Source organism: Prionailurus viverrinus, chromosome B3 (assembly GCF_022837055.1).
Source record: "Prionailurus viverrinus isolate Anna chromosome B3, UM_Priviv_1.0, whole genome shotgun sequence".
Classification (NCBI taxonomy): Eukaryota; Metazoa; Chordata; class Mammalia; order Carnivora; family Felidae; genus Prionailurus; species Prionailurus viverrinus.
Genome location: NC_062566.1, coordinates 97,147,471 through 97,435,828, shown reverse-complemented (window position 1 = coordinate 97,435,828; position 288,358 = coordinate 97,147,471). Strand labels below are relative to the sequence as shown.

Sequence of the window (288,358 nt, the reverse complement as noted above, 5' to 3'; positions counted from 1 at the left end):
AAAGTTCAAATAAAGGGTAATGCCACTATGTTGGCCACCTGGCAACCCCAAGCACTGAGAAAAGCTCCAGGCCCATGTGGGTGCTTCATAAACATCATTTAACGTTTAATGGAGGGAAGAGACTAGTAAATGTGCTCTTGGTTGGCAAGAGGATAGGGAATCTGATCCCTTCCCTCTGACATTTAAGCTCTGCTTTTTCCACACACAAAAACACACATAGCCAGAGAGAATAGATGAGGCACATATAAGAGATTCAGGAAAGCAATTCATAAGGAGAAAAACCAATTCCTGTTTTTGTTGTTAAATGGCATTCAAAATACCAACCCCACAGTGCAGAGGTGGATACATCCTGACATCATTAAATACAAGGTCTGAAAAATATACTGGCCAGTTTTAGGTTTGGACTAGGGCAGAATAAGAGAGGGTCTGGCTTCCTTTCTCTTCTCAACCTCTATCCCTTGTTCCTAAGACACCAAGTGTCTTTAGAACAGAGCATTTCTGAATCTTAAGTACATATGTATCACCTTTTGGTCTTGTCAAATACACATGCAAATTCACCATGTCTCCAGTGGGGTCTGAGATGTGCACTGAGCGAGTGTCTAGCTGATGCCCTTGCTGCTGGGCCACGGTCCACACTTTGAGTCATGAATCCTTGGAGAACAAGTCCTTGAGTCTAAATCACTTGCTTCTTCTTGGCCCGAGGTCCAATTCACTCCCTGGGCCTGAGTTCTGAAGTGGGAGGCATTTTTCTTGGGCTAGAGGGTTTGAAATGTGTGTGCATGTAGTATAGTTTGGGTTCCTGATGAGCCTGCTTTTGGGGTTCCTCGTAAGCTTGTTGTCCTCCTCAGCATTTCCAGTGGGACTGAGATTCTCTTCTGCCTTTCCTGGTACTTCTCCATACTGTGTCCCCATCAGAGGGCCATAGGCTGACAGTGGGAACTGTTCACATCAGGAAATGACTCTGCCATTCTCTGGCTGTGAAAGCTGGGCAAATTACTAGCGTTTAGGCCTCAGTTTTCTCATTTGTAAAATGGAGAAAAGTATACCACCTAGGTCGTAGAGTTTTTAGGATTCGGTGAGTTAGCCTGTGTGACGAGCTTAATACGGTGCCCAGCTCAGAGTTAGCCCTCAGGGACTGCTGGTTTGTACTGTCACATGTGCTGATCTCTGCCTCTCTCAGGAGCTGACGGTGCTCAGGAGAGACATAGTTGTTACCGTATTTATGGCCAAGTTTTCACTGTAAACTTTGGTCTTCAGGAACACATTCAGGCGCATTGTAATTAGAAGATTATGAAGTGAGCAAGCTCTGGGGACAAAGGACAGAACCAGTTCTGTTACCTCAGGTAATCTCAGGTGGCAGCTTCTGTATATGGACACCCAGGGAAATCAAAGAGACTGGCAGTCATCTCCGAGTGTCTTCAAAACCGGAAGGCTCTTCCAGGTGCAGCTATGGCAGTGGGCCTCTTACCCTCTCCCGGAAGTGCTGGCCAGTGCTCCCCAATGTGATGACTGGGTCCTACATCCGAGCCTGCTGATCTCTGCTTCTCCTGCTCTTGCTACTCTGGACCACTTCCTCACTCTGACATGGCTTCCCTCTACCCTCCTTCCCTCACGCCTTCTGCTAGCTTTCTCTGTGCTGGTCTCCTGATCCTGCTGCCATTCTTCTACTTACTGCCTCTTTCCCTCTGTCCCGAGCTTACACTCTCCCAGAGACCTTGTGATCAGTTCAGCCAAATCTAGAGTGGAACGCCCCAATGAGCCGTATGATCCACTCACCAGTATGTAGTCCAATCGGCTGTGGTCCAGGACCCTAGGGTTATGAGGTACAAGTCATGAAAGTCCCCTCTGATTGTATAACTGCTACAGACAGTCACATGAGAGCCATTTAGGATACTTTCAGCAGAAAATCTGATTCAAGTGGCTTACAAAATAAGGAACTAATTATCTAATATAAGAAGTCCAGGGGCGCCTGGGTGGCTCAGTCGGTTGAGTGTCCGACTTTAGGTCAGGTCATGATCTCATGGTTTGTGAGTTCCAGTCCTGCATCAGGCTCTGTGCTGGCAGCTCAGAGCCTGGAGCCTGCTTTGGATTCTGTGTCTCGCTCTGTCTCTGCTCCTCCCCCACTCATGCTGTGTCCCTCTCTTCTTCAAAAATAAATAAACTTTAAAAAAGAAAAAGAAGTCCAGAGGTAGGGTGGTTCCTGTGTGGGTCACCCTTGGTTGTCTGTCTAAACTTATTTTTTTCTTTTCTCCCACTGGAAGAGCCTGGATTTTGTTTCCCTGGGAAATTATGTGGTTAGGGGAGATTTTCCTTTCCCTATAGCCGTGGAAGTGGATTTTGATGAGTTTCTTTCTGTTCTTTCTGCCAGAGATTGGTTTAGGCAGGGGCATGTGACTCAGTGTCATGTCTAACCAATAAGACATACTTATGGGAAACTTCTGAGAAAAGTTTTATTGTTCTTAAAAAGCAGCGTGTGTTAACATTTCAACTCAGCAATCCCACTCCTAAGGATTTACTTGAGAGATGTAAAGACCTGTCTGTGAATGTTTACACCAGCTTTACTCATAATAGTTAAAACTGGAAACAGCCCAAATGTGCATCAACTGGTGAATGGATAAACAAATTGTGGTATATCTATACAATGGAATACCATTCAGCAGTAAAACAGAACAAATCACTGATATATGCAACAATATGGATGGGGCCCATATGCATTGTGCTTAGTGAAAAAAGCCAGACACAAATGGCTGCCCTAATGTGTGATTCCATTTATATGACATCCTTGCAAAGGCAAATTATTATTATTATCTTTTTCCTTTTCAGACTTTTATTTAAATTCTAATTAGTTAGCATCCAATGCAATATTGGTTTCAGGAATAGAATTCAGTGATTCATCACTTACATACAACACCCAGTGTTCATCATAACAAGTGTCCTCCTAACACCCATCCTAATTAGCCCATCCTTCACTTGCCTCCCTCCATCAATCCTCAGTTTGTTCTCTCTCTTTAAGAGCGTGTTATGGTTTGTTTCACTCTCTTTTGCCTTTTTTCCCCTCTTCTCCCATATGTTCATCTGTTTTGTTTCTTAAATTCTACATGTAAGTGAAATTACATATTTTTCTTTTCCTAACTGACTTATTTTGCTTAGCATGATACACTCTAACTCCATCCACATTGTTGCAAATGGCAAGGTTTCATTCTTTTTGATGGCTGAATAATATTTCATTATATATGTAAACACACACACACACACATATATATATACACATATACATACATACATACATACATACACACCACATCTTCTTTATCCATTCATCAGTCAGTGGACGTTTGGACTCTTTCCATAGTTTGGCTATTGTTGATAGTGCTGCTATAAACATTGGGGTCCATGTACCCCTTTGAATCTGTATTTTTGTATTATTGCAAAGGCGAATTATAAGGACAGAAATAAGATTAGTGGTTGTGAGGTGCTGGATTGAGGGAGGAGATTGCAAACAGACACGATGGAACTTTCTGGTATGATGGAAATGTTCTACACGTTGGTTGTTATATGACTGTACACAATAGTCAAACTTAGGTTGCATACTTAAAACTGTTGAATTTTACTTATGTATGTAAGTATATAACTTATATATCCACAAACCTGACATTAGAAAAAGCCATAAGTGAGAGGAGACTGACCCATTTGGCCTTCCAGACAATGCCTTCAACTTGTGTTATCTGAAGCTGCAGTAGCATCTTGGCACCATGAAGGGGGGCGGGTAACCTGGAAGGGAAAACCTGCATTGGGGATGGTGGAGTGGAAAAGATTATTGAGCTGCTGAATTAACCAGCCCTAGAATGACCCTACCTCTGACTTCTTGTCATTTGAGATTATTAATTCCTTATTGTTTAAGCTAGTTAAATCAGGCTTTCTGCCCAAAGCGTCCCATCCTAAATTACACCGATGTTTGTGTAAAGAACTGCCTGTTCTAGCACTGTCCATCAGAATGGGAAGAAACTCTATCAAGTATCATTATCCACATAGGACAATAAGCTACAGACACTGTGGTGATTCATGCTTTTTATGTCTTGAATATTTTAGACTGTACTTCCCACTCATTACTACAAAAGTTTCTAGTATATCTGCTTTCCTTGGATGTCTGAAGCAAATATGTTATAGGTGCATGAATAACGTTTTTCCATTGTAAGTATGGGGGGCCTGAGGCTGTTGGCTGATAATTTTCTGGAAACCCATCAGAGCACAGAAGGACTGAACTTTCCAAAGTTTCCCGAAAACAACATTTGGCATTGTTTGTCTGAAGATAAACAGCACCCCCTGTTTATCTTCTGATGGAGAGGGCTTCCAGACTGAGGACTGAGTGGAGAGGACCATGTGTTAATGTATTCTGAATATGAAGGTAGGTGCTCCTGGGGAAGGCAGAGGTAGATCTTTGGTTGGTAAAGACTCTCTTAGAAAAGTAAGCTATGGTGTTCAGCCAACATGACTCTGGAATTGAGGCCAGAGACTTTTCTTCTGGTTTCAGAAGAATATATGTATAAATAACTGAAAGCTACAGATACAAATAATTACCAAGGTAAGACCTGACAGTCTGGGGAACTACCTTTTATATATGTGACTCCAACTGCTAGACAAAATTTTGTGTCGAGAATCCTATTTTAAGACTAAAGAGAACCCTACATACCACTTAGTTCAGTAAAAGCATAAAATTCTTCCAGGTGAGCAAAGCCATCTTTTCCATTCTCTCTCCACCCTATCCATTTAATGCCTCCTTCCTTTTTTTTCACTTGGTAGGTCTACATTGTCCCTGGTTTTCCAGCACTCCCAGGGTAGACCTGGCATCCTGGGCAATAATTCATCTTAAGAACCTTTCCATGTCTTCTCCCCAACCAAAGCACCCAATTTTACACATCTGATGACTGAAAATTTTTCCATGGACTGAGTTTTGGCTCCTTACATTTCAAACCTTGTTTCTCCAAATACATAATTGGGGTATGGGGTTCAGTAAGACATATTCATATTATGATATGACCTCTGGCCCTATACTTGTCTTGATGCAGAGCAAGTCAGCATAATGGGTAGAGGAGCATTCCTGGAATTAGGTCCTACACTGGGATGGCTAGTAATGACTTAACTATCCATGGGAAATAACTGCAAACCAGCAATGTACCCCCAATTTAACTTCTAAGCTAGATCCCCAAAATGTTTGTAGCCACTCCTAAAACACCCAAACTGAGGGTAAGTGTGGCTGAAGGAAAGCCAAAATGGAAGTATATAATGGACGTAAGCCAATTGCAGTTAAAATATTACACATTTGCACATTTCATAAAGCATACAACTATGCAAGCTCTTTGCTAAGTTCCCTCCCGGGTCTTGGAAAGTATCTATTCTGGGAAGGTGCTCTGAGGTTTAAGCTTTATTAATTTAAGGTGCATCCATCTCTGATTTAATTAGACTGTGTCATTTGAATCCTACCTGCCTAATGGTGAATCATTGTGTGAAACACATGTGCTGCTCACACATTAGGGGCTCAAAGAATGTTTGTTGAGTGAATGAATAAGAACATGGATTAACCCATTGTAAGTTTTTATTTAATTTTTACTTAATTTATTTTTTAAATTTACATCCAAGTTAGTTAGCATATAGTGCAACAATGATTTCAGGAGTAGATTCCTTAATGCTTCTTACCCATTTAGCCCATCTCCCCTCCCATAACCCCTCCAGTAGCCCTCTGTTTGTTCTCCATATTTAAGAGTCTCTTATGTTTTGTCGTCCTCCCTGTTTTTATATTATTTTTGCTTCCCTTCCCTTATGTTCATCTGTTTTGTATCTTAAAGTCCTCATATGAGTGACGTCATAGGATATTTGTTTTTCTCTGACTAATTTCGCTTAGCATAATACCCTCTAGTTCTATCCATGTAGTTGCGAATGGCAAGATTTCATTCTTTTTTTTTTTTTTGAACGTTTATTTATTTTTGGGACAGAGAGAGACAGAGCCTGAACGGGGGAGGGGCAGAGAGAGAGGGAGACACAGAATCGGAAACAGGCTCCAGGCTCTGAGCCATCAGCCCAGAGCCCGACGCGGGGCTCGAACTCACGGACCGCGAGATCGTGACCTGGCTGAAGTCGGACGCTTAACCGACTGCGCCACCCAGGCGCCCCAAGATTTCATTCTTTTGATTGCCAAGTAATACTCCATTATATATATATTCCCCATCTTGTGTATCCATTCATCCATTGATGGCCGTTTGTAGCCCATTGTAAATTTGAGCTGGCTTGAAGAAATAGGAAGCATGCTGTGTGTAATTCACAAATATTTATTTTCTTACTTTCCTGCAGCTCCCTCTCTGCATCCAGGTTGTTTGTAGGTTGGGAATGAGGAGTTAAACTAGTTAGTTTATGAGTCTATCGTGGATATTTAGAGAAACTGGGATATGTTTACCTTTTTATCACAACTATAAATAGAACCTAATCAGCTCTGGTTGAAAAGGGGCCCACAAAGGGGGTTTGTTCAGCTGTAGTGAGTGGAGCAAAGGTGCCCCTTTGTGAAGTCAAAGCTGAGTTCTGAGTCAGTTCCCCAAGAAACCAAATGGGAATGGTAATGTTGAATGACATAGTGCAGAACACTGTCCACCACTGGGTGAAGTTATGCATCAGTTGCTGGAAATGAAAGAAGTGAAAACTGGTTCATTTACTTTGAGACAGTTCTGACAAACAGCCCACAAGGCTCTGTGGCAACAGAGAGGCTGAGGTGAGGTGGGCCACCCCAAACCATGCTCTTCTGCCTCCTGGGCACAGCACCTCCTATCCTCCTGACCTGCACCACGTTAGATTTTCCCCACTTCCAAAATCCGGCTGGCAGTTCTCAGAGCCCCCATCCTGTAGCCCTGGCTGGGACCCCCGCCCCACGCTTGGCACATAGCTCTCATGGGCAGCTGCCCACCTTCTCCTCAGTGATGTCCAACTCTAGCTTGATACAGAGCTTCCTCCTACTGCCACCTGTCTCCTCTCCAGCCCCAGCTTCTAGGCACCTGTTTGGAACTCTGCACCTGATGCTCTAGTTTGCTGCAGGTGCCACTCAGGGTGACTCCTCAGTGCCTTTGCTCAGTCCTTCGTTCCTCTGTCTGGAGGACCCAGACTGTGTCTCCAGGGCAGGTCCTACACAGTTTTGAAGTCGCACCTCACATAGCAACCCCTCTAGGATGTCTTTGCTGCCCATGTCCCCAAGTGCTCACTCTCTGTGCATTTACTTCCTGCTCTACGCATGATCTTCCTGCCCCCAGAGCTAGAAATGCAGTAACTGCTCCTAACGTGCTTTTACTAAATTGTTTGAGAGTGTTCAGTTCTGTGATAGAAGAAAACAGAAAGAATGGATGCAACTCATTAAGATGTGTTAAGCATAGAGTAACCAGTTTGACAAATAAATTAAGTAGAGCATATTTGTGCACACAGAAAATATGCACACAGAATGCACACAGAAAAGGGTGGACTAAGTAATCACTACATATTCATGATATGTTGACCATACAGAAGGTACTGAATATTTATGAGGTCTCAATATGGCTACTCATTGACACATCTATTTTGGTCTGTGTATCCTCTACTCAAGAAGTACAAATATAATCTGTGGCTGCTCAATAGGCTAATTGCCAAACTACAGCTATGGCCAGATAGAATTACTCTGATAGAGCAAGTATGTACCCTCGAATCCAGGCACCTTCACCTCTTGGGCCCTCTTGCCCATACTAACTCTGATGCTCACACCATTGCCATCCACAGGGAATACAGAACCCAGAATTCTTGTCATGTAATTTCTCCCCACCTGCTTGCACTGGAGCCCAAGTGTGATAACTTACACCATATCTTTTTGCCCTTGCTTCTTGCTATGTGCTTTAAATTCACTTAATGAACCATGTGATTCCAACATATTAATGTAGTCTGAGAGCCTTTCTGTTCCATGACCCCTGGGAGAGCTTGCCTGGTAGTGTACTTAGAGGCTACCATTATGTCAAGGTAGTTTCTCACCCAACACTGTTCAATAAATATTTAGTTAACAAGGGATTCTGTGAGGGAACACACCGCAAAGTTCAGAGTTGTCTTTTGAGGCCTCACGGGCTCTTTCATAGTTCCACCTATGACAACATGGGCAAAAAAACCCTCGTGACAACCTGACTGTTGTTGGTGCCTTTTATGCTTCTGAGATGATCTCTACCTTTCTTGGGTAGGGAGGGGAAACTCTTGCAACCCTAAAGTCAGGATAAGCAGATTGGAGGCAGGTGGATTCAGTGAGAAAAATGAGGACAGAAGGACTAAGTGGGAATGCATGGTAGGTGGGAATGTCGTTTCCCAGAAAATGGTAGGGACAGGAAGAGGATAGGAATAGTGGTTTAAACATCCAGTGGGACATCTGGGGGAAGTGGGACAGTTCAGGGAAGATACAGAGAACAGGTGGGATTTGGAAATATGACTGGGAGTGTGATGTATAAGAGAGAGGGTTCCAGCAGGTTGACGCAGGTTTATTGGGCACTGGTAATGTACTGGGCCAGTGTGGAAGTTAGTTCTGTGTTAGTACAAATTTAAGAGGGGGGCTTTGGGACTCACGATTCTTTGCTTCATGAATTTACAAGAACTGACAGCTTCCACTTTCTTGGTGTTTTGCTTCTGTTTGTGATAGGTTAATTCTCCGTGTGCACTTCACTTATTATTTTCTTCATGTGTAGGTTTCTTCTATGTTTTTTGATATGTGTTTTAATAATACAGATCACCCCAGTCTCATTTCTTAAATTAGTTCCTTGAAGTATAAATAAGCAAATAAATACTCAAACAATTAAATGAGATTTCCTTCTATTGATGGTCTGTGACCATTCTGAAAAATAACATCTGCCCTCTACTTGGCTCCGGGGGATTTTATGAGCATTAATGACATGTCTGAAAAGCGTTTCATTTCCTTGGAAACGAGCTTAACAAAGTGTTTTTCTCTCCACAATGATATAACAAGCCACTCATGCTGTGCTCCTGATTTATAATAATTGAAACTTCGGTTGCTAAAAAATTTAAGTAGTTTGATGGCAGTTCAAAATAAAATTTTAAATATTTTCATATCTCCTATATGTTTTCAAAGTGACAAATAGGTAAATGGCCTTTTCATGACTTAAAAAAAATTCCATATTTATTCTCCCATCGTATTTTAACCAGTCCTTACATCAGTTCACGAGGTCACAGACTTGGCCTGTTTTTCATTTTGCAAACATCTGGATTTATAGTAAATGATTCATGCAGCCTGATACATAACTGCCCTCTTTTTGCTCTCTCTTATTATCACTTGTGGAATTCGATTTACCTCCTACCCTGTGAGCTATTCTTTCATTTGGAACAATTTCCTCAGTTATACAAGTCTCCAGTTCATGGGATAATCATGATTAATTTGTCCACTGTAATGGAAAGTGTGATCTGGAATGGGTTTTCTCATTTTTAGGTAGAAAAATCCATGTCATCCTTTACAACGAACACAACGAAAGGCTGAGAGGACATGGCCCCAGAGGAGAAGGTTGCATACAGGATAGAATGGAGGAAACCAAGTTGGAATTTTTAGATACAGTGCTCCTGCCTTCCTTTTCTTCTTATCATCACCACCTGGCAAGTTATATGATTATTAATAGTCCTGCGAATCTTTTAACCTTCATGAGAGGAGGACTATATTGCTGCCGGCACCTATAACTGTACCTGGCACATTGTAGATGCTAAATAAATATTTGAGTTAATCAATGAAAGGTCCATCCATCCACTGGTCAGTAAAATAAAAATTGTAGATACTAGTAGTTGCTACTTATTGAATACCTCTGTACTATGTTGAATAGTGTCTCCCCAAAATTCATGTCTAACCCAGAAACTCAGTGACCTTACCTGGAAGTAGGGTCTTTGCAGATGTAATTAATTAGATTAAGATGAGGTCACATTGGATTAGGGTGGGCACACAGAGAGAGACACAGGGAAGAAGACCATGTGACAATGTAGGCAGAGATTGGAATTAAGCAGCTACAAGCCAAGTAATGCCAGCAGCTAGGAGAGAGGCATGGAACAGATTCTCCTAGAAGGAACCACCTCTGCTGACCTATTGGTTTCCAACTTCTGGTTTCCAGAACTGTGAGAGAATAAATTTTGGTTATTTTAAGCCACCTAGTTTGTGGTACCTGTTATGGCAGCTCTAGGTAACTAATATAATCTCTTTTGTGACAAGCCCTGGGCACACACCCAGGTGATAATTGCCAACTTACAGATAAGGAAACCGAGGGTCAGAGAAGCTGAATGTCTTGCCAGTAGGTAATTGAGTCCAATCCAGGTCTTGTACTTAGAAAGTATGCTCTAAACTGTTGCCATGCTTGGCCAGTTTGGAGTCAGGAGTTTAGGGGGGATTGTAAATTTGAAGGTAGGGCCATTCCATGGCTGCTTTTACCAAGTTATGATGAGTAAAAAGGATATGGGCAGGAGGTTATGTACCTTCTTTATTGGGAGGTTTGTCTTCAGTGGAGTCAATGGGAATGCAAGTCAGCCAGAAACCAGGGAATGTACTCACTGGATTTCCAGAATTTCTTCTAAATCTGTGATTCCATTAGCAATTGTGCTCTCTCCCCAGATGACTAAGGCTTTGAAAACTATTTGGCAATATCTACTGAAGTTGAACATTTGCATGCATATACCATGACCCTACAATTTATCCCTAGGCATATATAACCAACTGAAATGCATACACATGTTTACCAAAAGACATGTATGAGAAAGTTCATAGGAATGGTATTGATACTTGCCTCAAGCTAGAAACCACTCAAATGGCCATCAGCAATAGAGTAGAAAATAAATTATAGTATATCCATTCAAAGGCAGATTATACAGCAGTGAGAATAAATAATCTAGTGTCACGTGCAACAATATCTCATAACGAAAATATTGAGGGAAAGAAGCCAGCTAGAAAAGAATACATATTGAATTATTTGAATTCTATGCATTGCAGAAATAGGCAAAACTAAGCTTTAGTTTTAGAAGTCAAGATCGTAGTTTATCTCTGGAGGGTTAATGAAGTACCGGTAATACATCATTTCTTGATCTTAGTGCTGGTTATACGCATGTGTTCAGTTTCTCAAAAAAATATAAGCTGTGTATTTGTGATTTGTATACTTTTCTATGCATAGACAATACTTCAATAAGAAGTTCTAAAAAGTAATGTTAAAAAAATTTCAGAAACCTTTTGCCATCCTGCCTCCTTCACTGGAATGGTTTTCCAGCCATCTGGGAAGAACTGCTCTTGGTAGGTTGTACTCTACAGTTAGTAGAGAATTTTCAAACTACTCTTTACTCCGTCCTTAAACCATTGTCTGCAGAGAAATAAATGGGGCTTGAACACCTCCATGCTCCGAAAGGATGAAGGGTCATTTCCTAAAGCACTCTATTGCAAGGACTCCTGCCAGTCTTCTTCATGGAGCAAAATGCACTGCATGTTTTTATGAGACTGATGTGCTACCTACTGCACTAATGAGGCACCTTCACTGCATGTTTTTAGTAAACTATTACAAGAGAGATGTCTCCTGGACTAAGGAAATAACTTTAAAAACTTTTTTATCATTGTAATTTTGGGAAAAAAGGTAGGTAAATAAAGTTTCAAAAGAGGATAAGCCTTACCCAATTTTTCAACCAGTTGATTGGGATTCTGAATTTGATTTGCTTGTCTTCTGTCAACTCCATGTAATATGCTGGTGGGAGAGGTGAGGGAGAGCCATTTGCAACTCCTCATGCCCCCCCAACAGCTATTCCATGTACTCTTGATACTATTAGGAAGGCGAGTCACTCCATTAGATGGAGATGTAGAATGATGAGTGACACTGGCTTTAATTCACACTAGTGGCTTCAATGACTGAGTGCAGAGCCTTTCCACATTTTGATAAGATGGATAAAATTCAGAATGCTGGTTGCCTAAAACAGAGGGACAAAGACACTGACATAGAGAAGCCAGAATTCAAAACCTTCCATTTCAAAATTATGCTATGTAGATGGATGTAGGGCTTGGGAAAAAACCCTTGGTCTTGAACAAAGTGTAGCGTTAGATGTTTGTCAGTGCAGTTCCAGTGTTATAAGAATATTTCATATATAGAAAGCGTTCTTGACTTAGTGTAAGAGAAATATCACCTTAAATGAACTGTGTTCACAAGACTGTCTCCTGAATCCCTAGAACCCAACTGCATCTCATTGTCTTCTTGCCTGTGCCCTAGTGGATTTGCCCTTCCATCCTGGCATCCTGCTACTTGACTGCCATGCTAAGGCCACTTATGCGTGGAACTGTTAATCTCATGGTGAATGGATCCCTTTTTGGCTGAGCCACTGAATTTTCCTATCAGCATCTGCCCAGAATTGTCACGGTTTCAGCACTGGAAGTCCTGTATCCTGAGAAACCCTTCAGACCTAGGGAAACCAAGATGGTTGGCCACCCTTGTCCTGCTGGACAAGGCCTCTCTGATTATCCAGTCTTGGCCCTTTCCTGGTCTGGTTCTTGACATTTGGTCAAACAAGATAGGAACAAAACTCAATAGAAATAGGAGCTTGAAAGTACTTTTAGTTTAAGACATGGCCTTTGGAGTCCCAAGTGACTTTGTGACTTTGGGTCACAAGTTATGGATATGATTCCTAGCTATGTAGTTACTGACTGTGTGATCTTAGGGATGTCACTTTACTTTTCTGAGGCTCATCTTGTCTGTGGACAAAAATGTCCTACCAGGCAAAGTGGTTGTATGACTTTGATAAGATAAAACATATAAAAGTGCTTGGCTCACAGTAGTTGCTCAACAAATATCACTTTCTTTTACTATCAGCTTCTTTTTTTCTTTTCTTCCTTACTCATGTTCTCCTCCAAACTCCCATACACATTGTTTATACTTTTTTTGGTGATACTTCTCTCCATTGCAGGGTAGTGTGGAAGAAACTGTAAAATTACATATCTCTAGTTTCAAATTCTGGTTTGGTAAGTGTCTAATTATGGCCCTCAGGGAAGAAAACTTCTGACAGCCTTGGTTTCCTGACCTATAAAATGGGAATAATAAATTATTCCTTAAAAATATATAAGTGCAGCTATGGCAGTTGCTTTTGGTAGTTTGTGCCACCCCTGCTTAGCCCATCACTCATTTCTACTGTAGCTCTGGTTCCCTAGGGACTGAGACTCATACTGCCAGTACCCCATACAGTATGTCTCTGCTGGCTAGCCTCTAGTCTTATTTAGACTACACAAATACAAACAGAAAATGAGATCTATGGAATTTCAAATGGAGTCACATACTAGATTATTAGATGCTCTGATTGAGGATAACAACATAAAAGAGTTTGAACTTTCAGAGACAGAACACAGATTTAAAAAGAGGAGGGAGTCTAATGAATTTGCCGTGATCTGCATCTTCCCTATGAATTTGGGCTATATTTTCAATTTACTTAGTAGTAGGATGCAATGTATTAACCTATCAAATACTCATCATTAGTTATTTCTGTCTCCAGAACTTTGTGCCTTAGGAGGTCATGAAAATCTATCTACTGCACAAATTCAAACATTTGCTTCAAAGAATGTGGCTTAGAATTCATTCCTGTTATTAAGCCCCAGAGCATTACATTGTTGTGTGAGGTCTTAATGATGCTCTGGTTCTCTTACTCCTAAATAGATTATTTAAGTGTGCAAGGCATTATGTGTGTTATAAACTTGAAAAAATGCAGTTTGTGTTATTAAGGAGCTATAGCTTAAATGAGATGAAAAGCTAAATGCAGAAATACTTTTGTTGAGTGACCATATGACATGCACATTATAGGTACCATCTCTAATCATCCCCCCAAAATGTATATAAAGCTTGGGTTCCTTTAGAGCAGATACCCAAGAATTTGAGGTGGTGTGCAGTTTTATTTAAACCTCAAGGTAGATTATAAAAAATATGCAAAGTATAAACTATATGGCTAAAGGAATCCAGGGAAAGACAAATAGAGCTAGTTTGTGATAAAATAGTTCACAGGAATGTATCCCATATGGTTCTGTGATGCTGCTTGAAGTGGATTGAATATTTGACTTGGAGTTTGCTAAAGACCAATGTAAGAAAGAAAAACAGGCATGGTTTCAAGAGTTGTAGTATCCTAGAGACAAGATTGAATCAGGAGAAACATAGTTTTTCTTGAGACTTGAAAGAAAATCCTACCATAGGTCTTAAGACCACACTATAAAGTAGTGGACATTATCCCAGATGGTACCCTTACAGTAAAAACTGTGGATAGCTGTTATATGGCTGTTTCTTCTACTGCCCCTCAACTTAAGTCTAAGACAAAAGCCCATCTTAGCAAAATGAACAGAAAATAAATATTTATTGTCCTTCAAACAGTTCTCTATTAATATTTTTTTAACAATATTTTAGATTTGGTTTACTTGAATCAGGATCTTTACATTGCATTTGGTAGAGGGTTTTTTTGATCTATAGCAGTTTCCATTTCCTTTGCTTTCCTCCTTGCCGTTTAGTTTTTGAGGAAATAGGTCATTTGTCCTATGCAATTCTCCACAGTCAGGATTTGGTTGGTTGTATGCTTGTAGCTTCACTGAATTTTCAATAACAACTATTCTATTAACAAAACTCAAAATTTTATTTAGTTCTTTTTCAAATTTGTCTGGTCACTTTATCTTTCATTTAGAATCTGATAATGTCACTATCTGAAACTTTATGGGTCTGGTTCTATTGTTTGTTGTTTCTGATGACTCTTATTTATGGGTTCTTGTCTTCTGGTAGATTTTGTGATTTTTGATTGTGAGTTCATGTAAGCTCATATTTGTTGGCATTACCTCTGAGGGAGCTCCATGAGGCCTGGGTGGAGGGGTTGTTTCTCTAGGTGGATTTTCAATCATCTTTACCAAGTATCTAGGAGCACCACAGACTTGGGTCCATCATAAATGAAATTCTCCTCTAGGTTTTTTTGGCCACATAGATAGTGTAATTTGTAGCCTCGAATCCCTTTGTGTGGCCCAACTTGGGTTTTTGAAATCTCAGAGGATTATTTTTTGGTGTTTTGTCTTTTTTAACCTCTATACAGAGCCAAGGTTTCCTCTGTGCTTGCTATTGCTGGACAGGCTCCCTTTTAGTTCACCATTTTCCTGAAGGAATAACCCCTTGTGAATCCTAGCTCTACATGGATGTATCTCCAATCTGGCTTCCGGTCTTGCACAATGCCTGCATTAGAACTCTCTTACCTCTCTGGTCTCAGCATCAGCTTCTTAGTGGGTCTGTGAATATTTCACTTATTTTTTACAACTGATTAATGTAGCTCTATATAATTGAATAACTCACATATATTATCATCATATAGAATAATAATGATGATATACTATTATTGACACATGTCATACAGAAAATTATACTTTATAGTACTATATACATATAATATTAAACTTTTATATATTTAACTTTTCTGTGGCTGGTAGATTTTGGGATCTATAGCCTACCATTTTTCCAAAATAGAAGTTCTTCATTCTCTGTCTTCAATCAGATAAAGATGTAGTATATCTGTGTCTGGCCTCAATCTAAAGAATCTTTTCATACTCTTCTGAGCTACCCTTTTATGTTGACCCAAAATATGTTGCCATGCTTCTCTGTTCTCTTGACTACAACTCATCTCACTTAATTACCCTTGGCTTATTCTTACAACTAGTGAGAATAAATTGCAATGGTGGCCCTGCCATGAGGAAACAGATCTTCAGTTGCCCTCCCTGATTCTCAACTTACTCTCTGAAATCCTCTGATGTTTCAACTGCCATATTGGACTTCTGGATTCTGAAGATTGCCTGAATCCAAACTTGCTATGATCTTTAGATGCCATATTTGAACAGCCTCACACTGTCTTCAATAAAGGTCGGCTTTTCTCACCTATTTATCTCTCCAGCTACCCCCACTCCTGACCCACCTAACCTCAAGCATCCAGCTCCACTGTGGGTGCCAGTCATTACTTTTGCTAGCCTGGGGTTGCTGAGATAACAGCATTCCTGTGGCCAAACCTCCTTGAGCTGTGACAGAAATGATATTTGGGGCGGGGAGGGGGAGGTGGTAGCATAAAGTCCTCCTGGAACAATGCAATCAAAGAATTTCTCTTCCTTGAATTCAAAGAGAACTTTATTTGTGCCACTCTTATGGCATTCGTTCACCTTCCCCATTATGCTGTACTTAATTTATATAGATGTTTTGTCTTCCTTCCAAGGAAATTAGCTGCATAAGGGTAGGAAATGAAATTGGGATCAAAAGAACTGTGTTTAAATCCTGACCCTATCATAATCTAGTTATGTGACTTTAGGCAAGTTACTTTAAAATCTATGCCTTGTGAACACTGGGTGTTGTATGGAAACCAATTTAACAATAAATTGTGTATATATAAAATAATAATAAAATCTTTGCCTCAATGTCCTCCCCTATAAAACTGAGTTTAATATCCAATACTTTGTCAAAAAACTTTGGGGCCACTTGTGTCTAGGAGAATAGAGGTGATTTTTACATTTTATCAGAATAAAAGTAATGTAGTACATATGTATTATGGAATATCCCAACAGTTCCCTGTAATCAAATACTGTCCTATTTCTGTGACAACACATATAAACATTCATAGTAAATGGATTAATAAAAATTGTAATACACTCACATTGTTTCATTCAGGCCAGTTTTTGTCACCAAAAGAGTTAAAAAATAACTTAGCTTTTAGAGATTTGGCTTTTGTAATTGCATATAAAGGATTGTGGTCCTGTATTACTTATTTCACAGAGGTGTTGCAAGGATTAAATAAGATAATATAAATAAAATCTCCCAGCATTGAGTCCAGTACATATATAGTAAACTCACAAAATTTCACCTGAAGCTGATTTTTAAAAAATGTTTACTTATTTATTTTGAGAGAGAGAGCATGCAGGGGGAGAGACAGAGAGAGACAGAGAGAGAGCGAGAGAGAGAGGGAGAGAGAGAGAATCCCAAGCAGGCTCTGTGCTGTCAGTGCAAACCTGACACAGGGCTCAACCTCATGAACTGTGAGATCATGACCTGAGCCGAAATTAAGAGGTAGATACTTAACCAACTGAGCTACCTAGGCACCCCACGGAAGCTGATTTTTTAATCACCTAATGAATATTTATTTGTGTCATTCATGTGGAGGCTGGTGATAGGGATATTTTTGTGAATGATAAAAACTTTTTAGTTCTGGAATTTCCTTCTTTGGAGATTTATTGGAAGGCACCAGCAGCCAGCTGGTTCTTCTGATCACACCGAGGACCTTCCTGTTACCTGTATAAGTCAGGAGTGGGTGATCTATGAATTAAAGTGGTCTGGAATGTTAGGGCTGCAAGTGACTTTGGAGACCAATTGGCCTGTGAATGTGAACTGTTTTCCAATGCTGGTTATCAGTATTGCCATTTATTCTCTGAATTTTATAATTAAGGAAATTGAATTCCTAAACGGAGAGAGATGTGAACTTGATTTGTCCAACATATACAGGTGGAGAGTGTCTACACATCACATGGTGGAGACGAATTCTTTTCACAGATGTACTGTGGTGATCATCCCTCTTTACTGAGAACTACTTTCAGGAAAAAATGGAAAACTGTCCCACTTTTTGAGTTATTCACTTGGTTAAAAAGTATTGCATTTGTGGTTTTAAATATGTCCAGTCTTTAAATACTGTGCACTTAGTTGTATTATGAACCTAAATACTGGGTAGTTTGTAGTATGTTCATTCATTTGACAAATATTTGGGTCCTTACTGTGCACCAGATCATGTTCTATCTCTCGGGAGTAAGTGTGAACAAACAGAAAGTCTTTGCTCTAATGGATCTTATGTGGGTGGAGAGGGGGAAATAGAAAAAAATCAGGTGAATGAATAAACAGACCAGATGATGTCAATCCTTGATAAGTGGCACGAACATCCATCAGGATGGTTTAAAAGAGACTGACTGAGGTTTCAAAGGGTTTTTCTTCAGTTTGCTCAGTCAGGGGAGACCCCTGTGAATGGTGATATTTGGGTGATACCTGAGTATTACCCAAAGGAGGATCCAGCCATCTGGACAAAGCATGGAAAAATGAGGGGACAGAAAACAAAGTCATAAAACCAGAGGAAACTTGGGATGCATGGCAGCATGGAAACATGGGGGCCAACGTGGTTGGAGAGAGTCGTTCAGAGGGAGATGGTAGTCTAGTCATGTAATGCTGATGGACCAAAAGAAGGGGATAGGAGTTTTTTTTCCTAAGTGTACAGGAGGTGGTTGGAGGACTTTGGAGCCTAGGAGCAGTGTCAGGAAAGTAAGGCACAAAATTCCAGGGGGTGCCAAAAAATTCAATAATTGAGATAAGTTATATATATATTTAAAAATGGAAACAAATGCAAAAATCCATGGTGAACAAAATATCACAGTTTTATTCATTTAATTTATTTTTAAATATCACAATTAAAAAAGTTTTTTGAACATTTATTCATTTTTGAGAGACACAGAAAGACAGAGCGTGAATGGGGGAAGGGTAGAGAAGGAGACACAGAATCCAAAACAGGATCCAGGCTCTGTCTGAGCTGTCAGCACAGAGCCCAATGTGGGGCTCGAACTCACAAACCATGAGATCATGACCTGAGCTGAAGTTGGACGCTTAACTGACTGAGCCATCCAGGCGCCCCTAAATATCACAATTTTAAATAAAGACAGGGTCTAATCCTGCACATAACCAATGCTGAGTGTGAGTTCCTCACTGTTCTCACCCTGGCCCCAGGCCTGCATGGGAGTGAGATTGGCCTGATTTATGTCTCAGAAAGATCACCCTGAGGCTCTGTGGAGAGGCTGCCAGCAACATGGGGCATACTGGGAGAGCAGGATGGAGTCTGTCTTGGTAGAACAGGGAAAAGAAGGTTTTGTCATAAGAGACAGGGTGAGAGATGCAGATAGATTCCAGATATTTTTGAGATAGAGACCTCAAGACTTGCCGATTGTAATATTGAGATCCATTATCACAACTGATTTTTTTTTGTTCCTTTTTGTGCTTCTGCCGTCTGTGCTCTATGGTTTGCTTTGCGATGTGGGGAGTTGACAGAGTGTGCAAGCTTGAGGGCAGATGGCAATGTCCTCACTTTTACCTGCTTTGCAACCCACGTTGACTCATGTCTTGGTCCTTGGGCCTCAGCACAGCTTCTGGGGTCTGTGCTGACATTGGCTTCATCCTTCAGATCAGGCAGGAAAATGGCTTTTCCTTTTGGCCTCAGATTCTCCTTGGGGCCCCAGGTGGTATTCACAGTAAAGCCACCTGATGCCAGCGCATGCTTGGAACTTTGAGGCCTGATTATCTCTTGTTTCATATTCCACACATCCTTCTTCACAGGGTAAGAGGCAAGCACTCAGCCCAGACACGTCCTCCTAGGCCTTCCTCAAACTTCTGCTCCGTAGAAATAAGGCCTGTTCCTTTCTCACCCTCTCATGATAGATATTCTTCTTACCCTTATGGTAAGTACACAGCTTATACACAGTGGAGCAGAGATTCCACTGTGTTTCCCACTGTGGCAGAACTTTCACTTTTGGATATGGGCTTTGGTTAAAACTTTGCCTATATTAAAATGGACTCTTTAAACCTAAGTGAGGCAATAGACAATACATTTAAGGATAATCTATCATGTTAACAATAATGGAACAGTTCTCCTTTTTTGGTAGAGTTGGGAAAGAAGAGGCCCATCCTATGGGCTGGCTGCAAAATGTCTGAGGTGGAGTCAAACGAAAATAGAGTATTTTACACCATTATTTAAATTTTAAGTAAAGTTTCTAGTTTCCAATTAGCTTGAAATTGGAGGCCTTGCAATCTTCACTACCTCCTTCCAGGACATTACTGTTTCCAGAAAGAGAGAGAGGACCAGCAAAGGGCCCCATGGAGCCATAGGTAGATGTGTTTTCCAGCACACCGTCTGGGAAGCATCTTGGTGAGTAGTTCCTGATATTTATGTGCAAAGGAGTATGACTGGGTCATTCTTTCTTTTTGTTGAGTTTTGCCAGAGGTTGCCCTCACAAAACTTAGAAGAAATGGGGTGTGTAGGAATTTGGGGCTGGTTAAGTTATTTATTTACTTAACCATATTTTAAAGGCTGAAAAGCCATCCATAAAGTTTATGGAATGCATTGTCATAAGAGGTCAGTGAGCTAAGTTCTGTGGCTGTGTTTTCCACAAGGCCAGGTTGTTTCGTGACCAGTGATATTTGTAGTTATGATTAAACCTCAGGCTCGGGTAGAGCTCGAATTAAGGGGACAGGGTGCAGAAGAAAAGGTTACCACCTTTCCTCAATCCCAGCTTCTGAATCCCAAACAATTTCCTGAGCGCCATCATATCTCCTTTGGAATAGAGGCATTGTGGGGAGAGAAAACCATCACAGGAGAGTTGTGAAGACAAACATCAGAGGGCACTTAGAGGGTGGGTCTGCTGCTCTCCAAAGCAGAATCCAATGTTGCCCTAGACAAGAGACCTAGAATGCCAGTTGTACATGAAGACTGGCTGTAAATTGTAGTGATGGGATCCTTGTTCTGACAGGTGCTAGGGCAGTGGAGATTGCCTGGAGCAAACCCCTCATTAAAAACAAAAACAAAAACAAAAACAAAAACAAAAACAAGAAAACATGTGTAACTTGACATATTTTCATTTGTTTGTAGACATAACATATCTTTAGGGTATCTGCTCTGTTATATGCACCCACTCTGGAAGTTCATCTTATCTGATACTTACTGCCCAGCCAGTGAGGAAGAGGCTGTCATTACCCATGTTTTAGGGTATGGAAACCGAGGCTCAGAGAGTTTAAGTCAATTGCTCAAGATCAGAGAGCTATAATCAAATAAAACACTAAATTCTCCTCTACCACCTAGGAGTAACTCCTGTTAGCACCTGGCATTTAACAGATATGGAAAAGGACACCCAGCCTGTTTAAGTGGCCTGCTTAGCATTCTGGTTTTGTTCTTGTTGTTCCACAGAGCACTTTTCATGGCTAAGTGTGTACTGATTTGGTTAATATTTGTCTCCCCCAGTAGGCAATCAATTCTCTGAGTGAGAGAGTTGTTTCTGTTTGCTCATCTCTTCATCCCCAGGGGCTGGCTTGCAGTGGGTTTGCATCAACGTTTCCAAATGAATAAATGAATGGACAGAGCTAAGTTGTGGCAGGTCGAGCATTTTTCCTGCCTTTCTCCAAGTTTTGTGAAAGGAATTGGTTTTCCTTTGATCTCTGGGAATAGAGAAGTGTCATAATCTTGTCCCCCCAGGGAGCTTGACCTCCTGATGACATCCTCAAGGCTGCAGTGAAATGTTGCTAGAACATCAGGTGTGTAGTTCCCTCCCTCTCCCATCCTTGTCATTGGGGAAAAAACCCTTCTAGATGGAAGACGCTGTGCACCAGGGGGCAGGATCTGGATCCCCTCTTGGAGCTTCAGAAATAACTGAAAGGATGTTGGCAGCCATGGGTCCATGGTAGAGGGGCCTGCCGGCTGGTAAGAGTACATAATGAATGTGGACATGTGGCGGAAATGGTCGTGTGCGGGACTCCTCATTTAAAAAGGCTCCCCTGATGTGATATTCCTTATTGCAATGTGATTTGGGCCACATATTGGAAATTTCAAGAGAATCCAAGAAAAACAGAGAGGAAAATAAAATGTTCCTAGGGGGAATACTCTTTAGAATTGAAGAATAGATGTGATTCTCCAGTTTCTAGGCAAAATAATTCAGCATGATGGTATTTAATGGAGAAGCATCTATCTCCCAGAGCAAAAAGAATGGAAAAGTATTCTCTAGTAAATCTATTGCGCCCTATTTAACATACAGCCAGACTTCAAGGGAACCTTGCACGGAGGATTTCAGTGCAATTAATTACATAAATACCAAGACATCTAGTCTCCCCCCCAGACTAAAAGGTCTCTGGAACAATTAGGAGACTGTGGCCCCCTTGCCCCCTTGTCATGCACATTAATGTCACAGGCCTCAGCAGAGGACTTGGGGTGCTTTGATGCCCAATGTGCTCAATTTGGTTTCAGAGATTTCCAATTCCTTGCACCTAAGCACATGTCCTAAACAAACAAATAGCATTGGGACAGAACTCTCTAGCGGGCTGTGGAGACTTAATTACCTCAACTCAGTGGTCTTCCCACTGTTGAGAGCCTCCCAGATACTTGGCAGCATTAACATTCCTGGGATTGTATTTGGTCGGCCTTTGTAAAGGAGTTGAATGCCGCCTCATTAGCTCAGGCTCGTGGGGCATTTGTGTCTCTGACAACAGTTTAATTATGGACATTGTTTACTAATCAGTATTACAGTGACAGACTAGAGGGCTAATCTGAAGAGGAACACAATAGCTTGCTTTCATTTTATTCTTTCAGCCAGTGAATGTAAAAGTTAAACAAACCTGTTTTTGTAGCCCTTGTTTTCCATAATAAGATTGGGGGACACATTCTAAGGCATTTGAGGGTTTCTACCTCCTTCTTCTTCAGTTTAACTTGAATTTAGCCTGATATGTCCCACAGAAAGAAGTGACAGCTTTTGGAAATGTTATGGTTGGACAACCAGAAGATCTGGGGGACCGGATAGTTAAGACAACTGACTTTAGGAAACTGTCTTGAGCCTTTGTCAGCTCCCCTGAAGGCTTCTTCTCAGAGGTCAGTAGTCACTTGAAATTCTTAGGGGTGAACTCTACAGACATTCGAAGCACTGAATTAAAAATTTCCCTTTATGCACTTTACCTTTTCTACGTATGTCTACATATGTCTACATATATTTTCTACATATGAAGATCCAGTGTGTTTCTACTTTGCATGTTGGGAACTGTGAGCACAAAGTGTTAAGAAAATATTCCTTACTAGAGAGAAAAATGGGTCATTCTCAGACTGCAACTTCAGGGCTGATACTGGGACATTTGTATGAAAATGTTTCTGTAATTAGGAATTTCTATTAATTAAGGAAATAACCTTGAGCATTGAAAGGCTTAATCTCTCCAGCCTCTCAAATATTGGAACATGGTAGCCGTTGGAGAATTCAACTTTCCAGATTCAGCTTTGTCCCCAGAACAGAAGGTGAGGGAGGCATGCGGGTGACAGCAATGAGTTCAGGCAGAATCTCAGAGCCAGATGTTGGATTGTCTTGAATGTCACATTGGCCGGGTGGCAGGCTTCTGGAGGTGGATGAAAAAGTACAGAAGAAGTACATGTACTCTATTGCATAGATATAGGCAGAATCCTGGGCCTCAAACCCACTAGGAAAAAGCTTGTGTTTCAAATAAGTCTTGACTGTGTTGTTTCTTGGGGGTGGGATCCTCAACTCCACTGACTGAAGTAGGAAGTGGGCATGAAAATCTCTTTGCTCTTCATACTGTTTGTGACCAGCAGTCTTTCATATGGTGCTCAGACCCCAAATATTCACATGACCGGGCAAAGAGTGAGCAAGTTGGCAACCTGAGAGCCATACCAGCTGGTTGACAAGGGTTGTTTGCCCGGGTATGCTTTATTTTTCTGTTTTTCAGCCGAATTATGAACTAACGTAAAAATGTTGACATTTCACATAAAAATCTGTATTTCTGCCTTTTCTTGAATCATTGGAGTCTCTGAGAACAGGGCTAGCATTTTCACAAGGAGATAACTGTCTGTGGTCACGGCTGCACACCTGCTACCCCCGTAAAGGGCTGGATATGTGCTCTCCGGTTCCCAGACCCCCGCCCTCCCCAGCCATTCGGCCTTGCTCACTCAGATCCCCGCCTGGCCCCAGGCACATGTCATACAAGAGGGGATCTGTGTACCCAAGAGGCCCTCTCACACAGGTGCTAGCTGTTAACAATTGGAGGAGGTCCTTTCAGGTTAGAATTTCCTTGTCTCTTTCAGAATATGATACCTTGGTGTCGATGTCCATCAAGTTGCTCATACCCTGTGACTAGTATGAATTAACTTGTCAGATGGCATTCAAGAGTAGGGTAAGGGTGTTTATCAAGGGAAAAGAAGGAAGAAGAAGTCTAAAGGAAAGGCACTATCACTTTTCGATTGGGTAGAGGACAAGGACTGAGCAGAAAGCACAATAGAGCTGATTCCTCCACATCCATTTGTTTGAGCCTCATCCCAGGCAAGTGAGTAAGAAGAAAACTATCATAAGGCCTGTTATAGACTGAATGCTTGTGTCCCCTCAGAATCCATATGTTGAAATCTAATCCCCAAGGTGATGGTAGTTGGAGGTGGAGCCTTTGGGAGGTGATTAGATCTTGAGGGTAGAGCCCTCATGAATGGAATTAATGCCTTTATAAGAGACCCCAAAGAACTCTCTTGCCCCTTCCATCATGTGAGGACCCAGCTAAAAGATGGCCATCTATGAACCAGGAAGCTAGTCCTTACCAAGCACTGAAGCTGCCAGTGCCTTGGTCATTGACTTTGCAGCCTAAGGACCTGTGAGAAATAAATTTCTGTTGTCTATAAGCCTCCCAGACTATGGTATTCTGTTATAGCAGCCTGAACAGACTAAGATAAGTCCCATGGAGGCCCTAATACCTCCTGTTAACAGAAAAAATGGAACTGTTTAACTTTCTTGGGTTTCTGGAGTATTTTGAGAAGACAGAGAGAAGTATATGGTTACTATAAAGGAAATAATTATGCAGATAGTTTTGAGCATTATATATGGCACCTCTATTGGTCATTATATAAGTACTATAATTGCATTGTATAAGTATTATATTACATTTGGTCATTATATAAGTCATCTTTATTTAGCCACTTAAAAGAGCAAAGATGACTATTTTAACTTCACCTCCTCTTAACTCTCCATCTGGGAGAGGTACTAAAGGGGGCAGAGTGGCCAGAAGCAGGGAGCCAGGGTAAGTGGGGAGGACAGAAATGGGTTTGCACAGTCCCTGCCTTTGCATCCTGGAGCACTGGGCCCGCAGAACAGTCACACGGGCCGTGCCCCATGGCTCTGTCTGCCAGCATCCCCCGCAACTGGGTTTGTCCCACTTATAATAACTAGTCTCAGAATTTCTTATTTGATTCCACCAATCCTCATGGTGTGATTCAGCTTCTAAGAAGAGTAAATCAACATTTTAAACCCTGCTTGGATGTATTTTAAATAGACTCTCTCCACTAAAAATGGCCCGCAGTGTGATTTGGCCCAGGGCTAGCATGGTGGCTCCATTCTGGAGACATATTTGCCTTTAAAATAACACGGCTACAAGGAAATGCACCTCGTTGTTGGCCGTGCACATGTTTTCTTAGGAAATTGAAAGGACTTCTCTCTGAGTCACCTTAGTTGCTCCTCTGAGTCATTTCTGAGACTCAGGGAGAGAAGGAAGACAGAGAAGCAGGCAATGGAAAGGTCTGGGCAGACTGCAGCCTTACTGCCGAGACTCACCTCATACTGCCCTGGCCTGCTCTGACCTGGTGACATGTGCCCAGACCTCCTCTGGCCTCAAGGAAACTCCTAGAAGACACTCACCCTATGTGCATAAGAGAGTAGACAGATTTTTCTACCAGACAAGTGTGTTTAGGTACATCCGGTGTACCTAAATCACCTGTAGCTTTTCCAAGATCACCAGACCCGATCCTACCTCTTTGAGGTTGGTGCCAGGTGGATGTGGCCTTCACCTGCGACACCTGTATCCTCTGCCACCAGCACAAGGAGGCTGCCTGTATCTCCTTGTTCGTCCATGAGGTGTACATGGATTTGGGGCTCCTTGAGTCCCACCAGAACTGGTGCCCACTCCTTCTTCCCTCTTTGCGTGTGACTTGGAAGCCCCCATTGTCCTGGAGGAGCCTTTGCGTCTCCATTTGACGACTGCTCAGGCATATTTCAAAGGTGTACACTCCTGGGTGAGATTTCTCTCTGGAAATGTGCATTTCTAGTTTTGTGGTTCCCTGCAATCAGAATAAGTGCATTCTAAGTTTTGCTTCACTATTTGTTAGTTTGGTGAACTTGGGCAAATTAACTTCACTGTTCTAAACCTCAGTTTCCCCAGTCACATAATGGAGATTGTAATGGTGGTGAGTGTGGCTTGCCCCACTCATTTACAGAACTCTACTAGAAAGGGTTGTTGTGGGAATTGAAATGAAATAATTTTTGTAAAGCACTTGGGAACCAAAAGGGTGAAGTGAGTAAAGTAAATGGGTAGAGTAATGGGTACTGAACACCCGTTGAGTAGTTGGTAAATGCTACTATTGCTGTATCTGCATGGATGTGGGAGCTAAAATGTGCACTGTTAAGCATCCTCAGGTGTGAATCATTGAAGAACCGCATCGCTGCCGTGAGTATCTGAGCCTCTGAAACCAGACCTGGGGCATGTCTTCCTGGCAGGTATTCACACGCCGACCCCATGCTGGTCTGTGTGGGATGGGGGGAGGGGAGTTTGTTGCCGGTGAAGGGAAGAGCTCACTCCCGGGGGCACTTGGGCAGTGTGCACATGGCAGTCCCATGGACGGGGACTTTCAAATTCACCAGCCAGTCTCTGGTTAGCTCGCTGGACCCACAGTCTGAGGCTGTGGCAGTATTCTGACTTCTTAAACTATATGAATTGCTGCTTCCTTCTGCATGCTTGGACAAATTAAAAGCAGTATACACACAGAACTCTTTGGCCAGTGTTCACAAGCTGAGCCAAATTCAGAGTTGAAGGTTAGACACGAAATAGCACACAGAAGCAAAGCAGACAGCCGCTCACACCTGGCTCTTAAGAATGAACAAAACAGATGCCCGGAAAGTCGGGAAGAATTTGTATGTGAATGCAGAGTCTTATGGATTTACCATTTTGACTCCAGCAGCCCTTAGAAGACTTTCAAAGTGAGGGAATGCCCCCTTAGGATTTCTGGAAGAGTCGGGCACCTGCGTGGGGAGCCACGCCCAGTGATTCCCGGGAGGACTCTGATTTATGGAGAGAGGGATTCTGAACTCAGCTGCATTCTTGTGGCTGGGATCAAAAGGGCTTTCTCACTGACCACAGATCACATCCCAGGAATCTTCCCTAGACAGCACATTCCTGAGAACAAATGCAGCCTTGGCCACAGCCCATGGGGTGGAGTAAGACTGGCAAGGCACGTATCCAGGAGGGTGGCATTTTACCCTAAATCACAGATTCTATGTACCCCCAAATAGGAGACCTGCAGGTTTGGTTTGGGGAAAGGTATAATCTTCCCTTCTTACCTAAGGGCAACCTGTTTAGTGGAAAACAAGCTAAACTGAATTTTCATCCTGACAAATTACTTCACTTTTTTGGGACTAAGCTTCTTCATCTGTGAAATGGGTATCTTGGGTTGGAATCAGAAAGATGTTGTTAGGCAGTTTGCCTCATCACTCCCTGTTGTCTCATACATGGCTTGCTTCACTCATTTACAGAACCTCCCTGACCCCATTGGGAATTTGAATTTGCAATCCCTGGACTGGATGATCTCTGAGCCCTGTTCTTCTTTTCCCCCACCACTCCCATACTGTAACTGTCTTGAAAATTATTGTTGGGAATAGATTTTAGAATATTTGTTTAGATAGGCAGGATGCTTATGTGTCTTCTGGACTAAGGTTTTTGGAGCAGTAGGAGAAGGGAATGGACACAACTAGGGCTGGGGATGGGCTAGGCATGATGGAGTCACGTCTGGCAATCCAAAGCAGGGAAGAGCATCAGTGGGAAGTGAGAAAACCTGCGTAGGGTTGACGCACCCAACATATTCCACTGTTTGCTTTTCCAGAGTCTTTTCAAGAGTCGGCTTGCTCACTTGTTCCAGGGCAACTTGTCCTTGAAACGGCAGTGAAGTTGTACTTTTTCCCCTGATGGGGTGTGTTGGCCTGGCAGAGAAAAGAAAGGGTTGAGGAACACTGGGCTTCCTCCTGCCGGTCAATGCCATTAAAGCAACCCTCAGTTGCCTACATCTGTAATGAGAAGGGAAAAATGTGCTTAATATAATTAGCGCTCCAAATCCCTTTTTGGAGGATGGAAGAGATATTGTACCCAAAATGAGCTAGTGTAAGGTGGAAGAGGCTGTACAGGACTCCCTTTGTTCCATTCTTGATGAAGTCACAGCCAAGGATTTTGTTTGATGAAGAAATAAATTATATAATGCTTGTAAGTCTATAGAGACAACAGCAGTCGTATTTAAAGGACTAATAATACTAACATTTAACATAAAAAACTAATATTTGTATCTGGTTTGTGGGTTCTATTTTTGGCACAGTTGCTTGAAGTACTTAGTCTATGACAGGATTCTTGAATCCTGTACCTAAGGGGAAAGTTGATGCTTTGCTTAATTACAGATTTATCTCTTCCTAATAGATTGGGCACTTGATAATTATGTGGTGTTGATAACTTGTCTTTCTCCCCAAGCATGGGTCCAAGAAAAGACATATGGGGAAGGGGACTCGCTGGGTGGGGAAGAGTATTGCAAAGGGAGTATATGATAAATGGTTCTTAACTCATAATATTATGTCACAAACCCCCCCAAAATAATATTCTGAATATACAACTATTAACTGGGAGAGAGAGGATCTCACTCACAGATTGGGGATATTAGAAAAAAGAATAATGTATGCTTCTACATCTAACATTTTCTTATTAGTATTAGTACATTTTCCTTATAGCCTTCTTTCTGCAGAAAGAACTCATTGAATCAAGGAAGGTAGGCTATCCATTTGGAAAGTGGCCTGTGGTAAGTACCAGAATAGAGATACAAAGGACTGTAGGGATTCTAACAATCCAGGGAGTTAGAAGAGACTCTTTCAAAAGCAGGCCTTGATGGTGGCCTATAATACACCTAAATGTATATTTCTGGGGCTTAAAAAGACTCTGAATATAGAGGAAATTTTCACTTTTCCAATGAAAAGATCTTTCAAAAAATAAAATGGTTATATTAACTTATGGGGATACAGATGAATTAGTCACTTGTCTACTTATATATGTAGCTTATTAATGTAGTTTAATATACATATTCAAAATCACCTGCCATATAAAATAATTTAAATTAGAAATATTGCATTTTTCACTATCAAAGTTTATGAAACAATTTTTTTAATGTTTATTTATTTTAGAGAGAGAGAGGGTGCGCGTGTATGAGAGTGGGGGAGGGGCAGAGAGAGATTGAGACAGAGGATCCAAAGTGAGGCTTTGTGCTGACAGCAGAGAGCCCTATGCGGGGCTTGAACTCACAAACTGTGACATCATGACCTGAGCTGAAGTCAGACGCTTAACCAACTGAACCACCCAGGCAACCCTGAAACCATTTTATTAAAACTTTTCAACCATGTCTGTGACATCCAAGCCTTCTTTCTGAGTCCTCTAACATGGGTTGAAACTGCACACAGTTCTCACCTCTCTGTTTCAGGCACAGCTATGCTTAAAATCTGTTTATCCCAAGCCACAGTTAGTCATTTACAGCATATTAGAGGGCTTTGTTTTTTATCATTCTCTACACGAATAGTTGGCATCTCCACATGGAACATTTACTCTATGATTTTTTAAAATTGTCTTTTAAAAAGCTCCTTTGCAATTAGCAAAGGCTAACTTTGCTATTAGCCTGGGCTAACTTCCTTTGTCTCTCTGCCTTTTTTTCCCCCTTAAACCAGCTCTGTCAGGTGAATTGTATAAATATCCCAAATTAGTTTGATTTTATGCTATTAATCTAATTACTTATTTTTTATTAAACAATGTAATTGAGAGTATGCTCTATAATAAAAAGCCCCCTGCTCCAACACATGCATAACCTCACTGCTCTAAAAGTCCTCTGTGCTCCACCTTTTCACCCTTCGCCACCAATCTCTGGCAACCACTGACCTTTTTCTTGTCTCCTTAATTTTGCCTTTTCCAAAATGTCATATAGTTAGAATCATATAGTATGTAGTCTTTTTCGTTTGGCTTCTTTCACTTAGTAGTATGCATTTAAGGTTCCTCACTATCGTTTCATGGCTTGATAGCTCATTTACTTTAGCACTGAATAATATTCCATTGTTTGGATGTGCCATAGTTTATTTATCCACTCATTTATTGAAGGACATTTTGGTTGCTTCCAAGTCTTAGAAGTTATGAATAAAGCTACTATAAACATGCATGTGCAGAGGTTTTGTTTTGTTTTGTAGACGTAAGTTTTCAGCTCATTTGGGTAAATACCAAGGAGTGCAATTGCTAGATCATATGGTAAGAATATGTTTAATTTTGGGTGGCTCAGTGGGTTGAGCATCCAACTCTTGATTTCAGCTCATGTCATGATGTCATGGTTTGTGAGATCAAGCCCTGCATTGGGCTCTGAACTGACAGAGCCTGCTTGGGATTCTCTCTCTCCTACTCTCTCTGCCCCAATCCTGCTTTATCTCTCTCAAAATAAATAAATAAATACATAAACTAAAAAAAAAGACTATGTTTAATTTTATAAGAACTGCCAAACTATCTGCAATAGTGACTGTATCACTTTATATTCCCACTAGCAATGAGTGAAAGTTCATGTTGCTCTACATTCTTGCCAGCATTTCGTATTGTCAGTGTTCTGGATTTTGGCCATTCTAATAGATATGTAGTGATATCTCATTATTCTTTAATTTGCATTTCCCCAATGACATATGATGTGGGACAACTTTTCATATGGTTATTTACCATCTATACATCTTCTTTGGTGTGGTATCTGTTAAGATCTTTGGCCCATTTGTTAATCAGGTTGCTTGTTTTCTTCTTGAGTTTTAAGAGTTCTTTGGATAACAATCACATGGGTCTTTGCAAATATTTTGTCCCATTTTGTGCCCTTTCTTCTCATTATTTTGACATTGTCTTTCACAGAGCAGAGGTTTTTATTTATTTTTAATTTTTTTAAATTTTATTTTTAAAATTTACATCCAAATTAGCATATAGTGCAACAGTGATTTCAGGAGTAGATTTCTTAATGCCCCTTACCCATTTAGCCCATCCCCCCTTCCCACAACCCCTCCAGTAACCCTCTGTTCTCCATATTTAAGAGTCTCTTATGTTTTGTCGTCCTCCCTGTTTTTATATTATTTTTGCTTCCCTTCCCATATGTTCATCTGTTCTGTGTCTTAAAGTCCTCATATGAATGAAGTCATATATTTGTCTTTCTCTGACTGACTAATTTTGCTTAGCATAATACCCTCTAGTTCCAGCCACATAGTTGCAAATGGCAAGATTTCATTTTTTTTTGATTGCTAAGTAATACTCCATCATATACATATAACATATCTTCTTTATCCATTCATCTGTCAATGGACATTTGGGCTCTTTCCATATTTTGGCTATTGTTGATAGTGCTGCTATAAACATTGGGGTGCATGCGTCCCTTCAAAACAGCATACTTGTATCCCTTGGGTAAATACCTAGTAGTGCAATTGCTGGGTCATAGGGTAGTTCTATTTTTAGTTTTTTGAGGAACCTCCATACTGTTTTCCAGAGTGGCTGCACCAGTTTGCAGTCCCACCAGCAGTGCAAAAGAGATCCAGAGGTTTTTAATTTTAGTGAAGTTTAGCTTACCAATTATTTCTTTCATGGATCATGCCTTTGGTGTTGTATCTAAAAAGTCACTGCCCAACCCAAAGTCATCTAGATTTTCTCCTATGTTGTCTTCTAGGAGTTTTATAGTTTTGGATTTTATATTTAGGTTTGTAATCCATTTTGAGCTAATTTTTGTGAAAGGTATAAGGCCTATGTTGAGATTATCATTATTTTTTTGTGTGTGTCTGGATGTCCAGTTGTTCAAGCACCATTTTTTGGGAAGACTATCTTTGTGCCATTGTATTGTTTTTTTATCCTTTGTCAAAGATAATTGACTATATTTATGTGACTCTATTTCTGGGATCCCTATTTTGTTCCATTGACCTATTTGCCTATTCCTTTGCTGATACCAACCTGTCTTGATTACTGTAGATTTACAATAAGTCTTAAAGTCAGATGTCAGTCCTCCAACTTTATTCTGTTACTTCAATATTAAGTTGTTATTTTGGGGCTTTTGCTTATGCACATAAACTTAAGAATTAGTTTGTCAATATCTACAAAATAACTTGCTGGGGTTTTGATTGGGATTGCATAGAATCTACTGATCAAGTTGGGAAGGACTGACATCTTGACAATATGAATCTTCCATGCACATGAATTATCTCTCCATTCATTTAGTTCTTCTTTGATTTCATCAGAGTTTTGTAGTTTTTCTCATGTAGATCTAATGCATACTTCATTAAATGTATACCTAAGTATTTCATATTTTGAATGCTAACATAATTGATAATGTGTTTTTAATTTCAAATTCCACTTGTTCATTGCTGACATATGGAAAGCAATTGACTTTTTGTATGTTAACCTTGTACCTTACAACCTTGCTATAATTGCTTACAAGTTCCAGGATTTTTTTGGTAAATTCTTTCAAATTTTTTACATAGATGATCATGTCATCTGTGAACAAAGACATTTTTATTTTTTTCTTTTCAATATGTATGTCTTTTATTTCCTTTTCTTGTCTTATTACATTAGCTAGAACTTTCAGTAAGATATCAAAAAAAGTAGTGAGAGGAAACATCCTTAATACTAGTGGGAAAGCTTCAAGTACTAAGTAAGATGTTTGCTGTAGGTTTTTGTAGATATTCTTTACCGAGTTGAGCAAGTTTCCCTCTATTCCTAGTATACTGAGGGTTTTTGTCATGAACAGCTATTGGATTTTGTCAAATGCTTTTTCTGTATCTATTGATATAATTGTGTGATTTTTGTTTTTAAAATCATTGATGTTATAGATTATGTTAATTGATTTTTGAGTGTTAAACTAGCCTTGCATACCTGAGATGAATCCCACTTAGTTGTTGTGTTTAATTCTTTTAACCATTGTTGGATTTGGGTAACCTTTTTTTAAAGTTTATTTATTTATTTTGAGAGAGAGAGAGAGAGAATGAGTGGGGGAGGAGCAAAGGGGGGAGAGAGAGAGAGAGAGAGAAAGAGAGAGAGAGAATCCTAAGCAGGCTCTGTGCTGTCAGCACAGAGCCAGATGTGGGGCTTGATCTCACCAAGTGTGAGATCATGACCTGAGTCTAAACCGGATTCAGACACTTAACTGACTTACACATCCAGGTGCCACTGAGTAACTTGTTTTTAACCTAGTGTTTCCCAAATAGATTTCACTATGGAACCCTTTGCATAAAGCAATTGTTAACAGTTTGTGTAACAACAGGTCTGTGGCACTAACCTCTCAAGAAAAAGTGGAGAGAGAGATATGAAGAGGAGAGATGCCACATAGAACCTGGAAGGGTTTCCAGGGTCTTTGGGGACTATATATCTGCACTTTCAGATACCACTAGGAAGAAGAGCAGTATATGAAGTCAAGCATCAGAAGACATTTCTCTTGTAAAGAGATATCTTATTATTTTGTGGGCTCTCTAGGGCATTTGGTTATTCTAGAGCAGGCTGCCAGGAGCATATGTCCATGAGGCCTGTAGAACCACCTAAGAAAGCCTGACAAAGAAGACCAATAAGAACAGCCCCACTATTCCTGAGAAAGCAGGGGATACCTGTGAAGGGGTAAAGGTGGTAAGGGAGGGATGGTTCCCAGGATCACATGGGGTGACATCACTCAAATTATCTATTCATCTTGGTCCAAAGATAGATACCCTCACCTCTCTCCACCTGAGCCTCAAGAAAACTGGTACCAAATTCCTGCAGAAAAGAAATTTTGGAAACATCATTTAAATGCATAGCAGCCGTTTTTTTGGTGACTTGATGAAAAATTTTAAACCTTATGGGAGGAGGGCCCTTCCCCTGACATGGTGCATCCAACAGCCATGGCAGAAGAGTGACCTGGGTTCCCCCACTCTGGATGCGTTCACCAGGCAGGGAGTGCTAGGAGCATAGTTTCATCCAGGAAGGGTATCATCCCCCATGAGCTATGTGGGGGGCACAGGACATAAAGAAGGAGAATAGATTCCAGGGGGCAGCAAGCAGAGGGGCTAAAATGGTGGACAAGGAGCCCTGGTGAGACATTGTGAAGGTGCTGTGGACTATGTAAGGAAGGAAGGAAGGTGCTGTGGACTACGTAAGTCAGATCCCACAGTCACACATTTTTTCAGGCTAGCCTGATACTGGCATATCTAAGGCAGAAGTCTCCAAATAACATTGGTGACCAAGAAACTATTGAAAAAATGCCAATTCCAGGCAGCAGCCCTGGAAATTCAGAATCAGTAGATATGTCCTGAATTGACTTTTAACAAGTTCCCCAGGTAAGTCTGATGTGCAGCCAGGTTGAAGGACCACCAATGTGAGAGAAGGGCCAGGTTTTATACTGAAAACATGTCTTGAATTTAAAAATGTCTGTTGTGGGGTGCCTGGGTGGCTCAGTCGGTTAAGTATCTGACTTCGGCTCAGGTCATGATCTCACGGTTCGTGAGTTCCAGCCTTGCATCGGGCTCTGTGCTGAATGCTTGCTTGGAGCCTGGAACCTGCTTCAGATTCTGTGTCTCCTTCTCTCTTTGCCCCTACCCCACTCACACTTGGTCCCATTCTGTCTCTCAAAAATAAATAAATGTTAAAAAACTTTTAAATGTCTGTTGTGAAGTAAACGTGGAGAAATTAAAATACACTCTCTTAAACTCACAGTGCTCCTTATTAAATGCAGAAGTCTTACTTAAAATAATCAAACAATTGTACTTATTGATGAATAGTTTAAAGAGTCTCTTATTCATCCATTGCCTTCAGACCTGGATCCTCCCCTGTTCTCCACTCTCATACTGTCTCTCATTTGTCCTTATTTGAGGACTATTCCCCCTTTATTCACCTGCCCAAGCCAGGATCCTTCTCTGATGTGTGCAGAAGCTCTGCCTGTTTGAATCCTTTCTGCTGGAAACCTAGAAATAAAACAATTTCCAATTTGTAATTTGTATTTTTTCCTCTTGCTTGGATTATCTACCTTTGATACTTTTTGAATAATCGTATTCCCCATTTTCGAGTCACTGAACTAGAAATGGCCAGGGGGCACTTTTCTCATTTTAATAATAACATTCATGATACCAGAGAGCCAGACTCTATCCTCAGAGGTCGATTTCATGCAAGTCTCACCAGGCAAATCCATCTGAAAGGAGATTCTGGCCCAGAGAGAACACACTACAAACTTTACAACTCCAATCACCCTCCTTTATGGTAGTTCCCTTTTATATCTTGCCATTTGCAATAGACAGCAGTCTTATATTTTCAGTGTCATTTTGCAGAAATTTTGGACAAGATGCTTGTACCTTAGTTTCTCCATCTGTAAAATTGAGGCAATAATGTAATATTATACAATATGAACATTTTGCAAAGAGTATTGTAATGCAAGTGTGACTGGTTCAAGTGTAACTAACCCAAAATGTGTTTATCATTTAAAATGGAAATCTGCAAAGAACAATTTGATAGTAACTGCATTTTCAATGAGCGGCTTGAGGTCACAGTTCATAAAATAGTCCTGCACCACTTGGGTCGTTTTCTGCAGAATTTGTAAACTGAAGGGATGGAATGCTCTCTGCTGTGTAAATTTTGCATCTGCTATTTCTTACAACTGCTTTCCCTAGAGCATAAGTGACCGAAGCAGCAGAGTTAGTAGAGAAAACAGGTGTGCTTGTTCAAAGGAGGAGTGTAAGTGTATTCATGAAAATGATCTCCCCAGCACCCCGGCCTTTCTCCAGGAGAGACTCACAATCCAGGCATCCCTGTGGGCACAGCCAACTGACCAGTGCAGAGCTGGCTCCTTACATGGACTTTCCAACTTGTAGCTTGGCAAGTTCAGGATGGAACATTGACTCCTGCCCACAGGATTAGAGATGCATGCTTGCTGTTTGTGGCACTGCAGAGTTCATTTGGTTTTAGCATGTTGAGATTTTGCTGGTTAGAGTAAGAGAACTGTGCTTACCTGGGTACCTGCTTTCAAAACTTGAACCTTAGAGATGTTCATTGGTAAGTAAGGCAAATCAGGAAAATTGTATTTTCCTTTCAAAGCTATTTATTCAAGAATCTAAGGTTATAGGGGGCAGCAAACCAAAGCTAAAGCATAAGGGATCTTAATGTTTACTTTTAAAGGAGCACAACAAACCCTCGAAGGGATGCCTATGTAGTACCTAGAAGTTACATTTCATTGGCGAAGGCAATAGGACCCAGGTTCTAGCTGCCCTTAACATTTGCAGGCTTGGAAACTGGATTTTGTTAGTACCTAAGAACGCTTAAAGACTATCTCATGCCTGCAAAACTCCCAAGTGACAATGGTTTGACTTACACTGAGAAATTATCTGCTAAGTTGACTGGATACTCTTATTGGCTGGATGGAATATTTGTATTAATTTACAACAAGAAATATAATTCTTGAGTGCACCAGGCATTTATATCAGCTTTATATCACTTCTCTTTGTAGGATGGCTACAGAGGAAGCTAAAATACAATCAGAAGGTTGCATGTTGAGCATGGGCAGTGATCATGTCAATATCAATATTGAGTGCATTGAATCATTTAACTTGACCTGCCCTTCTATAGTATCAGAATTCATGCCAAGCAAGCTGGATATTTGAGCCCAGGGGTCAAATCCCTTCTTCCCTGAGGTGGTGTTGGAAGCTTCCTGTCACATTTGAATTATCTCTTTTTTTTTTTTTCCTGTGATGACAAATCTTTTTTGTCCCTCAGTGTTTCTCAAATGTGTCCTATGGTTCACTAATCCTACTTGATTCTTTGGGAAAAAAGGATTTTGTGGTTGAAAAAATCATCACTGCTTACCATACCCTCATTTTGTGGCCTCACTATGCTCATTAGCACATCAAAAGTTCTGAGCAAACCTGTTTAACTTTGTTTGCTCCTGCATTCCCTAAATTTACTTGACCAAGGAACACTTTCTTTGTGGAGTATCTGTTAGCATCCCAAGAAACTAGGTGTTCCAGGAAATACTCTTTGGGAAATACTAATATAACTATGAGTGCTGCCAGTTGGGCAATTGTCAAGTTTTCTCTCCTCTTGCATTTTGCCTGGATAACACCTAGAGTTTGTGGCTGCCTCACTGTTGGCTCCAAGTCCTGACTATAATGATGGAAGACAAAAGAGGCAAAGGGAAGCAGGGTTAAACCTGAAGAAAGGTGAAATAGTCCTGGGTGAAATAAGTTCCAGGAGACTAAAATGGTTGGCGTTTAAGCTTCTAGTTCTACATATTTGGGGCTCTAAAGCTCTTTCCCATTTGGGGAAAGAACATTCTTTTATTGGGCTTCAATACTTTTTTTCTCTAGCAAATGGAGAAAAATATAACTTTGCTTAATAGGATAGGGAAGATTTTCTGAGAACCTACATGAGCCATTATAAGTTCTTATTTGTAATGGCTTTTTTTAAGTTTATTTATTTATTTATGTATTTATTATTAAAAAGAATTTTTAAACGTTTGTTTATTTTTGAGAAAGAGAGAGAAAGGGAGAGAGAGAGAGAGAGAGAGAGAGCATGAGCAGGAGAGGGGCAGACACAGAATCTGAAGCAGGCTCCAGGCTCTGAGCCATCAGCATGGAGCCCGATGCAGGGCTTGAACTTATGGACTGTGAGATTGTGACCTGAGCCGAAATCAAGAGTCAGGTGCTTAACCGACTGAGCCACCCGGTGCTTAACTGACTGAGCCACCCAGGTGCCCCTAAGTTTATTTATTTTTGAGAGAGAGACAGAGTGAGCTGAGGGGGGCAGAGAGGGAGGGAGAGAGAATCCCAGACAGGCTCTGTGCTGAGAGCACAGAGAGCCCTATATGAGGCTCAAACTCACAAACCATGAGATCATGACCAGAGCCCAAACCAAGAGTCAGGTGCTTAACCGACTGAGCCACCGAGGTGCCCCGGTTTTGTAATGGCTTTTAAGCCTTAGCAGGCTGTGTGGTAGTAAGAGTCCATGCTTGATACTGGAAAACTGAGATTCAAATTCCAACACCACCCTGGTGTTACCTTGGACATGTGACTTCAGCTCTCCATTTTTATCAATTCAAACAGGAATGGGGCACCTGGGTGGCTCAGTCGGTTAAGCGGCCGACTTCAGCTCAGGTCATGATCTCGTGGTCCGTGAGTTCAAGCCCCGCGTCGGTCTCTGTGCTGACAGCTCAGAGCCTGGAGCCTGTTTCAGATTCTGTGTCTCCCTCTCTCTGCCCCTCCCCCGTTCATGCTTTGTCTCTCTCTGTCTCAAAAATAAATAAACGTTAAAAAAAAAATTCAAACAAGAATAACAATGCCAGTGTGTGATGTCACTGTAAAGATTAAATAGTGGTTGGATAACATCCAACAGTGCTTAGAACTGTACTATGCTCGTTTCTTTTTTAATGTTCCTAAACAATTGTATATAGTAGGTACAGCAGAAGCAGAAACTAAGGTGTAGGGAAGTAAAGACACACAGCTAATAATGGTGGACTTGGAATTTGAATCCAGAGTCTATTTTCTTTGCTACCATGCTACATGCAAAAGTCTAGATCTAGCATGTAAATATTTAATCCATGTTTTAAAATATAATTGGCTTTCTTTTTACTTAACATAATGACTAGACTGATTCATGTTAAGTATAAAACTATGTAAAAAGGCAGAGAAAATAACCCTTTAGGGAAGAGAAGCTCAAGCCAGATAAATCATATGTATATTGCTTAACATAAATTTTTTATTAGATCATGTTTAGGAATGTCTGCATGATGTTGGTAATCACTGCCTATAGATTTTTATTTTTGTTTATGTTTATATACTATTATATTGTCAGACTGTCATATCTTACAGTGAACACTTATGGTCACCCAAACTTTTGGTGATCGCTTACCTTTTCAATATGGAAGTTAGAAAATGCATATCTCAGGCTACTTTGTGGCCAGGGGATAGGCCTGTGACCTGGGCTCTGTGACAGGGCCCATCCTAGGTTAGATTTGGAAGTAAGATGCGGGAGATGGCACGTGGGAGGGAACCAATCTTTTGCTAAAATTGATGGTGGAGATACGCAGGGGCATTGACAGTGGCGTATTTCCTGGCCTCCAGTCCTAAGGGTCTTAGGTACTGAGTATTGGTGCAGTGGTGTTTTCCTTAGAGCCATCCCTATGCTGTGGCTGAGCATCATTCCTGGCTGTGTAGCTTCAGGGTTTGGCTTCCTGGCCCTTCTGGAGATTCCTGAGATATGTAGTGCTGTTTTATCAGTTCCTTTTTTTTTTTGCCATTTAAACTTGCCAGGGTGGATTCTGCTGTTTGTAACTCAAAGTTGTCACTGATAACGCTGTTTAAATGCAGTTTCTGACACTCTACTGGGCATACAGGAGATGCTCAATGAATGCTTGATGGATGCTTGCTGAATACATAAATGGGCAATTGTGAAACTGGTGGTGTTGATGGTGGTGGTGGTGGTGGTGGTATGTGTGAGAGACCTCTGCTCTATCTATTACTTTTCTTAGCTTTGATCTCAATCCCTTGGGAATTTTATGTAGTGGTTTGGTATGGTACATTTTTGTTTCTACCTGTGACTTCAGAAAGTAAGAGCACTGTAAATATTAAACCCATTCTTCACTTTGTTTTGGGAGGCTATTACTGAAGATATGTGGATAAGTTTATACCAGGTTTTCCTCCTCCAGAATTATGTGGACAAATTTTTCTCATTTCTGCTTGTCAGAAGGAAATTTGAAATGTATGAGGTCTGGGGTTAACTTTTGAGTTAAAGCTGACATTTTTCTAGTGAAGAATCTTTCTGAAAATTGCTTCATTCTTTGAGAGATATTTGACTAAGAGTGTCAAAGAGTCACAGGAATAGTTGTTTTTTTTTTCAAGTTTATTAGTCTATTTTGAGAGAGATAGAGACAGCGCAAGTGGGTGAGGGGCAGGGAGAAGGGGAGACAGAGAATCCCAAGCAGGCTCCACACTTGGAGCCCGATGCAGGTCTTGAAGCTGTGGAACTATGAGATCATGACTTGAGCCAAAACCAAGAGTTGGATGCCCAACCGACTGAGCCACCCAGGTGCCCCAGGAATCATTTTTTAATTTATCATTTATGTTTCACATTTTAAAATATATTTTATTACTTTTAAGGGGTCATTCATAAATTGATCCAATTTAGTATTATGTTTTGTGGTAGGTAAGGGATAGCAGATGCCTGCTTGACATCCATACTTTAGATCCTAGGAAGCCCCAAACAACAAAGTTTTATGCCTGGATAACATTTAAGATTTACCCCAGAAACTATATAAAATGGGACATTTATATGTTCAGTCAAATTTTCACTTACTTGCCTTAACAATTTTGTAGTTCTGTGTGAGCATCTATTGGTTTCTTGGGGATATCTTTGAAGAGGGGGTTCTAAGTAGAAAAGCCCTACTAAATTTTGGATTTGGAATTCTACTCAGAAGGAAGCAGAAGGAGGCCAGTGAGTGTAGCAAGGAAGGAGAGCAGAAGATCAGGTCCCCACCTCCCCTCTCTCCCAGGCAAAAGGAATACTGGCTTCCTGGGGGGATCCACCCACTCCCGTCTGGTCCCTACAACAGCATAACACTTAAGACCTTCTCCAAGGGAAGTATCTATTTCCTGAAGTTTTATAATACCTTCTGTATAATTTGTTTTTTTGGTTCAGATAGATGTTAATTAAGGGAAATTTCACCCCAAATAGCTAACACATATGAAGTTGTTTTGTGAAGGTTATTTTTTCCCTAGAGGGAAAGAGAGAGAGAGAGAGAGAGAGAGAGAGAGAGAGAGAGAGAGAGAGAGAGAAAACTGATGGACTTGTAATCACATATTTGGATACTCTTAAGGGTCTGGCTTATCTGGAAACAGGACATTTAAAAGATAAAGTTGACACTCCATTTTAATCCCACCCCCAGCAGAGTCAAGTTTTTTGGCATTTCTCTTCGTCAAGAATTAAGGATGAAATGTGCAAGAGACAGGTTTTTGTTTTTAAAACAACAGCTGCTAAGCAACCCGTATCATCTACCTTCTGTTACCAAGTTTTGGGCAGATAGTGGCCAGGTGGGTACTTCCAGGAGCTCTCCCCGTATTTGGGTCCTTTGATCCCACAATAATCTTTGAGCGTCTGTTTATAGACCCACTGAGCTGTTTCTCCTCTCATGTTTAAATCTGGCAGTGAAACCACAATTTTGTAATGCTGCAAGGGAAGTGTAGTCGGAAACAGTATCTCACTGTGTTTATTTAAAAAGTGCAATGGCAATAAATACTAATGTATAATATTTCTTTCTTGGCATATCTGAATTAGATTCTTGCTAATTAGCTAGTCATTTCTTTGGGTTTCACCTCTAAAAGAAGTTGCCAGAGGTAGCCATAGAAATCATGCTGTGCTTAACTTAGAACTAGGTGGTTGATATTTAGGGCTGGAGTGGACAAAAGGTGTTAACTTCATTCACGGGGGTTGTTGAAGCACCAGGGCAATCTCTTTGTGCCAACATGGTATTAATCTTTGTTTCACATAAGTGTGTTTCTTAGCAAGGGTGAGTAGTTTGCTTTGTGCGAAGGGAAAAAGTAGAAATATCCTTTTTATTTTGAGGCATTGAACATTGGTATTTATACCCTTAAAAAATTTTTTTTAATGTTTATTTATTTTTAAGAGAAACATAGTACAAGTGGGGGAGGGGCAGAGAGAGAGAGGGAGACACAGAATCTGAAGCAGGCTTCAGGCTCTGAGCTGTCAGCACAGAGCCTGATGTGGGGCTTGAACTCACGAATCATGAGATCATGACCTGAGCCAAAGCTGGATGCTTAACCAACTGAGCTACTCAGGCATGCTACCCTTTTTAATATTGTAGAATAAACTTGATTTAAGGAATCAGATTGTCTATACCCCAAAGTGTTTGACATGATGCATATAAATAAATTTTCTACTTTGCCATTTTTTTGTCAGGATTCACTTTGTGCTTTCCTATAAAACCTCATGTCTGTTTTTTAAGCATATATATAATATTGTTATATATTATATTATATATAATAATTATTAAAATATATATTCTCATCACATATGATACAATATGTTTTATATCATATTATATATAAAACACTAATATTTTAGGATATATGTTCAATCCATTTTTTGTGCTTAGATATATTTATGTGAGTACATTAGTGTGAATTGAAAAATTATAATACTGTACTTAGTGTTCTGTAATTTGTTTTTCCACCATGTAATATCTCATTTTCTGTTTTATTAGATGTCCTTTTTTTAAAAAAAATATTTTTTAATGTTTATTTTTATTTTTGAGAGAGACCGAGCACAAGCGGGGGAGGGGCAGACAGAGAGGGAGACACAGAATCCAAAGCAGGTTCCAGACTCTGAACTGTCAGCACAGAGACTGATGCGGGGCTTGAACTCACAAACTGTGAGATCATGACCTGAGCCAAAGTCGGACACTCAACCGACTGAGCCACCCAGGTGCCCCTTATTAAATGTCCTTTTAAAAAATGTCAATACTCTAATATAAGGATGTACCACACTTTACTTCGCCAATCTCTAAATGTTAGGCATTTAATTGTTTTTTTAGGTATATTGAAAGGGCATACTTTTTAATGCATCAATCCTTGGATTCATCTCTGGTTAGGTTCTTAGAATAAATTCCTAGAAATGAAATTGATAGTTTAGATGGTGTACATGTTTAGACACATATTGTCCAATTGCCTCTAAAAGATTGGAACAACTTTCAGTCTTATTCATAATGTTTATATATGTTGGTTTCTTTCTGTTTGTATTTACTGGTTATTGATGCTTTTCTAATCCTTAGCCATTTGGTAGGCAAAAAAGAAAGTGTTTTGTTGTTTTTAAATTTGTGTTTTGAGATAGTTTTCTCTGCCATGCCATGATTCCTAGAAACTCTTGGTTCCTCCTACTTAGCTTGTTTTAAAAGAGACAGGCACTGCAGTGTTTCATATGGGGTAAAAGTTGTGTGTAGAAGTTTAAAGCTGTGGCTGAGTAGAGAATTCATAGTTCTATGGATGTCCCAACTGTTATGATAAATACAGGCTGCTCCTTAGGTAATATGAAACGGGCCACTGTATCTTGTATTGTTTTCTAACACAGATCTTAGAAATGTATTGTGTAACCAAAGAAGCTCAATGGGAAACTGAGCAGAGATTTTTTTTTGGGCTAACACCTGAGGAGGTGTATTTGTGAATTCAAGGATATGTTAGACTTGGCTCAAACAAGATAACCAGATAGCAGCATTCAAATGGAACATAACACTCATCAGAACATATTTCTGTGTTCCCTCTTTCATCATGAGTCTTTGGAACTTATATATGTGCACATACTTTGTTGAAGTAAAACTGTGGTGTTTCTGGACAATATGTAAGCAGAGACACGTTGGGGTCAGCTCTCCCTCTCATGATCATGGTATCTCCCCTGCCTCAGCTCTCCCTCTCGTAACTGCTTCTACTGTAGCCTGAAGGACGGGAAGAGAAATCATTATCTGGTTTCATCACCTGGTGAAATCATTGTAAGATAGCTAGAGAATGCAAACAGATGCTCTCAAAGCCAGGAGATTTATGCTTTTGATACAGCTCTGAGAGATCAACCTGCAGACCTCTGCTAGGATTCAAACAGATGGCTAGTGGATAAGCGACCACCAGAATTGGACAAAGCAGTTCTTGCCTTTACCCTAACATACCACGTCTTCTTGCTTTCCTTCACCATTCCCTACTTCTCCATCAAAAGTTAGTCCCTACTCTGTGCTCTCTCATGCATATCTCTGTCCTGGCACTGGCTACAGTGGATGCTTTAGAATTATATTTTCATCTGTCTGCCCAGGTACTACATCTCATGACTTGCCCATTCTTATACCGTAAGTCCATAACACAGTGCTTGGCACATATAGGCACCAGTATTTGCATGATGTTTCCGTGATAAGGTTATCAGCCGTTGACCCCTCTACATGTTGACCGGAAGGGCAGCTTAGACCACAGTGAGACACAGGCATGGCCAGTCTGAGTAGCTCTGAGAGACTCCAACTTCTGCATCACCTTCTGAGATTTCAATTTTTTTTTTAATTTTTCTTTTAATATTTATTTTTGAGACAGAGAGAGACAGAGCACAGCAGGGGAAGGACAGAGAGAGAGGGAGACACAGAATCTGAAACAGGATCCAGGCTCCGAGCTGTCAGCACAGAGCCCGATGCAGGGCTCAAACCCACAAACCATGAGATCTTGACCTGAGCTGAAGTCAGATGCTCAATCGACTGAGCCACCCAGGCGCCCCTGAGACTTTGAGTTTTTGAGACCACTTTTCTTTGCCACTATTGAAATATCATAGGGGTTCCAATTAAAAATATTTTTATTGAGACCTGTTTGATATTAATAATAGGAAAGGAGCAGATATTTTGAGATTTCATTTAAAGATAGCCTGAAGTGATACCTTTCATTTTATCTGTAACCTCAAAGGATGGGGAAGGGACTATTGAGAGGAATTGCAAGCATTTCTGTTATTCTTCTAAAGAGAATGTTGTGTTCTACATACCCTAGAGCAGCTCTGTGCATGGTGCCTCTTAAGTCAGCTGCAGAGCCCAGGTGTTCCAGTCAGCGCAGGGTCCTATGCTCCTGTGAGGAGTGCAAGGTGTTTTTTGTGTCAAGTTGAAAAGTTTGACTTTAGTCCACTGGAATATCACTAATAGCTCAAATAGAAATAACAAGTGTTGGTGAGGATGTGGAGAAAAGGCAGCCCTGGTGGTGGGAACGTAATTTGATGCAGCCACAGCAGAAAACAGTATGAAGCCTCCTCAAAAAATGAAAAATAGAACTACCTTACAATCCAGTGTATTTGTATGTCCACTTCAGCATATTTATCCAAAGATAATGAAAACATGAATTTAAAAAGATATATGCAGTCCTATGTTCATTGCAGCGTTATTTACAACAGCCAAGATACTGGAGTAACCTGGTGCGCCTGGGTGGCTCAGTTGGTTAAGCGTCCCACTTCGGCTCAGGTCACGATCTCACAGTTTGTGGGTTCGAGCCCTGCGTCGGGCTCTGTGCTGACAACTCAGAGTCTGGAGTCTGCTTCCTATTCTGTGTCTCCCTCTCTCTCTTGGCCCCTCCCCCACTCATGCTCTTTCTCTTTCTCAAAAATAAACAAACATTAAAAAAATTTAAAAAAAGATATGGGAGCAACCTAAGTGTCCATCAATAGAGGATAAAGAAGATGTGGGGTGTGTGTGTGTGTAAATAGTACTTAGCCACAAAAAGGAATTAAATCTTGCCATTTGCAGCAACATGGATGGACTTAGAAGATATTATGCTAAGTGAAATAAATCAGACAGAAAAAGATAAATACCATATGATTTCACTTATATGTGGAAGCTAAAAAACAAATCAAATGAACAAAACAAAATAGAAACAAACTCATAAATACAGAGAACAAACCGGTGGTTGCCAGAGGGAAAAAAGATAAGGGAAAAGGCAAAATAGGTAAGGGGATTAAGAGGTACAAACTTCTAGTTATAACATAGTTAAGTATTGGGGAGTAAAGTGCAGCATAGGGAATATAGCCACAAATGTTAAAAAGAAGCTCAAACAAGCAGTAAAGTGACTTTAAAAATGTATGATTGGTTATTTCAAAATAGACATGTGATTAAAATTATTTGCCCCAACAGCAGTATTGCTGTCTTCCATAAGGCTTTTAAATGCTATTGAAAATAATCAGAGATGACTACCTTTAGTTTTTTTTAATGTTTATTTATTTAATTTTGAGAGAGAGAGAGAGAGCGAGCGAGCGTGTGCGTGCAAGTGAGCGCACACAGAGGAGGGGCAGAGACTGAGAGGGAGACAGAGAATCAAAGCAGGCTCCAGGCTCTGAGCTGTCAGCACAGAGGCAGATGCGGGGCTCAAACTCACGGAACTGTGAGATCATGACCTGAGCTGAAATCAGACCCTTAACCGACTGAGCCACCCAGGTGCCCCAAGGTGATTATTCTTTATACCTGAGCACACAGAAGAGATTCAATAGATACATACATTTTATCTCAACATCTCAAGCCTTCAGGTAAAGAATCATTAAAGTTTAATTTCAGCTAGAAAGACAGATTGAACAATAGACTATTATTAGGCTTTGGTTTATTTCCAAGTACTAAATATGTACCAGATAAATATGATCCTCATGAAGACTAGCTATATGTAAAATTTCTCTACTTCTGGTATCTTCTGCAGCCCACTAGAAAAAAAATGGCAAGTTTTGGGGTTTTCTGAGAATTTGAATGGCAAGAAAACAGCCATGGGAGTTGGGCAAATTTTGTCTGAGTGTCTCCTTTTTATTTGAGCAGCACTATTACCTTCCGTCCGGATACATAGGCAAAAATCCTATTCCTCTGAGAATAGCAGTTGTCACTCCATGTGTGTTTCTTATTTTGGCTGATAGACTATTTAAAAAAAATTCCAGCTCCTTTCCACTTTTGCATGTGCTTTGATTTTTGGCTCATGTGTCTACCATAGATACTAAATTGTAACTGTGATCTGGCCCCTTTATTAGAAGTCTGTCAGCTGTATTCATATGAACAGCATCGCTTTAGAGGAATACGTTTTGAACTTTTTGGATTGCCATCCCATTTTCACAGTTGCAAACCCCTGTGATGGGAACTTTACATGCTCTTAGAGATTTTTTGAGCCAGGGGTATAGAAGAGGGGAAAAAGGAGAATGAGAACAGATAGAACTGATGAAAATACCAGAGAATATTTTAATTATTCAGTAGGTCTTTGTTTCTTTTAAGCCAGAGACAATTTTTTTTTTTTTAAAGAGAAAACTCCTGATTTAACTAAATAACACATTGAATCCATCCCAGTGTTTGGATTAAGTTTTCTTTATCTTTTGGAATCCACTCCCACCCCCTCCACTCCCTATCCCTGGGCCTCTGCTCTCTCAGTTACAATATCATTTTTCAAAGGGAAAAATATTGAACAGTCCTTTGTATTTTCAGTTCAGGCATGATCAGTTATGGATTCAGGATCTTCTCAGACTGCAGAAAAAAATAAGATGGCAAATAAAAAAGGGGGAATTTCATTTCTGAATATGAAATTTGGTTCTACTCAACCAAATATAGCATGGAAGCTTGAGCATTAAAAATGTGACATAAATAGAGAAATGATTTAATAAATTATGGTGCATCATATTATGGGATATTATGCAATCTTTTAAAGGAACAACATGGATATATATCTTTTAAAAATTTTTTTTAATGTTTATTTTTGAGAGAGAGAGAGAAAGACAGAGCATTAGAGGGGGAGGGGCAGAGAGAGAAAGAGACACAGAATCAGATGTAGGCTTTGGGCTCCAAGCTCTGAGCCAGTAGCTGTCAGCATGGAGTCCAATATGGGACTTGAACTCATGAACTATAAGATCGTGACCTGAGCTGAAGTCAGGCACTTAGCCAACTGAGCCACCCAGGCACCCCAACACAGATGTATATCTAACCAGGGGTAGCAAGCTTGGAGGGCTGGAGTTCCAGTCAGGACATGGGGCTGGGGGTGGCAGAGCTTGTGGTGTGCCGAGAATGTAGGTCCCACTACAGGGACTCTTGTGGCTCATTGGTTCATGTTGCAAATTGGGTACAGTGTTACTGTATCTTTTCATTAAAAAAAAAAAAAAGGAAATATGGGCTTTCTGTATGTTGAAAACAAATCTTAAAAATTGGAAAGGATTTGTGAATTGTGAGCTACTAGCTTGCAACTTCTGGCCTAAATATACTGACCTGGAATGATGTGTGAGACAAACTGTTAAAGGAAGAAAAACAGCCTACAAAATCATACATATAGTATAATCTCATTAAAAAAAATTCTTTTCCATTATACATGTATGTATATACATAGAAAAAGGTCTGTAACATACTTTTTGCATTGCTAACCGTTGTTACCAGAGAGGAGGGACGTGTGATGTGTATTTTGTGGGGGGAGGGGTTGGGGTGTTTGAGGGACGCTTTTGCTTTTATTCTACATACCTTTGTATTGTTGGCATTTAAAAAGTGATTAAAATGTTTTCATGTATTAGTAATTAAAAACTGCTTAAAAGAGGGTCTTCATACTCAATCACCACAGTTTCCTACTTTTTTGTAATGTCCTTTTTTAGAATGTAGATGAAAAAATAGGGAGAAGGAATCAACATATTTTGGAAGGTATTCACCTCTTATGGGTATACCATAGTCTCATTCCTACTCACAATATAACTTTGATAAGATTTTGAAAGTCATTGCTGAAATGGGAGCATTTTCAGGTATTGCTATAGCAGACTCACTGTTATGCCTATACAGAAATATCAAAGCCCATTTATGTTTTAAATTTATGTTGGTTTTGTTTTTTCATTGATAAATTGATGGCTCCTGGGTCATTAAGCGTGTGCTTGGTTACCTCGATTGGTGATGTAATGCCACAATCTTTATTCTGGCTATTCTGTCAATGGTTGGACACTTCCCTTAACTGCAACTATCTTGGGAATGTGTTTTATTGATGAAGTACTAGAGGGATGAACCAGTGTCAATCCATTACCACTGGTAGAATTACAACTCAAAGTAAATAACCTGCTAGTTATTGATCACTCCATCTGTGTACAAATAGTACAGTCTGTACAGTGAAATATTATTTAGCTGAACAAACGAACGTCTATTTAGTTGAAATTGCTAAAAAGAAAAAGAAAAAACAAAATTAAAGAGCCCTTACCATTTAGATGAAAAATAGTTGAGAGAACAAAGCCATTTATTTCCAATATGAGATACATAAAATGGAAATACCAAACGTGTTTTCTTACCTCTTCGCATTTTGCAATTGTCCATATGCTGCAGAGCTTAAAATTGAATGATTCATAGACAACATGGTGAAATGCTATGTAAGTTCATGCTGTATGTGAACTCTTGTAAATTGCAGCGCTGACATGAACTCAAAACCTTCACCATTGCAATTCATTGTTTGAAAACACATGTTTCGGTACCAGAGTGGCAAAACCTCCCTAGACAAGAGTTGCTGCTTTGAACCCACGCTACTGCTGGTGATTTAAAAAATCGCCTAACAATTAAATACTTAAATAATGTTATAACTGCTCCTCCAAGTCGTGGTATGCAATTCCATTTAGACTTTTTCTCAGGGAGAAGGGAAGAAAAATGAATGAAAGTATACCATTCAAAATATCAAAAACGATCTTGGGAGAGAGATGGAAGGCTGTTTCATTACCTAGGGCTACTGAATAAGGGGGAATAAAAGAATGTTGTTGCAGGATTTTATTATCCACTCTGCAGCCTAATGTAGTTGTGGGGCTCTTGGTAAAACTGCGGCTTTATCTTAAACGAACTGCAGTGTGTTGCAGTACTGAAGTGTTTTGGAAGAACAGTCACTCCATTATTTTTGCAGAGATTACCTGCTCCAAGTGAAACCTATATGGAATCCTTTCTGACCTGTTTGGTATTGTGATATTGATAACCAGCCACACTTTCCAGGCCCTTATCTTGCCTTCTACGGGATAATCTTTTCTTCTGGATCTTAATTCTGCTAATAGCACCCTTGACTGGCTGCCAGACAACAAACACAGGCAGGTGAAAAATGAATGGCTCCAGCCTGACCGCTGATAACTTCCAAAGGCTTTTTATTCTCAGAATTCCCTCCAAAAAATACAAGATGACAGGATGCCTGTCAATTGCATTCCTCTTGCTCTGTTCTGCAGGCACCCACCCTTCCCCACCAGCCACCTCCCTTCTTATGATTTATTCCTGTAAGGGAATGGCTAATTGATCTCTGTCCTATTTGCTTTTTATCTTCAATGCATTTATATATATATTTTTTTAATTTAGAAAGTAGTATATGTGTGTTGTGAAAAGCTAGAAAATCCACAGGAATTTATAAAATGCTCTCTTCCCTCCTTATTCCTAATGTTAATCACTGAAAACAGTTTGATGTGAATTCTTCCAGACCTCTTTTACATACACACCAACATATATGCTATTTTTGTTTTTTCTTTTCAATGACAAGAACAAAATGATACCAAACTATTCATGTTGTGTTGTTCCTAATACATCATGAAGATCCTTCCTTAGTACATACAAATATTCTTTATCCTTATTTCCTGGCTATAAGATTTCCATATTATACATGTAACATAATTCAATTTATCAGTCTCCTATTAAGAAACATTTTTAGGGGTGCCTGGGTGGCTCAGTCGGTTGGGCGTCCGACTTCGGCTCAGGTCACGATCGCGGTCCGTGGGTTCAAGCCCCGCATCGGCTCTGGGCTGATGGCTCGGAGCCTGGAGCCTGTTTCAGATTCTGTGTCTCCCTCTCTCTGCCCCTCCCCCGTTCATGCTCTGTCTCTCTCTGTCTCAAAACTAAATAAACTTTAAAAAAAAAATTTTAAAAAAAGGAAACATTTTTATTGTTTCTAATCTTTCTGTATTTTATATGTAATGCATTTCTAATTTCATTTTCTACTGTAGTGAACATTCCTGTATTTTCACAGTTATCCAAGAATTACTTGTATTTGAGGTTTTTAACCTCTATGATTTTTCTGTGTTTTGGTCTCTTGTGTTTTTTAAAAAATCAGGAACACATGATATTTCCAAATTAAAGGTGGGGATTGGAGAAAGCAATTTCCCATGTAACTGGTTGATGCATAGGCTTACCTTCTGTGATTCTAGGTCTTGATGTAGTTTACGATGAATAAAACGAATGTGCACCACAGGTATGCAAAATAATTTTAGAGAAAATACTTTCCTGATTTATTATCTGTGGAAGTAACTTATACAATTCTGGAAAAAAAAACCCAACCCAGGAGTTTTTATTCTGTGAAATCAATATACTACATTGTATAGGACTTGAACTCTGAAAAGTGCTGAAAACAGTTTGCTGTCTTTCCCTTGCAAGGGCCCCTGGAAAGCCCATAGTATACGGTGTGCGGAGAACAATGGCTTATTTGCTCCAGAGAAAAATTTGGTACTCCTAAAGGATTCTTGATCATTTGTGACTCTCAGGCCGGGGCACTGTATTTAACAATGCAGTGAAATCAATCTCAGAGTAAGACTCATTTGGTACCAAAGTAGTGATTTAGGTGGAACATTTGAACATATGATTATAAGGTAAGTCCTACTAAGGGGGCCTGGCATGATTAGCTTTGCTGGAATATATAAAAGTATCAACTGTTCCTTCAGGGAAATCACTTTAATAGATAACAGCATGTTGTACAATGTTTCATCAGTGATATTTAGATCTAAATTAAGAGCAGTTGTGAGATGGGTTGCCGATTTTTCTTGTGATAAAAGGGAAATAGTTCAAGAAATATAGACCAGATGTTATCTTAATCCAGACCTCATGTAAAAAAGCACACTATGGGACAGTAATAATAGTCCATTCTACCTGTTTTTAATTTTCCTACTCTCAGACACCCCCTGTGAAAAATAGATTAAACCAACACATCATTTATGCATCAGCACTAGACTGGGGTTTACTTTGTATGGAATGTACAGATTGAAGTTTGCAGTCATTGGTTTTTGATAAATGTTTTAAAATGCTCGTTTGACAGTAGCATTTAAGAGGAAAAACCCTTAGACAGTCAATGGCTCAGAAGGAACGTTCACAGTGTGGGGATAATCCAGACTTCAATAAAGATTCTTAAATTCATTGCTCCTTGACTCTGAGCTACAAAATCTGTAATAAATTTATACAAAGTCAGTATCAGAAAAATTGGTAATATGAAACTTCTAAAAAATGCCTCTAGTTCACTTGTAAGCATCTGCTTATAGCCCTATTTGCAACTATAGAGTAAGGGAGCATGACTTAGTAGGTCTCCACAGTGTGACATCCACTGTCTTGTCCCCAAGGTGGGTAGGTGGAAGAGAGTAGCAAGCGTTCATCTTGCAGGAGAGGGGCTTCTCCATCACGTTTCTGTCATGGATGCTGGCTTATGTCTCTCACCTCACCTCATCTGTGCCTGGGATAGACTGTGTTAATTGTGGTATTGCACATTAAAATCTGATTGTAGGCAAGTCTTTGAAAGCCGTATGCACATGGGTGAGCGATCCAGGGGGCCCCTTAGAGCACCAGAAGACTTCAGGGGCCTGGCAGGTAGTCTGTATGGGTGAAGTGGAATGGGCAGAAGACCAGAGGGAGAAGTGGGGGCCATGGGAACCTGAAACATACATTAAGCATGCAGGGGCTACTCAGTTTCAATCTCTGTTCTCATTCAGGAATACTGGCTAATGTTAACAGTTACTTGGATTTCTGTGTTTCTGGGAAAATTGGAAATCTCCATTTTAGTGTAAAAATCTCTTTTTATCATGACAAAATATACATAACATAAAATTTACCATTTCAACCATTTTTAAGTGCAACAATTCAGTTGCATTAGGTACATCGATATTGTTGTGAAATTATCTCCAGAAGTGTTTTCATCTTTCCAAATTGAAATTGCCCCCATTAAACAGTAACTCGCCATTCCACCTGCCCCCTCGTCCTTGGCAACCACCATTCCACTTCCTGTATTTAGGATTTTGATTCCTCTAGGTATCTCAGGGAAGCGGAATCATACATTTGTGCTTTTGTGACTGGCTTACTTCACTTAGCGTAATGTCTTCAAGGCTCATCCCTGTTGTAGCACGGGTCAGAATTTCTTTCCTTTTTAAGGCTGAACAGTATTCCATTGTATGTAAATACCATGCTTTGTTTATCCATTCATCCATCTGTGGATGCTTGGGTTGCTTTCAACTTTTGTCTATTGTGAATAATGCTGCTGTGAACCTCTTGGTCTTTAGAACAACATGCTGTCCACATGAACATGTCTTTAGGCTGTCTGGAGGCTCCGGCAGCCAGTTTGTGACCTCTGCCTAAGAACAAGTACATACATAGCAGCCAAATCCTACTTTTTCTTGAATGGAACGTAGCCCCCATTATAGAAAGGGATACTAAAGCAAATAGCTTAATGGGGTCCCCACTGGCTCCACAGAGTTAGAACATGCTGGAATTCTCTTCCTGGGCATACTTTCACAGAGGGAGAGCTCAGTTCATTGTGATTAGGGCTGCCTCTAGGTCTTGCCTTCCTTCGGCTGTCTAGTGCCAATGACCAGTTACTGTGCTGGACGGAACCATCTGGAAGGCCTCCATGAAAGCAGCATCTATCCTGTGGAAGACCCCTTCAACGGCTGGCAAAACTCTTCATTATTTTTTCTAGGGGAATCAATGCTCTTTTCAAAATGTGATATTTCCATTTTTATTTCATGACAGAGAAGCAAGACTGTGTAATAAGAAAAATGAGCCTTTAGGGGCCGCCCACACAGCTCGACCTCTACAGGGGAAGTTGTTCCAAACAGCTTCAATAGGGATTACAACGCAGGATTTACATTTTAAAATAATTAACCTTCTGATCACCAGTGACAGTCTGAGGGCATTTTAATGACCATTGTTGTTTTAATTGGAGTGACAGCAAAAGCTTTAGGAAATGACTTTTTCTTATCAGAATCGGGGCACAAATGTGGTTTTTGTCATTCTGAAGAAATTACTGCAAGTTTTCTGAACTCTAAATTATCTAAAAAGACATATCTTGCTCAGCGCTGCATCCCCAGTGCTGTGCACTAAGCCACGCATACTGTGCTTGCTTGATAAATATTTGTGAATACTGGATTTTTTTAGTACTGGATTTTTTTTTTTTTTTGACAATTGCACGCAATTAGCATAGGAAGCTATTAGTAGGGTTTCAAGAGCGATGAAACTATAAAATGTGGGATGAAAAAGCACCTCTTAATTTACACATTTTGAATATTCTTTTTGAAATCTCTATTTACTTTTAAAACAAAGACTTACAAAAATGGGCTCTTAATGTAAAAAAGATTCCGGCGGTAGTTGGGGACATATAGGTTAATACTCAAAGTGTGTTATTAGTAATGACCAAAGACCTTTAGCCTCCTGTCCAAAATTCTGTTTTACTGTATGGAACTAGAATGTAAACTCTATCATGTTGGGCTATTTAGTAACTTATTAGTGCATTCATCTTTTCATCATTTGACAGGTGGAAGTGGTAGTTCAGTTTTTAGTTTTAATTATAAGAGATTCCAGATGTAGAATGCTACACAAATTAAAACCAGAGCTGCTCATGTGTCTTTTCAAAGCAGGCTGACTTCAAGGTATCTGCTTTTCATTTCAAAATGTTATTAAAGCTATTACTAAGAAATTCATAGTCTTAGCCTGTTCCAATAATTGACACCTTTAAAGTGCCTAAACAGATTTAGAGTGTGCAGAAAAGTAAATTTGTCTTGGAGAATGACCCTAATCATCTATTTCCATATAATGGACAAATCAGTGCCCTTGGTATTAGCCCGGGGGTCGATGAATTAAGCTGCCCGGGTCTCCTCTTCCCTCCCTCTGTCTCAGTTTTATTTTTGTCTTCCTAATTAAACTTTACTTGCAGAAATTTGCTATTTACACGTGAGCATCGCAGGATCCGCGCTTACCGGAGCCGGCAAGTTCCCGGGTTTATTTCCGCCTGTCGGGACAAGGGAAGACCTTTTCATGGCAACAAAACAACTGAACCCAGAAACTTTTCGTTTCTTAGTGATTTTGATAAGCAGTCCAGGGGAAGTCCTGTCCACAAAAACTTTCCAACACCCGATGCCCACACGGCTCCATAATAAACAGCGGAGATTTTCAGTAATTAGAAGGATAGCTGGCCGGGCTGATAAATTAGAGAAGTAACTTGTTTGGTGTAAACCGAGCCTGTTTCTGAGGCAGAAATGTTAGGCTTTTATCCTCTGGAGTGTGATTGAAAGGGTGAGAAGTTAATTTGGCAGCCTCGCTTCTATGGTTTCATAATGTTTCTCCCCACCCCCTCCCTCCAGCCCCAGCGAAGCCCGGGGATTGCAGCGCTTCGCGCCTGCCCTCATACAAGGCAGGACCGTGACCCGAAACGGAACCCCTCTCCCCAGGGCACTTTCTGAGCAGCAACAGCTTGGCTCAAGTGTTTCTTATGAACAGCCGTCCTGAGCACTTGATCTAAATCATGCCATTTCCTTCACAGCATGGCACAGTTAACAAGTCAGTGCACCAACACAATCTACAGATGGCAGTTCAAAAGGTGCGGGTCCCCCCAGCAAGATAAAGGGCAGGCGGTTCCAGGGGGATGCTCATTACCGGGATGCAGCCGGGGGCTCGGGACGGGTGTGAGCGCGGAGTCGGGCTGCGGGTGGGGGGCGGGCGCGGGCTGGGGGTGCGTCAGCACTGCTCCGAAAATGCAGGCGTGTCTTCGCAAATCAAGCCAGTGTTCTGAGAGATATGTTATTGAAGTAAAGTGCAAACAGCTTGCAGAGAAAGGCTGCATTCAGCCTGGGCTGCCTCCTTCCAGAGCCTGGAGAGGAGAGAGGGTGGTGACAGGGTACAGCACTTACCTTGCTCCATTTATCTGCAAACCCTGGCAAGTATAAGGCAATTTCCTGAGCAAAGCCCCCAACATCAAAAGCGGTGGGGGCAACTACCGGCGAATGCACAAGTCTCCCTAGCACTTGGAAAGCGCCCTTCTAGCTCGCGGCCTGCGCTCCTCCGCAAATTACATTAGCGCTAATGTCCAGCGAAGAATCTACGAGACATATTGGGCCTTTAGACTTCAAAACAGGCCTAAATTGGAACCATATTGCGAGAATACTTCTTAGCTAACATTTATATTACTTCAGTTACCAAATCCAGACTAAGTCCCCGGACTCGGCAGGGGAGGACATAATATATTAGGAAGTAAGAGGAGGGTGTTCTCTTCTGGCCTCCTTTTATAAAAATGTACAAAAACTTTCCTCGCACTAGCAAGGAAATGACTACAAGGCCCTAAAATGTGGATTTCCAGAGGCTGCTGGGGGGCCGCTCCCCGCCCAGGCCGGCCCCCCAGCTGTGTGTCTGCTGCGCCTTCGGGGAAGAGTTTGCGCACCCGAAGCCGGGCTGCGGGGCGGGAGAGGCTCAGGTATCAGGCAGGTAATTAGACACGAAGAGCGAGATTCAGCGGGGTCTCGGCGAGTTGTCAGAGGATGAGATCTATCTCAGGAGACCCAATCAGCCGCTCCTATACTGATCTTTGTAAGCAAATCTCTTTGGGAACGCGCAAGCTGGTGCTTTACCACGAATGTCAGCGCTCGGGAGAAAGGAACGCTACAGCGCAGCTTATTTCTGAGTTCTGTCAAAGCAGCCAGCGAAGAGTTTTCCTTTCTGCACTTATCTTAATGTGAATATACTGAAATGGAGACTCTTCCTACAGCTCAGAAGTTTCCACGGCGGAGCTGACCAGGAGGGGAGATCGATGGTGTGAGAGATACCACTTTTAAAGACTGTACAGGAAGAAGGATGCCGATTTAGAGTGACTTGGAGGTCACTCCGTTGCCCACACTCGTCTGGAGTTTACACTGGTGTTCATGCCCTTACCAAACGATTCCCACTCGCATCGTGAGCTCCCCTATTGTTCCATTTTTATTACCCTACCCGTCTCCCCACCCAAAATGGGGAGCGCGTAGAGGGAAAGAAAAGGGAAATAAAGCAGAAGGGTGATAAGCTAGCAGATTTAAAGTTTAGGCTGGGAAGAGGGGGATTTAGTTCCAGCTGTGCCCTGGTAGGACAGAGACCTCACAACGGTCTAGCCTATTAAGAGTCCCCTCCACCATAATCCAGGGGCTGCCACTACTGTCCTTATCAGGTCCCTGAATATCCTTTCCCACAATGAGAGCTTGAAAATCTCTCATTGATTTTTCAGAAGGGAAGTAGATTTTCAGAATGGAAATCAATGGGTTACAGTGCGCTTACATGTGCTTTAGGCATTCTTTCAACAAAGTTTATTTCTACGTGACATTTCCAAGACTTGACATGACTTTGGAGAGGAAGAGATAGTCATACTTTTATATGCACCTGCAATTGGACAACATTTAATATATATTTTTTTCAGAGCCCCACATTGCATCATGGGCTCGGTTTGCTATCTTTAGGGAATGTTTCAGTTGCCATCTCCCATATTAATTTTATTTGGATTTTCTACTGGGACATACACAGAAATTATCAGTTTCTCTTGGCTTAAGCGTCGAAGAGGCTATCAGCTTAAAGTACCTGTGCGGACTCATAGATGGCATCTAACTTGCACGTTGATGAAAACTGGCCAAGGACCAGAACTGACTTTGTATCCCCATAGAAATGAATACAATGCAGTGATCTTCACAGGCTGTCAGAACTTTGTTGGCAGTTTGGATAACGCTGGTTGGATCGCTATGGAAGACAGAAACAAATACTAAATATGTTATTACAGATCATAGCTGTGAAATACATATGGGCAAGACCAGAGAATGAAAATTTAAATGATAAAACAAACAACAAAAAGCAGTACTTGCATCATCAGGTGAGTCTTATTTTTTAAAGTATCACCTTAAGAGACTATGCATTTATACTAACGATGCTACCATCACAGAGAACATTCTTGGAAATGCTCATTTGAAATTACCTTCAGAACCAGTATGCTGATACTCAAGAAACCCGTGACTACTTTATGCTGCCGCTTTGATTTTGCCCACCCTAACTCTGTTACACACCTTGACCATTCATTTACCTGATTCATAAGACTTGATACCAAATGAACTCCTCAAATATCCATACCTAGACTCCAAGAACAAACCCCTTTTTTCCCCCAGTGAGACTATTCATGAGAAAGAGATTACACCTTTGAAGGCAAGTCCAGAAGAAAATATGGGAAGATGTTTTGGCAAGGGAAGCACCGTATTCTTTATGCTATTAAAGAGCAAGTTCATTATCTGTTGCTGATACTTTTTAATCAGTGGGAAAGCAAATAGTGAATCAAATGGGAGAATGGAAGGAAGAACTTTCAGCAACTCCCGACTTCCTCCTTAAGGCCTTGTATTATTTACCACACTGAATGTGTCAGATTTGATGTGACTTCAAAGCGCACTTTTTTGCTAATGTGCACCAATTTACATTGTGGTTTCTTCCCCCTTTTTTTGTCATTGGCCAAAGAAACTTTGAGAAAATTGTGGTATGCTGAGTTATCATTCACCACGATTCACCTCCTCCCTGTCATAGGATTTTATATTCCTCTTCCTGTGGTGTACGATTTGCCCCTGCCTTCATTATACCTGCTTGATTCATGACCTTGAGCTTGATCCTGTGACATGCCAGTGCTCTGGCCAGTGAAGATGAGTGGGTGTAGAGCTGAGCAGAGACCAGAAGAACTGTAGCAACTCACAGCCCTCATGAAACAAGAGCAAAATAGATACATTCATTGTAAGCCACTGATGTATTGAGGTTGTTTGTTACTGTAAAAGTGCTAAGTATATTAGATATAATCTCATAATTTACCTATAAAAGGCAGATAAAACTTAGTGAGGCCATAAAGAAAATTCCCAAATGTCAGTCATCTGGGGAAAAAAAAATCTGAGGAATTCTATCCAAAACTCCAGAACCAAGTAAAATGTTCAAAGAATTCCACAAGGATCCAAATCTGTGCATTGTGTTTATTGGTGCCATATTTGTTGGTGGAGGGTGGTCAGGGCATTTCCAATCATTAAAAATGAACTTCAAGCATCCAGATATCATATTTGATAACTAGGTGTTGGCATTTTAATGATATAGCAAGCTGTAAGTGCTGTCGATAGTGTTTACAAGGCAGGTGGTGTGTATTTATTATGAGTACAAGTTACACAATAATTTACAGAGGAGACCTCCAGAGTTGAATTACCAAGTCATCTATAGGAATGACACACACATGTGAGAAAGCAAACGTCAGCCCGTTTTATCCTGTGTCAAGGCTCAAACTTTTATTCCTTGGGTTCAGAAATTGAACTGATGCAGGAATCTGCACACATTTCCTTTACCTCTCTCCCACCACCAGCCATTTTTTCTGATTCTAGTTAAGGAAAGAGGGCCATAAGTGAAGTTATTACTATTTTAACTGTCGATAATTTGTGGTTCCAAATATCCCCCTGGGCTTCTTTGTAAAGACAAGCTCAAACTTCATTGAACAGATCTCCTGGGATAGTGTACCAAATTTTTTCAGTCATCCATGATGCCTCAGCCTTGGGGAATAGTGGAAACTAGGGGGGTTTGAAATGAAGCATAGCATCTTCTCCAAGGTTTGGTGGATGACATTGTTACATGGAAACTGCCAGGTTCTGCTTCTTTATCCTATCCTTCTCTCTCAAAGGTAGAAGACCTATTTTCTCTATGGAATAAACTCTGTGAACTGCATGTTTCAAGACTTGGATGTTGATTAAGGAAGTATTTTAGAAAATATCTTTCAAAATTTGGCTATAGCTGGTTGAGTTGAAGATATGTATATCCTATCAACTGGCATTTTCACTTCCAGGTACATAATAGGTAGGGCCATAGTAATCTGTCATTTTGTAGGTCAAAATGGTTGAATATTGACAGTTTCCTATGATTCAATGTAAACATCAAAGGAAGAGCCTCATACATGATTAGAGGGAGGTAAAAATGTTTGTTGCAGCATTGCTTGAATAATGAAAAACTGAAAACAAACTATCCATTAATAGGAGAATGAGTAAATTAGAATTTGTTATAAAACTGATGAATTGAATGAAAATAGCTACATCTATCATGTAATCTGCCATTAATCTCAGAGGGATACTGACTAGTGATTAAAGAAACCTGAAAATTTCAATAGAAATTATACACTATGATACAATTTATATAAGGTTTAAAGGCATACAAAGTAATAACAGATACTGGTGTAGATATATACATATACGGTAAAAAGATACAAAAAGATCCACTGATCAGAGCAGAGAAAAATGGACTTGGGGAGATATCTATTATGTTTTGCTAAAAAAGATCCAAAGTAAATATGGAAAAGCATTAAGAACTTTTTATTTTGAATATGGGTATAAAAGTATATATAATGTCATTATCTCAGTATGTTTACAAATTTTTTATTTTGGATAAGGATATAAGGTATATATAATGTCATTATCTCATCAGTAGGTTTAAAATATTTTACAATAAAACTTAAAAAAGTCCTCATTTAATGAAACCTGGCTTACAAACCTATTGCCTTATTTTGGAATCCAGTTCTGAAAGTTAAAAGTTTAATATTAACACTCCATTGCTCTTTACTGCCAAAACAATCCTACTTCACCATTTTAGCTTGGGATTGATGGAGAAAGTAAGTCCCTATTTCTGTAATAATGAGACTGTATTTTTTATTCTTGAAGTTTTGTTACAGTATCAGCAGGAGAGCCACTTTTGCAAATCTAGCCAGACTGGGTGCACTCTGTAAATGCAGTGTCACATTCCATGATTAGTCAACTCTGAATGGGCAGTTCTTAGGTGTTATATATAGGATATGAGTTTGTGGCTTCTGTCTCTGAATTCTGGATGGGCATCTTGAAGCTCCTCTAGCCTCTAAGCCGGTGTCTGTGTCAAGGGGTGATGGTTCAGGGTGGTTCAGGTGGTTCAGCTATATCCATTGGGCTGTTTAGCCACAAGCAGAAAACCCTGAGTCAACTAGCTTCAACAATATGGAGGTTTATTGCTTCACATTATAAGAAGTCTAGAGAAAGGGTGGTCTCCTGGCTGTCTTGCTTCAGAGGCCAATGATGTTATCAATAACTCAGGTTCTTTTCATCTCTGTCAGCAGCTAGCTCCTGGGTTGGCTACACCCTCAAGCTGGTAGCAAGGTGGCTGCAGCAATGCTGGGAGTCACATCCACTCAGGTCATTATTCACGGTAGAGGAGACACTCTGGCTTAGGAGTGAGGCAGTAGTTTCTAGAAGCTCCAGAAGACTTTTCCTCACATCTGATTGGCCAGAGTTATGTCGTATGCTTATTTCTAAAATGTTCCTGAAAAGGCCCGTGGAGTTATCCTACCTAGACTGCTTGAATGTGGTGTCAGACCATGTTTCCCTAAGGATCATGGCTGTGTAGACAATTAGTGGTTGACTGATCAAATCAGGGTTCCGTCAGGGAGAAAGAAAGGAGGAATGGATGCTGGGTGGACAACTGGCAGTGTTGACTACGGTGGCCTGGTGTGTGTCTGGGGAATATTAGTTTCACTATAATCTTCGTTAGCCCTTCATTAGTTCATTCTCCAAGTACTCCACTATAATAATTGTACTATCTAAGCAAAATCCATGAGCTGCTAGGTCACCTTCAATTTCCCAACCTGCCCTTGCATCCAGATTGTCTCTCAAAAGTCCCTTTTGTATAGAAATTCCAGGACCATCTCTACCCACTGCCTGGCAGGGACTTTTTAAGCAATAGCCCAAGTGTTGAAAGCAAACATTAGAAAAAGAAAAAAAAAAGTTAATTTATTTAGATACTTCAACATATTTATATCCATCACTTTAAAACTTTTAAAAATTTTACCTTGTTTATGTTTTGAGAAATTCCAAGTTTTTCCTCAGGGTACATTCACTTGTCCAATTTTAGATTTTAAGAATATTTTCAAGAATTTTCCAGTGAGCATTTCCATTTTGGCAGAAGCCACCTTTTCTTTTTTCTTTCTGTGAGTCAGATGAGATACTTGTCACATTCCAAATTACTCATTTGCTTTGTGAATCTGCTCGTTGTTGTGGTGACCAGAAAATTTGTTGGCTGAGGAAAAAAAAAAAGTTTTATTTTGGGGTGGGGAGGTGGGTCGAGGGAGGGGAAAGGAAGTGGCTTTAAGAAACGGAGTGGAAATGCATTGACTATTTTGAGTCTTCTACAAAAGGGACAGAGGAGATGAATGCTTTATTTTGGTTCCCAGGGAAACTTTCCCAGGCCTTGTGCAATGAAAATAGGTTCAACAGTTGCCTTTCTCTTTGTCAGTCATATACTCTTTTCCTGTTTCTTTCTCCGGACACACAACCAAATGAAAATTCAAGATATGTGATCTTTTTTTTTTCCAGTAGATGTGGTGAACGTCTCTTGCTGTAGGCAATTCTTCTGTTCCGAAGCAGGGGAGCCCAATGCACTTGTCATCAGACTTTTTTCTTTAACAAGATAGGCCACTCTAATAATAATTCCATAAGCCATCACAACAAGTTAGGAATTACGAGGGACGTTTTAGGTACTTGTTTGGAGGAGGGAGGAGAAGCAAGATTGTTTTTCCCTCTGGTTTCATCAGGGATTCTTGTAAAATATAATTTAATTAAAAAAAAAAAAGAAAAGCCAACTTGGGTTCTTTTCCCTGAAGTGTCATTCCTTCCCCTTAACTGAATTAAGGCTCACAAAACAAAATTTTAGCTTTTGCATTCTTACGCTAGCCAAAGACCTGCCGCGATCCTTCGCGGCTTCACCCCAGCCAGTGAGAAGTGGGAGTTAACAGATCAGACCTGGGCTCCCACAGACCTCTTCAGATTCTGTGTCTGCCACTTCCTAGCAGTATAACCTGGGTCTAGTTACTTAACTTCTCTGAAACTCAGACTCCTCTTGTGTAAAATGGAGTTGTAAGAATACCTATCGCACTGGTCCTTGTGAGATGCAAGCATATAGTGTCTATGATATCATATGTGTCCAAACTCAATAAGGTGTGTGTGTATATATATGTATATATATAAATACATATATATATAAATATATGTTTATATATTTATATATATATGTATTTATATATATACACACACACACACCTCTAAGTTATAACTCTTGCTTGAATTTCATTGGGAGCGTCTTCACAAAGCTATAGTTTAGCGTGGATTATTTGCATTGCATATACCAAGGAAGTATAACTTCAAATGCAAAACATATACTTCCATTTCTGTTTCACGAAATCATATGAATGGACAGTTGCCTGAATGCTGTGTAGTCTCTAATTTCATTCAACTCTTCTAGATTCTCCATCTAGATTAAGCCACACCGTTGAGGAGTCCTTAACCAAGGTTATTTATGTACTATTTTGAGCAGGTCAGACAGAGAGCAAAAGAAGCTTTAGCTGAGGTAGGCCAGGCAAAAGAGAGAGGCATCTAGTGGAAAAGAAAGAGGGATGACTGATATTTCAACTTTTCAGTGCTTGAGCATCTATTATGAGGAAGGATGTGTGTATATCTGAGGAAAAGAGTCTGCAGTGGGGGTGGCTGAGAAGATAAAATAAAACAGACCTATAGGGGATGTTCACCTACTCCAAAGAAGAGGAAAGGAAGGTATGAAAGAGACTTGAGTGGCATGAATACATTGCAACAATTACTAAACAATGTTCATCAAAAACAAGAAGTAAACTGATAAAGAAACAGAAGGGCATCTGGATGGTTCAGTTGGTTGAGCGTCCAACTCTTGATGTTGGCTCAGGTCATGATCCCAGGGTCATGGGGTTGAGCCCCAGGTTGGGTTCTGAGCTGAGCATGGAGCCCACTTGCGATTCTCTCTCTCTCCTTCTGCCTGTCTCCCCCACTCATGCTCTCTCTCTTTCTAAAATAAATGAAAAAAAAAAGATATAATTTTACACCCTTATCATTGATGCTGGTGGTACCTGCTACCTAGCACATACTCAATAATAACTTCCCACAAGTTGAATGACAGAAGAATTCCCACTATAGACTCACCAGAATTTGAAATATAAAGGTTTTAGAAGAGGCTTCTTTATTTTCCCCTTTCCTATTTCTTAGGGTTGTTAATCTTGTGCCCCAACTTGAGTATGGAACTTTGAGTTCCACCATTTACATTACAAGCCATTAGAAAAATAAGTTTTACACTGTCATGATATTTGTCTCAGTTACCTTTGATCAAATTGGATCAAGAAGTTAATATTAAAAAAACAAAAGCAATTTCCTTTCTAAGGCGGAGTGGCTCTAGAATGGCAGCTGTATATATATCGCTAGGCTGAATACCAGATTTGGAAGAAAGAACTCGGCTGAACCCTAAGTTAATTGAATGAATTCAAACTCATTAAAAATGTTTTAGGTTCTGCAAAAGCCAAAATGTCTTTTGCCTCAAGTGCTTTTTCCCTTGGCCTTTAAACTCTGGTGCAGTTTAGGAGAAATTCAATCTGTGTGTTTGTGATTCATTTACACTTAACTCATCCCTGTGTGGTTCCTTAAGAGCTAGTTTGGTGTTCAGTAATCTTTGGAGCCAATTTTTTTTTTCTTGGTACTTGGAAGGTGAATTTTGCACAGAGTAAATGAACTCAAACCCCCGAAGTTTCAGCATTAGCAAAAAGCTCAGAACCCGTAAAGTTCACAGGTTGGTTCCACACTCACCAAAAATGTGTCTTCCTCCTGTTCCTGTGGGTTTCATTCAAGTCCTTGCTTTGGACTTTGTAGAAGTTCTCATATCCATGTCCCTGGATTGATATTTGGCTCTGCATTCTTGCATATCTCCCTTTCCCCTCCAGAAACAGGAGATTCTTGCTCTCAAAGGCTCTGACTCTACCATTACATTCTTTAATTCAGAATTGAAATTTTCCCTTTCCATGCCTCATCTGCCAAGAGCAGAAATCCTTTATCCCAAACATACTTTCCTCCCATCTTTAAATATGTTTAATTTCACTCTAGAAGGAGGCCAAAATTCAGCTCTCCAACCCCCTACCCCCGCCTCTTCCTGATATGCCCTTGTACTTAGAAATTCTTATTTTCTTTCTCAATATAGGAGTTTTCCCCCACCATGATCTTCCTAATTCTAAACAATTCATCTGAATTTTGTAGGTAATTAGGTATTGGATGTATGCTTTTCCTCCAGGGGTCAACAGGCACAATGCCTATTTTGCATTACTTTTGTATGAGATATGGTGGGTTGATATCTCAGTTGCCACCGTTTCCTTTTCCTTATGGGCAAAGCCTTGATTTGGGGGTCCACCTTTCTCTTAAGGGACTTAGAAGAGAATCTTGATTAGTCTAAACCAATCATGGTGATCCTATTCTGGCTAGAGATTGGTTTAGAAAGGGATTAGACTCCAATGCTGGCCAAAGGGACCTCAGGGCTGTCTGCTGGGGCTTCTGGGATGATGAATTTCCTCACTCTTAAAAGGGGACCGCCTGGGAAACAGCCTCTCCTTCTTCTGTTGTCTCCTATTGTTGTGCCTACATGTTGCCATAGCTAGGTGTGACACTTGGAACTGTGTCAGCCTTCCTGTGACCTGGGGAATACCAGTCACAGTACTCACACTGGGAATACCAGTGTGAGGACACTGTGGGCTTCAGAGTAGAAAGAAGACAAGAGTCCAGGACTTTGATGACATTATTAGATCACTGAATTAACCTGACCACTCTGTCTTAGGACATCTTATTATGTGACATAATAACACTTCCTGTTCAAAAAATTTTGGACTGGGGTTTCTGTTCCTTGGACCTAAAGACTTTCTAATGATTCGTTTACTTTCCTGAATGACATCCAAATCACCTCTACTTGTGAAAGTATTGGTAATTTCTCGGGATGCCAGCTGCTTCTCTACCCCTCCGTGTTCTTTTTCTGAGATTTAGCCACTTCTTTCCACCCACATTTTACCACAGCGGGGGTTGTTCTTTCCTTTCTCCTAACCCATCTATCTGAAATTTCTTTTTTGCCCCCAGAGCCACTAAATCAGTTCCTCCCTTTAAATCTTATCCCGCTGCAGACCCTTTCTCGTCAGCATTTGATTAGCTCCCTGTGATAGCTTGCATGAAGGATGTTCTATAAAAGTGAATTATGCTGTACTATGTTATACTGCTCCGCCCTGGGGCCCAGTAGGAATCATGGGAAACAGATGAGCACAGAGGTCAGAGGCACAGGCTGCAGAGGAAGCCTGCAGAGGGATGGCAACACTGTGACCCTCTCAGGGACACATGTAAAAGCTCCAGTAGTCTTCAGACTCTCTAAGGTATATGCTAGAAGTAAAACACTAGTTTATGTGACAGCCTGGGAGCCCCAGGGATGAACTGAGGAGTTTCATCACTATAGATCATAGAATTTTAAATAAGTGTGATATTCCAGAAGCTGAAATATTCTTTGAAAACAAAACACGCCGTAAAAGCCCAAGAATGAGATCTCCCTTGGATGTTTGCCAGGTTGATTGAGCTTTTGTTTCCAGTCTTCCCCTGACTCCAGGAGAGCCCCAGTGTGGGATTGGGGGCAAGTGAAGGAGTCCGGAAAAGTTGGTATGACCTTTAATTTGACTTGCAAGGATTTGCTTGAGAGGACCCTTCGAAGTGTCCATAGAACACAAAGGTAGCGCAAGGGTGACACATGGATTTGTGGGGAAAAATTTGCAGGCTCTGATGGCGACTTATCCTTATACTGCTCTCTTCTGTGGCTCTTCTTGTTGCATGCTGTTTCAGCTAACTCTACTCTGCATTTTCTGACAGTATTTGCCTTTCCTACCTTTCCTCATTTGCTCGCCTTGCTTCTTCTCCTGGAATGCTCAGCTCTGGCCATGTCCGTTTAGCTTCTCCTAGCCCTCTTACAAGCTTCAGACCACATGCCATTTCCTTGGCATGAATCTTCCCCGGTTCTCTCAAGAGGAAGCTTTGGAGTCATATTTGGCCTTGCATCTGTCTCCCCTGGACTATCTGGGGATGGACATTTTGAGTCTCAGCTTCCTCATACAATGACAAGGGCTAATAATATTTCTGGACTGTGGTGAGAATCTGTGCCTGGCACATACAGGGGCTCAAAAATTTTGTTGTATTTTCTTCTGTTCTCGTCTTCACTCAAAGTGATTTTTCTTCTTTTGTACCTCCCCCTGCAACTTATTTGAAACTCTGCTTAAAATTGCATTTTTAAAAATTTATTTGTTTATAAGATGCCTGTCTATATTCAGGAGTTATTTGTTGGCTATGTATTTTATGGATGAGAAGTGAGATGGAGAGTCAAGATGGTTGAGAGTGGAGACGGAAAGGCCAGAGTTATTCTGGCATTTATTTTCCCTTGAGCCATTCCATTTTAACTTTATCTGTTCCTTTAAGCCAGGCTGCCATTCACATGCATGTGACCAGACCTGCTAGGAGAATCTTTTGGGCACCTGATCTTTACACAATAAACTTTCTGAACTCGACTACCTTGAACCCTACTTTCCCCCCTTCTCTTCCTTCACTCTCTTGAATTTTTTTCTTCTTCCTGGCCTGGAGCCAGCCCTGTGGTCTTGTGTTGTATTCCACATTTTTGGTTTGATCCCCACATGATCTCTCAAACATGGTTCTGTATTTTTACCCAGACTCTGCCTCTTGCCTCTGGGACTCTAATGGTCCAGCCTGGTCCTGACTGAGCCTGTGGAACCTGACCCTGATACAAGTCTCACTCCCTACAAGCCAACACCAGGGGCTAGAACCTTCCTTTTGGAATCATTGTAGGTACTTAAAAAATTACAAGTTCTTTAAGTTAATTAACAAGTTAACCTTGCTTTAGACCATGCCATAATTAGTACCTGCCTCCCTGCTCCATTTTTTCAGAATGGGCATTTTTTTAAGTTTATTTATTTATTTTTTGAAAGAGAGAGAGAGAGAGAGAGAGCATGCATGCTCACCAGGGAGGGGCAGAGAGAGAGGGGCAGAGAGAATCCTAAGCAGACTCTATGCTGCCAGCACTGAGCCCAATGTGGGTCTTGATCTCATGAACTGAGAGATCATGACCTGAGCTGACATCAAGAGTCAGATGCTTAACCAACTGAGCCACCCAAGTGACCCTGGAATGGACATTTTTGAAATAAATATATTATTTCCCACTTACCTCAACCTTTCCCTGAAGTGTGATTTTATTTTATGAAATTTAGGAAGGTAAAAAGATTAAGATACAAGGTTTTGATAATTGTGTCACTATTTTTTTTTTTGTCATCTGAGACCATTTTGATGGCATCATGTTGCTATTTTGCTTTTTTCACTAGATTCTTGATTGTAGAAATCAGGCCTTTCTGTTCCAGGTTTAGGCAAAGATGAGCTTTGACCTCCCAGTTTCTCTTTTGGTAGGGTCCATCAAGGCCAAGTGAGAGAGATGGGTTGCTGTTTATCATGATATTGGGTCTTTGAAGACACACGCTCACACACACACACACACACACACACACACACACACACACATGCACACACACACACACACACACACACACTCTAGATGATGTGGGTTAGAGCCAATAAGGAAAGCAGATTTGGGAACTTAATTACTCATGATATTGTTTCAGTACGAATTCAAAGTAAATTTTGGGAGGCTTAATTCTTCTAGTGTTATAGTCCCAGGTCACTTGTCCCAAATATATATAACTTAAAAACCTCTACGACTAAATCTCAGTGGTGCTTCCTTTTTTGGTTTCTCTGATTAAAAATGTGAAGTAAAGTTTCAGGCAATGATTTCTGTTACCAGAATTATCTGAAGGTTGATTTTGTTAGCAGATTCTTCTCCTCTCAATATGTTGCCCTTTTCTATCTCCTTGGGTATGATCCTGCTTGGATAGAATCAAAGAAAAACTACTCAATAGGAAGTTTCAGACTCTATCTAAACTTCTGAGGTATTATTTTGCTGGAACTTCCATGAAAATATTATGCTGGCTCCCTTCCTAATGGGCCACAAAGGCTTTTTCTCTCCTCTCTCGCTTTCTTCCTAGCCACCTGTGGGTATGGATGAAGTGACAGAAACAGCAATCGCTCAAACTTCCCTTGCCTTTGCTCCCACCTAATGGTGCAAGGGCCTGGGTTCCCAGTTCCCAGCAATATTCTCCTAGGTATCTCTGGGAGTGCCCAAAGCAGATCTTGTATGTGCTCACAATCAAACTCTGCTCATCCTGTTAGGCAGTTCCATGAGCCACTGGTCATCACCGTCCTCTGACAGGTTCTGTGCTGCCCTGCTGGACATCATGTCTGCTATGGGGTGGGGTGGGGGACTTCTCCCACCTCTCCAGCCTCCGCAGGCTCCACGGACACCCCCGATACTCTCTCCCTCAGCACCTCTCTGGGGGATATCTGCTGAGCACTAGTGTCTCTCAGTGAAGCAGAGCAGTGAAGCCAGAGAGTTTCCCAACCTGTCAAATGTTTGGTTTTAAACCAGGGAAGAATCTCCCTCTATGGTGCACTCTGTTGAAGTGGGTCCTGAAGGGAGGGAGGATGCTGCTTATGGAATTTTTTTTTTTTAAATGAATGGTTCTTTGAATACTTATTCAGGATCCTTAAACCCAACAGATGTCTTGACCAGAAGACAAATTTAACTGACAGATATTATGTTTTACCCAGAATGTCTACTGCTTTGATAACAAAAGCTTCCTTTCTTGTTAGATCTTCCCATGCCTGGCTTCTTGATCTCACACTAATAAGCTTGTTGTCCACTCATCAGTTCTGCAGTGGATCAGGTCATTTTCGAGCACACGGAAAGCCTGACTCAAAATGACTTAAAGATGAGACAAAGTTCTTACTTCCCATAAGAAGAAGTCCAGTAGCCAGGGAGCTCCAGGGTTGGTAAATTCAAAGACCCAGGTTCTTTCCATCTTCTTGCTCTGCTATCTTGTGCATGTCAGCTCTGGTCTCAGATGGTTTCCCTTCATGGTTGCAAGATAGTTACAGTTGCCAGACCTGGAGGAAGAAGAGGCTGCTTCCTCTTAGGTGCCTCTTTTTTCTCCTTCTTCCCTCCCTTCCTTCCTCCCTTCCTCCCTCCCTCCCTCCCTCCCTCCCTTCCTTCCATCCTTCTTTTTTCCTTCTCTCCTTCTCTCTTTTTTTTTCTTTCTTTCTCTTCTAGCAAGGTAGCCTGTCTCAGACACCTTCCTCTCCTGTCAGCAGCCTTCTCTCATCTCACTGGCCAGATTTGCTGCAGCAAATGCTCACTGCTAAAACCACTTCCTAGCAAGGGGAATGGGATTAGCATGACTAGTTTAAGAAAGCATAAGGCTGTGTGTACTGTGTGGATTGTCCAAAGAAAATCTGGGGTTAGAAATTCTGGGTAAGCAACTGACAAAATCTGCTACATTTGGGTGTGAGCAGATGTGATTGAATACTATACTTTACATAAGAACAAACCAAATAAACAAAAAAGATGCTCAGTCTTTCCGGTACTCAATGGTTATAGCTAACTTATAAATTACAGTAGGTGTCTTACTTGCAAGGAAACAGAGACCTTCAGGGCCTGAAAAGAAAGCATCCCACCTCCTGTGAGTCTTGTAAGGGGCTTAGCTCCAGGACAGGAAGCAGGGCACTCCGGAAGATCTGGGGGTGGTGGGTGGGGACCAGGATGTATGTGGAGGCCACCAGGCTCCTGGAGGCCTTGTAAACCTACCCCCCAGCCTTGGTGAGTGAGAGCCGGGTTTCTGTGGGGAGGGGGTGGAAGCCAATGCACCAGGAGAAGAGGAAATGCTAAGTGAGCAGAGCAGGAGTGGACTCTGAGGCCTGAGGTGGTTTTTATTATTTATTTTTGGTTTATTTTCAGGAAGCTCAGGGAATTCTCGTACTTGAAAGCAGTACTTCTTGTACTGGAAAACAACTTTCTAGGAAGAACTAAATATTTTTCAAGGCTTGATTCCCTCTTCCTTACCTGTGCGTGTCCACTCCAAGGAAAATGCTACTTTCTCCTTACCTCAAACTCCCACTTACAATATTTGACGGACTTGAGAGACTAGATGTGAATTCTGTTTTCTATAAATTCACTAAAGAGTTTTGAGATGCACATGGTATCTGAACATCTGAAGTTTTGCACTTTATTGAAAGTAGGACATACATGAAAAATCAGCCAACCAGCTGATACCCATGAGTTATTTTTTACTAGTCTTCTAAGAGCTCAGGGAGAATGGTGATTATGTTATAATTATGCTTTGGTACATAAAACAGTATGGGCTTTGATGTACAACAAACAAACCAGAAAATCAGATTTGAACCTTGGCTTTACCCTGTTCTCACCCGATGACATTTATTTTTTTTTATTTATTTATTTTTTTAAATTTTTTTTTTCAACGTTTATTTATTTTTGGGACAGAGAGAGACAGAGCATGAACGGGGGAGGGGCAGAGAGAGAGGGAGACACAGAATCGGAAACAGGCTCCAGGCTCCGAGCCATCAGCCCAGAGCCCGATGCGGGGCTCGAACTCACGGACCGCGAGATCGTGACCTGGCTGAAGTCCGACGCTTAACCGACTGCGCCACCCAGGCGCCCCTCACCCGATGACATTTAGAGTGAATGAAATTTGAGACTCATTTGTATTCCTCATTTGTAAAGTGTGCATTATTTTATTTTATTTTATTTTTTTAATTTTTTTTTTCAACGTTTATTTATTTTTGGGACAGAGAGAGACAGAGCATGAACGGGGGAGGGGCAGAGAGAGAGGGAGACACAGAATCGGAAACAGGCTCCAGGCTCTGAGCCATCAGCCCAGAGCCTGACGCGGGGCTCGAACTCACGGACCGCGAGATCGTGACCTGGCTGAAGTCGGACGCTTAACCGACTGCGCCACCCAGGCGCCCCAAGTGTGCATTATTAATACCTACTTCTCCCCATTGTCTCTAGTGTGTCCTCACTGTACAATATGTGGGCTCTTTTTCCTTCCCCACCAAATAAAATGTTCCCATATCTGAACATACAACAGGGGAAAGAACCCACTCAATTTATTGAACACTTGCAAAGAAATCTGTTATCTAAATATACCTAAATAATATAAATAAAAATATATAAATTTATATATATATATTATAGGTACATATTTAGATGTATATCTAGATAACAGATATTTAGATATATATATTTAGATAACAGATATATATCTAATTAAATATTTTTATATATATCTAATAACATAATTATATATTTTTATAGCTATCTAATTATATATTTATGTATGTATATATGATATAAATATATGTGACATATATATTTATGACATATAATGACAAAATATATATAATGCATAATATAAATATTAACATGGAAGTTTTATGATTTATTATATCCTGAGTTTTAAATCATGGAGTCAGAATTTTACAGCTGAAAGAGTCTTATCCTTCTCCAAGCCATTCCTACCCTGAAACCATTGTGCTGTTTCTAAAACTCTGACCATGACATTTCCCTGCTTTAACCCTTGAATGGTTCTTATTTTGCTCAGTAAAAATAGGAACCTATTACTCTTGTTTACTCTTCTGGTAACCCCAGAACCTAGAAAAATGCCTGTCCCATAGTAAGATCAATAAATAACTTCTGAAGAAATGAATAAAGTGCAAACTCCTTTTGGTTTGGACTTCTGATGATGGGTAACCCCCCTTCCTGTCCGTCTCCTCTACGTCCACTCCCAGATGCCTTTTTCACAAAGCAGACATATGAAGCAAGTTGTATGGTTCATAAGGAACCATGAAAGCCCCTGCCAGGCCTTTGCCTTCACTATTCTATCTGCCTAGGTCATTGCTCGGGCTCCACCCTCTGCATATGCACACTTTGCCTCTGGTTTTTTATGCCTCTGCTTTCCATGTCACTCACTCTACAGTGTACCCCTCTCCTGTACCCTGCAAATGAATTATGCGCTTCCACAACATCCTCTATTTACCTTTTTTTTTTAAGTTTATTTATTTATTTTGAGAGAGAGAGCCGGGGAGGGGCAGAGAGAGAGAGAGAGAGAGAGAGAGAGAGAGAGAGGGAGAGAGAGAATCCCAAGCAGGCTCCACACTGTCAGTGCAGAGCCCGACACTGGGCTTGAACTCACAAACTGTGGGATCGTGACCTGAGCCGAAGTCAAGAGTCAGATGCTCAGCCAACTGAGCCACCCAGGCACCCCCTCTCTACCTTTTTATAGCAGTTGTCACATTGTATTGAAATTGTTTGACCTCCTATCTGTCTCTTCCACTAGACTGTAAACAACCCGAGAGCCAGGACCGTGTATTGATAATCAATAGTTACTGAATAAATAAATCTTCTAGTTCGACCCCTTCATTTTCTTCTTGAGGAAGCTGAGGGCCAGACAAGTTAGTGACCTGCTTGATGCCACCAGTGTTTTGGCATCATGGAAGCTGGGCCCCGAATTATTTCTGTCCAGTGTTTTCTTGGCTAACTTGCTTTAATACTCAGCTAACACTGTTCTAGTAACTACAGAATAATTGTAATTTAACATTTGAAAAACGTGGAGAGGAACTCAAATAATTATATAATTAATTCAAAAGACAGATACAAAGCTTTTTTTTTTTTTTAATCCTCTATTATTTTAAATTACCCACGTCATTGTTTTCCTCTGTTCCCCTGGAGCTGTTGAAAGAATGTGACATAATAGTGTGCTCACTGTCGGAGGCCTGGATTTCTGTATGACAGCCAGGATGTAACTTCATTCTGGCAAAATCTGATGTTATCGCTCAGGTTTTTGTTGCACTGAAGTTAGGACATCTTCTTCTGGGAGGATCTGGTGGAAAAAACATCCAGTTATCAGATCCCTCTCTTTAGCAGTGCCAACTAACAGGGCTCTCAATTAAAATGAGAACAAAGGAAACTCAGGATGGTTGGTAAAAAGAGCAGAGGCTTTGAAACCCCCAAACCTTGGTTGAATCCTACTTTACCACTCTGCAACCTTGGGCATAGTATTTTCTCTGAGCATTTGTTTCCTCATCTGTAAAATGGGGCTAACTGGGAAGATAATTTAAGGATTAGTCTGTGTGAGGAGCTCAGTCTGGTGTCTGGCTATGAGCTCTATTGAAATACTACCCCAGTTCAGGTATTCCTGTGGGGCAGAGATTATCACAGTGCCTGACTTGAGAATCTGGTAGGTACTCAGTAATGCTGGATGATTGATGATTGTAAGAGAGATCTATTACTGCAGAATAGCTAAATTCTTGCTTCGAAGAATCTGAGGTTCTATGTCTCTTCCTGTCTGTTTTCTACTGGGATATGGGTTGGGATGTGTTTACTTATGTCTTTTAGACATAATCTTTATATATGTAGACTGCAGAAAGGACTGTGGTCTGGTTATGCTTGTTACAGTGATAGGGGAAGACAGATCTTTGCAAAAAGGGCTCACAGAATCTTCCTCAGCAGAATATGCATTTTGCCATCCTTGCTTGCTCAGACGACTGAATTGGATTCATCCAAAAAAAGAAAAGAAAAAGTAAAAAAAGAGAGAGAGAGAGAACTTCTATGAAGTGCACTGAGGAGTCAAGTGCAAAACTCAGAAAAGTTCAGCTGAACATTGATTAGGAATCCACGGAGACCTTGAGAAAGTGGCTGTATAACCTTCGATGATTTTCTTGAGATGTCTAGGTGTCCCTTAGGAAAAAGTATGAACACTGACTTGATTGCTTACTACTCCAACCAATACCACTTTCTCCTTAGGCTGGCACACACTGAATTCTGAATGTATGCTCTTAGCATTTAATTATGTACTATCTTGTACCTGTCCTTCAGAATGAGAATGTAAGCTTCCTGAGAGCAAGGACCAGGTCTGCATGTCGAGGCAATACTAGGACTTCTAAGGAAAGCAAAATACAATTGTTCATCAATTGTGTGAGTCACGGCATCTCCCCTGGTTTTTCAGCAACTTGAGAGCAGGTATTCTCCTCATATCTCAAATGGGTGAGAAAAAGACCCAAGCTCAAAGGCTTGAATTGGAATTACCACTAAAATCTTACCTCTTACCTTTTGGCAAACAGCTACTGGTCTAGGCTATTGCCTTGGCGGGATTTCCTTTGGGAAATGTAGAAGACATTATAATTTTAAGCCAAAAAATGTGAATTCTAATTTGTTTCTTCTCATTTTTAAAAATGAATGTGGAAAGGGAGACTTCTGATAAGCAATGAGACAAAGATATAATATCAGGTGGGGGAATGGGGTGCGGAAAACCAAAATCATCTAGCAAATGGATTGAAGCTAGCCAGAATTTCACTACATTTAAAAACCTGAGCCCAACAGAACACAAAGGGATGTGTGTCTTGCTGTGTCTTTAGCGAAGGCCATTTAACACTGGGAAGTTTTCCAGCAGTGTATTTCAATAGCAGCAACCCTTCTTAAAACATTTGGGCCTTGCCATTTTGAAAATCAATACTGTTCAGTGTCTACTGAAGTTGGACATTTGTTCTCTGTAAAATGTATATGGGATGACCATATAAATTATCCTCCACACTGGGACATTTTTTTTTTAAAGAGAAAGGGAGAGCCATTAATTGTACCATAGCAATAGGTATAAATTGGGACCATCCCAAGAATTCTGTGACGACAGAAAGTGATTTGTATAGTCTATTTACAGAAATGGTTGTTTTATATGTGTATGTGGGCTTAAAATAGGTAATTAAGGTGTTTAACTCACCATGATGATGGAATTGAGCTGAATCATCTACACACTCTCAACTAACTAGTCCATTTTGTAAGTTAGGTCTTTGATTTGCTGATGTGCTGCACACATCAGCCCACTTCAATGCAAGGATCACAACTGGCCTGCTCAGAAATTGGACCCATAATCTTGCTCTCATCAGTTTAGTTTGTAACCAGCTGTAGATTCTGCGGGGCTCTATCAGTGGGTCATACACTCAACTGCAAGATCAAAGCAAAAATGCAGAAGGTTCTGGGCTTTTTTGTAAGGACCCAGATTCTAGTCCTGTCTTTATCAGTAACTAACTGTGATTTTTGGCAAGTCACGTAACCTCTCTGTGTTTTGGTTTCCTTATCTCTAAAATGGGGGTAATAGTATCTGATGTGCAGACCTCAAAGGTTTGTTGGGAGGATCCAGCGAGGTGATGTATGCGGAAGCCTTCTGGAAAGTGCTATACATATGTGAAGTGTTATCATTATAGGAGAGAAGGGGAACATGAGATGTGAGGGGAAAACAGGGCTTTTAACTCTAGCTGGCCTTGTAGATTAGGCTTGTGCAAACAAATGATGAAAATAAGGCCACGGGAGAGGCATTATATTCTCTTTTATGAATAGGGCTAAGGAGGGAGAGAAAAGTGAGGCCAGAGAAAGTAGCCAGTGAGACTCAGGGAATATAGGGAGGGGTAGCTTATATATGGTTGCCCCATATCACTGTTTTCCCCACAGCCTGGCAAGACCTCATCAAAAATGAACATGTTAGAGAAGAAGAAATGTTAGACAACTGGGTTCCCAGGCTGTGAGGGCACATGCTCTCATTCTTGATTGAGAGGGTTGGCTTTATTTTGCAATCCAGTAGGAATCAGAATTTCATACTTACCTTTTTTCTTTTGTTGACTTTTGGTCAAGATTAAACAAAATCATTTATGTAAAATTGCTTTATGCACTATAAATTATAGTATAAAGTCATGATGTGGGATGAGTCTATTGATACCAGTTATTATTTTATTAAATTTTTTAATGTTTATTTATTTTTGACAGAGAGAGAGATGGAGCCTGAGCAGGGGAGGGGCAGAGAGAGAGAGGGAGACACAGAATCTGAAGCAGGCTCCAGGCTCTGAGCTGTCAGCACGTAGCCCGATGCGGGGCTCGAACCCATAGACCAAGAGATCATGACCTGAGCCGAAGTCGGACACTCAACCAACTGAGCCACCCAGGCGCCCCAATACCAGTTATTATTATATTAAGAGCCATGTTTTTTTTCTTCAAAGTGATAACTTTTTTAAAAACAGAAAAAGTCAAATGTGTTTATAAAAATTAAATGGAAGCATAATGAAGGAAATAAAAATCCCACACCATCCTGCCACAGTGGACAGTATTTTGGTGACTGGTCTTTCAGACTTTTTTTGGCATTTGTGTAACATTTTTTTAAAAAATGTTTATTTATTTTTGAGAAAGAAAGAGACAGAGACAGAGACAGAGCATGAGTGGGGGAGGAACAGAGAGATTGAAGAAGACAGAATCTGAAGCAGGCTCCAGGCTCTGAGCTGTCAGCACAGAGCCCAACTCAGGGCTCGAACCCACAAACCATGAGATCATGACCCGAGCCGAAGCCGGATGCTCAACCGACTGAGCCACCCAGGTGCCCCTTGTGTAACATTTTTTAAAAACCAAAACAGGATCTTTATTTTGCCATTCATTCTGTAATTTTTTCATGATTATTTATATGTTGGTAGATAGAATGCTAATAAGATAAACACTGTGCCTTCTTTTTCTGTGGTTACACTTTGCTGGGGGAAGACAGACAAATAAATAAATGATTATAATATAATGTGAAGCACGCCATAATGGCAGAGGAACAGGTGCTCTGTAGGAGCATCTGTCCCAGGGCCAGGGAGTCAGGAGAGACTATTTTAGAGATAGCCTTAAAGTTAGGGAGGGATATTTAAGTCGAAACTGGAAAGATGACCAGAGTTAGCCAGACTGCAGTGGATGTTGTGGTACACCATCTAGGTACCCCCCTGGGATGGGACACTCATTCCCCTGCTGGCAATAAGGTTGTTTTTTGATGGTTCTTACCTTAGTTCTTCCCCTAAAAATTGCCCTTTGCTGAAGGAAGCCTCCTTGCTCAAGGTTATCTCCATCTCCAGGGGCAACTGGGGTAAAAGGTTAAACTTCTTTTTTTTTTTTTAATAATATAGTGTTATTTTTATTTTAAAGTTTCTATTTATTTATTTTGAGAGAAAGAAAGAGGGGGCATGAGTGGCACAGGGGCAGAGAAAGGGAGAGATAATCCTAAGCAGCTTGAACCCACAAACCGTGAGATCATGATCTGAGCTGAAGTCAAGAGTCGGATACTTAACCGACTGAGCCACCCAGGCCCTCAAAGGTCAAGCTTCTTGCCTAATGCAGACATCTATGAAGGTCCATCTCAGTTCCAGAGCTCCTCTTAGGATCAGTGGAGGCCTCAGATGAACGTGTATTGCAGTTCAGTTTTTCCTTCTGCTCAATCCGGCATCCCTCCCTCTTCACAGGTATTGTTCCTAACAGCATTTCCCAGTAAAAACCCTCCACACAAATAAACCCTCCACTTGACACAGGTAAAGAGTGGTAGTGATGGTGTGGAATGCAGGGAAGGCGTTGCTAAAGATGGTACAGCATGTTTAAGGCCTAGAGGTGTTGGAGGAGTTAAATGTTTTTTTTAAAAGACTGCAGACAAGCAAGTGAAGTCAGTGAAGAGACATGATTCCAAGGAGGCAGCCAAGCTCTTGCAGCCACATCAAGGAGATGGGGAGATTGGACTCTGTCCCAAGGCCATTGGGAAGCCCTATAAGCTAGTAAATCACAAAAGAGACATGATCTGATTTTCAAATTTGTGTTTTAGAAAGATCATTTTGGCTGCAATGTGGCACCATCAATTAAAACTCTCATCATCGATCACTGTATTTTTTATTAGAATATCAGAGTGATTTGCAACCTCCTTCTGCACTCTGTGTCTTTACAGAATGAATGGCAAATCATATGTCCCCCCAGGAAAGTCAGTAAGGAGCACTGGTAGTAAAGCAGTATTGTGGGACGTTTCCAACTCTGAAGGGATTCAATCATAGTTCTTGAATCTTTTTTTTTTTTTTTAAACCCGATTCTCACTGTTTACAGTTGAACACCAACTACATGCCAGAATGCACTGTGCTATTATTGGTGTGGAGGACCAAGGACAAAGGCCCCAATCAGGAGGCCATGGCTGTCTTGTTCATTGATCCACCACTGCAGTGCCTGGCAAACAGTGAATGCTCAATAAATGAATAAGTGGAGACAAGGGGAAATTACTTGGTCTTTGTGACTGCAAAATGAGAACAATAGTAGTGTCCATCCCTCGAGGTTGTTGTGAGCAGTAAACAAGATAATGTAGGTAAAACACCTACTTTAGATGCTTAACATTTACTGTAAATCATATTTACTTGTACTTCCAAGATTGTTTGCTATTCTCAGTATTAATAGAAAATAAGACCTTAAAAAATGACAGCCAAACTTCTTATATCTATTTCTCTGTTGTCCTCTGGATCCTATAAATATCACTGCAAGAGAAAAATATGATTTATAAACCGGGTTAAAAGATTCATTCATTCAGTTTACTCAGCAGATATTTTATGAGGGCATCCAAAGTGCCAAGCATGAGTTTTAGGCAGTGGTGAACAGAACAGGCACAGTCCCTATTTTCATGGAGTTTATAATCTAGAAGGGAGACACTAAACAAAGAAAATCTCATTATATTATAATCAAAACAATCTGTCATTAAAGAGAATAATAGAAACTAATTTATTATTTTATTTTGTTTTTATTTTTGAGAAAGAGAGAGAGAGCTAGCTGGGGAGAATTCCAAAGGGAGAGAGAGAGAGAGAGAGAGAGAGAGAGAGAGAGAGAGAGAGAATCTCAAGCAAGCTCCATGCTCAGTGGGGAGCCCTACATGGGACTCGATCCCACAACCCTGGGAGCATGACCTGAGTTGAAATCAAGAGTTGGACACTCAACCCAATGAGCCACCCAGGCATTCTAGAAGCTAATTTAATAATAGAAAGGTAAGTCTTCTCTGAAGAAGTGACCTTTAATCTGGGAACTAAGAGTGGGATTTTTTTTGAGAATAGGAGATAAAGCATTCTATGCAGCAGGAAAATCCTGTTCAAAGACCCCAGGGTAGAAAAAAATTTTGGCCCCTTGGAAGGATGGAGAGAAAGCCAGTGTCGCAGAGTGGAGGGAGATGAAACTGGAAAGGAGGCAAGGCAGATCTTGAGGGACGTTTCATTGTTACATGGTCTTCTTTTATACAGACTAAAAGATACATAAACTACCTGAAATCTGACTGCTCTCTGGGATTATCAGAACAGTCCACGATGCCTGTGAAATAGGAGGGCAGATTAACTGTGTTGTGAACATTTTTAAGCCTTGGGAAAAGTTGTTTATTTTCTACCTTCTGGGCATCATGATAATCGAAAAAGCGTGTAACAAAGGAACCTTGCTGTTTATTGGGAATGATTATATATTTGCAGATATACATTGCTTATATTTCTACCTACATTTCTACCCCTATCCAAGTAGAACTATTAGAAGGCCTTTTTTTCTCCCCTTCCTCTTCTAACTTTTTTTCTTGGATGTGGTTCTTCCAGTGGAAACAATCAGTGGGAGTAGGGAACAATTTAGAACAGAGATGCTGCTGTGGTTTCCCAGGAGAGGTAGGAGAATTTTGGGTGTCATAAGTGTTTGGGTAGTGGCTTATGCACTGAATTTGCTCAGAGAGGCCTCCATTTTCCCCTCTTAGTGATTAGAACAACCTGTGTTCTGGAATACAGTATTTAAACAGCAAGACTGGCATTGCTATCTTCCAGGATGGTGGAGGCTTAATTAACATTTGAAAATGCTTTGAGATCTTTGGATAAAAGTGTTCTGGAAGCATGCAGTGTTATTATCTTTGGAGTGATACAGGTCATGTGACACAGGAAGTGGCTTTGAAGGAAAAGAAAACCTTTCATCAGGCAAACTCCTTAGGGTGGTTTGAGCCTGTTTTGAGTGACTCAACATGCCCGTGTCATCTCTCTCTAGACCATGAATGAAAGGAATAACTTGGCCTACAGCTTAGCAACTGCCACTGTCATTAACTGCAAGAATTAGGTAAGCTTGCACGTTAAACATTTTATGAATTATGCAGAATCTTAAAGCATTTAAAGCAGCTATCCCTTAACAAGCATTGAATAAATATTAGCTGTTACTATTATTGTTGTTTTCATGAATACAGTTTAAGATGTCTGCACTTGTTTTCTCTGAACTTAATGCCTCTTAACCAAACAGTTCAATATTTTTCAGTGATAAACTAACCTAAATTTCATTTTGAAGACTTGATAAAGAGCATAATAAATGTAAATCATTAGGCTTGAGGTCCCAATGTGAGATCTACAGATAAGTCACCTTCAGTGCCTAAGACCCTTCCTGGGAGGTAATATTAGCTTAATGTTGGATACTTAGTCCTTCCTTTTCCAACAAGAAGGACTCAAAATAGAAATTGGGTTTTCTCGCTTCTACTTCCCTGATGGTTCCTTGGGGTCTTTACTGGACAGGATTTCAAGAACATTTCAAAGTAGTCGCAATTTATTTGAGGGTAGCAGTGCAGAAAGATTTCATCCTGTTCCTTCCACTAGCGTTTATATCTTCATAATACTTCCTGGAAATGTGTAAGTCAGGACTAGGGTGGGGAGTGGAGAATAGGAATATGGTTCACTTGAGAAAAGTGTATTTTTGAGCAATACATATGCCCAACCAGACTTGCCCACGTATATTTGTTAATTTTGCTGGCTAGGTGACCAGAGGTTTATTTATTTATTTTTTTTAAATATACACCTGCTTCAAATGTAATATTCTGAACAAGAAAAGGTGTATTGGGAAGTGGCACAGGAGTGAGAGAGAGAGAAAGGAAATAGCGTACATCAAGGGCTATAAACAAGAGAGAAAAGGGCAAGGTCGCAGCAGGGGCCCCAGGGCATGCTGGGAAGATGGGTGGTCAGGGGCCTGTCGGGATAGAGGTCGCCCAAGGCATGCTGGGAAGGATTCCAGGGCCTTCAGCGGCTCCTGTCGGTGGAGAGGTGTCATTTAGACGCGGGCCCGCGGTACAGTTGGGGGTCAAGCACCAAGCCGACCTAATTAAAAGCTCATTACACCAGAGTATTCCCGTTAAGAGTGGGACCCACGTGCAAATCCATCGGTACAGGAGCGCTTTCTGCCTCGGATTTGGGAATTCCAGCCCCAGCCCCAGCCCCAGCCCCAGCCCCAGCCCCAGCCCCAGCCCCAGGGCCTGGGAACGACGGCCAGTTAAAGTGACTTTCCCGTCTGTGACCATCAGGTACAGTTTCTTTCAGGATTGTTTCACACTGCAGTAAATTAGTTTTATCCGCTCTGAAACATTTTAACAAAGAAAGCTCTCTGGTCATCACATGGGTAAAATAACAGGAGATAAAAGAACGTGTACTTCACCTAATCAGAAACAAATAACTAAATCTGCCTGAAAATGCAGCCGTTCCTGTCCCGTCCTCCTTTCCACTTATCTTTCACTGATGGGATTCTGAAATGACCATTCCACAGGCAGACCGGTGGTTCTCTCCTTGTTTTTTATATAATTGTTGCCGACCTTGACAGAAGATCTCAAAACTTAAGTATTAAGTTGGTAAATGATACTATTGTTTGGGAGGTGGGGTAGGAATGGGGTGGGAGCAGAGGGTTTATCTAACCAGAGGGAAAAAAAAAAAAAGTAAAATGCACCCTAACCAGGCTCAAATGAACTGAAATGGATCAAAGTAAACAGAGACATCTAAAAGCTTTTGTAAGTTAAAAGTGGCTATCTGTTGCAGGTCTTGCCTCATTAACTGCTGATTGAAGCTCTGCTTGGCCCTCTGGGATACCTAACACCCCAGGCCTATCACCCGATGAACCCCCGGTTAGGTGCTTTTTGCCTTTGCCTGTGTTGCTTTGCCCAGCTCCTTGACCTCAACCTTCTTACAACAAAATGAGTCAAGGTTTGTCCTTGAGAATCTTGCCGGGAATTTCTCTTCTCCCCAGTGAGGAATTCCCAGAAAAGAGAAATGGAAGGCACTGTTGTGGTATCTAGGGAGATCTGTGTTCTGAAAAGTAGCTGCACAGCTCTGGTGTTTCGAATAAAGCCTCTGCACAAGGGTATGTAGGGGAAAGAGTCCACAGTTCGTTTTTCCCTTGGGTGTTGGCCTCATTTCCATATGGGAATGGTGAAAGGTGCCGATTAGGCCAAATGCTTTAAGATACAGATATCTCTTGGCTCCCATGGTCCCAGCCCTTCACCAGGCCATTCAGCTGGGACAGGGAGCTGAAACAGAGAGGGCTGTCTAGGGGAGGAAGACAGAATAGTAGTGGGGGTGGGTTTGGGGGGCGGGGAGGGAGGAGCAGGGCTCTTTGAGTAGGACCAGATAGGTCTCTGTGTAGAGTAATATTACAGCTCTTTCTCTCATAAACAAGCTGCATGCCTGCTTCTAAAGACCCATCTGGCATAGCTTTGAGAATGGCAATAATTACAAGCTGATGATGGACATGGAAAAAAAGCCCTGCTGAGCTAACTCATAAGGAAGTACAGGCCAGGACTGCAGGGAAATTACAGGCTGAAAACCTTTCTAGTTTAGGCCTTTTGGTGTTCTTAATCACAGACTTTAAATGTTGTAATAAACACTGTTGCATTTTATTGACCAACTCCCATGACAGGCAAATCTTTTTCATTTTATTTTATTTTGACCATTTGCTCTTTGGAAAGCTGCTTAGCAGTGTCTGTCTAGGCCATGCCAATAGGCCTTTGGTTTTCTGCTTGTAGGAAAATTAGGTAAACAGGGGTGATTTTACTTAGTTAATAGAAATTTGCAAAATTTTTTCTTAAATTGCTGTCTGCATTTTTTTTTTTAATTTTTTTTCAACATGTATTTATTTTTGGGACAGAGAGAGACAGAGCATGAACGGGCGAGGGGCAGAGAGAGAGGGAGACACAGAATCGGAAACAGGCTCCAGGCTCTGAGCCATCAGCCCAGAGCCCGACGCGGGGCTCGAACTCGCGGACCGCGAGATCGTGACCTGGCTGATGTCGGAAGCTTAACCGACTGCGCCACCCAGGCGCCCCGCTGTCTGCATTTTATGATTCAGATGGACTCTCAGGCTCAATGCTTAACCTGTAGCTATATAAGATGTGGCCTGGCTGTCTCCAGCAAGAAGATAAAAGAACAAACTTGGAAAGAATAATCCATGACTCTGTGCCATCAAATAGATGTTTATAGTATAGGCAACAAGTGATAGTCCAAGTTAAAAACTATACTGTTACGTTAGTGGAATCTTAGGTTCTGGCCTTGTTTATGGAGATGATCCTTATTTCAGGGATGAACTTGATATTGAAAGGATGATTCTTCTCAAAGCTTTGGATCCTAATATACAGGTGGCTCTGAGACATTTTGTTGTTGCAGACTTTTTAGACCATTTAACGGCACAAATGCTTTTGGGAAGTCTTCCTAGAAAAAATAAAATAGAAACACTGGAAATTTTCTTTCCTCTGAAACATTATTAACCTCAAAATCTGTAACTTAAATTTCATGGCAAAATTAGTCTTGAATATAACACATTACCAGTTGCTGTAATAATGGAATTTTGACACCTCATGTAGGTTTTGTTCTACTTCGACAAGTGTTATCCGTTTCCATGAAAAGAATTTAATCTTCATTTTATACATTTTAAAAATCTGATGTTAGAAAGGTTGAGTAATGTTATGAGTCGGGCTTTTTTGTGTGTGATATAATTAACTTATGCACATAGATCTTTGTTCAAAAGATACCTTTAAGGATTTTACAGGGAAGCATGTGAAGTTCATTATTCTTTAAGCACTAGATACTGCTTTAATAACTTACTTTCAGGTCCTTCCCTTCTTTGCCACAATTTCTCATTTATATTCCTTCAAGACTTGTATTTTATTCCTTGTGTTTTGCATACAGCCCTGGCTATCCCAGATGGATTATTTAGTTCTGTCCTTTTGCATTTGATTACTTGTTCAAGGACATAAAGTTTTGGGGTCTATGAAGTTCAAGCAATAAAATGGTTGTGCAATGGAAATTTACCAATAAAAACTCAATTTCTTATCCTTTCTTTGCCTTTCATAAGCATTGCTTTACCTGAAGCTCCCTTGTCAATGAGAAATTATTTCTTTATTTCTAACTGTCTCTTTTCCATATAGAGGGTGGAATTGTTCCTAACAAAAGAAGCATGAATTGGTGGAAACTATATATTAAATGCAAGACTATTTGTCTAGTTTTCATTAGGTTGCTGAGTGAAGAGCCTCAACTCCTCTCTTTTCCCAAGGTACTCAGATATCCATGAAGTCCCCCTCATCTCACGCTATCGTTTCTCTCACTGGGCACAATCCGACTTTAAAGAATTCAACACTTGCTGGTCTTTAGAGAACTGTCAGCAATGACAGCAACCAGGGATGCTGACATGTCTTATTGTTTACAAAGGATGAGCACAACAAGGCCCCTCGGATGACTTGATAAGCCCTGCAATTTCTCCCTCCAGCTGGCCTCTGGACCAGCTGCGTTTTCGTGGCCATCTAAAGACACAAGTATCAAAACTTGATCTAAACACCACAAGTCAGCAAACAGCAGTAAAGATAAACGAGGGCTGCTCAAGGTCGCTTTGTAAACAGTGAAAACGAAAGAGAAACAAGAGTATCTCGGTCCGAGATGCCTTGTATGCATATAGTTTTCTTCTGTACTTAAAGTTTGATGAGAAAACATCCTGGACTAGTAAATTCACGGACAATTATCATGGTCTTGAGTATTTAGACTCTTTTTCTCACTTCTGCATTCCTCCATACCTCTAGAAGCACCAGCCAATGTTATACATAAATCAAGTTCAACTTTTTTTTTGTTATTGTTCTGTTTTGTTTTGAAATATTCTGAACATACTCTTTTCTATTTAAGGAATCATGAAATGTCTTGGAAATTGTACCAGTGCGCGTGCTATTCCTCATTCCTACTTTGTAAAGAGGAACTTCTATATCAGGAAGGGAACCTTTCCTCCTTTCCTCCTTTCCTTGTGCTGTCTTTGAGCAAAGAGAGGAAGAAAGGAAAGCTTCATGTATTTATGTTGCCCCAGGGTCAATGCTTTTGTCAAATGACATATATCATAACTTTACCAACTTCGTGGAGCTTGGGGTATTGTCTTCCTTAACTTACAAATTGAGACAATGCTATTATCTTGTGAAGATGCCAGACTGTTCCTAGGAAGAGCTGTTTCAAGGTACTTGGAGAAAAGAGTTTTACAATAGGCTTTATTTCCCATCTCTCCTTTTTGCAGAAAGGCCATTGTTGAAAATAGTGTACGTCACAGTTGATTACAGCAAAGCACCGTCTTAATTTTAGTAATGTCAAGGTCATATCAATCATAAACACTGTAGTTTTGTCAACTTAGTGTTGACAGTCATAGAAAGAGATTTAATCTTGATTATGAGGCAAAATCTTCTTGGTCTCTGCCAACAATCTCAACTCTTTCTGGACAGTTTTCACAACATAGATGCCTAATTTTTACCAAAGTATCTGTCTGTAGGATTGGCTGCACTTTTGGTAAGTCACTGCTTCATAAGCTACCAAGTCTCAGAATTCAAGTAAAGTGACTATTCCCTTTTTACAGATGGTGAAACTGAAGTTCTGCTCTGTGGGTTACGGTATGGGTGGCGCCATGAACTCAGGGCTGGGTGCCTCCAGGTAAGTTTCTTTTTAACTTTGCCGCTTTCTCCCAGGCACCCAGTCTAAAGGTGAAGGCTCGGTTTTAAATGGGCATTCAGAACAGAATGCCCATTGGTCAGTACTCCAACAGTGGTAAGCAGTGGAATGCTAAACAGCAAGCCCACAAACGTTTGCAACCAGTAGCACCATCTAACAACACGTGGAACAATAGATGTGTATGGCTAGGAAAGGCCGCAAAGAAATAATATTCACTCCTGGTCAGTGGTGGTTGAGCCTATGGAATTATTGATACTCAGAATTCTGCTGGTGGCTGTACCTCTCAGTACCTCGTCTGTATGCTGGGGCCAATTTCTATCCTCCTAAACAAGTTAAATGCATTTTGTGTGTGTGTGTGTGTGTGTGTGTGTGTGTGTGTGTGTGTGTGTGTGTGATTTGACAGGCTAAAGTGCTAACTCTTGTTGAAATATCTATATTTGGAGTTACTGATAGATTGTGGTACAAATACATTTTCTTCCATACAAAAAGATGAACTTTCTTGCAAAATTATCCAAATGATTTATTTCTCTCATTGGACCATTATTTTAGGAATTTTTCATTGGTACAGGTCCAGAGTTGGCAGACATTTGTGCTTATATGGGTTGCACTCTGTAGAGGGCTGCATATACAGATGGGAGCTTCCCAATGCTACTTCTAGCAAAATAAGAATGCTACTGTAGAGGCACCTGGGTGGCTCAGTAGGTTAAGCATCAGACTCTTGGTTTCTGTTCAGGTCATGATCTCACAGTTCATGAATTTGAGCCCTATGTCGAGCTCTACATTGACAGCGCGGAGCCTGCTTGGGATTCTGTCTCTCTCCCTCCCTCCCTCCCTCCCTCCCTCCCTCTTCCCCCAATCAGGCACACATGTGCACTCTCTCCCTCTCTCTCTCTCAAAATAAATAAATAAACTTAAAAAAAAAAGAACGATACTATAATCATCGGAAGAAGGACTTCATGGTAAATCAAGGGTCAGAAAGTGATATGCCAGCCAAAGGATGTAGTATCATGTTTCTCCCCCATTTCTTCTCTGGCCTCCTATTGCTTTTTCTCTAGTTTGGCTGTGACATTCAGATATTTTTTTCAGTTCCAGGTTTTGTTTGTTTGTGTGTTTTGGGCTGGAGTCTGGGGAGTAATGGTGTAGGTTGAGGTCCTTCTTCTCTTGGCTCATCTTGAGTACTTGTGTCATTTCCAAGACTGGCTTTCTTTTTTTCTCAGGTGAATTCATTGGCCTGCCTGCTTTAGCTTCTGCCCAGTTCAGACCTCTGTCTGCAGAGAGATGAGACCATGAGATCTGCTAACATGCAAAATGGAGATAAAAGCATTTTTAAAAATGTCTTCCTGCACACAGGCCTGCTTTATAATAAACCAGAACAGTGCAGGAATTAAGATGTTGTTGAAATGCCTGAGTGTCTCTGCCCTTTTATTACATCCAGGGTGATGAGGTCATGGCTTACTGTTTAGCTTATACAGTGCAATTAAGAGATTCATTTCTTAACGTGATTCATCTCAGGAAGAGTTGACTCCAAAGTTTCAGGGGAGAGGCAAGACTATGAGAAGATGTTGGAAAATTATGGTTTTCTTTTGGAAGTTTGAGTTCATTTTTTCATTCCAGGCGAGAATGAGAACTGCAATAAGCCTGTCTTGGATTTCTGAGTAGCAGGGAATTTGATTACTTAATGCCAATAAGGCTAAGGAGATGGTTTTAGTTCTTGGCTTTTTTCTCTTTTTGGAATGATGGCAAAAATGTGAACTAAATATTTGTTTTATTAAGACATCATTAGATCTGTGTGTGTAGAGGTGTTTAAATGAAACAGTATCTTAGATGTGTAGATCTACATGTATATTTATTTGATTTATATATTATATATATAGTATATATATAAATATATATGTGATATATATATATATATATATGATTTGTGTGTGTGTGTGTGTGTATATATATATATATATATATATATATATATATATATATAATGTTTTATTGTGCTGTTTATCTGTTGAGCCTTGATTTAACCCTTTTAAATGCAGATTTAAGTTTCTACTGCTGAAAAAGAGTTAGTCTCCCCATTTGGTCAGGGCAGTTCTCAACCATAGTCAAACCCTTTGCAAGAATGTGTGAATGTGAAAATGTTGAGAAGCAATGGATTAGGCTATATCTATTCTTTTACGAAAGACTTATTCATGCGCCTCAGTTTGAGTAGCTTTTAACTGAGGTTCCTTTCTTCCTTGAAGTCTTCCTTGATTGTGATTCTTGGCTTGGTCTTTTATCCATGGTTCAGATTTTAGTGAAAATGAATAATTCTTATACTGGTCAATTCATGAAATGTCTACCTTATTTAAGGTACTATGTTAGGCATCCAAGACCATCTTTAGAGGGTTTAACTATTGTCTCTGTCCTTTAGGAGGAGATGGAAAATTCCACAATAATGAATACAAGTCATATTGTCATAAAGGGCTAAATAAAGTGTTATATGTACTCTGAGGAGTGAGTGATTTATTTTGTCTTGGAATTGGGTAGGGCTTCCTAGAGGTGGTAATGTTTGAATTGGTCTTTAGAGCAGAAGCAGGCTTTGAATAGATGAAGCTAAAGGAAAAGTGAGTTTTAGAAGTGCAGAAGTTCATGACATGATTCAGAAAAGGAGATGAATCTGTTCTGGGCTGTGTGTGAGGAGAAATGGCAGGTAAGTTTTGAAATACAGAACACTTTCTATTTATTAGTCGCCTTGAATGCTATGCTAGGACATTTGCACTTAATTCTAAAAAAAAAAAAAAAAAAAGAAAAAACCAGAAAACTAGTAAAAGCTTTTGGACTGAGAGAGTGCACCACAATTATAACAGTACCTTAGGAAGGTAACTGCCAGGGATGTGAAAAATAACTTGGAGTAGAGAAAGCAAGTGGTGAAGGGGGACTCATTGGAGGGCTATTATAGTAATCCAGGTATAGATGACATGATGTAGGACAGTAATAGTAGAAGCAGAAGTAAGAAAAGAACCCAAGAGACATACTGAGTCTAGAATTGAATGTGGTGGGATGATACATAAATGACTGAAATTCCTACGTTAGGGTGGTTAGTAAATGGAGAAACCATGAACTGAGATAAGCAAATTTAAGAGAGGAAGGCTGGAGGGGAAAACAATAAGTGCTTAAATTGACATTTTAAATACACTTTGATTAGACACACGGTTTCTCTTGTTTCTTGAGGAACAAGCTTCTTATAGCCATTTGCTCTAGATTCTGTTATTAGATTTACACCCTATTTTGCTTTTTGATTTGACACTCTGACTACTCAAAGGAGGAGAAGAAAAGGTATATTTTCTCTCTATCATGTCTGAATGTATTTCTATTTTATATAATCTCAAGATTTTTCTAATCTCTAGGTATTTCTGAAGAGTATCTTGAGCTTTGCTCAACTCGTCTTTCTCTGGCCATACTCTTGAGGATGAGGCAGTTTGAAATCCTTACTAATGCTTATAAGGAGTCAGAGTTAGACAGAACTGGCCTTCATAAGGCTAGAATTGGAGCCAAAATGGTTTCTTGGATCATGTATCTCTTGCCGGTTATGAAGCTGCCAGACTCCATCCCAGTGGGTGGAAATGGACACCAGCCCCCGAGGAAGTGATGGCTGCACATGGGCGTCTGCTACCTCTGCTGCTTCCTCTCCTCGATGTGGAAGGAAACCGTGGGCCTTCCTAGGCATTTTTCTTGTTCTCTTAACATGGGGGGACTGAGAGTCTTGGACTTTGGAGGTTGGATAGTGAACCTAAGCCTGGAGGGGTGTCCAGGGAGCAGACTGTTCCCATCTCTGAACTGTTGTTACTTTCTTTTTCCACCCCCTTTTCTGTGCTGTACAAATCATTCCATCTCCAGAATTTTAGTGCACAGGGTTAGAATGTCTTAGTGGAGTACCTGGAGTTCAGAGCCCATGCAAGGGGACACCTGAGTGGCTCAGTTGGTTAAATATCCGCCTCTTGACTTTGGCTCAGGTCATGATCTCACAGTTTGTGAGTCTGAGCCCCACATCGGGCGGTGCGCTGACAGTGTGGAGCCTGCTTGGATTCTGTTTCTCCTTCTCTCTGTGCCCCTCTCTCCCACACTCTCTCTCTCTCTCTTAGAATAAATAAATAAACTTAAACAAACAAAACAAAGCCCACGAAAGGCTTTAAGTTGGAGACACTGAAACAGAAGGAAGGGGGTGTACCACTGAGCTTTCTTCCCGCATATGAAATATAATTTATATAAATATTCAAACTCCTTCCTAACTTATTTCTTTGTTAGTTTTGCATGCCACATATCCAGTGACCAGTCCTCTTGAAAAGTGGTGAGGAAGAGTGTTACTAAAACTACAAATATCTACTTTTCATCAATAAAGCTCTTCCAAAGTTTGCAGTATGAATTTGGTTTGCAGTTAGAATTCCCCAAACCAAGTATTTAAAAATCCCTGGCAGCAAATTCAGCTCCGAATCTCTAGAAAATAGTGTGTAAAGAGTGGACATATCTAACTGGATTGTGAAGTCAGGTACCATGTGCTTTATGTGCTTAATTTCTACAGGCCATTTTAGCTCCCATTTTCCATCCAAGAAAATCAAGAACGTTATGCTTTTTTTTTTTCAAGGTGTGGCACAAAATTGCTTCTCTATTTTCGATTCCAAAAATATAAGCCTTTCCTGCTGATTCTAACCCCAGAGCATGTATTAAGCACTTACTATCTACCCAGCATATTGAAGGGTGCTGTGTGAAACAAAAAGAGCTCCAGAGGGGCTCACTGCACAGTTTCTGAGTGAGGGAGGAGAGGGGTGGAGCCAGCCAAGGGGGAGAACCGCTCATCGTAATCTCAAGGCCCTGATCCCTTAAAGCCCAATCGGGGAGAAATGTTCAGAAGAAAAGCACAGTGTCCGCTCTCCTCAGTATTCTAGAGATGGACTAACAGCGGGAGAAAGGATAGAGATGAGGTGGCAGACTGCCTTATTTCTATAGACCGACTGGCTTTAATTCTCCACAGTAGTGGGTTTGAGGGCACCAATGCAAAGGGCAGCTTATTTATTTATTTTTTTTTAAATCTTAGCTTATAAGCAACTGTTGTGGCAAAATCCTCATCCTTTTCGTCTTTTATAATTCTTCATTGTATTCCCCCTAAAGGCAGCAGGCAAGTGCTGGGGTCTAGCCCTCAAAGAGGCTGATATTCTCCAGACATGTCCATAGACACTTGTAAGTTGAGAGCTGAATCCTCTGTCAGACACATTTTCCTTGTCAAATCATGCCTGTCCCACCTCGCCGACACTGATAGTCCTGGGAGCCAGTTCTGATGCCAACCTGTATCCAACTCCTAGATGTGAGTACGCTTCTTTGAAGGGCAGCTTGGGCTAAAACTTGACCTTTCGGAGGTCTGGGAGGTGGGCAGGGGAGCGGAGTGTTGCCGGGGAGAGAGAGATTTCCTGGTTATTGCTACAGGGAGTCTGTTTACTTGCCTTCAAGGGTCACAGCCATCTGAATGAGCTTCTCTAACTCTGCTCTTGGGTTTAGTTTCAGAGGACCCGGTCCTGTGGAATTCCACTCCCCATGGCCCTCCCCTTACTCTGTTAGGTATGGGACTTTTATCCCACAGTACAGTTCAAGATTTCCCCAGGAACACAGCAGCTTGCTTGTAAGAACAGCAGTTGGAAAGTCTGTTTTAAGTGGAGTTTACTGTTGTTGTATAAACCTTCATTTAAAATTGACTATAAAATGTTTCTGAACCTGCCAAACACGCATTAAAATATTTTGCTCCATTTATGCCTATGTGTAACATTTGGTTTCTAAAGAGCTTTAATCAAGTAATCTTCAAGTAGGAAGTTATTCATCTTTATTGCCAGTCGGTTCTCAGTGGTGGTCGTGGCAACAATCTTTTTATTGCTTCTGTGTTTAGTTGTTCTTTGACATGATAGAAGTCAGCTGCAGTTCAATGAGCTCACTATTTGTGCAACTTAATTGCTTGCTTCCTTCAATACATACTCAATTTTTCCTTTTATGAGCAGGGCTGTTGGAAAAATTAAGCTTAAGGATATAGCCATCCACTGTTAATTAACCTCCTTCCCAAACACATTAGTAAAATAGGTCAAACAACTGCTGAGTGCTAAGTGTACTGTTCCTAAGGTCCTCCTCAGCTGAGAAGTGAATCCTGTATTAAGGTGGAGCTTCGAGCGTTTTTCTGGAAGCAGTGATGACATAAGAATAATGCTTTGTAACACAGCATTCCCTGCTGCACCGTCTCCTCAAAGTTGAATATATTGTTTGACTTTGTCTGGCTCTACCGTGGGTTTCCTTTGTTTTATGTAATATCAACTTTAAAAGAAATAAAAGAGTGCTTCTCTCTTTTTCTTTCTAGGTATTGCTTGCTTTCAAAGGGGGATCCTGAATTCAACTTCTCTTTTAGATAGGACCACTGCTGTTACATTGACTCACAGTTCCTAGAATAATCTGAATATTGTGAGGATGAATACATATCTGTGATGAACATAAAAATATGCTCAGTGAGGGAGCTTTTATAATGTCTCACTTGTCAGGGTTATGTTCAGATGGAAAATCACTTTAATTGCAGCGGTGAAGGGCTGATTGGAGCTTTGCCAACTTGGCAAATATTTTGAAGTTTATAGAAATATTTTGAAGTTTATAGATTTAGAAAGTAAAAAAAGAAAAAAAGAAAATGTGATAGTTCCTGAATTTGGTAGAAGACCAGGAAATGTAAGGGTCCAGTTTATACTTTTAAAAAGAGCAAAGCAAATGCAAACAAAATTCAAATGGAATACTATGCCAGAGTTCAAGGCTGAAGATCACATTTGTGGTATTTATCCTCTATCTGTAGTCTCCATGGGTAGACTTTAATTAGGAAGGAGTAGGGAGAAAGCAAGAAACCAACCACCTCTCCAAATAAATCCTCAACTGATAAATACAGAAATTTCTTTTCTTTAAAATTATTACTCAGTCGCAATCTAAATCTTGCAGCTGTTTTTTCTTTACGTAGAGATCTACATTTCTAAATCGTCTGCTCTGATAAAATCATTAACAAATAATGGCTGGTTCAGGACTCTTCCAAGGTTTCGCTGCCTCCCGATTTGGGCATATTTCTCGCTTTGCATTTACAGTCAGTGAGAAGCATCTTTCAGCACCTTTTTTTCCAACGTGATTTCAGGATATTGATGACATAGAATGATGTTGAAATGGTAACCTTTGGGTATCTTCTTTTGCGGACCTGCTGGAGGAATAATGATCCTTTGCCAGTCTAGACTCTAAGGGATTATTAGGAAACTTGACTAGCTAATGCTTGTCAGGAGCCTTTAAACAAAAAATGTTTTCCCTGTGTGTTACTTTGTCCCCCTAGTTGAGCTTGTAAGCATGACCTCATTCATATTCATTAGTTGTGGGTGTAAAGGTCATCTTCTCTTATCTTTTGCCTGGCTAAGGCCTGAGATGCAAATGGCAGATTGTGGACACATGGTAAATAGTTGAACCATCTAAAGGTTGAATATGGGAGGGGGGCTTTGCATTCACACATGCCTGCAGGTACTTTGGCCCCTGTCATTTGTGTGGATGGCTCACAGATTCCAGAATGAGGGCAGGCGCTGTAACTTTTGATGAAGACGGAACTGCTATGAATCAAAGTCAGGAATTGGGTTCAAGCTTTTATTCCTATCTAACGAATTATGATGGCAAATTTCCTATCTTTTAAAAGCAGAAGATACTTATCTAAGAAAGGGGAGAAGTAGAAGTCTAGGATTGGTGGGTACAAGAAGGTATAGAATCTTGAAAATTTTTGAGGCATTTCATCTTATCTAAAAGATAGTCTCACACCGAGTCCTATTGCCAACCTGCATGAAGCAAATTTGCAAATTCTAGGTTTAACCTTTTAAAGGTTGCCTTTAAAATAGCCAGGCCTTTGCCTCAGGAGAACATGTTGGGTCATGCTAACCTTCTGTGAATTGGTATCTTCCTCATCTCATAGATTGTTTTATTATTTCTTAAGGGTATGTTCCCGTGGCTTTTCTAGCAGTCATTGATTGACTTTAATTAAGCAAATCCCCGAAGGGAGAGCAGGTAGCCATAGAGATACTTGTGACAACCAGCAGGTGGCACTGTGGATACTACAGTGGTGAAGAAACCGGGCTTTAGGAGGCAGAGATGAAAGGGAGAAAACTGGGATGAGATAACTGAAGCTCCTCTACAGATCTTAGGGTGGTTAACAGGGCATCTCAGAAGGTTGTAAATCAGTTCCTCAATGTGGGAAGCTGCATGGATTAGACTTACAGGGATATTCTCTCTGATTTTTAAAGTCTTCTTTCCAGCTGTATCAGTTGATAACCTGTTTAAATTCTACATATATGCTATTGCCCAGAGTCAAAAAACAAACTTGAAAGGAAGACTTTTAGGGAATTTAGAAACCAATATTTACTCACATTCTAGAATTGCAGAATGTAAATTAGGAACTCAAGCTTGTTGTGTTTATAATATAATATTTCAGGCTCACAGAATATTACTAGAGAAACATGTTAATTCGATTTATTTAGTTATTTTAAAGAGGTAGTGAGGACATTTTCCTGACATCCATTACCCTCTGCATTCTCGGTCATCTATGGCTTTCTTTTCTTTAAAAATTTATTTGAAAGAGATTTCAGTAAATTGATTTTTAGAAGACACTGTGTGTGGGTAAGTTTTTGCTTCTTTGGAAGTTTATGTAGTGCTGCATTTAGGTAGTCAAGTTGGATAAGAAGATAGCAACAATGACTTATTTCCAAGTGAAGCCTTCCTGAGATAGCAGCAATTTTTCCAAGGCTCTCTTGTGAAAGTTGTCACTGGTCTCTTTTTTCCTGAGATTAGACCGATTCAGATGGAGGTCCTGGGGAGGAAATGTAGTTTCTCCCAATAAATGTTTCCTAAGCTGAGGCCTCTTGGGAACACTGCCTTTCTACCAGAAATGTGGACTTTTCCTCTCTAAATGAATTTCAGCTCCCTGGAACAGATACTTGGAACACTTTTTTCCTCTCCGCCTTCAGAGCTAGAAAGCACGGGTATCCTAATGATGACAGAGCCCATCTTCCAAGGGGACACCTGAGGGAGTTGTGAGTGTGTGGACGCCAGTCCAGAAATGAGTATTAGATGGAATTTCCCATCCTACATGAGGGCAAGGAACGAGGGTGGAGGTGGGGAGAGGAACCACGAAACTGATTTAGAGCAAGGTGGCAGAAATCAGGATCTGAGAGGGCAGGATGGTACTTTAGGGGCCAGTTTTAGTGGTCTCCCAACTCTCACCCAAGTCCCGAGCCTTACATGTCCCAGTCTACTCGGTCCAAAGGGAGCTGAGGCAGGCAGCTGGCTGAGTTGCCGAGGGAGGATGCTGTGAGTGGTCTCTCCACATGACTGGAAAGTCTGACTGACTAAGGGGACCTGGGAATGGAAACCAGTTTACTGTATATTCAGAAACAGGGATATTTCTGATTCACTAGGGCAGGCTCCTCTCTTATTTCTTGGAACAGATTGCTCTCTTCTGAGCCTGGAGCCTGGGCAGTGCTTGAGCGGCAACGAGGAGCATAAGTTTCCTGTCACTTCCTCTTTGGCAGGTTGTGTCTGCAGACACTGGCTCCCATACCCCATAATTACTTTTTCACATTTTTTAATATAGTAACACATGGTTGGGCTTGTGGTGGGGGAACCGAGTGATGCCTCCGGGCCATGAACACTATAAATAACTTCAGGGATTGTTTTATATGGTTAGGGAAGGAAGCAGTTTCTTTCTTAAGAAATAGCTCCAAGCAAAGACGCAGGGTTTAGGAACAAATAACTTTTATTTTCAGGGGCCCCTTTGCCTTTTGTATTTCTCTATAGATCAGAAATCTTATTGGTAATGTGTTTCCTGACCAGTCTGTTATGCCACTTTTTAATCTGAGTGGTGATTACAGCCATCTTGTTTAGAGAAAAGTGCGTATATTTCGTTTATGAATGTGAAACTTAAAGCTATCAAGTCCATTCTCTAGGTTTAGCTTCTGACCGTGAACTAACTCTCTGACAGGTAGCTATGTGCAGGTGTATATGGTGATTGAAGTCCCGTATTGCTGGAAGGGACTACAATAAGCAATCTAAAATAATTCCTTATGACTTCAACAACATTTTTAAACGATCCAAGGCGGCCCAAACTTAGAGCTTCCTGGGAATAGACACTTAGGACATTGTTATAGATTTTAGTATTTACCATTTTTCCTTGTCAAGTAATTCTCCTTTTCATTTAATCTTTCGATGTATTTTAAATTTTTTGCTTCTTATTTATTGAATGGAGGTTGACAACAGCTGCTTAAGGTTACCTTTCAATAACTGCTCTTTATGTGTTTCAATGGCCTGGTTGCTAAACTTGCACGTAATTTAATAATCAACACTTACATAAGTTAAACAGTATTTTTTATTAGGTAAATAGAAATCTAATAGAAAAATTTCTACATAGAGCAGAAATGTTCCAGAAACACTCTGTAGCTTTCACTACAGTTTCTATGCTTTAGCTTAACTCATATTTGTATACATTTCGTGCGTATATCCCTTTGAAGCAGAGCTCGTACTTTGGATTATCTTTGCATGGCATATGATGTCTTTTCGTAATACATTGACATTACAGAAAGGCAAAGATAGTAGCCCTATAAAGGAGATACAAAAATAGCCACAAGTGTCTTAGGCATTCAAATACTTTGTTTCAACCTTAGCAGATTAATTCACGGAAATAAAACTATCTCTATAGGCAAAGGGAGCTGATTTTACCACCTGATGCTGCATAGGTGTCGCATAGTCAGTTGGGCAGCAGGGACACAATGGCAGTGAGAGGCAAGTCTGTGGGACAGGGCAAGGGGCCGTGGGACATGTTCCCTGGGGAAGGGGGAAACACGAGGAAAACCAAAATGCACAGTCCTTCATTCTTCTGGGCTGATATTTGCTAAACTGTGGCACTGTGCTCCAGGTTTCCAATCTGACAAGCGGAGATGGAGATTTCTCCCTCCTGCAAAAGGAAACTGTGTTTGACTGCTTTCCTGAAAATGTGTTCTTAGAGATGGTGGTAGTTCCCTATCAGGGGGCTCGACCTGGAGGGCCCCTGGCAGATGTGTGCACCTCATGGGCAGCGTTTGCTTGTCTGATGAGTCTGAGACTGCAGTTGGATTGTCATCTTCAATAAATGATGCTGTTTGATAATTTTATTTTAAAGACTCTTCTAGTGCTGTGTTATGAGCGAATGTTTTGATGTGGTGCACTGACAGCCACAATATCTATCAAAAGGAAGTATGACGGATTAAATAGCAGAGTGCTTTTCTCTCATGGTGTAGCAGCACTTGTGAGGGAGAAGGCTTGTATTGTTTCCTGGGCCCTATCCCCTAAAACCCTGCATAAAGTCCTGTTGGATTAACCGAGCTGGCACCAGAACTGCAAGTTCTTGTTAACCATACAGGCCAAAAAGGCTCTAACACAAACAATCCCTGTTATCAAGCCGGCCCTTTACAAACAATATTTCCAGAAAGTACTTGTACCTGTTCTCTGCCATGTTACATTTTTTGAGATGATTACACACTTATGCTAGGGAATGGCATGTTGCCAAAGCAGAGTCTGCCTGCTGGAGTTTCAATAGTGCTCATTATGAAGGAGAAGAAGTTTCTATTCCTACCCTTGGAAGGAAAAAGGCAGTCACAGATAAAGTGTATGATATGATTACCGTTGCTTTAGATAACCACAAGTATTACTTCCGACATGATAAGGGATTGTTTTCTGTCTTGATCATACACAGCTTGGCTCAGCCTTTTTAAGAAGCGGGGGGGGGGGGGCATTTTTGAAGGCCACTTGATCAGTTTGGAACCTGTGGGAGCATGAAGTTGCCATGCAGATAAAAATCGAGGCTGGTTTCAGCTACCACAGCAATTGCAGTGAGGGTGGGGGGGCCTTGGGAGGAGGTTTGGAAACGGGAGCAAATAGCCCTAGTGACTCTGGCAGAGCGATTCAGAGGCCTTGTGAGTAAATGTCCTGCATCTCAGGATCTGTTAGATGGTTCTTTTTGTTGTGCTAAACTCAGATTAGGTTCAGATTAGGTTCTTTGAGAGAGCTAGAATGCTTAGTTCCTCAGAAAGGTGTATTAATGAGGCAGATTTACTGTTTAAGTAGTTGGGCAGGAGAGTTAGCCCTCAATACCTATGAACCGGGAAGTTATAGGACTCGTGAGAATTTAATGAATTCAGTTACAGAAAGGGAATTTCGAGTCTGCTCTTCACTGGGATTCTACTCGGGTGTGAGTGAAAATTTTAGACTTTCAGTAGTCTTTGGTAGGAAAATCAGCCTACAGGGTAAAACTCTGAAGTTGAGGGACATGGGGATTATCAAAAGGTAGGAAAAGGCAGTTTCTCCTAATACTTTGACAAGTGGCTAATAGATGAATTGTTGACTACAACATAAAATCCAGAGGTGGGAAATCAGAATAGAATCTGAGGATTTAAAATAAATCCAAAGGCTGGGACAGTGTTTGTATGTATGCATGTAAGGTTAGTCTGTATGTGTGTATGCACTTAAAAAGAAAAAGTCCAATTTGAATATTTGTCATTTCTGAGAAGTACCCAGGGTATCAGAAGAGGCCAGATGTGTAGAGCAGGCTCCTCAATATGTAAAGGGATGTGTTTTGATGCTTTTTATTCCTTAAGACTGGTAACAGGAGGGACTGGTGTTAAGTATAAGAAAAAAAAGAACAGAGGATTCAGTTTCTTCAACTTTTCCACTCCTGTTCCTATGGTTGTTGATACTACACCCTGTGTGATTGCATTTTTACCACCGCCATTGGCAGACAAGGTGATGAAGGTGGGGGGCAGGGAATGTTTGCCTATATGAACACTTGTCCTGGCTCAGTTTTGAAACTCAGAATGGCACTCGAGGCTGTAATTCTCCAAGAGGAGAACACTTCTCTGTTTTGAATGGCAACGGGGAAAAAGTTATGCATCCTCCCTAACTTTCTGTGTTCAATTTTCTGTCCTTCATGAGAGATGCAGTTAAGTTTGGGAACTTCCCTTTTTACTTAGTAGGGATGTGATTACCCAACTTTTGGCAAAGTACTTGGGATTACCCAGATGGAAATGCTATTTAAGGGTTAGGTATTAGGGTTTAGCCTTTTAAAAATTAAAGTATCCCCCAAATGAGCTTTATTTGTATTTCCCTTGCAGTCTTTCATATGGGAGCAGCCAGTGGCAGCAACGCAGGCTCAGAGCTTTCCCAGTATGGGCCATAGCTCTCCAGACAGTTCGGATGGTCTCTCCCCTCTCGCCAGGGGCTTGGCCAACAAAGCTGATAAGTACCTTTTTTCCTTCTTAGCCCTCTCTTTGGTGCCCAGAACTGAAGCCTGTATCTCTGAACTTCTAGGTTCGTATTAGATAGGGCTCCCCCAGAACCCTGTCTGCCTCTCACGTGCTGAGTTTCTTGAAGGCTTTTGTATTGGAGAGACCCTCTGACCTTAGGGAGTCAGGATGTTGAGAAGCCACTTGACTATGTGGTTACCTCCATGTCATTGTGAACTGGGTGTAACCCCCATGGAATTAGTCTTATTGGTCAGCTCTCAAGTGCTTTATAAGTTATATTTCATCTGTCTCTTTGTAAGAAGGGTTCTTGCGGACATGATTCTTGTCACTTTCCCTTCTTTCCTTACACTTCAGCTCCTGGAGTTCTCCTGGCTAGAGACAGGGATTGCCTCCCCTTCTTGGGAGGGGTTCGAGAGCTCATGCTGCTCAGGGGGTTATGGCAGATTGGCTGTTGTTGCCTTGCTGCCTTCTTTTCAAAGTACCGCAGGTCACATGATGACTTCCAGGCCCAGATGGGGAGACGATGTGGATAAAAGTATTTAGCAAGAGATCAAAAACTGGGCTGCACTTCTAAATGGCTTGCCTTTTAGAAAAAGCACATTAGCCTCTCACCCAGATGCGGTTGTGGGTAACTGTCAATACGGCACACAGGTGGCATGGTTATCTGGCCATTTACTGCCTGATGCCTTGGCGACTGCTGCCAGCCCTTCAGAAATAGGAAATGACTAATGATGTGGTGGAAATTATGAACCAGGATTAATAAAACTTGAAAAGGAACAGTCTTCAGTGTTTGATCCTCCTTAGAGGAAGTTAAGTCTGAGTCCTAGATTCTTTTCCCTGAGGTGTTCTTCTGATTTCTTCTGATTACCCGGCTGTAGTGGGAATCTAGGCTGGAGCTGGGAACAGCGAACCAGATGGTGCAGGAAGCGAAGCCCTGCTCCCCATCCCTAAAGGTCCAGACACATGCATGCATGGCTCTGCAGTCCATCTGGGAAGAGTTCAGTTAGAGGAGCCACAAGCACAAAATCAAGGTTTAATTTTTAAGGACTGAAGTTGTGTGCCTGCTCATGAAGAACATTCTGGAGAGATTTCATTCATTACCTGAGTGGTTTCTGTACTTTCTCATTAAAGACAGTTGTTGGAATCTGTGCTTTAGGGATTTGACATTTTTCTTTTTAGTTTAGGGATCAAAATGCCTTTTCCTTAAGATCATGGTCAAGCATTTTTTAACAATATTATGGACCTGTCTTCTGTCCTTCCTTCTTCGGCTCATATTTTAAGGCTCCTCTATTTCATGTGGAAAAATGCTAAGTGGACAAAGGGAGAAAGGTACATTTTGGTGAAGTAGGTGAAGCCAATGTGAGGTATACTGAAAAGAAAACCAAACTCTGGATAAAGAGGTCTCAGCTCCAGGCCCCTTCTGGTTGTGTGACCTCTGGGAAGCCCCTTCAAGCTCTCCGAGCCCAAAGATGTCACTTTTATGATGATGGGTCTTAACCAGGTATCTGGTTAAGGGCTCCTCCTGCTCTCATTAAAACACATCTGTGTGTGATGTTCTGCTCTGAGCCAGTGTCAATTCCCTTGCCTGAAAATACTGCAGTTTGCCCAGGAGCCCACCCTATCAGCCTCCGATGAGGAGCATTGTGGGCATCTCTAAGGACAGTGGTGAAACACATGCAGTTTCTGCAGTGGGGTGTGTTGGATGAAAGCTTGGGTGGTTCCTGTAGTTGTTAAGTCTTACTATTTCTACAGATCAGCTGGTTAAGGAAAACCCCAGAGAGGTTTAAAACCCCAGAGAGGTTTAGAGGTTCTAAAGCCTCTAAAGTCAAAAGAACTCTTGAGTTTGCTCATTGAAGCCACCTAGGACACAGAAGAATCAAGCTAAACTAGCCACATACAGTGTTTGGCGAATCAAAATCTCCCTAAATCTCAAGCCAGCTAAAGGTTGTCTGTGACTCGGCAGGATGTGGGCATATATGTTGAGCTTGAGTGTGTGTATATGAGAAAATGTGTGTGTTTGTGTGTGTGCATATGTGCACTTGAGAAATAGGAGAGTCTTAGTAAAGAGGGTAGCTGGTTTACAGCTTATGTGAGAACAGCTTATGTCTCCCTTATGTGAGAACTGGGAACTAAGGAATAAAGCTAAAAAGAGACGAAGTAGCATATGATCTTGCCTTATCCACTCAGCATCTCCTCCTGACCTGCTTAAGGCTGTGAAATCCTTAATGCCAACAACAATAGCTAACATTTGTTGAGTATTTACTAAATGCCAGGCAGTCTTTCAGTGAGGTGCTTAATCTCTCTGTGCCTTGGTTTCCTCATCTCTAAAATGGGGATATAGAACCTACTTCCTAGGGTTGTTGTGAAGCTCAAATGGGTTAATATGGGTGAAAGGGTTAGGGCCGTTAATAGAGATTAATGAGTTGAAATAGGAAGAGTCAGAACAGAGCCTGGCACATAGTATGTGCTCAGCGATAGTTGTTATTATTGTCCCCATTTTATGCACAGGGAAGTGAAAGCTTAGAGAAGTTCAGTAACTTCCTTGTACTCCACAGCTGGAGGGAGTGAATGCAGCAGCCTGACCCAGGAGGTCCAAACCTCCACCTTCTCACTCTGGACCTTCCTCAGGGAGCCTGTCCCCTGTTGCTGCACTTTGTTAAGTTAATGTTAGCTGGATCCTTGAGGGCATTTGCAAAACAAGTTCCTTTAGAACCTGGTGCTCTTAGGAGGATGAATTGTAAAACACTCTCATTGCATTGCTGTCTCCCCACCTTTTCTCTTGTGTTGCCCTAGGGCTGTGGTGGACCTGTGGCAGATGTCCCGCCAGGTCCCACGGCCCTGTGTGAGAGAAAGGCTGTATATTTAAAAACCAGCCCTTATGCTTCTTTTGGCTCTCCCTCCTAACACATTCCTGTCAATCGGCTTTGTACAATAATGAAAACAGATGATTTTACGCAGATTTAATGGACATACAGTAGCTAAAATAAAGAATATATTTTTTTGCCTTTTATTTTATCTATTCCATTACAAAATAAGAAGGTAAAAAAACAACCAAACTGGTAGAACAGAAATTGAGATCCCAAATACCAGTGAAATACAACATCTCTTTGAATAAGTGCTTTGAATTGTTCTCTGATGGCTAGAAAAACAAATGGATAGACCTGTAAGTTTCCTCAAATTGGAGACCCTCTCCCTGGCTCATGGGTAAATACTGGCCATGCGCCTTAGGGCTTCCTACACTGATCAGGGCAGTGAGAAATGGGAAACAGCAAGGGCCAAGGCCTGAGCATCCCTCATACCCAGAAGGAGCATGGGGTCTCATGTGGCTGCTCAGAGAGGAGTCCAGGATCCCCTTCCAGGGCTGGGCGGGGGGGAGGGGGGGGGGCATGCCAGGGGTCGGGGGTTGTGGCAAGGCAAGTGATGTGCTAGACAGCAGGGAAATTGCAGCGTGGTCCATCTCTCCTTGTCTCCCCAGCACGTCCTGAGAAATTTTCCTCAGGGGAAATGGGGTGAAACGAGCTCTGAGGACAACCTCGAAAGGGAAAGGCTGTATGGGATGGAAGAGGAAGCTCAGATGACCAGTTGTTGCTAGACAGCCAGACCTGGGCCTCCTGCTACGCGGATGTGTGTGCACAAGCCCCGGGTCGTCCTCGAGGCCTCGGCGCCATGCTGCCTCCAGTTCTCCTCTGCCAAGACTTGTGATTGTCTCAGCAGCCCCGAGTCCAGCTCTGGGCACAACCCGCAGCAGTTGCCGAACGTTCTGCCCAGTTCTGTGCTGAGGCCTTGCATTGCTGTGGCTCTGCCCTCCGGTGCTTGTCCGCCCTTGGTTCTGTCATCCTGCTTCAACAATTAGGTAAAAGGCCAGCCGCTGGGCTTGTGGGGCTGGACATGCAGTGGCCCTTGTCTATTGCTTTGCAGGGGTTTGCTTTCTTCCTGTTTGCATTGTTGTCTCCAGGCTGGCACTTGAATGAGCCCAACAGGCCATTACAGCCACACAGTCAAACAAAGGTCTTTTAAGAGAACAATTGTCATTTGTTTCCTAGTTGGCATTTCTGGAGATTTAGCAGGATAATCTTGGATGTACGTCAGCAAGCATGAGCAGGAATCATCTTAATCCCTAACAAGGCATACAAATGAATTGGGACTTCATGAAAAGTGTACAAAGAATTTTTCTTTCTCCTTTCTCTTCCTCAGTTCCAGCAGCGGCGGGTTGTGGGGGGAGGGAGGGTTTCCTTTTGATTCAGCTACCTGCTGCAGAGATGGGGGCTCAGCTTTGGGGATGTTCTGGCCAAATGTGTTCTCCTCATTTCTGAAGAGAGCTTCTGCCCCAAACCCTGTTACAAGTAAATCTCCTGAGGTCTTGGCTGGGAAACATAGCTTAGACTCTTCCAACCCCTCTGCCTTGAGTTAGCCTCAAAGTAGTGACTACTAGATTCTGGATCCCACTTGGTTTTACAACAGCAAATGAAGGCACATCCAGCTTTCCTCCAAAAGGAGAGAGAATAGGGAGGGTGTTCAAGAGTCTCCTCTCCCTAGTTTGCCTCCATGATTTCTTCCTCCTCCAGCACCATCAGTTGTGTCAGACCTGTCTGTAGAGAGGGGAGTTGAGGAAGGGAGGTTACCTCCTCCACGTGAAGAGTGAGGCTCTGTGGTGCCCATGCTACCAGAGCTGTCCTTGAGGTTGGGCCACAGAGGAAGGGAGTATGTGGAATAGCATTTTCCACTCAACAGTGCAGGGGTTGCTGGGAACCTTTCCTTTCCTGGTTTGTTATGTGATCCACTGTCCTTGTTATTGTTACACCCTATTTTCCTAGTTTTATCTGTATAGAAAATTTCTGTCTAATTTGCACCCTCCAGGGTATTTCCTCCCCTCCACCCCCCATATTTAGGAAAATTATTTTATCAAATAGATTGAAAGCTTTTTTTTAAAGTGATGCTTACTTCTGATCAGTTGTTCTTTGAAGGCTTGCTTTTCTCCCTTTTTCAAAGAATTAAAGGAACATGAAATCGGAACATTTGCATGATAAGTAAAACCTGTGACGTATCATTTTGAATCCTTATATTTGAAATCATCTTAGGTTCCATTATGGATTCTGTGGATTTCAGCCTGCGCACTCCCTCAGGTGGCAAATTGATGGTATGTTGTATGGATGAGGTGAAGAGTCTAGAGATAAAGTCCTCATTTTGTAATTCTTCCCCTACACTGTTGTTGAGTGGAAAGTGAGAGACTGTTTTTCTCTTTTCTTCTGTTTTTCCTTTAACACTTCTCAACTCCTAGTGTAACTCCTACTACTCTTTTTTTTAAGTGATTTAAAAAAATACTTATTTTTGAGAGAGAGAGAGAGCTCACAGGTAGAGGAGGTGCAGAGAGAGAGAGGAGGACAGACGATCCAAAGCGGGCTCCACACTGACAGCAGAGAGCCCCACACAGGGGGCTCAAACTCGACTGTGAGATCACGACCGGAACCGAAGTTGGACGCTCAACTGACTGAGCCACCCCGGCTCCCCAAACTCCTGTTACTCTTAATACTAGATGAAAAAAGTGAGCAACTTTACAGATTTTTTTTTCTACAACTTTATTTAGTCACCAGTTATAACTTTAACACTTAGCAAGCTTTTATCGTAATTGCTTCCAGTTAGCTTCAATAACTTAGATGATTTTCACTGCATCTTCCACTGCCTAACCAGAATCACATAAAATTTTAGAACTGGAAGGTACTATAACCTCTAGTTCTAGGAAGCCAAAAATGTTTCAACTGGTTTGCTGACTCCAATCCATTTGTCAGGACTGACTATCTACAGTGCTGTCTTGAGAAGACTCCGAGGCCAGGTCTGGGCTGAGGGGGAAGGATCTCTATGATTAGTTAAGAAAATAATGCCCAAATGTGTAAATCAAGAAACATTAGCATAAACCTTTTACTTAGAAATAAGGAGTTGAACTACCATTTCTAGTCAAGATGTAGTAACAGGAATCAGATTTATCCTTCTGTTATAACAAAAAAAGCAGACACAATATATGAAAAAATACGTTTCAGAACAGTGGGAATCAGGCAGAGAAAGGCAGTGGTCTCTAAGAAACAGGAGTCAATGGGATGAGCCCTATGATTGTTCTACCTTCTTGCCTTGAGAGAGATGTGAGGTCATGGTGCAAGGGACAGGGAGCCCAGGTGGAACCTGGTGGCCTCTCTGAATTGAGGAAATGTTGCTGGGGATGGAGACCAGCAGACTATCCAGAATTCTCAGGGCAGAGCACCCGAGAGAAGGAAGCTGCAGGGAAAGAGAGCTCTAGAGATCTGAGCGTCACCCTTGAGTCTCCAGCTGAGGACTAATAAGCATTTGCATGTGAGAATACTAACCAAGCTTTGGGAGAAAACTGTTGGAAAGGAAAAGAGGGAGCACATGCAGGGCTGAGAATCCTGTCTCTCCCCTGCTTAAGACCTGTTGTCTTCCAGACACGTCTGCACTGGATGGTCAGCCTTGTTGGTCATCTCCCAGCTCTTCCCACTGGACTCTCTGATTGAGCTGTTTTCAGCATTCTAACTGGTTTCAGACTTTTCAAACTTTGCACAGATTGTTTCCTCTTCATGGAAGTTTCTCCCCTTCAGTCTCTTCACACCCATCTTTTTAGCCTGGTTAATATGATGGCCTTTCAGGTACAGTGTTCTCCCTTAATAACTTGTGTTGATGCCATGCATGGCTCTTATGTATATTTAATTGTTAGTTTATATCAATGTCTCTCAAAGTGAGATCCCTTAGAGTCTCAGGTATTTGGTAAACGTGAACTTTTTTAGGCCCCACTCTGTATCTACAAATGTGAATTTTTGGGCAGAGGGGTTTGGTATAGTAATTCTTCATTTTAACCTAGTGCTTTAGCTATTTTTTTTCATTTATTTATTTTGAGAGAGAGAGAGAGAGAGAGAGAGAGAGAGAGAGAGAGAGAGAACAGCATGGGAGGGGTAGAGAGAAAATCCCAAGCAGGCTCCATACTGCCAGCACAGAACCTAATGTGGGGCTCGATCTTACAGCCCGGGAGATCACAACCTGAACCGAAATCAAGAGTTGGATGCTCAACTGACAGAGCCACCCAGGTGCCCCAAGCTATTTTTTAAACATAGTAAAATTTGAGTACAACTGGTTTATATGAAGCCATGAATCTTGCCTTTTCCTGTTTCATTATCAGAGCCTACCACAGTGGCTAGCATAGAGAGGGTTCCAAGTAAATATGGAATGAGTAAATGAGCAGTAGGGCATGGCAAAGGGGAAGACTTTAGCAAGGGGATGTGATGGTGTACCTAGAGTCTGTGATGGGCAGCTGAAGGAAGTGAGGACAGATCAGCAGGTTTACTTCCCCGAGTGCCAGAGTGAGGAGTTGAAAATAAACTCTTTAGGCAATAGGGATTCACCACAATAACAGTTTAAAGGTAGTGTTTCAGGCAACCTTTCTAGAAGTAACATTCAGTGGATATGCATTGAGAGAGGCTGAAAACATGTCACCTAAGACAGGGCAGAAATGTAGTCAGAGGGTGGTATGGTTGCAGTTTCTGTTGGGAACAGAGAGACTTTTTGAGAAACAAACTCCAAACTCCCTACACGTTGGTAGCTGATTTTCTTTGGGGAATAAAGGCAGAGATGACGTCCAAGAGGAGTCCAAGATTTGAGTACTATGTATCCAAGAGAAATGGTGAGGTCCGTGTTAGGACCATGGATGCTGGGAAGAGGATCTGCATGGAAGGGGCGACTATGAGTTTCACTTTGCACATGTGGAGTTTGACGAGATCAGGACACAGGTCCAAGTGAATCACTCATGGGACAAACACTTAATGAGTGGCAAGCAAGTAGAGTCATCATCCTTGAGATGTATACAGGCTGGTAGGGAAGAAGGAAGTTTAAGATGAAACATTATAATAGCTGAATAACTGTGTATAATATAGATACAATAGCCTGGAGGAATAGAAGAGGATCTGACTAACTGGGAATACAGAAAGGCTTTTATCTGGGCCACAAGGAGTGACTAGAACCTTATTTGCAGGAAAAGAGAAGGGATGGCATTTTAGGAACAGGGAAGAAAGGGCATGATGTATTTGGGGCAAATACATTCGGTGCTGCTGGAACACAAGCTACAAGTGGATAGAGTGCTGGAAGATAAGAAGAAGCCTTAGGTTGAAGAGTGGTAATGGGCAAACCTTTGTGCCAAGCAAAGGAGTTGGATTTCTTCCCATGGACAGTAGAGAGTGGAAGTTTCTAAACAGGGTGTGGCATAATTACATTTTATTTTAAAAGGAAACTAGATTGCTCTAGTAGAATAGTAGAGGCTAGATTGAATGTGGGCTGCCTGGTTGCCAGAAAGGAAGGCTTAGAGTTGTTGCAATAATCAAAGGGGATGACAATCATCTCTGGCCATGCCAGTGATGATGGAAACATGGAGGCTATATTTGGTGAACAGGTGGATAGGCATGGGGGAAGGAGACAGAACCCAGCTTCTGTCAGATAATTTCAGAAGTTAACTCTGGGCTTTCTGGCTCTGGATTCTGGGTTGACACCTTTTTCTGTGATAGATAGATAGAAAAGGACAAGCATGTTTACTGTTTGCCTTGAGAATGAGTTCTGTTTTGGACATCATGATGGGCTAAATTGTGTTCCCTCCAAATTCATAGGTTGAAATCATAATCCCAATAACCTCAGAATGTGACTGTATTTGGATACTTTTAAAGTGATTAAATTACAATGTGACCATCAGGGTGGGGCCCTAATCCAATACAAATGGAGTCCTTAAGAGGAAGAGATACCAGGGATGTGCATGTCCAGTGGAAAGGCCATGTGAGGGCACAGAGAAGAGACAGCCATGTGCAAGTCAAGGAGAGAGGCCTCAGGAGAAACCAGACTTGCCGACAATCTTGATCTTTCAGTCTCCAGAACTGTGAGAAAGTAAATTTTTATTGTTGAAGCCACCTGGTCTGTGGTAGTCTGTTATGGCAGTCCTAGCCATGTCCAGATGAACCTGAAGTACCTGGACATAAACTTGGTGGAGTTGTATAAGCTGTTGGAAATAGGAGGCTGGGGCTGGGAAGAAAAATCTGGGCTGGAAATCAAGATTTGAAGGTCAGTGAAAGCAGACTAGTTCAGTCTTGTGAAATCTTGATGGTGAAAGGGGTTGTCAGGTAGAGGGGAAGCTTGGGGAGAAGAGATTTGAGGAAAGGACTGAAGATGCAGAAGTGAGTAGCTATGATGATGGGCCGCTACTGGAGAAGGCAGAGAGGGTGAAGGGCTGGCTTTAGTGAAGAGATAGGGAAGAACGGAGACACGAGAACTGCTACTGCTGTGTGTAATTTCAGATGTCAAGGTAGGAGCACTTGAGAGGTCAGGTTTCCTTGACATTGACAAAAGACAGCTGATGTCGGGGGAGAGAAACAAATGTTTCTGTTGAACATACAACCATAGAGAGTTTGTTTTCTCTCTGCCCTTTCTAGCCATTCAGCTATGCCCTAATAGAATTAGTATTTCTACAGCATTTGTCAAACACATTATTTTAAAAATTACATCTGTGTGCACAAACACAATTTAAAATATGTGTATAAATGTGAGGATATTATACACATTTTTATTGGGATGTTCCTCTTTACTATTTCTTTTCCTTTTTGCCTATACCCCTCTTTACCCCCAGTCACCAACCCTTGGCCTGTAACCCACAATGATAACCTCCCATATTTTTTTCTCCATGCTTTTGCAATTAAATGAAAATACATACATGCACAAAGAAACATATGTATTTGTTCCTATGTAGTTTTAGCCACTTAAGAACAAAACTAGGAATACAGTATATCCAATTTTCTGTGTCTTGCTTCTCTCAGGATACCTTTTAGAAATCTAAGTCTTCTGGTACATGTTTAATTTATCATGCCCCTGTACCATTGTTTATTTAATCCTTATTGATGGAAATTCACTTCGTTTGCTTATTTGTCTTATCCATTTCAAAAAAATACTACAACAGTTCAGCGTCATATATTCCTTTTGTGTTGGTACTTTTCATAGGTTCCCAGGAATGGAACCAAATGGAGATGTATCTATGTATTTTCAGTAAATTTTGCCAGACTACTCTAAGGGCCATAACATTTTCACCAGCAAAGTAGGAACCTATTATTTTCTTCATTAACCTTAGGTGTGATATAGGTTACCCCTCTTTACAGTTTTTCTGTTCTGGGAGGTGTAACTGATGCCCCATTGCTACTTTAATTGCATTTCCCTGACTACTGTTGAACATGAGAATTTTATTAAATTTGTCAGCTTCTCTATGACTCTTATCTTTGTAAGCCTATAGTATGGAATATATATATGGAATATATATATATTTTCTCTTTTATGGCATCAGAGTTTCTAGTGTTGGTTAAGCTTCCCTAACTCTTAAGTTGTATATGGGGTCTCCTGGATATTATTGCAAAATTAAAAAAAAATTAATATTTATTTATTGAGAGAGAGAGAGAAAGAGAGAGAGAGAGACTGAGTTTCAGTGGGGGAGGGGCAGAGAGAGAGAGGGAGACACAGAATCTGAAGCAGGCTCCAGGCTCTGAGCTGTCAGCACAGAGCCCGACGTGGGGCTCGAACTCATGAACTGCAAGAACATGACCTGAACCAAAGTTGGATGCCTAACTGACTGAGCTGTGCAGACACCCCTCAGAAAAATTTTTTTCATTTAAGTCTTCAATATATTTCAAATTTGTTTTTGTGTATCTATGAAGTAGTATATGAGTCTTTTTTTTTTTTTAATTTTTTTTTTCAACGTTTATTTATTTTTGGGACAGAGAGAGACAGAGCATGAACGGGGGAGGGGCAGAGAGAGAAGGAGACACAGAATCGGAAACAGGCTCCAGGCTCTGAGCCATCAGCCCAGAGCCTGACGCGGGGCTGGAACTCACGGACCGCGAGATCGTGACCTGGCTGAAGTCGGACGCTTAACCGACTGCGCCACCCAGGCGTCCCTATATGAGTCTTGTCTATTCTTCCTTCCAGATATCTGACCAGTCATACCAACACTATTGGCAAAACACTTCATCTGTGCCCACTGAATTGAAATACCATTTCCCTATATTAAATCTTCTAATGCATTGGGCTTTATTTCTTGATCTCAGTTCAGATCTGCTTATCTATCCCTGTACCCATATCATGTTGACTTGAGTATAGTAGCCTTATATTAAGGTCTGATATCTGGGGAGTCATGTACTTCCTTTACATGCTTTTCTTGGTTATTCTTGGGCATATATTCTTCTACTTATTTTGCTTTTACAAATTTACAAACATGTTTATTGAGATATAACTTATATACCATACAATTCACCTCACCAGTGGGGGCTGGATAGAAGAAGAGATCTCCCTCCTCTTGTCTGCATTCTCCCATAACTTAGCCTTGGCATCAGGTAGCTGGGCAAAGGATGCAAAATGCTGACAGCCTGCACCTCTGCAGAAGATGTCCCATGACTGGGAGCTCAGGGGAAGGGGAGCCCTGTGTTCTTGACTGCACCAGTCTGTTTCTGTTCTGGGCTTTGAGGGTGAAGGGAGGGTGCAGTCTTGGTTCAAATACACAGACTTTCTAAGTTCTTACCAAATTTTAGTAGATTTTCTTGAGTAGATGTTTCTTCATTTGCTATATGCCTTGAGGACCATCTCCAGAGAATTACAATTTTTAAAAAACAATTGTCACCAGTTTTTCTGGGAGCAGGTCTATGGTACTCTATATGCTCTCATGCTGGAAGAGTCGATCTTCCATTTATTCTTAAAGATAATTTTATCTAATTAAAATAAAAAAGCTGTTAGGATTTTAATTTGATTTAAATTATATGTTAATTTGGGGGAGAAGTCATATTTTTGTGATGCTAAGCCTTTGTACCTAAAAATGTTGCTTGTCTTTCCAGTTGCACAGATCCTTATTTATGTCCTTCAGTGAGACTTTATAGCTTTATATGTGTTAGTCCTGAGGCATTCTTTACAGCTTCCTCTTTAGTAAGTTAAAAGTTTGTCACTGCTGTGAATGAAATATTTTTCTGTATTTTCTTTTCTAGTGATTTATTGCTAGTTATAAATAAAAGCTGTTGATTTTACATAGTTCTCTTATATTCAACCACCCTATAAAATTCTCTTATTAATTCTAGTACTTTTGTTTAAGCTAGAATCTTTTAGCAAGAGAAAGACTTTCAAATGCAATTCAGCTTTAAAACAGTAAATGTGAAAAAAAGTGCCCCAAATTTTGTAAGTAGAATTAGAAAAGGGTTTTAATCTAATAAGTTAAAAAAAATTTTGTTTTCATGTTTGTTTATTTTTGAGAGAAAGAGAGAGAGAGCACGAGTGGGGGAGAGGTGGAAAGAGAGGGAGACACAGAATCAGAAGCAGGCTCCAGGCTCTGAGCTGTCAGCACAGAGCCCTACGCGGAGCTCAAACTCACAAATTGTGAGATCATGACCTAAGCTGAAGTCAGATGCTTAACTGACTGAGCCACCCAGGTGCCCCTCTTCTAAGTTTATTTTTAAGTGGCAGTTAATATTTCAGATATTAATTAAAAGAGGCACTAAATGACGGGGGAAGCCGGTGGGGCTTTCATGACCATATCATAATTTTTTGCTTCTGTTACAAAGTGCTTCTCCAGTGAGGTTTCTTAAGTTTTGCTCTAAAAGACCGTTTTTACTTACAACCAACAGTAAATATTTCATGTAAGGATGAAAGAGTCCTGATGACTGAAATAAAATGGACCCTGAGCTCAGTTTACACAATGTTCCCAATTTTCCTTTAATGAATTTATAGAGAGGTGAAACTTCCTCACACTGATTTGAATGAAAATAGAAACTTGAGATTTCAGTGGTTTAACAGGCCATCCTCCCAGCCTTGGAGACAGTCAAGATGCATTAGACACATAGATCATCCACTAAATGGTATCAATAGAAGCTGTTCCACTGCTGTCCCTTCTCTGTCTGTGCTGTCTTCTCTCTCCAGTTCTCTTTGTACCTGCCCCATCACACTCCTACCTCAGACAGGCATGAGGCAGGTCAACAAATCTGCAGTGGAAGTAGAAGCACAACCAAGGAACAAAGTGCAGTCTTCACTTTCTGTAACCATCCCCAGTGTTCCATGGGTTCTCAGGTACTGCCTCAGTTCCCTGGGATAACGGTGGAGAGAGGCAACTTTAGGGGCTAGGGTGAACCACCTCACCAGGAATACAGAACTCCCCACAAACTTGACCGTCTCTATTCTCCTTTCTCATCTCCAGTCGTCTTCTACAGACTGGGAAGGAAGGGGGTGGGTTTTGAGGTTTTATTTCCCAACCCCCAAATCTCCTGGTAAACCTGAGAGGAAGGTAACCAGCTCTGTTGTGGGTAGCTTTCTTTCGTTTGTGGGTTTCTTTGGTGTAAGCGGCTTAAATAACAATTCCAGGGCAAAAGGAAAGGTTCCATCGAGTGTACCCAAACAGGAAGTCCTTCAAAAGATTCATGGGAGAGGTGAATTTTACATTGAAGTTGATTGATGTTTCTGGTTCATATTCAGTTCAAATGTCACTGGGAAAGTGACATTTTAATCAGGATCACTCATTTCTCACAAACTACAACCATAATTTGAGTAAGGACAACAATCACTACACACAAAAAAACCAGTTTTATTTGTGACCCATGTTTGAATTTACAAAGTGCTTTCAACTATATACTCTGATTGGATCCTCTCAGATCAAGTCTATGATTATGGTGTGATTATTATAAATTTCTAAAGCTATAAAACCATGGCCAAATTGAGTGACTTGTCTGAGATCATGAAGCTAGGTGGAGTAGGACAAGAAGTCATTTTTTTTCTGACTTCTAGTCTAGCATGCTTCCCACATTCAAAATCTCAACTCAAAGTCAACTCCTACCAATGACTTAGTTTTTCTTTAACAGGATCTTCAATTATTAGCTGATTTAGTGAAAACTCTCTATGAGAATTAGGTGGTTTTCACTCATAAGACTGACTTTTACTAGTTCTTTGGATAGACTGACTTTTAGTAGTTCTTTGGATTCATTAAAATCTTGTGCCGGGTATCTTTCAGTGGTCCCTCTAAGTTCACTTAACTGCCATTCTCTAACCTGACATTGGTCATGGGAAGCTGGCTTTTATGGACATAATCAATGGATTACTTGCCCTCTGAGTTGTGCTTGGGTTCCTCTAAAGGGGAGCACTTGCAAGAGATAAGAGGATGGAAGTGGAATGAATTTAGGTATTTGTCCTAGCCTCCTCTGAAGCTGAGAAGGTTCATTTGCCTGAATTCTGGCCCCCTGTGTTCATGATGTTCCGAGCAACCTCAGAAATCATGGGTCAAGGATGGTAGAGCCTTGCCCATCTGGGTCTCTGAAGGGTTGTGTGGAACATAACCTCCATCCCTTACCCTGCCAATTAAATCTTATGTGAGTGAGAAAAAATTTCTACTCTCCACTGAGATTTGGGTCAGCTATTTAGCAGTTGGTATTATTCCTATTACTGTACTGCATCTAGTTTGTTTTGAGTAAGTTACGTCTATCACTCTTTAAAAAAACCAACCATTTCCTTTAAAATATTGAAATTCACAACTCATACAACAATGGCTCCACATCAGTAGAAGCTTTCACACTTTTCTGATCGTTGATTCATGACCCTTTAACAGGTTGTGACTGATAGTTTTTAAGCATTCTTCTGTGTATATTTCATATCCACATGTGTAAATACGGACCTGTCCACTGTCCACTGAAAGGCAGCAACTGGAAAAAATGTTAATATTACTTATATCATGATTTGATGAACTCCTTAAAAACATTTTTTTTAAACATTTATTCATTTTTGAGAGACTGTGAGAGACAAAGTGTGAGTGAGGGAGGGGCAGAGAGAGAGGGAGACACAGAATCTGAAGCAGGCTCCAGGCTTCAGGCTCTGAGCTGTCAGCACAGAGCCCAACGCAGAGCTCAAACTCATGAACTGCGAGATCATGACCTGGGCCAAAGTCAGACACTTAACTGACTGAACCACCCAAGCGCCCCTGATGAACTCTTGATTCAAAACTGCCATCAAACTCATCTGAATAGATTGATTATACCATCTAACTTGTCCTTCCCTTGTCCCTCCTTTGATAACATTCATATTCTTCTTGGAGAGCTATAGGGACTGGGATATACATCTTGATCTGTGACTTTGTGAGGGGTGAATCCTGTATCTTTTCCCTTGCTTTGTTAATTTTTTCTTTCTTTTCTTTCCTTTTCTTTTCTTTTCTTCCCTTCCTTCCTCCCTCCCTCCCTTCCTTTCATCCACCGGGTTGAGTCTATTCTGGCATTAAAAATACCTACATCATTTTAACTATAAACCTTCAGCTAAATGAGGTAAAAGATTTAAAGCACTCAGTAGAGATCCTGGCACACAATAAGTACTTGTTAAATATATATGTGTGTATCTCTGTCTGTATAGCTGTTCATCCATCCATCCATCCATCCATCCATATTTTGAGGCAGAGTCACAATCTCTTCTATCCCATGGACTGCTGATTCTCAAGGGAAGAACTATATCCAAGCTTCACAGGGTATTCAGTGGATGGGAGGAGTGAAATGTGGGATCTTAACTGTTTGAGGTGTCATCTCTCTTGTAGACGTTTTCTACTGCTGTGTAACAAGTTACCACAAACTTTAGCAGCTTCAGACAACACCCATTTATTATCCCACGGTTCCTGCAGATCAGTAGATTGGGCATGGCTTAGCTGGGTTCTCTGCTCTGGGTCTCACAAGGCTAAAATTAAGATGTTAACCTGGCTGTGTTCCTATCTGAGGCTTGTCTCGGGAAGAATCTGCTTCTAAGCCCATTGAGTTTATTTGCATCTGTGTTCATTTCCTTATGTCTGTATAGTTGAAGTCCCTGTTTTCTTGCTAGCTGTTGGCCAGGGACCATTCTCAGCTCCTAGAGGAGACCTCAGTTCCTTGCTACGTGGCTTCCTGCAAGTTTTCTCACAAAATGGCAGCTTATTTCTTCCAAGCCAGAAAGAATTTCTCTTGCTTGGGTTCTCTGACTCTAGACTCTCATTTAAAGGGCTTACCTGATCATTCATCAAGATGATCTCCTTCTATTAACTTTAAGTCGGCTGATCTGGGAGCTTAATTACATGTGCAAAAGCTCCTTCACCTTTGCTGTATAGTGTAATATAATCATGGAAGTGATATCCTATCACCTTTGCCACATTCCATATACACTCAGAAGAGGGACTTATGCAAGGGTGTGAGTCATTGGGGGTCATCTTAGAATTCTTAGAATTCTGGCTACCACCCCCCTTCAGATTGGCTTGTGCAGTGCTCCATGCTCTTGCTGACCACTTGGACAGCAGCACTTTCATGAAGATGAATCAGTGAGAGGATGGTGGATCCTAAGCTCTTTGGAAAGAGAAGCCAACAGCAATATGGTAAACATTACAAAGATATTCATAATACCTTGCCTGTACTAAATTCCCAAGTAGAAAGATTTCTACTTCTCTATAGGTAGTTGTGTGGTAGCTACTTCTGTATAGGTAGTTGTCACTACCTACGGGTGACAGCGGGGAGATCTTGAGACAGTGTTAGAGATTAAAAATCTTCATCAGGTTGAAACAAATGATTCTCATGATCTGCTTACTACTTTTGAAAGCTTTATCCTATCATTTCCTTATTTTAAAAGGCACAAATTGTCCAAATGTAGACTATCTGAATTTCTGCTCTAGTTCACAAGATTCCTTGAAGTTTTCTCTAGGCCCAATTGAGAGGAGCTGCTTATTAAGTTATAAAGTGTGTGCTCATCTGTGCACTTGGAGGGAAGGATGGGATGGGGTGGGAAAGAGGGCTTGCTTTTCTCAGCAACCCATTCTATTCGAAGTTTTGAGAGAGAGCCCTGAATGGAGAGAAAGAAACATGTAAAAAAATTAGTTAAAATGAAGTATAGATATGTCAGGTTTGAACTGCTAGATTATTTAAAGTACTACTTCAAAAAAATACCAAGGACTTGATTTTTTCCTCTACTCCCTACCTTTAGGTATTTTTTTATACTTCTGGGGTTTTATATTCCAAGATTGCCTCCAGATGCTCTGAAGTGTTCTCTCAGCCATTTCCCAGTGGCATTTCTTTTCTCACCTGGGGAGAGGTACCACAGAGATCAATGCCAGAGGGCATTATTGAAAACATTGACCCAGAAGGCACACTCCAGGCCACTGGAAGCATCTGCTTCACAAATGTCAAGCTGGGGGACATCACCAGATGTTAGCACTGAAATACCATTTAGAAGACAAACATTGACTCCAGGGGCCAAAGGTCACCTAAACAAAGAGCCAGACTGGCAATGAGGCTCAAAGTGAGGGTACAAACACTAGATTCATGTGACCATGACTCTTTCTGTGTTCTAGCTCACAGCTCATTAGACTTTCCAGGACTGTGGAAACTTTCTGCATTGTTTTCTGAGGCTTGAATTCCAAGTCCTATCTGGCATAATATTGCCTGTGAGGAGAAGGGGAGGAGGAAGGAAATGATAGGATAAGCACAAATTTAATGTGCAGATATGGAAATAATTTCTTCTTCATATGGGATCTGGGGTATCCATGGTGCATGGATCATCAGGTGGAGGCAGGAAATGATAGGATAAGCACAAATTTAATGTGCAGATATGAAAATAATTTCTTTTTCATATGGGATCTGAGGGATCCATGATGCATAATTTAAAAACCATTCCACCTTAGAGGATTTTTAGGGTGCTTCACCAATGCTATAGGATTAAGGAAGATCATTCCTTGTCTTTGTGTCGAGGAGGAAACCCAAATAAATAGTCTTTCTGAGGGTGAGAGGATGAGCCTTCTTTTGCCCTTTTTGTTCATGGCTCTTGTCCTTATTCTTAGTTCTATCCATTTTTGAAGGCCAGGGAATTATGGGCAGGTAGGCAGGTATATTTCACACCACTCTTTTTTGTTCTGCACCAGTCACACATTCTTTCATGCATATGCATCTGAGACAATGCTCACAAATGACATAACACCATGTCATAATTATGTGGTTGGGTTCAGATTGAGGGTGAGACCTGGGTCAAAATGGACACTACGGATAGAAAGGAATAAAGAAGGGACTGGGCTTCTTTCTTCTTCAACTACATACATCAAGACACTTATGAGAGACCAACAAGATGCTGGCTTAATTGTGAAATACCTTGACCACCAAGCTGGGAGTTTGGAGACTTTTATTTATTACATCCTGAAATACTTTATTATACGAGGAATGGTGAAGATCAATCAGACTATCTCAGCTTAAGTATTCTGTTCTGTATCTGGGCAACACCCTCCCCCCAATATAATCTTTGATGTAGAGCAGACTTGTAGAGAATTATAAAAAAAAAATTTGCTCACCCCTAAAACATTTTTCACAGACCTGAAAAGAGTATGAGGTGGTAAAATCAATAAAATTGGCATTCTTCTTTTTTACTCATCTGGCACACATTGTTACTTGGCCCAGGTGAGAAGGCTTATAAGAGTGATGACAGTATATTTGAAATGTTTTTCATTTCGGTAGAATGTCTTTTTGAAGAATCTTGGACTTACAGTCTTTTTCTTTCTTTTTTCTTTCTTTCTTTCTTTTTGGGGTGGGGGTGGAGAAAACTGAAGAATTTAACAGTTGTTTAACTTTCCAGGCACATAGCATGAGGCCAACAGAAGAGCTAAGACTAAGCATCCTTGAGTTTTGACTGATTGCAGTAGGGCTGCCCTGTTCTGGACCTTTGAGAATGAGGTTGATAGAACATTAATGACTCCAGTCAACTTCAGGATGAACAGTGGGTTCTAGAGAAGGATCTAGAACTGTTTACCATGAAGGATATAGAGCCGCTATCTGTAGGCTCCATCAGGCATGAAGGGCTTACACAGTCACTACTTCAAAACACAGAATGGCCTCTTCAAAAATCAATGAGTATTCTCCCACAGGCCCAATTTCCTGCTTAAAACCAGAGAGGGGATTTATCTGGATGGCATCCATACACCCTGTTTCTGGTAAAAATGTCTGATTTTTCATGGGAAGCTGCCCCTCTCCCTTTATGAGATCATATCACTTGGCTGGAACTGACTCCAGGCTCTGGGGTTGACCACCCAGGAAATCACATTCTTCTAGCCACAGTGATTGGCTCAGAAATGGACATGTGATCCATTCGGAGTGAAGGAGACTCAGTTCTTGGAAATAGTTGGAAAAAGAGAAACTCTGTAGAGGGCTGTTGAGAGGATAGAAAAATGGCCTGGAGCTCCTGGCTTCCATCATGCCAGTATACTGAGGGATCTTGCCAGAGAGTGGAGCCAGCATAGAGGAAGTCAGAGTCAAGACACAGAGAGGCAGCTTCATGAAAAACTGAGCACCTGGATCCAGCCATGGCTGAGGCCAGAATGCCCTTAGACTTTTGTTTTCAAGAGCCAATAAACTCCCCATTTAGGCTTAAGGTAGTTTGAGTTCTTTTTATTTCCTTGGGGCAAAGAGAGCCTTGAATAACATACATCCAAGCAGGGATGAGAAATGAAATATCCTTTTACTCATTCCCATGTTTTTAGACATTAATGTATTTCATTTTTAAGGAACCCCTCTTTCTCCCTTAATAAAGCCAAATCCAGATTCTCTAAAATTATCACTGGGGGAATGTCTTCATATTAGAAGGGAGCTTTGACCCCTGAAACTCACTTTTCCCTTGGAGATTTCTTGCTCATGCTACTGCTGCAATCACACATAAAAAACCCTTCTCTTAATAAACACATGTCTGGGTTCTGCAAGGTTGGCAATGGGGGGAGAATCTCCCTGTTGGAGCGACCAGCTGGACCTCATAGCCTCAATGCCTGTTCCCCTGATGTTTGTCTTTCATTGATATTATTAAAAGAGTCAGCATGTTTCCTCACAGGCTTATGTTGAGCAGATGAAGAAAATGGGCCACCCCTGCCTCTTGCTTCCCGTGACCTGTCTCATCCTCACCCGGGATTTGTATACACAATGACACAGCCTCCCCCTGTCCTCTGACCATAATGAAGCCAGGGCAGACAGAAGGAGCGGTTGCTGCAGTGGTGCACTCCCTGCTGCCCTGCTTCCTTTCCTCCTATGATCCTGTTAAGGAACCGCTCCCTTCAAATTCTTATTTGAGGTTTATGTGCTCAGCTTGACCTTGAAAACATTTTAGTGCTTAAAGTGTATAAAGTGGACATTTTTTTTTTCCCCCGACAAAGGTTTGGAAACAAATTCCAACACTACTTCATTGTTCTTATAGTGTCCGTGAGTGCCTTCTTGCTCCATGAAGTAGACTGATTATAGCAGATTCTTGATGAGGTGCCATTCTCTGTGTAGAAGGTGGATATAAGGTCATATGTGATATTGTGCACTTTGAAACAACCGGTCATGTCAGTGCAGACTCTTCTGGCACATCTAATGTTAGGGCCACACCAGTGGAACTTTTTACACAAAAGTTGCTGGTTCTACTGATTTGTCTGGTGGTGTATCCTGTGTGTGTATATTTTTAAGACCAACCACCCTGATTTGCTTCAAGGTTTGTTCAAATGCCATCTTCTCCATAAGATCATCTTTAATCATTTACCATTCTCAAGCTGGAAGCATCTTTCTTAAGAATTCTCATCACTTCTCAGTCGTTTGGCTAAGATCAAGTGAAGAATTCTCATAGTATTTTATATGTAGCTTTCTCTTTGGCATTTTTCATTATTTTGTATTAGAATTGGTGATTCTTTACATTTCTTTTTATATTTGATGGCAGAATTCTTGTCCAAACCATCTTTCCTTTTTAAATACAATACCTTACCTCTAGTAGGACCTCAGTTAACATTGGGTGAATGGATGACAGGGATGGGAGGTGGGGGATGGATGCATAAATTGCAACACTGTTAACCACGTTCACAAGGTTAACCAATCCTTTCAATGTCTGAAGTTCTCAGGGAGACAACACACAGACCCCTCCAAGCAAATGGGTGCTGTTTATTCTTCGCTGGATCCTTTGCCTAAATTCTTCTTAGGTTTTCTACTCTATTGAGCTAAAATAGACAGAGTATAAACCTCAAGAATTCTCTTTACCTTTCTGTCCTAGTGGTCTCTCTCCACATTCCCTTTCTTATTCTGGTCCCTCACTCAGAGCTGTCACCTCAAAGCATTGGGTACCTTTAATCTCCATTTTGTAAGCCTCAGCCACAGTAGAGGAAAGAGAAGTCATCTTGATAAAGGAACTGTCATTTTGCTGTTTATCACAAAAGACTTTAACCTTGATAAGAGATTTCTTGACTTCTTTGGACATGTGTATATTCCTGTGTAAGTATGTGTTTGCATGTGTTGTGAGGTGGAGATTGATGCATTATATATCTAGAGTACTTTAGAGTACTTTATTTATGGTTTTCAAGGGAAATTAGTGTACATCTTTTATATACATATATACATGTGTAAGCCACAAGAACTCCTCTGGATGGTTGCCTGAGCTGCCCATTGCCCAATCTCATTCTTAGTACCAAACAACCTTCAGGATAAAACCTGTCATCTGTTTCATTATACAGTGGACATATGGGGATGTTATGATGCCTGAAGCTTTTTAGCTTAAGGAGACTTTGGGCCAAATCCATTCCTAGGGCATTCATGTGTAGATCCTATATATGTGGCCCATAGTGAGTAACCTGTTTACAATTTCTTTGTAAAAAGCATATGGCAGCCAGTTGTCTTTTGCCTTTTTCAGTTGGAAAGGCATGTGGCAGCTAGCTCTCTGGATTTGCAGATGTGGGATAGCTGAAATAGTAATGTAAAGAGGTGGTGTTTTCCCATACACACTACTGCATGGTAGCCCTGCTCATGGACAGTGCTGGTTATTTTTTTTTTTTTTTGTAACTTGTTTCTATTCAGATTAATTATTGTTGTATATTATTTATCCAGAGCAAAGGTCTAATGAGGCTTCCACTCTATAAAATGATTTTGATGCACTATTTATTAAAAATATTAAGAGAACTTTGTTTTAGGGCATCAAAAAGAATAATTTTAGGGGTGGCTGAGTGGCTCAGTCAGTGGAGTGTCCAACTCTTGATTTCAGCTCAGGTCATGGTCTCAGAGTTTGAGAGGTCAAGCCCCGCTTCGGGCTCTGTCCTGATGGTGTGGGGCCTCCTTGGGATTCTCTCTCTATGCCCCTCCATTGCTCTCACTTGCTGCCTCTCTCTTTCAAAATAAATAAACATTTTTAAAAAAAGAATAATTTTACAAGGAATCCTGATAACTGAGAAATGTGTCTATTTGTTTAAAAGATAATGATGGACCAAGTATCTGTGAACTTAATTATCTCAAGAAACACTACCAGTTTTAGAGGCCTTCAATCCCAGGTCAGCTATTCGAGAACTAATATCTAGGTATTGGCCAATCAGAAGTTTGCTGTCTAGAAGACTGCAAACCAGTGGTTTAGGCTTCTTTCTAATGGCTGTTATCCAGGTTGTACTAATTTCTGTTTTGTTACTCATCAAATATTTCTTTACCCAACTGATATATCACTCACACTATCAAAAATATGTTTAAAGGTGCTAATTTTTTAAAAAATAAAAGCTCATGAATTAATTCAAGATCTAAATCAATAGTCAAATCATAGGAATTGGGTTAGAGTGTCTTATTTTGTTGCCCCTTTTTGGAGAAAAGAGCAAATCTAATGGCAAGTAGTAAATTGGAATATCATGAAACTTAGATTGTTATAGGTTTGTGCCTACAAATAGCCAACAGAGGGCAAATTTATTTTCTGGGCTGTAATTACTCCATTCCTAAGTAATATTTAATCAGTGAAAAGAAGGGTAAACAACTATAGTGATATATAAGCATTAAACTCGGTCCCAAAGAGAATCAGCTTGGTTTCTTTATCTTGAATAAACCAAATGTCAGAATAAATATTTTGGCCTATTTTTCAGAATACAAAAAGAGTCATGAATGTGAAAACAAACTAATGTCTGAAGGTATTCATTAACGCATTTGTGTTAAGCAGATATGGTTACTGCGCTCTAAGTGCTATTTGCCTAAAATGAATAGTACAGATGCAAGCAAACAATGGGACAGAAACAGCAGCAGACAAGTTGAAGAGAGTTTTTTATTTTGTTTAAGAAAGGAAATTAGTCCAGTGAAATGTAATATTAGGGAATGGAGAAAACCATCACTTCACTAGTTGAAAAAAAAAAAGCTGGACTTTTATATAATGATTCTGGAACAAAACATTTTCAAGGTCCTCTTACTGCACATTTTGTTTTGTGGGAAGATGTGTGTGTGTGTGTGTGTGTGTGTTTGTGTCATCGTTTCTGTATATAATTATATATAAATTGGGTATAAATATATATTTGGACTCGACTATTGAACTAGTTCTAGGCTATTGAATTAGACTATGTTGCACAATTTCCCTGCCTTTATTTATGTTTATGTATAAATACATATGTTCTGGGGCGCCTGGGTGGCTCAGTCGGTTAAGCGCCCGACTTCGGCTCAGGTCATGATCTCACGGCTCTTGACTTCAAGCCCCACGTTGGGCTCTGTGCTGACAGCTCAGAGCCTGGAGCCTGCTTTGGATTCTGTGTCTCCCTCTCTCGCTGCCCCTCCCCTGCTCACGCTATCTCTCTCTTTCAAAAATAAATGAAAAATTATTAAAAAAAATAAATACATATGTTCTGCTGAAACTGTAGCTGTTGCCTTGGTGAAAATCTCCCTCTTTATTCTTTACTCATCTGGTACTTCTTTGTCCCTCTGGCAGTTGCCACTTGGAGTGGAATAGAGCCTGGCCTAATACAGGGGAGGGGAATACCAGATTTTATCTCATATCAATTTTTCAGAGGCTGCAAAAAGGTTAGCAAAATACAGTAACCTGAAGTATGGTGTCAGAATTCATTAACTCATCTAGGGTGAACTGGCTCTCTGATAATAACCCATGTTGGCTGTACCTGGAAACAATGTGATCATTCTGCAGAACACTGGGAAATGATCCAGTGGTCTGGCAGACTTCCAGAACAATCCTTCAAGGCCAGAGCTTGGTTCTTCTTATCACCCTGGTGATATAGAACACCCAGATTCCAGGGTGCAAAGAAGGTGATGGATGAATGGACATTTGCTACCTGAGAAAAGGAATGGAGGAAGCTACTTTTTGGGCAGCCCTTACCCCTACAAAAGAAGATAGTACCTGCTGATGGAGACTGGTCTGGTTTGTACTTTCTTATGAAGTCCCTTTCTGGAAAGTTTACTTCAAAGTTCACCATTGTAGGCTTTCATTCTTTCTAGGTGACAATAATGAAATTTATACCATCTCCAGGGTAATTATTTTGTTCACTCAGCTAATGGCTTGGCATATCATTTGACTGTATTCAGGGCCAGAGTTGTCTTTTTCCTTTATGGTGGAAAGGCTGGTCTATAAGGTACACTTAGTTTCTTGACTCATCTCCTTTCACTTTCCCCGTGTTCACTATGCTCCATCCACTTGGGCAAGACAGAGCTTGTTTCCATCTCAGGTCCTTGCCACTTTTCCCTTTGGAACACTGTGCCTTAGATCTACAGAAGGTGGCTGTCTTTGGCATTTCTGTCTGTATTCACACATCACTTACACATATCACCCACTCTAACTTAGCCTCTTCCTTCCCTTCTACCAGTCACTTTCTATCATATCATCCTATTTTTTTCAATATATGAAGTTTATTGTCAAATTGGTTTCCATACAACACCCAGTGCTCATCCCAAAATGTGCCCTCCTCAATACCCATCTTTATCATCCTATTTTTTAAATCACTTTCTGAAATTAACTTGCTTACCTCTTTGATGACACATTTATTGGCTATCTTTACTGGTAAGAAAGACCCACTATGCATATGTGTGTTCACAATGCCTAGACATTGTATAGCATACAGTGGTGCTAAATAAATACCAGTGACTAATCTGGATTTTATTTTATTTTTTTTTCTTCCAGCTTTATTGACTTATAATTGACATATAATATTGTGTAAGACTAAACTGGGTTTTTTTTATTTATTTAAAAATTTTTTCAACATTTATTTATTTATTTTGAGAGAGAGAGAGAGAGAGACAGAGCATGAGTAGGGGAGGGGGAGAGAGAGAGAGAGAGAGAGAGAGAGAGAGAATCTAAAGCAGGCTCTAGGCTCTGAGTTGTCAGCATAGAGCCCAACACAGGGCTTGAACTCGTGAACCGTGAGATCCTGTCCTGAGCCATAGTCAGACACTTCACTGAGTGAGCCACTCAGGTGCCCCAGACTAAACTGGATAACTGGAGTTTAGATTCATCTCCTACTTACAGAGTTCCTCTCTTGTAGAGCAACTTGTTTCCTTATAGCTAGAGGCTGGCTGTTATGCATTCTAGATTAAAATATTAGTGGGAGAACAAATACAATATTTTGGCTGATTTTCTAATAATGTTGAGGATGGTTGCTGAAAGGGTAGGAAAGGAGTAAAAGAAAAAATGTACTTAAGTATGAGGTTCCAGGGATTTTCTTGGTTTCACCTTCCTGGCTGGCTTAGGACAGATGTTCATTGGAATGGAAATTGCCTTATTTATTTCCAAGCTGTTTGGTCTTTTCTTTTATCATGAGTGGGCCTTTGTGTTGGGAAGGAACTGCAAGACTTCCTGCTTACTCCAGCATAGACATCTGTTAGTCAAACAGACATTTCTTCATAGACTTCAAATGACTACTTTCTTCTTGTATGAACGGAAATATGCTGACTATAAGATGGCCAAGGAGAAAAAAAAATTTTTTCCATCGGATATCCTTATAAGGAAAACTTGAGACATGTGCTTATAATGTGCAAACAGCTATTACTCTGAAAAAGAATTATTAACATGTATTAACTTTGATAAAAATAAAAACTAAATCATTTCCATTGATATAAACCATTTGTTTTTCAAATGGGATATTCATAAACTTCAATTATAAAATTAATGACAGATGCACAAGAAGTAACATATCTGGCTTCCACATGCATGCACTGGAATTAGCCCTTTTAAAATGCCCATTTTCAAACTTCCTCTTTTATAGGACTGAAGTAAGTGAGGAATGACAAGCTCTTTCTTTTTACCTGTACTATTTTATAATAATTTAGATAGCTCATCTAATCTGAACTGTTGGCTCTTTGCTTTTCTCACTTGGTCATCTTATACCTGTCCCCAAACACTTCACTTTCCTAGTGACACCAGGGGTCAGGTTATGAAGCACCCTTTTGTAAGAAATGAGAAGAGGGGCACCTGAGTGACTCAGTCGGTTAAGTGTCTGACTCTTGATTTTTGGCTCAGGCTGTGATCTCACAGTTTGTGAGTTTGAGCCCTGAATCAGTCTCTGTGCAGCAGTGCTGAACCTACTTGGGATTCTCTGTCTCCCTCTCTCTATGCCCTACCCCACTTGGTCTCTCTTTTTCTCTCTTTCAAAAATAAATAAATAAACATTTAAAAGATGAGAAGAGGTTTCTCTTCCCACAAGATCATGTTTTCATAAACGATGAAATTTCCTGAAGAACTGCATAGGGGAATAAGAAAAATACTCACACTTAGTTCTTTAGTCTTTTTGTTTTTGTTGGAAAAAAACCATGAAATTATCTTTAAAATAATGTGAAATGTTATTTTAAATGTCTCTTCATCTATCAAGTGAAATAGGACTTCTGCTTTGGAGAGAACTTGAACATTGAATGAGAGTCCAACTGAGGGAAGATAAATTTTGGGGTAGGGCAGAAATAGCCGGAGTCAGGCCTTCTTTCAGGTGTACACACCAAAGAATAACAGTAAGGCATATCCACTAAGGCGTATGTCACTGCATATGTAATGCAACAAGAAAGATTTCTGCCTCCATTTTATGACCATTGGGGGGTGTATGAATAAAGAGAAAATTATTCAGAAATTTGGATTATCTAGGACAGGAATGTATTACCTGGGGCCAAGGAAAACCTGAATATCATGGATGAGTCATCTATGACCCCCTGAAGTTATATGCAAAATTTGCTGTGCATATATGTATCCTCATTTTTCATTGTTGGTGAGGGAAGTGTCCAGTAGATTTTGTTTGGTTTTCAAAAGGTGTGTGACCTCAAAAAAGGTGAGGAATCAAAGCAACAGAGCCAGACTACCATTTCCCTAACTGTATTTCATGGGACTGAATGGACCATGTGATGTGGTCCTCATGTGGTCAGATACGCTTGGGAAGCATTGTTTAATGTGTTTCACCTGTTAGAGATTTATAAAACATTAAGTTATTGAAGACTATAGGATATCCTGAGGTAAAGAAGCCTGTTTTGCTTTGTTTAAACTAGCGTTTTATTTGACAATGAAATCCTGGCTTTTTAAAATACCTGTAAACATCACATGGCACCAGAGTTCCACACGTGGAGTCTGAGAAACATTGAACTAGCATGTGTCACTTAGATTCCCTGCCTCTCAGTGTTAAGAGCTCTTCTTCAGGGTTGAAAAGTTGAAAAATTCTTTCTTGGGTATTCTAAGATAGAACTTGACCAATCAGAGAAATTATACAATTGGAGGGTTGGAAGGCCACTTGATTACAGGTCTACATGTAAAAAACAGGTAATCTAAGTAATCCTTCACTGGATACTTGAATTATCTCTGTGATATCACCTCAAATGGCATTTCCACAATTTTGTAATCCTTTCCTTAATAGAGAGTTAACTAACTCTAGGGCCATTGCACCATTTCTAGGCTGTTCCCTTCCTGGTCTGGTTCTTTTTTCTGGAGATGCCTCTGTGTTCTTGATAGCCCATCTGCCGTTTGAAGAGAGGCAACACTGGCTGATTTTCTTGAAGTTTTTGCTTCTCTAGGAAAGCAGCTATAGTTCCTTCCTTCCATTGTTCCTCATGGTTTTGGGCCCTCAGACCCTGGCACTGATATTTGGTTTCTCATTTCCTGAGCCTTACTCAGGCATTCTGTCCACCCACACTGCTTTGCTAGGGTGACTGGAACATTTCATTGAAAGGGTGCATCATCTTCAGTCCCCTTTACAGGAAAATTCACACATGCATGTTTCCATCTGGTGTCTGTTGCCACACCCAAGTACTCTCTGGCAATCAGCCACCTACCTGCAACTGGATGTAGAGCCGCTTTTGCATTACTTAGCCCTGCCTGCATCACGGTTGGTCAACTGGGTATGGAGATCTAACTCCAGCTGGACCAATCAAATTATCCGTCCTGATGATTGGAATTGCGTTATGTTGATCCTACCTACTCACTCCTGGGGGACTTGTATGGAGCTGGTATGGTCAGGAGCTGTGAGGGCAGCCAGGCACATGGAGAAGCTGAAAAACAACTACAGAGAGAAGACAAGTTAGATGGGAAGGAGTAAGCAGAAGAGTGCGTGAGGTGGGGAAAGGGAAAGAGAGAGAGAGAACAGCTATTTCCCATGCTTTATTTCTTGTGATCCTGCCTTTGGGTTCACTGGACTACTGCTGATTCTTTATAATATATTTTCCTTTATTGCTTGAGTAAAAATGTAGGTTTATATTGCTTATAATTAAAATATCCTTGACAAAAGATATCTAAAGGTCTTGGAAACAGTCTCCAGGGAAAAGTTGGATTATGGCAGAGTTCTCCCAACTTGTCTCTTTTCTCCCATTCAGCACTTCATCCCACCCTCATTTGATTTATTAATCTGACGTACTTCTGTGCCTCTGCTTATGCTAGTCCCTCTCCTACAATGCCCTCCCTTTCAATCTGTTTAAACCCTTTAAAGATGCAATTATTCCTCTTCTCTGAAGCTTTCCCTGATCATTTAATAAATGCTTGTTGAATAAGAATAGCCAATATGATTAAAGTAATTAAAGGTCCCATAAATAAAAACAAAAGTATTGTAGACTTCTTTGAGCAAGATAAGAAAGGGAATTGGTGACCTAATGGCAAGGAATAAACAGAGGACTGTTCCACAAGTTATGCTGAAGCTGTCACTCTCTGTCTTCACTCAAGCCAATGAATGAGTCAGGACTGGCATCAAGAACAGTTTTGGGCCATAGAAAGAATTTCTCAATCTTTGTAGGATTCACTTCTACAGCAGTTGTGCAAGAGCTTGTGGAATTTCTTGTAGATTTAAAGTAGCAAACACCTTTCTTGAACCCTTCTAAAAAGGTCATTTCTGAGGGCCTTTTCTTTTAAAAATCTCTTTTTTAGCACGTGGTATGTAAGAGATGTTTAATAAACATTTATTGAATAAGGAAGGGAATGAATGAGTATGGCTTCTATCCCTGAAGTTCAACCACTAGATAAGCAAAAGGCCAGCAACTTGTTTTGCAGAAATACTTTATCTGATGGTTGGAAAAGAAACCAAATATAATCTGACACATATAGAAATGGACAGAATTCTTTAATTTCCAGAAGTAGGCAACTAAAGCAGTTTTAGAGTTGATATAGGGACAAGCAGGCCTAATGCTTAAATGTATGAGCCACTAAAAACAGCCACCACATTCCTGAATTCTTGCGCTCCTTGGCTGGGGAACCAGCATTCCAAAATCCCCAAAGCACATCTCCACCATTGGCCAGGGAGCCAGAGTCTCTGCTATCCAGGGCAGTATCATGTCATGCTGAATATTTGAAAGGGGGAATGACTACCTATATCTTTCTAGCTCATTTGGGGCCATTGGCACAGTGCAGAGAGCAGGCATCCCATCTGAGGATGAGTAAGAATCCAGCCCTTTTGCCAAATCTCTTAAGAGAGTAATACAGAAGGAAATGGAAGCTCACTTCCATTCATCAGTTAAGAGATGCTTTATCTGTAGAAAGTGAGAGGAAGATGCCAACAACAACAAAACTCCTCTGGAGTGTGAAGTGGTGCAGACCCCAGGGTTGTGGGAAAAATGCTAGTTCAGCCCAGGCTCCTCACATCCGCCCTATGGGCAGGGGAGAACCTGCATTGCTGGACAGTGTGTTCAAGTCACCAGCTGGGAGTAGGATGCTAGAGGTGTCAGGGTCCACTTTCCCCTTTTCCATTTCTATGGGAATGGATTGACAGCCATGCCTTAATTAAGTTCTCAATGGCTGAACATCCTGTAGTGAGATGAACAGAAGGTTCAGACAATTAGGCTGGTAGACCAAGTTGGTTTTCGTGAGAGAAACGGATTTTTTTCCAACTTAGTTGGTGTTTATGCCTAGCTGTTTGAATTAAGTTAAATTCTGGCAAAGTGATGGGGATACACAGTTGAATGATTTACATGTGACTTGAGAAAGGACATGATTGCAAAGCTACTTCTGATCTTTAGTTACAAAATAAACTTCATTTCTTTTACTCCCCTTACTCAAAGGTGCTCTGGTCTGAGCAATTATACAAACTTCCAAAGTGGTGATAGGGAGTTGGGATGATTAAAAGCGTTCCCTCTGGAATTCTCTGCAGACCCAGCTCAGATCCTGCAGACCTTCCCAGACTCCCTTTGCATGAATTCACTCTCCAGCCTCTCTTTTTCCATTTGCACAGTGGTCTCTACCATTGTCATGTTAGGACTTTTTGTTCTGTTTCTTATTTGGACAATGAATTTCTGTCAATGCTAATGCGAAACATTGACTTTAATGGTATAGAAGCATGATTCTTGTGCTTCTTTGGTTAGGGTTTTCTTTAATTTTGTCAACTGAAGTGCATTGGAAGTACAGTCTGTCTTCTAAGTTAGGTCAAGTGCATGAAATTAATCAAATTCCAAAGAAGAGGTTGATGCCCAGACACAGCAGGAATGCTCCTGACAATTGAAAAAAGAAAAAAAAAACCATTCAGAGGGATGATTTATCAAGGGACTATAATGGAGAATGGAGAGAGGTGGGGGAAGGGAGAATTGAATTTAACAGATGATGTCCTTTACACTATAAGAGAATGTGAATGATAAAGTTTTTTGTTTGTTCGTTTTCTGTTTTAGGTTTGTTTTGTTTTTCTTTTTTGTTTGAAGAGTCAAAACTTCTTCTTATAGATCATCTTTCTATAGATTATGTCATGAAAACCTCATGTATAAAGCATGGAGGACCAAAACTGAGAATATCCAGGCATGAGAGTTGTAGGTGACTTTCAGAGTCGCCTGATTGTTGGCTTTCTATTTCTTTAAAAGGGAAAGTATTCTGTGGTTATTTTCATAGGAGGCAAAATTGGAAAAAATAATTATGCTTACAAGCCTCAGAATTCCAAGTCCTATGAAGGCAGAGAGAATGGTTGTTTAGTTTGGAATTAGATCCTCAGGGCCTACTATAATGCCTGGCCTATAGAACATCCTTGGTATATATTTGTTAAAAATACTGTCTGAATCAGAAAGTTTCAGAAAACTGCAAGCACTTCCAGATTGATTAAAGGCACCACAACAGAATTTTTATTGCTAGTTACTAGAGGTATTTGATAGATTTAGTTCTATGCAGTGAATATATATGGCATCCACATTGGCTTTAGTATATGTTCTTGAGAATTTATTACAAGGATACCAGGAAAACCTAACCAACAGCTGCTTTTGTCATTTCAAAAGATTCTCTATTGCAAAACCTGTAGAAGTAGTAACAAGGTAATATTTCTTTGAAATGAAATGAGAATTTAATCAACTCCTACCTATGATAATTTTAAGGATCGATCTGTTAATCTGGCTATCTGAAATAAAGAGAGTTTGATATTGATCAAAAAGTACATGGTAAAGGCCATGAGTATTTGCATCCACATTTATCATACCTTCATGGAGTCTGTGTTGAGACCAAGAATAATCCTTTTTATTTCTAATAGGTCAGAACTTCATTGTGCAAAGTACGAACATTGTCTTTCTAGCAAGGTTTTATTAGTAGATCTTGATTTTGAATGATTCCTTGAAAACATTTGGATAGTAGTTATTTCTTATATATTTGCTGAGTGACTGAATGAATAAGTGAATATGAAAGAAGTCAACAAATCAGAGAATGCACTGATTGGTTTCTTAGTGCTCTCAGAAGGCGAAGAGCTTTTCAAATCAAATTTATATATTTAATATGAATGACAAGGAAAAAAAACCCTACTTCTTTCAAGTTTCAATGACTTCTAATGATGAGGCTAGTCGTTTCTGTTAATTATCAGTAGCATTAAGTACCAAGAAGTAATAATATTAAGCACCGAAGACAACCTGGATATGTTTAGCTAAGTAATTCCTAAAAGGAAAGTTTAATGGAAAATTAAAGTGCCACACTAAGCCTCAAATGAAATCCATAAGCCTCAGCCAATACTTTTGTTCACTTTTTGCCCATAATTCTATTTTTAATGTCCTTGCAATTATAACTGTGGACCCACTTGCTGGGGGCAGGGGTTTGCCAAAAGGGCAGACCTTAGAACATTTCACAGTTTTCTGGATGTAGAGCTGCAGTGCAAAAATAGTGTATAAAGGACATATTTTTCTTTCAAAAGAAAAAAAAAACCCAGCTCAAACCATGCCCAGGCACACAGAAGACCAACACTGCATGCCGATGGTGCCATGCCAATTCTTAACAGTACCTCCAGGATTGCCCAGTGTTCCGGCCTGGGTTCAAATTCAGGTTCAGGTGGGAAAAGTAGTATTCAGCAATGATTTGTGCTTGGACAAAACTATTCACAAACCATTACTCAATTTGCACATCCCTGGAAGAGAGGTAGCCACATGCATTATAGGCAAAAGAAAGTGAATGTAGCATTATTAAAGTTTTCAAGTCAGGTTTTTATATTATAATTACCGAGATAATTACTTTAAAAATACTTCCCTGTGAATTAGGTTTCTTTTGAGCAAAGGTCAGAAATAAGTCAATTTTAGACTTTTTTTTGGTTATATACTTTGGTGATAGGGAGTGTTGCTTCCTTGATGCTTACATTTCTAAACACCATTTTTTTTTTAACCTGTGACTCCAAATCGAACTTGTGTTGGGAAATGGGTCATATACAGGGCCTTTGATTTCTTGACCATAGAAATAGCCACAAAAGTGTATTATTCTACAGGGCTGGAACCCATGGCTATGGTCTTTTCCAATAAAGCTCCACCAATAGGGAAGCTAGTGTTTATTTAGAAATGGCAATCACACTGTAAAGTGACATGCATTCTGACAAAGGCATGGGATCTGGTGCCTAGAATTCTTAATTTTTCCCACTATTGGGATTCGTAGGGCCCTTGTCCTACTCCCTCTTGCCCTCCCAACACGATCCCTGCCAAAGCCAGCTCTGAACGCTTTCATCAGTCTGAGACTGATAATCAAAACGCAAGGCCAGTTTCCTTTGAGCACATCGATAAGGCAAGAATGGCTTTCCCAAGGAGTGGCTTGAGAAAACAAATGCTTGGAATATTCAAATTATTTCTGTTTTTCATAATTTATTTGTTTCTTCTTCCACCCTAGCCCAGACTTGCTAATCCCCAGCATTTCTACTTGCCTGTAACGGACAATCATAAATTTCCAGAGAAGTAAGGGTTTGTGGGTCTGAAGCACAGTGACGTTGTTTGTTCAAGATATTTGGAGACGGTGCCAAATGCATAACAAAACATGGTTTATGGCCTTCATTTGGCATTGATTTGTGCTAGAAAACTCAGAGTATCATTTCCTCCAGAAGGTTTTGCATTTTTGATGAGAGAAAATATTTTCAACAACAGAATTCTTGAAGAACTTTACAATGTTTAATTTTGGAATTCCTTCAAAATAAAGCAGCTTTAAATTTTTCTTGTCATTTTAAGTTGTTGCTTTTAAATGGAGCCTTCAAAGTGATCTTTCCAAGGAGTATTCCTTTACAAACAGTCATTTGTGTATCCTGGGGGACACAAGCCAACTTGAAGCACTGGCCGTGTTGTTACAAATGTAGACTTTACAAGAAACTGGTGGCAAGAAACAACATTACACTGGTATGCACCCTGCCACCTGGGCCTGAGCCAGAATTCTTCCAGTGGCCTTGGAGCCTCTGGAGAGATGAATTGTCCAGATTCCCAACAAAGATAGCTTTCACCAAGGAAGAACTCAAGTGTGAGCAGATCAGAAGACTCATCATGTCCAATAGAGAGGGAATATAATGTTTCAAGAAATCCACTGCACAAGAATTAGAACGAAAAATAAATTAAAAAGCAAGTCAGTTTCTCAAATGCAAATGCTTGTTACTCACTGGAATAGAAGGGGTGAAACAAAGGGAAAACCAGAGGGGCCTAACAACCCCTAGGTCACACATCCTCCACAGTGTTGACTTCCCTCACTCAGATCTTTCCTTTGTTAGGAAAAACAAAACAAAGCTAAAGAACAAAACTATTAGGTAGGGTCAGCACAAACGGAGTCAATTTTGAAAGAAAAAGCATTGTTATGAGTGATGCTAGGCCTGATCTGCTAGTTTGTCTGCAGGCTCCATAAACACAGATTCCTGGCCACACCCCCAGAATTTCTCATTCAGTAGGTTTAGGGTGGGGAGCGGGTCCCAGAGTGAGCAATTCTGCCAGATTCCTAGGTGATATGATGCTGTTTGTGTGGGACCAACTTTGAGAACCATTGTTTTAGCATAATTCATTAGCTTTGAGATCCAAGGAAATGGAAGCACATGATTTTAAGGTAACTTTGTGATAGTTTGGATTTATTCTCATGCAGGTGTCTACCCATGCAAACTACAATAGGGGAAGCATGTGCCTGGATAATTCAGGCCACAGACTTCATTAAAATATTTCATCCCATATTTTCCTATATAGGAAGTTTTTTTTTCCTAGGAGAGTAGAAGGGGAGTATCTTCGAATCATCCTATGATTGCTTTATCACCCTTCTTCATTTTGCATACGGATTGCAAGGTACTATTTGTCCTAACAAGCATCTATTGACCTGTTCTCTAATAATGACTTTACTCTGGTTTCCTGTTTGTACAAGGTCTGGAAAAAACTGTTAGGAAATGGAGAGTGTGAATGGGCATGGGATCTTCTAAAGAAACTAGTTCCAAGGTACATCCTTTTCATGTCTGTGGGAAAGGCCACAGGCAGTCTGATGATAAGTTTATGATGTGTTGTTACATCAAGCCTGGATGAACCAAAGAAGTGCTTCCTATTCGTCTTCAGGCCAGGCTCTGATTAGGGAGACCCTGGAAAAAGCCACAGAAGAGCCTCAGAATCTCCAGGAGAAATTCTGGGGCAATTGGTAAGCATTTCATCCCATAAAACTGCATGATGACAAGGAATAAAAATAATCTTAGTATTAACTTAAACTAACTCTTGTTTAATGCCAGGAGTTCTTAACTCCTATTCTATTTTGCCTTCATTTCCAACCTTTGTTTTGTAGGCCTACCTGAGTCTTTCCTTCTGGACACTGTTTGTGTTTGTCTTCGTTATAATGCTAGTGAGACCTTAATTGAGTGACCCTGAAATTCTAGAACGTTTAATAATTCTTTACAATCAGCTACTCACCTGCAAAATAAAAACCCTTGTGAATGCTCTTTAAAACTCACAACCAAACATGAAAGTATGGGTATCCTGTTGGTGGCAATGGGCAGCTTTTAGAATCATATCTTCTATCTCCTAAAACAGACTTCCAAAGCAGGTACTTTAGGTGGGGTGTCAGGCATTCAGTTTAATCACATGAAAGGCCACCTATATCATGAGCAAGGGACCACTCTGCAGTGAGCATTATGATTCTGATGCCTTTTAAGTCAAGTTTCTGACACTTGCAACTAAGAAACCTGTGGTCACAGGACCCTTTTTGATTGTAAGAATGGGAGAGAAAGCCCAGCATCACTGAGACTGCTCCAAACAGAAGTAACATCCAACCAATGCTGACCTGACTTGTCCTCTTCATTTTTATATATGTTCACTGAAATTCACCACTCTGAGATTTAGACATACCCCACCTCACCTTTGGGTCTCTCCCTATGAGTATGATTCAGTAAGAAAGCACTATTCTCTTTTGCATTATTTTGCTGCTGGGAAACTCAGCTGTTGGGACCACTTGAGAGTCCACATTAAGAAGTAGATGTTCTCCTCCACCTCTGGGAAATCTGAATGAGTGGATGATCAGAAGCTACCAGAAGACATGTATGGAAGCAGCTCTAAAGGTAGACTCCTGTAAATTTTGTAAGTAGGAAACTTTGTTGTCAGCATGTGCCCGGTTTCCTTCTTGGTGCACTCCTCTCTCTTAAAGATGTACCTAATGCTCTCAAGCTGTGTACTGGGTCTCCAGTGGACCTGTGGGTCTACTTAAGGTGTAGAGACTACCCAGGATCTAGCTCTCAAACCGTCCTCTGCTTCAGACTTTCTGTCACCTCAGGGTATGGAGACCATATGGTCTAAGCTACAAATAGGCTTGCCTAGAGTAAAAGTGTGAAGTAAAAGTAAAAATAAAAAGCCTAAAGTAAAAATGTGCTGAAGAGAACCACAGGGCAGAGTATATAAAATTAAAATGATCCCAGAGAATCACCCTGGAAGATATGCGTTATGAGGGGGAGGATCTTGTCTGTTCAGTTCACACCACAATCCCTAGCACCTGCCTACTATGTAGCCCATAGTAGGTGACCCACAAATATTTTTAGACTCAGTGAATGAACATATAAAGTCAGGATGTATGGTCCAGTGTAAGTGCCATTCAGCAAGGTACCTGCTCTTATCCCAGCAGGCTGTGAGTTAGAAAAGAGCAGGTCATCTACTGCAGACCTTGATTTTAGTGACTGACAAGAACAGACCAGGAGGAACTCAGGAGTCAGACACTGATGGAGAAGGAGATGACTTAGGCTTAAAGAAAGGAAAATACATGTTTATTGAATGCCTATGCTTTACTCACATTATCAGTTTTTCTTGGTGCAGTAGCCCTGAAAAGTAAGTCTTAGTCTGTGTGTTTTATTAATTAGGAAACTGAGATAGGCATGCTAGCAAGAGGCTGAGCTAGGATTTGTACCCAGATATTTTTGATCCGAAGCTCATCCTGTTTAGATAAACTGGTGATGGAAGAAGAGGGGCTTCTCCAAAAATTTGACTAAATCATGGCACGAGTTTAATGTAACGTCTCCTGTGCCTCCAATATGACTCTGTAGGACATTACCTCCAACTACCCACAGCTCCCTGACTCAGCTTCTCAGTGACTCTCCATTCAGAATTCCTGATGAGAATCAGTTGACCCAGCTTGTAGAGAATATAATAAGCAGGTACAAATGTAGCTTAATGTACTCATCTCCTTGTTAGGACAAAAGTAGAACAAGAGTCCTTTAAATCAGAGTGGATATGGGAAGACGGCTGTCAGTATTTCTAGGATAAACAGGTGCAGCTGACATCCACCTGCAATCTTATTCCTCCTTTTGTTCTTCCATGAGTATCTGTCCCTATTTTTCTGCCAAAATGAGATGGTTTTACTCTTTTTACTTCTTACCCTTGCACAAGGTACATTATATTGGAGTCTGTTGTCAACAGAGTCATAGGTAACTGATGTATGTTAAATATTATATATATAAACTGTGCACCTTTGGGTGCTGCTAAAGTAATGATGCCTCTTGGCATTTACTGATAAAATAAGACAAGCTGTTTATTCATTCATCTGGCCCTTGAAGCTGGCTTTTGAATGAGGAGGCCTAAGTTTGGGAGTCGGCCTTTGCTTTCACTGTAGCTGTGTGAGATCAATCATTGCAAGGACTGTGGTAAAAGTAAAGGAGGTATAGGAGAGCCCCACACAGATTTTCCTTGAAGAGAGACCCTGCTGCAGGGAGCACAGTGAACTTTGCAAAGGGAATCCCAAACAAACAGCTTTGCCATGCCTTCTCCCATGAGATTTGAAGTTTCTTTTATTTCCTGCCCACTCAGAGCTAAGATAGCTGTAGGAGGAAAGCCAGTGTGCTGTTAAATGGTGGGTTTGGGTTTGGAATGATCTGGCTTAGTCATTTCATTAGGGAATACCCAACTGTCAGAATTTTAGGATCTTTCCTCGTGGGATGGTATCTTAGTCCATTCATGGCAATGTAGGCTTTTTCTAGCATGCCCTTCAAAATTCTTCCAGCCTCTACCCATTACCCAATTTTAAAGCCACTTCACATATTTGGGTATTTGTTATAGTAGCACCCTACTTCTTTCTCAGTACCAATTTCTGTCTTAGTCCACTTTGGTTGCTACAGCAAAAATACCGTATCTTTAAAAAAAAATACCATAGACTGGGTGGCTTATAAACAACAGAAATTTATTTCTCACACTCTGGAACCAAGATCAAGGTGCTGGCAAATTCTTTGTTTGGTGAGGGCCCACTGCCTAGTTTCTGGATGGCTGTCTTCTCACTGTGTTCTCACATGGCAGAAAGGGTGAAGGAGCTCTGGGGTTTCTCTAATAAGAGCACTAACCCCATTTGTGAGGGCTCTGCCCTTATGACCTAATCACCCCGAAATGCCCTACCTACAAATACTATCTCACTGGGTTTAGGATTTCAATATCTGAATTATGGAGAGACACATTTAGTCTATAGCAGATGGTCTGTTTCCCCAAAGATGAATCTCATCTTTTTGCTGGGGTATATAAGCCTGATTTGCAGGGTTCTGAGAGTCATGTGGGGAGAGGGTATATGTTTGAGTATGTGGAGCTGGGCGAAAATTTTCACCATTCAGCAGTTAGACTTTCACTTCATCCCCCTATTTTCAATAGGGCACAACCTCCCTCAGCTTTGTCTGTCATTCCTGAATCTGCATCTCTCTGGTCCATTTGCTTGACAAGAAAGTTCTCTGTTCTTGCTTTCTGCTCAAATGGGGGAAAAGACTGCTTGCTGCTTGCAGCAAAGAATAGGAAAAGGTGGTCTGAGTCTAACTTCTCATAGAATCTTTCAATGAATTCTCTTTTCAAGTTTGTCTTCCACCTCCAAGTTCAGAGACATTGGTATCTCCCATTTCTTCTAAAATTTTGTTGCAGCTGCTCCCCCCTCTGTTCTGTTTGTCTCAATTTATGCTCCCCCTGCCCCATTTTATTTTGATGAGGTTTGAGGTAGAACAGGAGGTAAATGCATGGGTTCAGTCTTTCATGTTTAATCGAAGGCTCCTCCCAGGAGCTCTGGAGGGTCTGCTTGGCAGCAGTTACTCCTGTTGGGTGGGTGGGTGGATGAGGGGTGGTTACAGAAAGGAATGTAAGCTTTTAAACTTTAAAGGTACGTTAAGCTTGGGAGATCATATCCAACTCCATGATTTGACCCTGAAGACAATGGAGAACCTCTGTAATCTGCTGAGTATGAGTAGAATTAACTCCAGACAGCTCAGACTTCAAAGCATGTAACTTTTTGTATTGTCACTAAGTTAATTTTTTGAGTTGCCTAGGACAGGACTACAGCTGGGTGATGTTGGGGTAAGATGATCAAGAAGCCACCAAAAAAATGCCAGCTTGGTTTTCCTTGGGTATACAAAAATCTCCTGCAAATTCAGTTATTCTTTAATAATTAGTAACTTACCGATCTGGTTGAATGGGAAGATTGGTTACATATAGAGGATTTATCAATTAAGTAAAAAATATTGAGAATTATTAAAGAAGTTACAAATATAGAGAAGAGAAAAGCTAGATTGACTCGTGATATTGGATTGGATTTGGAGATACAGGTGGGGATTCATCATTTTCTTTTTTTTTTTTTAATTTTTTTTTATGTTTATTTTTGAGAAAGAGAGAGAGACAGCATGAGTGAGGGAGGGGCAGGGAGAGGGAGGCACAGAATCTAAAGCAGGCTCCAGGCTCTGAGCTGTTAGCACAGAGCCCAACGCCGGGCTCGAACTCACGAATCATGAGATCGTGACCTGAGCTGAAGTTGGATACTTAACCGACTGAGCCACCCAGGCGCCCCTCATCATTTGCAATATATAGAGTTAAATATAGGTACATAGATATAAATCTATGTGTATATATGTACATTTTGATAATATAAATAAATAAATAAATAAAATTCTGTGTTTTGTTTGTGAGCATGTATGTATACACATACATCTATTTCCTAGCTCTGTCTACTAAGGAACTGGGAGCAGTAGCACCCCAATAGTAAACGATACATCTTGGACCTGGATCTTGGCTTTTAAGTACTATTCTCCATTAAAAGCAACCAAGTCTCTTTGAGTAAATAAATGATTGATTACTGGTTGGGCAGAGGAGCCTGGAACATTTTTTGACATCAGGAAGTAAAGAATGTTCAAGAGATGCTGGGACATAAAGAAAGGACATGGAAGTCAGCTTGAAAGGGTTCCTACTGGCTAACTCTGGGACAATTTGAGGATCAGAATAAATAGTAATAGTGGATTATAACCCATTAAATAAAACAGGAATTCAGCAAGTCCATACTGATGAATAATGAATACATAAATAGGCAGAAGAGAAAATTCTAAAGCAACAACTAATAAACATAGAAAGAATGACAGAATTAGAAGCACACCATTTGGCAACTGTCATAGTAATCAATTCAAGCCAGAAACATCAGCGGATGCTAGGAATATGGTTAACATTTGATGAAAGACAGGATATTTACTTAGTGTCAAAGTATCTCCCCACAAAGTAATTTTTAATTACAAAAGGAAAAAGAATAACTTGACAGTGGAGGATCCTGGCAAGCACTACCTTAATCAAGTTATCAAAGTTAATAACACCAGTAATGAGACAACTTAAATTATGTGCCACCCAAAAGGTTGCAATAAGATGAAAATTTCTGTGATATATTCTTGCCAAAAGTCGTAACCTGAATCTAATCATGAGGAAACATGGGGGGAAAACCCATATTGAAGGATAGTCTGAGGAATAGCTGGCCTGTGCTCTTCCAGAATGTCAAGATCACATAAGTCAGGAAACAACTGAGAAATAGTCTCTATATTAAAGGAGACTAAACAGAAATGATGGTTAAATACTAGATGTGATTTCAAATTGCATTTTTTTTTTTTTTTGCTATAAAGCAGTGGTTCTCAAAGTATAATTTCAAGACCAGAGCTTCACCACCACCTGGAAACTTGGTTAGAAATACAAAACTTTGGACCCCATGCCAAACCTACTGAATCAGCAGGCCTGGGTTTGGGACCCAATAATCTAAGACCTTCCATTGATTCTGATACTCATTAGGGCTTGTGCTATAAAGCACATTGTTGGGGCAACTGTTAAAACTGAGGTACATTCTAATAATATGTCAGTGTTAATTTCCTGCTTTTCATGTCATTGTTTGTAGAAGCACATACTATATTATTCAGGGGTAATGAAAAGTTATGCCAGCAATTTACTCCAAGTGACTCAGGAATAAAAAGTTCTTTATAATATATATGCAGCTTTTCTGTATGTCTTAAAAATGCCTAAAATAAAATAAAATAAAAATAGGAGGGGTTAAGTTGTATATTTGTCATATTAGGAAAAAAGTGTGACTCATATTTGTTCCAACTGCTTTAATGTAATCAAATGTGGCACTAAATACAAAGGATATATATTCCATTACATGTATGGTTAAATCTGCAATGGAAAATAGTTTGTTCTCCCAAGAACCATCTGTGTTTATTTTCAGGTTGAACCAACCCTAAGGTTGCTAACATTCTTTAAAACCATGTTGATGAATGACACAATCTCTGAATCACATCAAAGTCAATATGGTTTCTTTGGGGATTCCATATCAGAGGGAAAACATTACTGCTGAATAGCATCTGTCTATCCATATGCAGAAGAGTCAACGCATGAAACTGAAAGATAGTTGTTTTCAAATAATTGGCTGGATGACATACACAGTCCCTCGTTCTCAACTGCATTACTAATTGCCTGAATACAATCCACGTTCTGATTCTTTTTCTCGTTGTAGATTCTTTGTAAGACTTTCCATTGCACACAACTAAAATACAGCAAGAGCAAAATATAGCCTGAGACCAAGTACATATGTTGGATTAGATTCAAATATGCAGGGTTTTATCTAGGAGGAAAAATCCTTTTAGAGTTAGAGAGGAAGTGAATCAGGCCCATGGACCTTGGCTAACTGACCGATTCACAAACATTGGTGGTTGCTGGTTGTTTTTCTACTTTTGGTTGTCTACTTTGAAGCCATTGTACAACATCCAAATCCCTAGCTCCATTCTTCCTGGTGTTTTGGTGGTTATGCATTTGTTCTGATACTGTGAATGGAGAATTCCCTTCCAAGCAGCAAGTGTTCCTTCCCCAGCCATAATCCCTCAGAAGAACTGAATCTGATCAGTTATGTCACAACTGAAGAAGACTACATTTGTTTTAACAAAGTTTATTTAGAACATCCTGCTGCTAATGTCAGCACACAGATTGGGCAAGTTCCATCAAAATAACTTTCAGACTATTTGTACTCAATTAAATGTTTATTTAAAATTTCCTTTGGGTTTTTCCTCCTGTAAATGTATTGTTCATTTTTCACATACCAGGCACTGTTGTTTAGTCTCAAGGGCATTACTTGTTACAAATTTAACAACTGTGACATATTAAAAACAACATTTAGGGAAGAAATTAGGGTTGAGAGGATATGACCAGATGTTTCCGTGGTGTTTCACCAAAATGTCACTTAAATGCCAACAAGATTTTAAAAGGAATTTTTTCCCAGAGTCTCCCTACCCACTTGACTGGCCCTCAAATATGTTGCCATCATAGTTGTATTAGCAAACCCACTTAATTTTCATTTTAATTACAGTTTTCTTGAAGATACTTAAAATCTTTTCACTGTCATTTTTTAAAATTCACTATGGCAATAGAAAGAATCATGCTATGCCACATACTACTTTTGTGACCCAAATTTTCATGTGACCAAAATCGGGATATTGGTACTTATCTCCTGTGATTGTTATGGCGGTTAAGTGATGTAACGTATGCGGCACTCTTAGCCCGGTAGTTGGTACACAATGACAACACATTAAATAGTGTTCATATGATTACAAACAAGGCCAATTATTGTTACAAGCCAAAAAACACCCACTAAGTGCCCTGGTATATATTTCCTTGGAAAAAAATGCAGTCTTCCCTGCAGTCTCTTAAGTTTTAGTCTTTTGTTGAGATTGTCATTTAGCAGCAGGGGAAGAACCTATCAAGAGGCAACTTCAGAAGAAAGTCATTATTTATTTTTTTTGTAAGTTTATTTATTTATTTTGAGAGAGAGAGAGAGAGAGAGAGAGAGAGAGCGCTAGTGGAGGAGGGGCAGAGAGAGAGGGAGAGAGAGAATACCAAGCAGGCACTGTCAGCACACACAATGCAGGGCTTGAACTCATGAACCATGAGATGGTGACTTGAGCTGAAATTAAGAGTTGGATGCTTAACTTACTGAGCCATCCCGGTACCCCGTTGTTATTTTTAAATATCTAGTGGTAATTAGATGAGACCTCTCTGAGCCAATTTCTAGATTCAAGATCAAGTAGAAAAGGAGCCTGCAGGTAAAAACAACAAAACAGAGAGACTGTCTGTACCCCAAGTGGAGGATTCCAGGTTTGCTCTCCTTCTGTGGGAATTCTGTTGATGTCAGAGGGTTAATAGAGCTTTTTAACAGTAGACTGGGGCCCTGGAGTTTTCATGATTTGGCCCACATTCAAAAATATACAAAAATATAAAAGTCAGTGAAGCAAATGCTGTTCAACAGAGGTTTTTCAGGGAAAAGGGATAAGCTTGATCCAAAAATATTTTGGAGGGTGGAGACATTCCAAGCATACCATTCCATGCCTGTGCCAATGGAATGTGGGCACAGCACAGGAACAATGTCCAAGGCTGGAGAGCTTTAGAGGACCAGGGAAATTCTGAGTGAAAAACACAAAGCAGTGAAGAACCTGTCCCTACCAAAACCAAGCTTCCCTATTTACAGGTTGAATAGTGAATTTGAAGTGAATTTTAGGTCCATGAACTATGAATTCCAAAATTTGGTGCCAAATAATTATAGTTACACTTTGCAAATGTATAACTCTACTCTGGTCTGTTTCTCTCTCTGTCTGTCACTTGGGTCTCTCTCTTTGCCCTCTGTCTCTGTCTCTCTCTCTCTCTCTCTCTCTCTCTCTCTCTGTCTCACACACACACACACACACACACACACACACACACACACTGAATTGGAAGGAGAGATGGAGCAAGTTCCAATTACTACATTTAAATCCCAGACTGGAAATAACATTTTGTCTCTTCCCATTGTCTTTGACTTTAGGCTGGTAAAACTGCCATATTGAAAATTAAAAATAAGCATAATTATGGGCTGATTTTTATATTAATCATAAAAAGGGAGTTATTTCTAGACATCCTCAAACTTTTTGAATAAAGTTTATTTGCTTGTAATGGTTATTTGCTCGTTAATGGTTGTTGTATTATCCTCATTAGTGTTTGTGATCCTTCAAGATATGAGAGGGTTTTGATTTTGAAAGATCCCCATTGTTCCCAAGAATGATTTGATCCACAATTTGAGGATATGGTTGTGTCTGTGGTCGTTCATCTTCATTCCTCCCTATAGGTAAACTGAAGAAATGATGAGACACTTGGGGGTCCAAAAATGACTGAGGATTTTTCAATTGAAAAGTTCAATCAAATGTCCTTCAAAAAATACTTTGCAGACTGTTTTACTAAAGAGGCATACCCTCCTTTTTCTTGACCTGATAATCTATTTAACTGAAGAAGAGCAATTGAGTTTATGACAAAGAAACATTCAGGAGGTTGTCTAGAAGTGGGATGGGTCCATGTTTCTCAAAGATGGGGCACAGTTCACCTCAGTCAGAATCCCCTGGGGAACTGTTAAAACTTCAGCTTCCTGGGTCCTATTCCAGCCCAACAGAGTCCTGATTTTGGGGGGTGGGGACTGGGAAGCTGCATTTTTAATGGACTCTGCAGGTGATTTGTAGGCATCTTTAAATGTAGGAGTCTCTTCAAAGTGGAAATTAGTAGTTATCATAAAAACTAGTAGTGCTTTCTGCCCTGACACTCCTCTAGCTTTGAAGAGAGGGTCAATAGCACATTGTTTTTGAAAATCCAATTTGATCCATAGAGCAAGTCCTTCTTTCTCTTTTTAAATGTTTTCTCTAGCTCTGTTTTCCTCCATGGGCTCAGTCATCCAGTCTTCTTCACACAGTAGCATTTGGAGTTGAGCAGTTTCCAAAATGTTGGTATTTTTGTTGGTCATTGTTTTATTCATAATGCTTCTTCATTGATGGTCAGTGACCGTGGTCTACATTTCCAGGCAAGAAAAGGGATACATACTAGCAGCTGAGCCACTTGGCTCTCACCAGGTATGGAGTAGCCTCTTACAACACCTTCTATAGGGCAGTGGTTCTCAACCCTGATTATACATTAGAAATGCCTGGGAAGGTTTAAAACTCTCAATACCTAGGCCACACCCCAGGCCAACATCATCCCAATGTCATCCCAACCTCCAGGTAGGACCCAGGCACCTATACTTTGTAAAGCTCCTCTGATATCAGCATGCAACTTAGGCCAAGAACAACTGTCCTGAGGCATTTGTAGAAAGCGCATTGAAGCCTTTAGGACATCCAAAGGAGATCGTCAATATTTTTCTTTACAGGCATAGCTTCTTCTATCCGCAGTACACTCTAACAGGAGGAAAAACTTTAGGAGGTATTTATTATAGAAATGTGTTCTTGAGAGAATTTTTAAGTTTATCTTTAGAGTTCAACACCATTTCAGGAGATCCAGTATGAAATGCTACAGTGTGGATGTTGAAATTTAAAATACACACGCATAGACTTACCCACACTGTGAACCATCCCTACCCACCTTTGAAACTCCCCTACACCAACCTATCACTTTGTTTCAGAGAATCTATGAAATTTATCAGTCTTCAGCTGTCTTCTCAAGAGCCAGTAACAGATCTCCAGTGAGCTGAAACAGGAAAAGTTGTTTTAAACCATTGACTGCTTAATAAATTAGCACTAGACGGCTCTTAGCCTAATTTATCTCTGAAAGCCAGTTTCCCAGGGTATCAGAGCAATACCGCAAGAAAAATTATTTCCATTAAACACCACAAAAATGTCTTTCCTGTGATACTTCACCGAAAGGGTGACATGTACGAGATTCTCAGTCACAAAACAGGAAAGAAATGTTTGAAAGTTAAATTAAAAAGTAAAGCACAGTTAAGATTTTATTGAGCTTAAACCCCATTCCTACCCCCTAAACATATAAATCTGTTCTGTGTTCTGTGTCTCCCACTCAGATGGGTGATAAATTTTGGATGCTGAATTCTTATGTCTCTAAAAATAACGTTTACCTAAAGTGAAGTGCAACATCTGGGTCCACTGGGGGAGCATGAAGTGGCCTTTCAGGTTAATTATTTGTGTGGTCAGGTTAGATTTCCCAACCCTGAAAATGATACCAGTTTTGTTTCTTTTGGCCCCTGCCCACCACAGGTAAAGAGTCCTGTCCCAGTGACTTTCCCATAGATGTGCTCCTTCATGCAGAATGTGGCCATCAATGCCCCAATATTGAGGAATTTGGCATATTTTCCATCTGTTCCCTGAACTGGAGGACGTGCTATGTCTGGAAGTCCCTCTGTTACTCTGATTAGGATAGATTAAAGAGTCACCCCAGTACTCTCATAGTGTATGGCATCAGAACAGATCCAAAGGTCTCTAATATTCTCAGAGGAGTTTCTCTCTGCCATCCCCATCAAAGGGTATGTCTGCTTTTCTAGACCAGAGAGTAGGTTGAGGTGGTCCGTGTGCACTTTTAGACACTACTCAAGTAGCAGAGGTAACAAGGCTGGCCTTAGATTGATCATAATAAGTATGCTTCACCCCCCCCCCCCTTTCTAATGCTTTAGTTTGTATTCCAAAAGAGGCTAATACCATGGAAAAAGAAACCTTATGAAGGAATGTAGTGAGAGCAACCAGCTGTCCAGGGTGATCCTGGGAAATGATGGTCTTTATTTATTATTTTTTAAATACGGATAAAATCACAGCTTGAAATGCATTTTTAAAATCTCTAGATCTTTGTATAAATTTGAGTCCAAATAATTTCATCCGTAACATAAATTTTTTCCAGGCACTGACTCAAGACCTGGGAGTTATCTTTTCATTTTTCCCCCTTCCCTACCGAATTCTGTTTATTAATTCCTTCTCTTCTCTTCCATTTTCTTGGCTACTTCCTCTCTTTAAGTGTGATTGCTTCATTTTGGTCTATCGTAAAAGGCTCCTTACTCATCCCCAGACCTTTAACCTTTCAAAATTAAAGGCCATTCTGTACCACCAACAGAGCAAGCTTCTTGGATTATTGCTTTTACTTCTTACTTTAAACTTTTGTAGTGGCTCTCTCACTGACTACTGAATAAAATCATGGCAATTTATTCTGGTGTTCAAGGCCTTTTACAGTTTGGTTCCAAATCATGCTTCCTGTCTTATGCTAATGCCCATGTTCCAGCCAAATGACACCTCCACACCCCTCCCCCCACCTCATTTCTTAACCTCATCTTGCCCTTTCTTACCTCTGGCTCATATCATTCCCTTGACTTGGACTGTCACTTTCCCTCATCTGTCATTATTAATGAAATCTTGCTTGTTTTTCCTCCAAAACCTACTCAGAAGTCCCCTCTTTCTTTCATAAAGCCTTTTTTGGCCACTTTAGTCAGAAACTTTCTTTGCTTGCCTGTCCTCAAGCATTTGATTAGAGCTAATCTCAAGGTGCTTAACATGCATTGTCTTGTACTATAGTTATTTGGGTACCTAGTTTACTAGCCTTCTGATTGGAATTTCTGAAAGGCATAAACCACATCCTTATTCTTTAACATGCCTTGTATATGTTGGATTGTGAATGAGTAAATTAAAGAATGAAGTTAAATGCTACTTCTTTCCCTTCTTAATCCTTAACTGAAAAAGTGTGATGTGGAGGATAGGCCCTGGAAAAATCTCTAGTATATCTAATTTGAGGGTAGTGGAGACTTTGGTGTATCTGAGTTCAGATCAGTTTCCCAGGACCATCTCTGTGTACAGAGGCTTATCTCAATGAATGGATCCTCCCGGGTCTTTGGAATTTCAGGGATGGAAGGGGGCAGCAGAGGTTTGGGCCTGTTGTCATAAAACATGTATTTTAAGAAAAAATTTAACCAGAGGTTGCATAACTTTCTGAAAATTTGAGGCTCAAAGCTGGCAAGTATGTGGTGCAGGTGGCCTGGGAGCTACTGAGTGGGCCTTGCTTACTCTGGAAACCTGGCTTCAAGACTTGGGCAGATCTTTAATTTATAGGCTGAAAAACAAAAGACACTTAAAGGGGAAAAAAAAATACTTCAAAGGATTGAAATGGTGCAGCACAAAATGGCTTATTTTAGGGGAATCATAGGCCCTTAAAAAATAATTTCTCTTTATTTGAGAGTTATTTCTGCAAGCAGAGATTTTGGGTAAATGTGAATCATCACACTTTACACGTAACAATTATACCTAACAACGATGTAAATCTGGTCCTTTGTTTCTCTTATTTGCCACAGTACCATGACTGTGTTAGCATTAACAAAGTGAAGAAATTGTTCAAAGAATGAAGGTGAAGGTGAAGGTGAACTAAGTGAACAATTCAGGTCCCCAAGTTTTTTCTTTTTTAAAATATCAGGTATTGAGGCCTGAACTTGTCAATAATTACCTGTGTTATCTCTTAATTCCATTTTGCCTGGATAGCTTCAGGTTTTTGATTTGGAACACAAGAGTAATAGAAATTTTGTCTATCCTATGTGATTATAATGAGGATTATATAACAAATGTGAAAAGTATATTTAAAAAGGACTTTGTACCTTCTGAAGTACTGTGCATATGTTTGTGTGTTGTAGGTATGTATGTATTATTCAAGTAATGCAGCTGATTGCTCTCTGACGTGTGTTAATCCTTGGAGACATGAAGAGGGCTTCAGAGTACTGTAACTTTGTGTAGATGGATAGATGATAGATGGATAAGTGGATAGATAGATGAATGGGTCAGTGTATAAATGTACATATACTTGTATTTCTACTTTAAATAATATAATTTAACTAGCAGTTATACTTTTTCAGATAATAAAAATTTTAGAAGTGAATCCAAAGTAGGAGATTAGGTTGATTGGATTTGATATGTACTGTTTATGTGGTTTGAAACGTAATTTTACATTTTTTCAATAGTTGGGAAATATTCCCTAGTGCAGTGCTTTCTAAATGTGGTCCTTCTGTCTTATGGCTCTCTCTCTTCTAGTCTGCAGAGTCCTCTGCATTTAGATGGCAGTGGGGAAAGAGATGGTGGGGACAATGCAGCCTTATTAATCATTACCTATTGACTTTAACCATTAACCATTTCAAGAGTGACACATACCACTTCTCACATTCTCTTTCTGAGGACAAGTGCCCTTCCTTACCCCCATGAAAAGGACCAGAAAACATAATCCCTGCCTTCGTAGACACTTCTGAGCATTCACACTTCAGTAGGAAAGGGGAGCAAAATATTTTAATGCTCACCCAAATCAGTGCCTCTCAAACCATCTGTGGCGAAGGACCAGTTCTGTTTTAAGAATTTGAAATCTATCACAGCCTGATGCTTGGAAAAAAAAATCCTATAAAAATGAATTTCTAGAAAAAACCCAAATATATACAAAATATATATATATATTTTTTTGGTCATTATTAGATTCAGCAGACAAAATTGCTAGTTTCTCTACTTTGCTCATTGAGGACTGGTAGCATCACACACAGACTGATACCATTTATGAACCACACTTGAGTTACCCAGTTCCAGATTTCTGGAGCTAAAATCAATAGTGAACATGGAATTTTTTTTTTCATGTAGGGAAACAGACAATAAACATATTAATAAATAAGATAATCTTAGGGTAGCAATAAGCATTATGAAGACATGTGACCCAGTGTCTTCTGGAGAGGCCTTCTTGAGGAGGATCCTTGTTATGATCAAGATAGAACAGCAGATTCAGAAAAATGTATTTAGAATGGAAAGATACAACCATGTTTAAATTTATTTGTTTTGCTTTATTTTAATTTCTGACTTCAGAGTTTTCATAAGGCTCCAGAAGATAGCCTCTTTGAAAAAAACAAAAGGTAGGGGCGCCTAGGTGGCTCAGTTGGTCAAGCATCCGACTTCAGCTCTGGTCATGATCTCATGGGTTCGTGAGTTCGAGCCCCATGTTTGGCTCTGTGCGGACAGCTCAGAGCCTGGAGCCTGCTTTGAATTCTGTGTCTCTCTCTCTCTGCCCCTCCCCTGGTTGTACTCTGTCTTCTTCTCTCAAAAATAAACATTAAAAAATTTTAAAAATAAAAAGACAGAAGGTAAAATAAAAGTGTTTTTAAATCTTTTTTTCTTTTCCTAAAGTAACATACATATTAATTATTTATATAACAGCTTTATTGAGATATCATTAAAAACCCATGTAATTAATTTAAGACACACAATTTAATGGTTTATAATACACTCAACCATCACCACAACCAATTTAAAAATGTTATCATTATCTCAAAACAAAAACAAAAACAAAAGCAACCCGTTACCCTTAAGCTGTCAAACCCCTATGTAGGCCTCCAGCCCTAAGCAACCACTATGCTACTTTCTGTCTTTTGCCCATTAACATTTTTTATAACTGGAGTCATATAATATGTGGTCTTTTGTGACTGACTTCTTTCACTTAATGTTTTCAAGGTTCAGCTATGCTGTAACATGTATCAGTACTACATTCCTTTTTATGGTGGAATCATATTCCATTATATGGATATACCACATTTTGTTTATCCATTCATTAGTTAATGGACATTTGGGTTGTCTCCATGTTGGGGATATTGTAAATAATGCTGCTGTAAGCATTTGTGTGAGTCCTCCAACTGCATTCTTCTTTTTAAGATTATTTTGGTTATTCTGGGTCCCTTGCAATTTTAAGAATAGTTTACCAGTTTCTGTGCAGAAGCCAATTAGGAACCTGATTGTATTGAATGTATAGATTAATTTGAGGACTATTGGCATCATAACAATAGTAAGTCTTGTGATCCATGAACTGGGATATTTCCATTTATTTGTATCTTCTTTAACAACAGTTTCTTATTTTAACAATCATTTGTAATTTTCAGTGTATTAAGTTTTGTACTTTTGTTAAATTTATTGCTAAATATTTTATTCTTTTTGATGCTATTATAATGAAATTGTTTTCTTAGTTTTATTTTTAAATTGTTCATTACTAGTATATAGAAATACAATTGATTTTTTTATGTTCATCTTGTGTCTTATGACCTGGCTGAAGACATTTATTTTATTATGTTTTTTTTAATATATGAAATTTATTGTCAAATTGGTTTCCATACAACACCCAGTGCTCATCACAAAAGATGCCCTCTTCAATGCCCATCACCTACCCTCCCCTCCCTCCCACCCCCCATCAACCCTCAGTTTGTTCTCAGTTTTTAAGAGTCTCTTATGCTTTGGCTCTCTCTCACTCTAACCTTTTTTTTCCCTTCCCCTCCCCCATGGGTTTCTGTTAAGTTTCTCAGGATCCACATAAGAGTGAACACATATGGTATCTGTCTTTCTCTGTATGGCTTATTTCACTTAGCATCACACTCTCCAGTTCCATCCACGTTGCTACAAAGGGCCATATTTCATTCTTTCTCTTTGCCACGTAGTACTCCATTGTGTATATAAACCACAATTTCTTTTTTTTTTTAATTTTTTTTTAAAGTTTATTTTTGAGACAGAGAGAGACAGAGCATGAATGGGGGAGGGTCAGAGAGAGGGAGACACAGAATCTGAAACAGGCTCCAGGCCCTGAGCTGTCGGCACAGAACCTGACGCGGGGCTTGAACTCACGGACTGCGAGATCATGACCTGAGCCGGTCGGCCGCTTAACTGACTGAGCCACCCAGGCGCCCCTAAACCACAATTTCTTTATCCATTCATCAGTTGATGGACATTCAGGCTCTTTCCATAATTTGGCTATTGTTGAGAGTGCTGCTATAAACGTTGGGGTACAAGTGCCCCTATGCATCAGTACTCATGTATCCCTTGGGTAGATTCCTAGCAGTGCTACTGCTGGGTCATAGCGTAGGTCTATTTTTAATTTTTTGAGGAACCTCCACACTGTTTTCCAGAGCAGCTGCACCAGTTTGCATTCCCACCAACAGTGCAAGAGGGTTCCCATTTCTCCACATCCTCACCAGCATCTATGGTCTCCTGATTTGTTCATTTTAGCCACTCTGACTGGCGTGAGGTGATATCTGAGTGTGGTTTTGATTTGTATTTCCCTGATGAGGAGCGATGTTGAGCATCTTTTCATGTACCTGTTGGCCATCTGGATGTCTTCTTTAGAGAAGTGTCTATTCATGTTTTCTGCCCATTTCTTCACTGGATTATTTGTTTTTGGGGTGTGGAGTTTGGTGAGCTCTTTATAGATTTTGGATACTAGCCCTTTGTCCGATATGTCATTTGCAAATATCTTTTCCCATTCCGCAGGTTGCCTTTTAGTTTTGTTGATTGTTTCCTTTGCTATGCAGAAGCTTTTTATCTTCCTGAGGTCCCAATAGTTCATTTTTGCTTTTAATTCCCTTGCCTTTGGGGATGTGTCAAGTAAGAAATTGCTGTGGTTGAGGTCAGAGAGGTCTTTTCCTGCTTTCTCCTCTAGTGTTTTGATGGTTTCCTGTCTCACATTCAGGTCCTTTATCCATTTTGAATTAATTTTTGTGAATGGTGTAAGAAAGTGGTCTAGTTTCATTCTTCTGCATGTTGCTGTCCAGTTCTCCCAGCACCATTTGTTAAAGAGACTGTCTTTTTTCCACTGGATATTCTTTCCTGCTTTGTCAAAGATGAGTTGGCCATACGTTTGTGGGTCTAGTTCTGGGGTTTCTATTCTATTCCATTGGTCTATGTGTCTGTTTTTGTGCCACTACCATGCTGTCTTGATGATTACAGCTTTGTAGTAGAGGCTAAAGTCTGGGATTGTGATGCCTCCTGCTTTGGTCTTCTTCTTCAAAATTCCTTTGGCTTTTCGGGGCCTTTTGTGGTTCCATATTGAATTTTAGGATTGCTTGTTCTAGCTTCGAGAAGAATGCTGGTGCAGTTTTGATTGGGATTGCATTGGATGTGTAGATGAAGGCATTTATTATTCTAATAGTTTTTTAGTGGATTCCTTAGGATTTTCTGTATATGAGTTCATGTCATCTGTCATCTCTTCCTTTTCTGTCTATGTGATTTTTATTTCTTTTTCTTACCTAATTACTCTGATTCAAATCTCCAGTATAATGTTGAATGGAAGTGGTGAGAGTGGACATCCTGGACTTGTTCATGAACTTAGAGAGAAAGCATCTCCAGTCTTTTATCATTAGATATGATGTGTGGATTTTTGTACATTCCCTTTATCAAGCTGAGAAAGTTTCTTTCTATTTCTGCTTTTTTGAGTGTTTTTATCATGAAAGGGTTTTGGATTTTGTGAAATGATTTTACTTCATCTTTTGAGATGATCATATGGTTTTGTTTTGTATTCTATCAATATGGTGTATTATATGGTATATTATATTAATTGATTTTCAGATATTAAAGCAAACTTGCATCTGGGAAAAATCCCAATTGGTCGTGATTTATAATTCTTTGTATGTGGTGCTGGATTGGCTTTGTTAGTATTTTGTTGAGGATTTTTATGTCCATATTCATAAGAGATATTGGTTTGTAGTTTTCTATGATATGTATGTCTCATTTTGGTTTCAGGGTAATACTGGCTTCACAGAGTGAGTTGGAAAGTATTGTCTCCTACTGTATTTTTTGGAATAGTTTTTGGAGAATTGATAATAATTCTTTAAATGTCTTATAAGAATTAACCAGTGAAGCTATCTGGGCCTGAGCTTTTCTCTGTGCATGGTTTTTGATAACTAAGTCAGTCTCTTTAGTTGCTTTGGATATAATCAAATTACCTACTTCTTGAGTCGGTTTTAGTAGTTTGTGTCTTTCTAGGAATTTGTCCATTTCATCTAAATTGTCTGATTTATCAACATACAACTTTTCAGTGTTCTTTTATAATCTTTTCTATTTCTACATATTCAGTAGTAATGCTTTCTTTTGTCTCTGATTCTAGTAATTTGGTCTTCTCTCTTTTTTTCTCAGTCTAGCTGAAGTCTTGTCAATTTTGTTAGTCTTTTCAAAGAACCAGATTTTAGTTTGATTGATTTTCTGTTGTTTTTCTATTCTCTATTTCATTAATTTCCACTCTAATCTTTATTATTCCCTTTCTTCTGCTTGCTTTGGGCACAATTTGCCGTTCTTTTTCCAATGTCTTAAAGTGGAAGGTTAGATTATTGATTTGAGATTTTCTTGTTTTTTCATTTAGGTATTTACAGCTATAAATTTCCCTTTAAAGCACTGCTTTATATGAATCTCACGCATTTTGGCATGTTGTATGTCCATTTTAATTCATCTCAAAGTGTTTTCTAATTCCATTTTGATTTCCTCTTTGAACCATCAATAATTTGGAGTTTATTGTTTGGTTTTTACACATTTGTGAATTACAAATTTTCTTTTGTTTTTTGTTTGTAATGTCATTCCATTATGGTCAGAGAACATATTAGTACTATTTTTATTATTTTAAATTTGTTTGTTTTATGGGCTAACATGCAGTCTATCCTAGAGAATGTTCTAAGTGCACTTGAGTAGAGTGTGTATTCTGCTGTTGGGTGGAGTGTTCTACAGTGGCATGTTGGTGATAGTTGATTTATAATGTTGTTAAAATCTTCTATTTCTTTTGTTTTCTTTTTGCTTTTGTTCTATTTTCTATTTGCTTTTGTTCTATCCGTTATTGAAGTGGAGTACTGAAGTAGCCAATACTGTTGTTGAATTGTTTATTTCTCCCTTCATTGTGTTTGCTTTATGTATTTTGATCCTCTGTTTTTAGGGTGATATAGGTTTATAACTGTATTATCTTACTGATGGATTTATCTTCCTCTTCTTATAAAATATGTCTTTTTATCTCCAGTAAGGTCTTCTGTTTTAAAGTCGATTTTGCCTATTAGTATAGCCACCCCAGATTTCTTACAGTTGCTCTTTGCATGATATGTCATTTTCCATCCTTTTACGTTCAATTTATTTGTATCTTTGACTATAACATGTGTCTCCTATAAAGAGCATATAGTTAGATCCTATTTTTTTTTTAATCCAGTATTTTTTAATCCAAGCTTTTGTTTGGGTTGTTATACCGTTCATATTTAATGCTATTATTAATACAGTTGGATTTATGTCTACCATTTTACTCTTTGTTCTCTAGATGTCTTATATCTTTTTTCCTTTGTTTCTTCTATACTATTTTGTTTTGCATTAAGTTAAGTATTTTCTAATGTAGCACATTAATTCTTTCATGATTTTTCACTATTTTTTGAGTCATTTCCTCACAGTTGCTCTAGTGCTGATCAGAATCAACTTCAGATTTATACTAACTTAATTGCAGTGAAATGTAGAAACTATTTCTAAAGAGCTATATTTTGTTTTCTCCTTTTTTTATGGATGTTATTTTTATATGTTATAAATATTATTGTTATACATATTACTTCTGTAAATATTACAGCCCCCAATACATTGTGATAGCTCTTACTTTATATAATTTTATGACATTTTTAAAAGATTGTATTGAAAAGTTTTTTTCCTGGGGCACCTGGGTGGCTCAGTCCGTTAAGTGTCTGACTTCAGCTCAGGTCATGATCTCACGGTTCATGAGTTTAAGCCCCGTCTCGGGTTCTGTGCTGACAGCCTAGAGCTTGGAACCTTCTTCAGATTCTGTGTCTCCCTCTCTTTCTACCGCTCTCCTGCTCGCACGCTGTCTCTCTCTCTCTCTCTCTCTCTCTCTCTCTCTCTCTCTCTCAAAAATAAACAAAAAATTTTCAAAAAAATTTTTTCCAAGTATACCTATTTGAGAGAGAGAGAGAGAGAGAGAGTGGGGGAGGGGAAGAGAGAGAGGGAGAGAGAGAATCCCAAGCAAGCTCCATGCTGTCAGTGCAGAGAGTGACATGGGGCTCTATCTCACCATGAACCATGAGATTATGATGTGAGCCAAAATCAAGTTGGACGCTTAACTGACTGAGACCCCCAGGTGCCCCAAGATTTTATTTTTTTAGGTAATCTCTATACCTGAGGTGGGGCTTGAACTCACAATCCTGAGATCAAGATGTTATATGAACTGAGCCAGCCAGGTGCCCCAATTTTATGACTTTAAAGAAAGCTGAGAAGAGAAAGGAGAGACAGTATATATTTATAACTTTTGTCATATTAAGCTTCTTATTTATCATTTTTTGCTTCTCTTCATTTGTTTTTATGGATCTGAGTTCACATCTGGAATAATTTTCTTGGGTCAATAGAGTTTTGCTCTCCCACCCACCTCCTTTGTGCTGTTATTGACAGATATACTACATTTTCATATGCTTTGGTCTAATAATTGAAGAAAGAAAAAAATGCATTTGTACTATCTTTTGTACAAAAATGCTTTTGTACTACTATTACAAAAGATAGTAGTGCTTTTTTGTTTCTTGTGGTTTTGTTTTTGTGGTTTTGTTTTTGTTTTTGTTTTTGTTTTTGTTTTTGTTTTTTTTTGGTGTCTGGGGCTTTAGGCCTGAAGAACTTTTTTTAGTATCTCTCTCTCTCTTTTTTATAAACTGAAATATAATTAACATACAATGTTTTATTAGTTTCAGGTGTGCAACATATTGATTCAACAGTTCTATACATTTCTCAGTGCTCACCATGGTAAGTGTAGTCACCATACATTATTACAGTATTATTGACTATATTCCCTATGTTGTACTTTTCATCTCTGTAACTTAATTTATTTATAACTGAGGGTTCAGACCTCTTAATACCCTTCCTCTATTTTACCCATCCCTTCACCCACCTCACATCTGGCAATCACCAGTTTGTTCTCTGTATTTAAGAATCTGTTATTTTCCTGTATTTTTCTTGTTTGTTTTATTTATTTATTTTTAGATTCCACATATAATTGAAATCATATGGTAATTCTGTCTGACTTATTTCACTTAGCGTAATACACTCTAGGTCCATCCATGTTATTGCAAATGGTAAGATCTCATTACTTTTTATGGCTGTGTAATATTCCAGTGTGTGTGTGTGTGTGTGTGTGTGTGTGTGTGTGTATGTGTATGCCACATTTTTTTTTAACCATTCATCTATGGATGAACACTTGGATTGCTTCCATATCTTGGCTATTGTAAATAATGCTGCAATAAACGTAGGGGTACATACATCTTTTTGAATTAGTGTTTTTGTTTTCTTTGGGTACATATCCAGTAGTGGAATTACTGGATCATATGGTATTTCTATTTTTAATTTTTTGAAAAACTTTTATATTGCTTTCCACAGTGGCTGTACCAGTTTACATTCCCAGCAATAGTGCTTAAGGGTTCCTTTTTCTTCATATTCTCACCATTGCTTGTTTTTTCTTGTCTTTTTGATTCTAGCCATTTGGACAGTTGTAGGGTGATACCTCATTGTGGTTTTGATTTGCATTTCCCTGATGATTAATGATGTTGAGCATCTTTTCCTGTGTCTCTTGGCCTTCTGTACGACTTCTTTAGAAAAAAATGTCTGTTTGGGTCCTCTACCCATTTTTAATTGGAATATATATATGTGCATGTATGTGTATGTATATATATTTTTTCCTTTGGTGTTGAATTGTAGAAATTCTTTATATATCTTGAATTAACTCCTTATTGGATATATCATTTGTAGATATCTTTTTCCACTTGGTAGGTTGCCTTTTTTCTTTTTTTTGATGGTTTCTTTTGCTGTGCAAAACCTTTTTATTTTGGTATTGTACCAATAGTTTATTTTTGCTTTTGTTTTCATTTCCTAAAGAGACATATATAGATAAATGTTGCTAAGGCTAATGTCCAAGAGATTACTGCCTTTTTTTTTTCCCTAGGAATTTTTATGGTTTCAGGTTTCACATTTAGCTCTTTAATCCATTTCAAGTTTATTTTTGTATATGGTGTGAGAAAGTGGTCCAGTTTCATTCTTTTGTATCTGGCTATCTAGTTTTCTCAGCATGATTTATTGAAGAGACTGTCTTTTCCCACTGTATATTCTCAACTCCTTTGTCGTAGATTAATTGTCTATATAAGCATGGGTTTATTTCTGGAATCTCTTTTCTGTTCCATTGACGTATTTGTCTGTTTTTATGCCAGTACCATACTGTGTTGATAGCTACAGCATCATAGTATATCTTGAAATCTGGGATTGTGATACCTCCCATGCTCCATACCCTCCATGTGATACCTTTGTTCTTCTTTCTCAAGATTGCTTTGGCTATTTGGGGTCTTTTGTGGCTACACACAAATTTTAGTATTATTTGTTCTAGCTCTGTGAAAAATGCTGTTGGTTTTCTTTTGTATTTCTTGTAAGATGTGTCTATTAGCAATGAATTCTCTCAGTTTTTATATATTTGGAAATTTGTTTCATCATCATTTTTTAAAGATAGTTTTGTAGAATATAGGATTCTTGGCTGACCATTTCTTCTTTCAGCAATTTAAATATGTCATCCCACTATCTTCTGGAATCCATTGTTTTTGATGAGAAGTCAGTTGTGAATGTTATTGGGGTTCCCTTGTGAGTGATAAATTATTTTTCATTTTCTGAGTTCAGTATTTTCTTCTTGTTTTTCAGCATTTTTGCTACAATGTGTCCATTTATGAATCTGTTTGTATTTATCCTACTTGAAATTCGCCGAACTTCCTAGATGTATAAATGAATGTTTTTCAATAAATTTGGGAAATTTTCAGCCATTATTTCTTTGAATATTTTTTCTGTCCTTTCTATCTCTCCTCTCCTTCTGGAGAGGATTTAATGCTATCTCACATATCTCTGAGTCTCTTTTCATTTGTCTTCATTCTTTTTTCTCTCTGTTCCTCAGATTGCATACTCTTTATCAATTATCTCAAGTTTGCTAATTTTTTTCTGCTAGTTCAGATCTACTATTGAGCTCCTCTAATGCATTTTTAACTTTCAGTTACTGTACATTTCAACTGCCAAATTTTCACTTTCCCCCTATAAGTTCTGTCTCTATTGATATTCTCTATTTGATGCAACACTGTCATCATGCCTTCCTTTATTTCTTTAATCATGATTTTCTTCAGTTCTTTGAGCATATTTATAATGTTTACATTGAAGTCATTGTTCATTAAATCCAACATCTGGTCACTTTCACAGGCAGTTTGTTTACTGCTTTTTTTTTTCTGGTGTAAAGAACATACTTTCTTGTTTGTGTATCTCATACTTTTTTTTTAATGGAAACTGGACATTTTAGATAATATATTGTAGCAACTCTGAGCATTGGGTTCCCCACTCTGGGACTTATTTTCTGTTATTTGCTTGTTTATTTGTTTGGTGACTGTCTGTATTACTTTTGTGAAGTCTATTTCCTACCTACAGTTTGAAATCTCTGATGTTGCTACCTGGGGGCACAACCTTAGGTGTGTCCACAGTCACCTTGAGATGAAAGTGGTTTTACAGGGCTCTCCTTGATGGTCTCTTTTTCTTTTTTTTTTTTAATGTTTATTTATTTTTGAGAGAGAGACAGAGTGTGAGTTGGGAAGGGGCACAGAAAGAGGGAGACACAGAATCCAAAGCAGGTTCCAAGCTCCAAGCTGTTAGCACAGAGCCCGATGCAGGGCTTAAACTCACAAACTATGAGATCCTGACCTGAGCTGAAGTTGGACGCTTAACTGACTGAGCCACCCAGAAGCCCCCAATGGTCTCTTTTTATGACTACACTCAGCTGTTAAGTGCCACTGGTTGCCAGCTGATTTCTATGTTGTGTTCAACAACAAAAAAGCATAAACTGCTTTTTTAAAGTAATCTAATCAAATTTCACTTCCTTTGAAGATAGTTGTAGAGGTCAGTATTTGAGATTTATTCTAACCCCAGTTGTTCTCCCCATCTCTCCCTTTTCCCAGTTCATTTTAGCAAATTAGCCTGTGGCTTAGCATATATCTCAAATGAATCTATCAATTCCCTCCCAGTTTCCTTTCACCACAACTTATGTTTTGGGGAGAGCACTTAGGGTTGAACTTCTCTACATTCTATTGTGAATGAAGTCAATTTCTTGGGGAGAGATTTGGAGCTGTCTGTTCTATAGACTACTTCTCCTCCAAGGCAAAATCTCTGAGCCATAGCCCTGTGCTAGGGGTAAGGACAATGGGCACATTTCTTCTCTTTTTTTTTTTAATTTTTTTAATGTTTATTTATTTTTGAGAGACAGAGAGAGACAGAGAACAAGCAGGGAAGGAACAGAGAGAGAGGGAGACACAGAATCTGAAGCAGGCTCCAGGCTCTGACCTGTCAGCACAGAGCCTGATGCGGGGCTTGAACCCACAAACCGTGAGATCATGACCTGAGCCGAAGTCAGTTGCTTAACCGACTGAGCCACCCAGGTGCCCTGACAATGACACATTTCTAAGTGACACCCCCACTTTGGAGCTGAGTGCTCAGAGGATGGGGGTAGTGGCCCTAGATGCTCTTGGTTTGCCTCTCTTGCATTGTAATACTTGTCCCACAAACTGCAGCAAGGGCATTTAGGGCCCCAGTACTCTCAGTGGCACCATGCTCAAGGTAAAGCCTTTATTACATGCATGGAGTCTGGGGAGAAGATGAGAGCTCCTGCTGTTGGATGCATTCTCCTAGAACTTAGCCTCAGCAACAGGTAGATGAGGTAGGATAAAAACTGCTAACAATCTGCCCTTCTTGGGAAGATAGTCCTCTAACTGGAAACTCAGGGGAAAGAATTCCCTGTATTCTTGGCTGTACCAGTCTGGAGTAGAGTTTCTATCTTACTGCTGGGGGTGGAGAGAGAGGATATGGTTCCTCATTCAAATCCCACAGACTCTTGCAGTTCTTACTGGGGCTTAGTAAATATTTTTGAATAAATGTTTCTTTATTTGCTCTATGCCAATAGGACCATTAATGAGATTTTTTTTCTTTAGAAAGAAAGAGCATGAGCAGGGGAGAGGGTCTGAGGGAGAGAGTGAGAGAGAGAATCTCAAGCAGGCTCCAAGCTGCTTTGAGAATCATTGAATCAATAATGAATAAGTGAATTATATGAAATAATCTTAAGGAAATTATGAAACCAGGAAAGGCCTGTTGGATTTTGCTATAAATAGGTCATTAGGACTTTAAAAAACAAAATAGTTTTAAAAGAGTACCATAGACCGAAGCTCATGTCAGCTGGCTAAAGAGTGAATGAGAAGTAAGAAAATAGGCAAAAGGTACATGGCTATTTTTTGAGGAGCTCAGTTTTGAAGGAAAGGAAGGGAACATTAGCCAGGGAGTTAACAGATGTTTTTGTTTTACCAATTCTATTCAATAGTGTACTCCAGAATTTTCTTTTTTTTTAATTAATTAATTTTTATTTTTTTTATGTTTATTTATTTTTAAGAGATGGAGAGACAGAGTGTGAGTGGGGAAGGGGCAGAGAGGGAGAGAGACGGAGACACAGAATCCAAAGCAGGCTCCGGGTTCTGAGCTATCAACACAGAGCCCGACATGGGGCTTGAACCCACCAGCTGTGAAATCATGACCTGAGCCTAAGTCGGACACTTAACTGACTGAGCCACCCAGGCACACCTGGAATTTTCAAGAGAAAGGGATAGATACTTCTTGTGTCCATACAATTTCTCTTGCTCTAATTCTGTGCTGAGCAAGTAAGCAGATTATGATTTAGCTTTTCATGTATATCTACCTATATACAAAAACAAATGAAATGGACTAATTAGAAAAATTGAGAATCCACTGTGTTGATAATTTATAATTTTCATTACAAAGAAAGTAATTGGCATTTGAACCTGTAGGTTTGATTAGAGTGAGCTGATCTTCCTTGGTGTTTTTGTTTTAAATTTTTTAAAAATTTTATTTAAATCCAAGTTAGTTAACATATAATGTAGTAATGGTTTCAGGAATAGAATTTAGTGATTCATCACTTACATATAACACCCAGTGCTTATCCCAACAAGTGCCCTCCTTAATGCCCATCATGCATTTAGCCCATGCTCCCACCCAGCACCCCTCCAGCAGCCCTCAGTTTGTTCTCTCTTTTAGTTTGCGTCCCTCTCTGTTTTTATCTTCTTTTTCTTTCCCTTGCCCTATATTCATCTGTTGAGTTTCTCAAATTCCACAGGAGTGGAATCATATGATATTTATCTTTCTCTGACTGACTTATTTCACTTAGCAAAATACATTCTAGTTTCATGCATGTTGTTGCGAATGGCAGGATTTTATTCTTTTTGATCACCTAGTAATATTCCATTGTGTATGTGTGTGTGCGCATGCATGCGCATTCTGTTTGATCACCTAGTGATATTCCATTGTGTGTGTGTGTGTGTGTGTGTGTGTGTGTGCATGCACACACACACACACACACATCTTCTTTATCCATTCATCAGCCAATGGACTGCTATAAACATTGGGTTGCATGTGCCCCTTTGAAACAGCATACCTGTATCCCTTGAATAAATACCTAGTAGTGCAATTTCTGTATTATAGGATAGCTGTATTTTTAATTTTTTGAGGAACCTCCATACTGTTTTCCAGAGTGGCTGCACCAGTTTTCATTCCCACCAGCAGTGCAAAAGTGTTCCCCTTTCTCCACATTCTCGCCAACATCTTTTGTTTCTTATGTTGTTAATTTTCTCAATACTGACAAGTGTGAGGTGGTATCTCATTGTGGTTTTGATTTGTATATTCCTGATGATGAGTGATGTTGAGCATCTTTTCATGTGTCTGTTAGCCATCTGGATATCTTCTTTGGAAAAGTGTCTGTTCATGTCTTTTGCCCATTTCTTCACTGGATTATTTGTTTTTTGGGGTGTTAAGTTTGATAAATTCCTTGTAAATTTTGGATACTAGCCCTTTATACAGTATGTCATTTGCAAATATCTTATCCCATTCCATAGGTTGTATTTTAGTTTTGTTGCTTACTTCCTTCATTGTGAAGAAGCTTTTTATCTTGATGAGGTCCCAATAGCTCATCTTCGCTTTTGTTTCCCTTGACTCAGGAGACATGTCTAGTAAGAAGTTGCTGTGGCCAAGGTCAAAGAGGTTGTTGCCTGTTTTATTCTCTAGGATTTTGATGCTTTCATGTCTGATGTTTAGGTCTTTCATCCATTTTGAGTTTACATTTGTGTATGGTGCAATAAAGTGGTCTAGGTTCACTTTTCTGCATGTTGCTGTCCAGTCTTCCCCACACCTTTTGCTGAAAAGACTATTTTTTCCACTGGATTTTCATTCCTGCTTTGTCAAAGATTAGTTGGGCATGCATTTGTGGGTCCACTTCTGGGTTATCTATTGTTTTCCATTTATCTAAGTGTCTGTTTTTGTGCCAGTACCATATTGTCTTGGTGATAATAGCTTTGTAATACAACTTGAAGTCCAGAATTGTGATGCCTCCAGCTTTGGTTTTCTTTTTCAGGATTGTTTTGGATATTCAGGGTTTTTCTGGTTCCATACAAATTTTAGAATTGTCTGTTCTAGCTTCTGTATAGAATGCTGGTGTTATTTTGATAGGGATTGTGTTGAATGTGTAGATTGCTTTGGGTAGTATTGACATTTTAAAAATATTTGTTTTTTCAATCCATGATCATGGAATGTTTTTCCATTTCTTTTTCTCTTCTTCGATTTCTTTCATAAGCTTTCTATACTTTTCAACATACTGATATTTTACCTCTTTGGTTAGGTTTATTCCTATGTATTTTATGGGGTTTTTTTTGGTGCAATTGTAAGTGGGATCTATTCCCCGATTTCTCTTTCTGCTGCTTTATTTTTGGTGTCTAGAAATGCAACTAATTTCTCATTGATTTTATATCCTGAGACTTTGTTGAATTCATGTATCAGCTCTAGTAGTTTTTTGGTGGAGTCTTTTGAGTTTTCCATAGAGTATCATGTTGTCTGTGAAAAGTGAAAGTTTGACTTCCTCCTTGCTGATTTGGATGTCTTTTATTTCTTTGTGTTGTCTGATTGCTGAGGCTGGGACTTCCAATGCAATGTTGAGCAACAGTGGTGAAAGTGGACATCCCTGTAATGTTCCTGACCTTTGGGGGGAAAGTTCTCTGTTTTTCCCCATTGAGGATATTAGCAGTGGGTCTTTCATATATGGCCTTTATGAGGTTGAGGTATGTTCCTTCTATCCCCTACTTTCTTAAGGATTTTTATCAAGAAAGGATGCTATATTTTGTCAAATGCTTTTTCTGCATCTATTGAAAGCATTATGTGGTTCTTATCCTTTCTTTTATTAATGTGATGTATCACATTGATTGATTTGCAGATACTGAACCAGGCCTACAGCCCAGGAATAAGTCTCATTTGATTGTGGTGAAAAATTCTTTTAATGTATTGTTGGATTTGGTTTGCTAGTATCTTACTGAGAATTTTTGCATCCATGTTCATCAGGGAGATTGGTCTATAATTCTCTTTTTTAGTGGAGTCTTTGGTTTTGGAATCAGGATAATGCTAGCCTCATAGAATGAGTTTAGAAGTTTTCCTTCCATTTCTACTTTTTAGAACAGCTTCAAAGGAATAGGTATTAACTCTTCTTTAAATGTTTGGTAGAATTCTCCTGGGAAGCCGTGCAGCCCTGCACTTGTTTGTTGAGAGATTTTTGATTACTGATTTGATTTCTTTACTGGTTATGGATCTGTTTTAAGTTTTGGTAGTTTATATGTTTCTAGGAATTTGTTTCTTCCAGATTGCCCAATTCATTGGCATATAATCACTCATAATATTCTTATTATTGTTTGTATTTCTGCAGTGTTGGTTGTGATCTCTCCTCCTTCATTTATGATTTTATTTATTTGGGTCCTTTCCTTTTTCACTTCATCAGTCTGGCTAGGGGCTTATCAATTTTGTTAATTCTTGCAAAGAAACAGCTCCTGATTTTATTGATCTGTTTTATTGTTTTATTATTATTATTATTATTATTATTATTTTAATATCATTGATTTCTTCTCTAATCTTTATTATTTCTCTTCTTCTGCTGGTTTTGGCTTTATTTGGTGTTCTTTTTCCAGGCCCTTTAGGTGTATTTGAGACATTTCTTCCTTCTTTAGGAAGGCCTGGATTGCTATATACTTCCCTCTTATGACCACCTTTGCTGCATCCCAGAGGTTTTGGACTGTTATGTTTTCATTTTCATTGGCTTCCATGTACTTTCTAATTTCCTCTTTTGTTTCTTGGTTAATCCATAAATTATTTGGTAGGATGTTCTTTAATCTCCAATTGTTCATGGTCTTTCCAAATTTTTTCTTGTGGTTGATTTCAAGTTTCATAGCATTGTAGTCTGAAATATGCTAATGGACATCAAAATAAAGCCAAAGTAGCCATACTTTTATCAGGCAAACTAGATTTTAAAACAAAGACAGTAACAAGAGATAAAGAAGGGCATTATATCATAATTAAGGGGTCTATCCACCAAGAAACGTGAACAATTGTAAATATTTATGCCCCCAACTTGATAGCACCCAAATATATAAATAAATTAATCACAAACATAAAGGAATTCATTGATAATAATACCATAATAGTAGGGGACTTCAACACCCCACTTATAGCAATGGACAGATTCTCTAAGTAGGAAATCAACAAAGAAACAATGGCTTTGGATGACATAGTGGATTGGATGGACTTAACAAATATATTCAGAACATTTCATTCTAAAGCAACAGAATATACATTCTTCTCAAGTACACATGGAACATTCTCCAGAATAGATCACATATTAGGTCACAAATCTGACCTCCCTTGTTCTTATCACCTCTAGACATCACGACAAAACTGATCTGGTCTACAGAGTGAAGCTCAGACCTGGAGCAGGGATTCTCCTTGCACCTGTTCGTGTAGCCTGCCTATCCCAAACCTAAGCCACACTTCATGTTCTGAATTCATAGGACTTGCTAACTAAAGTATGCACATTGTGTTTTTATCAAATAAGTTAACAGCAAAGACTTGGGTTCATTTGAGTTCTGCCTAATATTATATCATGGGATTATCTGTGATCTCTTTGGCAGACATTTTTAGATAAAAGAAGAATGGAACTTCTCTAGCAGTAGTTGTTGAGAATGAACTCTCCTAAAGTTAGAATGAAATGTGATAAGAAGTTAAAAAGATAATGAAAGATGGGAATAATTAGACATGTGAAGGCCAAAAGGTAAAGTTACTGTCTTGGAAAGTAGGCAGTGGGTGAAGGGTAGCTAAAGACCATAATGATTGAAGAAGTAGAGAGATCCTAAGAAGAAGAGAAAGATAAATGGAGATGAAGAGAAATTAAAGGAAAAGGCAGATCAATAAGTTGCAATGGTACCTACTTTTTCCCAGCTACAAAGTCTGTTTTATGTGTCCTGTCAAATACTGAAAGTTAATTTTGACAAGGAGACATTTCTACTAAAGGCATTCTACTAGGCAATATAGCTAAAGTACTTTTTTTCTGATTTGACTTGGGTTTTTAACCCAGCATGAAATAAGATTCATTTATTTATTCAAATGTTTGTTGAACCTAGTAGATGTCAGTCAGAGTGTTAGAGACTAGGGACACAAGCAAGAATAAGAGAGGTAGCTGGTATCAAGTTAATGGTTAGTTATTACTCAGTGTGATAACATGAAGAAGTGCTTATGGTATTATAGAAGCAAAGGGGCATCTAACCCACAGACTTGGCAGGTAAACAAGGGTCCCCCAAGGAAGGTTCCCTATGAGGCTGGAATCTCTAAGACAATAGGACCTTATTTCTCTTGTTCACTCTAATATCCCTAGAATTTAGCACAGTGCCCAGCATGTGATAGAAACTCAATAAGATGAATGATTGAATTAATCAAAACCCATCTTTACTTCATTTGCTTGCTATGGAAATAGTCCCAATGGAGAAGCCATCCAAAATCCTGTTCTTTATTTTATTTAAAAAAATTTTTTTTTAACATTTATTTATTTTTGAGACAGAGAGAGACAGAGCATGAACGGGGGAGGGTCAGAGAGAGAGAGAGACACAGAATCCGAAACAGGCTCCAGGCTCTGAGCGGGCAGCACAGATCCCGATTCAGGGCTTGAACTCACGGACCGCGAGATCATGACCTGAGCTGAAGTCAGACGCTTAACCGACTGAGCCACCCAGGCGCCCCCAAAATCCTGTTCTTTAATTCTTAGTGTTTTCTTATGAGAAGAGAGCAAACATATCTGGGAATACTGATTAATCAATCTGACATTTATTTGTCCTTAAGGTTTCATGAATATCAAAATTTCAGTACAAACTCCCAAGCAGTTACTACAACTAAGGTCAACGAAATGTCAATAAAGTATTGAATAGATCTTTTAAAAATCAGGGGAAAAGCAACATGTAATGGAAACATTGCAGTGCAAAATAATTTGGGCCTTAACTCAGTGAAGCAAGTACAAGTTCCTATTTGAGCTTTCAGTATATGTCTGCAGTGTTTTAACTGGATATTTACAGATAGTTGAAATACCTAAGAATCACTTGATCATTATTTGCAGCTACTTCTGTGCACCACAAAGAAACTAGCTGCCAACCCTTTTATTCTAGTGACTAAAGTTTGGAAAACAGACAAAACTAAGGGCTTCAAAAGAATATTCTCATTTTAAAACTCCCAGAAATAGTGTGATACGAGGCAAGGAAAATGAATTTCAAATGAGAAGATTTACCACTTAGTAGTTTTGTGAGCTGGGATAGGTCAGTTAATCTTTCTGAGCCTGGTTCCTAATCTATGAAATGCAGATATCATGATGTTGCCTAACCTCATGTCATTTCTATAAAGATCAAAAGAGATCATATAAGTGAAGGAACTTTGAAAACTGTAAAAAGCAATATGATTGTTAATTATTAAAATAATATTATGAATGGAAAATGGAATTCAAATTGCTGACTATGAGTGTGGCCCATGATGAGCCATCTAAATTTAATATTCCATTACCATTTCCAGAGCCCTGACCTGTTAACCATTCACCATATAAGATATAGAAAAGAATCTCATGCTGGGTGAAAGATTTCACACAGGGTAAAACAGTACTTTTTTTTTTTTGGAAAGGCTTGTCCTCTGATCAGTCTAACAACCCAAATTGTGAACATCTGCATATATCCTTTAAGAAATATACCCCTTTAATCATTTAGGAAGCTTCTTAGACTCTCTGAAGTTCCCACTGAAGCTGATATGGAAAACTCACTTACCTAAGTGGCCTGAGTGACTAATTAGACAACCCTGCACTGATTTGATAGCTCCAGCTGTTCAAATAAAACCTGCCCTAATGGTGGAAGTCTCAGAGAAAGGTTGGAAAGGGCAGGATCGGGGACAGGAATTATGTCCAGGGAAGGCAGCCGAGCCAGCTGCTTTCCCTAAGCAAGTGAGAAGCAACATCTTTATAAGACCAAAAGAGTTATTTTAACTATAACTAAAAGAAACTAAGTACCAGTCACCACTAGCAAGGGTGATCTTTATCTGCCTTTGTTGGCCTGAAAGAAAAGGAATCTTAAAAGGCTTCGGCAGCTGCAAGCTCCTCACAGAGGACATCTCCCGCACATTGCTGACGCGTCTTGGATTTTTCCAACCTTACCTTATGTTGGAGGAAATTACCGCGGGGGTCGAATGTCCTCCTACACACGTGACTCCACGTGGGTGTTATCAGCTACCCCTCACGCAGCAGAATCAGCATTCCCCACTCCGTTTCTCGTAAAGGACAGGCTTTGTGACCCCCTCCTGGCTTGGAAGCCTCTCTCCCAGCACCTGTGAGCCCTCACCCCGAGAGATGGCTAATGTGCTAATTACTCCATACCCAAAAATGTAAGCTGTAAACAAATGAGAGCTGTGTTTATAATCAATCAGTTTTATGACCTTCTGATGGTGATGATATCAGTGGCGTTTACACTGGAAGACCGCACAGCGTTCTCCAGCAGCTGGCCGCTTCTGTTGCTTGAGAGCAGAGAATGATGTGGCCCATTAATTGTAGTCTTTGCACTGAAGGGCATGTTACCTTGGCCAAATGGCCAATCTGGCTCTTGGAATTGCCAAATAAATTATTTTCAAAAATCTCAAAGTCAGCTTGGATGGTTTTCAAATAATCTGTGGTTTGGGGCCTGCACTCCCCCCTCTCCATGAAAAACTGAAAATGTGTTCTTTCTGAGCTGTAACTTGATATATACATGATTGGAAGACAGTGGGGAGACATTCTAATCCCAAAGAGAGAGAAAGAGGCTTGGCCTGGATGCACAGAGAGCTCACCCCTTCTGACTTAGGACTGACCTTTGCTGCGTCATTCTCCCTGCCCTTAGGCTGTTTCTCCACCTGAAGGCTGAGGTGGGGATTGCTCCACAAAGACGCCTACAAGAGCACTTTGTTATCATCAGAACCAAGAGGATCCATGTAAAGTGTAAATATCATAAAACGTGGCAAGGGAAATGTTTACACCAATCTGTGGTTTCTGATCAAAGCCAAAATTGCTGGGTTCTTGAATGAAAACTTCTGGTCTCACATGTGAGATTTGCAGCTGCCTTTGGCACCTATAAAATATGATTTGTGAGGTGCTGAACAATGTCCTGGGGGTCTCCAAAGCCTGCTCCTTTGGCACCAAGATCCTTTCATATTGAGTCCTGCCAATGTGTGGATATGCCGGTTCGAGAACTTTGGCTGCATTTTGGGTTTGTTAACAGTGCAAAAGATTTGCCAGAGAAACCCCACATGCATTTTGCCCCCAAGCACCTTGCCCTTCATTTATAGACCCCTGGGAAAACCAAGCCCATCTGTTTCTCATTCATTTACACTTTACTCATCAAAATGTTGGTTTTGGTTGGATTCCTTTGTTTTCATTTCAAGAAACCTTTAAGAATGTAGAGTGGGGAAAAAGATGGGTAATTAGCCAGAAGTGCTGATGACCCTAAGCTCTCTGTCCTGTTTCTGGCGTTACTTTTAGTCCATTGTATGGTGACAAGCAGTGTTTTACCCCATTTATCCCAGTTACTAGTCTCAGTAAATTATTTAAAAAAAAAATAAGGACAAGGGATATAGTGCTTTGCTTCTGCTCCACCATCAGAGATTTGAAAACAATCTAGAATCTGCAGACCTTTCATGAGGGGACACTCACAGGATCTCAAATTTTGCTTTTTCTTTCTTGCTTTTTTGTTTTTAAAGACCCAACTGCCTTTTCTTACATTCATGAAGGTGAATGAGTGACTGGGAACTGTTTATCCCACTGGTTTTAAGGAATAGGGAAAAGGAATCTTTTCTCGTTGTTGTTCTTTTCTTTGTCTAGTACTCATGAAACTATGAATATTTGTGAGCTGTAAGAAAAATACATGCAGTCTATTTTCTGGTCTTATGGTTTTTTATTTGTTTGTTTGTTTGTTTGTTTTTTAAATCTCCTCAAAGCAGCTTTTTTTCTTAGCTCTTAGTCAAAATCGGTAGTTGTAGGCATTTTAAGTGGGGCCAAATTCCTGCCCTGCTTACACTTGTAAACTTGCTGTTCTTTGGAAGTAGAAATAAAGTTAGACTACATCCTGTCCCCACCACCAGAAAAAGGATTGAGAACTCCCTCCCCAGCTCTTAGTTTACACATTCCTGAATAACAACCATAATCTGAATTTTGTAGGACTGCGATGAGACAAGGGCGCATTACAGATGATTGTGTAGTGTATGTATTGTATAATTTTAAACAAGTTTCTTGGGTTAAGTTATCAAGTTTTAATAGTGATAAACCTATGGCACTATCATAAAATATCTCAATAACATTTTATGACATGTATTAGTTTTAATGATATGACGATCATTGCCCATATATTTTGGCAAATTCATTTCCATTTTATATAGTAATGGCTTTACTTTTTGTCACATGTGCCAGGTGGTAGAACACCAGTACAGTCTGCAAAACTGAAGTAATTGGACAAAGGAAACCTACCTATTATAGGGCTTAAGAAGTTCCAGAATCACCACTGCAGATGTGGTTTATGTTAAATACCAGTCAAGTGGGTGACAGCCTTGGACAGGCATGGAGAGCCTGTGCTGTGGGAACTGGATAAACCCCGGCTGCAATCTGAGATCTGCTACGTGGCATTAGCAAGAGTAGGTTACTGAGCCTCCCTCTTTCCTCACTGCTATGGTAGGAATAATAATAGTTAGTGCCCAGGCCACTGGCATGTTGGTAATAGCGAATTTCCATGGTGTAAATATTCCTACTGGGAATTAGGAATTCGGAATTCGGAATTAGGAATTGGGTTGGTTTCAGGCTGCCAGCTGGAGTCAGGAGAGGTCAGCACAATCGGTACTCCTGATTGTATACACTTGATTTCCTTGATTCCAAGATGCCATCAGTTGTAAGAAGAACCACCATTTAAGGATAGATTTTAATGACAAATATGTTTACTGGTTGTATCTGTCCTGTGGCAGAAGTGAAACAATTAAAAGTTTGTCTTAGAATTGAGGAAATGGTGTTTACCTTGCACTAGGCATGATGTGAAACATTTGTCATAGGTAAGAAACCTATACCACACATGCTTTTGGCTTATGACTATATTTGTTTGCTTATCAAATTAGAAGTAATCAAATGCTAACGCCCTGGGCCTCCTGGCTCTTTCATTAGTAGTCCTACCTGTAGAAAGTCTCTCTGTCACACCTTCTGTTGATCCACTAAAGCTACCATAATAAAATATCACCGATTGGGTAGCTTAAACAACAGAAATTTATTTTCTTACAGTTCTGGAGGTTGAGAGTCTAAGATCAAGGTGTCAGTGGGTTTGCTTTCTCCTGAGGTCTTTCTCCTTGGCTTGAAGATGGCTGTCTTCTTGCTGTTTCACCATATGACATTTTCTTTGAGCACATGTATCCCTGGTGTCTCTTCCTCTTCTTAAAGGGGTGCTAGTCCTATTCAGTTAGGGCTTCAACATATGAATTAGGGGGGACACAGTTCAGTTAATTACATGTCTTTAGGCTGTGTATTAATTTCCTAGAGTTGCCATAACAAATGACCACAGACTTGATAGCTTAAAACAACAGAGATTTATTCTCTGGAGGCCAGAAGTCCAAAATCAAGATGTCAGCAAGGCCATGTTTTTTTCTTGAAGGCTTTAGGAGAGAATTCTTTTTTTTTTTTTTTTTTTTTTTGCCTCTTCTAGCTTATAGTGGCTCCAGGCACTCCTTGGCTTATTGTGGCATCACTCCAATTTCTGCTCCCATTTTCATGTGGCCTTCTTTTCTTATATGTATCTTATAATAACAGGTGTCATTGGATTTAGGGTCTACCCAGTTAATCCAGGATGATCTCATCTCAAGATTCTTAACTCAATTACATTTGTGAAGACCCTTTTTCAAATAAGGTCACATTCACAATTTCCAGGTAGACATACCTTGTTATTGGGGGAGGGGGACCCATTCAACCCAATATAGGTTGGTTAACTCATCCAATCAAATGCATGGGACAACATATTGATTTGTATCATAATTAAGTATAGCAAAAGTTTCCGGTACAAAAAACTATTTGAGAAATCTTGCTTTTTATAAGCTTTTCAGAAGCCCAAACTAGCTGACACCAGCTGTGACAGAAAGAGCTACCTGCCCACCCAAAGGCATGAGATGTCCTTCTGCAATGTAGAACAATGTAGAGTTTTGGCTAAGTTGCAGCTATCTACCTGAGAACTCTTTTTTAGCTCCTTTGAATTTTAATGTGCTTAGGTGACAAGTTATGGCCACCAGACTAGGGTGGTTAAGCATTCTATGTGCCTTGCTCACATTTTTTTTTTTTTTTGCTTTTCATGGTGACTTCACAAGGTTAAAGTAGATTGGACACTTGAGGCATCACCTGGGGGTTAGCTGCTCAGGAGAGATGCCCATCAAGAAATATCCTTATGAAAATTTTCATGAGTAAGAAATAAACTTTTACTATATAAACCATTGGGATTTGGGAATAATTTGGTAGTTCATTTGTTTTCTCTTGGAGATAACCAAGAATTGGTAGTAATATTGAAGGATTATGTCATGGGGGGAACACCATAATTTGGGGAGTGATAATGATACCATGGGGAAAAACCCAGCTTTAGAGTCAGATGAATTTGTGTTTAAATGCCCAGCATAGCACTTTTACTTTATGAATTGGGAAGATTATTTAATATTTCTACACCTTACCTTTCCTTATTTATAAACATGAGAAAATCACACCTACTTCACACATAGAGTTATTGTGAGGATTAGATAAAATAATGAGATGCTTTTTGTGTTAGTACATAGCTCAATTATTATGACTTTTTTTTTTTTTTTTTGCTATCATTGTTCTCATTGTTATTGACTGTGGTGTATACTTTCTGAAAATACCTCAGAATACTTCTGTTTCACTACCAGCTTCTCTTCTGGCTTGATGTTTGTAACATCTAGATTGTCAGACATAATCACTTCCACTAGGTGTTGATTGAGTTTAAATTATCTGGAAGTAGCTTGTTAACTTAGCCACCATCCCCAAGTCTTTCCACCCTCAAGAACAAAAGGTCATCTGTATGGTGTAGATGCCTAGCCATGTTCTGTAATGAATGGTGGAAGAAATTGACCACTAAGACCTTCCAGGGTTCTTAGAACTTAGTATATTAGAATAGATAAAAACATGAGAATCAGCTGAATTTCTAATTAGATGTTTTAGATTTGTCTTCATCTTCTCCAATTTGATATTTTAGTTGAAACTTTGAGACCAACAGGACACCTGTATGGATCCTACTTGCTGGTAAAATGACTGCAAACTGCATGAGGACAGAGGTCGTGCATATTTTGTCTACTACAAAGCTAACTACAGTGTCTGGCACATAATAGATCTTCAGTGAAAATCTGAAGAATGAATAGATACCACTAGAGAATACAGAGCTGGACCAAAGGCTGCCACAGGGAGTTCTTAGGACCACTATAATACATGTTCAAGTCCAGATGGTTCTGATATGACTCTGCTATGTTAATTAACTGAACAATATTCCTCCTAGCATGACTTGATACCTCCAGAACTATGCAAAGCACCTTGACCCAGCCTTATCTGTCATTATTTTTCAACTCTATTATCTTCACAGTTCACTCAAGTAAATAATTCTCTGCCTACCAAAATGGCTGAAATGGAGTAATGAAACCAGTTATGTCTATATATTGTAGAGGAATACAAAGCCTAACATAAAGGTACCTTCTCTCTAGTAAAATGATGAATTAAATTCAACAGCTATTTCTTTAATAACTATAAATCAGGAAGGGGCAAGAGATATACACTAGGATATTAAAAAGTGAGACTCGCTATATAGAGAGTACTATGTGTTAGGGATTTTGAAGCTGTTGTTTGTTACTACAGAGATTTCAGGGAAGAGAGAGCATTTTCCTAGGTTAGGATTAAATAGGATAAGACATATGAAGAAATATTCCTGGGCCTGGCACAATATAATGCCCAAAGAGTGTTAGCTAGTTGTGTTTATATTTCTTATTAGAGCTATTATTACCATCACTATAGTGGACACTGCGGTGCTCCCCCCAGACCTTTCCTTAAAGATGAAGATACTAATTCCCCCAGGTGCCAGCAGTGTTGACCAATGATGGCTCAGAGCTGAATCTGTCTCCAGAAGTTGTCCTTGACTGAAAGGAGCTTGTCATAGACTGAATTCTGTCTCCCCAAAATGCAGATGTTGAAACCTTAACCTCCCCCCGCCCCCCAACCTCAGAATGTGACTGTATTTTGAGATGGGACTGTTATAAGAGGCAACGAAGTTAAAATGAGACCCTTAGGGTGGGCTCTAACCCAATCTGACTTCTTTATCAAAAGAGATTAGGACATATAGAGAGACACCACAGGCGTGCATACACAGAGGGACAGAAGAATTGCCTGGGCCTGGATCCTGAGGGTGCTGTGAAGAGGCAGCAAGAAGACAGCCATCTGGAAGCCAAGGAGAGAGACCTCAGGAGAAAGCAACCATGCCATGCTTTGATCTGGGACTTCTGGTTTCCAGAATATGAGAAAATGAATTTATGTTGTTCAAGCCACCTAGTCTGGTATTTTGTTTTGACAGACCCAGCAAATTAATGCACAGTTGCTTCACTGAAAGTTACGCCCCAAGTAGGGGCAGCCTGCATCCAACAACTGGTTGGTAAGGGGGGTACAGTGTCCAGAATCCTGGCCTCAGTCTGGGGTATCTCTGAAGGGCTGTCCCAGCTCAGAGCACTCCTGCAGTGTTTGCTGAGGCCCTTGAGGTACAAGTTCTTTCTCTGTCTAGTCCTCACTCTCCTCGAGATATTGTCATTGAGAGTATTCTACAGTAGACCTCCTGCACAAAAATCTGTATCTCAGAATCCATTTTCAAGGGAATCTGATGTATGACATTTACTATCAGGAATGGCTTTAGGCAGAAAACTCTAAAATGGATTTTTGGGCATGAGATGACCACTGGCTGGCTCATAATGAGGAGACCCATTTGTTGGTGGTAGGTGCAGTATACGTAGCTCCTGGCATCCTGTTGCAATAAAATTATCGGTGGTAAACAGGGATGAAACACTGATAAAAAGGACGGCAATGGCAGTGTGATGTCTTAATTGTTTAAGAGGTTTGGAGAATATAGTAATTATAATAGCAGTGGAATTGTATGTCTCTTGCTGTGGGCTATCAATGCCTGGAAAAAAAAACAATGAAAGGCTGAGGCGGCATCAATGGAAGTGCAAAAGTCAGAGGACCTTTTCAGTAGAATGTGAAGAGGTTCATCTCTTGCAGCCAGAGGATAGAAAAATCTAAGTGTTGAGCTCAAAACTTAATTTTCAGGACAACAGAGTTCCACAGGAGGTTGAATTTTCAACCTTGGCAAGTCTTTTATACCAAGGGCAGTGCTCTGCCTGGGAACAAATGGGATTCTGGGTTGACACACTTGAGAATCTTAAAAACTGAGGTTGTCTTGAACCCTTTGGGCCTGCAAAAGTGGCCCACTCTCTCCTGTTAAGCCTAGAACCATCCCATTGGTTGAAACTGAGGCAGAGGTCTTTGCCTTAAAAGACATATATCCTTTTCAGGATATAACTACCTCTACTCCTGGCTACTAGACTATAACTATGATTAGGCCACAGTCCAGTCCAGCCAGGAAAGTGCTGGGCTTGCTAAGGAAGGGAACAACTATAGGAACCAATCGACATGCATTGATCAGTCCAGGAGTCAGGAGAGTTCCTGGGAGTGGATCCTGAGGATGTTGGATCAAAGTGGTGGTCGTGGGGGGCAGGGGGAGCGGAACCAAAAGTTGGACGTAGGAGAGCTTATCAGTATGGGAGCACTCTCTGTGATACAGAGAGTGTCAGAAGCAGGTGAGTATAATTATCATAACAAGTGTCTGCCAAAGGAAACTGACCCACAGAGAACTATGGAATTGATGAGAAGACACAGCATCCCTTAAAGATAATTGGGCAGTTTAAAAGTGTGTTGCTTAATTTATACAATTAAAATAAATAAGAGGTAGAGAATCAGAAAGTTGAGGGTAGCCCCCTCAATAAAAAGTCACAATCCTTTTAAGAAATGGTGCTCAAACAATTGAATAGTCATAAGAAAATGAAAATGAAACTTGACCCTTATATCATATATGAAAATTTACTTGAAATGGATTATAGATCTAAACATAGAATCAAAAACTATCAAGCTTCTAGAGAAAAAAAACCATAGAAGAATATCTGTCTGATCTTGAATTAGGCAGAGATTTTTTAGATAAAACACAAAAAGCTTGAACCCATAAAAGAAAAACACTATTATTGACTTTCTCAATTAAAAGCTCTTGCTCTTCAAAAAAATACTGTTGAGGGGCGCCTGGGTGTGGCTCAGTGGTTAGGCCACCGACTTTGGCTCAGGTCATGATCTCGCAGTTTGTGAGTTCGAGCCCCGCATCAGGCTCTGTGCTGACAGCTCAGATCCTGGAGCCTGCTTCGGATTCTGTGTCTTCCCCTCTCTCTACCCCTCCCCTGCTCACGCTCTGTGTTTCTCTGTTTCTCGATAATAAATAAACGTTAAAAAAATAAAAAAAATAGTGTTGAGAAAGTGTAAAGAAAGCCAGACTGGGAGAAAATATTTGCAAAACACATATCTGATAAATGACTTGTAACCAAAATGTATAAAGTACTCTTACAACTCGGTAAGAATTGAAAAAATGCAGTCTATTAAATGGACAAGAGATTTGAAAAGACACTTGAACAAAGAACATATTTAAATGGCAAATTAGCAATAAAAATGTGCTCAACATCATTAGCCATTAGGGAAACATGTTAGGAGCATTAATGCATAGCCACTATACATGGTTAAAGTATTTGAAATTTAGCAAAGATTAACCATAGGAAGTCAGGGATATGGTGCAATAGTAACTGTCATGTAGCTGCTGGTGGGAAAAGTAAAATGGTACAACCACTTTGAAAACAGTTGGCAGTTTCTTATACAGTTAAACATATACTAACTATAAACTCAGTAATCCCATTGGTGAGTATTTTTACCAAACAGAAATAAAGACATCTGTCTATACAAAGACCTGCATGCAAACAATCATAGAAAGTATATTCATAATAACCCCAGATTGGAAACAACCCGAATGCCTACCAACTGATGAATTGGTAAACATGTTGTGGTATATCCATATAACAGACCACTACTCTGCAATGAAAAAGAATGAGGTACTGATACATGCAACAACATGGAATCATTATGTTAAGAAAAAGACACAAAACATTACATACTATATGATTCCACTTCTGTGGCATTCTAGAAAAGGCAAAGCTACAAGTAACCAAAAGCAGAGGAGAGGCTGCCAGGAGCTGGGAATGAGGAAGGGAGAATTGACTACAGAGAGCACAAGGGAACTTTTTGGGATGATGGAAATGTTCCATATTTTCACCTCAGTGATAGTTATATAACTATCTACATTTATTATAACTCAGTGAATTGTACACTGAGAATGGGTGAACTTTATCTGTAAATTTTATCAGAAAGCTAATTAAAAATGCTACGTTAAAAAAATGTAAAATTTATAAAGTCATGCTCCTTCTCCCAGTTTCTATATCTGAGTCAGTGTGCAGACCTGAAATTCACAGGCAGAAGGGTATATGGTAATGATTCCTACAGTCCTTCTCCAAAGAGACCTATGGCTATTTCATTGAGTAACCATACAATGAGGAAAGGGCAGTTTATGGACATTGGAGGACTGTTGAGCATAGGATTCAAACTGAAATTAATAGCTGGGACCTGAAAGTCATCATTATCCCTCTTTTAGAGAGATGACATATGGAGACCAGGTGATCAATGGGACCCTGGCCCACCTTTGACTCACAGGGGATCCCCTGGGACCATGGACTCACCAGGTAGCCACTTCCCCAAACCTTCAATGCATAATTGGAATGGACATACATGGTAGTTGGCCAAACCACATATTGGTCCCTTGACCTCTGATAAGAACTATCGCAGTGGGGAAAGACCAGGTGGAAGCCTCTGAAACCCCTGCTCCCAGCCAAGGCAGTAAGTAGAAACAATATTGCATACCAGAGGGAATTGTAGAGATTAGTGCCAGTCTTAAAGATCTAAAGGATGCAGGGGTCATGGTCTTTACATATCTTCTTTCTTTAGTTTCCCAGTCTGGCCCCTACAAAGCCAGACCGATCCTGGAAGATAAAGGTAAACTATCACCAGCTCAACCAAGTGGTAGTCTCTATTACAGCTGCTGTGCCAGATGTGGTATCTTTGCTAGAACAGATTAACACGGCCTCAAGTACCTGGCATTCAGCCACTGATCTGGCAGATATGTTTGTTTCATCTTCATCAGGAAGGAGGACCAGAAGTAGTTGCATTCACATAGGGCTAACGATAGTATATACACTTACTGTCTTGTCCCATGGCTGTGTTATCTGTCATAATATAGTCTGAAGAGCCCTGGACTCTCTAGATATTCCATAGGTTATTCCATGGTATCATTGACATTGTGTTAATAAGACTGGATGATTATGAAGTGGCAAATACATTGAAGCACTTGGTGTGGCACATATACTGTAAAGGGTAAGAGATAAACTTCATGAATATTCAGGGACCTGGTATGTCAGTAGAGTTTTCAGGAATCCATTGATCTTGATAAATTATTGTGTTTTTCACATCCTACCACTAATAAGGAAGCAGAATGCTTAGCAGGCTCTTCACATTCTAGAAGTAGCATATTCTATGACTGGGGAACAAGGTGACATGAAAGGTTTCCAGCTTAGAATGGGGCTTAATGCAATAAATGGATGTAGCATATCCAAGCTGTGGTGTAAACGGTCCTGCCTATTTGGCCACATGATCGGACAGACCCTGTGCTATTATCTGCAGTAAGGAGTGATGTTGTGTGGAGTGTATGGCAAGTCCTAGTAGGAGAATCACAATGTAAACACCTAGGGTTTCTGAAGCAATGTCATGCCACCTACCATGGAAAATGATATATTAATTGAAAATTAGGTCCTGTTATGCTTTTGGATTCTGGTAGAGAGAGAGCACCTACTCATGGAACTTTGAGTGGCCAGAAGTGTCCACCATTACCTGGGTTCTAACAGACCCACCAAGTCATAAGTTAAGACATCCCAGCAGCAATCCGTTATAAGGTAAAAGGTGGTACATCTGGGAATGGGCATGAGCAGGACCATAGGACACAACTAGACTCCATGAGCAAGGGGCCCACACTCCCATGTCATCTACTGCTATTGCGTAGTTTCCTCCCTCATCTTACCTGTGTGGTCACATACATAGTCTTTTATGACCAGCTGACAAAAGAGGCAAAAGACCAAGCTTGGTTGTGGATGTGTTGGTTTGCTACATGGCTATACGAGGGGAAATTCTCCCAGTTAACACACCTTTGGGCAGTGCAGCACATCGTTCACTTTGTGTAGTAGAAGAAGTGGCCAAAGGAAGAACATATACCGATTTATGAGCAGTTGCAAACCGCTTGGCTGATTGGTCAGGGGTCTGAATGAGAACAATTGGAATACTGAGGATAAGCAGATATGGGGAGGAGTGATGTGGATGGGCATATGCAAGTGAGCACTGTAAGGTTTGATTTTTTTAGGGGACTTTATTCTTAATCTTTCATCCAGCATGTAGAGATACCAAAGTGTGTGGGTTTCTTTCCATTTTTTAATTGTGTGTTTTAATCAGGAGAAGGGAGGACAGATTTAATAACCTATCCCTTTGTAACATATGTTAACTCCTGGTACCAATCAATACCCTTTACCTCTATATTTAAGTAATTTCTGAATTTAAAAAGAAGTGCCTAGAACCATACTACTGTTCCCCAGAAGGGACAATTGTGAGACATTAAAGACTGGAGAGGACACACTCAGCCAGAGGCAGAGCCCTCGTTCCAATTAATGAACTTCTTGGAGGAGAGCATAAGTAATTGGTTTTGAGGTTGTTTCCACTGCCTTTGAAGGGCAATTGAAGTGCTCATCAAGACGTGCCAAATGTTTATAGAGTGCCTCTTTGGATGAGTATCTGTTTTAAATAAGTGAATTTAAAGGGGCCTGTAACTCACTTAAATTACACCAAGATGGGAGACTGGAGACAGGATATAGCTTCCAGTTGAAATTCCTTGATCTCCGGTTTAGTCTTAATTTTATAGATAACAAAAGCCATCATTGGAAGAACTTTAACCAGTTGTGTTCAAATGGTATTCAGATGGGACACAATCTGCAGGCTATCCCCAAGCTTGTTGGTTCAGATCCACTTTCTTCTTAACGCAGTAGCTTGATGTTTGTTGGTCCAATGAACGCATACAGTTCGTAGCTTCAGAGGTCTCTCGAGCACCTACCTGGACAGAAGAGAAGCAGGACTAGGAGAATGCCATAACCTTATCACTGGCACCTGAAAACCATGGTGGATCTGGTGAGTCTGAGGAGATCAGCTGCAGGATTTCAGTGAGGCTCATCCTATGATTCCCTTTTTTTTCCTCCCAGGTGAATGCCAATGCATGGTTTTCTGAGACTGTGCTCTTGACCAGCTAAATGCACTGGTTTGAAAACTTCAGTGAAGTGCACACTTGGCTGAGGCAGCGTGGGGGCTGGGTGACTCTGAGAGATAGCCAAGGGGGCTTTATTATATAAGATGGGGGTGATGAAACAGGGCTTGGAAATATTAAGATAAAGTAAGGCCTGGATGTGCAATGAGAAGAGGGACCAGCCTGTAATTTCACCGTGCCCTGCCAGTAAATGAAGAGGAAAGACTAGTAGATAAAGATGGAGAGGATTGGCATCTAGACTGGTCTCTGCCACTAACCAGCTGTGTGGTCTTGGGCAAGTCGTTTAATGTTCCAGGGCCTTGGTTTTCAAGTGTGAAATGAAGGATTCAGAAAAGAACATCACTAGGGTTATTTTCATTTTAAGTTCTAAAGGTCTCTAATTTTATTTCTAAGAATGTTCAAATTATACCTAATTGTCTTTGAGCTTTCAGTCACGTCACCTTTGAGCTGTGTTTGCTTCTATAGCTTAAATCTTAACGACTTAGCTCACTTTAAAAACACTGCACTTTGCTTTTCTCCCCTCTCTCTTCTTTACTCGGAACACCTATGGACATCACCTTCCTCATGACGACGATGTGAGAAACGCACAGCAGGAGGATGACCCCTGACCTCACACAGGCCCTTAGTGCTGCCCCGGTGTCCAGTTGCATTGCCCTAGTCCAGTCTTTCCCCTACTTTCCTGGGCAACTGTTTCACATCTTTTCATTTTCCTTCAGGCCATCCAAACCTTTCTCCTCATCCTCACTCACAGCTGATGAACATGCCTTCTATTTTCTGGAGAAAATAGAAGCAGAGAGGCTTTATACAAAATCCTACTTCCTCATCTACCCACCTGCTGCATCTTTGCCTTTATCCTCTGCTTCCACTCGTGTTACAGTGCATGAATGGTCTGTATGTTAATCTGCGGCTGATTCCTGTGTTTGTGCAGTGGACCTCCTGTCCTCTTGCCTGCTCAAGAACACTGCTCCAGCAATTGTCCCCCCTCCCCCACCAGCATCCTCAATTCCTGCCCCTGTAGTGGATCGTCTCCATAGCATTAAAACATACTGAGATGCTGTCTGGTTTACATGAAAATTCTCTTTTATTCCCCCCTTTCTCCCAACTACTGCCCCATTTTTCTATTGCTGTATGCAGTGAAATCCTCAAAACACTTCTGTCTCTACTCACTGTTTACAATTTATTCTCTCTTGATCTTTTTTGGAACCCACTCTAGTGACTTCTGTGTAGCTACATTCAATCATCAATTATTAGTCCTAATTCTACATGACCTATCTTGGCATTTGATCCAATGAATCACTCTTTCTTTCTTGAAAATTTTTTTTCCCATTTAGATTCCAGGATACCTTTCTGCTTTCATCCTACCTTACTAGCTGCTCATCTCATTTTCCTTTGCTGGTTGCTTTCTCCTCATCTCCTCAGCCTCTAAGCATTGGGCAGTTCAAGACTTCAGTCCTCAGATTTATTCCCTTCCATATGGACCCACTTCCTGGGTGATTTAAAGCCTCGTGACTAAATTCATCTAGACTCTGATGACTTACAAATATTTGTCTCTTGCTCAGAAATTTCCCCTTACCCTTACCCTCAGATTTATACAGCTAACTATTCTATATGTGTATCTGAAAGGCATCTCAAACTTAAGATGTCTAAAACCACACTTCTGATTCTTCCCCCATATCTAACTCTGTGCCTCTCATGGAGCCACTCAAGTAACTGGCATCTGTGTCTCTCTAGGTTCTCAGACCAAAACCTATGCAGACTTTCATGAAAACTTCTGCTTACAGCCCATTATATTGGTGGTTCTATCTTCAAAATATACCCAGAAATCAATCACTTCTCAGATTTCTGCTCCTATTTTCATGGTCTTCCTGGTTGGTCTCCTTGCTTCTATTCTTACCACCAGTTATAGTCTCAACACAGGAGACAGAATTGTCTTTAAAACTTTTAAGTCAGATTATGTGACTCTTTTGCTCACAACCACCTACGGGTTTCTTATCTGGCATGTAATAAAATCCAAAGTTTTTATGATGGCCTGTGAAGCCTCTAAATTTTCTCCATCAACACCTTCCCCACTAATACTTCACTTACCTTATCTCCTACCACACTGACCCTCATTCTGTTCACTTCAGCCACACTGGCTTCCTACCTGTCCCCACATCAGTACCTTTCCACGTGTGTTCCTTTGGCTTGGTATGCTCTTTCCACAGATGACCACAAGGCTCACTGTTTCACTACACCTGCCCTGCACTCCTATCCTTTTTACCTTTAATCTTTCACCATAACATTTATCACCACCTGACATATGTCTACTTTAAAATGTTTCTGTTGTCTGTCTTCCCTCACTAGAATGGAAGCTTCAACAAGAGCAGAAGTTTATTCCTTATTCCAGGCACTTACACCTGGGGTTAGCACATAGTGCCCCATACTGATTTGTTGAGTAAATGTGTGAATGATGAGACTGTTCAGGCCAGTTCCATGGGTTTTGGAGAAATTGAATTGGGAGATATAGCAAAGGAAGTATAGGGGCTTAGCCTGTTTGGGAACCAAACTACCCATATATCATCTGTGAATATGTTAAGTGTGAAATGGCACAGCTTTGTTAGGAAACAAGGCAATGCTGAAACTCAGGGAAGCACATTCTCATTTTGTTCATTTGATGTGGTAAGATAGTGACGGACAGGGCTTGTGTCAGATAGAATAGACTTCTTTACTCAGGTTAGTTGGTCTAGTTGGCCATGTCCTAGGTATAATCATAATTCAGTGATATGCATTTGTCAGAAGATTGCTTTATGAAGGCACTTCTCTATTAGCTTATGTGTGTGTTTGTGTGTGCACATGTTCTCAGTAGCATGCCAGATGACAGAAATTCAGAAACCACCATCCCAGATGAAATATGTGGTCCGTTCAATACAACATTCCCTGGCCAACAGCAATCCAGGGAAATTAGGTCAAAGCAGATATGTGCACTTGATAGCACATTGTCATTTGTTTGTAAGGTTAGATCTCCAATTAAAACTAGCTTGAACAAACAAAAAAGGGATTTATTGGTTCAAATAACTTGGAAGTTTAATGGGTATTTTTAGATACAGCTGGATTGTGGGACTCAAATGAAATAATAACTTTGTATGTATCTCTTGGATTCTTCTTTCTTGGATTGGCTTCATTCTCAAACAGACTCTCTGCAAATAATGGCAAAGATAGTTTCAGGCAGTTCCAAACTTATGTGGTCCCTAGTCCTACCATAATTCCATGAAGTTGGCAAGGGACAGGTCAAAAAAGGAAGCAAAGCAGGGCAAAAACTAGTATTGCTACTCTTCTTCTAATGGCCATTTGTGAAGTTGATTTACTCAAACATTTTAAATGTATTTTTATTTCCTTGAAGTCATTGACATCGATTTGTCTTTTTAGGCTCAGCTGTCTTTGATTACCATGTTTCTTAGAACCCCATAATGTTTTGTTTCCTCTGCGACTCTTTCTGGCATAATGTTATTGTTTTTAATAGCATTGATGAGGTTTTAGAAACTTTAGACCAAACATAATTGAAATGCCACTTAGCCCCTTTGGTGCTGCTGTCATGACTTGATGAAAATTATACAGACTGGGGCAACATCTATGGGATCTGTTGCAAGCAGTGTGGTCCTTTGCCACCAAAACAGGCCTCACACCATCCGTTGGCCAGAGGCAAAGATTAGTCAAATTCTGCTCCAAAGTGAGATCCAGCCTGAGAACAAACTCATAGTTTAGGAAATCAGTAGGTTCTACATGCATTTCAGTCATGAGGTTGGGACTACTCAGTCTGAGCCCTTCCTTTAACATGGCCCTGGTCAATCTTCTCCTTGGTGTGCTTGATCCAGAGAGTAGACTAGGAATCTTGAAGCAGATTGGCCTTTTCCATAATTAAGTCACTATTCTGCTCATCCCTAGTGACCTCTGAATGGAGATTCTCCTATGGAAAATCAAGGAAATAGAGGCGGAGATAAGACAGGTCAGGGTTTAAAGTTGCAAGCAGCAAAATTAATTCTGCCAATTTAAGCTGAAAAACATTAGATGGACCGCAAGATCACTGGGATGGCCAGAGATCAGGCCCAGGAAATTAGCAAGAATGTAGATGTTGTGAGTTGAATTGTGTCCCCCAGAAAGGTATGTTGAAGTCCTCACCCCCAGTAACTGAAGGTGAGCTTGTTTGGAAATAGGGTTTTAGATATAGTCATACTAAAATATGATCATATTGGTTGAAGGTGGCCCCTAACCAGTGCCTGGCATTTTTGTAAGAGAAAGGAATGAGAGCTTTACACGCAGAGACATAGGAGGAGACACAGGTAAGGCTATGTGAAAATGGAAATGGGGATTGGAGCAATCCTGCTACCAGCCAAGGAACACCACGGATTGCCCACAACCACTGAAAGCTCGAAGAGTCCAGGAAGGATCCTTCCCTAGAGCTTGCAGAGAGAACATGGCCTTGCCAGTGCTTTGATTTCAGACTTCTGGCCTCTAGAACTGTGAAAGAATATATTTCTGTCATTTCAAGCACCCAAGCATGTGGTACTTTGTTATGGCAGGCCTGGGAAACTAATCGGGCAGCATTGCCTTGGGAGCCTTGGCCAATATCATGCCCAGCAACAGTCTGAGATGTAATCCATAGCTGCTGCCTGTTTCTGACACTGGTGCCACTGGCTGTGCTGCCCTCTCCTCTGGCTCCAGATGAATTCTCTGCTCTCCTTACTTCTTTGTATTCAAGTTCCAGACAGGACTGTCTGGCTGGGTAAAGTCTGGGGCACATGTCCATACCCAGGCTGATAGCAAGAATCTGGGAAGTCAGGAAGCAGCATGGTAGGCCCTTTCCAAAGATAGGAAGGAGCTTCAGAAGATAGGCAATCAAAATAAGTCACTGTGGCACGTATATACAAGAGAGCAGCCATTTTAAAATATGATACATTGCAAATAATAATACTGAAGTTTGTGAATGGCTTGCATTTTGGCATAGACTGGGAGCATTTCAAGTTTATTTTTTAGTATCCTTTTAGTTTCCTGCCAGAAGGCTGGACATATTGTATATATCTCCATGGCATATGCATGAGAATGTCACATCTGAAAATGCCATTTGTCAGGCATCTATGCCAAAAACAAGGTAGATATATGTTGATATAGACGTTGCACCACCATTGGTCTGGTCAGACTCTACAGAAGGCCTCTGGAGCTTGAACCCTGGCTCTGCTACTTACTAGCTATGGGATGAGGCCATGGTTTAACTTCTTGAGGCCTTAGTTTGCTTGTTGGCCAAATGGGGATAATAACACCCAGGTCATGTGTTGTGGTGAAGATAAATGAGTTAAGCCACAGAAAGTACTTGGAACCGTGCTTAGTATGTCAGGAGCACTCAGTGTCAGCTGGTATCTCCTTACCAGGTTCTGAGGTTTGGCGAGATTATCTTTGTCCCTTTGGGGGTAGCATTTCTGAACACAAAATTAATAATAAAACAACAACAACAACAAAGACCAAAACAGTACTCGAAGAGCAGAAATCTTCCCGTATTTGGGCTATGCCGCCTGCATGAAAATGTGTGTCTCTGGGTGCTTTGCCCCTCCTATTCAGAACCAAGATCCACAGTTGGTCCCAGGCCTCCAGGGACAGGGACTACAATTGATGCTTTGTACACATCGGATGTACAGACACAAAAGGGAGAGAGAGAAGTAGTAACTTGGCTCTTTGTTGGCAGCAGGGGCAGACAAAAAGACAGGCCTGTGTGATGGCAAGCGTACTGGTTGCTGCACATGATTATCTCACTTAATCCTCGTATAGCTTCATATAGTCAAATAGTTGACACTCTTATTCCCATTTTAACACATAAGGACACTGAGGCTTAGGGAATTGAGTAACTTGTTAAAGATCCTGAGGTTCTAACTTCAGGGGCTGAGTGGGCTGGTACCTAGACCAGCCTAGAAGCAGAAGCTGGGGAGCAGAGGCTGCCCAAGGGCAGGGCACTGGGCACCCGCGGTGGAGGTGCAACTGTAGGTCTTGTGTCCCCACAGCTGTCCCCAGCCCCTCTTCCAGGCCAGAGCTGCTGGGAGGCCCAGCTGTGACTTCTCCTTTGCTAGCTATGTATATAATGAATGTCCTGCTGAGAATGGAAACCTGAGGGGCACCTGGGTGGCTCAGTCGGTTGAGTGTTCACCTTTGGCTCACGGTTTGTGGGTTTGAGCCCCATATCGGTCTCTCTGTTGTCAGTGTAGAGCCCACTTTGGATCCTTTTTGTCTTCTTTTTCCTTCCCCTCCCCTGTTTGCACGCTCTCTCTGAAATAAACATTAAACAAACGAAAAAGAATGGAAACCTGAAAGGCTCTTGTTGCCTAAAGCCTTGCTACTCAAGGTGGGGTCCAAAACAGCTGATTCAGCATTGCCTTGCTATATTTGTTAGAAATGCAGCATGCTGGGGCTTCCTGCAGACCTCCTGAATCACAACCAGATCTTTTAACAAGATCTCTATGTAATTGTTATATTCTTTAACGTTTGAGAAACCCCTCTGAACCATTGGTTGCTACACTTAGCTGATCATTGGGAATTTAAAAAAGAATACAGTTGCCTGGGTCCCTACCCCTGGCTGTCACTGATTTAGCTTTTGGGGGCTGTGGCCTAGGCCTCAAGACCCTCAGCTTCCCAGGTGATTCTAGCTTGTAGCCAAAGTTGAGAACTCCTTGCTCTAAAATCTCTACCCAGTGTATAAACCCACAGTAAACATGGGGCTGAGGAATGATCTGAAGACTGTGAAATAATGATGTCAGTGGAAAGTACAGATTTGTTCATCAAATCTCAGGTGATTAGAAGCACTTGAAGTTGGAGAAAAGATTAAGCATAAAATAAAGTGTGTGTGATGAAATTAAAATTACTATGGATGATTACATCTAGCCTTTTCCATTCTGCTCACTGCAGAGGACCTTGCTGGCTCATGATTTTTCCCTCCCCCACCCCAAGATGAGGTTCTATCTCTCGTGTGCTTAAATGATGTGGACTCATGAGAAAAAGGAGGGGAGAAGGGAGATAAAAGATAAAGGCCAGGGTACAGTTTTAAGAAGCTTGGAGGTAGATTTGGAAGAGAGTGATGTTGGTGAGTGTGGATTTTGAGAAAGCTGGGGAGAGAATTAAAGAAAATATGGGAAGAGTGAGAATTTCTTTTTTAAAAAATAATTGTGGTGAAATATACATAAGATAAAATTTACCATATTAACTTTTTTAAAGTTTACTGTTTAGTGGCATTAAGTATATTTGCATTGTGCGGCCTTCTCCACGGTTGCTTCCAGAACTTTTTAATCCTCCCAAACTGAAACTTGACTCATTAAATAACTTTCTTTTCCCCCTCCTCCCCATCCACCTCCTAGTAACCACTATTCTACTTTCTGTCTCCATGAATTTGATTCTTCTAGATACTTCATGCAAACGGAACCATATAGCATTTGTCCTTCTGTGTCTGGCTTACTTCACTTAGCATATGAATTTCTTTTATAATTATTTTTGAACTTTCAGATGACTTTTTTAAAGTATGACCTATTTGAGGACTGAACCGTATGTGTCTTTGCATTTTTAGGGTTGCATTCATGTAGTGTTTCTTTTCTTGATGGGAATGGAACTCAGGAGATTATTATCCTAAGAGGTAAGCCAGGCTGAACATAAAAGTAGACCCAGAAAAGGTTGAGATAACCCCACTGATGACAGAGCACATAAACTTTTCAAGGGAAGTCTGTGAAGATGCTTATAATTGCTTCATCTGGTTCCCTAACAAAGGCTTTTTGGTATTTCTGGTTGAGAGTGGGTCACATGCTCTTTACCTGCTCTCATTTTCAAATTCTAAAACTAAAATGCTGTTTTAACAACCATCACCCTCTCCGTTTGGCTATGGAGAAGTTGTTTGGTTTATTTTTTATAGTTAACAAAGGAGTCAATGTGATAAGACTAGATTTTTATTTTTTTAAGAAAAAAAATCTGCTTTGGATCTCATAAGTAAGGCTTAAAACATAGCAGTCATTTCTGAAGTGACCACTTGGGCTTTATCCCACAACTTCTGAAGAATGGAAAGTTAGAGGGCCATGGACATTTTCTTTCAGAGTATTTTGATCAATCTCTGAGACCTTTGGGGAAATATTAAAAATAAACTGTCATGTAGTGGTTATCTGACTTTGGATGGGCTGTTTGATGTTGTTGATTCTTAACCTTTCTATTTTGGAAGTATGAGTGGTAATACCTATCTGAGAAAATTATGAGAAGAATTGAAGGAGATCATGTCTTCAAAGAAGGCCCTCAATAAATTACAGTTGTCATTTATCTGTGCTGATTCTATACAATGATGATATATCCTTTGCAATCATCCACACATTTGGCAAAATTTCAAATAGGTATTGTCATATAATACTTCTATTTGGATAGTAGCATGTTGTCTTTGGTTGGATTCACTAGAAGCAGAGCCTGAGATATGGATTTGATTTCTCTTTAGGAAGAATCTGTAAGGTAATAAGGGAAACAGGATAGGGGAAGCGAAGGGTCCAGTAAAGGATGTGGTTTCAGATAAAGCCTAGCCCTACAGCTTGATATCGAGAGCACAGGTGAGGTGCCTGGAGAGGGGGACCTCTGGAGTATTAATCTTACCACAGGATCATCCCAGGCAGCACTATAGGCTTTCATTCTATAATCAGACCATTTTAGGACCCTCAAACTTTTGCAAAGTTGGTGGAACCATCAAAAATCGCCAGTTGCTGTGACCATTTGTGTCCACTAACTTAAAAATGGCTATGTAATAGATTCTCTTTAACCAAATCTTGGTGATGACTCAAACCAAAATTGCCCCACAATTAAAAACAAAACATTTGTTCATGGATTTAACCACTATTTCTTAAACATCTGTTAAGTGCTCAGTACTGTAGTAGACAGTAAAATCAGGGCCAAGACAATAAAAACTTATCAGTGGGTTTTTTAATTACTTAAAAAATAATTACTTGAAAACAAGATAGCAATAACCATTTTCTCTAGTCTTTTCAATTCAATAAAAAGTAACTAGGCTGCTAAATAAAACCGGATATTTAAATTGTATTTTTGAAAATGGATAATGCTAGGATTTGTTTAAATTTGTTCTTTACATAGCTAGACAAACTTGGAAAGTTGAAACTTTAGCAGCAAAAGTGATACCCTGTTCTTGCTTCAAGCTATTCCTGAGCGGATGTGAAAATCAGGAGGAAATTTGTAGTAGGTGGGACTTTACAAATTGGTAAATTGCAAATATACCCTTTGAAATTAATCTAGAAATAAGTGGTTTCTTAACATAAATACACATAACTCTGACTAAAATCTATTGAACAATAGATACTTTTAGATACAATAATAAAGAGTTCCTGTGGGGAATGCCAAGAACTGAAATTTTTTATTTCAGCTCCTCAAGTTCCTGTGTGTTAAGTGTATTTGGTGAAATCAACTAGACACATGGAAACAAAAGCAGGAAGAAAAATTCATAAACTTCCTCTAACCCCTTATTACCAAGACCATATTTGGGGATAATAATTGGTGTACTCCATAGGGGACAAGCTGGGAAATGTGTGTCTGTCATGGTTCTTTGTTCATAAGCAGCAGAAATGAGCTTCGAATAACTTAAGCAGAGGAAGCGTTTATTGGAAGGATATGTGGAAGTTCTTAGAATAAAACAGAAAGCTTAAGCACCTGGCTTCTAAAGGACAGGAATCATGGGAGAGAACTCCCAGGATCTAGGAAACAAAAATGGATAGTCTTATTAGAACATCTCTGTAAGGATGAACTGACCTCTGGAATTGTTTTAGTCTATGACAAATGTCATAGACTTAGGACCCAATCTCAGGGAGAAAGGTGTCTTATTACCTGGCTAAAGGATGGTTGGGCTCGCTCATTCATTCATTCAATGGATAAATCTATTTATCTCTACTACTGTAAGGCCAGGTGTCTGAAATACACAACTTGGCTGACGGCCCCAATGTAATGCATTCAGCGGGGGGAAGGATCATTTCTCCAGTGCAAAATCAAAGTGCTGTATTAGAAGTTGAAGTAGACGTAGAAACATGGGAAAGGTTCCTAGGTGTCCAGTATGGTCAATAAACACTGTAGGATGATTTTCTTTAGGCTCATGGACACTTCTATGCCTGTGTTTTGTTGTTGTTTTGTTTTGTTGAGAAACATTACCTCCTCTCCTTGACATTTTCTTGCTTTTGGAACAAATTTCCAAATTTTCTAATATCACTCGGCTAGAGAATATCAACTCCCACCACTCTAGAGCCAAGCAGAACCTGGCCATGGGTGCTTACCTGGCACCAGCAGCCCTGTGTGCACGTCTTGGCTTCCTTCTGCATTCAAGGGCCTGATGCGCTTTGATTCAGCTTCCTTTTCTCTGTCAAGATGAATTACAGATTCTGCTTTGCTCAAACCTTTATTTTCTTACCTAATCATTACCTTCACTCCTCACACGCATGTTTATCTCAAGGTTTCATTTGAATGTAAAATCATTATAGTTTTCTTATGTTATATGTTTAATTTTCCATTCTCGTCTCCCTTATGAGAAGGCTGGCAATGAGCACATTGTGTTTCCATGTGTCCCTTAAGGGAGTTTTTCTCCTTTTTACTCTGTTTTATATTGCCACACTTAATATTGGTTCAAATACAGAAGCATTTACATTTGGGAGCAAATACAGGGAAATGACATTACCTAAGCACAGCTCAAAGAGAGCTAAGGAAAAAAAAACATACTTTCTTTTTGTTTTTTCCAACATAAGTCATACTAGTAGTCTTCATTATCAGAGCATTACTCAAATGTCTTCATTGTTTATTTGCGCATTCATTCACTCACTCATTCATTCATTTTTAAAAAAATTTTTAATGTTTATTTTTAAGAGACAGAGAGAAACAGAGCACGAGTGGGGGAAGGACAGAGAGAGAAGGAGACATAGAATCCTAAGTAGGCTCCAGGCTCTGAGCTGTCAACACGGAGCCCAACGTGGGGCTCGGACTCACGCAGAGCAAGATCATGACCTGAGCCCAAGTCTGACGCTCAACCGACTGAGCCACCCAAGCACCCTTCATTCATTCATTTTTATTTATTTCCCAAGCAATTAGTAGCCACCTACACTTGCCACACACTATTCTTTACTTAAATGGAGTTTGTATGAATTTTAAATGAACTTAAGTGAAGATGAAGTTTTCAGTGAGCTTAGCACAAGCTGACCTGAGGGGACCAGAAAGAAATTCATGATGCAGTTTCTATGAGATTCTCAATCTTGAGCCTGCATCACTGATATAGTATAAAATTCCAATTCCTGAAGCAAAACTTAAAGTGGCACCTCGTTCCTGCCACAGAAACAGCCTCTCATTCCTTGAAGCTTTGTCACCTCCTGGTTGCCTGGACAAAGCAGAAGCTTTGTGGGCAGAAGCTTCAAGTGCTCTTTTTTTTTTTTTAATTTTTTTTTTCAACGTTTATTTATTTTTTTGGGGACAGAGAGAGACAGAGCATGAACGGGGGAGGGGCAGAGAGAGAGGGAGACACAGAATCGGAAACAGGCTCCAGGCTCTGAGCCATCAGCCCAGAGCCTGACGCGGGGCTCGAACTCCCAGACCGCGAGATCGTGACCTGGCTGAAGTCGGACGCTTAACCGACTGCGCCACCCAGGCGCCCCCCAAGTGCTCTTTAAGGACTCAGAACTCCCAGACTGAGGGTCATGCTGATGGGGCTGTTGTTTGACAGAAGCACTGGTACCGACCCTACAACTGGCTTTTTATCTCCCCTACTATTTGAATTTTAATTCTGTTGGTTGGTTTAATAATCTTTTTCACAATACCTTTTTTCCCCTTCTGGCACAGAATCAAATGTAGGCTCTGGCATTGCCTTTGGCTGTCATATCTCTTTGGCCTCCTTTAATCTGGAACATTTTCATAGTCTTTGTCTTTTATAGCATTGGCATTTTTGAAGAATAAAATCCTCACCACCACCTCTCTCCTCTTTTACTCCTGCCCCCACATTTTAAAAATAGGATATTCCTGGGGCACCTGGGTGCCTCAGTCAGTTAAGCCTCTGACTCTTGATTTCGACTCAGGTCATGATCTCACAGTTTGTGAGTTTGTGCCCCACGGTGGGCTCTACACTGACAGTGTGGAGCCTGCTTGAGATTCTCTGTGTCTCCCTCTCTGCCCCTTCCAACTTATGTTCGTGTGCTCTCTCTCTCAAAATAAATAGAGATAGATAGATAGATAGATAGATAGATAAAAAGAAAACTTAAAAATAGAATATTCCTCATTTTGGGTTTCCCCGATGTTTCCTTATGATTAGATTGAAGTCGTGCACTCCAGGCCAGAGTACTGCATAGTTGGTATTATGTCCTTCAGAATACAGTGTCTGTTCTCACCAGTAATGTTAATTTCGATGACTTGGTCAAGGTGTTGTCCAAATTCTCCATTATAAAATAACTGCTCCCCCCCCCCCTTTATAGTTAATGAGCAGTCCCCAGGGAGGCACTTTAAGATGATACAAATATCCTGGTCCTCATCAGAATTCCCTCCCAGATGAGCATCCATGGATGACTCCTGTCTGATCCAATCTTTATTATCATGGTTGCAAAATGTTCCTACATCTCCAGTACTTCTTCATTCACTGTAGCCCAAGACCCCTCTCCCACTTATTTATTATTTGCTATGTATTTGTTATTAGTGTGGACTGATGAATTCTCAGTTTTTCAATGGTTTATAATTCATTGCTGTACTCATTTCTATTGGTGCTCACATTTGTATGTCCTTACTTATGTCAAATACTAGGCAAATGTAGTTTTATGCAGTTTACCCACATCCAGTCAGATTACAGCCTCTCAGCCCCTACTATGTAGAAATTTTGAGCCACCACTGTGTGTATGTGACATACATCCACATACTTAGATATGCATAGATTATAGCACACACGCACAAAAACTGATAGCAAGGGAAGGAGACTGAGGGCTACAGAAGTTTGAGGTTGGAGACCTCAAATATTTGGTAATATTTGAGGGGTTTTTTTTAATTGGGTACATGTAATAATTTTTAATCATCAGTTTTTTTTAAAAGGTTATTTTTGTTTGTTTGTCTGAATCATTATTGGCAAAGCCAGATTAATTTGGTTCTGCTACTGTGGAACACATTTTGTTTGCCTAATCGTTAAACTTCTAAGCTCCATTTGAAAGCTTTCCAGGCATCTTCATGATCTAAGTGGCATTGCTTGGCGATTGCTTGGTGACGTTAGCTTGAGTTTGTTTTTGAAGGCAGGTTTTAGATACCAGCAACTAGCAAATTCTGACCCCTGACCCTCAGTTTTCAGACTCAGAGTGTGCTTTCCAGTGCCAATATTAACACAGTGTCATTGTCATCACAAAGCAGTACTCTTTCTGCCCTAAACTTTATTCCAGAGAGTTTTGCAAGCTGGTAAATGGAAGACTGTGTGTGAGGTTGTCGGATCAAGAGCTCATTTCAGCTATTTTCTTAATCATTTGGCTGCATGTGTGCTAGGTGAGCAACAGTGGCTGATTTGGCTCATGATAGTGCTTTGGGTTCTAAATAATTACCAGGGTGCCTGCCATTGAGTCACCCTCCCATTCACATTTTGGACAAGTTTTCAAAAATCTCTATAAAACCGCACACAGTACATCCTTAAGTTTCTCCTTCACTTAAAATAAACCTGTACGTTTAAAATACTCGATCTCACTCTGGTAGGAAGTCTCTGAACCCTGCAAAATTGTAGATGCTGGGGCTCAGCGTGGAGCACTTTGTTAACACATGGCCCGGAGAGAAGCTCTCTTGGCCCGCTCACAAGCAGCCTTGTGTCATTATTCCTCCATTAAGCTTGCATATGCAGACCACACTGAGCTCAGCCATAGTCATCCTTCTTTGAAAAAAAGTAATAATAAAGTGGCCTTATTATAAACATGGGCAAGTTGGATTTTTTTGAGGGGCTTTTGCATTTTGGAGCCTTGTGGTTTTCTTCATCTGTCTGATAATCATTAACATGCACAACAGTTAACCTTCCAGCAATGTGAAACTTTATATCTGAGCTTTGCCGCATCTGTCTTGCAATGCAGACTGAGGTTTGCTGAGGCTGTTTTTATAATCACTGGTGGTAAAATCAGGAAGATGCAAAATGGGCGTGTACTGAAGCGCAGTTCATCCCACATTCTAGACCTTAAATTAGAGTGATGAGCACAAACACTGCAAACAGAGTTTTTTTTTTTCCCAACTAAATTGAAATTATATTTTAAATTACCTACAATTACCAGAAACCATCTCAAAGCTAGAAATTAACTTCTTAGGCACTGGTCCCAGCAGATCAGCTGTTAAATGGACCATCTTGTGTAGCTGACCTCCCACCCCGGTTTCACCCTCACACAGCCTCGCACGGACCAGGCAAGGTGGAGCCCCAGGGCGGAGCCCGATTTCTATGGTCACGTGACAGGCGTTGGCTGGCGGGGTGGCACAGCCATATTTTTACAACTTCCCAAATTACAGTTTCATGCAGGTTCGTGACATTTTGCTGAAAAACTGTGCTTGTTTTGTTTTTAAGAACAAGGGATCATTTTATTTTAGAGTTTAATTGAACTATTTTTATGCAGCAGGTTTTGTCATCTGGAATTTAGGGCCCCAAATTGGGTCTAGGAGCCAGAGACTATTCCCGGCTGGTCACTGTATGTTCTTGGTTGTGGCTCTCCCCTTCTGGTCTTCAGAATCGCCAGAGCTGTAAGGGATGAGAAGTGGTGAAAGTGCCAGGTGCCCCCAACACCAGGCACTTGCTTACTCACAGTTAGGTTCTTCCCCATCCTTCTCCCTAGTCTTTTTTGCCACCTCCCTTTCAGAGAGACTGGGGGCCCTTTGGGTCAGCCTTGCTTTTCACTGCCTGGCTGGTACACAGCTCCGCACATGGTTGACTTGAATTCAACACAGTGGAGTGCTTTGAAATGTTGAAATTTGTGCTTTAGTATATTTGGGAATGGATTAACTAGTTTGAACCTTATGGCCTCTTATTTTCCAGGAACTCAAAATGAGCCTCCCTCCCTTGAATCCAGTCTCTTGTCTTGAATCCACCCCCCTAACTGTCCCCAAAGTGATTTTTGTGAAATCCAAAGCAACCACAATTTCTTTCTTAAAAACCCTTCAAACATTTCTGCATCGCCAACAGCCATGCTGATTCAATCTCTGCCAACTTCTCTGCTTCGCACTCCATACTTTTGCAGCACGAAATTACTTCTACTTCTCCCAGTGCACCACTCTTGTATTCATGTAAAACACCTTGCTTCATGCTGTGGATTCTTTCTGGCTTGCTCTCCCTATCGCCTCTCCACTTGGCTAAGTCACAAATGATGTCCAAGACTGTTTAGACCATGCTTGGAATGAATGTTTGTGTCCTCTCAAAATTCAAATGTTAAAATCCTAACCCCCAAGGGGATGGTATTAGGAAGTACCTAAATTAGGGAGGGATCCCCTTTGGGAGGGATCCCTTTTGGGAGGTGATCAGGTCATGAAGGAGGAGCCTTCATGAATGGGATTAGTGCCCTTATAAAAGAGGCCCCAGAGAGATCCCTTGTCCCTTTTGCCATGTGGGGCACAGTGAGAAGACAGCCATCCATGAAGAAGTGGACTCTTACCAGACACCAAATCGACTCTTACCAAACACCAAATCTGCTAGCACCACGATCTTGGACTTCTCAGTCTCCAGACTGAGAGAAATAAATTTCTGTTGTTTATAAGCCCCCGGTTTGTGGTATTTTGTTGTAGCAGCCCAAAGTGACTAAGACAGACCACATTCTCTGGAAAACCTCTCTAGAAACCCATACTCTATGGTAGATACTCCTTTTTAATTTATTCTTTTAATGAACATTTGACTGCCTGTTATGTACTCAATGATATTAATTAATGGGGTTCATTTGGCTCCCATGAATCTCTCCACCCATCTCTAGGTGTAGGGGAAGAGAAGAGGGTGTTCAGGGAGTGAGAGGTTGGTTTCCTAGTGTCCAGGAGGGGGTGCTCACATGGGTGACCTTTAGGGCCTATTTAGGAGGATCTTTTTGAGAGCTGGAGAAGGGTGAAGTAGAACAAACGACCACAGCCATTTCTCTCAACCACGAACTCTGTAAACTTGAAATACACAACTAAGGCCTAGAGTAAAAAATGGTTTTGTACGCTCTTTTGGACTTCATGTGTGTATTAGACTAACAGTAGGTTTGGTTACAATGCATGATACCACCCTACCATTAACAATGGGATACTCGTGTTACATTAAAATAAGTATTATCGGGGCGCCTGGGTGGCTCAGTCGGTTGAGCGTCTGACTTCGGCTCAGGTCGCGATCTCGCGGTCCGTGAGTTCGAGCCCCGCGTCGGGCTCTGTGCTGACTGCTCAGAGCCTGGAGCCTGTTTCGGATTCTGTGTCTCCCTCTCTCTCTGACCCTCCCCCGTTCATGCTCTGTCTCTCTCTGTCTCAAAAATAAATAAACGTTAAAAAAAATAATAAAAAAAAATTAAAAAAATAAGTATTATCATTAGGAGATAAACTATAAAGAGAACTCATTTTGATTATCAGTGCCCTATGAGTCATTTTAGTGATTTGATTAAGCAATGGTCTTTAACCCAACTTCTGGGAGATTTCTAAAAGATATATGGATAGGTGTAGAACTAAAAGGCAAAAAATGGGGGCACCTTGGTAGCTCAGTTGGTTAGGCACCTGACTCCTGATTTCAGTTCAGGTCATGATCTCATGGTTCATGGGATTGAGCCCCATTGTTGGGCTCTGCACTGACAGGGTGGAGCCTACGTGGGATTTTCTGTCTCCTTCTCTCTCTGCCCTTCCTTCATTCACGTGCATGTGCGCTCTCTCTCTCTCTCTCAAAATAAATAAATAAACATTAAAGAAGAAGAAGAAGAAGAAGAAGAAGAAGAAGAAGAAGAAGAAGAAACAGAAGGCAGTGGACAGAAGAAGTGGGGCCAGTGACATCTGTCCTTTATATCAGGAAAGCAAAGATTTGTCAGAAACCCCTGGAGAATTCTGCTTATCCCTCATTGGAACTCAAACTGTTTGGCATAGCCAGCCCTAGCTGCAGCAGAGCAGGAAGGCAAATATTAGACTTGTCTAGCCTTTATAATGGAGGATGCCAAAGGAGGTGGGTTTTGAGAATGGGAGTTAGGCCAGCTGACCAATGGTGTCTGCCCACATGTATGTCCTCTGATTCTCTTAGAAGTCATCAGCTTTCACTACCACTCATCGATGTTGTGCTCTTTGGGACTCTTTTAAGGCAGAACCTGGCAAAAATATGAAGTTTTGCATCATTTATAAATTTCTCCAAGTATCACAGCAGTGGGCCTGTGTTGTCTCTGACAGGCTGTCTGTGCCTGGGGAAGAAGTATTTGCCTATGGTGTCAGAGAAAGCTTTTGAATCCAGTTGTTTGGATAGATTTGAAAAAAAGTGCAAACAAAAATGTCTATCCTTGGTTTAACTTTTCACTCTTGTTTATTCATGGGTGCTTCTAAGAGCTTTTGCAAGTAAACCTTCCAAATCTTAAACTAAGTGTGGTAGGCAAACTATCTCAGAGTTTACAATTTACACCATGGATCAAGAAGAATAACAATCCATTAATTCTGATGAGGTAACCTCATTAAAGGGGGCATGTGGAATAAACAAGGGGGGGGATTCTAGCAAGTTTGAAAACTGGAAGGCACACTGTCTTCTCTCTGTGCCGGTATATCCACAAACACCTCTCTAGTTCAGGGACACATGGCAGGATAGACTATGATACAGTTGGCCTGAAGGCACTGCAGAGTAGTGACTAAGATGTGAGCTCTGGAGCCAGACTGTCTATCCTCACGTCCTACTTCTGCAGCTTACTAGCTGTGTGACCTAGGACAAGTTACTTAGGCTCTCTGTGCCTCCAAATGGGGCAATAATAGTAACTCAGCTAATATACATAAATATATGTAAAGCACCTCCCCCACAGTATACACAATAATTGAGAACTATTAGCTCTTATTATTATATAGTGATATTATATATAATGATAATGCTCACCAGGGCAAGCAGACTCCTTACTGCTCCATCTTTCCCTTCCTGTTGGGGCCCATCTCTTTTGGACATTTCCTTGTTACAGAGGAAGCATTCATAACTACTTGCTGATGTTTAGGGGCTTCAGAGGTAGCGGAACTCAATCACTCTGTGCACACTGTGGCATGTGATATGTACTATTATCACGCTTTCACAGAAAGAAAAGGGAATTGAGCAGAGAGGTAAAGGAACTTTTCCAAGCCACACAGTTCATAAACTTGTTGGAGTTAGAATTAGAACTCAGGTATTTGGGACTCTTTAAGTCCTGTCCTTATTCCCATTGCGGCATTATTGAACTGAGTACAAGGCTCAAGTTAGCTTTTTATGTGCGTGTCTTTCTCTCTGCATATAATTTTCTCATGCTCTGAGAGAAAGATTTGAGTCATGGACATCTTTTAGGACATCTGCACAACTCGCAATTAACCCTCTTTTTCTGAAAACTGTACCAGTGTCCTGATAAAGGAGGGCCCCAAAGGCTCTATAAAGGTAATGCTGATAAAGTGTAGTTAGCACCCGATAAACTTTAGCTGCTAGTGTACTGTTACATGAACCCACCTTCTCTGGCCAAGGTTGAATGGGCCAGTTGGATTCTCTCAAAAATTTGAAAATCAGATTCTGAGATAGCCCGGGGAGACCCAGCATGTTATTGAAATGGAGCTGATGGAAGTTCAAGAGCAGTGAAATATCCATCTGCCCACAAGGGTTGGCAAAGGCATGGAGTGTTGCCCTGCAGAGAGAACAGAGGAGATAAAAAAGGCTAAGTGGAGGGAGAAGTATGAGGTAGAGGCAAGTACTGACTGGGAAACATGGGGCTTCTTCAGTCATGTGTCTAGTCCCTTTCACAATCCCTGCCTTCCGTGTTTGTGAGCAACCCTGTATCCTAATACTAATGTGCCCACATCTTGTTTTGTTTGTGTATTAAGCTAGCTTAAATTGTTCTTTTGTCACTAGCGACTAAAACAACCTCAGTGAAGACAGTTTGATTGGGATGGGCATTGTAGTTATTGACTGAAATAATCGTTTTAGATTATCTGGGTACTTTATTTAGTCCCATAGGTTAGGAATTCGCCTATTCAATGCCATAAATGTAATTCAGGTACCCTAACACAAACTTGAGAAACTTCACACTTTTCCTGGCCAATTGCTAAATCTCCTCAAAGTTAAGAATATACAACATTGTTTCTCACCACAAAATGTTGTGTGTGTATGAGTGTGGGTCTAAAATACCTGCGGTTATACTTTATTCTTGTGGAAATCTCTATTCAAGAAAGTTCTCAGGGTGCCTGGGGGGCTCAGTCAATAAAGCATCTGACTTTGGCTCAGGTCATGATCTCGCAATTCATGGGTTCAAGCCCTGCATTGGGCTCCGGGCTTACAGCTCAGAGCCCGGAGCCTGCTCTGGATTCTGTGTCTCCCTCTCTCTTTCTGCCCCTCCCCCACTCACATTCTGTCTTGCTCCGTCTCTCAAAAATAAATGTTAAAAAAAAAAGCTACTTAAAATTTTTTTTTAAGATTTATTTATTTTTGAGAGAGTGAGACAGAGCAAGACAGAGCATGAGTGAGGGAGGGGCAGACAGAGAGGGAGACATGGAATCTGAAGCAGGCTCCAGGCTCCAAGCTGTCAGCACAGAGCCCGACGTGGAGCTCGAGCTCATGGACCACGAGATCATGACCTGAGCCGAAGTCGGTCGTTCAACCAACTGAGCCACCCAGGTGCCCCTCCTCCCCCACAAAAAAAGCTTTTTTTTTTTTTTTTTTTAAAAAGAAAGTTCTAAATGCTTTGTTCCTCTGGATGTGCTCAGCCTTGCCTAAGCCATCTCTGAGCAGTCAGAATCACACTATGGCTCCCAGGCCAGAGAAAAGTCCAGACAGAAAAGCTTCATCTTGCAGCCACTAAATTGAATCTCTGGGTGGCTTCCATGGCCAGAAATGCTAATGCAGGAGACTTCATCCAAAGTCTCACAGGCCCCTAGCATTCAATACCAGTTATAGGATATAAAGAGATCCAAATGGATATGAGTCCTAGAATTTAGTCTTTCTACATATGACTTCTTATTCTAAGAGGTATCTTAAGATATAAAACAATTCTAAAAACAAATAACAGGTTTTTTTTAGGTGACAGCCTTCAAGCACAGTGGTTCTTGATCAGGATTATGTTTCAAGGTGACCTGGGAAGCTTTCTTTGAAATATACTTGACATCTGAGAATAGGGAAGACAGATATTGCTGTACAGTGTAGGTGGGTCTGTAAGTTGGTGTAATTTTTTGGAGGGCAATTCAATAGTGTTCATCAAAAATTTTAAATATATATATATATATATATATATATATATATATATATATACTAATGTGACTTAAGTAAGAATATATTCCATAGCTGTACTTGCACAGCGACCAGATAAATATTTAAAAGAATGTGGGCTGAGCATTATTAGTAAATGGGAAAAATCTTGGAATATTATGAAGTCACTAAAAGGAGGTAGATTTTATGAAAATATAGGTAGATCCTATGGGAAAGAGGCCCAAATAATTAAGGAAATAAAGCAAATTGTAGAACAGGATATGCATAATAGTATAATTCCATCAATTACCATAATAAAAGGAGGTATAATATAATTCCATCATTCACCATAATAAAAGGAGGTATACACACACACGCACACGCGCGCGCGCACACACACACACAAACACACACTTTGGATTTGTGCCTCCTTTGTGATATATATATATATATATATATATATATATATATATATATTTATATGTTAGGAAGCTTCTGAAAGAATATATAAACTGTCCACAGGGTTAACTTCAGGGGAGTAAGAAAAGCATGTTGTCTCAAAAACAACTTTTTTTTTTTTACATTTATTTATTTTTGAGAGACAGAGCACGGGTGGGAGAGGGGCAGAGAGAGAGAAGGAGACACAGAATTTGAAGCAGGCTCCAGGTTCTCAGCTGTCAGCACAGAGCCTGACGCAGGTTTGAACCTATGAACCATGAGATTGTGATCTGAGCCGAAATCAGATACTCAACTGACTGAGCCACCCAGGTGCCCCTCCAAGAGAACTTTTAAAAGTATTTTATGCCATTTTTGTTACCTGCAAATAGAATAGTCTCAGTGATGACAATTTGGCTGGCAGGGACATTGTAGTTTCTGATAGAAATAAGTGTTTTAGATTATCACGCTCATTGTAAAATACAAAACTGATTCAGACGTGTTATAAAAAAGCATTTCAAACAATATAGACATTTATGTAAGACAAAGGAAAATTTCCTTTTCCCCCCTTCCCCCCCTAAATCCTTCCTTGGGAAGGGACTTTCTACTTTTCATGTTGTACCTCTCTGTCCTGTTTTGTTTGTTTTTACTATGAGCATGTATAACTTTCATAGATAATAGTTCTGTTTCACTATTCTAGGATCTTACCAAGCTGTATTGGATCAGAAAGTTTGGGGTTAGAGGCCAGTCATATATATTTAAAAATAACTACCTAGAGGTGCCTGGGTGGCTCAGTCCATTGAGTGACCGACTTTGGCTCAGGTCATGATCTCATGGTTCGTGAGTTTGAGCCCCGCTTCGGGCTCTGTGCTGGCAGCTCAGAACCTGGAGCCTGCTTCAGATCCTGTGTCTCCTTCTCTCTCTCTCTGCCCGTCCCTTCCTCATGCTCTGTCTCTCTTTCTCAAAAATAAAAATAAACATAAAAAAAATTTAAAAATAACTACCTAGGTGATTCTGATGTACATTCTTTGTTAAGAACCATTGCTAGCTAGGATCATTCTTTGTGTCCTAAAGGTTTGCATAACTTCAAATAAAATGTCAAAATTTCCAACATAGGAGGGGTTCCCATCTCTAAGGATCCCAGTAGCTTTATAAGCATGAACAAATGGGAATTTTCAAAAGAAGGGCCTATCCTTGTGATATTCTAAAGAGCTGGTGGTTGAATTGACCATACTTGGTAGGAAATGAATCATGAGTTCACACTAGGAAGGGATAGCAAGTGTGAGGTTTGTGTACCTCTATTGGCTCAGTGGCACAGTGTCCACTGCAGACATTGCTGATCAGTCTTCACACTCGTCGATAGTGAGGCTTCACATAGCTCAGAATCATTTTTATCAGAACTCATCATCCAAGGTAACTACCTTCTACCCTTGGTTCGCAATGTCCAATGAAATCTATGTTAGTGACCTTCCATCTGTGATCTTTCTAGCATGATTTCCCCACTTGTTTAGAATACAAAACCCATCTTTCCTATGAGCAGCCCATTCATTCCATGTGTGTTTCATAGGCCTGGGTACACTCCCTTCTTCAGCTACAGAAGTGGAAACATCACCTACACTGTACCCATAAATCAGGGAACCCATCCCATAGGCCACACTGATTGGTACAGAGATGAGTATGTGATCAAGTCAGATCAACAGATTATTCATTTCTGGCACTTTCTCCTGGGGTTATTTGGGAAACAAAACAAAACATGTTTCTCTTTCTTGGTTATTAAGCTTATATAGATTTAGAGTCTTCAGCTTTCAGCTGCCATCTTGTTGGTGATCTGGAAAGAACCTGTTGTAGAACACCCTGTCAAAGAAGGGGGTGAGACAGAGTCCTGATATTGCCATTTATGAGCCTTAATCCAGGTGTACCTGATGCCAGATGAATCTTCCAAACCTTCTATTTACGAGAGTTAATAAATTCCCTTAATTTGCCTGCATTTGTTTGAGTTAGGCTAATGCCATCTTCAGTAAAGAATCTACATTAATATGCCTATTCCATTTCCTTATCCCTTGGGGTGAAAATCTGTGCTTGAGCTTTTTCAAATTCTCTATCCTTTCTTTCTATCTGTGAGCCTCTCTTCCCATTTCTAGAGTTGGATCCTATATTTGAGAATGGGACACTCACGAGCCAGAAGGGGTAAAAGAGTGATGGTTTGTTGTCATTATTGTCATTATTATTGTGAAAGCAAGAAATTCTGATTGTAAATCAATTCTATTAGAATTAGAATCAGGGATGAATTAGAATCTTGATAGAAGAACTGTTGGCCAGCTCTTTCATAGAACCATAGAGTCTTAAAGGAGGAAGAGACCTAAGCAATTCAATATTCTCATTTTATAAAAGAGGAAACTGAGACCCAGAAGGTTAATCCATTTGTCCAAGGTCATAGAGTATAGCCTGTAATCCAGGTCTCCCTGGCTTTATCTGGTGTTCTTTCACCATTCTGCTGCCTTTATTCTGGGTCTGAAATAGTCAAACTGGGTCATAAAACAATTAGATGTAATGTTCAAAATTGATTAGCATTATCACCAATCAATCCATGAAGAGTTTCATTAAAATTCAGCATCTACAACTGCATTACAATGCAGCAGAAGAAAATAAATAGACCACATGAAACATGACCTCATACTTGATTAAACTGAAGTTTTTTCATCTGTGATTCAAAGTCCAGATTTTTCCAGTCTTCCAAGCTTGTCCTTACTCTTTTCAATGTTGAGGAAGATTTTTGAAAGTTTTCTCCCAACCCTGCCATACTACATACATAGAGCTAGAATAGTGATTTCCTCTTTGCGTGTGTGTGTGTGTGTGTGTGTGTGTGTGTGTGTGTTTTCCTCTTAAATTGAAACTCTTGTAGAAAGGACTACATCAATAAACTATTTGTATGGTATTTTCAAGTAAATAATAGATTATTGGCAGTTCACAAAAAGTCCGTATTTATATCTTCAGATTTTTTTGTTAACTCCTTGCATTCCTCAGAGAGATATGTGACTTATAGAGCAATGAATCTTTTCATTCCAAATACATAGAATCATGGAATTTAGGGTGAGAGGGTTATTTAGAAACTGTTTAGTTCAACATTTATTGATGAGGAACCCAAGACCCAGGGAGATTAATTGACTGTATGCAGTCATGGGCAAGGAGCTATTATGAATCCTTCCATAATGTCGTCTGAAATTAACTTTTTCTTATAAATCTGAATTTTCATGAAAATTTTGAAGCTTGATGACAAGTAAGAAAATGTATCAAAATATAATTTTTATATATTAATATTAACTTAAATACCTAAAGAACATGAAAATACTATTTATTTGAGTGCTTGGTAAGCTAACATATTTTCTTATTTTTCTACTTCACTTCCCAACCACACTCCAAAAAGTAACAATAATTATTCCAAAATAGCACTTTTTTCCCCTTATTTAACATTTTACAGTCTGATGTTAGGGGAATACAGTCAACATATATTCTCACAAAATATTTTGTGTAACATGCAGTTAACCTTAAAAGGTTGTGTATGTATACTAAATCATTTGGTCTGTGGTGTAATAGTCCCCCATATTGATATATGCCTAATTCCAGAAGAGTCTGAACACCTCTTCAGGATCGTTGAAGGCCTGAAGGCCTCTTCAGGTCTGATTGATGAGATTAAGCATGTCAAATACATGAACAGCTTGCAGCAAAGGTGACCTCCAGATGCAGCAAGGACACTGGCTCCCAAGCCTCAGAAGCAAAGACTGAAAAAAGACCTCTCCCTGCTCTGCCTCTCAAGGAAAGGCAGCTCTTGAATGGGAGAAAAACAATTAGAAAATGCAGTATCTTAATCCAAGGAAAGCCAAATAGAGGAAACAGATGTCTCTTACCGAATTCTGTATTTTCCGTTCTTCCAGGTGAAAAAGAAAGCCTTGTGGGGACTTGGAAGCCTTTTGTGTCCTAAGTTATTGTCTTCCAAACTGCAGAGGTGAGTTTTAGACACAGTGGTCAATAGAGTTGCGCCAGAAGCTTCTAGCTGCTGCAAACCTCGGCCTAGAGTTCTTTTTTTTTTCTTTTAAGAAGTTGCTTTTTTATTTTTAAAGAAATTTATTTATTTAAAAAAATTTTTTTTAACATTTAACATTTTTTTAACATTTTTTTACATTTTTAACATTTAACATTTTTTAACATTTAACATTTAACATTTTTTTAACATTGTCTCTCTTTGAGAGACAGAGACAGAGCATGAGTGAGGGAGGAGCAGAGAGAGAGGGAGACACAGAATCTGAAACAGGCTCCAGGCTCTGAGCTGTCAGCACAGAGCCCGATGCAGGACCCGAACTCACTGACTGAGAGATCATGACCCGAGCTGAAGTCGGACACTTAACCGACTGAGCCACCCAGGTGCCCCTATTTTTAAAGAAATTTAAATAAGAAGTTAGAAAATTTACAAAACCAGAAAATTTTTTCTTTGAATGATGTCAAAGAACTCATCATAATATTTACTCTGCTTGGAATTTTGCTAACTAGTCAGGCTACAGAAATGAAATTCTACTTTTTAACATTTATTTTAAAGGGTAAATATCATAACAGCATAATAAGAAAAGTAGTCACTGTAGTATTTATTACAATAGCAAAACACTGGCAACAATCTGAACAACCATCACTATGGGATTAAAAGGAATCTTAACCAAAATTAAGTAGAAAAATTAAACTACTAAAGATAAGAATGGAAACCAATGATATAGTTCTCTGTTGTATCCACACAGAAAAAGTTACACTAAAAAAAAGCATTCTGTGAAAATTTGTCCAATTTTCTTCTAATTTTCAACTGGGTGAAATGGTATAGGTAAGAAACTCCAAAACATGTGCTTTCAGAAAGCAGTTTTCCTGGGGGAAGGAGTTAATCATGAAATGCTTTATTTCTTTCTTGTTTAAACTCCTTCTGGGTAAAGAAATTCTATGCTGTAACAAGACCAGCTGGTGCTCCCATATGAGAGATTGTTTCTCTACTATTTGTAAGACTGACCAATCTAAATCATTAAATCAGGGAGTGTCCCAGCTCTACATAATCATTCTGTGTGGATGGGGCTCTGGTGGACTGAAATGTCTGGAGCATCTACTAGGACATCTAGCTGGTGATAGTATTTTATGGGATACTTCATTCAAGACATTGAAAGCAACAGTCATTGGTTTAGAAACAAAAGAACCAATACATAGGTTTACTTAGAGGTATCTTAGGCCATATGTCAGTTGTTAAAATACACATAATCCCGATGAGGCTTTCTAAAATCATTGGTAGTCCACAAATAACAATTAATAAACTAGTCAAATCTTGACTACCTGGAGAGGTGAAGTCTCACTTCAGATTCTGATCCCTTTGGCTTATTTTCTTTCTATCCCCAGCATTTGCTGTTTGTTTCTTAAGACTTTATCCTTGGTTCTCATCTTTTGGCTACAGGATTTCTCACATTCTTTCTGTGCTTTCTCAAGATCCAACTGTAACAGAAAAAGGACTTTGCACTCTCATCTGTAGAAAAGTTAAATGCTGCTGCCCCCCATCATTTCACTACTAGAGTAGAGATTTCACTACTCTCTTTTGACCTCTGTAAGTTGTGCATCACTTTATTCTGTTTGAATGTGGCTACTCTTCATTCATTTGTTTATTCATCAAATATTTATGGAGTGCCTACTTTGTACCACACCCTATTGTACTACAAATAGTAAGATTAGGCTTGTACTCTCGGGACCTAAAACAAGTGTCATAAGTTATAGAGCTTAGAAAATTATTCAGAATATATTTTCTAAAAACAACAGAATTAAATTATAAATCAATAGCAAAAAACTGTCTAAAAAATTCTCAAGTTCTTGGATTAGACAATATACTTCTAAATAATTTATGAATCAAAACAAATAAATCACAGTGGAAATTAGAAGATGTTTTAAACTGAATGGTAATGAAGATATTTCAAATTAAAAGGAAACAGTTAAAGCAGTACACAGAGGGAAATTTATACTTTTAAGTGTTTATATTAGAAAAGGTTTAAAGTCAAGAATCCACACTTCCACCCTAAGATAACAGAAAAAATAAGAGGAATCTTAACCAAAATTAAGTAGAAAAATGAAATCAGTGATACAGAAAATGGACAGACAATAGAAGAAGTAACAAAGTAAAAAAATTGTTCTTTGAAGAGATTAGTAAGATTGATAAAATATGGTTAGGGCAATGGGGAAAAAGAAAGAAAACACAAGCCCCTGTTGTGTGAGTGAAAGAGAGTTCATCATTACAGATCCTAGAAGTATTAAAAGAATAGTAGGGGCACCTGAGTGGCTCAGTTGGCTAAGCTTCCAACTCTTGATTTTGGCACAGGTCATGATCTCATGGTCGTGAGAGGGAGCCCAGAGTCGGCTCTGTGCTGGGCGTGGAGCCTGCTTCAGATTCTCTATTTTCCTCTCCCTCTGCCCCTCCCCTGCTCATGTTCTCTTCTCTCTCCTCGCCCCCCCAAAAAGAGAGAGAGAGAGAGAGAGATAAAAGGATAGTAAAGGACTATTATGAACAGTTTTTTGGAAATAACTTCAAGAACATGAGTGAACAGTAAATCAAAAGTAATACTCACTCTTGGAGATATTGCAAAGATTATTTGACTTCATTACAAACTTGAAAGATGCAGGAGTGGTGACTTCTTCTATCCCATGACCTGTGAAGACAACAAATCTTTTTGGAGAATGTTATTGGATTCTTGAAAAATTAATTAGGAAGTCCAATCAGTTGCTGTCCTAGATGTGGGCTCTATCTAGTTTGCTATCAACTGCCTATCATGAATTGGGTGTTATCTATCAAGCCATAAGATTAAGTGTGCCTAGCAGCATTTCTTCAATAAGGTAAGTGGGACCTGTGAGACTGAGCTCTAGCAGGTCTAAAGGTAACAGTAAGCTGTGTGAGCATATGGTGCCCATTCTGAGTGTTCCAACCCTTGATGCATAACCATATCTCCTTCAACCCATTGATGTAGCCTTATGGGTAGGAAGAGCACCCTAAGGCCATTTAAATAAGGAAACAAAACATGAAACCTGATTTATGGATGATGATTCTGCACTATATGCAGACTTCTGTACTTATTAATCTCAATTGTGTATGAAGATAATGATGAATTGACAATGATGACAACTGACAAGGATGAAGAGAAATTCTCCCTATGGGCAGAATTGCAAATGGTACATCTTTTTGTTCACATTTCCTGGAAACAGAGATGTCCTGTGTTCTGAGTCTAAACTGATAGGGGCTAATGATTGTGTAGGCAGAGACTAGAAAAAAATAATATTGGAGGATGGACAATATGAAGGTCTAGGGGGTAAGTGGATGGAAACTTTTGACATACCAAGGGCAGGTGTTTGGAGTGGTCTACCCCAGGTGCAAGCAATTTTTAGAACATAAATCAACAAAAGATTTTTTGAGGGAAGAGTATTGTATCACTGACATTGTTTAGGATTGCCAGCACATGCTGCTAATAAAAGGAAGACTAATTTATAGTTGGCTTTATTATTATTTTTAAATTCTCTGCAAACAATGCACCCTTTTATCACCTGCACCTGGTGAGCCACTCCCATTGCCCTGACTTTGACCCAGAGTATGACAATATTTGTGAAGAGTTATGAATTCTAACCAAGGACTGAGGACTTTCTCAATAATCAGATGGCCAAAGGATGGACCAGATGACCTGCTCCATGGATGTCAATCAGCAGCCACTTTCCTTGGTCGCTCCAGTGATTACTCAATGAGTTCATGGAAAGTATGGTGGTAGGGATGGAAGTTATGTATGGGATCTGGCCCCTACCACTGAAGAGTACCCAGTGCACCAATAGCAGATGTCTACCCTGAGCCCTGCTATGTCACCATATCAGTATCACTAGCCAGCCACCTGGTGGCAGAATAATGATATTGGACTCCTATTATTGGTGGGGGCAGGAATGTATCATCATTGGAATAGATAGCCTTAAATGAAATAGTCTTGCTTAAAGCAGTCAACTTACAAAAGTGAGAAAGATATAAATGAATGAGTGAGTGAGTGAATGAATGAATGAATGAAATTTAAGAACAGCATAATAGAGATGAAAGTAGAAATACTTTTAAACTATAAAAACCGCAAAAAGATTTCAGTAATAAAATCAGGAGGACACAAAATGAAAAGACTTATGAAATAGACAAAAACTTTTGTTATTCCAAGTTTAACAGAGAGAGAACACCAAACATATTTGGAGTGAGAAAGGCAACAAAATGGCAGAAAGGAAAGAATTATTTGGAAATTCTATCTACACAAAAAATATATAAACGAACTTGAAATTTTGATGGGATGTATCATTTTCTAGGTAATTATAAATTATAAAATTGACTGAAGGAGGTAGAGTATCTGAAATGAGCTAATAAAAGAATAAAATGGTTTTTAGTGAAAATCAGAAAAGGTAGAAAAAGTGTGGAAGACAAAGATAAGAATAAAAAAACAAGGGCAACACATTGAAAATAGTAACAAATATGGTATATATTAACCTGACTATATCAATAATCACTTTAAATGTCAATGGTCTAAATACATCAATTAAGACAGAGACTGGGGCTCCTGGCTGGCTCAGTCAGTGGAGTGTGAGACTCTTGATCTCAGAGTTCAAGCTCTATGTTGGGTGTAGAGATTACCTAAAAATAACCTCTTATAAAAAAAAGACAGATTGTCAAAGTAGATTAAAAAAAAAAAACACGACCCAAGTATATGTTGTCTATAATAAACCCACTTTATTTTTTTTAATGTTTATTTATTTATTTGGGGAAGGAGGAAGAGGCAGAGAGAGAGGAGAGAGAGAATCCCAAGCAGGCTCCCCACTACCAGCACAGAGCCTGACGTGGGGCTCTATCTCACAGACCATGAGATCATGACCTGAGCCGAAATCAAGGGTCAGACACTGAACCAACTGAACCACCCAGGCACCCCTATACCCACTTTAAATATAAAGACATGTGTCTGTTAAAAATAAAGTAATGGAGAAAGATATAATCAGAAAATAGGAGTAACTATATTAATTTTGGACAGAGCAGACTTCAGAGCCAGGAAAATTATCAGAGATAAAGAGAAGCATTATATAATAATAAAGAGGTCAATACTCCAATAAGACACAACCATCTTTAATGTGTATGTGCCTAAAAGTACAGCATCAAAATACATGAGGCAAAAATTGATAGAAATGCAAGGAGAAGTAGATGAATCCACTCTTATAGTTGGAAACTTTAACACTTTTCTATCAGAAGTGGACAGATCTAGAGAGCAGAAAATCAGTAAGGACAGAGTTGAACTCAACAGCACCATCAATCAACTGGATATAATTGACACCTATAGACTACTTCATCCAATGACATCAGATTAAACATTCTTTTCAAGCTCATATGGAACATTCACCATAGAGACCACAGTTTGGGGCCAAAATGACAACTTAACAAGTATGAAGAATAGAAATCATATGATGTCTACTTTTAGACTCTATGAAATTAAACTAGAAATCAATAATAGAAATATAGCTGAAAAATGTAAAACATTTGGAGATTAAACAGCACACTTCCAAGTAACACATGAGTCAAAGAGTAAATCCCAAGGAAAATATAAAAATATTTTTAACAGGGGTGCCTGGGTGGCTCAGTCAGTTAAGCGTCTGACTGTGGCTCAGGTCATGATCTCACAGCTTGTGAGTTCGAGCCCCGCATCGGGCTCTGTGCTGACAGCTTGGAGACTGGAGCCTGCTTCGGATTCTGTGTCTCCCTCTCTCTCTCTCTCTCTGCCCCTCCCCTGCTCATACTCTCTCTCTCTCTCTCTCTCTCTCTCTCTCTCTCTCTGTCTCAAAAAATAAACATAAAAAAATTAAAAATAATATTTTTAACAGAATTAAAATGAAAATACAACATCAAAATTTGTGGAAGATAGTAAAAACAGTGCTTACAGGGAAATTTATAGCATTGGATGCATATATTAGAAACCAGAAAGATCTACAATTAAAAATTTAAGTTTCCACCTTAGGCAACTAGAAAAAAAGAAGAGCAAATTAAATCTGAAGTAAGCAAAAGGGAAAAAAATCATAAAAATTTGAGCAGAAATCAATGAAATTAAAAAGAAGTCAGAGAAAATCAACAAAATCAAAAGCTGGTTCTTTGGAAAGACCAATAAAATAAATAAACCTCTAGCCAGTTAACTAAGAAGAAAAGGGAGAAAACATAAGTTACTAATATCAGAAATGAAAGACAGGACATCATTATAGATACCATGGACATTAAAAGGATAATAAAGGGATATGATGAACAACTCTATGCCCATAAACTTAATAACCTAGATGAAATGGACTCATTCCTTGAAAGACACAATCTGCTAAACTCACTCAAGAAGAAATATATAATGTGGATAATTCTGTATATATTAAAGAAATTGAATCGATAATTAATAACCTTCTGAAAGAGAAAGTACCCAGCCCAGCCTAGATGAGTTCACTGGTGAATTCTACCATTTACGGACGAAATTATAACAATTCTCTGCAATTTCTTCCAAAAAATAGTAGCAAGAGGGAATATTTCCTAACTCATTCTATGAGGCTGGCATTGCCCTAATACCAAAACCAGATGAAGACATTACAAGAAAATCGCAGAGCTGTGTCTCTTCTGAACACAAATACAAAAATCCTCAACAAAATATTAGCATACCAAGTCCAAGAATGTGTAAAATTAAATATACATCACAATGAAGTGGGATTTCAGGTATGCAAGGTTGGTTCAACAATCAAAAATCAATTAATGTAATCTATCACATCAACAGACTAAAAGAAAAATCATATGATCATATCAAGAGATGCAGAAGCATTTCACAAAATCCAACACCCACCCATGATAAAAACTCTCAGCAAAGTAGGAATAGAGGGGAACTTGTTCAACTTAATGAGGAATGTCTACCAAAAAAACAAACAAAACAAAACGACAACGAAAAACTACAGCTAACATCATACTTAATGGTACAAAATTCAAAGCTTTCCCATTAAGATCAGGAGGAAGGCAAGGATGTGCCCTCCTTTCACTGCTTTTCAACATTGTACTGGGATTCCTAGCTGATGCAATAACATAAGGAAAGGAAATAAAAGGTATACAGATAGGGAAGGAAACTGTAAACTGTTTTTGTTTGCAGATGACATGATCTTCTATATAGAAAATTCAAAAGAACCTACCTAAAAACTCCTAGAACTAATAAGGGATTATAGAAGACTTGTAGGATACAGGTTAATATATAAAAGTCAATCACTTTCCCATCTACTAACAATGAATAAGTGGAATTTGGAATTAAAAATGTATTATCATATTAGCCCCCCCAAAACAAAATACTCAGATATAAATCTTACCACATCTTACAAGATGTACTTGTACAAAACTTTTTTGAAGAAAACTACATAACTCTGAATAAAGAGATCAAAAAACTAAATAAATGGGGAGAAATTTCATATTCATGAATAAGAAGACTCAATATTGTCAGATGTCAGTTTTTCCTTATTTGATCTATGTAGATTAATGCAATCCCAACTGAAATCTCAGCACGTTATTTTTATGGATATCAACAAACTGATCTGAAAGTTTATGTGGAGAGAGAGGCAAAAAACTCAGAATAGCCAACCAAATATTAAAGAAGAACCAAGAAGACTAATATTACCTGACTTCAAAACTTAATATAAATCTATAGTAATCAAGACAGTGTGGTATTGGTGAAAGAACTGAAAAATAGACCAATGGAACTGAAGAAAGAGACCAGAATAGGTCCACATAAATGTAGTCAGCTGATCTTTGACAAAGGAGTGAAGGCAATACAGTGGAGCAGAGAGTCCTTTCCACAGATAGTGCTGGATGTCCACAAGCAATAAAAAAGGAATGTAGACACAGACCTCATACCCTTCATGAGAGTCAACTCAAAATGGATTATGGACCTAAATGTAAAACACAAAACTGTAAAACTCCTAGAAGATAATCTTGGAGAAAATCTAGATAACTTCGGGTATGGCAAAGACCTTTTAGATAAAAGACCAAGGAAATCATCTGTGAAGAAATAATTAAAAAGTTGACTTTGCTGAAATTAAAAACCTATGCTCTGAGAAATACAGTGTCAACAGAATGAGAAGACAAGCCACACAGGCTAGGAGAAAATATTTGCTAAAGACACATCTGAAAAAGGATCATTATCCAAAATATATAAAGAACTCATAAAACTCAGCAATGAGAAAATAAGCAACTCGATTTAAAAAATGAGTCAAAGACCTAAACAGAGCACACCAAAGAAGACATACAGATGGCAAATCGGCATATGAAAAGATGTTTCACATCATGTGTCGTTAGGAAATTGCAAATTGAGACAATAATGAGATACCACATACATAGTTTGAATGTCCAAAATCCAAAGCACAGTCAACACCAAATGCTGATGAGAATGTGGAGCAATGGGAACTCTCATTTATTGCTGATGGGGTTGCAAAATCGTATAGCTACTTTGGAAGACAGTTTGTCAATTTCTTATAAAACTAAACATACTCTTAGCATATGAGCCAGCGGTTATGCTCCTTGGTATTTACCCAAGTGAATTGAAAACTTATGTCCACATAAAAACCTGTACATGGATGTTTATAGCAGCTTTTTTCTTTTTTTTTTTTTTTTTTTTTTTTTTTTTTTTTTTTAAATTTTTTTTTCAACGTTTTTATTTATTTTTGGGACAGAGAGAGACAGAGCATGAACGGAGGAGGGGCAGAGAGAGAGGGAGACACAGAATCGGAAACAGGCTCCAGGCTCTGAGCCATCAGCCCAGAGCCTGACGCGGGGCTCGAACTCACGGACCGCGAGATCGTGACCTGGCCGAAGTCAGACGCTTAACCGACTGCGCCACCCAGGCGCCCCTAGCAGCTTTTTTCATAATTGCCCAAACTTGGAAGCAGCCAGGATGTCCTTCAGTGGGTGAATGGACAAACTGTGGCATTCCCAGACACTAGAATATTACTCAACACTAAAAAAGAAAGAAGCCAATCTGAAAAAGGCTATATACTGTTTGATTCCAAGTATATGATATTCTGGAAAAGACAAAATTAAAGAGACAACGAAAAGATCCATTGGTTGCTAGGGGCTGGTGGGGGAAGTGGGAAAGGATGAATAGATGGAGCACAAAGGATTTTGAGGGCAGTGAACATATTCTGTATCATCCCATAATGATAGATACAAGTCATTATACATTTGTTCAAACCCATAGAATATACAACGTCAAGAGTGAACCCTAATGTAAACTATGGATTTTGAGTGGTGATAACATGTCAATGGAAGTTCATGCATTACAACAAATGTACCAATGTGGTATGGTATGTTGATAGTGGGGAAGGTTATGCATGTGTCAGGACAGGAGGTATATGGGAAATCTCTATACCTTCCACTCAACCTCTATACCTTCCAGTCAAAATAAAACTGCTCTAAAAACTAAAGTTTTTTAGACGTGGTAAAACAAAAATAATATATGATAAAATTATAGACCAATTTCACTTACAAATACAAGTATAAAAATCTTTCTAAAAATTCTACCAAATAAAATCCAATAATATATCATGACAATTGGGATTTATCATAGTAAAGCCAGAAAGTTTTGCTATTAGGAAATGTATTAATGTAATTCCCTGTTACCAGATTAAATGTAAGTAAAAAGAAACCTCATGATCTTTTCAAAAGAAGCTGAAAAAAATGTTAGACAAAATTCAATACCCATCTATGATAAAAAAAATCTTTAAGCTAAGGATAGGAAGAAATATCTTTGATAAAGTATGAGTATAACTGACAACAAAGCTTCATACTTAATGGTGAAATATTACCATGACAGAACAAAACATAGTTACCATCTGCACTAATGTTTGCTGATATTTAAACAAGAAAACAGAATAAAAAGTATAAATACAGGGAAAGAAGCAACAAAACTAACATGATTTCCAGTGAAACAATCATCTAACTTAAAAGTTTAAGAAAATAGCATGGATTTTGTGATGTCCATGCATTACTAACTTTTTTGCACAGAAAAACCAACTGGTGTGTTTAAAAGTGAGTATTCAATTTATTAGGGTAAGTAGCTTTAAAATTTAGTTCTAACTTTTGAGTTCAATTTACAAATCATGTTTTTCTTTTTGTAAGCACCTTCACTTTTTTAAAAAAATAACAATTGAGTAACTTAAGTTTTATAGATTAAATTCTTTAAAACACAGTTCTGTTTACACCTTACACTCTCTTAAAGGAAATAAAATGCACTTATAACTTTGATAAATTTAATTTTCTCCGAAGCCTGAAACATGCCTATCTTAATAAGCAAAACCTTCCTAAATATGTATACAACTTTTATGAATCTGATAAATTAAACCTGCAAGTGTAGCTTGCATTATAGCTAATGTTATCTAGCATTCAATACTGTTGGTAGATTTTGTCAAATTCTCTTTCATATTTCAAAATAAATCTCTAAATTTAAAGTCCATTATTCAGGCACACATTTCAAATTGAAATCACAAGGCTAATCTGTCAGAAACCTAATGCCAGTTCAAATCCAAATTTACCCAAATTATCCTAAATATAACACAAAAGTGTCAGTAATTTGACTTTGATTATCTTTAGAATATATTAAATTCTAAACTTCCATGAGATTGGAAACACACTACCCCAAAGGGTCAGTTTTACCACTGCTAATGAACTGGGTTTTATCATCTCACGTAAGCATAGGTTAAGAGAAGGGAACCTGGGATCTGTAGATTTAGCATGATTCTCCCCTCATTACCAATAGACACCTTTAGCTCCTTTAATTGTTGCTATGACAACACGGACTCTAAGCATAAACCCTTCAAATACGATTCATTTCTCTTGGGTTCAAGTTACAAAATACTCAATTCTTCCATCTGATTTCAGTCCACAACCTCCTATTGAGGTTGCTGATAACTCTGTTCACCTAAACTCTTTACTGCCTGATTGAATTCTATATTCTTTACATGCTCTTTCTCTCTGGTTGGATGTAAAATCGTACAGATATTTAAAGGACACATGAATATATTTCACACCTTTGGCTCCGAGGTCAAAATGTCAGTCATACTAACAAGAGTTTCCAGAGAGGAGCAAAGAGAATTAGCTAAAGGAATTTTTAATAAAATGTCTGGATATATGAGACATTTGTAGTATCTCTACGTCAGCAATTATGAAATATAATAGCAAAAGGAACAAAAACTAAAAAACACCAGGAATAAATCTATCAATAAATATGTAAAACCTACATAAATAATACTTTAAAACTTTATTCACAGACATGAAAGAAGACCTTAGAAAATGAAGATGGAAATTATGTTTCTGGATGAGAGAAAGTTTAACACTGTAAAACTGTCATATCGGTCACAAATTAATAAATTCAAATTTTTATGAAATTTGAAAAGTAATTTTCAAACATATCAGATTTTAAAAAACAAATGAGGAAAAATGAGGTGGAACTTGACTTATGCAATATCGAATTATTCTATAAAGCTATAGTAATTAAAGTATTGTTAGCTCCTATATAAAGAGAATTTTTGAACAGAATAGAAAATCTCCAAACAGATGAAGAAATGAATTAGAATTTAGTTTATAATAAAAATGGTATTTTTAATCAAAGAAGAAAGAATGAACTGTCAATAAATGGTGTTGGCACAGTTTGGAAAAATAAATATAGATACCTACTTCATACTACAATAATTCCAAATGGATTCAAAACTTCAAGTTGCAAAAATAAAATTGCAAGAGTATTAGAAGGAAAGATGGAGATATATTTCAACTGGGTTAAGGTCTCCCTAAGCAAAACACAAAATCTAGAATCCATGAAGGAAAAAATACTACCTTTTTTCCCCCCGTAAAAATATAGTTTTCCTCAAAGACACCATTTAAAAAGTTAAAACACAAATAATAGACTGAGGTAAAAAATATTCGTCAAACATAATTAACAATGTCCACAAAATAAAAACATACTACCTCACAAATACAAAAAAAATACGAACAACCCAATTAAAAATGGGGAAAGAATATGAATAGGTCATTAACAGCAGAAAACTACAAATGGTCCACAAACATAAAGAGATGTTGAGCCTTGGTCCCTGTGAAGGAAATGCAAATAAAAACAGCACTGTGATGTCATTTTTTTACTCAGTGGATTGGAAAAAACTTGCAACTTGATAATATCCAGCATCAGCAAGTGTATGGGGGGAAGTAAATGTCATCAGTCATGGAGAAATGTAAATTAATATCTTTCTGGCAATATCTGTCTACATTTAAATGGATCTTTGACCCAACAAATTCATTTCTAGGATTCTGTGTTGAAAAAAAATATTTGTGCCTGCAACAGAGATGTTAGAAAAAATTCCTCTGTATCACTTTGATAACAATTTAAACACACCTTAAATGCCCATCAGTAGAAATGTGGTTGGACAAATTATGAGGTATTATGAGTATTATGTGCACCCATTAAAAAGTAAAACATGTTGTTCAGTCAAAACAAATAGTATTGAATAACACATATATTGTGAATCTGTTATAAAAGCAAAAAAAACCCCCACCAAAATATATATGGTTACATGTCCCTATATTTTTGCCAATGCATGGAAAAAGAACTAGAAATTTACAGACCAAATTGCTGACTTTGGGTCATCTTTTGGTAAGGGAGTTAGAATATTGGAGAAGAGGGTTGTGTTTATGTAATTCAAAAGCTTTTCAGCTATCATAGCTTTTGGCTAAATCCTCAACAAAATAACCTCCTCGTGTCTCTAGGATTTTCTCGTGGATTTATCTCAGCTCCATTAGCAGATGCTACAAACAAGAGGGGTCTGAAAGGGCACGAGCGTTCAGAATTGTGTCCCCACATGGGCAGGTTAGCTTTGGGAATTGTTGGGTTTGGGCTTATTTATTCAGATATTCGTCGTTCTGTAAATAGTATGTTAATCAAGCTCGACTCCTGGACGGTAAATACTTATTTAGCAGAGCTGGGCTGGTCCTATTACCTCACTGATCACTCCAGGCAAAAAATATCCTGCAGTTACTTGTGTCATAATCATGGCTGCAATTCAGTCATTAGTCTAGTCCTATGAAGTATCAAACTCTGCATTTGTGTAATGTTAAATCACCTCTCTTCTCCAGGTTGAATCCGGCTTCAGGTTGACCCTTCAGAGTGAAGAGAGATGCTGTTCCTTTCTTCATTACCTGCCTAGCACTTCTTCTCTCCCCATTTCCTATGCAGGGGCCCCAGCCGGAAGCAGGACAATAGGGGACTTGGTGAGTTCTTACTTGGCTGCTGCTGTCATCAGCTGACTTGGCTGTCTCTGGACCTGATAAGTTCTTCTGTGGGCTCCTCAGAGGCTCCCCTGCAGGGTTTCTTCAAGGTCAATTCCTTTGATGTGGGCAGTGTCCCTTCTTTGGCTGGTCACTCTGTAGCCTCACTGGTCACTTGGCTTCTGCAACTTTCCACTTTCTTCTGACTTCTGGCAGGAGCTTATTTAGGCAGGGCGGGGCCCCATTTTTAATGACACCAGGACAACATTCTTCTGTGGGTTTCACACATTTGTGGGGCTTTCACAGCACTGGCTTGCCGTTAGTACTTCGTTGCACTGACTGTTAGCCAGCCTCTTGCTTTTTCTATCTCACGACCTGGACAAACACACATAGGCTCTCCAGATGCTCCCTTTGGAGCGCTCTCACCAGAACTGGGATCAGGGGCAGGTAGTCCTCTATCTCTCCCCTGGTGGCAGGAGAGCTAAGCAGTGGGAGCTGCAGTCAGAAGTGGCCCCAGTAAATCCTCTTCTCCAAAGACCCTCTTTATTTATTTTATTTTATTTTTTTAAGTTTATTTAGTTTAAGAGAGAGAGAACACATGAGCAGGGGAGGAGCAGAGAGAGAGAATGAGACAGAATCCCAAACAGGTCCGTATCATCAGCATAGATCCTGATGCAGGGCTCAAACCCACAAATTGTAAGATCATGACCTGAGTCGAGATCGAGGGACAGATGCTTAACCAACAATCACCCAGGTTCCCCTCCAAAGCCTCACTTTAGGCACTTTCAAGTGATGGATCCTGAACCCCAGTGAGTCAGACCCTCATGGAGGCCTTGTCTCTGCCCTTTTAAATCCCCGTTATCGGTGAACATATCCAGTGTTGAGATATTAGTTGTTAGCTCTCTTTAAGTGTTTACATCTTGGTGTGCACTTTCTGCTAGGATTTCCTTTCTGTTGCATGTTTTTGCCTCAGTAGAAAATTTCAAAGTAACATCCTATTTCCATTTATTTGTTTGTCTGTTGTTGCAAACAATTATCGAGCACCTTTGATAATGTCAACCATAGCTACAGTGATGAATCATTTGAGAGCTTTAACTTGAAACCATAGTTTATCTTCAATCTGTGTTTAGGGACCCAAGTTCAGAAATTTCATTGGTTCTCCTTCCCCCCACTGTTGCTTTGTCTTGTTTTCTTGGAGCAGTAGCTCTTGTACCACAAAATATATTTGGTTTAACTGTGATCATAACATTTACTTCTGGACAAAGAAAGAAATGAAGAAAGAGCATCTTCTTTGTAGCATACAGTGAGCTTGGGAATCATGGGTAAAAACGATAGTAACTGAGCAGCAACATCTATGGAATGGAGTTTTGGAGTGAGAAATACATGGATTTGAATCCTGGTTTCACTATTGTGCAAGTATCTTTATCTTTCTGAGTTTTATCACTAGTGTGGTGTGATGGTTAATTTTATGTATCAGTTCGACTAGGCCACAGGGTGCCCAACATTTGGTCAGATATTACTCTGGGTGTGTCTGTGAGGATGTTCCTGCATGAGATTAACATTTGAGGCCATAGACCCGGTAAAGCAGATGTCCGTCTTTTCCACGCTAATGACAGCAACATTAACCGCTACCCACCCTGCCTCAGTCACTATGCCAGACACTGAGGGTGATGAACATTGACAAGCCCCCTTCCCTTGTGACCCATTCAGGGTGGTGGGGTGAGGGGCACAGAGAAAAACAAAACGCAGCCAACATCAAGAGAGTAAATATCTGAATGGAAAACTAACAAACTGCAGATGTGCTGGGAAAGAAATAAAAAGGTGATGAGAGAGAATGATGGGCGTGGAGGGGACTTTAATAGGCAGTAAGGAAGGACACAAAGGGGAGGTAACATTTAACCTGAAACTGTGAGGATGGGAAGGAGCCATCTGCCCACAGGGTAAAGAAGAAAAAATTCCAGACAGAAGAACACAGTCTCCCAGGCAGAAAGGAATTGGCCCATTCAGAGACAGTGAGAGAAAACCCGTGAGGGACACAGCAGGGGAGGGAGAGAGGGCCACCAATGAGGTAATAGAGAGACGGATAGGAGTCAAGTTGTGCAGGGCCTTAGAAACCATAGTACAGAGTTTGGATTTTTTTTCTAGGTGTAAAGGGAAACCATTAAACGGATCTTAGGATGGAGAGTAACATGAGCCAAGTTCCATTTTAAGAAGATCTGGCTTTCTTGCTGCAACAGAGAGAATGGGTTAAAGGGGGCCAGAGTTGGAAGCAGGTAGAAAAGGTTGCGTTGGTCTTACTTCAACAAGCAAGAGTTGATGGTGGTCCCAGTTATGGTGGTGGTGTGGTGATGGAACTGTGGAAAAAGTAGCACATTTATGGTATAACTCAGAGATAGAATTAATAGTATTTGCTAATGGATTAGATGTGGGATGAAGAAGCTGGGAGAAAGGAAGGATCTTCTTGACTTCCAGGTTAGCAAATGAGTGGATGATAATGCCATTGTCTCAGGGGAGCAATTCTGAGGACATGGTAGGGGGGCACAGAGTTGAGGAGGAATTAGCGAGGGAATAGGAGTCTGTGTTGGGTGTATTAAGTTTGATATTTCTGTAGAGATGTAAATAAGGCTATTAAATCTGTTAGCCTGAGCCAATGGTTCTCAAACTTCAGGGAGCATCAGAGACACCTGCAGGGCTTGATGAACCAGATTGTTGGACCCACCCCCAGAGTTTCTGGTTAAGAAGGTTTGGGTGGGGCCTGTGAATTTGCATTTCTAACAAGTTCCCAGGTGACGCTGATGCCACTGGTCCAGGGTTCCCACTTGAAGAATCACTGGTCTAGACAGAGGATAATTCTAGGAGTCTGGAAGTCATCAGCATGAAGATAACATTTAAATCCATGGGACTAGATGAGATTGCCTAATGAGGCTGTGCAGAGAAATAAGAGAAGGAGGCCCTGGATTAAGTTTTGAGGAGGATTAGAGAAGAAAGATCAGAGTAAAGGCAGGATCAGAGAAGAAGAAGGAAAACCAAGAGAGCATGGAGTTTCAGAGGCCAGAGGGGTTGAAGGTTTCAGGTCCAGATTGCCTGAACATGACAAACCCTGTGAGAAACAGAATAAGAAGAGCGCAGTGAAATGTCCATCAATTTATCAATAGTAGAACTACTGTCAAGGGCAAGTACTTTACAAATATCATCTCACTGTATCCTTCACAAATCCCATCAAAGGAGTATAGTTAGTTGATTTTTATAGTTAAAGGAAGTGAGGCTCCGAGATTATGTAGTTTGTTAGGGCCACAAAGGGTCTAAAACCCAGATTTCATCTGCTAGCATCCTAGGGAATGCAATGCTTGCTGCATCCTCTACTTGCTGCTAAAATCTACAAGGCAGGCCAACCTTGGCAAAACGTTCAAGGAGGCATTCCGCTCACTCCTCCCCAAGGCACTCACTACCCTCTGGCTGCTCCCAGACAATTGCAACAGCAAGTTCACCTGCTTCCCTGGTCAACTCCCTGTGCTTTCCATACTCAGAACCAAACTGGACTTCATTCCTTGGCAATGGCATAAACCTGTCTATGACCAAATGATAACGGATAAAAGTGGGTGCTAATTGGTGGTGTGCAGTAAAGCTTTCACCATCACCTTTCTCAAAGCGGGGGGAAAAGCCCCGATTAGCATGATTTCAAGGCACCACTGGCTGATTTCAGGCCCTCGGAATGATGTGAGGATAGAATTAGGAATAGATGCACAGAGTTGGCTCTCTCAAGCCACTGTGAGCTGGGTCCAGCACACTGCTGGAATGATTTAACCTGTTGATTTTCGTGTCACATATTTCCATTCTACACACAGTCTTCTGGATACAGTATCATAACCACAAGTTGTGGGAACTTCAGGCCACCTGCCCAGGCAGTGGGGGGAGGTGTTCATAACAGGGAGGCCGGGGTGCAGCCTCTAACGCGTGACTCGAAGGCCGTCACCTGCTTCCTCAACGTCCAATCTAGCCCAAGAACAGAGGGAATGTCAGTTTAAAAACTGGCATTCATATCCCTCTTTGGTTTCCAGGGCTCAAAAATGTTCTTTTATGAGGATTACAGCCTTGTTCTTCTTTGGTGTCGGCAGGCGTTTATGATGGCTGTAGCAGGAATGAGAATTTGGGTCTGGAATAAGCCTTGCTGTTTCTTGCCAGGCTACAAAGGTTTATGGTGGAGACCAGACGTACGTCTTGCTCATGCCCATATGTATGGGCTCACTCTGTATCTGGAATCAGAGGAGGAGACCACATCCTCACACAGGCAGCAATGGCAGCGGAGGGCTCAGTCCCGGGGCACGAGGGAATTTTAACTTCCTCACTTCCTCGTGCAACTTCCACTTGTCCTTACTTTTGCTGTACTTTTCTTTCTAAAAGCACAGGTCACAGACGTGGTCTCTGGGGAGCTACGTGATGTGATGTTATGGCGGATGATGCTGTAACGTTACCGCAGGCCACTTAATGGGAGGGAATGCAGCCAGTGGGGAGCAGGGACCAGCGGGAGGAAGCAGGGACCTTAATGGGAAGAGAAGAGGAGCAGCAAGAGCTGGAGCTTGGCACTGCTGATGCAGAAGGGAGAGGATGCGGCTGCGAGGTGGGTTGGAGGAGGTGTTTCTTTGCAATCTGATTTTATGACTGCATGTTTTGCAAGCGGACACAGCTCAGGAACAAACACTTGTAAGCTTAAGGTGGTTTTTCCGAACTGGTGGATACAGAAGTCTGAGAATTACATTTCGCTGCTTTTTAGGGAGCTAATCCCATAGTCACTGGCCAGAGTCAGTGGCACTGGCCAAAAAGGCTTCTAGAAAATACTTAACCATAAACTGTGGTTGATTTTATACCAGCTGCCCAAAGCAGTGCTTCCCCTTCTGAGCAAATCCTTATTCTGGGACCAATCGATTTATTATGGATAAATTACACAGACATAAACATCCATGGGCTGCCAGGGGTACTCACAGAAGGATACTTAAAAGTCACATACTCTCATCCAGTGCCCTAGGTGCAAATTTGCTCACACATGCATGCATGCAGATGTGTCAAAATAACACTAATATTTATAATAATACTTTGTGATTCTACACTGCCTTTCATCTGTAGATCTCAGAGTACATTGCAAACATTCATTAATTCTCTCAACACTCCTCTGAGGGAGGTAAATATTATTATCCTTCTCTTTACAGATGAAGAGTAATTGAGGCAGATAAGTGATTTGCCTCAGGCTAGGTAGGGAGCGTGGGTGGAGGGCTGAGATTAAGAGCTCAGAGTTCCTAGAGATGTCCATTAGGGATGAAGCCCAGGGGTCAAAACCTGGAGGGCACTGTGGGCTGGTGGAGGGGGTCACTTTTTCCTGTGAAATCCATCGCCATGGTAGTGAAAGCTGCTTATTAAGCATCACCTATGTATTGAGTGCTTTGCATATGTTATTTCCTGTCTTCACACTAAAACTAGAATGATCCTCGTGGCACAGATGAGGAACTGAAATTTACAGTGGTGAAGTATCTTGTCCAAGATCGCATAGCTAATAAGTGCCTGGGCTGGAATTCAAACCTGGATCTGTTTGCCTCCAAGCCCAGGTCCTGTCCCCCAGTGCATACCTCATGCTCATTTGAAAATTGCAGGGAGGCACATTCTACTCTTCCAGGTCTGGTCCATTAGTCTGTGAGCCATTGTCCTGTCTACTACCAGTTTCTTTGCATTTGACTAAGTTTTGAGACTGATGCTTATAGTGTGTCTGATCTGGACAGACAAGTTTTCTAAGCACAGGAAAGGAGAGCCTCTGAGGTAAGAGGTTTACGTGATAAGTCACAAGAGAAAACTTTAATTATAATCACTTCTTGCTTTATTTTGTGTTATTTCTGGTGAATGTATCAATTTGGCATCTTTTGACAGAACAAGAAAATAGCCAGAGAGAGAGAGAGAGAGAGAGAGAGAGAGAGAGAGAGAATAAACATGAATTCTCTTAGGACACATAGATTTCCAACTGCACTGTCAGGAGAAGAATCAGTGAAAGGGCCAAAGGACCTACATGTGTAAGATGAACTAAATTTTACTCTCGTCTTGGGTGTTCTCAGTTTGGCTGCTCTCAGGAGCCCAGCTGAACCCCAAGACTTCCTAACTCAACTTACAGTCAAAATGGTATATCTTATGTGCTGAGGCAGCCATTCAGTCTGTGGAGGTGCCAAGGACTTTCTGGAAAGACCTGGGAGCATGTAGAACTGCCAATGTGGCAAGGAGCTCAGGAAATTGTGTACCTCAGACACATAGCCCATGGTGCCTGCTAGTCAGTGAGCTTGACCTTGATAGCTGCCTGTCCCTGGGCAGGATTCAAAAGGAACAGCCTGTGGCCACCATTGCTTGGTTGGGGGTGAGGGATGGTTGGGAAGGCAGAGCTGGGGGAGAGGAAGCTCCCAAGATTCAACCAACCAGATAGAATCTGCAGCCTTTGGATTTAGACTCTGAGAAGTCAGCTTTGTGGTATGATGCACTTTGTAAGCAAGATAAGGAAAACCAACTTTGAGTCACAACTCATTTGAAACTGTATTTTTCTTGGAGAAGTAAGAACTAGCTTATAAAAGTTAGTGATTATACAGGAATCTGAACCCAGCTGACCTGTCTGTTTTGTTTGAATTCTTTTATAATTAGTTTAGTAGTGATCGCAGTGTCCCTTCCCAGCTATCCCCTCTCCTCACACAATCTATACCCAGTTTCCACCATGCTGTTGCATAGGCTTAAAAGCAAGACTTTAAAGAAATTACTAATTACAAATTCTGTTTAATGCAGACTCCACTTGCCTCTCACGTGTGTGCCTGTTTGCACACATGCCCAGTACTCACACCTGAGATGCACACAGGGCTAGAAGCACAGAGGCAAAGAGAGAACATGTGCTATGTGTGTGGAATAGGATGGCCAGTCAGCTTGATTTGCTGGGGAACCAGAAGCTTCTTGGGCTATGGGACTTTCAGTGCTAGAGCCAAGAGGGCAATGGGTAGACTTGGGCGAGTTGCTCACCCCTAGTTCATGAGGATGTTAAACTGAGGGTGAGCCAACCCCAATTTTTCAGGCATCAATTTGTTTGAAATGCACTAAACTGTTAACAGACATTTCCCAGAATAGAAACGTAAGTCCACCTTCCACCTCCCCATGGAGTAAATTAGCACTAACACAATTTGCAAGTAGCCACAAATATTAGAAAGCCTTTAGCAGAAGTCCAACATTATTTTTTGCCTATCTTGAATCACAGAAATAAGGATTCTCCTGGTGGTTTTTTTGTTTTTTGTTTTTGTTTTGTTTTGTTTTGTTTTCATATGAATGAGTGAAACAGAAAAAAATACCCACAGTGTATTCTGTCCAGCCATATAAACACTTTAGAAAAGTGTTAAGTGGAGGGCAGGGCTGGTAATGGGACTGTAATGGTGATGGGCTGAACAGCAGAGCCTCCACCTGCTTTGAATGAATGCAGGGAGCTCTGGGGAGCTCAGGGTCCAGTGGGGAACAGCCAGATTGGGCAATGTGCTCCCATACCCGTGCTTAACCACATAATCATTAAAGAGCAGAAACCTCTCCTTGTAATCCTCTCCTATAGGACAGCAGGGAGTGTTAGCATATTTGAACTGCTTCACATTCCTTCTTGCCTACTTTTGAGAACATACTACATTTTAAAACTTGTTGGTTTCTTTCATGTTTTATTTGACCCTATGTAATTGCATTCCTGAAGGAATAACAGGCTCCCCTAGTGATTTACACCCTGTATTAAATGTCAGTTTTGAAGAGACACAGTTAACTGTTTGGTTTAACCTCTTGCCTTCCCTCTCTCTATTAGCTCAACACTGAATTTGATCTCCAGCTCTTAGGACTCTGGGGTGGGGGGGGGGGGTCCGGGGTGAGGGATACAAAGATAAAAAAAGAAGAGTCGAGGCAGCAGTGATGTTGAAGGGAGCTTCTTAGCTCCAGCCGCTCTCCCCCTGTGTGTGGCCGGTCACCAGCCCAGAATATAAAAACATCCCTTTTTTATGGTGATTTGTACTGTTCACTTCTGTCCCAGCACAGTGGTGAGGACAGTGAACCGGAAACACATCCTGGCTGAGCTGGCTTTCCGTGTCATATTGCCACCACTGCTGCAGCCCCGGGGACACCGACGATGGCCTTAAACTGTGGTCCTCCCTCCGCCCTGCAGGACCCAATGAGTAACGGAAATTGTGGAAGAAATCTGTCTTAGTAATTATCTAATTTCATTTTCCTTTGTTTTCATTTATTTACATACTTAGCTGCTATGATGTTATTGTTGGTTAAAACACTTCATTTACCCTTGCAGATTCACTTAAAGTATATTTAACAACTGCTTAATCACCTGTTGTGAACTGATTATTGGGAAAATCTTTAAATCCAGCTAGATGTGATGGCATATTCCCTTATGTCTCTGTGCATGTGTGTGTTTAAAATCTAGAAGTAAATATATCCTGTGCTATCACCTGACAGGTAACTGAAGTATTATTATTACTTTCAGAAGCCCCGATAAAAAAGATAGGACAAAAGAGATTTTATGTTGAAAAGGGTTGTCTGTGCAGAGCACAAACTAAATTCGTCCTCTGCTCTGCCCCGAGCTTCACACTCCCCCCACTTTTCTTCAGTGACGACATTCTACTAGGCTTGATTGAAATGACGACAATGACAGTCGGAAGAGAAGGAAGGAGGCAGTGACGACCACAGGGACAATGAGGCTCAATTCTCTGGGATACGAAGATGTGGCCTGCTGTCATCATGTCAGCACCTGAGGCCTTAATCACTGACTACCACTTTGAGGCCACTTATAAGCCATTAGCTAAGCCATTTGACCTGGAACTCTTTGTGTATGGGGAAAAAATTCAGGCTGCCTTATAAGATGAGAAAGTTTGTTTGACTCTTTGTACATGTATTTATCTCAGTCTTATTCCCCAAGTTCTTTATGCTGGTTTATAAAGTAGATAAGATAAAACAATGAAGAAATCAGGACAAAGGGGGAAGGACGGTAGGACAAGCAAGACAGCCCAAGAAATGAGTGTCCGTGAAAGACACTAGTCAACGGTAGAGTACACTCATCCATTACCACTGCTACTGCAAAAATGGAATATTTAAAGAACACAAGGGCTAAATCACATTCCTGTCAGAAACCATTGAGAATGGCCACATGTGTCTTGTGTCTAATTAAAAGGGATTCAGGGGCACCCAGGTGGCTCAGCCATTTAGCATTTGACTTTGGCAGGTCATGATCTCATGGTTTGTGAGTTTGAGTCCCACATCAGGTAAGCTCAAGCCTCACATTGGGAGAGCACGAGCCCTGCCTTGGGTGAGCCTTGCTTCTCTCTCTCTCTCTCTCTCTCTCTCACTCTTTGTCCCTCCTGGGATTCTCTCTCTCTGCCCATCACTCATTTGTGCTCTCTCTCTCTCTCTCTCTCAAAAAGAAGTGATTCATATTTTCTAGTTACTGCATCCTGCCCAGATGGGCCTTATCTCCCAAAAATGATACGAGAAAAAACCTGAAGTTCATATTCCATTCTGAAATATATCTCTCCAATAGACAGTCTCACACTCAGTTATCGTTGTTTCCCTCAGTACATTACTATTATTAATATAATTATTGTTTTTATCATTCTTTTTTAAGATTTTTTTAAGTAATCTCTATACCTAATCTGGGGCTCAAACCTACAACTCCAAGATCAAGAGTCACCTGCCCCATCAACTGAACCAGCCAGGTGCCCCTGTTTTTGTCATTATTCTTATTGTCATAATTCTGATGACTATCTTGTTACATTTATAATACTAAGAAGTTCGTGGGCCAAATATAGAATGATAGCCATATTTTATAAAGTTGCAGAAAGAACCCAGGACAATGATTTCAGTGTCTTTTTATTTGAATTATGTCAGCATAGAAAAAGACCACAATAGAGTCTTCCTTGTTATCGTGCACATTAACAAAGGAATCTTGCCAGAACAAGACATATTGTGTTTGACGACATTCAAATTTTCATCAGCAAAAACAAAAACAACAACAATCATGACCGTTTTATAAATGCATACTCTAAGAAACAATCACTAGAAACTTAAGAGAACCTGTATCCATCACCAATAATCCCCACGCCTTTCTTTGAAATCCTCTGACCTCAAAAACAGCATCCTAAATTAGCATCATGCACAACCAACCACTAGTTTTCTATGTGGGAAACTACCCAAGTGGCTGAGATTGTACACTGTGGAGGTGTTGAGATCTGGGCTCAAATCCTATCTCCTCCACTTACCTGTCTGTGGGGCAGGTTACTTAACCTGCTCTAGCCTCAGGTGTCTTAATAGTAAAAATGGGGCTAAAGGAGTAACTAAAGCTCATAAAGTTGCTGCAGGGATTAAATAAGATAATACACATTAAGAGATTAGAGACTAATGTGTGTGTGAGTGTGTGTGTATGTGTGTGTAGAATGAGCACTGAAAAAATATTGATTATATTGATAAACACTATCTTTTTATCTGTATTAGAAGTTTTTGTACTTTTTTGGAGAAACCTTTGTATCTCACTTAATTATTTATTTCATGACTTTGTAGGGCTACTAATCAATGCCAGTGTTTCAGTCTCTCTGATCCCTGGCCCTTGGAATCTGAAGCAGAAATAAAAGTACATATTAAGTACCCTGAGCAAGTTTGATATTTACAGTGCACCGACTCCTTTGTAAGGCGGACACTCATTTATTTCCATTCTGAAACTTCAAGTTGTTAGATATTGAATTTTATTAGAGTAGTTTTCATAGGGCAGGGTTAACAGTTTGCAAAACTGATAAAAGAGATATTTTTATCTTATTGTTGTTTTAATTTGCATTTCTCTCATCACTGGTATGGTTGAGCATCACTTGAAATGTTTGAATGATCTGTTTCCATGCTTTGCCCACTCTTTTATTGGATAGTTTGTCCTTTTAATTATTACTGTTTACAAAGATTCTTTATTTTTATTGTTTGCTAGAATTCTTTATATTTGTTGCCTATAAGAATTTTCTTTGTTTATACTATCCTTATATAATCATATATATATAGAGAGAGAGCCTGCTTAAGATTCTGTCTCCCCCTCTCTGCCCCTCCCCCGCTTGCTCTCTCTCTCAAAATAAATTAAAAAAAAAAAACTTCAAAAAAGAAACATCTTGGTAACTATCCTTTTTAGTCATTTGTCTATGTGTGTGTGTGTGTGTGTGCGTGTGTATAATTTATTTAAAATGTATATTACATGTTATTTTATAATCTGACTTTCCCCCCATCTCTATATTTTGCACATATTTCTATGTCACTAAATACCTTCCTACAATATAATTTTAGTTTCTAGGTAGAATTCTATTATATGTCTATATTATAATCTATTTAATAATCTCTTATTATCAGACAACTTTTTGCAATTATTTTAAAAAACTAACTCGACATACATATAATTAGTTCTCTGAATTTTTTCTTTCCTGGTAGACTGCTGCCTTTTAAACCTTTCTTACTGCAGCTCACAGTGAGTACACAGTACTCTGATTCAACACTCACCAGTACATATATGCTTGTGCTCACACAAAGAAGTGAAAAAATGTTGTGAAACAAAACTCACTTTCTGCTAATTTCTATTCTTTTCTGTATCATTTTATTAAAGAAATTCTGGTCCCAATCTACTAAATGTATTTCATAACTCATGGATGAGTTTTTACCCTCCATTTGGAAAGGAAGGAGGGGCCGTGATTGGCCCACAGTAGGCATTAATTTGTGTTGCATGAACAGCCTCATGGCTAAATCCTTGTGTACATTCAGGCTGACTGCTCGGGCAGTGTATTAAGGTTCTCCAGAGAAGCAGAACCAACAGGACAGATATATACGGTTGACACTTGAACAATATGGGGGTTGGGGTGCTGACCCCCATACAGTCAAAAATCTGTACATAACTTTTAACTCCCCCCAAAACTTAACTACCAATAGTCCACTATCCACCCAAAGCCTTACCAGTCACATAACAGTCGATTAACATATACTTTGTATGTGTTATGTATTATATACCGTATTCTTACAATAAAGTAAGCTAAAGAAAGTATTATGAAGAAAATCATAAAAAGGAGAATATGTGTTTACAGTCCTGTATTACATTTATAGAAAAAAGTTCGCATGTAGGTGGCTGCACAATTCAAACCCATGTTGTTCAAGGGTCCACTGTGTATCTCCTATTGGTTTTATATCTATAATGTATACAAGGAGATTTATTATGAGGAATTGGCTAACCCAACTGTGGAGGCTGAGAAGTCCCACAGGCGACCATCTGCAAGCTGGACACCCAGGAGAGCCAGTAGTGCAATTCAATCAGAGTCTGAAGTCCTGAGAGCCAGGAGAACCTCTTAGTCCGAAGGCAGAAAAAGATGGAATGTCCCAACTTGATGAGTGAGGCAGAAAAGAAGAAGCAGGGGGAGGGGAGAATTCTTCCTTCTTCTGCCTTTTGTTCCAGTCAGGCCCTCAGCAAACTGTACATGCCCACCTACTTGCCCACATAGTGGAAACAATCTAGTTTTCTGTCTCTACCAATTCGAATGCTAATCTTATCCTGAAACACCCTCATGGACACACCCGGAAATAACATATAATCTGGGCACTCTGTGGTCAGTCAGGTTGACACATGCATGAAATTAACCATCACAGGTAGTATAGTGTATATAGTTAACTCCCAGGACTCTACTCAGACAGCATGAGTTTAAAGGCTGGCTCTGCCACGTACTAGCTGGTGGCCATGGACAAGTGGCTTAACCTCTCTGTGTCTCATTTTCCTTACCTGTAAAATAATAATGCCTATTTCAAAAGATTGTTATGAAGATTAAATGAGCTAATTTTTAGCACTTAGAACAGCACCTGCCACACAGTAACTAATATGTTTTTATTAAGTAAATAAATAGGAGAGGCGTCTGGGTGGCTCAGTCAGTTAAGCATCAAACTTTGGCTCAGGTCACAATCTCGTGTTTCGTGAGTTTGAGCCCCGCATCAGGCTCTCTGCTGTCAGCACAGAGCCCACTTCAGATCTTCTGTCTCCCTCTCTCTCTACCCCTTTCCCACTCATGCATGCTCACATGTGTTCTTTCTCAATAATAAATAAACATTAACAAAAAGTTAAATAAACAAACAGGAAATACCTGGAAGCTGAGTGGTTGGATCAAAGGGTATGTAAAAACATAAGACTTTTAAAATACACTGGTATATCTATTGTTATAGACATATTGATATACCCATCCTTATCTCTTCCATCCCTTCCAAAGACTGAACCAACTTTTATTCCCACAGGCCATAACAGATTTGTGGAAATAGTGTACTAAGGTGTTGCTCACCGCTCTTCACTTTCCTGAGGGTGTGTCGGGCTGGTTAAGACTTAGCCGGGTGGTTGACTCTTTCAAATAGTGGGAGAAGGGAAGCAGCAGACAGTCGCTCACAGACAGAGAGAGGGCCCCCAAGGGGATGCCCACCCACACTTGGCAGAACCCTCTGGCAGAATCACGGTAGGCAAAACCCCAGAGATACTCTGCAGGCTGGGCTGGAGGATCTAGCAGAGGCTTGGGGAGTGGGTAGAAGGTAGGACTCCCAGGCAAACATTCCTCCCTGGGGCACACATTTCCCACCACTGCCCTTGCCACACGGCTACTTCATTCTAGCTCTAAAACCCTGACTCAGATCTGCCAGGTGCACCTAAATCTTATTTAGTCTGTGGCAAGTATATTTTCCCAACAGCTGAGTTGTTTTGTGAAAACTGGGTGCCCACCTAAACTGTACACACATGCACGCACATCACACACACACGCGCGTGCACACACACACGCACAGAGATGATAGCTTTCTGTTTTAGCATTTGGTGAAATGCACATACGACTCTAGCCCCATCTTGCTTACAAAGTCTTCCCTGACAACTGCAGCCTAGGTAGATCACTCCTTCCTCTGAGCTCCCACACCAATTCTAGGCATTCAGGATTCAGTAACTTAGTTATATGCTTGTCTGGTCCTGGAATTGTCTCAGGGCAGTAGTTCATTCCCCCAACCACAGTTGTAACTTGTTTGAAATTAACCACCATGTCTTACATTTCTTTTGGATCTCTCACTGGCTTGGTTCATAGTAGGTTGTTAGTAAATAGTCAATGATTGGTTGATCCAGGTATGAATTGCATAGAATTTGCACTGAAGTGAAATTACATTAAGAAAGATAAGTTTTCAGGGCACCTGGGTGGCTCAGTCAGTTGACCATCCGACTTTGACTCAGGTCATGATCTCATGGTTCATGAGTTTGAGCCCCGTGTCGGGCTCTGTGCTGACAGCTCAGAGCGTGGATCCTGCCTCAGATTCTGTGTCTCCCTCTCTCTCTGCCCTGCCCCCATTCCTGCTCTGTCTCTCTCAAAAATAAACATTAAAAATATATATATTAAAAAAAAGAAAAATAAGGTCTCCAACTTTCACAAACTAAATTAAAGCTTGATCAAATATTGACATATTAAAAATTAAACTACCAGAATAAAATATGGTTGAATTTATTTATAATTATGGAATGAATGAAATGAGTCCAGCCTTTCTAGATAGACAAGCCCAGAAGCCATGAAAGGAAGAAAAGATAGATACATTTGATAACATAAAAACATTTTTAAGCTTCTCTATGGCAAATATGTTTTTAATTTATGAGGAATATGTACAGGTCAAGAATGATGATGAAAAACCTTCCATCCAACCCCTAAATTGTAAGAGGGTAGAAAATGGCCAAATTTTCTCCTTCTGACCTTTGTTCTTCACTCATCCACAAAAGATTATTTCACCTCAGCTAAAATCTTGATCTTGCTCCCACTTCAAACTTTGTCTTCGTAGGTATGTCTTCCTCCTTTCTTCCCCTCTCTCTATTTTCCTTTATACTCTGATCCTTGAATATGCAAAAAGTGAGGGGCTTTGTGGTGGTGCTATAGGGAAAGAATAGTTTTCTTTGAACTTGCAGCTGTTGGCAGAACTATTAGACAAGTGACTCTCAATGGGTACCCCAGCCACTTACAATGTCAGAGTAGCAATTATTGCATGGTTGTCAGAGGCTACTGCCTCTGGGGCAGGGTGGCTAACCTTTCCCGAGTGGCCTGCTCTACCCTGAAAGTCAGTGTATTAGATGTTCCATCGAGACTTTTACTATAACACTATAATCTTGGGAAACTTGTAACATCAGAAATTTCATGCAACACCTCATTTTAGGGTGAAGAACTAAAGGAGAAAATTATGCATCAGTTTTTAATTGTTTGCTTTCTAGGTCTGATTTTATTCAGAACAACAGAATCAAACCAGGAATGTATTTTTTTTCTCCTTAGTGCAAAGAGAAAACAGTCTTATTAATGTTGCCAAGCAATTGAAAAAGGTCTACTGTTTAGAGAGAAGATGCTCAAGACAGAGGAGGAGGCAGAGGTGAATAGATGAGCTGTGTTAGATGGTATTTTTGAGGATATCATTAATGAGGATGATGTCTAAATAAGGAAGTGACTGAAATTGATCTAAGTTCATTTTAGCTTCTTTGGGAACACCTTAAAAAGTATCATTGTTTATCAGGCGGAAAAGAAAAGTCGATAGTGAAAGAGAAGCTTATCTTTTGTAGAGTATAAACTATTACAAAGAATAAAGAGGAATTAAAACTATCTTGTTAGAGTACCTTTAGAAATGCCCAAGTCTTGACATTCTGATTATTTCAAAAAGCACTGAAAAGACACAAACATGCAAAAAAGGATGCCTTTTTGTTCTTTTAGCATTTCTTTTTTTTTTTTTTTTTTTTTTTTTTTTTTTTTTTTTTTTAGACAGGAAGCAGGATTTATTGGTGGGCATGAATGAGGAAGGGCAGTGCTGAAGTTCTCATGAGTGAAGAGCCCGCCATTTGTCCAAGGGGCCATGATTAGTGATGTATTTGACGCCATGGCCATCTGGGATGGGCTGCTTTTGAGCCACCATGTCTTCAAATTCATCTCCATTAAACTTAGTAAAGCCCCACTTCTTGGAAAAGTGGATCTTCTGGTGGCCAGGGAACTGAACTTGGCCCTACGTAGGGCCTCGATCACACGCTCCTTGTTCTGCAACTTGGTACGGATGGACAAGATGACTTGGCCAATGTAGACCCTGGCCACTGTGCCCTGGGGCTTTCCAAAGGCACCTTACATACCTGTCTGGAGCCTTGATTGGAGAAATCATGAGGCCAAACCTCAATGTCCACCAGAAAAAAACTGTCTCCAAGGTCCCTTAGGGCAACCCATACAACCAACAGGCTGCATACACTACTGAGGAGGCTGCTGTTCGCAGCCATTGCACACTGGGCCCCACGAGGAAAGAGCACAGTTAGCTTAATTGGCTGAAGATCCTTTAGCATTTCTTTAACACATTCTAGAAGTGAAGTTTTCTCATTTTTATCTAGGAAATTTGGAAAAGAGGTTGTGTTTTTGGTTTTTCATTATAAATATCACTTGTTTTGTTTCCATGCACCTTTATGCAAGATGAAAGGCAATGTTTATACATAACATTTCGTCCAAGGGTATGGAAGATTTTTTTTTTAAGTTAATTTATTTTTAGAGAGAGATTGCACACAAGTTGGGGAGGCAGAGAGAGAGGGAGAGAAAGAATCCCAAGCAGGCTCTGCACTGTTCATGTGGAGCCTGACATGGGGCTTGAACCCATAAACCATGACTTAAGCCAAAATCAAGAGTGGGACATTCAACTGACTGAGCCACCCAGGTGCCCCTGGATATGGAAGATTTAAAAATAATAGAATTCCGAGGTGCCTGGGTGGCTCAATCAGTTAAACATCCAACTTAGGCTCAGGTCATGATCTCGTGGTTCACTCATTCCAGCTGAGCTCTGCATCTGGCTCTGTGCTGACAGCTCAGGGACTGGAGCCTGCTTCGGATTCTGGGTCTCCCTCTCTCCATGCCCCTCCCCCACTCATTCTCTGCCTCTCTCTCTCTCAAAATAAATAAACATTAAATTTTTTTTTAAATAATAGAATTGCAGTTTGCTAAAGGAAGACATAAGCATGACAAGTCATCTGATAAGTCTCAGGCAGAATTGCAGGGATAACCATTCTAAACACAAGGAGTTTCTTGGCTGCCAGAGGGAGTTTCCAGGCCATACATCAACCAGCTCATTAATGGTTGTTTCCAAAGGGTTCCATTCAATCTGGTTAATATAAATACTCCATTATTTTTACTATTTGGAAAGTAAACATATCAATATTGAAAAATATGATCAATCATATTAAAAATACTTCTATATGGCCTTATGTTAATTGGGAAAAAAGTGGGATTCCTTTACAAATGATATAAATATCTTGAAGATATGGATTTTACTGAATCACTAAAAGAGATAAATACATGAAAGGAAAAAATGAAATACAAGCCAATGGAGATTCATTCGTGGAGGAATGGATAAAGTTAATGGTGTTATTTGCTTTAAAAAATTTTACTGAGAAGAGTCAAATAACTCTGTTTTGACTGACCCAGGAAGGTATCATAGTTGGAGCGAGATTTCAGAACCTGGCAGAATAAGAGAGGAGTAGTTGGTGGATTCTTTGGGACTCATGGCCATTAAATGCTTTGTGACTCTGACTTTTTAAGTATAAATGGGAGACTATTCTTTTTTTAAATGTTTATATATGTATTTTGAGGAGGGGGAGGGGGACAGACAGAGAGTGAGAGGGAGAAGCCCAAGCAGAATCTCAGCATGGAGCCCAACGTGGGGCTTCATCCCATGAGTTGTGAGATCATGACCTGAGATGAAATCAGGAGCTGGAGGCTTAACTGACTTGAGCCACCCAGGCGACCTGGGAGACTATTCTTTTAAAAATATAGGCAATTATTGCTTGAAACATCTCTCTCTCTCTCTGTCTCCTGAAGATAGTTTTGATATTGGTGTCAAAATTTGCTCATGGACAAATTTGTCTTCGTGTTTATAGTCACAATTTAAGCAATTGTGCCTGGGACAATTCTGTCTCATAGCATGAAAGGAGATAAACACAATCTGAGTATGGTGGGCATTTAGACTAACCATCTGAACTTCCTTTGCTATTGTAGAGGCTGCAGTGTTATCACATTAAAGTATAGGACTGGGCAGGTGACAAATTTAAGAGCTAGACCTGGGTCTGACCTGGATCTGGGGCTGCTTAAACAAAAAGTTTAAGAGAATAAGAGTTTCTATTGCCCTGCTCAAGAAGCTCAAGTCAAACCTGATACTTCTGCTATTTGACCTACATACCAAGATATATGGTTACATCAAAATCCTTGTTGACAACATTCACTACTTACTCTAGGGCAGGTGTTCCTCACCAGGGATCAAGAAACTCTTAAGGGATTCAGTAAATTCCTCAAAATTATATGCAAAACTTGATGTGTAGATGAGTGTAAGTGTTTTTCTAGGTATTGTTCATCAGTATTGTTCATCAAATTCTCAAAGGGGCAGTGGTCCCAAAACAAAAATAAGAACTGCTTCTCTAGAAGGGAAAATTTCCCCAGGATTTTCCAAACGAACACAATTCAATAATTTCTGGCTACTTTTTTCAGAAGAGTTGGGTTGAACAAGTTAAAGCTTCACTGTATTTTCCTTTTTGTATAATTTTTATTGCATAAAATTACAGAACAGTATTTTTGTTCATCCAGATTTAATCTTTTTTTTTTTAGTGTGTGTTAGTTCATTGGTTACAAATGAAATTCATGTTTAAATTTCTATTTAAGGGGTGCCTGGGTGGCTCAGTCAGTTAAGCATCTGACTTTGGCTCAGGTCATGATCTCATGGTTCATGAGTTCGAGCCCCATATTGGGCTCGCTGCTGTCGGTACAGAGCCTGCTTCAGATGCTCTCTCCCCCCGAAAAAAATAAACATTTTTTAAAAATTCTATTCAAATGAAAATGCTATTCCATACTGCAGTATTCTATTTAAATTCTAGCTATTTTAACTAAAATATTTCAAAGACCATTTCAGTAAGAAACAAAACTATAGCTTTCTCCTAACTTAGGGAATACAAAATGATCAAACTTTTTATCACTGAAAAGTACTTTAGAATTCTAGTCAATCACTTAAAAAGTCTTAAAAAAAGGTATAAATAATAACTCAATATAAGAGATAAAAGATATATTTTTATTTCAATATAAGAGATAAAAAGGTATAAATAATAACTCAATATAAGAGATAAAAATGAGATATATTTTTATCTCAATATAAGAGATAAAAATGCTCAATTAAACCCAAAGAAGGTAGAAAAGGAGGGTATATAAACTAAGAAGTAGTACTCAAGAGAGAGAACAGCTAGCAAGATGGTAGAATTTGTGATACCAACAATCACTTAAAAGTGAATATCTAAACACCAGTTAAAAGAGATGTAAATTTTTTTTAATGTTTATTTTACTTTTGAGAGAGAGAGAGTAAGATAGAGTGTAAGCAGGGAGGGGCAGAAAGAGAAGAAGACACAGAATCCGAAGCAGGCTCCAGGCTCTGAGCTGTCAGCACAGAGCCTGATGCAAGGCTTGAACCCACAAACCATGAGATCATGGCCTGAGCCGAAGTCGGTCGCTTAACTGACCGAACCACCCAGGCGCCCCAAAAGACAGAGATTTAGACTGAGTGAAATAGCAAGGCCCAATTACATGCCATCTATAACAAACCCACTTTAAATGTAAAGACTAAGATTGAAAGTAAAAAAATAGAAAAGTATAACATGAAAAGGGTAACTAAAGGAAAGCTGGAGTAACTATACCAATTTCAGACAAAATAGACTGCAGAATCACAAACGTTATCAGGGTTTTATTATCAATAAATAGAGAAGTCAATTTTCCAAGAAGTCGTAACAGTCCTAAATGCGTATGCATCTAGTTGTAAAGGTTTGAAATGCATGGGGCAAAACCCGGCAGAAGTAAATAAAGAAATAGACAAATGTGCACTTACAACTGCCGACTTCAACCCCTCTCTACGTAGTTGATAGAACAGACAGAAAATAAAGAAGGATTGAGGTGACCTGGACAGCACTAGCCAGCAACTGGACCTCGTTGACTTTTATAGATCGCTGCATCTGACGACAGTGCCTACTGCTCTAGTGCACGTGGAACAGTCACTAACATACATCATATTCTGTGCCATAAAGCAAACCTGCATAAAGCTAAGAGAATAGAAGTCACACAGAACATGTTCTCAGACCACAGTGGAATTAAACTAGAAATCTACAATAAAAAGATGTTTGGAAATTAAACCACACACTTCTAAGTAACCCATGGGTCAGGGAGGAGGTCTCCAGGGACACCGATAGCACATCTGTGTGTAGCTGGGACTGTGGGTGGTGTGAGGGAAGCTGACATGGCCGACCAGTGATGCGGAAGCAGAGGCCAAACCCTTAGGCCTCTCAGAGAAGGAACACTATGAGAAGTGGGGACGAAGTTCAGCAAGGGGACATTGTGGGTGTAGGTTGGACACTGGGGTGGGAGAACAGCGTATCGAGAACATTTGAGGCCCCTGTGCTGTTGTTCCCAGCATGACTGCCCAGCTTTTCTTCCCCTAAGTCCTCCACTTTAACAAATGCAATGATTTTCTTGGGCCAGATGTGGAAACAATGTCAAAGGGCCTGGCACAGTTGCAGTGGAGCCCTCAGTTCTGAGCTTTTTGCTTTTGATCCCTTCCCTTCGACCCTCAGAGCATCTCAGACTCTGCTCTCCCCATTCTAATCAAATCACAAAAATTACAACTATGGTTTCTTTACTACATGGCAGGCACTATACTAAGGATTTAGTAAACATTGTTTTCTTCAATCCTCACAAAAAAAATCCTTGTCAGGGAGATATTCTCATCTCCATTTCACAGAGGTGTAAAATGAGGAGCAGAGAGATCGAACAGGCACACAGCTGCCAAATGGCGAAGCCAGGGTTTGTTTGACTCCATCTTGTCCGATTCCTAAGACTGTCAGTACCCGTGATGTGCTGCTTCCCACTGTGGGTGCTCACTTCCCGGCTGTTAACTTCGCACGTGCGAGTGTCTAAGAACACAAAGGTCTGAGAGGATCTGAACAAGAAGCTTTTGCCTTCCTTGGGCAGAAATTTAAATCATTAAGAAGGCCCAAGGAGGACTTAGCAGCTGTTGGGGCAGCGGTCATATTTAGAACCATTTAGACACACATTTATGCTATCATCACTAATGTAAGTCTAGATTTAAAAATTCATAGCCTTGCCCTCTTCAGTGGGCCTTCTCATTTGACTCTTCCTCAGTGGGCCCCTGGGACAATACACCAGCAGCATGGAGGAGAAACTCAGTTTAGACGTGCATTCTTCAGGTTGGGACTTCTGTGACTACCCACAAAATATTGGGATTAAAAGTAAAATGAATCATTTAAAAATCTGTAGTCGCTCTTCTCACCAAACAATAAAAATATTGAGGGAAAATAAGAAGGATGCTACACTGGATAGAAAAATATTTATGTAGGCAGAAAAGGTAAAGGGTAAGTAGTTGGTGGCATAAATTATAAATGTGTGTATATTGGCGCATGGTGTTTAAGCTGGCCAGCACTGGAGTTAGATGGCCTGAGATCAAAACCTGCTTCTGCTGCCTACTGGCTATGTGGCCTTGGGGGTCTGTTGCTTTGTCTCTTTTTGCCTCAACTTCCTCATCTCAGAAATGGGGGTAGGGGGCGCCTGGGTGGCGCAGTCGGTTAGGCATCCGACTTCAGCCAGGTCACGATCTCGCGGTCCGTGAGTTCGAGCCCCACGTCAGGCTCTGGGCTGATGGCTCAGAGCCCGGAGCCTGTTTCCGATTCTGTGTCTCCCTCTCTCTCTGCCCCTCCCCCGTTCATGCTCTGTCTCTCTCTGTCCCAAAAATAAATAAACGTTGAAAAAAAAAATTAAAAAAAAATGGGGGTAGTAACAGTGTTTATTATTAATACAGGGCTGTTGTGAGGACTAAATGAATACACACACACACACACACACACACATATATATATATATATATATATATATATATAGTAATCCATGGCCAATACATTTCTAGCTATACTTATATGTCCAGCAGTATCACAGAATTAAAAACATGTCTGGGATAGTTCGAGACCCAAAGAAATGAGGCTAAAAACATTTAGCGTCCTTTCAGACCTTGATCAATTGCACTTTCCTGAATGTCCTAAGAGAATTATTTTTCCCTCTTTCTAAGCTTTGGGTAAATGAGTAGTTTAGCATTCCTTACATTTTGAGTGGTAGAGAGTTACTTGTGTAGCTGTCTCATGGGCCGCCCTCGGTTGGGACTCTCTGAGGGCAGGAATAGGGTCTTGCTCATCTGTCTCCCAGACCCTTCCCACCTTAGCTGCAATCACAACTAGCACCTAAGATAGTACTGGGACTTAACTGGTTCTGAATAAATGTTTGCTAAATCAAACTGAATTGAATTAGAATGCAAAGACTGGGCCACTCGGGACAGAAGAGACAGAGAGCTAGAAGCAAAATGAGGGTTTGCTGCCATTGGTTGTTCAAAAGCAGGACTGTGGCTCTGCTCCCGTGTGTTTGCACGAAAGGCGTTCCACACCGCAAGCACCTGTGAGCACAAGTAGCCTAGTGAGGCCAGGGGCGGGGCACAAATAATCCTTTACAAAATATGGACTGGGAAGCCTGCTAACTTTAGGGATTTGGGCCTCCCAAATTTCAGTCTGTATCCAGCTCAGAGATCCCTGGGACACTTTTTATAAAACTACAACTAACTCAGCTCTCCTTGTGCAGATTAGTGTGAGCTAAAGGAAACTTTTCAACACACTCCACTGTGACACCCTAGTCAGAAGTTCAATAAGTTCATAGGGTTCTTGTCAAGAGAACAGACAAGAGTCAGTCTGGCTTTGTTCTCTGGAGGCCTGAGAAAAGTCATGGAACCCAGATACAATTAATGATACCGCCATGAATCCAGAGGGATTGGCCCGAGAGTAGCGTGTGTTCTGCAGCGTAAGCATACACTGCTCGCACACAGCCTCTCTCAAACAATCACGTGTGCTCCTAAACAGTCACACACACGCACTCTCAAACACACACACATGCACACTTTTCTAGTAATCGTTTCAGAAACTACATTGATAGAGCACTGGGCAAGCAACCATTCGTGTGGGGATCCAGAAACTGGCTTCTGTTGTATATAATGTCAGCGCTGAGTGGTTTTCAGTGTTTGGCTACTGAACTAGTAGTTCCTACCTTTACATTCGTCTATCCAGATCTCTTGTGGAGTGTTTAAAAACAAAATTCCTGGGCCCTGCACCTTTCAAAATTCCAAGTCATCAGGCCTGGGGCAGAGTCTAAGAATCTGCATTTGGCAGACAAATCAATAAGAGGCCACCCCAAATGAATCACACTTTGAGTAATGATTTTCTGACGACGTGTGAATACTTTTTCAGGCCAGATGGGCCTACATCTTAGCACTGAATCAATGAGACCAATGAGACCTCAGTGGCTTTGGAAACTCAAGCATAAAAGTCTGGTTGCAGCCTGGTTACCTTATCTGGGATGTTCCAGTGTGCCTCCCTTCCATATTTAGGTCATAAGGAGGACTATATTTAAGAGTGGGTCATCATACACAGTGACACCTAAAATGAGCCCACTCTCTTACTCCTGGTGTTCACACCTAGTATCTTCTTTGATCTTGGCCAAGATGGCACTCAAACCCAAATCTTTTGATGATGCCAAACCCAGCATGTGTCACTGAACCACAGTTGTCTTCACTGGCTGACCAGGAGCGTCATAAAATGAAGTCTTTGTACCAGGTAATATTCAGAATATTTAGCAACCAGTAAAACAGGTGCAGGTCCCCTCAGAGCTGGTGCGGATGAGGTCTCCCCACCCCACTCCCTGGCCCCCACCCACTGATGAGGGTAAAGTACCCTTCAAGATGTTATCACCTGGGACTTGGGCCCCTAATTAGGGGTGGAAGAGAGAAGCAGGAAATTACCTGCTTTTGCCCAACTTCCAGGACAAATGACAGTAAACAGAAAATGATGACCAAAAATTACAAGTTCACTCTTTTCTTGAAATAGAGTCAAAGGACTGAATTAGCAGATTGGTTTCCATGGGCATAGGGACAGGTTGTTTCCCCCTCCAAACTACAGCTCAGACCCATGGCCTAACAAGTGTTCCTGTATTTATGAAGGTAAAAGGTCACAGTATTGGAAATCATGACAGTCCTACACATTTGTGAGAAATGCTGGCCAAATCTCAGACGTCATTTGGTAATCATGACTATGCTTTACTATCCCATAGGGTAGCTAAAAAGTCACCAGGAGAAGCTTTATTTCCTTACTGTAAAGAATCGCCCTCTTTCAGGGCTCAGCTGCAGACACCTGGGATGAGTTCGTGGGGAGGTCTAACAAGGTGACTCATTAAGTCCCAACTAACCTCCCAGTTTGGCCTGGATCCAGTGCAGGTCAGCTGTCCTTTAACCCTCTGTCAGGGCCTGTAAGGAGCCCCATGTGGGGCGAGGTTGATTTTCTCTGCAGATTGCAGCTTAGAAACAGCTCTGGCCAACTGTTCCTTCTTTTTTTTCTCCCATATTCGCATTCCCAGCTGGTGGGCATCTTACCTGTTCTATCCAGAGTTTTCGTACTTAATGTTTAATCCTCTTAAATTTCACAACTCATGATTTTCTGTTTCCTTATTAAGTTCGACTTTCACTTTTGATAGAAGTGTCTAGCCTTCCCTTTGTGTGTGTGTGTGTGTGTGTGTAGCCATTTAAATGTGGAACATTATTATCCTAAGTGCCCCATTTCTGACTTGAAATGATTTCCGATTTTAAATCATAACATTCTGATTTAAAATCCCACACTTGGGGCGCCTGGGTGGCGCCAGGTCACGATCTCGCGGTCCGTGAGTTTGAGCCCCGCGTCAGGCTCTGGGCTGATGGCTCAGAGCCTGGAGCCTGTTTCCGATTCTGTGTCTCCCTCTCTCTCTGCCCCTCCCCCGTTCATGCTCTGTCTCTCTCTGTCCCAAAAATAAATAAACGTTGAAAAAAAAAATTAAAAAAAAAAAATCCCACACTTAATACAGCAATGCCTAATAACCGTGCCCACAAGGTATTTAATATAATTGGAAAATATTTTATTCTGGCTTCACTTCCCTTGAAGCATTCCAATATCACTCATTCAAGGAGCTAAAATAGAAGCTTGATCTTGGAATTAATTGGAGATTAACACCGAATCTTAATTTTAAATGTATCAAAGGAAAGAAAACAATTTAGACCCCAGTGTACATCAAAGGATAATTCTATCTGGCAACGTACAATGGCCTTGCGGCAGCCTAATCTCTCACCACACCCTTATGCTTCCATAGCTACCGCACCACAGAAGCCACAACATCTTTAGTGCCATTCCCTCACGCAAGGACCTCTCCCAGAGCACCGTGGCTGGGATGTAATTAATTGCAAGTATTTGCAAACTCTCAGAAGCCGGTTACACACCAACAGAAAATCTCCAGCCAGTCAGTAAGCGGCCTCCTTGGAAGTCATTGATAAACTGCCTTCTGATGGCTCCTCATTGAACACTAATGGAACCCTGGCAAGGATGCCAACTGGGCCCCTGCCCTGCTTGCAGCCTCTGCGGTGGGAGAGGCCCGTCAGGCCCTGGGGCGCTAGGCCACAGGGATGAGTGAGAGGCCAAGAACAAGGTGGGAGAGAATTCGTCCAACACCAGCTGCATGCAGGGTTCAAAGTGGTGTCAGATGTCAGCACTTCGCAGGGAGGAGATTCCTATGCACATACCTTCTTCTCTTAGGCAAGGTCTCTGGTGCATTTTTCTTTTTCTTTTTCTTTTTTTTTTTTCCATTTATTTGAAAACCTTGCACTGCAGAGGAAGGGGATTATGTGCTGGGAGTGTTTCATTTTCAAATGTTTTTGCACATAGCTTTTTGCCTCCCACCAACATTTCAATCACCCATAGTGAGGTTCACTAGCAAAAAGGTTTTCATTTAAAATTTGAGTAAACACAGTACAGTCAAAAAGGATTCAGCACGCCTAATTCTGAAAGAGAGAATTCGGGATAAAGTTAGCCATCTTTTGGTTGAAACTGATGAGCCAGGACTTCATCATCCGAACCTCGAATCAACCTGCCTGTAATTTGAGACTTTGATAGAGCGAAATTTAAGGGCTTGAAAAGCTAAACTGGTATTTCATTTAGGTGAAAATATTTTCAGTGTGTCTTACTTTCTGACCACATTTACTAAAAAGGGTATTCCTTCTGCTACTTCTCGTCCCCTGCTCTTTTTCTTCTTTTCCTGATGAGTGTAACTGAACAGAATTTTTAAATGATCCTCAGTGCAACTCTTGAGTCACCTTTTCTCCAGTGCTCTCTGCTCTGAGTTTCCAAATACTAAGCCTCAAGTGGCTTCCTCTAAAGTAGAGACCAGGGCTCCTCCTGGAAGCAGAGTGTCTATGGTAGAGATCTTTTTTACTTTTATTTTAAAACACTTATCAGGGGCAACCTTCCCCTTGCAAGGGCTCAAGCGATTACTGCGAATACAAAGGAGGCTAAATCCTCTACTCTGGGGACAGCCAGTTCCAATGGGACACCCCTCCCCCACTCTCCGTGCTGGAAATGGTTTTTTATCTCTAAGAGGGGTTTGAGCTTGAACTGATAAACAAAAATATGTCGTTAGTGAGTGTTTTCCTGGGTATAGTGTATCCCGCAAAGCATTTTTCCTAAGAGGGAAATGTTAAGCTCTTGATAAATGAATAACAAACTCTTGTTCTCCAAGATAAATTATGACAACGAAAACTTTCTCCAGCCTAAAAATCTAATACTAATCGTTGGCTCAGTACGGTAGAATCTCCCTAAACTTTTGAACGCAGCCCACGTTTCTCAGGCCTTCTTTTGGCAAAAGACGAGGGGAGCATCTCCCAAGGATGAGAGATCACCTTATCCTTTTACTGCAGCCCAGAGATCTTTCCCTCTTTAAGCGTGGGATGGAAGTCTTGAGGACACCCAGAGGCTTGCCCCAGGCTTCAGACATTCTCAGTTAGCAAAAAAAGAAAGAAAGGCCAGCTTGGATATCAACAAGGCAGAAATAGAATAAGCCAGGGAGCTCCATTCTGATAAGATTGCAGATCTTCTGTGAATCAGGTAAACTGACCTGCAAACAGCTGCCCTTGCTTGGGCAGAGGCGGCCTCTCCTGTCCTGAGCTTTGTATCTGGGGCATTCATTCTCCAAGCACCGTTAATGGCAAGAAAAGTTACAGATAGGCTCTTTCCCAGCTTCTCTGAGCAAGGAGGTTATTCTTTCACTTTTATAAACATTTTTAATCGCATCTTCTTACCTTTCCTCTGTGCATCAAAAAGAGGTTATCTAAAACTGAATTATAACCGTCTCTAGGCTATGTCATAAATACCGGGAGAATCATCAATTTTAAGAGGATTTTATCACCAACACTTTATAGCCTTTGATTGAAATGAAATAATAGACATAAGGAATGCTTGACCTCTAAAATGACGCCCCAACCCCTGCCAAAGGAAAGCCCACTTAAAAAAAAAGAAAAAAGATTGTAGGAAAATGCTCTTCAGACCTAAATGTCAGAATGCAGAAAGTTATTCCTTTATTAAGACTCTGCAAATCGGCCTTATTTTAAACCCTTTTATAATAAAGCCCATATGTCAGAATAATGATGTCAAAACCCTTAAACTACACTGGTAAATTGAAAAGGTAATGGAAAATGAAAGGTTTTACTCAAGTTTTTAAATTTTTTTTTGCATTTTGATGGAAGTTCTGCCTATTAAAAAAACATAAATAAGTAAAACAAAAGTGTAACTGGCATATATAGTTTTAACTTTCATAAGATAGTTCTGACTATTTTACTTTATGATTTGTGTTGTTTTCAAATTAAATGAGGTTTTATATAATATCAACTATAAAAAGTGCAAAAAAAAAGTTAGAAAGAGGGGTGCCTGGGTGGCTCAGTCGATTAAGCATCTGACTTCAACTCAGGTCATGATCTCGTGGTTCATGAGTTTGAGCCCTGCATCCGGCTCTGTGCTGACAGCTTAGAGCCTGGAGCCTGCTTTGAATTCTGTGTCTCCTTCTCTCTCTGCCCCTCCCCCACTCATGCTTTGTCTCTCACTCTCTCTCAAAAGTAAATAAACATTAAAAAAATTAAAAAAAAAAAACTTAGGAAAAGCATATGCCTAGAATTAAGGAGTCCTTGACCTTAAATGGTATGATTATAGTTGATGTTTTTTTTCTTACTTTTTTCAGTTTTTGGAATTTTCCAATTTTCTTATAGTTAATATTTATGACTTTTAAATTTTAATATAATTTTGTTTCAAGTATAAAAAGACTCCGATCATGTTATTTAATTCTTGGGTGTTTTAAATGAGAGACATTTGACCCTCTTTCCCCTTCTCATCCCTCCGTTCATCTCTGGATTGAGTTCCTCCTTAGGTTGCTTTTTTTCCTCTTCTCATCTCCCATCCTTCTGCTCTTTCTCCTTCTTCTGTTAGGGTGTCCCCTGCTTGGGACTGAGCTGCCTGCCTAACCCTAGGAGGCTTTTATGGAAAAGAGGCCAGAGGGAGAAGGAGATTGGTCCTGACTGGGCCAGCAAAGCTCCAACTCCATTTCAAAGCCAAAGAGTTGAGACCACCTGCCTCACCAAACAGAGGAAGGAACTAAGGTCAACCATGGAGTGACTTGCTCTGGGTCACACCACCAGTTTGGGGCAGGATGGAAATTAGAACCCGGGACGAGACGTACAGCTTGCATTTGTGAAAGGCTGTTGAGAGCAGCAAACACGGAAGCACACAAGGAATGCACAAGTGCAGACATCTAATGCGTGAAGGAGCCTGGATTTTTGCAGAAACATACTGCTGACTCTGGTTAGGGGTGTGTGTGTGTGTGTGTGTGTGTGTATTTCATCTCCCCACCTTAGATAGAGATATAAGCATGGAGAAATGTTTCTCTGCTGTGAGAGACACAGCCGTGTCAAAGCAAGGAGAAACAGAGACTGACCTGTGGCCTCAGTGTCACTGGAAGCAGAGGAGCTATAGCCACCACATCTCAAGGGGACTGCCCCTCCAGCTGGTTATCTCCATGTAAGAATCTTCTGATTCGACAAGAGAAGTAAAAAATTAGGATTTTTGTGTGAAATTTCCCAGTTTTAAATGTTGACGCAAATATTTAAAAATGCTATTTAAGCCACTCAAAATATGACAGAAGTTTGCAACCCTTGATGTCAAATGTGAGAATAGGGCACGGCTGCCTGGGGATCTTAGAGTGAAGGTAAATGTTATGAGGCCCGTGACACAAGAGGGATAAGCAACCATCTACCACTGCTGACGGTTGATCTCAGAATGCAATAGCATCAACATATATGGTCAGCCCAGGGGCATACCAGGGCACTGGGTGTTCTTGGCAACTGCTCTTTCTAGGCTTTTCATATCCTGCCTGGCCTTTTCTCCCCTTGTACATGAAAAACAGGATGAAATTGATGCATGCTTGGCTTATAACTAATACACAGACTCTCCCTAGCCACTGGTAGAAAGCTGAGGCAGTAGATTGGAGTCTATTTGGATCTAGGTGTGGAAACTTGAATGTAATGCACAAGGTTCCCCCAAATACGTGAGCCTCTACTCTGATGCCCATCGGAGGGATCCTTCTTGCCAGGTATGGGTGTCTGGTTCTGTTTCCTCTCACCCTCATTTAGAAAAAAGGAAGCCCTCTCCACAGCACAGAGCTTATTTATTCATTCTGTATGTCTAAAAGTTGGCAAAGACCACACCGTCTCATTCTCTTTGAAATCAACTCATAAGAAAAGGCATTGTTTAATGTAGCACTCAACATCAGATTAAGTGAACTTCAGAAAGCCCTGGTGAACATTTGAATTCATGTGTGTCATGAGAACAAACCATTCTGAAGGAAACAGACGGCTCTAGAGTTTGTCTTTGTTTCTCCTGCCAGAACATTCCAGCGGAGCACCACAGAACCATATTGGATGGTTTGGGGATCTGTGTAAATTCTGTGAGAAAATTTAGAGTTCTTCTTTTGTTTTGAATGTTATACCATTTGTAAAGAAGCAGTGGTTGAGTTTACAGTCATTTGTAAATTCAGTTGCTTTTAAATCTTCAAATCAAAAAATTATGTCTCATTTTAGTTTTTCCAAGGTTCATTCTTTAGCACAAGAACAGTCTTTTTGAACGAGCTTAGATCTTGTGCAAAAGAGTGTGACAATTTTACTAATGCTTTGCGCATACTTGTAGTCACTTAGTAGTCAATACTTGTTATACATGATTAAATGCTGAGCCTCCTTGGCAAATGGCTACAGCGTGATAGAATCCAATGGAAAAGTGCTATACATAGTGCATCCAGTGAAGTTTTCCACCCTCCAAAATTAAGGGAGATGCCAAATTCTTCATGACTAATTTCATAAACTATTTAAGCATTTTCCTAGCTTACTGTTTTCTGATGCTGTTTTACAACATTTCACTTACAATTTATTATGCTAGCTTAACATGAGAAATTTTTCTTTCTTTTTAAAGAAATGCTATTTAGTCTGACTAAAGATTTATGCACCCATCTTCTTCCAGCTCACCACCACTGTCCACTTTGGGCTTCGTTGTCTCTGGCCCAGACTATTGTAGTTAGCCCCCATCTGGACTTCCTATCTCACACAGTCTACTGGGGCACACTGTTTTTGGTCTTTGTGAAATGCCAGTCTAATCCTGGGCTGTGACCTACTAGATAACAAGAGCCATTGAGCACTTCCTGCACCTGGCATTGTGTTAAGCACTTTGTATTCATTATCTCATTTAATCCTTGTAACAATCCCAGGAGGTAATCTCCATTTTACAGAGAAGCAAAGGGAGGCTCAGGGAGGTTAAGCAAATTGTAGATTACATTGTGGGCTTCATTCATCCATTTAATTACACATACTTTCCCCAAACTGCAGCCAGCCATAGCAGCATGATGGCAGAATGCAGTAGGCATGGTGCCATCTCTGTCACATGCTGTCTTCCCTATCTGGGAGGCTCTCACTCATTGGCACTGAAGTGAGTTCTCTCCATCATGAAGTCTTCCAGATATCCTTCCAGTTTCCCACTTAGTCCCAACATTTCTCCAGAACACGTCTGGCACCTGTTGCTTTGCTATTGTAAGTTTATCTGTCTTTCTGTTTTATCAAACATCATAAGGGCTGAGACTTAACCATATCGTATTTGTATTCATTTACACAAAGCCTGGAAATAGTGGGCACTCAATAAATGTTTATAAAATGGATTCTGAGGTCCTCAAGGGTGTCTTACTGATCTCTATATCTCCCAAATTAAGTTGTGGTACCAGGAGATCAACCAGGAAGGGACAGATTGACTGAAGGCAGTTCCAGTGGTCTGTGCAGTTGGGATGTCACAAGCCATGGGGCAGAGAATCAGCAGACAGAGATGCTAAAGCTGGAGATAGAGAAACCCAATTGGGGGCCAGCTGGACAAAGAGGGGGTTGGATATGGAACAAGTAAAGATGGGGTGGTGTATTAGTCAAGGTTCTCCAGAGAAACAGAGCCAATATAAAAAGAAATTTATTATAAGCAATTATGGCTCACATGATTATGAAAGTTAGAAGTCCCAAGTTCTGCGGTCAGCAAGCTGGAGACCCAGGAGAGCCCATAGTATAGTTCAGTCTGAATGTCAGCGCACTTGAGACCCAAGAAGAGCCAATGTTTCAGTCCCAGAACAAAACATCAGGAACAAAACTGATGTCCCAACCCAAAGACACTCAGGCAGGAGGAATTCCCTCTTACTTGTGAGAGCATCAGCCATTTTGTTCTATTTGGGCCTTCAACTGATTCGGATGGGACCCACCCACATTGAGAAGAGCAATCTGCTTTATTCAGTCTACCAAGTCACATACTAATCTCATCCAGATACAGCCTCACAGACAAACACAGAAAACTGTTTGCTCAAATATCTGGGGAACTCACGGCCCAATCAAGTTGGCACAGAAGATTAACCGTCATATATGGGGAGTAGGCTAGAATTGACCCAGGAAGACCCTCATGGGCAATGAGTCCATTGGCAATGGGTAATGGGTTCCAATTAGAGTCCCTCTTTTATCTGCAGGTTGCTGTGGCCCCATCTGATGTGGACAGTTCTTAAAGTTTCCCTTCCTGACAGTTAACTGCTCGAGGAACCACCATCTCCCACCACTCCGCCCTCAACCCTGCTCCTTCTGCACACTTCTCTCCTGAAGCTTTGAGCAATATAGGCCTTACCTTGGAGTCACCCCTCATTCACCCTGTTTCTTGCTCCTAGCATCTAACCAGTTGCCAAGACCGGTCAATCCTGCCTGTAAAATGCTTCCCACATCTCCCATTCCCTTCACTGCCTATTGTTACTCTCCTACTTGTACAGTGATGGCTCTTCAATTTTTTAAGAGAAAAGAGCGAGGAGGGCCACAGTCTGGTTGCAAAAGAGGTTAAGGGGACTGGTTTTGAAGCCGCCTTCAAAAAGCAATATGAAATTTTCTTTAGATTGTATGTTACAAATTAATAATGCAACAAGATTTTTTTCCTTCTTAAAAAATGCTTATTTATTTTGAAAAAGAGAGAGAGAGTGTGTGTGTGTGAGTGTGTGCAGGGGAGAGACAGAGAGAGAGGGAGAGAGAGAATCCCAAGCAGGATCCGGGCTGTCAGTGCAGAGCTGGATGCAGGGCTTGATTCCACGAACCGTGAGATTGTGACCTTATCGGAAATCAGGACTCCGATGCTTAACCAACAGAGCCACTTAGGTGCCCCTAATACAGCAGTTTTACCTAAGTATACTTTACTTACATTGAGAAAGTGTTCATTGTATATATCAAATTATACATACATATTTCTAAAGTTTGTGATAGAAATTATGATGGGGAGGTCCTACTTTGTACAGCACCTATTAGAATTGTTTTTTAAATTGTTTTTAAAATACTCTTACTATTCACAAACCTTCACTGGCTCCTCACAGCCTCCTAAATAAGGAACAATCAGTCTGTAAATGGGCTCTATGACTTTGAAATATGGACCCTGCTCATTTTTCTGGCTTTACATCCTATGAGTCACCATTGCCCCTGTATCAATCAGGAATGCCTTTGGCTGCAAGTAACAGAACATCCAACGTATGCTGGCTTAAACAAATGGAGAGTTATTTTTCTCACATCATAAGAAATTAATAGGTCTGTAGTGCAGGGCTGGTGCAAGCTCTGTATAAGTCTCTGCTTCACCGTCCCATCATATGACTTTTGCTTATTTCCTCATGACCTCAAGATGCACTTCCAGGCATCTCAGCCACATTCCAAGGAGGAGGCAAGGGCCAAAGTTGAAAGAAAGAGCACATAGTTGAGCCTGTCCTCGTTTTATGGGTGAACTGAATACCTTCCCAGAACCCTAAGCCAGTGATCTTTTGCTTATGACTCAGAGATCAGAAGGATGTCACGTGGTGGAAGGTATCATGTGGTGGCAGGGGGTGGGGCAAGGTTGAGGATGGAGGTGGGCCAGTCAGCAGTACCTGCCACGCCCACGCACACGCCCACTCTGCTTTGGCAGCTCACTCACCTTATTCTTCACCTGCCTTCACATCATTTCCTCCGCCTTGAACGATCTTTGCCCTGCTTCATCTCTGCTTATTGAATTGTTTAGGTCTCGATGAAATACGGCTTCATCCGAAAAGTCTTCCTGGTTTCCTTCCAAACCTCTCTGACAAAATTTCCCCTTCTGAGACCAACTGCCGTTTGCATTTCCACTATACCTAGAATCCTCACACTGTACTCTGGTTAATTACATGGGTTTTATCTCCCCGTCTGTATTTTGAGGTCCAAGAGGACAGGGAGCATGTCCCATTCATCTTTGTATTTCCAAGGCAACTCAGCACAGAGTAGGTATTCAATAAGCATTGGATGAATGCATGCATATTCTGTAATATTCTGTTCTGAACAGTAAAGTCTGCAGTACCCACACTGTGTCTATAATGGTCCCTCTGATCCAAGTTAAAGAAGAACATCTGCAGTCCTCTGTGAATATTGGCTGCTGTCCTCTGTCCTCAGCCAAAGCAGGGACATCTGTGGTGACAACGTGACTATCTACCAATGCTTTTTATGTCCCTCTGCCCAAATGTGCAGCTGTTTCCTGGGTGGGAAAGTAAGGAAACAGTACAAATCGGACAACATAACAGCAATTTCAGCAGGAGACTTGTGAGGGTAATTAGGTTCAAGCGAAGAACCTTGAAGTTGTGCTACAACACAAGCAATAATAATATTAATACCAATGGTATTAATACCATTTATCAGACCCCTATGCCAGGCGCTGTACTTTATATGCATTAGATCATGGACTCCGCACAAGAACATACTCCTTTATTAAATAAGGAACCAAGACTCTGAAAGATTAAACAATTTGTTCAAGGTCATGCAGCCCGCAAGTGGCAAAGCTAGGCAGACACTCCTCTCTTAGCGCAGGTCTGTGAGGGAAGGGGTGTCAGTTCTGTTTTACATGCTGGTTTACACACGATAAAACTGCTCACAGAGAAGTGAGTCACTGGCTCGAGGCAGTGCAGTGTGGTGGTTAGGAGAGTGGGCGCCAGAGTGGGACTTCCCTGCGAGACCTGGGGCAAGTAGTTGAGAGTTTCCGTGCCTTGGTTTCGTCCTCTGTGAAACGGGCTAAATGGTTACTTCATGGGTGCTTATGGAAAAAACATCAGTAAGTACGAATATAGAGACTGGCCTCGCACCTGGTCCAAACAAAGTACCTGGGAGCTATTAGCCAGGACTGCCACCAGCCTAACTGATAACGTAGCCAGAGGACAACATACTTGATACACTGGGCAGGACAGCGTTGGACATTCAGATGTGCTTTGTCCTTCTGGAGAGGAAATCGGGGCTACTTTCTGGCTCCCAATGGTAGAGTCCGTTTTTTCTCCACAAAAGGGACCCTTAGTTTTACCAATCCCATGCATCAAGGAGCTGCACCTTTTGAACAAAATGGCTATGTCAGCACTTCTGTCCACTGCCTGCATTAATTGATCCAGAGAATGAGCAAGCTTGTGGTACTGGGACTGTTTTTTTGTTTTGTTTTTTTTAACGTTTATTCATTTTGAGAGAGAGCTGGGGAGGGGCAAAGAAAGAGGGAGAGAGAGAATCCCAAGCAGGCTCCACTTTATCAGCACAGAGCCAGATGTGGGACTTGATCCCACAAACCACAAGATCATGACATGAGCCGAAATCAAGAGTCAAGATGCTTAACTGACTGAGCCACCCAGGCACCCCAGTACCGGGACTGTTTTGAGAAAGGACCTTCATTTGGTATATGCTGAGCTCTGTGGAGTAACCTGTAGTATAATGTTGTTTTTAAAATAAAAAATTAATTTATTTATTTATTCTTGAGAGAGAGGGAGCCTGCTCCCTGTGTGGGCAGGGGAGGACACAGAGAGAGGGAGAGAGTGAATCTGAAGCAGGCTTTACATGGTCAGCACAGAACCAGATGTGGGACTTGAACTCAGGAACCGTGAGATCATGATCTGAGCCGAAATCGAGGGATACTTAACCGACTGAGCCACCCAGGTGTGCCCATTTTGTTTCATTTTAGCTGCTTTTCTCATCTCTTTGGAGGTAGGTTCTAAAGATGCTCCTGCAATGAACACTGCCTTTTGGCATTCACACCCTTGCATAGACCCCTCCCTCACTGAATCTAGGCAGGCTTTATGTAACTAATAGAATATGGTATGAGTGGTTTATGTGATTTCCGAGGCTAGGTCATAATAAACCTAATAGCTTCTGCCTTGGGTTCTTTTTTTTCTTTAAAAAAAATTTTTTTTTAAAACGTTTATTTATTTTTGAGACAGAGAGAGACAGAGCATGAACGGGGGAGGGTCAGAGAGAGGGAGACACAGAATCCAAAACAGGCTCCAGGCTCTGAGCTGTCAGCACAGAGCCGGACTCGGGGCTAGGACTCACGGACTTCGAGATCATGACCTGAGCCGAAGTCGGCCGCTCAACCGACTGAGCCACCCAGGCGCCCCTGCCTTGGGTTCTTTGAAAGCTCACTCTGGTGGAAGTCAGCTACCATATAAGAAGTCTAAGTACTATGAGACCACCATGCCGTGATAAAGCCCAAGTTATCCATGTTGAGAAGCTGCATGGAAAAAAAGGGACATCTTTCCACATCCTCTCCCCACCCCCGCCCCCACCGATCTCAGCCATCTCAGTGAGGTGCCAAACACGTAGGGAAGAAGCCATCTTGAACATCCAGCCCAGTTGAACATTCAGCTGTCTGTAGCCCAGGCCCCATCTGATTGCAACTGCATAAGAGCCCAGGCAAGAAGTGCCCAGCTGAGCCCAGTCAATCTACAAGACATAAGAGATGACTATAAGTTGTTATTTTAAGCCACTCTGTTTGGGGGCTATTTATTATGAAGCACCAGATAACTGAAACATTCATGAGTCCCCAAGGCTGCTGGTGGCAGTTACAATACACTTAAATCCAAACCACAGATGAGGACTGTAAGCTGTTTCTTTGTATTAAATTAGATTTGGTGGTAAATATACAAATCAGGACCAATTGAAGTCTGTATGCAAAACTTTTGTAATTCTTTCTGTTTTTCTAAAACAATAGGAGAAATACTATTCTAACACCACCTAACATTGTATCTATCACATGTTTATTTGACTATTGTTTGCCTTCTCTTTTTGAATGTAAGCTCAAAGATGGCAATGATTTTGTCTGGTTCATTCTCCTTTGTATCCCCAATGTTGGCAACAGTGGGTCTACAGTAAATGTTTGTTGAATTAATAAACACTTGAGGAGAGAAAAGATAAATGTGTCATAGATAAAATATTCATATAATAAATACATTCAGCCTATAGAAAACTTCTCACATTGGCTTCAAGAATAAAATCTGACATATGAAGATATCCATGATGTATCAATAAAAAGGCTAGTTTTTAAAAATCAGCTTGCAAACCAGTAGGTGCAGCAAAATTACATTAGACATGTTTTTAAGTGTATATTTGCAAAAAAAAACCCACAAAGAATCTGGAAGTATTTTCATCAAACTATTGATAATAGTTCTCTCTGGGTGAAAAGCTCACAAAAGAATTTTGTTTTTGCTTAGTGCCTTTCACATTCTTTCTAAAATATTTCAAATAAAATTGTATTCATTTTGAATCAGGAAAAAATGTTATTTAATAAAACTAAATTTGGAGTATTGATATACCTATTTTAAAAAAATTTTTTAATGTTTTATTTATTTTTGAGAAAGAAAGAGCATGAATGGGGGAGGGGCAGAGAGAGAGGGAGACAGAATCTGAAGCAGGATCCAGCACAGAGCCCCACACATGGCTCAAACTCACAAGCGGAGGGATCATGACCTGGGCTGAAGTTGGATGCTTAACCAACTGAGCCACCCAGGTGCCCCTGAGATCCCTATTTTTTATGTATGTCCCATCTGAGACCACAAAAAATATAAAGTCTTTCGATTTTTTTCTCAACCATTTTAATATGTTCCAGGTGTCTCTGTCATAGCTTCCCTAACTTTCAGTGGAGTCATGGCACAACACTTCTGCTCACATGGAGAATAAAACAAAACATAGAGAATTCATCTGTGGCTCGGGTAAATTCCTAGAGCAGCTTCTATAGGCAGGAGTGTGGAGGAATTGGTTGTGAAGTCATGGACGGTGATAAAAATGGAGAATTCCATGATAATGATTTGAGTTTCTCAGGTAGAGTAGGAAATACTGTATTTGTAATTATGTGGAAGCAAACTTTGTAGCCCACTGTGAAAGTGACCCATTATAGAAATAAAATAGACAGGCTCCTGTTAGCAAATTCTTGTTTGCTTGTATCTTTGCGGTTCACATGAACATACCTTGAGGCTCATCACAGAATGGAAGCAAAATCACTTGCCTTTTCCCTGAGACGTGAGAAACTCCATTGGAGAGGAAGCACACACGGGGAAGGAGTGGCGCCCAGCCACTTCTGAATGTTTTCTAAGTAGCAAAATGGTGACACTGCCACTCTTTCTACCTAACCTGTGATTTGCTGTGATGAACAAATGCAACAAGTTTATGCAAAACTGCACTACCCATGAGAAATGATACTGAAGATCAGATTTGCTCATGGTAACGGATGGTGGGAATTCTACCTCCTTGCCTACACAGTAGTACCTCTTACAGCGACCCTCGTTGGTCCTTTAGATGTTCTGTCATTGGGAACTAAGCATTATTTAATGGTAAAAATGCTTTCTAAAACATAGATTAGCCTCATGGATGACCAGACACTGATTTTTTTTTACTCACTAGTTTACTGATTTATTACAAAGAATATTAAAGGATACAAATCAACAGCCAGGTGAACTGATACATAGGGCGAGGTCCTTAGGGAGGTTGGGGCTTGGCATGGCAACACATGGGCATGGGGGCATTCTGCTTCCCCCACCTGGAAATTCCTACCAGACACTGAATTTATTTAGCATAAAGGCTCCTCAAACCTGGCTTTCCTCTTAGATTTCCCATCTGCATTAATGGCTAGAAACAACAGAATCCTCTTTACCCTTACTTCTCTTTCTGCATGTCCATCACCTGGAAGTTCTTGTCAACTAATCCTCAGAAAAGTTCTCAGACTCTAATTTTTTCCTTTTGTCCAGTGCCCCGTCCAAGGTTCAGGATCTTACCACCTTTGCCATGACTAGTGCATCAGCCTCCTAACTTCACTCTTGACAGGTGCTTTCTCTACATCTTTCCCGCCAGAATTAAAGAGTATTCTCTGAAGATGAAGAGCAAGTTTTATAGACTTTTAAATTTCCCAAAAGGCATTTCTCCTAATAGGTGCTCAATAAATGATTTTTGCTCACTGATCTTGCTTGACTGAGAGGCAATATTTGAGATGTCAAAAGCACTGGGACTGAGAAACTGAAGGTCTGGTCACAGCCCATTGTATCAGTCTCCTATGGCTGTACACCAAATCATCCCCAAACTTAGTAGCTTAAAACAACAATTATTTCTTTTCTCACATTTTCTGTAGATTAGGAATTTGAACAGGGCATAGTGAGGATATGTATCTTTCCTTTGTGAAGTCTGGGGCCTCAGGTGGGAATGTCTGAAAGTTGGGGGTAATGCAACTTCTGGCAACTGGAATCGTCTGGAGGCATCTTCATTCACATGCTGGCTGCCAGCCAGAACACCCACATGTGGTCTCTCCATGTAGCCTTTCTGCTTGGGTTAGTTGGGTCTCCTAACAGCATGGCAATGGCAATTGGGTTCTAAAAGCAAGTGATTCAAGACAACCAGTTGAAAGCAGTATCACTTTCATGGTTGAGTCCTGGAATACCACAGCCCAATTTTGCTCTCGTCATGGGGCTTACCCAGTGTGGTAGGCACAATAACAAATCCCCTAAAGAGGCCCATGTCCTAATCCCCAAACCTGTGACTAGGTTACCTTACCTGGCAAAAGGGACTTTGTGATGTGATTAAGTTAAGGACTTTGCAATGGGGAGATAATCCAGATCACCTGGGTGGGCCCAGTATAATCACAAGTGTCCTTATAATAAGGAAGCAGAAGGCTCAGAGTCAGAAAAGGAAAGGTGATGTGAAAGCCGAAGATGGAGTGATGCTGGCCAGGCATCAAGGAACGCCAACAGCTTCTAGAAGCCGGAAAAGGCAAGGAAATAGATGTTCTCTAGAGCATCCAGAAAAAACACAGCCCTACTGTGATCTTTGATTTTAACCTAGTAAAATCCAGTTTGGAATTCTGATCTCCAGAAATGTGAGATAATAGATTTGTGTTGTTTTAAGCCATGAAGTTTGTGGTAATTTGTTATAGCAGCAATAGAAAACCACTCATTTCTCCATGGGAAGAGTGTCAATGTCACTTTCAAGAGCATGTGGGATGGAAGACATTGTTGCAGCTAGTTTTGAAAAATACGGTCTGCCATAGTCTACCAGTAAGTAGCTAATTGTGGGCTGATCTCTCTGGGTCTCAGTCTCTTCGTTTATAAAATGAAAGGTTGAGTATGAGGACAGCAAACCTTCTGGACCTAAAAGTTCCCCAATCTTACAACTGAAAGGGAGATGTAGTATTCCCATGACGAATCATAACAAATAATGACCGATTTCCTAAATCCTTCCTCGATGCTCACTACCATCTATATACTACTCCAAATGGAACAGAAATGGAGGACCTGGACCAGAAAACCTCAGCATGTATGGTGAATTCCCTAAAAGATAAGCTTTGAGGCAGGGTTTTTGTTTTCAATTTCAAAATATTTAAAGAAGGAAATAAGAAGGCAGGAAAGAAGGAAGGAAGAAAGGGAAGAAGGAAAGAAACTATTAATGTTTTGAGTCAGTGACCATTCTTGTTCATTATTGGAACCCCAGCACCTAACATACAGTCTAGAATGTAGGTAACCTCCAAAGAATGTTGAGGGAGAACAAAAAGAAAAGACAACCCAAGGCCCACTGGTTATGTGTCTGATAGCTGTATGAGGTAGTCCAGTCCTTGGCAGGTTACCAGGCATGGACCTTTTCACCATTTTACTCTGGAAATTATCCGAACAGCCCTCTATTTGGCCCCCTTTATTCGATCCTTGCCCTCAACACAGCAGCCAGAGTGATCCTGATAAAATGTAATCCTGGTCATTCCATTCCTCTGCTGAAAACCCAACAGAGGCTTCCTAATTAAAGCCAAAGCCCTTTCCAGGGCCAGAGCTGGGTGAGGTGAGGGAGGCACCTGGGGCACAGCATTTAAGGAGGTTCTCACTCTCAGGGACTCACCCTGTACTTGCACCACTGTGAGAGTGAGCACCTCCTTAAATAGTGAGCCCTGAGTACCTCCTTCACCTCAACCGAGTCCTGACACTGGCTGTTACTATGGTGTACAAGACCATACACCATTTAACCTCTTACCTCCTCTGCCTCTCTGACCCCATCTCCAAATATCCAGCCCCTCCCCTCCTTGGCTCACTCCACTTAAGCATACTGGCCTCTTAGCTGTTGCCTGGCCCACTTCCACCTCAGAATTTACAGTGCTTTTCCTTTTCATGAAACAATTTCCCCCAATATCCATGTGGCCGGGTCCCTTGTCTCCTTCAGGTGTCTGCTCAAATATTACCTTTTCTGTGATGCATTCGTGACTACTCTTAAAATTCAACCCCATTGCTATATCTCTTTCCCACTTTATTTTTATTCTTGGTACTTCGTTCCATCTAACATGCTATAAGTTGTTCATAGTTACTTGTTGGTGGTCTGCCTTCCCTATTAGATTGTAAGGCCCAGGACAAGGATTTTTAATCCATTTTTTTCATTGCTATGCACCAGAATCTAGGACAGTGCCTAGCATATGTAAATGTTCAATAAAAAAAAAAAAATGTTAAGTAAATGGATAGCATAAGACAATTTGTGATTTAAAGCCATGAAGAATAGAGAATTATAGGACTTTTTAATGAACAGGGGCCTTACTAAGGAGATAAGCAAACTATTGCTTGCAACCTATGTTTGTATGGTCCACGAGCCAAGAATGATCTATGCATTGAATTGTGTCCCTCTAAAACTCATATGTTGAAACCTAACCCCCATCATCTCAGAATGTGACCTTGATTTGGAAACAGGGTCAATTCAGACATAATTAGTTAAGATGAGGTTATACTGGAGTAGGATGGGCCCCTAGCCCAGTATGACTGGTGTCCTGACAAAGAGGAGAAATTTGGACGCAGACACACAGGGAGAACGCTGTGTGAACGTGAGGGTAGAGGCTGGGGTGAAGTTTCTATAAACCAAGGGTCGCCAAAGATTGCCATGGACCAAACTCTTCCTCATGTCCCCAGAGGGAAGCAACTCTGCTGACCGGATGATGTCAACTTGTAGCCTCCAGAACTGTGAGACAATACATTTCTGATGTTTAAGCCACACACTTTGTGGTGCTTTGGTACAGAAGCCCTAACAACCTAACGTGAATGGTTTGTACATCTGTAAACAGTTGTGGGAGGAGGAAAAGGGAAGAGAAGAAAGAGAAAGGAAGGAGGAGGAGAAGGAAATGGGGGCAAGATAAGGGGGGAGGGAAGGAGGGGAAGAAATACAGAGGCAGTATGTGGCCCACAAAGCGTAAATAATTAGCTATTTGGTCCTTTACAGAAAAAGCTTGTTGACAACTGAAACTGTAGAGATCTTAGCCCATATAACTCATGAAGAAATGGCAGCCTCCAGAAATGAAATCCCATATCCAGCCAGGTTCATACATGTAGTATGCACTGGTGTAGCTATACCTTAAACCAGGCTCTCTGACATCAAGTCTATTTTTATTTATTTTTTTTTCAACGTTTATTTTTATTTTTGGGACAGAGAGAGACAGAGCATGAACGGGTGAGGGGCAGAGAGAGAGGGAGACACAGAATCGGAAACAGGCTCCAGGCTCCGAGCCATCAGCCCAGAGCCTGATGCGGGGCTCGAACTCACCGACCGCGAGATCGTGACCTGGCTGAAGTCGGACGCTTAACCGACTGCGCCACCCAGGCGCCCCTAAGTCTATTTTTAAAAAATCACACTACATGGGCTACTGCACTTTGAAAAATCATTTCGTCAATTCCCCCTTATTTAAGTGCATGTTACTGAGATGTTTTCATCAATTACTCCAGCCTAGCAACCTGAGGCCTTTACAGAAACATACCAGTATACATAATTTTTTTGAGCAGGGTGCCTACTATGGTCCATATTTTTTGTTTTGTTTTGTTTTTGCTTTCGGGCCTTGCCCTCCAGCAACTCATTTTCTGTGATACTGGTTCTCAAGCCATAATTAAAGCATAATTAAAGATCAAGAACAGATGTCTGCCTGCTCTCTGGAGCTTCCACAAACTAAGTAGTGTAGAGTTTGGTATTATGGGTTTTATGCTAAAGAGAAACAAAATAGGAGAACTATCTGTTGAACAAAACAACATACAAATGCTAAAGGCATAAGAAAGTGTTTAGAAGAAATACTGGTGGACCAGGGCTTCTAGCACTTCTTTTAATGTACCTGTAACTCAGGGAACAGCAAAATAAGTCCGTTCCGTTTTCATTAGCTCTATGACTTGATGGTATAGCCAAAAAAAGATCTACGTTCTTACTAACTCACTTGGCTGAGACACTGAACTGTGTGGAGGAGTTTCGCCATTTGTTAGCTGCCAAAGGGGACAGTGCTTCCTACAGAGGGTTACCGGAAGAGATTACGGGAGTGGAGGGCAGAGGCGTTCTTTCTCTTCCAAGGCTGCCTTATTAGTTGAAGCATAGGTGCCACTAATAAGGAACTATGTGTATAAATTTCCATTAATTTGCTGGTGAACCCAAAACATGGAGGAAATGAAAAGGACGTGGCTGCTCTAATTTAAAAACTTATACTTTGCACAGAATGCACAAGTACCATAGAAATTAAATTTACCTAAATCTAAACAAAATTTGCTTTTTTAATTTTTTTTTTCCTAATATCCCTTCTTTAAAGTAGGGATCTCATCTGAAGTTGAAATCTGGTGTTAGTTGGGTGGCTTTGGGCAATTGACTTAACCTCTTTTTGGCTTTCTTTCTTCAAAGAAAAAAAAGGGGCAGAAGGGAGGGGGGAGGGGATAACTATAATATACCAGTCATAAATTGTTTCAAAGATTAAGTGAAATAATGAAACATGAACATGCCTAATAATGGTCAGGAATCCAAAGTATGTTGATTTTCCATGTAAGTATATGGTGGAAGAAAATATGCAAATATTCACCTAATTATAATTATTTACATAATTGTTCATCTAATTATAACTAGCATGTGGAACATAAGCATTTATTTTCATAAGTAAATGCCACTAGCCATATGTTTTGTGATCTGTGAATTAGTTTCACATACACCCCAGCACTTCCATAAACTAAGACTCTCAGGAGTCTTAGGTGGGTAAGTGGAGGGTACAGCTAACACGGAGCAGAGCAGGGACCTGAGATCCAGGTTACTTTTCTATTTTTCCACCAGGATCCTTTCCCCTATGGGTGTTGGCTCTAAACAGACATTTCTGTTATCTAAATGAACAGTTAAGAACATTTTGCTCCGGAGTGTGAAAGCTATGTACCACTGAGTCAAGGTGTGTGTGTGTGTGAAGCTTGGAGACGTTCTCCGACAAGAAAGGGATGGCATGCAACATATTCTGCAGGTTTTTAACCCTTCCTGGGTCCAAACCCCTTTAAAAATTCAATAAAATTATGCCTCCTCCCTGCACTTTTACATCCACCTCCATCATTGTATGCCTAAATTTTGTGGTTTTCACAGATCTCCTAAAATCCATCTAGGGATCCTTAATGATGCCACTTAGCAGGTTTAAGAATCTCTAATTTAAACTACTGCTAAAATTAGATTAGCATTTAATTTAAATACAACAAAGAATGCTAGCTCTCACTTTCATATTCCACTAAGACCTTTTGTTTTTCAGTCCTCCAGTTTCTATTTCTGTTTTGTTGTTGTTTTTTTTTTCTTCCTAATTCAGTCTAAAGGTGGGGACATAAAACCATACTATCCAACTTTCTCAGGTTCCAGCTAAAGAAGCAATCAGATGCAGGAGCGGCACAGCACATTCTGGTGCAAACTGAAGACACCCTAACACTGGTAGGAAGTGACGAAGGAAGAAAAAGATTTTCAGAATGGAAATCAGAATTCTGAGGCAAAGTCTTCAAAATCCAGCCTGACATTCCTATGTACTGGATAAAGGAGTGTCCTTGTCATGTTTCATTTTTACCTCTCTTGAGGGAAGGCTAGGGCCCCCCAGGTTGTTTGGCAATGATCCACTGCCTCACCAGAGGCCATCTGAAGCCTCTTCCAGCAGCCTCTTCCTTGCTGGCCTTCTCCATGCCAGATCCCTGCTCCTCCTCTTCCTAGCCTTATTAATCTCCCCTCCCTGGTGTTGCATAAACTGGCAGGTATCACTGCTGGGCTTGGCAAGTAGAAATGGCAGGTCCCAGAAGCCTAGGCCCCTGAGGAAGCTCACTCTTTTCCTTACCTGATGGGAAAAACCAGAGTCTGCAGTCTGGACAACCTATCTAAAGACGGAGCCGGTAGGGGAGGGCATGGGGTGGGGAGCAAGGGGCAAGGTTAACAAATACTATCCAAATTTAATGTTCAGCGAGTGGAAGCAGGACTCTAGTACCCTGTGCCCCAACATATCTAAGGGGTGGGGGTGGAGGGTGCTGCAGAGAGCTGGAGCAAACTTGTCGCGGGAACCACGTTAGGACGGTCCTCCTCCTCTCCCTCCCTCTCCGTCTTCCTTCTATTCTCCACCCCCACCCCCCCCCCCCCCCCGCTCCTCCTTCTGCAGGAATAGTCCAGAGTTTCCAGGTCCAGGTAGAGGGAGAAAGAAGTGGGAGCTCTGTGGAGTCACTCTCGCGGGTGCACGGAAATTCTGTGAGGGTGGCTAGCCCAGGTGGCGGGGGGCGCTCGCTGTTTATTTAAGTGGGGGTCAGGTTAGGCACCTGGAGCACAAATCTTGCAAAACGAGTCTGAGAGCGGGGCGAGCTCTCGCAGGTAGGAAGGTGCAGCCGCCGAGCCAGAGGGGCCAAGGCCAGAGCCAGAGGCCGCCCCGCGGCAGGAGGCTGCGGCGGAGGGACCCTGGGAGGCGAGCCGGCTGGCGTCCAACAGCCGGCGCCGGCACCTTGGGCCTCTCACCCCGGGCCGCGACGCGCAGGGAGTGCCGGAGGAGAGGGGCCGCAGCCTCCCGAGCCTCCGCCCCCTCCGTGGCCCTCGGGCCTCGGGGACGCCGGCGGACGTTCGTTGGAGGGCCCGCGGGGAAGCCCACGCCTGCTTCTGACCCTGGAGGACGCACCGGGGCTGGCGAGACTCGCGTCCCCGGCCTGCTACGCACCTGCAGCCGGCGAAGGGACGGCGTGCCTCGGAATTTCCGGGTGTCGGCGCCTCCTTCTCCGCCTGCCTGCCGCGGGTGAGAGCCGGGTGCGTCTCCGCTCTCCGCAGACGCAGGCCGGTCCCTTTCCCGCAGCCTCTCACCGCACGCTTTCTTAACCGGAGCTTGCGCGGTCTCGTGATCTCGGTGCCTGGCCCTGGGGACGCAAGGCCTCATGCACCTAATAGCCATGTCTGCATCCGAGCTGGGCATCACGAGAGGCGCTCCTTCGGAGCCCCGTCTTCTGCATTACTATCCGGTCCCCAGCCCGTCTCTGCAGCCTAGTCCCCAAGCCTAGGACTTCCAGAATCTGGAGATGGAGCCCATTTCTTTCTCCAGAGCTGTTATTTTTTTCTTTGGGCTTAGTGCACTTCTGTCCCTGCCTACCCCCCCCCCCCCCCCTCCCAAGACTGACGCATTGTAATGCCCTGTCGGAGCCTCTCAGCCAGAGAAGCCAGGGAGGGGAAGAGCTAAGTCCAAAGTGCACAGGCCTTCAGGAGCTTCTTTTCTGGCCCAGCCGTTCTGGCCCTCCCTGGGCTTCAGAAGAGTGCAGGGGCACATCAGGTATCTTGCCCTCTTATCTTGGGCAGCACTGTTCCCCAGAGGCCAGGCCCTGGTTGCTTCAACTGCTCTTCTTTGGGGGCCCCAGAGTGGATTCCCTGAAGCCACAAGTCCATTTCCTTGGCGCTGTGGCCACCATGGAACTATAGATGGTGCTTCTCTTAGCTTTGCCCTTCCCGACCCCCTGGTTACCTGAGGTGACAAGAAACGTTGTATCTTTCTTCTGGGCTTCAGACGATGGTCAAAGAAAGTAACGTTAAGGAATGATTTCAAAAGGATATTATCAGTAAACGTTTATTGATATATAACATGAAAAGAAAAGTGCACAAATCTCATGGTACAACTTGATGAATGTTCACAAAGTGAACATTAACAAGCATTTTTGAATGTTTGTTCTATCTATACATAATCCCTGAAGGGTTACAAATGATATACATTTATTCTTGAGGGGGATATTGGTGAAAAGGATTCCCCCCTCATGCAATATTTAGACTATTTGTAAACACACCCAAGTTTTATTTGTACAAGAAAAAATACTGGAATCACATATTCCTTTGGACAAAACTTTCCTTGCAAAAGGGTAGAAAGCTATTAGCTTGAATTGAGGAGAGAATGTTAGATGGTATTGCCCAATTGACATCTGGTTGGGGAACCATAACAACTCATTTGGTACAGGGTGATGTCCCTGCTTCCAAAACTCATGCCATAGTGACACTGCATTTTCATCCAGGTCACGCTGTTAAGGTACAACAGGGAGAGAAAGAGAGTATGTACATGCTGAGATAGAAAATTTCCAAAGTTTTAACCTTCTTGATACATTGCATAATAATTTATTTCTAAAGAGCATCTCTGTTATAGAAGCAAGTGGGTATAGTTGATGACTTTTTAGCAGGGGAAGCTTAAAACAGCAAGCCAAATATCCGTCATTGTTTGCCATGCCATCCTCTTTGGAAAGAGAGAAATTTCAATATCCTTGCCCTGTCTGCCATCCACATGTTAAATATGTTAAGACATAAAAGCAGTCTTTTCATCTGTCTGATCTCTCTGGGGTCTTGATTAGAATTCTCTGTCCATATTTGATGGTCTGTTTTGAAGGAATTTTAAAAAAGAACTGTATTCCAGAAAGTAGCAAGACAATAATTTAAGGTACAGGAAACTGAAATAGTATTACAGTTTGTTTTATTCATGAGAAAATATTAGAATCCAGTATTATTTAGCTTTGAGTGAGGTGTATCAAGGGTTGACCACAGTCTCAATAACCAGAGAAGGAAGACTTGGCAATGAGGCTTACATTTCTTCTTCACACCAGGGTAAAGGAAATGGGTTTACATTTCAAAAAGAAGTAGAGAGAAAAATTGTTAAAAGTCAGAGACGTTAGAGATCAGAAAAATTAGAGATGGAAAATGTTTCAGCTATGTCATCTAGCCTATTATTTCTTTGCTCTCAGTAGTTAATGCCTGTCCACTTTGACAGCCACTAGTCATCTTTGCAGAGATTTGTTCATGGGTCAGATCTATATATTCAAACCATAATGAGTGTTAACTCAGCGCAGTGCTGATTCACATTAACAGGATTTATAGAATCAATATCTGAGATGTGTCCACCCTTAATGATTATAAAATAAATGTGAGATATAACCCCTTCCTTTAAAAAGTGCATCACTAACAGTAAATAAAACTCAGCACCAGAGTGACTCTTCACCTACTTTGCTCCTGTAATCATTACCTTTGTGAAGAAAAATAATAGCTAATATTTGCTGAGCACTTTATGCCTGCCAGTTTATTACATGAACTCATTTAATGCTTATAGTAAGAATATTAAGAAATAGAAATTGTTATTCTCAGATTATAAATGAGAAAACCCAAGACGCTGGAGGTGAAGCCATTTGACCATGATTTTAACTAGTAGATATATGATTTCTCCATCCTGGGACCTGAGAAAGAACTTGGTCAGTCCTCACATTTTACAATGAGGAAATTGAGACCCAGCAGAGGTAAGCGTTTCTTTCTCAAGATCACAACTTGTTCCTCCCAGGGCAGGTCACATAAAGTCTTGCCCTAAGGTGGGCTATGTAATAAGATCAGGAGGAGATAAGCTTCTGGGTCTTGATTTTGTTCTGTCTTCTAAGAACTGGGAAGATACCCAGAAATTCTCTGTAACAGCATGCTGTAAGGATACAGCATCTGCTGATGCCTTGGCCTTGGGAAAGCCTCCAGGGCAAGACTTATTTACTTAGAAGCTGGGCCATGGGGATCCATCCCTCCGCAAGCCCAGCTAACTGCATGTGGAGGTGGAGACCAACTGACAGGGTCTGCATTTTGGGTCCCTGACCTACTAGCTCTGTGACCCTGAGAGACTTATAAGACCTGTCTAAATTTCAGATTCTCCTCTGTGTAACAAGGATTTTATGAGGGTTGTTGTGAGGACTAGACAGCAAATACTTAACAAATGGCAAATATTAATAAGAGAAAAAAGAATGAATTAATAAGAGAAAAGTTTCAGAGATCCCTTGCAATTCCAATTCCAATTCATCTATCTTATTGCTTCTACCAAGCAGACTACCAAGCAGGACTACCAAGACTGGGCAGTCCTTCAAAGTATCCCTCCATAGCTTCAGCAGACACTTAATTGGCAAAGATTTGATGACTTGATGTGGTTCTTAATCAAGGACCTTGAAGTAAGGACCACTACACCGATAGGGTTAGAAATCTTTTCATTTACGAAGACCTATTTGGTGTATTCTGGACATAGGAAAACCATAATTACCGTATTTAACAGCTTATAAAGCACAAGCCAAGCATATTCCTTGCCTGTTTAATAATGTCTAGGTATCAGCCTTTTAATGGTATCTATCAGCCTTGAAAATATACATGAAATAACTTTTTTCATTAACTTTTTTTTACTGTTTGTTTATTTTTGAGAGAGAGAGACACAGAGCTCGAGTGGGGGAGGGGCAGAGAGAGAGGGAGGCACAGAATCCAAAGCAGGCTCCAGGCTCCCAGCTGTCGGCACAGAGCCCGCTGCGGGGCTCGAACCCATGAACTGTGAGATCGTGACCTGAGCCGAAGTCAAACGCTTAACCAACTCAGCCACCCAGGCACCCCTACATGAAATAACTTTTACAACAGTAGTTCTCAAGCTTTAGTGTGCTCAGAATTATCAGGAAACCTTGTGAAAGATGTATATCTGAGCCAGGCAAGGCTGGGAGATATGCATTTTATCAGCACCTCCAGCCTCGTTCTGAAGTTTAAGGTCCTCGGAACACACCTTGAGAAAGACTGTCCTAAGGGCTTGCAGTGGAGCTACTCTTTCTTGATGCTTTCCAGGAAAAACCCAAACAAATGCCCTTCATTCAACAGGAGCAGCAGAAGAGGAATAGTCAACTCTTGAATTACGATAGATTTCTCCTCCTAATCTAAATGACTCAAACAGATACCGTTTCATTTGGCCCAGCTATATTATGTTCTATAAAAACACCAAGATTCACAAGTAAGCTCCAGATAGGGACTGATTTCCCTCACCAACTCTGACCACTAGGTTGTGATGGATTTAGTTCTCTAAGCAACGAGTGATTTCTTCTTTGGCACGAGAGATTGGAAGTAAAAAGGAAAAGAGGAGTGAATAAAGGGAGGTGGTAATAGATGGTTTACACTGCATACAATGTGGGCTGGGTATAAAGTTGTCCAGAGAGAACGGAAGCTGAGTTCTTCCATCACACATCTAAAGGTTCCTATAGGAGTCTAAACAACGTATGTCAGGTGGCTTAATTAGAAACTCCTGGACTGTGAGTTTCACACACTCATGGGTGGGCCAATGGCCATTTTAGTATTTAGGCTTCGGTCACATGAGATAATAGCAGTTATCCAAAAGCATTTGAGTGAAAACACACACACACACACACACACACACACACACACACACACACACACACTTTCTCATGCCTTAAAATAGAGACTTGCATTTTTTTAGAGTTTTTTTTTTAAGTTTATTTATTTACTTAGAGAGAGAGAGAGAGAGAGAGGGAGAGAGAAATCTAAGCAGGCTGCACACTGCCAGCGAGAAACCTATTGTGGGGTTTGAGCTCACTAACTATGAGATTATGACCTGAGCTGAAGTCAGATGCTTAACCTACTGAGCCACAGAGGCACCCGAAAGCCCTGCTATTAAACACAGCATATCATGTTGTTTTTGAGTTTAAATATTAAGGAACACATTTCGTTGATGATTAAAACAATGCTAAACAGGGGCGCCTGGGTGGTTAGTTGGTTAAGCATCTGACTCTTGGTTTTGGCTCAGGTCATGATCTTATGGTTCTTGAGTTCGAACCCCACTTAGGACTCTGTGCTGACAGTGCAGAACCTGCCTGGGAATCTCTCTCTTTCTGCCCACCCCTTGCTTGTGTTCTGTCTCTCAAAATAAATAAAGTTAAAACATAATTTAAGGGGCATCTGGGTGGCTCAGTCAGTTAAGCGTCTGACTTCGGCTCAGGTCATGATCTCACACTCTGTGAGTTCGAACCCCACGTCGGGCTCTGTGCTGACAGCTCAGAGCCTGGAGCCTGCTTCGGATTCTGTGTCTCCCTCTCTCTCTGCCCCTCTCTCACTCACACTCTGTCTCTCAAAAATGAATAAATGTTAAAAAATTTTTAAAAATAATTTAAAACAATACTAAACAATACTAATTATTTGAGGGGGCATGGTGAACATTTGCTCTGTCCTTCCTTTAGGCAGTGTGCTAAAGGAACCTAATGCCCCCGGATGGACACTAGGTAACTCTTCAATGGAATTTGAATTTTGTTATTGTTTATGGGTGTGATTCTGATTACGCTGGAAGCTGGAGGGATATTGTCGGCCATCTTTCAGGGTGGTAGTATTGCCCTGCCCTGTTTAATCAGAGCTTCTTAGAAGAAGTGGGCTCAGGAGTGATTTAAAATGAAAGAAGATGGATGTTTAATGAATTTCAATAAAAAAGTTCAATCATTTTTAAATTGAGAGGGGGTATGGAAACTGAGACCCACAGGAATTAAAGGAAGTGCTCAAAGCCATACAGATTGTTTTGTTGTTTGGGGCATTATGGGGCTAACAGACCTCACAGGCCTAACTTGGAAAAGATGGCAGGACATCTTGGCCCTGCCCTCATCGCTGTTCCCCTGATTTCGTGCAATTCCACTTGGTCATCTGTGTTCCACATAGGAAGTCGTGCCTGTTTTCTGAATATTGAAGGTACAGTGTAAATGTAAAGATTTTATAGTGAGGTACACAGGACCAATACCTGTTTAAGTAAAGATCTAAATATTTTGCTGAGACAGCGAAGTTAGTATGGATCCCAGGGTAAAAAAAAAATCCAGGACAGGAAATGCTCAGTCCTCCAGCACTGCCTGGCTACCTGGAGCTCTGGGCTGTGACCCTCAGCCCCGCCCTGCAGTATTAGCTCAGGACTCCAGAGCAGAGGCTGTGATTTACTGCAGGGCTGTGGGCAAGTTCCTGGAACCTGGCTGTCCTTCCCCTTCCGCGTTTGTACACCAGAGGGATGCTGCTGCTGTCTCCCGAACTGCTTCATCAGAGACACTGTGTGAAAGTAGCTCCTGTTTGGGAAGGTTTTAGAGCACACATTCCACCTCCCTGCTAATACAATTACTAACACTTTCTCGTAGGACAGGGCCAACTCTTCACCCTTTTTCTTCCTTTAAAAACAGAACAAAGGGTATCTTTTCTTGTCTCCCTGTGGCCAAAAAGGCTTTAGTGGTTGTTACCTCCTCAGAAGGTCAGTTTGCTGAGGTTAACAGTATTCCTAGGCACACCACAAATAAACAACAATAACAACAAAAATTACTGCTGTGGTGGTTCTTAAGTTACAATAAGCAGACTTTTCTAACTGTAAAAACATGGCCCCAGCCTGTCTCCACACCACCTCTGTCCCCAAAAGTGCTAGGCCTGGGGTCGCAGAGGGGAAACCAGACTGTTTATTGGGGCCATCTTGTTTTGGTCATCGCCAAGGCTTTCCACAAGAAGCATTTAAAAAAATGTTTTGGAAGTAAGGTGACCTTTCAATAGCCAAAGAAGTACCTCTTAGCGCGCACAGTTCTGCGCACAGCCTGTTTCTCAGTTTGGAAATCCTTTAACAGTTTATGGAAGGCCACTCTTTAAGCCAATCCAACAGCTCCTTTTTCCATAACCTGATTTTAGAGGTGTTTCATTATCTCTAATTACTCGGGGTAAATGGTGATTACTCAGTGTTTTAATCATCAGTTTGGGCTGCAGTCACTCTAAACTCGGGGAAGCCCAGACTCCCATGGGTATTTTTGGAAGGAACCGCGACTAGTCGGTGCATGCTTTCTAGTACCTCTGCACGTGGTCCCCAGGTGAGCCCCGGCCGCTTCCCCGGGCTGGAGGCAGCACCGTCCGGGCCGGGGCAGCAGCTGTGGACTCCGGCGCAGCCCGGGCTTCCGGGACCCGGGCCTGCGAGGCGAGGCCCGGCGGCTGGATGGGAGGATGTGGGCGGGGCTCCCATCTCAGAAAGGGAGGCGAGCGAGGGCGGAGGGAAGAAGGGAGGGGCTGCCGGGGAAGAGGAGGAGGAAGGAAAGAAAGAAAGGGAGCGAGGGAAAGAGGGGGAAGGAGAAGATGCACGAGGGCAGAGGAGGAGGGAGGGAGGGAAGGAGAGCCGAGCCCTGTCCGGAAGCTAGGTGAGTGTGGCACCCGAGCCGCGGGACGAGAGCCTGAGACGCTGCGGCCGCTCGGGGCTGAGTAGCTCGCCTCTCTCCCTGATGGGATTCCCGTCCGCGCCGTCTCGAGCCTGCAGCGCCCCAGTCCTCGGTCCTTGCCCAGGTTCACTGCAGCCGTTCAGAGGTCCCCGGGAGCTGCTGCTGGCAAGCCCGCTACTGAAGGGACCTATGGTGAGCAAGGCTACCTGGCGAGGGGAGCCGGGCAGAGGGGGCCGGGGAGCATCCTTGGGGGGAACGGCGGGGGGGCTCAGCCTGTGGCCACCGCTAAAGGTGGCCTATTTTTTCTCCAACCGTGGTGCTAGAGGTAGGGATGCTGGCGCTGAAAGGCACTTCCTCGTCTTCTGCTGTCTCTACCCAGGCCACTTTCTCCGTCCGGCGGCCCCGGGCCATTTCCACCTTTGATAGGTTCGGAGCAGAAGAGAAGGGAAAAAGAGGAGCCTCTAGTTGCGGGTCGCTGGGAAAGACTGAGGGGTCCTGAGACGAACGCGTTGCGAGGGCACTGGCGTTTGCGATCCCTGGACGGGAAGGGCCGGGAGAGAAAGGAGTGTCGGCTCCGAGGTCCTGAGAGTGTGAGAGGGCCGAGGGACCGCGAGGTGGAGAAAGAACACCTAACCAGGGCTGGTTCTCTCGCGGGGAGCGCGGTCCTGCAGCCTCCGGATCTTGCGCGCCGCCAGAGGGGCTGCGTCGAGGGGAGTGTCACCCGACCCGGCCCCCAGCCGGCGGGAGCCCCTGAGAGCACGCGATATGCCGCTGCACGACGTGCCTGCTGCACCAGCTATTTTCATGAACTTGCAGCCTCCAAGGAGCCTCTCCCCTATCGTTTCCTGGTGTAGGGTCTGTAGGGACCATGGTCAGGATGCCTCGCGCTCCGGGCACGCGTCTTCCTGCGGTGTCGTGGCCCATGGGGAGTCGCTGGCGAGACGCGCTACGGACCCAGGCTCTTGCTGGTCCTCCTTGCCCAGAGCCCACTGGCAAGAGCCCTGGGATTCCTGGGTCCTTGTGGACCCCTCCCTGCGGGAGTCGGGCCCGACGCTTCCGACGCTTCCTGGGCACCGCTTAGGTGGATGGACTGTGAAGATCGCAGTTTGTGGGCTGAAAGCTTTGTGAGACGTTAAGCTCCTCCACCCCCTCCGCAAACGTAGACTTAGTAAACTGAGGCCACCTCTGGGCCAACTTCGGCGTCGGAAGAAGACTCGGGCGGGGAAGTAAAGGACAATCGTCACGAGTTGCATCCCTGCCTGCCCCCACTCCCAAGAAAAAGTTCTGGAGACGAATATCCTTTTCGACGTTTATCTTTTTATTTCAAAAAATGAGGGGGGCGGATTGGGGGAGGAAAACGTGATTAGAGACGAACCCTACGGAATCTGAAATTGAAACGCAACCCGCTCTTGGTCCAGCCTCCGGGTTTTAGCGCCGCGCGCTCCCGCCGCCGCCCTGGGAGATTCCTTGGGGCAGAGGATTGTCCGGGGATCCCGGGCGCCCGCCCCTTCCACCGGCCCTTCGCCCCGCGGGGACTTGCTCTTCCCCGTCTGCTTTTCCCATTTCTACAGCTCCTCCCACGGGGCTTTTTTTTTTTTTAGGGTTCCCGGCGTCTCAAATAACCCGTTTGCTCTCCCAGCCCTTTCGCAGTCAGACCCTGCGGTGGCACGGGAGCAGGAAAACCGGAGAGCCGCTCAAGAAGCGGCGCGGCGCTCCCGGGGCGCCGACCGTCGCGCAGCGGCGCCCGCGGCCTCCACACCCTGGCCGGCGGTGCCGGGCGGCGCCGGGCAGCCCGGGCTCGGAGTGAGGGCTAAGAGCTTGATTCCTTACTCTTCCTCAAAGGCTTCCCGCGAGTGCCCCCGAGAAGGAAACCAAGTTTGAGGGAGAGAGGCGGGCAAGTTGAGCTTCCCGTCTCTGAAACGACTGGAGGCTGGAACTGGGAAGAGCCGCAGGGAAGGGAGGCCGGGTGCAGTGGCCACGGGAGCGGGAGTCCGGGGCCCGGGACCCGGCGCGGGCCGGGGCCGACGCAGAGTCGCGCGGGACAGATTTTCGAAAAGGCCCCAGTGCAGAACGACCCACGCCTGCAGCATCTCCCGTTAGGCAGGACATCCCGGTAGTTCCTCGAGCTGTGGGTTGGTAGAATTCTTGAAGAAATATTTGCTGCGACTCTGCAGCTGGTGCAAAGGAGGAAGGGGGTGGGGGAAGGAAGTGGCGGGGGGGAGGAGTGGTGGTTTCAAAAATAAGACAATCTGGAGAGAGAGGGAGAGACGTAGACACAGAGGTCGAGCGCAGGCCGAAATCTGTTCACGGTTTTCTCTACTCCTTGGAACGCAGCGGGATTTCGTTTCTGCGCTGGGTCGGGAGTTGTAAAACCTCAGCGACATTAAGACCTGAAACTTGTGATGCGCTCTTTCCGCGGCGACGTCTCCTTTTGAGTCCTCCCCTCCGCCTTGAATGGCCCGCCGACCGCTTTCTTTGGGGATTTGCTTTGCTCGGAGTGGACCCCCCGGCCGACGCGGTGCGGAGATTCTCCGAAATGGGAGCGCAGAAAATAGCCCCACGGCCGCTCCCTCCCCACTTTCCCACACCGATCTCCGCCCAACACCTCCCCCTCCGGCCCGGTGCGTGACAGGGGTGGCAGCTTTGGGCTAGGAGCTCCAGCACCAGCCTGGCTCCTCTGAGCACTCGCAGGCGTTCGCCTGGGGGTGACCGGCTGTCGCTGGAAGAAATATCTGGCCTCGCGGAGACCCCGGGGAGGAAGTGGCGGGGTGCGTGCGCGCGCGCCCGTTTGTGTGTCCCGAAGCGCTTTCCTTTTTAAGTGCCCCTCGGTTGGTGAGGCTTTGAGCTGCCGGGACGCCGCCCCCGCTCCCGGCCCCACTTGAGCCGAGTTCGCGCCAAGAGGCGCAGCCCGTATCCTCCGGCTTCAGGTCGGGGGCGAGGGCCCGGCCCGCTGCACCGAACGCCGCAGGTAGAAGCGAGAACCTCGCTCCTCCGCTTACTGCTCCCGGGGACCGGCCGGGGGCTGCTCCGAGCGCCGCCCGGAGCTCCTCCCGGACCGCAGGCGGCTCTGGCGGCCGGCGCGGGGGTTGGCCTCTCCTCGAGGGGGCGGGGCCGCGGGGGGAGGGCGCGCGGGCCCTTTCGCCGCCCGCTGCGGGAAGGGCGGGCTCCTCCGTGCGCGGGGCGGGCCCTCTGCGTTCACGTGACTCAGAGGGGCTGGAAGAAAAACAGAGTCTGTCTGCGCCAGAGTCTCATTATATTCAAATATTCATTTTAGGAGCCATTCCGTAGTGCCATCCAGAGCAACGCACTGCCGCAGCTCCTCTGAGCCTTTCCAGCAAGTTTGTTCAAGATTGGCTGTCAAGAATCATGGACTGTTATTATATGCCTTGTTTTCTGTCAGTGAGTAGACACCTCTTCCTTCCCCCCTCCTGGGATTTCACTCTGCCCTCCCCACCCCTGCTCGCCTTGTGTCCCTCCCGTCGGACCTTTTTTCCAGAGTTCACACTCCGCTTTCTGGCAGCGCTGTCGCTTTCTTCTTGGCCGGGCAGCCGCGGGGCTCTGAGCGTACCGGTTTTGTTTAAAGTGCTGCTTGCTCCCACTCGCGCTCTCAGATCGGGTGCGTTGCAAGAAAGGGGAGCAAGAGGGGGCTAAAGAGATGAAAGGTCCTCAGCCCCGGGTTGTACCTTCTGGGCAACCACACACACACACACACACACACACACACACACACAGACACACACGCACGCACACTTAACTGGGGAGCACCTAGTGCCCCCGTGCATGTTCCCAGCTGCTTGTCAAAAGTCACAGAGGTCTCTCTCGGAATCATCCCACTCCCCCGCCCCCCTGCTTTCCTGGGAGTGAGTAGCGGGCGCGATCAGATGCTTTTTGCTGGGCATTTCAAACTCATCAGCCACAGTAAAATAAACCGTCAAGTCACTGGGTCAGCTCCCAGACCACGACCTCGGCCTCAGCCTCTGGACCCTGCCGCCCAGTGTCTTCGCCCACCCTCCCGCTCCGAACCAGCTGGAAGTTGTGGAAGGAAGGCGGAGGAAGAAGGGGGGGGGGGGGGTTGTGGAGGAAGAGGGAGAGAGGCTGAAGGTCTGAAGTGGAGAGCAGTGGCATTATAGTTCTCCCTCCCCCACCCTTTCTTACCCCCTCAATGTTAACTGTTTATCCTTGAAGAAACCAAGCTGAGATCATGGCTCAGATAGCAGTTGGGACAAAAAAAGATTAACAGGATGGAGGCTATCTGATTTGGGGTTATTTGACTGTAAACAAGTTAGACCAAGTAATTACAGGGCAATTCCTACTTTCAGGCCGTGCATGGCTGCAGCTGCTGATGGTGGGGGTGTGTGAGGGAGAAGACACAAACTTGATCTTTCTGACCTGTTTTACATTTGACCCTCCATCGCTAGCCTTATATGCATATGCAGAGACATCTCTATTTCTCCAGTTATCGGTGTTTATTTATTCTTTAACCTTCCACCTCCTCCCCCTCCCCAGAGACACCATGATTCCTGGTAACCGAATGCTGATGGTCGTTTTATTATGCCAAGTCCTGCTAGGAGGCTCGAGCCATGCTAGTTTGATACCTGAGACGGGGAAGAAAAAAGTCGCCGAGATTCAGGGCCACGCGGGAGGACGCCGCTCAGGGCAGAGCCATGAGCTCCTGCGGGACTTCGAGGCTACACTTCTGCAGATGTTCGGGCTGCGCCGCCGGCCGCAGCCTAGCAAGAGCGCCGTCATCCCAGATTACATGCGGGATCTTTACCGGCTCCAGTCTGGGGAGGAGGAGGAGGAAGAGCAGACCCACAGCGTCGGGCTGGAGTACCCTGAGCGCCCCGCCAGTAGGGCCAACACCGTGAGAAGCTTCCACCACGAAGGTCAGTCCCTGAGGAGAGTCTGGCGGTGGCGGGGTGGGGGTGGGGGATTGGGGGGGGGGCGCTAGTAGGGTTGGTTGGTGGGACAGTGGAAGCCCTGGGGGACAAGAGTTCAGGTTACATCAAAGCCCCAAATCCTGGAGGCCGGGAACAGAGCTGCTTACCTCCAAGAGCTGTGGCTGAATTTATTTTTTAGAGACAGAGGGGAGGGGTTTCGGGGGCAAGGGAATGACACCACTCAGACGTGGGCTAGCCCCCGCGGTGTGTTTTTGCTATATCAAAGTCTTTTCTGCCAGGTTTTCTGCCCGTTTTTTTCAAAGCACCTACTGAATTTAATATTACAGCTGTGTGTTTGTCAGGTTTATTCAATAGGGGCCTTGTAATCCGATCTGAATGTTTCCTAGCGGATGTTTCTTTTCCAAAGTAAATCTGAGTTATTAATCCACCAGCATCATTACTGTGTTGGAATTTATTTTCCCCTCTGTAACATGATCAACAAGGCATGCTCTGTGTTTCCAAGATCGCTGGGGAAATGTTTAGTAACATACTCGAAAGTGGAAGAAGAGGGAGAGGGTAGTTGTGTGCCTGTTTCCTCCCGCCTCTGCTCTGTTGGCCCCCCTTTTTCTTTATAACCACTTGTAAAGAAAACTGTGTACACAAAGCCAAGAGAGCTTTAAAAGGGGAGTCTGATGGTGGTGGAGTAAAGAGTTGACACATGGAAATTATTAGACATATAAAGGAGGTTGGGAGATCCTTTCTGTCTTTGGTGCTCGCTGCATGCTAGCTAAGTTTTGCTGGTTTGCTAGCTGCCTGTGTATCTGCTCCTTCAAATGAAAAGGTATGCTTCTTTGCCCAAATAGGCTTCCACTATGGAAGCGGAATTCACCACTCATCACCCAGTGCTTCTTGACTGAAGCTATTTCTTGACTTTTTTAACTCTCAAAAAAGTTAATGTGCTTTTTTTTTTTTTCCTTTCCTCTTTTTCTTTTCCTCCTCAACGGTCCCTAGAACATTTGGAGAACATCCCAGGGACCAGCGAAAACTCTGCTTTTCGTTTCCTCTTTAACCTCAGCAGCATCCCAGAGAACGAGGTGGTCTCTTCCGCAGAGCTTCGACTCTTCCGGGAGCAGGTGAACCAGGGCCCCGATTGGGAGCAGGGCTTTCACCGAATAAACATTTATGAGGTTATGAAGCCCCCGGCAGAAGTGGTGCCTGGGCACCTCATCACACGACTACTGGACACGAGACTGGTCCACCACAATGTGACACGGTGGGAAACTTTTGATGTGAGCCCTGCGGTCCTTCGCTGGACCCGGGAGAAACAGCCGAACTATGGGCTGGCCATTGAGGTGACTCACCTCCATCAGACACGGACCCACCAGGGCCAGCATGTCAGGATTAGCCGATCGTTACCTCAAGGGAGTGGGGATTGGGCCCAGCTCCGGCCCCTCCTGGTCACTTTTGGCCATGATGGCCGAGGACATGCCTTGACCCGACGCCAGAGGGCCAAACGTAGCCCCAAGCATCACCCACAGCGGGCCCGGAAGAAGAATAAGAACTGTCGTCGCCACTCGCTCTACGTGGACTTCAGTGATGTGGGCTGGAACGATTGGATTGTGGCCCCACCAGGCTACCAGGCCTTCTACTGCCACGGGGACTGCCCCTTTCCACTGGCCGACCACCTCAATTCCACCAACCATGCCATTGTGCAGACCCTGGTCAACTCTGTCAACTCCAGTATCCCCAAAGCCTGTTGTGTTCCCACTGAATTGAGCGCCATCTCCATGCTGTACCTGGATGAGTATGACAAGGTGGTACTGAAAAATTATCAAGAGATGGTTGTAGAGGGATGTGGGTGCCGCTGACGTCAGGCAGTCTTCGGGGACACACAAGTTCCCATCCACTCACCCACACACTACACAGACTGCTTCCTTATAGCTGGACTTTTATCTTTAAAAAGAAAAAAAAAAAAAAAAGGAAAAAAAAAAAACCTAAACATTCACCTTGACCTTATTTATGACTTTACGTGCAAATGTTTTGACCATATTGATCATATATTTTGACAAAATATATTTATAACTACATATTAAAAGAAAAAATAAAATGAGTCATTATTTTAAAGGTAAACTGTTCCTTTTCTCTTTAATCCGTTCTCTTTTCCTTCTGCCCCATCTCTTTTGAAAGAGATTTATGTGCCACCCCCGCCCCCCTCCAACCCCCCTGTTAAGGAGGGGCTGGGGGCAGGATGGAAGTCAGAGGGTGGTAACTAGAGGTGGCGAAGTTGGAGGGACAGGAAGTAAACTGATGGTAGAGAGATGGTAATTGCCAGGATGAATTGTTTTCCATTTCTATTTAATGTTAACAAGGACGCAGCATCCTCTCCCATCTGGATGACACATGCCTTGGAGAAACAGTGGGATGAAAGGAGTAGGCCAGATTAAAGACTCATTTTGGGCTCCTTGTACATCTTCTGTTTTTGCTCACCTGTGAGAGGTGCGTCCCAGCTGAGTGTGATGGATAGAGTCTCAACTCTAAGGAATGATTCCCACTGCAGTTTTATGATAGCTAGGGTGTTTCCATTTATTATAGGCACCGATGATGTATTTTCAAACCCAAACTAATTTGTACATTCACATATTAATGTGTGTGTGTGCGCGTTTGTTTTGACAGGCCTTGGGGGGGGTGGGGGGGTGAAATGGGTTTTATTGAATAGAACAAAAAATGTGCCTTACCTTTGAAAAGTTTGGCGACCAGTATTTTAATATACCACAATGGTGGAATCCTCCAATGTCTCTTGGCTTTTGCCCCCTGTCCTTCTATTCCCCACATGAAGGCCTAAAATTCTAACAGATTGGGCTTGGGTGGCAAAGGGATCAGATACTGAGGGGTCAAAACTGCTAAGCAGGCATTGTGAACACATTCTCCCATATGCAACATGAAGTCCAGTTCCAGCTCCCTTACCTCTCGGTGCTGTCTGCTTGCCCTTCTAGAGCTGGGCAGAGAGTAATGCATCTAGTAATGCATCTTCAAGGAGAAAGCTCAATTTTTGGCCAAAGGGAAAAAGGAAAACGCTAATGTGTGTGAGTCCCCCTCAGTTAAGGGATGCGTAGAACTACATGGATATAGAAGCTAAGAGGATCGGAGGAAGAGACCCTGGCTTTTTCTTACTTGCCACCAGCAACTAAATTAAGCCCTGGAATTTTAGCCTGCGTAGGTTCATTTCTTATGTGTGTACTTTTCCCTGGGAAGGTTTGGGGCAAAAGCTTTGTCTTTATAGTCTGTGTAAGGTGGGCTGATAGGAGTGCGTTTCTCCCTTGTGAAGGTGTAGACACCAGTGGCCGTGGTGGTGGTGGTGGTGGTGGGGGGGGGGGGGCACCCCTGCATTCATGTACACAACTCTTCCCAGTGCTCTTGGAGGTGGGGTGGGTGAAGCAGGATTCATTTTTGTTTTTAATTACCGAAGCCCTACAATCCTCCAAAAGGAGCAGCTTAGTGGAAACCAATAAAAATAGAAGTGGAGCGGCTGCCAAAGCCCCAGCTCCCCGGAGAGCGCAGGTGGAGAGAGGAGATCAGAGCCCCAGGCAAAGGCAGCAAGACTCCAAGGTTCCTCCAAAACTCCCTGCAAAGAGGGATATGTGCCTCCCTCCTCCAGCCCCCCAGGTCGCTGCCCCTTTGATTAATGGTATAGAGGTCGAATAAATCATTTAGGGGAAGCCCATTATGGGTTCCCCTCAGGCGGCCTCGTTTTGTTTCACCAGATTTCCAGCAACTTTCTGAAATGTCCGTGTCATTGGAAAGGAACCCGCAGATCTCTAGCACTTGGACAAATTATCAGAGGGCGAATCCTGAGCCTGGTGGCAGCCAGGCTCAGGTCACTTTCTAGCAACCACCCTGCCCCCCAACTCCCCCCCCCCCCTTCTACTGGCTTATTTTCAGGAATGGATAATGTTGTTTATTTGTTCAGCCAAATATTTGGTCTGGGGAATTTACCGTGAAATTCTGTGAATTGCATATACCTAGTTAACAAAATAGTCCTAATGCCACAAATGTTAGCATGAAGAACAACGAGCTATGGCCAGCTTTAACTCTTTAAATTCTGTTTAAAGGCAGAATTTTGAAGTCATAGTCCTGAGGCCCAGGGAGATAAGGAATTGAATGTGTGTGGAGATGATTTAATTTAGGGTACAGTGTTCTATCTTGGCCTAATGCTCGACCCAGTACTTTAGGGAAGTTGTAGGCTGATTCTCGGCCTCGCTTTTGGATCAAAACTGCCACCCCGCCCCGCCCCCCCCCCCCCCCCCCCCCCGTCTCTTTTTCCCAAAGAAATGTTCCCTTTACTTGAAGAAAGATGGGGTGGGAGGATCGCTCTTGAGTTCAGCAAAGTCGTAACCACATCAGACGAGATCCTCCGTCGATCCCGGCCCAACCTTTAAACTGGAACGGGCTTCCGAGGAGCTTAAGGAAAAAAAAAGGGGGGGGGGGAAGGGGGTAGGGGCCCGGAACGCATCACACATTCCCCCGGCTCCGTTGCATAATTCGCTCAGAACCTGCCAGGTGACCTGCTGACTTTGTTTTCTGTCTTGACCATGCTTCATTCCACCACCCCCTTGCCGCCGGGCAGCACCACACTGAGAGGGCTCGGGGCGGCCGCGGCGCTGGCAGCCCCCAATAATCACCCGGCCTTGGACGGACGTCAAGATCCCGCCCGACAGGCTCCGCCCCGCGCCTGCTCCCGGAGCTCCCCCGGTCCGCGGCGGCGGGGGCGCCAGGGGGCGTCCTCCCCGCCGAAGACTGGAAGGTGCACTCGGCGGCTGCGCCGGAGAAGCGCCGCGGGCTGCGTCCCCTCAGCCTCCTAGCCAGATTGTGGGTTTCAGGTCCCCCCACCCGACCCGACCACCCGTCCAGCTCAGCCGCGCTCGGGGCCCCGGGCGCTCAGGTGAAGCCCTGCAAAGACAGATGGATCTGATTAGTGCACCCAGGTCCTAAGGGCGTGTGCTCGGCACATTTAATGTGAAATGGGGTCAAGCGGCCATGCGGAGCGGTGGAGTCTGGGGAGAAATTCACCCGGGTGGAGGCGCCTAAGAAGGGTCGAGATCTTTAGGCATTTTCCGTGGGCAGCCGAAAGCAGAAATTAGGAAGCAACGCTCTGCTTTGCGCAGAGTGGGTCCACATCTTGGAGTGACAGACTGGCGGCGTGGGTGAGTGAGAACGACCCACTTGACAGAGAGGGTTGGACCCGCATGTGTGTCCCCCAAGATGCCCTCTCAGCTTCCTTGGGGTGTACAGAACCCTGGGGTCCGGCTGATTTGCCTCTATGCCCTACCTCCCCAGTGCAAGGAAGGAAAACAGAAAAGGCCTATGGTGTTCAAGAATGGGTTGACTGATTTCGTTGAGAAACGAGATGCCAAAGCCGTAATGCTTGCCGGGTCTCCTCTCGGCCTGTGGGTCTCCCAGGGACCCACAGTGCCCCAACCCTCACCCACCACCCAAAGGCCAGGGCTCATAATGGTGATCCCAAAGCTGAATCAAGGAAAATAAGCTGGAGGCCCAAGTCTCCAAGCTGTTTGTGTTCAATGGTACTTTGTCTTCAACACACAGCAGGTTGTGTAAAATGTACGTGCATTCTCATTTTTAAATGAAAAGAATAATACAAAAGCAACGTTGGTGACCTTGCATTACCTGAGAACCAGAAAGTTATTAGTATTCCCTGGAGGAATTTAAGGCTAGCTGGTGGACTGCCAAAGTAGAATTCATGCAGAATTATTCAGGCATATTATCTGAGATAGACTAGCACAATCCTGAAAACTGGAAATCAATTCAGAATGGTTAGAAATGTGGCCCCAGTGGCCCCATTTCCCCATGTTTTCAACACTTAGTGGCAGAATAAATAAACGATTCAAAACTGCAGCGGTTACCAGTGAGGCAAAGTGGCTGGTTTTAGGAAAAATTGTCAATTGCTCTAATATTTAAAAAAAAAAAATACTGGAAAATTTGAAAAAAAACTCAAGGTATGCAACATTTAGTCAATTCTAGAAAAAGAAATTACAATAATTGTTCACTGAGGAAGCCATTTGAAATTAGCGTTAATAAGTCACTTCACTTAAGGTATTAACTGAAGCAAGTTCCAATTGTCTCTGCTTTTTCTCTGTCTCTTCAAAATCTTCTCTGAAAACCCTGAGTGAAAATATAAATGTTGTTTGCTCTTCAGAACAAACTATTCAGAAAATATAACACTATAGGATTCATTTCTATAGAAATGTTTACTGTGTGAAATTTGAGGAAAAGAGGACAAGATGGAACCATAATTTGCTGAGTTATGTTACTAATGAGAATTTCTTAAGCCTGGCTTTCAGTCACTTTTGCCAGTTTCTGAAGAAAAGATATTGATCTCTCTTGACGGCTTATGACTTGTTTTCCAACAGCAATATTTAAAATAAGACAATCCCCCCCCCCAAGTCCTTGAGCCCCTCACCAGGATGCAAATAGATTCTGTTTTTGCATAGTTTCATTGTTATTACTTTAGCAGTATTTTTTTTTTTCAGTTTTACTAACTAAAGCCATGGCCAGCAGATAATTTTCCTGAGGATCCAAAGCATACTGATCGAAAGTTTAAAATACCGGATTCTATTCTTTACTCTTGAAATTGTTTCTCTGTCCTTCTGGTACCAGCCATTGACTCCATCCTGCACATAGTTGCCAGGATTCAGTTGAGAAAATGTATAACTGTGTTCATCTTAAGCTTTATGCTGATTTAATTTTTAATCCTTGTCATCAAAGCAGTTTGTTATTAAGATAGAACCCAGGTGAGGGACACCTGTATGGCTCAGTTGGTGAAGCCTCTGACTTTGGCTCAGGTCATGATCTCGAGGTTCACAGTTTGAGCCCTGCATCGAGCTCTGTGCTGACAGCTCAGAGACTGGAGCCTGCTTGGGATTCTGTGTCTCCCTCTCTCTCTGCTCCTCCCCCGCTCATACTCTGTGTGTGTCTCTCTCTCAAAAATAAATAAACAAAAAAAAACCAAGGTAGGACCCAGGTGAAGAGTCCAGAGATATGCACATTCTGAGAGAGAGAGAGAGAGATAGAGAGAGAGAGGGAGAGAGAGGAAAGAATTTCTTATTGAATTCAGTTAGGCTTAGATGTCTATTGATTATTATGAAAATGTAGTGTTGTTTTTCAAGGCTAATAACAGGTATGGTTATGGATATACCAATATTCTTTAAATTCATCTAGGATTCCAAAGTAGAAAAAGGTGTATCTTTCGAGAACTGACTTATAAACCCTTTTCAAGGGGTTCAGTGAGCACTATATAACCCAAAGCATGAACTTCCCACCAGAAAGTTCAGACTCAGGTATTTAATGTGAAGTTGTAATATCTCATTCTAGTTGCTTAAAGGCAACGATGTCTTTCCTCCTTCTAGTGTTTCTAGTCTGTATTTAAATATTTTAAAGAAATTTATAAGAAAGCAAATTGACTTGTAGCCTCATCATCCTAAAACAACTATTTATGTTTTTCTATGTTGTTTTTCAGCCTTTGTTCATATATTTACATGTAACATAGCTTTTATTTTGTCTTGTTTTTCTTAAAGAAAATTTAATAACCGTGACATATTTAGGATTTCAAACATATTTTATATATATATATATATATATATATATATATATATATATGTTAATGTGGATCACCTTCCCTCCTTTGTGAAAGTAGGTTGGGTATAAAGCTTACATAGTTACCTCAGGTAATTTTAAGCAGCCTGGCTATAATAGCAGAGGTATGGGCATCATTTCCAAATTTCATTAAGATTCTTCCTGATTTTATTAAGTCTCAACTATTGTGGTCCCAGTACTAAACAGAATGCTCCTTGTGTGCTTTAAGTATCCTAAAAAAATGACATCTAGGGCTGAGACAATTTTATACTAGAGGACTTGTACCTCTCCGATTTAATCATCTTGGGAATATGTTCCTTCTCTGGAGAAAGTCAGTTGTGACCCAGACAATGAAAGACATACTAAAGAGCTCTGTCTCATATACTCAGAAGTCATTGGTTGAGCAATTCCCTACGGGACTCAATGTGCGCCCCTCATTTTCTGGCCCTGACTTAGTGCACTGGTTTTATTGGGAGCTGAGGCTGATGGGAAAGGGGCGTAGAATGATGGAAATACAGTAATTACCAAATTGAAACCTATTCAGTTAGGTTACTGGGCTCAGAACCGACCTTGACACTTGCAACCTCCAGATTCCAGTTGGTTGGGGTCAAACACAAATGTCGAGTTGCTGAGTGATTTCCACATGCTTCTTTTGTGTACCTTCACCAGGGCAGACAAAAGATGTTTTTCCAATGGGACTCATTCTTTAGGAGGCCTGACCCTTGAAGGAGCAAACTAATCTCAGGTGATTTTGAGGTTTTAGGGCACTAAGAGAACTTTTAGAGCATGGAGAAGTAATTTGTTCAATGGTTCCTTAAAAGTTAATTTATCTCCAAAAGGTGAGTTCCTTTACTATCCTGGGTCCTTCACTTCCTCTGGGATCAGACTCATAATTTGCATAGCAAAGCATTCCATTTCGCTGGAAAGGAGGAGGTGGGGACCGTTAACAGGGAGAGTCAGTTTTCCCACAGTCTTTCACAACTCAGGAGTGTGTTAAGTGGGGTTGATCAACCTTTCCCCTCCCCTAAACTCCAAAAGTTCAGACTCTTTTGCTCACTATCTATCTTGAGATTGAGCAGTTTTTCCGGATGGAAGAGTTGTTGGATTTAGCAAATAGTTGTTGAGAAGACAGGTCTGCTTAGCATCGTTGCTTAGTTTGGCCAGTTTAGTGTGGACTTGCAGGTGAAACCCCAGGAAAACAAACAAACCCCACTCACATGCCTCCTCCTCTTTTTTACAGACATCAAATTTTATTTTCAATTAGAAAAAAAAAAAAACAACCAGATAAGGCAAAGAGGAGGTTTTCCATATATCGATGACAGCCTGATTGGGCATGCTACAAATTTATCTTGGTATTATGTTTGTCACTTGGCTCTCCTGCTTGTTCTACTCAAAGTCATACAGGCAGTTAAATCACAGTCTCCGAGGGCCTCCACTTTGTGTAGGTTATTGTTTATTTGATTGTCACTTAACGATTCTCCAGAACCAGCTCATAATTTATTTTAACCAAATATGCTCTACCTTAGAGACCCACCATTATACATACAGGGGACTTTTCAGCATTCTGGAAGATTGGACCCTCTGAGGTTCAAATTAGCATGAGATCTACCAGTGCTTCTTTTAATGTGCTTATTATTTCCAAATTGGGAGGTTAGTCACAGGGATCTGAGGGAAGAAACCAGGCTTTTAATAAGCTCTGTCAGTCACAAGGGGCAATTGGAAAAATATAAAACATTTGCTGCTAGAAGCCAAATTGTGATTTTGAGTCGAAACTATTGCAGTTTGAGCATTTGTGGGAGAATCTAAATCTTGTCCTATCTCCCTAAGATCAGTGATGTTGTATGAGAAGCCATGGTGACTTTAAGAACAACAAATTTAGAGAAATACTAGAGGAAGGACAATGGCAAGCAGGACAAAATTATCTGTGGTCTTTTCTGCACAGTTCTACCCATTGACAGAGTTTACAGGCTTCTTTAAGAGAAGCATGGCTTTAGGGAGGGGAGTATAACCAGATGGGGGTGAATTAGGAAGGGGCGTCTATTTTCCCTAGAATAAGATATGTAAAAATGTATTCTGGTTGTGCATACATAATTAAATATAAATACCCAGAATTTAAGCAGAAAAGTAAGCTGCTCAGAAGACAAACATACATTTACATAGAATTGATTGCATTCCAGTATTGTAATGCTGGGATGTTGTTGTTTTTGTTTGTTTGTTTGTTTGTTTGTTTGTTTTTAAAGTCATAGCTATGCAAATAAGTAGAAGCCTGGCCATCAGTGGGAAAATTATGATGAACAGGAAAATGCCCTTGAGGTTAACTTGATGCAACACGAAAATCTCCTTGAACGTTTTTTATGGCACTTGAAAGATCTTCAGATGGGTCAATGAGTGGGGAAGGATATTCCCTCAAGTTTTAGGGTAATAATAGTAGACTGGCCTTAGCAGATATGAAAATATGTTACAAAATGACGATCATAAGAAGCTCCTTTCTAAGGTTATCAACAGAAAAAGGGATCAATGAAATAAGCAGATAGCTGAGAAATAGGTTTAAGATACTGTTAGAGCTCAACACCTGACAAATTAGAAGCAGTAAGTGTAGGTACAGGAATTACTAGGAAATGCTACTTGGTTAAATGCATATCATGCAAAAATGATTTAATAGAGATGTGTAAGTCACACCAATCTTTAGAATATCTAAACATAGTAAAGAGTTAACCATGTTGGGGCGCCTGGGTGGCTCAGTTGGTTAAGTGTCTGACCCTTGATCGGCTCAGGTCATGATCTCACTGTTTGTGGGGCTCTGGGCTGACAGTGCAAAGCCTGCTTGGCGGTACTTTCTCTCCCTCTCTCTGCCCCTCTCCCACTCACGTGCATGCACTGTCTCTCTTTCTCTCAAAGATAAACATAAAAAAAAAATGAAGAGTTAACCATGTTTTTAAGTATAGGAAAATTGAATTGCCTGTTATCCAACCTATTGAAGAAACACACGTTCAGACTACTTAAGAAATTGACCTTCATTAAAGGTAAAGAAACTAGGTTTGATATGTAGAGGGTTTCTTTTATTTAAAAATTTTTTTAAGCTTATTTATTTTGAGAGACAGTGTGAGCTGGGGAGGGGCAGAGAGAGATAGAGAGGTAGAGAGAGAATCCCAAGCAGGCTCTGAAGAGTCAATGCAGAGCCCAATGTGGGGCACCAACTCACAAAACCATGAGATCATGAGCTGAGCTGAAACCAAGAGTCAGACGCTTAACCAACTGAGCCACCCAGATGCCCTGGTATGTAGAGGTTTAAAAAAAAATCATGACAAAATGTAATAAACATAAAAGGCAAAGCAACAGAGTATGAATAGGACATTTCTTGATAAATATTTACTCTAAAATATAAAATTGTGGCTATCATCCAAAGTCCAAATGAAGATTTATAGTCAAAGTAACTGAACAGACACTTTAGACCAGAGGTTGGCAAGCTTTTTCTGTAAAGGGCCAGATAGTAAGTGTTTCAGCTTTGTTGACCACAGGTTTCTGTCACAGCTCCTCGGCTCTGCAAGTGTGGCACAAAAGCAGCCACAGAGAATAGTAAACAAATGCACGAGGCTGTGTGCCAATAAAACTTTATTCATGAACACACAAATTTGAATTTCGTATTATTTTCACATGTTATAAAATAGTATTTGTCTTTTGATTTTTAATTATTTTTTTTAAGTTTGTTTATTTTGAGAGAGAGCATGAGCAGGGGAGGAGCAGAGGGAGAGGGAGAGAGAGAATCGCAAGCAGGCTCCATGCTATCAGCGCGGAGCCTGATGTGGGGCTTGAACTCACAAACCATGAGATCATGAACTGAGCCAAAACCAAGAGTCAGAGAGAGAGAGGCTTAACTGACTGAGCCACCCAGGCTAAAAATATAAAAACTAAAAATATAAAAACTATTCTTAGTTCAGGGCCTGTAGAGCAATAAGGCAGCAGGCTAGATTTGGCCTGAAAGTCAACTCCTGTTTTGGCCAGTGTTCCCCAAAGCATTTTCCTTGAAACAACAGTCTCAAGAGATTTTTTATGAAAAAAGAATGTTGTGACCAAATATATTTGGGAAACCCTGTGAACTATGTTACCCTCTTTGAAATTTACAATGAATATTCACATTGTAAAACCCTTGAAAGTCTCACAGGGAGAAACCTGCTTAACTTTGGTCAACCCAGTGACGCTTCTTCAAATTATTTAATCATAATGCCCCCTTTTGTCTCACAGATCTTAACGCTACAAGGCTTTTGCACAATTGGACCCTTCCCCATCTCTCTGAGGACAATTCAGGCCTCTTTTCTTCTTGTTAACAGGATGCCAGCCACACAGGTTTTCTTTCTGTTGTTTAACCACCAAATATCTTCATTCCTGCCTTGGGTGTTTTTCTATCCACTGTTCCCCATGTTGAAGAGTTTCTGCTGCAAGATCTTCACAAGGCTGGGCTTCTTGTTGTTCAGTTCCCAGCCTGAGTGTCTCCTCAGTGAGGCTGTCTCTGATGTC

At 41.0% G+C, this 288,358-nt stretch overlaps 1 protein-coding gene and 2 non-coding genes across 9 annotated transcripts; 2 read left to right on the top strand and 1 right to left on the bottom strand.

Moving 5' to 3' along the window:
• The first annotated feature begins 81,183 nt into the window (after positions 1-81,183).
• BMP4 (bone morphogenetic protein 4) lies at positions 81,184-278,301 on the top strand. Of its 7 annotated transcripts, XM_047864305.1 has the most exons (7): positions 81,184-81,415; positions 85,756-85,829; positions 204,728-204,798; positions 218,026-218,160; positions 274,591-274,715; positions 275,823-276,202; positions 277,208-278,299. In XM_047864305.1, exons 6-7 carry the CDS (start codon positions 275,830-275,832, stop codon positions 278,062-278,064), a joined length of 1,230 nt encoding a protein of 409 aa, XP_047720261.1. In that variant the 5' UTR covers positions 81,184-81,415; positions 85,756-85,829; positions 204,728-204,798; positions 218,026-218,160; positions 274,591-274,715; positions 275,823-275,829; the 3' UTR covers positions 278,065-278,299. The 7 variants fall into 7 exon arrangements, with proteins under 7 accessions (XP_047720261.1, XP_047720260.1, XP_047720259.1 ...); XM_047864304.1 differs by lacking the exons at positions 81,184-81,415; positions 85,756-85,829; positions 204,728-204,798; positions 218,026-218,160 and adding an exon at positions 271,236-271,508; XM_047864303.1 differs by lacking the exons at positions 81,184-81,415; positions 85,756-85,829; positions 204,728-204,798; positions 218,026-218,160 and adding an exon at positions 271,237-271,298 and having other exon boundaries at positions 275,876-276,202; positions 277,208-278,301.
• Positions 196,287-196,371, top strand: TRNAR-UCG (transfer RNA arginine (anticodon UCG)). The gene has a single exon. It is a non-coding gene; the product is annotated as a tRNA-Arg (tRNA).
• Positions 234,418-234,550, bottom strand: LOC125169266 (small nucleolar RNA SNORA70). The gene has a single exon (XR_007153581.1). It is a non-coding gene; the product is annotated as a small nucleolar RNA SNORA70 (small nucleolar RNA).
• Positions 278,302-288,358: the final 10,057 nt, after the last annotated feature.

What these genes read in the sequence shown, in the direction of transcription:
- BMP4 (XM_047864302.1), top strand. Translation starts at nt 273,771, where the DNA reads ATGGCCCGCCGACCGCTTTCTTTGGGGATTTGCTTTGCTCGGAGTGGA. An exon ending in ATATGCCTTGTTTTCTGTCA is followed by an intron (nt 274,716 to 275,875) that starts GTGAGTAGACAC and finishes TATTATGCCAAG; the next exon opens with TCCTGCTAGGAGGCTCGAGC. An exon ending in GAGAAGCTTCCACCACGAAG is followed by an intron (nt 276,203 to 277,207) that starts GTCAGTCCCTGA and finishes AACGGTCCCTAG; the next exon opens with AACATTTGGAGAACATCCCA.